Source organism: Neopelma chrysocephalum, unplaced genomic scaffold (genome assembly GCF_003984885.1).
Source record: "Neopelma chrysocephalum unplaced genomic scaffold, ASM398488v2 Primary Assembly neopelma1_61b, whole genome shotgun sequence".
In the NCBI taxonomy this organism is placed as follows: domain Eukaryota; kingdom Metazoa; phylum Chordata; class Aves; order Passeriformes; family Pipridae; genus Neopelma; species Neopelma chrysocephalum.
Genome location: NW_020897717.1, coordinates 10,162,348 through 10,406,140, shown reverse-complemented (window position 1 = coordinate 10,406,140; position 243,793 = coordinate 10,162,348). Strand labels below are relative to the sequence as shown.

Genomic DNA, 243,793 nt, shown 5'->3' with positions numbered 1-243,793 from the left:
AGGAAATTCCACTGTTAATTATTATACATGTATTTATTTATTATAGACATATATTTGTGATATGTACATATATTTATATTTATATGTGTATGTTACTTTTATGTAGGTATTATCTGAGAATCTATACTTGTTTTGTATTGTGTTCACCTACTGGCCAATTTTTTATCAGTCAGTGAAACAATTAAGAATGTCCCCTATACTATTCATAACAAACTAAGCCAATCACTTATTAGCCTCTACCTATCTTAATGCTGTCTCAAAATCTTCCAGTGTTTCTCTGTGAAGTGTTTGACTAGATAAGACAAAAGTACACCTCCTTATCTTACACTCATCATAACCACCTCAACATTACTTCTGTCATTTTTACAGGCAAGCTCTAGAGTGAGTTTTCAGTCATCCAACTAATTGTAGTGGGAAACCTGTCTCAACCAGCCATAGTTTATGAACAACTAACTGAAATGATCCAATAGACTAAATAAGTATAGAAGGAGAAAACAACTGCATTCTACATCTTAATGACTTTGGTTATCACTTGATCTCCTCACTTCTTCCAAGTTTAAATGCCAACAGTTTTATTGGTCTTTCCTATACATTTTTTTGTATTAATCTTTTTCAGGAAAATGTTTGTATGTATTTTAAGTCTTTCCAGAGTATTTAGTGTATCATGTAAATAGTCAGAATAGAAAATAATATTTATATATATGCTCCTCAGCATTCCCGAATTGCTCTAACTCAGAGCAAGTTTCCCATTAATTTTGACCAAAAGTGAGAATGAAAATCAGAGCTCTTTTAGAAACAATATACAGATTCCAAAAAGCTGAGGTACATTTAGCTGAGGTTTTATTCTTTTACAGCAGACTTCACTATCAATTTCAGAAAACCTCGAAATCCAGAGTTTGAGAGTACTCTCATATCCAAGCATGGTCTTAGACCCATTTCACAGAGATAAGAAGATATTATCAATTCAAGTTACACAGGTTTGCAACAATACTCAAAAGACATTTTAGATTATGACATTAGCTCTTTGCTTTCTCAAGAAACCGTTTATCTCTAAGTGGCAACAAAATATTTTCAACGGAGTGCCCGCAGTCAGATACATAAATCTATGCTGAGATGCATAAAGATCATCAGAAGTAGGCAGCCACTAAAGCACCTACAAATCAGTGGTGTATACTGACTTCAAGGCATGCTGAAAAATTAACTTATGCTAAAAGGTAGGGATTTGGTCCATTGGTTTGTTGGTTTCTCTTTTTTTGTTTGTTTGTTTGGGTTTTTTGTTTTGTTTTTTGTTTAGAAGACTGCTGTTTCCAGAAATCTGAAGACCTAATACCTAAATGGTACATTCAAAAGTATCCAAATTTGTAATCCATGAAAACTGTAAAAATGTTATTCATTCTGTCATTGGACTACCCTAGCTTGGACAGCAGTAACACTTGCATAGTGAGCTACATTCCTCATCCAAAACCCATTCTGAGTACTTGGAGCCGTGGAATCAAAAGTTCACTACCTCACTCACATTTTAGAACCCTTACTGGAGAGCTGAAAAGAGATACAGGTATTAAATAAGTCCTCAGGCAGAATACAACTCTAAGCAAACTAGAATATTCAACACAGCGTAGTTTATTTGCACAGATAATCAACCAAGACTTTTTCTGGACTACAAAACTGGGTGCTGGCTTACTTGAGATAAGCCGTAGAGTACTATAACATGTTAGCTCATGCTTGGTGGCAACAGGTTTGTTTTCCAAAATTGTGTAATCCAAATTCCTTTTCTAAGAGATGATTTTGAGAAGCACTATTAAACAGAATAATTAATGAGAGCACAGCATACTAGAGAGGTAAACTTTTTTTTTTTGGTAGTAAGCTTCAAACAATAAATGTATCTATTTGTAAAGAACTAATATGATTTTAGAAATGGGAATTTCTGCTAGTGCACTAAGTTTCTGCTTACATTACAATCAGGTCAGTGTATCCAGCTGTAGCACATGACAGAGATTTTAGGAACACAGTTAGGGTCACATTTACAATACAAATCGGGAATGTGTTGCAACTGCATTCTTTGATTTGACTGTAATGTAGATGACTGTAAGGCTAATTAAACATCATCTACTGTTCACAGGAGAAACCACCAGCTGTTGCTTAAGCACAGTTTAAAGACAATTTTATACGAAACAGGTTATGACATGGTTTCACCAACCAACAAGGACTGAGATTTTTCCATGTTATAACAAGACTCTTAAGCACATTCAAAATATGTTTAATACAGGTTTTGCTAGCAAGGTGCCAGGACACTTTAAAATTCATTGCACAGCTTCATAATAAATGTCTTCTATATTTTGACACAGATAAGGTCAGTTTTCCTCTGCTGATAGTTAACCATTTGGTCAAGATGAATGGTGTTGGGCTTTATCTTCACAAGGGTTTGAGACAACATTCAGGCCTGTCAAACCCCCAATTTGGGGAAAAAAAATTAAATAATGTCTCTCTCCCATACATTGCTTTCATCTGGAAATCAAAAAGCACCTTCTTAAGATCACTATCATTATCTCAATTTTCAGTCAAGAAACTAAGACACAGAGATGTGCTGCTACATGCCCAAGATCAGAACAAGGACTGGTAGCTAAGGTAATTGAGGTACAATTCTATGTCAATAAGTTATTTCCCATTTGTACTTTAGATGTTTCTATTTTGTAAAGCATTAATTATAATAATTCTGGTGATATTGTAGAAGGATCCAGTATAAAAATTAAATTATAACAGAGCAGAGGGAATATTTTTGAGGTAGAGTCCATAAATCATTACAGCAAGTCAATAAAGTCTCTAAATATAATTTAGAGGTGTCATCTTTTCTGAAATAAAAAATTGCTGTAAAGTGATTCACTAGCAGCATAGAAAGACAATACATAATAATGCCTACATACAACTGACACAAGATTAACCATCAAAGTTTTCTGGACAAATTAGAACCAGTGAAAGAGTTTGGAACCAAATCAATAATTTGTATCATTTTTACATCCAATCCTTGAAACAGTTTGAGTAACACCTAATCTAGTTTTAGTATTTTATTAAATCACTCCCCAAGTAGCAGGTATGTACTGTTAGTTTTAATCCTAAATTCATGTACTCCTGACAGCTCTTGAGGAACAAAGATGTATGTAAAGATTGCAAGTTTCAATAGTCCTAGAAAGCTGCAGTAGTATCGACAAAACAGATTTGCTTATGGAAACCTCTTCACAGGAACTGGCTATATCTGGGAAGCTTGTTTTTTTAAAGCACCTACTGCTACAGTCTCTGATAGTTTAATACAGACATTGAGCACTGCGTTAAGTAATCTCAAGAAAAGTAATGATCATCATCATTCCCAGTTTTGGGAGCTTCTCTTGGTTGGGTAAATTTGAAATGCATTTCATTTTGCAGAATTTGTTGAGCCGACCTTGCTCTTGCTGGCAAGCAATGTGATTTTATTTCTTCTAGTTCATTTTATTTCTTCTAGGGGACCCAATCCTGCAGGTAACCAATACACAAAATTTCCCCTCGAAATTTTCCCACCTGTCAGCATGTACACGCTTCTTGCCACATTGCTTCCTTTGCGGTAAAGGTCCCTAAATAAAGTTACTTCAAATGCAGAGAGACCTAAGAAAGTGAAAGTAACCAGCTCCAAAGCAGGAATGTGACTAAAAGACTTTAGGTAGGCAGCACACCACCTTGAGGCACAGATGCAAAAGTCAGTATTTATTGCCTTAAAAAAATCATCCTTACACCTGGACCAGCATGGGGAGAACAGGACAGAAATCAAATAATTTAAACCCTAGTTTTGATGTGTGCTACCCTCTTTTGCAACTTTCTACTCAGTACAGGTAATCTGTTTTCTGTTATCAAGTCGGAGCACAGCGGCTCTATGATGCATCTTATCATCTCATTCTGACACCTGATATTTCTTCCAGATTGTTACTCAAAGCTCTCTATCTACATGTGGTCAAGTACAATTCAAGTTTAAATCTTAAATGGTGTCACTTCTTAACGCCTCAGTGTAGCATATGTAAAATGCAGATAATAACTTACTTCATTAAGGTGTGGTGTTTGTAAAATGTTTGAGAGACTCAGATGAAAAGGATTGCTTCAAAATGTAATTATAATATTATGCCAGAGGTAAGGCATAGGCCTGTGATTCCATGTACAGTATTTAGATACAATTACTTATCTATCAAAATCAAGAATCTGTGCTATTTCTCCTTCTCTCAGCTCCCGATCCTCTTCCCATTAATAATCTGAATAATCCTAACTCCAATGGATCTGCTCACTTACTCCTTCAGTAAGGTGTACAAGTAACAAACAGTAACAGCAACTCAAAAATTGTATGAATTCCATTTAGCACTATTTTTCATAATTTTATGTGTTTGTAAGAGTCCTTAAGTTCTGGTGTCACAGATGTTTTAGAGGGATACCTCCCTTTGACATTTCTGTAGATGCCCACTGGTACCAGAGGTATTTGTATACACTTTCTGGAATGTGGATTATTTTTGGAATGTGGATAATTTCAAATAAATGTAAATTAAGGCAAAAATAATTTTGCAAATTGGCCATCAGCTGTGATGCACAAGAGCACAATTTCTAATATTCACATTGTTCTTAAACCTACTTGATTTGGTGTGTTATGTTCAACACCTGTTGGTAGCTGCAACCTTCCTGACAGTACTCCTACAGCATGGTGTGTTTCCTGCTCCTCTCTTTTGCAGCAGGCATCAGATGGGCTTTCTCACATCAGCCAAGCACCAAGTATCCCGGGCATTTCATGCAGTTACCAACCGCCACGTTTCAAGCCAACTTCAGGTTTTCTCCTGCTTTCCAGCAAAGCACAGTCATGACGGCACCACCATGGGTGTTTTTCCATCACGGGTTTTTTGCCCTCTGTGCAGCTAGAAGAGCAGAGATAACCACCCGTCTAGAAGGGTTGCACAGTAAGAAGGACATCGAAAGGGGTGAAATGGGAAGAGGAGAAGCAAAGACAGGGAGGGATGGAGAGAAACGATGCTGTCGCGCAAGGCTGAAGGAGATGAAACAGGGGGTTATGGAGGGGCAGAAGAGAGGCCACAGAGAAGCAGGGCGGCCCCGCGCCTTCATACAGGAGGTCTGGAAGGAGGATCTCAGGAGATTCCCGGCCCACGCGTGCAGAGCCCGCCTCAGGTCCCTGCGTGTCCCTTCCCACCCCGGTCCTTTTGGGGGTGCTCCCGCTCCCGCTCGGGCCGGGACGACACGTGCGCGAAGCTCCACGGCGGGTCCCGGCAGGAGGGCGGGGAAGGGGCCGGGGAAGGGGCCGGGAAAGGGGCCGGCTCCCCCCGGCGGGGAGGAGGGAAGGGCCGGCACCCCGCACCTGGCAGCTCTGCCCTCCTCGGGAGGGCTGCCGCCGGCACCCGCTCGGATTGGCAGGAGCCTGCGCCCTCCTCTTCCTCCCTCCTTTTCCCTCCTCCGCGGGGTGGGTTTCAGCCCTCCTCCTTCCTTGGGGAGGGGGGAAGAGTTAAAAAAAAAAGAAAGAAAAAACAAGAAGGAGAAAGAGAAAAGAAATCCCAAGTTGCGTCCCCGACGTCTCCGGGCCCCGCGGCCGCAGCGGCCGCCCCACATTCCTGGCATTCCTGGGCCGTGACTCCCCGCGCCGCCCCGGCCCCAGCCCGGCCCCGGCCCCGCCGCCTCCGGCTCGCCTGCCCGCCGGCCCCGCTCGCCCCCGCGGGACACCAGTCCCCTCCTCCCGCCCTGCCTCCCTCCTTCCCGCACCCCACGGGCGGCAGCAGGAGCTCAGGGCGCCCCGGCCCTCCGCGCCGCCACCGGCGGCCGCAGCTCCGGCCGCCCCGCACAAGTTCCCCGCGGTGGCTGGGCCGGGGCGGCGGGAGCCGGACTGGTCTCCCTCCCCAGCGCCCGCGTCGGGTCCCGCCGGCAGCCTCTGCCTTCCGGGCCGGGACAGCCGCCTCCCGCGGGAGGCACAAAGCCGGAGCCGCCGCTGCCCGGGCGGCCGCCAGCAGGTAAGGAGCCGCCGAGTTCGCTCCAGCTCGGGCGCGTCCCCGCGCCGACTTTAAAACAGCCCGAGCTGCGCCTTGTACTCGGCGTGTGCGATCGGCACGGCCAGCGTGGGGCTCGTTAAGCGCTGCAGGGAGCTATTGCTGCTCCGCCGAGTATGCACTGCTGTCTGCAAACTACGAAAATAGCTAAGCTTGGGTTGCAAGTACCAGCCGGTGACTTGCGATAAAGCGAGCCTCAGACTGTCTGTCCAGCCCGTGAGTTTAATCTGTTAGACACCCAGATAATACGGCGTTTGTACACTCAAGAGATATTTGTAAATAGCGAGGAACGGGCAGGGCTCCGTGCTGGGCTGCCCGTATTTACATCGCGGCATGCCCGTGTTTGCCTTCCCCCCGCCCGGGGGTTTACCTTGCTCTTTGTTAGTTACAGTCAAGCCTAAACTGGCCGTTCGTCTTCAGCAAGTATGTAACTCTGACGAGTTCTGCAGAAGAGATCGCGGCGAGGCAGGGAAGAGTGACATCTGCTCTCATTTCTGATGTGGCAAAGTGGATGGATTGTTAAGATCTCAAACTAGTTCACTTTATTGGGGTGTATTTGGGACAAGCGTTACGTAATGTATGTGTGGTATGTGGATATAATGCTTGCTGGAGCTTTCCTATCGAGAATGTTTTATCTCTGAGTTACATAAAATAATCATATGTTTCCATTAGAAGCAACTCTTTGGCTGTTTGTAGCTTTAAAAAGGTGGGACCAAACAGCGACCGGTAAAAGGCTCAGATTCAATATGTTTTTGCCCAAAAAGTTTTCTGGGGTCTTTGGCATGTAGCCTGAAACCATAGCTGAAAGAAATGTTTTTACCAGAAGCCAGTTCTTTTTTCTTTAAACTTTATGCAGATAATTGCAACAGGGTTTGGTTATTCTGAAAGCACTGTTACATGCTGCAGTTTTTCAGAGTTTGGAAAAATATACATATAAAATGGCTCGCCCCAAATCACAAGTCACCACCTGCCAGCCTCCATATTATGAGAGGAGGTAGTCAGGTCTTTCAGGGGAGAGATGTAAGGAGAGGCAATCCCAGCAGGGACTGCTCTGTGGTTATCCAGCTGAGAACGTCCTATCAAAGATGAGTGACAAAATACAGATTAAGCAGCTTTTGGTCTTGCCCTCTAGGGAGTTTGTAGCTGACATCTAGTACTTGTTACATGGTGTAAAATAGAGCATGTGTTGATATTATAGTAATGTAAATAAGTTGTAGGCCCTGTTCTGTTTTTGGCAGTACTTGAATTCTTTTTGGTATCTTTAGAAGACTGTGCCAGAGTTGCTTACAGGCAGAGGGCACTTGTGTGTATCTCACGGGTCATGATACAAAAGTTAGGAGCTTTGCAAACTTACCGTGTTGAAGCACAGTCCATCAGTGAAAAGGTAATCCCTAAACTCTGTGGCAGAGCTTGTGGCCATCAATTCTGAGGCTGCATTTGTGTGCGAGAAGCTTGAAAGCATGACTGTCTCAATGCATCCTGGTGGTTCAGATCAAGGCCAGAGCAAGGACTGCTAGACTCATCTCTGCACTGAGCAAACTGAGCTTTTGTATGTATATACATGTTTTACACGTGCCTTTTAAATGTTTCTGGAAGAACAGCAGAAGTAGCTTTGGTGCAGTGTTGTTCATGAGGGTTAATTAGCAACCAGTGTTAGCACTAGATTTTTCTCCTGGTCATTCTTGTCCAGCAGAAGCCTGTGAGTCAGTTATTGTAACTTAGGTATGTAATGGCTTTCTATGAAATACATGTACTGTTGTGCACTTAGCAAATTGTTTTCGCTGCCAGTGGCTCCTCCAATAATGGAGAAAGTATATATATGTATATATATATATATATGCATGTATAATCATGTACATAGTTCTGGTGACTCTATGGCTTCCTTTTTCTGTGTTTATTTGGTACTGCTGCAGCCAAAGTACTGCTCTTCATTCTGTTTCTCTTCATATCCAGCGAGTCTGCGTTTGGTTAAATGTCATTTAAGTAGCTCATTTTAATCTGGATTTAAATTCACTGTAGGTATATGCAGTGTGAAAAGCATACTTGAATTCCAGCTCCTCAGCTGGAAGCAAGTCCTTCTCTGTTGTGAGGGTTTGTCAGCTGAGGGGGGTTTATAAACTTCTGGTAGTATACAATAGGTAAAAAGTTTTCAGCAGGCAGTGCTGTTCAGTACCATATAGGTCCTACTCCTGCAAAGACACCCCCCCCACACGTGTTTAAACTCACGTTCATGAATAGTGCTTTTGAAACCACGGAATTTCTTTTATATACATAATAATAAACATACATACAAGTCTTTGCAGGAACCAGGCTATAATACTTAGTATGCAATATATTTGTGCATGTGTATCCAGCTCAATTACAGAAGATTTCAATAAAGGCTTAATTTTTATGCTGAACAGATGCCATAAAAGTATTTTTTTTGTCTAAATCCACTGCAAAGTACAGCATGCCTTGGCCTATTATACTTTGTGGAGTTCCATTGGAACAGATCCTAATCTTTGAAAACAAACCATTACCCGTGTAGATGTTCCTACTGTGAGGAGAGAGTATGCCTGTGCACAAGATTCTCTGAAGTGTTATGTCAAAATGTCTGCTTCCATTTTTAAAATCTACTGGTTTTCTATTCAGAGACTCTGTGAAACCTGGTACTTCCACCTATAAAATTCTTAAAATATATATATTAAAAAGTAATAATTAAAGATTAGTTCCTAAAGAAAGTGAGGTAGACCTGAGCTGAAACCCATCTTTCTGATAAAAGTATGATTTTGGTTCCACTGGCTAACCCCTATCCTTCTGTGCCTAGTAGAGGGGACCTCAAAACTCAGTGGGCATGCGGAGCTTCCTCTCCATGTCCAGAGCAAGCATAGCCTGTCCTGTGAGGTGCCCATCTTCTACTTAAAGCCTTTTGGTTTGCAGTGCATGGGGAGCTGAGGAGGTGATCTATGAGGAGACATGTCACAAGCTCTGAAGGAATAGGGTTCCTCACAAATGTGGGGCAGTCCATGACTCTTCCCCTTTCCTTTGGGCTGTAGGAGGGGATGAGGAAAACTCTGGAGTGTGGAAGGAATTAAGAACACTAGACTACGGTGCAGCACAAAGTGTGTAAAAAGAACATGCATGTATGATTTAAAATGTATTTCCCAACCTATCATGTCTGCCCTAATAAGCACTTGTACATGTTATAGTCAGCTATATGTAAGCACCTTCTGAGAATACCTAAGGGACTATAAACTTAGCCCTAATTAAGCATAAATTTAGCCAATGTTAAGAAGATTTTCTGACCAAAGGATTTTTCTGGAGGGTGTTGGGTGTATAACATGTTGGATGGGCGATGGCCTGGGAAGAAGAGAACACTGACCCCTCTGATGTCCTGCAGCTATTGTGACATTCTTATTTTCTGCTCACGTGAAGAGTTTAGGTACTGAGCTTTGCTCAACATCAAGCATGTCTTTTGGAAACTGAAACTTTCCTTTCTAATTCTCAATCAGTGTACCTGTCCTTATGACTAAGAATGCTTTTTTTTTTTTTGTCAGTAACAATGTAAACTTTAAATTACCATGTGATGTAGAAACAACTCTGAAAAGAGGGTGGTGAACATGTATGTTGGTGATCTAATAAACTAGATGAATGATGGTGTGCCAAAACTTGCTAATGATGCAAAAGTATTTGGATTAGGCAAGATTGAAGAAGACTGAGAAATTGTAAAGGGAATCCAAGAAAGCTGGGTAAAAGGGAAGCGTAGCAGATGATGTTGATAAATTCAAGAATATGCATGTTAGAGGGAATAATCAAATTACTTGTTCATGTTACTGGATTGTAAATTACCTATATTTATTAAGGTGGGGAGGAAGATTTCAACAGTGTTTTATTTAAACTTGTGCACCTTCTTAATGCTTAGTGTTGAGCAGAAGAAAAATGCCACAGTTGTTTTGCAATGTGTTAATGACACAAAGGATGTTGTTAAACTGGTGCTCAAATTCACCTGGAATAATCAATTTGTGATCTCCTATCAATGAAGAGAGATTGAAAAATATTCATATGAAGTAGAACTGAAAATTTTAGCATAGCTCTGTTTCAAGGCGGTCTGTTAGAGGAGGTAGGATGGACATGTGCAAAATAATGCTTGGCCATTACCCTTTTATACATACTTGTTACAAGGAGTAGTTTGAAAGACAATGTGTATAATACCTGTAAATCACCATTTTTGGTGTATACCATGAAAGGTGATCATATAAATCAAGAGCCTGGTAGGATGAACAAGGTAAATGAACTGTTCTAGAGATGGGAGGAACAGTCACAGCTACAGCTGAAGGGATGCTAACTGTACTGCTCTAGGGCGTAAATCAACCTTATCTGACAAGGATTAAGAAATTTCTCTTAGGACAGATTATGCTATAAGTGCCTGCTATGATATTTCATGTGGTTTTTTACAGGGTAAGCTGGTGTTAGAAACAGGATGTCGGGCTGATTATTTGACCCACTACAGTAATTTAGTTCCTGTATTGAAATGTGAATTATGCTGATTTTAATTACATATTAATGCAGATGGAATTGAAAGATTTATTTCTTTAAATATGTTCAGGTTTCATGGAAAATACATGTTGGACTTTAAGTCTTTAACATGTTAAATTTTGATGTTTTAATTTATTGAGACATGATATGCTATGGCCTGGACTGGCATAGGGAAGAACAGAAACGATGGTTGGGCTTCATTTAAAAGGTAGATAGCACTGGTATCTGTTATTAATCAATTTGGTTATGATGATCAGTGATTTCTATTACATGTTCTAATGGACAGTGTGTAGTTTGGGTAGTTAATATAAATATTTTTTATTTCTGTAACAAAATGATGATAATTGTGTCTGGGAGAAGCACAGGGACCAGTTTCTAGAGGTAACTAGATCTTCTGCAACTTAGTGAATCTTTCAAAGAAAATATTGTCAGAGTAATAGTGTACCAACACCATGAAATTCTTGTACATCTATAGGCTACAAATGAGAGTCTGTTGCAAAAGAGTAAGTGTGGGAAAAAGTTGATTTAGTAGCAGGCATCATGATTGATCTAATAATCAACACCTCATGTTAACAGACTAGTGTATAACGTAGTTAAGAGTTGTCTGTAGAAGTTTCAGGAAACTTTGCTATAGCTTAAAGAATAAAAAGCCAGGACTTGTGCAACTTTTAGGTGGTCTAACCAGCCAGAATGGGCTGTCTTACAGGCTTCCTGGCAGCTATCTGCCAAATAAAATGTGGACTGATTTTCTGGCTTCCCTGTTGAAGAGACTGAAGCTGTTGTGAAAGCAGCCTAGCACTGCTTTTTGAATTTAGAAAATAAGGTTTATGGAAAAGCCCTCCTTTGTAAAGATACATAAAAGTGATGTCTTCTCTTGTGACTCCTTTGAATTTTTGACTTGATTCGAAGCATATCTCTGGGAAGGACAGAAGGTAGAGCCTTAGCCCAGGAGAAGTTGGCAGTGTAGGAGAAGTGAGAGGTTACCAGTAGTTGTTTTAACTTGTGTTTGTGAAATTCTTTCTTGTTTTTACAACTGAGAAAATAGTTTGCATTCCTAAGGTTTTTGAGATTAGCTCTTATCATGGAACTCCCTCTTTTTAGAGGAGGCATTCACTACCTTGTAGATAAAATGCCTTTAGCTTTTTATTGATGATGACAATTAAGCTAGGTTTTTGGACAAGCCTGGGCAAAATCAGGGGACTTTGCCAATCAGAGATTGAACTAGTAGAACCCAGATCCCATTTTTCATGTCTATTGCTAAATGCCATTTTGATTTTGACTCCTTCCTGCAGGACTTTCGTTTGTTCTTTCAGTGGAAAATGTATCATGTTGGTAGTGGAAACTCTGCATTTTCTGGGAATGTGATATGCAGTGCTTATCTCAGGTGAGCGAGACAATGTGTAAAGGAATTTCTACATAAAACTTTGTGCCTGTTGTTTACCAGGACAGAGCGAGAGGAGAGGGAAAAGCAATATAGTCAGTGGCCTAATTCATCTTGTGCTGAGGTGGAGTGAAACTTCTGAATGCCTTCAGAGGGAGCAGGCCTTGAAAGTCCTACTTCAAAAATAGAAAAGAGGGGTTTTGGAGGAAATCTGAGTTTTCCCTTAAGAGCTTTCCAAAATGTTCAATGTGAGCAGAACTGCCTCAGGAGGAAGAACCCTGATGAGCTTTTGGGGTGACAGGAATTTATTTAAAAGGCCCCGGAAAACAGGCATCTGGAATAATAGTAATTTTTTTTGGTGGTGGTGGTATTTTTTTGTTGTTGTTGTTTTGTGTGGGGGTTTCCCCCCCCCCCCCTTGTTTGGCATACTTTAAGAGCTACTTGAGTAGGATTGATGTCTTTTTACATTCTTCATAATGTTGTTAAGATTCAGTCTGTTTAGGAAGATGCTTTGGTCAGCTTACCAGCTAAAGAAGTTGGCCGCTAACTGAAGGGGATGGCTGATGCAGTCTGCTGTGGGTAGACGGAAATATTGACAGAGGTTCAGAATGGAGAGTGGACAGGGCAAGTTTCTGCTTGTGAATAAGACAACTCATGTAGACATATTTGAGTAAAGGTCCTGTGATTCCATCCACCTTTGCCAACACTGTGTTGTGGAAATCTCTGTGACAGCAGAGAAAGCTAAATCGCAGTACTGATACTCGTGTGCTGCTGCTTCCCACTTTGTTGTGGTTCTTTTTGAGAACAGAGAAAGGCAATGATGGGGGTTTTTTTGCAAGTTCTCTTCCATGTGTCCATGTTCCCCTTCATAGCTTAGTGCCTCAAAATGCATTCGTGCATAGTTGGAAATCTTGTTTATAAAACAAAACTAAAATATTGCAGGAGAGCATTATTGAGATGGGTTAGCATTTAGCATCCAAATGGTAAATATGTTCAATTCTAGCTATTTCACTTCCATTTTTTAATTATCTTTATTTCTGACAAGCAAGAAATAAAAGCTGCCATTTAAAGATGAAATTTATTTTTAGTTTTTGCATATTCTAGGGCTTTTGCTATGCATTTGGGTGTTTCATACTACCTAATGTTATGTAGAGAGAAGTAGTTCTATAAATACAATGCTGTATATGAATAGGTTTCAATTCTAAGTAATGTTTTTTAATTCCTTTCTGTGTTGTAGAATGTACTGGGAGCTTTACAAATAGCAAAAGACAAAATGTGTGTTTTGAATTACGATAAGGAAGAGAAGACATGGTTTGGTGTAATAGGCAAATGGTATGTTGGGGAGAGCTGACATGTATTCTAAGGATGTTCATTTATTTGGTCATAGCCTGCCCATCCTCTGTAGCTGGTTAATTTCTTGGAATTTTTTTCTGATTTCTCTATTTGATTGGTGAATTGTCATAAACATATGCATTTAAATATGCAAATCCAGAAATGCACATTTCCTGCACATTTACGATTCAGTAGTTAAGAGACATTTGTTTCAGAAGAGAATTATTGATACCACCTGACTTTATGAAGTGATGAATGTTTCTCTGGAGCATTTCTATATAGAGAAGAACCTTTAAGGAGAGTACAGTGGCTTGGAGTAAGACATCTTCTCTACTTGCTATGTTAGTTTTGCTCTGGCTGCTGTTGTTCTTCGTTGTTGGTGTAGTAAGCTGAAACAGTTGGTCACAGAGCAGCTCTGAGTTTTTGTAGTATACGTTTGCATATAACTCTTCACTGCGGAAAAGGTAAATTATTAAGTGGGCAGGATGAGCTTTCAAAAAGCTTTAAACCTTGTCTAACAATGTTAGGTGTTTTCTTCTGATGTACAAATGGGTTTATTCAGAGAGACTGATGTAGTCTTACAGTTTTCCTAGAACCTGACTTAGGTATGAAGACTGTGACCCATGCAGTAATTAATTTGTCAAAAGATCTCACAAGAGGTGGGTGCACTTTGAGACAATTAGTCATTTTGTTCTATTAGTCAGTAATGTCAGCTTCTGTTGATGTTATATAGGGTTTCTTTCCTACTTCTGTATTGTCATCTTGGGTTACAGGAGAAGTTTGTTAACATGTAGCTTAACTTTCATGTTCGCTCTATGTGTTCAGTGTCCTTGACAAGTACCACTAGCTCTCTACATAGAGCTGTGAAATTTTGCACTTCCTTTCCCCCCACCCAGCAATACAGTAAAATGGTCAGGACCGGCCAGACTGTGAGCTTGTGATAATTCAATAAGTGCCATGCATGTAAATCTGTCAATGAAAGGGGCATTCAGCTAACTTCAGATAACACTGTCCACTGTTACATGCTACTTAATTTTGCCTTCTCTGCTCTCTTTAGTAGTGTGGATTTAAAAAGTAATTTATTTTTTCACTTGGGATGGAATCAAAGCAAATGCATTTGTCAGTCTCTTCATGTTGCATGTTTCAATCAAAGAGAGCGGCAGAGGATAGGACAATGACAGGGAAGGATATCCTCTGTTATTCCAATGTTTTCGTAGATGAAAAAACAGACTTGTGCATGTTTATCTTAAAAAGGCTTTTTGCCACAACCTGAGAGCGCTGTGGCCACAGTTTTGAAAGCAGAACATGTTAGTTTTTTTGAGTGCCTTTTACAGTGGCTGTGTTATGTGAAAGAAAATAAAATAACATTTAAAACTTACATGTTGAAAAAGATCCTTTGGTGATACAGTTAATAAAATAATTCTACAGAATGAAGGAAGACAATAGATTGTTTATTAGGAAAAACTTCCTAATAATAAGCTCTATGATTGATTGTATTAATCTCTCAGGAATAGCATTGTTGTGGGAATCATATTACAATAATACTAGATAGTCCCCTAGAGCATTCACTGAAGGGTCTAAGTCTCTGTCAGAAAAGCAGACAAAGTTCTGGTTTCGTAATCAGATATGTCTCGTTCTTTATTTTCTCTTGTTCTTTAGTTTTTGAAATTAAAAGCATGTGATATTAGCTCCAGTAATTGGTATTTTTCCGCAGCTCTATTAAGGATGAAGATGAGCTGGGGTTACTGAACTTGGGAAAAAGTCAAGGATTTTTTGATTGTTTTGTGGCTGTTTTTTTCTGGCTTAGGCATTTAAACCCATTTTTTTTTTAGCAAAGGATCTGGTAAAACAGTAGTGTAAAACCAGTCCAGAGATCTTTAAGTACATAGTTTTGGCAGTATAGTGTTTTGGGGCCTTCATGAACAGTGATCTCCTTTTTAATATGTATTTTATACCTTCATACCTCTACTTTGGTACACACTTCATTTGCTTTATCCTGAGGCATTTGAGAGGCCATATATTCATCCACCCATGTATGTTCCTGCCCCGCCTATGGCTGCCTTGAGGCGTATGCCCCAGATCATTTCATGTTGGCCACGCTGGGTGCTTTGTACGTCAAGTTCCATCAGGCATCATTAGACCTGCTTTCTACAGCATGCTCTAAGCAAGGTGCTAAATGCATCCTATGGAGAAACACTGTGGATAGGAACCCTCTGGGTGATGACTTGAATGTAGATTTCCTCCACTGCTATCTCGGTGAAGTTATTTTACTGGCATGTGGTGATCTTTGTGTACAGGGGTCAAACATAAAAGAATTTGATAATTGTAACAAACTGGTAGTGCTAGGTATCAAGTGCTAACTGCAGTGGAAGGGACTGTGCACCAAACAGTAAAGAATCTGTCCTGGTGATGATGACAGGGACGGGTGTTTTATCAAGTCGTTGTGCAGTAATTCCTCTAACTGTTAGGAAAAGAGATTGAGGAGAGCTTGAAATGTTGTGGGGGTTTTGTAGCTTTTTGTTGTAAAACACAATGTATATCTCATCCCCATAATGGCAAAGAAATATAGGAAAGGTAAATGAAGTTTATAAAATATCAAAGGTATATGGCTTTTAAGAGTAGTTCTGTCAACAGATGAAAACCATTAATCCATAGTCTCTCAAATGTGATGTTCTTTACTACAGGCTATGTACAATTGCATCATGTGCTGCCTATCACCACAACTACTGTGGCATTGTGCATAGGATAAGTGATGTCTAGACATGGCTGTAACCTTTACCTCTGCAGTTTATATCTCTCAGGAATTAGAAACATCAGACAATGAAAGGTTCTGTTTGATTTTATGAGACTTTGAAATACTGCAGTCAATTATTTTATTGTAGTATTTGTCTGTATATGCCTTTAAAGACTAGGTATCAAATCTTTCATATTTTCAGTAATTTGTATAGTTTAATATCTTCTTGACTTAAGAAATATGGCAATGAATGGTGGTTCTGATGATCTGGTGGAATTGTAAGCAGAAGATGTTTTTGAGTATGTGGAAGCAGTTTATGTGCTAAGTTTGTTCAAACAGAGATGCATTAGCTCGTGAACAGTGAGAACTTTACAAGGACAAACTGGAAGGTCAGAGGAAATTAAAAACAAAAGAACGCCTGATTGTCATGTCTGCTGAGACCGAGCACTGATTACACTATCCTTGTCCTGCCGGGATCATGATGATGACAACTGTCTCATGTGCTTTGACCAGATAGAATCATAGAATATCCTGAGTTGGAAGAGACCCACAAGGATCATAGAGTCAAACTCCTGGCCCTGCACAGGATGACCCCCAAAATTGCACCATGTCCCTGAGAATGTTGTTCAAACACTCCTTGAACTCTGTCAGTCACGGTGGATTACAAGGCAATGGTAATTGAGACTGCTAGGTTAAATTCAGCCCTCTTTCTGGAGATGGTTACAGAGAGGCATAATTAGACAAAAGGGGCTTAGAGTCCTTGTGCAAGAGAAGCCAGTGTAATACACATGGATTCTAAGATATGAAAGGTTAAGTGCTGCAGTTGGGTACATACTGGCATTGTAACACACTTCGCATCATTATGTGACATGCTAGGAGAGGGGAAAATTACAACTCAGTTATTCAAAGCAGTAGTAAATCTAGTTAATACCTCATAGTTCTGACACATCTGTCAATGTGGTATCCTAATTATTTGCCTTGGCACCGTAAGCTCCAAGCAGGAAGTCCAGCTTGTGAGCACTGCATCCCAAAGCCTCCAGCGAATGTTTAGCAGCCCCGCTGGCACCAGCATAACTGGCAGCCCTGCTTACCAAACCAGAGTGTTCATGTGAACAGAGGTTTGCGGGATCAGAACATTAGTTTGTAACAGGAAATTGCATTTCCAAAGGTGAGTGTGTGAAAGAGGTCAGTAACTCTTGACAGTTTGTTGCAAAGTTCTGTTGGAAGATTACTACTTGCAAAGTCAGGCGCTGTGATTTTATTTTAAAACAAAGCTGTAGTGGTAAGACCGATGTGTAACCCAGGTTCCTTTAGCACACTTTTTAGCTAGGTCTGGGAATAAGTAAACATCTGAAGTAATCTCTGGTTTTGTCATCTATTTGGTAGTGTGCTTGCTTCCTGTATTACAAAAGTTATCATTAGATTAGCTGTGTTTAAGCTTCCTGTCTCACCAGGGTTTTTTCCATTATTTTTGCAATCTCTTTCAGGAGGTACCAATATCATGTTTCTGTAATAAAGGTTTCACTTAAATTATGTGTCGGAGTTTTTTCTTGTTGTGTTTTTTAATTTTTTCTCTTCATTTCCCTTACTTTGTCTGAAATACCTTTTCAACTCTGATATTTTCCCAGATTTTTTTTTTAATGGCATATGCTATTGCAATAACATGTAGGCCAAGAAAGCATAATACTACTTCTGTCTGCAATTGGTGTGCTTTAATAAATTGTATAAAAAGGTCAACAACCTGCTTAGCTGTATCACTCCTTTTTCTTGCTCTGTGAAGTACTCCAGGCTTTTAAATTAACTTATAAGTGTGGTGTGTGTGCTGTAGGACCTCACTGTGCCAGAGACTGATGACTCCAGTTTGTATGAATCAAAAGAGGTCCTTAGTGTATGGCATCATGTTGTGAGTAGTTTAATTGCTTGCTTTCAGTTTGTGAGATGTCTCTGTGTTAGGAAGAGGGGTAAACTTGCCTGTGTGATAGCTCAGGTTGGACAATAAAAATGGTGTGAACTTTGTTGTTTGCCTGCTCAAACTAAGCATTACACTACTTGTCTTGGCCTCTTATGGGGAAAGTGCTGTTGTTTAGTAGGTGGCCCTGCAACTGTGAACTCAGGCTGAGAAAATAAATAACTAAGATGCACAGCATCATGTTTGGTTCATATAGGGTTGAAATTCAATACATAAGTCTGGAAATACCTAACTTTTAGTATATTCTCTTACCATTAAGCACAGAAACTGTGGGCACTGAAAATAATTGACTTTCTAGATTTCACATGTGCTCAGTTACTTATCAAAACAAGAGGTAAATCTAGACTTGAGGTTTTAAAATAAAAAGTGGAGCTGAATTTTCAGAACAGTGAGGTAGAACTTCTCCAGGACAATCCCACCTTAGTTAGACCATGGAAAAATGTTTTGCCCTTACTACATACTCTGCTCTGTGTCCCTTGAGGTTAAATCTCATTTCCCACTGATAGATGTCATTTGCTTGCTAGGGTATGTGTTTGCCTATAATGTTGGTGACATGGCACCTTTTAATGGAAGTGAAGACTAAATGTGAAGGGCTTTAGGCCTTTAGGTTTTACTCTTCTCATTAAACTTTTCTTGGCTTTGCAAATGCAGCTGCTGTCTTGCCAATTGATGTTTTTTTGTGGATTTCACATTAATTCTTGTGTTATTGCCATAGAATATACCTTAGCTCATTTTGTGTTCTTTTACCTTCAAATGTAATACTGAATTTGGGAGTTATCAGGATAATATTCAGATTTGGGGTTTTTTTATATTTTATTTTTGGGGATGCTAACTAGTTTCTTGATTCATTGTATGCTAATTGTTACCAAAAATGTTCCATGACAGTTTTTTCCTGTGTTCATTGATTTATTTATTTATCATCTAGGCTTTTTCTAAATATGCACCTGTGGTAGAGTTGAATGGGAGGGTTTTCCCCAATTTGACACCAGCATTCACGTTAATCCACTAACTCAAGTCTGTTTTTCTAAGCTTGGCAATGGTGCTGCGGTATAAAAATCTTGATCTTGCTTCATAATGACACTTCTCCTTTGTAGTTACTATCTGCATTTAATTTATTTGCTTCTAAAAGCCATGTATTATTTTAGTAAGTGACATGTTTATATTTTGAATTTTTAACCTATGACCACAGTAATGAGTAGTCCCTTCCTTTCCCTTAAAAGATGGTTTCAGGCTCATTCTAATTGATGGCTTTCACTCACTTGCTGATGTTGTGCTCTTCATTTGAGCGTCATTGTCTTGATGGTAATTAAACAAAAGTCCAATTAAGTCTCACTAAGCAGCTTGCCAGAATTTGACAGTAGAACAAAGGACATTTCACTGACCAATTTCTTCAGAGGAAAATGTCTCAGTGGAGGTCTGTAAAGCAACACATGTGATTTTTAGGCACTTACCAGCTATCATTTTAAAATTATTTTAAATCTGTGGCTGAGCCTTCTGCTCTGCTTCAAAGATGTGACTTAGAATGCAACTTGTGCTGGAGAGCTAATTTCCATCCACCACCAACATGAAAGTCCTCTTGAAACATCATATTTACAAAGCAGGCAAAGTGAGAGCAAGTAATCTCAGCCCCTTGGAATATTTCAACACGGGGTTTATGATAAAAAGATTAAAAATTTTCTATTTTATCCAAAATATAAGCCTGTAAGTCCCACTTAACTGAAAGCGTTGTAGTTATTGCTCTTCATATTTTTGTTTCAAAAGCTGTAAATTGGAAGAGTAACTGTAAAACTGGAAAAAAGAAGACTGAATTAGAACAATGTTTTTTCCAAAGTGAGCCTTGCGTGGCTGTTGGCATTCATGCTGCTGAATAAAGTGGTTTGAGAAAGGAGAAGGAACACACAAGTCGAAGAGAAAAATGACTCGGAAGACCCTGCTTTGGCAGAACCCTTTAGGATAGTTACAGGACCACTGCCTTATGTCAGGAAAATTTGTAAAATATATGAAAAGAGAATTTCAGTTGGGTCTCCAGCTTTCTTTCTCTTTTATCGTTAACTTTTTTATTTGAATGCCACTACTCTGTATATCAAGATCAAGACAATAATTGTCAACAGATCCAAGTATGTGTGTACATTATTATATTTAATTTCCACCGAGCCATAAACACTCTTTGTCCTTTGCCTTTTACTAGCTATTGGCTTGGCTATTCCTTGTGGACAGGAAAGCTGTGTTTAATGCTTTGTAAAGTGGCCATCAGTTCCTTGCTTTTATCTCTATTCAGCATAAATTATTTTCGGCAAGGCCACAGAACTGTTCTGGCCAAGATTTGCAGGTGCCCCTTGTGGAGAGCTATTTCAGGATAAAGGCTTAATCTTACTGTTTCTTTCCTTTCCTTCCCTCTGTTTCTTCTCTCCTTGAAGAATACTAATCCTGAATGATAGAAGCTGATGGCTGGTGTGCTCCCTCCTCCATGGCTCTCTTCTGTTGTTGTTTTGTTGTCATTTTCAGAATTAACCCCTCAACTGGATAGACTGAAGCATATTCTTTTACCCGTAAGCTTGGAAACTTTGTGTGCACTGCCATTGCAATATTTCTAAGGGGAAATTCAGCCCCTAATTATCAAATTAGATGCACATTCTGGTTCTTTGGCATGACTTTACTTCTGCCCATCTGTTAGGTTGGCACTCTGCCCTCTCAGAAAGTAGCCGACCAGTTTCAGCTGAGCAGAGGAGCCAACCAAAGATGGGTTAAGAGAGGCAGCCCACAAAACACTTTATGTTCGATTCCTCTTGCCAAAAGCTCTTCCTGTTTGCAAACAATGTCAGCTTAAGCCCATATGCTTCATTACATGGGATGACATCTGTGGAGACAGATGCAGAGATGGCAATACAAATGACATTTGATAAGGAAGGGCATATGTTATGAAACCAGACACTGCTATGAGTTTAAGATCCTGTCTGTGCTGCACGTGCTTACACAGAAATATAGATTGCTTTTATATTTTGGTGTGTGAGTGCATTCATCAGCCAGGGCTGAGCTTTTGAAGTGCATTATTGTTCAGGATTTGTGTAGGTGTAACTGCAGTCTTGTGATTTGGTTGCTGCACGTTATTAGCCGAGGTCAATATTTCGCTTCAGTACTCTTTGAATGGTAATGTGCGTTAAAGGTCCACTAGTTTGCACCATGTAAGGAACCACATTTGGATAATGCTAGTGAAAGAGAAGCCTTTTGTAGCAGAGGATTCTGCTGTGAAGTGTCTTTCTGAAGGATTTCAGTATTACCTTCCAAAACGTCTTCTATGAAATCCATTTCAGCATTTAGAAATACATTATTTAGATGTGAATTTTACATGTCTGGGTAGAAGACGTGTAAAACCCTCTTCTTTTGGAGCAGTCTCTTTGCCCCTTTGCTAGGTTTTACCGCTCTTACACCAGAGGTCAGCTTTGTATCTAAAGCTGCTCTTCCTCAAGAACCTCTGCTTTTAACACCCTTCTTGTGTTCTCAGAATTGCTAAGGCTGATGGAAAAAGTAGCAAGGTTTTGTTAAATAGACTTCGCATATAATCCATTGTAACAATTTGAAGAAAAGATTGACAGTGTGTAAACTATTCTATTGGTTTAGAACACAGGCAAAAAAAAAAGTGCAGTATTTGGAATATAGGCCTTATCAACCACATTTAAAGACTATATTTTTAGTGTTTGGTTGAATGGAAAACACACCTTTCAAAGAAGAGGAATGGATATTGAAAAAGGGTTTTTTCCATTAAAAATAAAAATATCTTAACACAAGGGAATGTTTTTCATATCCCTCTAATGGAGTTAATAGTTGTTGCTTACAAACCTGAGAATGTTTCTTGATAATTTGTCTGGCTTTTTATTGAAAAACATTTATCCAAGTGATATAATGTATTTATACATTTACATATATAGGACTGTAATGAATAGTTGTAGGTGACTTTTAATTTTTCATTCATTGGGATTTATTTTTGGAGCATTTCCTGGAATTATGACACTCTTTCCTTGGTAGCTTAAGGGCAATGTAATATTTGCTAGCTAAAAGACCTCCTAAAGTGTATATAGCTGTTAAAGACTTGGACTAAATGTGGTTTGTTGAATTTGCAGTGTTGTGGTGGGGAAACCAATTTGGAGGAAGAGGATTTCCTTAATCACAGTGATACAGTCACTTTCTCTGCACAGCTTTTTTCTGCACTTCTAGAAGGATAATTTCACTTCCAGTTTGGATTAGGAAATGGAATTCTCCGAAGAGTCGAGAAGTGTTGGTTTCTCTGATTGGTTGGGGTTATTAAGAAACTTTGAGCACCTCATTTTGACCTCTTCTACTTCTTGGCTGTTTTATCTGTAATAAAGGGATAATAGTAATGACGATGATGATAGCTGGTTTTTATTCTCCCCCTCCACTGAATCCTACGAAGTATCTTTTTCTGTATACTTTAAGGTATTACTTAAGTTACACTAATTAACTCTTTTCTTTAAGTGCCACCACCCAAAAGGTGCGAATAAACACTTCCCTGTTTCATTTCAAAACTAGCTTAGTAGCTGCAAAACGTGATTTCTCATAGTTGTATGTACTAGATGAAGATTCAGTGCAAGTAAAAAGAATTAAATTGTAGAGACTGAGATGTGCACTGGCATTTCTTTTCTCAGTGTATTAAAGTGCTAAAAATACACCTTTTTGTAGAAAGTGCATTTTTATATTAAATTGCCTGGATTTTGCAGAAATACAGTGTTTCTGGTGCATTTAATGTCAGTGTTTTTTATACAGGTTGCAGAAAATTTGGTCTTATTTTCAAGAGGTTGAGGATACCCTTATAATTCTCTTGTAAATTTTTTTGATACAAAAAGCCTGGCTTAAGTCTGCAGTGCTTTTTTATCAATGAATCTCTCTGCGTGTACATCTACATGTACTTTTTCCTACTGAAGGATCAAAAACCTGTTTTATTTTTTTTGGTTACATGATGAATTGCATTAAGTTATTGCCTATGCAAAGTAGCCTGAGGAAATGGCCTCAAGCTGGACCAGGGGAGGTTCAGATTGGACATCAGGAAGAATTTCTGCACTGAAAGGGTGGTTAAGCATTGGAACGGGCAGCCCAGGGAAGTGATGGAGTTACCATCCCTGGAAGTGTTCAAGAAACAAGTGGACATGGCACTTAGTGCTGTGGTTTAATTGACATGGTGGTGGTCAGTCACAGGTTGGACTTGATGATCGTGGAGGTCTTTTCCAACCTTAATGATTATAAGAGGCCTGCTAGGCACATGAGGCACTGCACAAGGTGCCTTTTTAACAAGAATCTTCTCTTCTTGCCTCTTTGTATTGCTCTCAAGTGTTTTCAGTGTGTCGATTTTTTTTCATGCAAGCATTCTGCATGGCATTCTGCCAGCCATGGGATCAGGCTCTCCAATCCAAGCCAGCCCTCTAGTCTATTTGTTGCAATTTTAGGATCAGCACTCTGAGAGTTCTGAGGAAATCCATTGCCTGGTGCTACTAGCCCAGCAGCTGCATCAAACTTCAGAGCTCTAGTCTAACATACTGGAGAAATAGTTTTGATTTACAAAAACTCTCCTGTCAGTGCTTATCAGAGAATTTAGATGTTATGAACTTCCTTAGATAGGCCATCTCCAGTAGTGATGACTTGCTTTGAAAAGCCTGTTTGCTTGCCCCTCTGGAACAATAGTGGCAACTATCTCTAAAGGAGGAGTTGGACAATTCTGAGATACCATCTGGACCAACTTGGGGATCAAAACAATTCTCTTTTAGAAAAATGCTGAAAGGAATTCCAAAACTTAAAGGCTGCCACATTTTGCTAACCAGATCCTCTGTGAGTGCTGAATATATTGACGCCAGCCAGCCAGGAAAAAAACAATGAGCTGTATGACTTGGTACTGTTTTGAAATGTGCTAAATTAAAATGCCGGGTCTACTTCAAATAGGTAGCACCATTGAATTTATATTAAAAAAAAAAGAATAATGATAGTGCCTTCATTGTAGTGGCTGAAGAACTGAGTAGTAGAACCCTATCAGAAGAAAGGGATTCTCAAATAATCTTGAAAATTCCATTCCCTTGATTACTTTCTTTACAGAGACAACTCTCAGCTTAGGTCATGGTTGTTACAAGATTGAGTGGTTATGCCATTGCATATCTCTCCTAGTGATATTAATCCTAACCGTGATAACTAATGATATTAATCCTCTGATGCAAATTTTCCACTACTGTGATCATTTGTGCACAGTGCTTTGGAGACGGGAGAAAAAAATGTCAGCAGCTAGATGGCTACTTGAGGAACATGCAAGTTAAACACCTGACATCGGGTGAGTCACTCTCCAAGTATGTGTGATTGAATGATGGTTAACTGATTGCTGCAGTTGATTAAGACCAAATGTGTCTGAAATAAGAAACACTTTATTTCTGAAATTAGTAAAAAGTGCACTGTAAACACCCATAGTTTACAGACCTTACTGCAGTATAACTGTCTCCAAAATCCACCAGGTGTCTTTAGGAATAAGTTTGTGCATTAGTTGTTTGCTGTTGCCAAGCAAGTATTTCTAACATTTCTAATACACTTTGTAAATGTTGTTGTTGTTTTCTGATGAGAATGATGCTCAAGGGGAATTGCTACACCTGGTTGTTTTCTGGTTGATTCTATTCTAATGAAGCAACCTGCCTGTTTAGAAGTTTCCACGCTATCTTGACTTAAAATTGTATCCAGGTTCTGATGGTAAGAGCAAAATGCAGATGTTGAACCAACATTTTTTCACAGACCATGTGTTCAGCAAGACAAAGAATGGTTCAGTCTTCTGGTGCAGACACTAGGCAGGTAAGATGTTAGCCTAAATCGTGGTGAGATACATTCTGTAATGTACAGGTGTTGGGACCACATTTCTTCAGGTAAGGCCTGAAGAACCTTTGACCCATCTGATGCAACAGCTAAAGGCAGAGGTTGTTGTTCATCACAAAGATTCATTTAGCTCTGTTGGCTTTTCAGGGAAAACAGAATATCACCTAGTAAGCCTCAAACAGCACTGTAAATAATGAATCATTTCAAAATGTGATTATGATTGTAATACTGCAGGATGTTGGTTGGGTCTGAGCATTGACAAACAGGCTTGTTGGAGAGGCAGAATGGCACCTTGCCTTCTACAGCGGTGTTGTCACTGGCCATTAGTTGTACAAGCAGCTGGTAATTCAAGTGCTTAAATATAGATTGAGGAGCTTAATAGTAAATAACTATTTGAACTATTGGTGTTTCTAATACAATACTTAAGCCAAGATTTACTGTTGCAAAAGTTGTCTGAGCAAGCCATAATGATACTATGGATTAAAAAAAAAATCAATGAAAATACAAATAATGAAATTTTGTGCTGGCTTGACTAGCAGTAACTCATTGCTGGAATGCGAAACAGTAGTCCAAAATTAGTTAAATGTTTATAGATGGATTATTGAAATGATGAAGCTATTTGGAATGTGGGGTTTTGAAACAACTAATCCAGAGCAGTGCTTATGTTTTGATAGTTTTGTAGATGCTTTTTTATCTTTGGAAGGAGTTATGACCATTGTTTCTGGTATTGTACATACTTAGTGCACAAGCTTTTAGTAAATTACCATTGTTAGACTTGCATCTTGTTAAACAAACATAGATTGAAACAGATTCCGTGCTGTAAAAACAACCGCATGCAAGCCAACTTCTTTGTGCATGTGGGTTATGTATCATTTCCCCTCAGGAATTAACAACATACCCTGAACTCCACTTTTTAATTTGATTGAAAGAGAGAGCCTTGCACACAGAAGAATTAAAAACTCTAGGACTCTAATCTCTTAATCTCCATAAAATGCTCAAATGTTTAGCTTTGATAATATATGAAACAGGTCTGGTGGTCTGTAACATTTCTGATGTGCATTCCCTTTTTTGCAGCAAAAAAGAAATCAAAGCAGACATAAAACAATGTATGACAGATGGGTTGGTGTTGGTGAGAGTTAGCCCTCAAGCATGAAGAAATTCCAAACCTCTAACTCTCCCTTCTAACATGTTAGTGGAAAGTAATTTTGGTGGCCTAATGGTTCCTTTGCCGATGTGACATAGTTTTCTTGCCAGTGGGATCACCATGCACTTTGTGGACTTCTGTATTAGGCTTTTTGGTACTAAAGAGACTATCTAGGAGTAATGTCAAAAAATGGAAGTTTTTGCCTTACAACTTTTTGCGGTCGGAGGCAGGTCTTTTGAAAAACATGTGGAGTCTTCCTCGTGCTTGGGATCGGGAGCTGGTTGAAATTCAAAATTGGGATGACTGAAATGAGAAAGTGCACATAGCGGTCAGCTCTAACATAGTTAAACAGCTTTACAGAAAGGGAGATGAAGTTTTCTCAACCCATTTGCTTATATATAATTTTTTTTTCAAAGGGTGATAGTTCTTGGAGTCCTTCAGGATCCGAAATGGAACTTACTTCCCTCCCACCTTCTTCCAGGGTAGCAGGAGAGAACTGAGCCCTGGTTTTGGCACATACTCATAGGTGAGGTTATCTACAAACATGTTGTAACTACTCTGCTATAATTAGTTCTAGTGCAAGGCAGTTCATCATCTGGTTTTTAAGCCTCTAGAGCTGGAAGAAAGTTTTGGTGTGTTTTGTTTTGTTTTGGTTTAGCTTTTTTTGATGGATGGGGTTTTTTCAGTAGGTGCAGTGGTTTCATCTTTCCATTGTGAATATCTCATGAACTAGCATGTTGTAAATGCAGGCAAAATATACATGTTTTAGAGGGTTTTAGCTTTCAAAGTAGGTATCTGCTTTTTGTATTGAACAACTTGCCCCTAATATTTGTCCCACCTTTGGGATCTCACTCTGGGATTTAAAAAAATAAAAAAAAATAAAACCAGTGGCTTCAGAGGAGGATTGCCTGCCTGAAAAGATTGCTCCAGAAATGCTTGCAGGACCTAATCAGAATAAGAAACAAAGAAAATACTGGCATTACATGATGTGTGGATTAGATTGGCAGGAAACTGGACCATAGTTAACTTCACTCATATGTACTGAAAACAAACCGAACCCCACACCCACACTGTTGGTCTTACTCTTTAAAGTTTTGTTGGCAAAGCTCTCCCTTTTATGAGTGGGAAAACAAGTCATACCCACAATAGACACAGTTATGCTGGCAAAAAAATGCCGTGTAGTCTCTGCCAGTTGAATAAAATCTTTTGGCCTGTGTATTTTATTCCATCCGAGGAAGAGCCTTGGAAGAGCCTTCCCTGCCTCCCCCATCCCTTTTTCTCCAGCCCAGAAGAAACTGCATGTCCACTGGTGGGAATTGCAGAGATAACACTGCTTGGTGCAGTCCCCTTCAAGTGTTGCTAAGCCGTTAGAAGAAGCTGCTGTCATCTTGGATCGTAATTTGTTTCAGTAGGTAAAGAGAAAAATGCTATCAGAGGAGATAGAGAGATCACTTGGGTGCAGAAATTGCATGAGAAGAGTAATGCAAGTCCTGTCAGGAGTGCCAAAACCTCTGATGCGATTCCTTGGGACTTGTCGGTCTTCGTGACCCGTCTTAACTTTCTCAGTGACATGGTTTTGCCTGGAGGCAGCAGCAAACCATCAAAATATAACAATATCCTGGTATGACAAGGGGAAGATCTTGGGGATATAGGTCTCCCAAGGCTGTCACTGACTGATGCAAGCTATCACCAAGTGGAAGCCACAGTTTTGAAGTAATTTTCTGTTTGTTTTCTTTTTCTGAGAAGAAAAAGTTGCATGGTTTTTGCACACCAACAACTGCTCATGGAAGATAAGAAATTGTAGCAGCCAAAGCTTTAGATTTATTGCTGTGGTCAATTTCCTGTTATTTTTAATAGGATACGGCCCCTCCACTTCCAAACTAGTGAGCTGTATCAAAGAGACTGTATCATGTTTCAAACCATGCTGGCTGTTGGGTCCTGAACACATGCTCACAAACAGGGTCCTGGCTTCCTATGCAACATTTGATCTGGTTTAGCGCTTTTTTTTGTCTGTGTGCTTCCATGGACATGTTTCAGCTCCCTGTTTCTGGGATTTTTAGGAGCCTTTGTTTGGTGTGTTTTGAAGTCATGTGGTTTGAAAAGAAGAATTTGTGTCGAGGTTTGCTCAGTGCATACAGTGGAAAGCAAGGACTACCTGGTTGTCAGGGTGCTTCTTGCCCAGCACTTCAGCATGGGTCACTGCAAGGGGCAGAAATTAGGGAATTCTTGGCTGGCTGCTGGGAGAGAGATTCAGCCTCTGTCCAGTGCCTGAGTGGCTGGAGTAGGGGGAGGAAATCTGGCTGGTAAACTTTTAGCAGATAAAATTTGGGTTAAAAAGCAAGGTTTTAACTGAGGGAAATGAGTGTTGTGTAGCACTCTTTTCTCTTGGTTAATTTTATTTGGATTATTTTGGCTAATTTTAATTAAAAACCATTTTGAACATTGTAAGTAGCCAAAATACCCCAGTGTTCTCATATGTGATAAAAATAAGGAAGCAGAAAATTGAGCCAGGCACTAACAAAGAACTGTAGAGAAAGTTAAAGTAGGAAGGTCAGCTGGTCTGACAAAAGGTTGTGGTAGGACTTTGAGATGGGGGTGTTACTGCCCTGCATGGGATCCAGCATAACTTGCTGGATTTATGCAATGCAATTGTAATTTGGCAAGCTAAATTTGTAAATGTAATTGTTCAGTGGCTATTTCTGGACTTTATAGTAAATTCCAAAACTGCCTTTTAAAAAATGCTTTGTTAGTTTGTTTTTCAGACCTTTTGTTTTTTTGCTGGCCTTGGGTGGTTACTTTGTCCTCAGCCCATCTATGCAAATTTTAGTAGTATTAATGAACAATGAAGTTAATTTTAGTTATGTGTATTTTAATGTTTTTTTAAACCAAGATGATTAACTGCAAATCTGATTAAACAGGAGGTGCACTTCTGGACAATATTTTATTGAACTTAAGGCCAGGGAGATATATCTCTTAGGATTTAACATTATCAGTGTCTCGGTTTGAATTTTTGGTGTCCGTCCTTAGAAAGTCACAAGCCCTGTCATACTTTTGACATAATCATATTTCAATTATTTTTTCTTTCTTTGTCCTTCTGGATAATATTCTTTTGCCTTCTGTTAATGATATTGTTAACAAAAAACCCCAAGCATTTAGGATCATCCCAACATCACTAATTCGATTTCTGATTATATTTGTGGTTGGTACAATACTGTAGGGAGTTTCAACAAGTAAGAGCTGGGGAAGGAAAATAAACATAATTTTCAAGCTCAGGTGACCTGGAAAATTTAAATAGGATTCAGCATGTCTTGAGGACTGGTAAACTTTTGTCTGCTGACTCTGGACAAGAAATCAGAAATGCAAGGCAGGTTTCAATTCCGAAGGTAAGATAGCAATTGTTTTAATGGATCCTAGTTAATAGGATATTTGAAGAATGAAAGTGTTTTATAAATTGCATAATAGAACCAGAAAGTGTATCTGAATTACAAAGCTTGTTCATAATTGAAACTAGCTGGCTAACTCAGTGCTAATTAGACCATTTGTAATTCTGAGGAATCATATTCTAAGAAATAAATTTTTCTGGTAGTGGAGACTAGTGAGTTTTACTGAGCAGACTGCTGCTGCCTTTAACAGCTGCTAAAGATAAATATAAGGACCTTTTCATATCTTGGTTTTAGTGTCAATATTCCAGCACTGACACTCCATTTGTAAGGAAAGTCTGGCCTTTTGGTCCAGAAGCCATGACGTACAGGGTTTTTAGGCATTTTCTCTTTTTAGATCCTTGCCTTTGTTTATTGGGACCTCTTCACACAGACCCAATGTGTGCTCTAATGAACATAAATATTTTCCCTTAAAGGTTTCCATATGTTTATGATATTCCCTAAAATTAAAATTAAAGAAAATAAACCAAAATTCAAGCATGAATTATTTGTTTTTACGGTTAGAATGGGAAAAAAATTATGCTTAGCATCCAAAATATTTTATACAGTGCGTCTCCAAACATATTCTATAGCTTTGTGTCAATGGAAACTGCATTCTCCACAGAAGCTTTTGTGTTACCCATTCATTTTTTCTAATTTTTAAACTACTATTTTATTTCAGAAAACTCTTCAATTGTGTCCTAAGCTTCCCTGTTAAATCACTTGCTCCAGTAGGTCTGTTGGGTGCTTACAGTGTTCCAGAAAATATACATTTATATCCAGGTATTTTTCTTTTCTCTTAGGGGAAAAAAACAAAACAAATTTCAACTCTCTCTTGGATTTTTTTTTTTAATGTATTTCCTTTGGGATGTTCATAGTGCATTTCACATGCTGGATTTTACTGTTTTTTGGTTGCAAGAAGTATAATATGATGAATGTCTGCTTGCATGCAATAGAACTATCTAGCTCTTTACTTCACAATATAGACAGGAAAATCTCCCTTTTCAGTTTTTGAAGACTTCTGGACAAATTCTGTAAGCCAAAACAACAATGACTTGGGAAAAGAAGTGTACAAATTACATGCAGATGTTACAGTTCCTCTTTATGGAGTCATCATAATGCCAATCTCAGTGCTTACCAACGTGACATAGGGCTTGACAATGGTTGTAAAGGCTCTAAAGGTGTCATCCTTCCCAAAGCTTTTCCATTTTAGAAAATATAGCTTATCAAGTTGGCAGTAAGATGTGATGGCTTTAACTGTAGCCTGTCGATTTCAGATGCAGAGCCCACAAAAGCCTTGTTTTCCTCATGGGCACTTGCTCAACTCAGTCCTTACTACACTCTGTGCACGTCACGTATTGTCATAGTTCCTTTCCGTATGACTTGAAATAACTATTTGTTTTTTACCATCTTTTTTTCCTGCTGCTGGAGCAGGAGAACTGTTTGTCTTTCTAAAATTAGATATCCATGGATACATATAATATTTTTCTCTGTTTAAAGCTGGTAGTTTAAACTGCACATGGAAAAGAAAAGTGTGTTTCACTACAAGTCTGCATGCTGTATTCTTCATTTACAGGAGAATAAAATGTTACATGGAATATTTCACTCTTTGTTCTGTAGAAGGAAAACAATACTTATAGAAGCACATTTATACTAACATCTATAGCCAAAGTCTTCCTCTGTTTTCATTCTGCAGTATTCAGGGTACCACCCTATGAAGGGAAGCTAACTATATATGGGATACTCTAAGGCACATAATTTTAATACCGCTTGAAAGCTTTTATATCATTCCTATATTGTTTCTCCAGCTGAAAGAAGGTGTTGAAACCTCTTCAACTGTGTGGACCATTATTTAATGTAGGTCTTCTTGCCTGAACATCTCCCTTCATTTCTCAAGATCCCAGACAGTCTTGTCATGTTTGTAATTCCTTAAGACTCTACAGGTAGTGGAAATTATGTGGTACATTATTACTTTTCTTGCCTATAAAAGTAGAGATTTTTTTTTCCAGAACCCCTTAAGATGCATAAAGACTGTTCCAAGGAAAAGCAAGATGAGAAACTGGGAGGCAATTTGATGTCTGTGGTTGCAGGAAGGTCTGATTCTAGAATGCGATGTTTCACCTTGCTCACTCTTTGGAACTACTGTAATTTTTGTGTACAGATGACAAAAATATATCATTCTCACTTCTGTGAGGTACTAGATGATAGCAATATGCAAATGTGAACTTATTTTTATCAAACGGTAAAACTGCTCTCATCTGTTGTCTGAATAATAACTCACATAAAAGGATGAGCCTGACTCTTGAAAATTGGTAGTGAGTAGTTATGTTGGACTTCTCTACTGAAGGAGCTAAAACATAAATTAGGGCTGAGGTGGTTTCTAGATTTCTTTTTGATCAGTAGTATGAGACACAGATTTTTGTACTTTTTGCTTTGAACACAAGTTTAATGAGTTAGAGTTGCTTATTACTAGCTTTTTACAAAAAAAACCCAACAAAAACCAAAAAAAGATGATGAATTTTGATTGCAGTGGAAAAAAATGCAGCCTGAATAGGCAGAGGATTTTAGAAGAAGAGAATGCTCTTCTAAATTGTGTATGCTACAAGGGATTCATGCCATCCGCTGTTTTACTTCTTCAGAACACTTTTGAAACTTGTACAAATCAGCCAACAGCTGGAAAGTTTTTTTCTTCCCCCCCCATCTGCATTAAAAAAATGTTTTCTCTGCTCTTTGTTTATCTTTGCCAATCTTTTGTCTTTTTCTCCCTACCTTCTCTCCATTTTATGCCAAAGTGATGTTTTCTCCCTCCTCTGCAAATTAAATTCTTGCTCTAATTTAAAAAAAAAAAAAAGTTTTACCTTTTTTCCTAGTGTCAGGCTGAATACTTTCATAGGTCATGATAATGAGGTGTTGCAGTTTGAGACTTACTAACAGGCAGAACATTGTTTAGCCCAGTGACCTCAAGGAGGATCCTGCAATATCAACTTGGTCTTGTAGCTCTACTAATTTATTTTTTAAATTTCCATTGTGAAAACATGATAGTAGATTTTGTGCTGTCCTTGTCAGAAGACATATATCTGCCAGTGCATACATCCTACTGCCAGTAAAGTGATTGGTTTTCTTGAATGTTTAGAGATAGTAATGAAGGGGTTTGAAATTTGTCCATCATGAGAAGGGGGTGTCAGGATGCTACATCCCCAAGCTGGCTCACATTTCCTCCAGTAAAAACTGAAGATATCTGTCATTTTTAAGGGTTTAATTCACTGCAGGTTATTTATGGCACACCTGGATTGCTGATTTCAATAGCCATGAACAGCTAATGCTGTGTCCTGCGGGAGTAGGAGCTGTTGGGTCAGATAGGATAACATGGTTAGAAGGAGGAACAAATCCTTTTGTAGCATGGTGCTTTATGGTCCCCAGGTCCCCAGTGACACTTTATTAGGACATTAATGATGATTGATTTCCTCTACCAGAACACCTGGTGCAACAGGAGGATCACAACAACAAACAGTCTTGAACTGTCTTTTAGATTTTTTTTTTTTTTTGTGACTGTTTGGAATCTCATCAGCCTTCTTTCTGTGAGGGTTTCTTTTGGATTGTGCTTTTTCCTTTTTCTTTCTTGATGCTAGGATATTTTTCAGTATTAGTTTTCTAATTGAATTCTAGGCCTTGTGGTTCTAATAGTTTCATATTATTATTGACATAAAACATAGTATTAAGGGCCAGCTATTTTTTACTTTGACTTTATATATCAAAGCTTTGGAAAAAAGACTGAAAAAATGTAGCAACTTGATGTTGGGGTATGTAATCGATGATTGCCAATGAAGACTGGTGTTATGAAATCTCATAAGGATATGACTGTGTTCCATCACATCTTCTTGGTCTGTGACCAAAAAGAAACGTGAAGGTATTCGAGTAGTCATTAAGCACATTTCGTGTTTCTTGCTTCCAGAAACTTTATAAAAATAGCCAGGTATAATAACAATAAATTCATTATTCTTACAACGATATCCTGAATTTGACATGCCAGTATATGACTTTGAACTCTAATCTTACTGAAAAATGGAGGATGTTTTGAAGACAGCCCTTCAGAAGGATTCTCCTATTTATGCTATGTGAATGCCTGCGTTATATTTAGACACTGAAAATACTTTTGGACTGAGTGTCCTGTATTCTGCAATGGGGGAGTGGCTGAGGAAGATATGAGCTGTTCTTTTTTTTTTTCATGAGGATACTTAAAACTCTTTTCCAGTGATCCTGTTCCCTCTTAGAGAGTCATGGCCTGAACTCTGCTGCCTCCAGTCTCCCTCCCACAAGAGCAAGTTATAAACCCTCCTTATGCCGAAGTGCATGACAGTGGTTTATCCTGCAACCATAGCTTTTATTTAGCTGAAAGAGAACACTTTAGTTCTGTCCCAATTGAGCTGGTTACCTTCCAAACCAAAGCAAGGCAACACCACCTCTTCATGATGTCTACTGTGTAGAGGACTTGATTTCTTCTTTTTTTTTTTCCTTCTTAAGTAAATCCTGTATGAACTTGGAACTGGAGAACTGAAGGTCTTGAGTCAAATTTTGTATTTTTTTTATAGTCTATCAGTACCAAGAGGAAAGCAGAGCTGATGCTATCTCTTAGCTGAATTGCACTTCACAGCCATAGAGAATAAATTGTAGGAGTTTCTCATTCCGTACTCTGCGTGTTGTTTATAATAGCTTTATCTGTCACTTCATCCCTGGCATCAGTTCTGTAAATAATTACCCTGTGACCCTTTGGTCCTTAGTAACTCTTTCAAAAGCACAGCTAATCATTTTATAAAAGAGGCAGACCAGTTAATTCTTGGCAAGTTTGTCCTGGAGCTTAGTATCTGGAAATGGAAATGATGAACTTTAACAGTAATAAACAGCTTGGATGGAACTGCAGTGAGGTGGCCACTTGGGGGGCAGTGCTTCCCTTTTCCCTTCCAGTGACACTGTTGCCTCATATGTGGTAGATGTTGCTGTAAGACAGCATCATGCATGGTTTGATCTGCTCCTTTTTTTTTTTTATCACATAAAAAAATTTAGTATTCTGTGATTACAGGAATTTGTATTATCACAGACTTGTCTCAGACTTGTCCTTGTGGTCAGTTGTTGAACAAGATGCACACTGGCATCACATTTTCGTCTGCAGTTTGATTTCTGTTCAACCTGTTGCCATTCTGCACTGGTTCTAGAAAGGCTGTAGTTGGGGACGTGCCTCACTCCTGCACTGCATCGGTACAGGTTAATTGATTTCACAGGAGTGGTGACCACACTTAACAGCGCTTCAGAAGGCACGAGTGTCTTCATAACTGCCAAGGACAGATTTTAGTTTAAGGCAATCCCTACCTCCACATGGCGTTGCCTACTTCCGCAGTAGTACTGGGGACTATGAAATTTAATTTCTCCCTTCAAAGTGGATTTAAATATAACGTTTCTGGCTATCTGTCTCACAGGCTTGCTGTGAAAATCATTTAGCTCCTTTAAGACATGAGTGCGATCTGTAGTCCATGTCCACATTAAACCACAGAGGAATGTGAATGTCAGGCTTCAAGTTAAAGAAATGAAATGCTTCCAACTTGCTAACCAGAGACAGGATTACAGGGAGAGCTGTGCCACATGGGTTTTCTCCACTTATTTTTGTTTCTTGTTTCTTCTCTTACTTCCCTCTGTGTTGCAGTTAAGCTGAGTGTGAATGTTAGGGATACCTCATCACCTTAGAATTCAGTGAGCCCATTTATGTGATACCAAACAAAATAACATTATACATACGGAGAGATGGTTTAACTATTTTTTATCTTGCTCCAGCTTCTTCTGTTCTGGTGTTTAGGTTTTGTACTTAGAAGAAATAAAATTATATAATCTATATATTTTTTTGTTTGCCTGCATTCAATAGAACTTCAATGGCCACTGGAGTGTATCCAGTGGATCAAAGGCCTATTTGTGCCACTTTGATACAAACATACAGTAAATACACCTACCTGTGGTTGTACAGAAGATGTTTTGATTTTGTGCAATTTGTGTCTAGACCTAGGGTTTTTTAATAAATTGTGCAATTTAAGTTTGGAGTAACCTTACTGCTTTGCATTTGAGAACTAAAAGTCAACCTAAGTCTTCTGTTTTAAAGCTAAATTGCTTGTAAAGAAAAGCAGAACAAGAAAATTTTAATGTTTGATGTAATGTTTTTCTCTGTCTCCATTTTAATGTACCAATTCCCCATTTTAATATACAAAGTCTATTATGTGAGCTACAGAGGGTCACAAGCTTACAAGTCAGTTTTGGTCTTTGTTGCTCCAGTCATATGCTAAAATGTTAACATAAAAATGGATTAATCTGAGCAAGAAATAAAGATTATTTATTTTAAAGAACTTCTCAGCTCATGATGAAGTAAAATTTTCTACAAAGCAATATTTCACTCTAAAGTGTTACAAGGCAACTACCTTCTCTAACAGGGTTGGTTAACAAGAATTAGGCTATAATCTCATTAAAAGTTAATAACCTCAAGTACGATTCTGAATAAAGCTATCATCATATGTAAAGGGTGAGTATTTTGTCCAGACTCATGGGGAAAGGTAGTAAAGTGATTATTGAAGCACTGTTAGGAAAGGTGAACAAAGAATGGCATGCCACAGTTTTTAGAATTTATTACAGTGTGTTTGTATATAAAGCTGCAACATATATTTTATACTCCAAAACTAATACAGTTTTACTCATCTTCAGTGCACAGATGTTCTCTTAAGTAGAATTAATGACAAATAATATGTTACAGAAAATAAGCAGTCAATCTAAACAGATCTATTATAGCACTGCTACAACTAAAAAAGGAAAATTACACTTTTGTACAATGAAAGACTGTGGAGTTATAGTTTGTACAATTTCTTCCTCTGTCAGTGTAATTAGCAACACTTATTGGAATCCTGTGGAAGTAATTTCGTGATTTTTTTTTTCCCCCCCCAAGCTCCTTTGAAAGCTTTTGAAAAACACACTAGTGCTGAAGGATTCATATTGATGGCTTGAGTGGTATTTGAGGTGTGTGAGAGTTTTCCTGTTAAAAATTATTAGAAAATAAAAAGACATTGGTTGTTCATAATATTTCAATTACTATGTGCTGCCCAACTGTGGGATACCCAGGTAATTGTTTTCAAATCTTGTTTATCAATATGATCTGCTACAGAGATGAAGGAAAAATGCAGAGGGCTGCTCACAGAGAGGGGTCCTTTTGTAGCCTAGTAATTCTGAGACACTGGTCAAAGAAGTCAGTCACTTCAAAGAAGGTTCCCCCCTATCCCCCTCCTTTTTAGCAATAAATCTTACTTCTAAGTATTTTGACTGTTTCAGTCTAGTGTTTAAGCCCACACAGTGGGCACTGGAAAATAATCCTTTAATACAGAAAGAAAAGTACTATTAGCTCATTTCCGGCAGCTTTTCTGTATTTCAGATGAGGTGTTTTGCTGTCGAAACAAATGCAGTTATTCACAGACTGTGGCTGTGTGATTTACATCAAGGCCTATATTCAGTAAAGATAACAGATTTGCTTTCTTCATGCATGTGCCCACAATATAATCCTCCTTTGATACGACTTGAAGGAATTTTCTCAGCATTTTGTAGCGTCGATGTTTTAATGCATTAAAGAATGGAGAGGCTTCTATCCATGCAAGTTCAAAAGTTCACGTTATGATCTTGTATGAAGTATCTACTTGTGTAACTAAATGTGCCCTGCTGTGTTTTGGGATTTACAGCGTGCATGTGTTTTTAATTTTATTTTTCTTCTCTCTCTCCCTCTTATCCCTTTTTCCTCCACCCCATCATGCTTGGCTCTCATTGCTTATCTGCAGCCACTTTTCCTCCATTGCATTATCCCGGTTCATTATCTAATACGTGAATGGGCCTAATTGAGCCTTTCCAAGAGAGTGGACCATTGCTCCAAACTTCAGAGAAACTGAACAAAGTTTTACTCTTACTGTAAGCCTGCAGGTATAGGTCTTGCTTCAATTGGTGCTGGTCTTGTTACTGACATCAGTGGGAGCAGCACTTGATTTCGTTCCTGTAAGGAAAAGGACAGGTTTGCAGTTTAGAGTGGCCACCACATTGTTTACACTTGATGTGTTGCCAGTTGAGTGCTTCTTGTTGATCTTTCCCCTCTCCCCTCAATTGTACCCTCAAAATGCTTTAGATTTTACAAGACAGACTTTTTAAGAAAACATTTTCTTTTCTGGTGATCCAAGGAATCCACATATGTTGAGACCTCCTAAAGTTAAACAGATACCTTTTTGACTTTTTCAAGAGTTAGAGGTAGTATGCTACATTTTGGAAATCTCTAGTTATAACCCAAGTTTTTCCAGTTTCTGTTTATTTGAAAGACTTTATTTTATATATATATACATATGCATAGATATATATATTAAAGGAAGTGAAGAAGAATGGAGTGTACATAAGCATGACCACTGTTTGAGTAGAAATTGTAAAAACTCAGTTGTATAAGGTGTATTAAAATCAGAAGAAAGGCAGAAGCAGAAATGTCACACCTTTATTAAGTGCACAGGACCATATTTTGCTTCTGTAACACACCTTCCTGGCAGGGTCTCAGCTGAGAGCAGAATTATGTGAATCTGGGTACAAATCTTCCAGTCTTCATCTGACACCAAAGCCATGTAATGAGCTCCAGGCAGATCTTTCAATCTTACAGGCATTGTGGCTATTTGCTTCCTAATCTCCAAGTGCTCTCTTGTCATTGTTCCGTTGCAGAATCCCAGTACAGAAGTGAAACTGCACCCAGCTCTTGAGAATAGATATTTTTTTCGTTAAAGCAGGATAGGTGATGTTTGAACTTCTGTGTCTTTCTTTTTAACCAACTTTTTATTGCATTATTTAAAATTACACGTCAACAGGCACCAGTTTGTACTAGTGTATGTTTAACTAGCATGAATGCTCTGGGGTATATAATTTTACTTTCTATCTGATACTTGCTTCTGTTGGAGCAATTGATCCCACTGTTCATGTTGTCTTGTGTTTAGAATTTTTTAGTTTGACTCACATCTTTGTAACATGAGAGAATAATGAAATATGCTGTAAGTTTTTCTGTGGTTTTTATTAAGCATATAATTCACTGTTTTTACAATCTTTTTGCATGCCTATCAATCACATTTAGCAAGAAATGTAACCCCTTAAAATCACTGTAGCTCAGTGAAGTTTGGAGTTGAAAACCTTTTAGAAAGGTCACTAACTGAAAGGAAAAGTAAATGGCACTGATACTATGGTGCTACAGGTTGTAGCCAGTAGGCATAAAATAGGGACAAAAAGTGAAGAATCCTGTCAAATCTTCTCACAGATTTTTAAGTCACTTGAATATAATGGATTTTAAATAGTTGACCCTTACAACAATGGTTAGGTTTTCCTGATCTTTGATTGCTAGGAAGTGTTTAGTGAAAATGTAGGCTGCAGGACCTCATGCCTTTTCTGAAGGGTGGCACTTGGAGATGAAGTGTAGTACCAGGTTTAAGAGAAAGATGCACCAAAATACCAGAATGCTGGTCTCACTTCTCTTCTGAGTGGTTTGTCCCATGTAGGAAACATAATGCATCCAGATGTTGTGATATTAACTACTCTTACAGACATTCAATTACAGAATGCTTTTTATTTTTTGGGGGGAGGAGGGGAGAAGAAGAGGGGAGGGAAAACACACCCCCCCCCCCCAAAATTTGTGCAATTTGAATCAACTGGCTATTTCAGGGAAAGCAACTTTTATTCCGAAGTAGCTTTGCCATAGAGGAATAATGGGAGTGTGTTCTGGGGAGTTCATTTGCCTGCTGAGACCAGGACCCTTCCCGGGGCTATGATTTCACAAGGTGCTCAACTGACCTGACCAACTGCTGTCAAGGCAGAATTGCTCTTATTCTTCCTTCTCTGAGCTGGGTGGTTCCTCTTTTCCCTGTGCCGAGTGAGCTACTCGTTCTGGGCTCCACTGTGAGCTATTTAAACTCACTAACCAAGCTGAAAAGGATCATATTCTTTTATCAAGTCAGGAAGGTGAAGTGGCTAAGCCAGGAGGAGGTCCCAGCAGATTTCCAGAGCTGACATAAGCTGTAGCAATGTGCTCTGGAATTAAGGGAGGGGGAAGAGAGCAGGACCTCCCTTCCATTCCTGGCAGTAGGTAGCTCTTAAATGAGATTGGCTCAGGTACAAAACTCCATCCTGAGACAGGTGCCATCTAGGCACTCATGGCTGTGTCTTGTTTGAGGTCTTGGAATACCATAGCCAAGGTGTGAGAGGGTTGTAAATGGTTAACTGCTGTACCCTGCAGACCTAAACTCTGCCATGACAGAGAGGTGGAGCTACTGCAGACACCTGGCATAAACAGGCAGCATTTCCTGTTTGGGAAGGAAAAGTACTGGAGTCTGGCATTTTGATTTTTTTTTTTTTTTTAACTTTGGAACACAAAGTTCTATGAAGTGAGTCGTAACTCCACCTTCATTACTGATATTATGTGCATTAAAACTGATCACAATGGCAATGCAAGCATCATGTAGATACGTTACTTTATGCAAATGCTACTCCTAACTATAATGCTTAGACTATCTCAAAAAGAGTCCTTCATCAGTTGTTGCCTTAGAAAGACCTGTTGAATTGCTGAGGATATTCTAGAGCGATGAGTAAGGAAGTAATAAATAAGGTGCTAATTTGCAGTTTGGGAAGTCCACATCTTTTCTGTGATAAAACTGTGTTGGACACACTAGGTAAGACCTATAAAAGTAGGTCTTGGTACTTGTGGACTTTGACACAGAAGAGTACTTAGGTGCTGCCTGATAGATTTGTATCCACAAAACTGCAAAGTTCTGTGGATGCCCAAGAAAGATGTTTTTACATAAAAAGTGTGGTGCTTTAGCAGGAGACATGAGGAGGGATAACAACAGGTGCATGTACAAAGCTCTATGTGCTTCAGAGTCAGTGACTATGTACTTTCATGGGTATTGCAACAAAGGAGAGGAAAGGGTAGAATTCTAACTGGTCCCAATTGAAATTGTTGTTTTGATTTTATTTAAACCTCTCTAGACATTTTATTTGGACTACTGAAAGCAGAATCTGACCCAAGTTGGATACAGTGAAAACAGATGATACACTTTAGATAAAAAAAGATCTTTTACAGCAAAGATGGATCGACTGGAGAACGGAAGTTTTCCTAGAAATGGAAGGCTGTGATTGAACTGGGAAAGTAGAAATGCTAAGTGAGATGGTTTTTTGATCCTTGGCCACTGCATATTGTTGTCTGATGACTCACAGTAGTAGTAACAGTAGCAGTTGTCTTCTGAGTTCAGTGTCCTAGAGAAGCCATGGCATCTATTCATGCACACAGGTATGGGATCTCTAGATGCTTAGAGACTTTAAAAGTTCTGTGCAGGGTATTGTGATGGTTATAAAAATGAAATAAAATCATAATTTGACTCCTTTTCCAGAATGTAGAGGTAGGAATGTTAAGTTGTGTTGCTATTTGTATTAGGGGAATATTCAAAGTCTCTCCCACCCCTACAAGAATTTTTAAGGATTTAAATGCTTGAAGATGAGGTCCATGTCTTGCCAGGGACTGTATAAGCAAGTAGTTGAAGTCAGTGGCCTTGCAGCAGAAGAATTATATTATGTAACGGTTAAAACCCCCTTTCATCTGTTTAGAGATAAATTTGACTCCTCAGAGTTAATCAGGCTTTATGGGAATTCCACCCATAACTGAGTGGGATACAAAACTGCGTGGGATACAGACACCTTGTTGGGCCCAGAAATGCTCCTTGCCATGCTCTACCTGCATGAAACTCTCCCATGACAGCAATCAAAGGAGAGAAAGCTGGGTTCACAGGGAGAGATTTCCTCCTCTAGACAGAACTGAACTAGATGGAGATGGGTTATGTCAGATGTCTTGTCTCCCATACACTGTTATTTTTATTCTTCCCTAAAACTGTAGGCCAGTGCACCACTTGCAGCCTACATCAAATGCTGTGGTCTCACACCCAGCCCAGGGTTACATACTTCTGTTAGGTGTGCTGCTGCTCCTGCAGTGCTAGGAATGCTGGAGGGGTGCCATGTGCTGTTGGTAAATACAGGCTGCAGTTTGACAGTAATTGCTTTCTTCCTGGAGTTTCAGAAATTATGTATAAAAGCAAATGAAGTGAGAGGAAAGCATTCTGCTTTAAGTGCATTTCATATCAGACGCTATTTTTATTTATTTTTTTATGCTGCTTTGAATGTAGTACAGTCTGTACCTGTTGTCTGTAATAGAGGAGCAAGTCACGTACTTGGAAATGTCCTGGGAGTTATTTTGGCCTCAATTATTTATAAGCCTTTCTTCTCTCCTGGCCTTCAAATAAATTTAAAGAAGCAGGAGAACGCCCAGTGACTGGAGCAGTGCCCTTTACCTCACGAAGCAGTTTCTGCTGTATGGCTCTTCCTCATAAAACACCTAGTGGCTTTCCTTGCTCCCTTCAGTCTGTCTTGTTTTAAAACTACTAACAAACAAAAATCTGGCCAGCCCCAGCTGACTTTGGAAGAGCTAAGGAAGAATTTTGTGTATTTCTGGCTTCTTTTGGTTTTAGGTTTGGAAAATGTCTAAAATATTCATTCATTTGCTTTTTGCGTACTGGTGGTTTGACCTGATTTCACTGTAAGGTCTCATTAAAAAAAAAAAGAGTTTTGGAAAAGCACAAATTTTTATCTGCATCAGGTAATTTAGATCCATAAGGAAAGTTAATAATAATAATAATAATAATGGCCCATCTTCGCGAACAAAGATTTGGGGAAAGGTCTTTTACCTTTCCAGCCTGCGCAATGGATTTTTTAGGTGAGACACAGCCTGCGCTGAACTGAGCCCACCCTTTAATCCTAAGGTTCATCTGCCGGGGCCAAGCAAGCTTGGACAATGGCAGTGAGGTCCTCAGGACGTAGGTTTGTTTAGAGTGTCCTTCTCATAGATGGATGGCCACACAGGGCTAACGACCTCCATCAGGCCAGGAGACCGGGGAATCGAACCCGTGGTCGCAGCAGTGAAAGTCCTGCACGCTAACCACTAGGCCACCAGGGGTCTCAAGGAAAGTTTATATTCTGTGCAGAAACTAACAAAGTTTTCTTAAAAATCAGAAGCAATTCTGTGTTGCATATCACAGTGTGAATCTGACCTAGTTCTTCATGCAGGACTGGCCAGTGAAGAAGGCGGGTTGCTCATAGTAGATAGCACTCATAGATTAGCCTTTTCCTCCCGAAACAATTACAGCTGTGTCATCTGCAGCCTGAAGGTGTTTGGTACCCAGCATTGTGCTTGGAAGATATTCTTGGTTGTACGAGATACGCGTGTTTTTTCCTGCCTCTGGATATGGGAAGAACAGTATTCTGATGTTGAACAGTGAAGGAGTGGTACTTTCTGAAACCCCTTCTGTACAGGGAAGGATTTTTTGCAAGACTGATTCCTCCTCTCCCACCTTGCAAGATGCAACAGTGTTATGAAAAAATCAAACACCATTGGAGGGATCCATACCTCTGTGTCTGCTGCCTTTACACAGACAATATGCTGGTAAGGCTTTCAAGCAGAGTAGAGAATGAGGTAGCTAAGAATATCCTGAGCTGAGACATACATGGTTTACATCAGGCCCATCTTTAAGCTGGTTTTTAGTGAAAGCTGTTAGGAGAACTTATATTGTGCTTGGCATGACATCATGGATTAAAGGTTTAGTTTTATTCTGTGTCAAATTTTTTTTCATTCTTTATTCTATTTTGCCACCTTTGGTCTTCCCTATTCTACAGCCTTTGGCTTTATCCGTATGGCTTTTTAAAGTAAATAACATTTTTTGGTATAAATCCAATGTCTATGCTAGCAAAGGGGCTGGCTTATTGTTCATTGTTTCCTTGATCTCCTGAAACAGAGGAATATTAAACTTCACCAAGGATCCACTAAGATATTGTATCCCTTTGTCTTTGTACTGATGAAACTGCATTTAGGATAGATGCTTTCTCAAAAAGCTGTTTTGATTTTTACATTTTGTACACGATGTTTGTCATCAAACAGTTCCAGGAGAGATATTTTGCAAAATGGAGCCTCCATCTCAGTTGAGCGTGCACTGGAAGGAGTTAAAGATTTAAAATATAGTCAGAGTGTAGAGCTGGCCTGGTCCTGCACCTGTGACTGATGTTGCCTTTTCTGGCTCTCAGTGCACCTGTGTGCTTCAATGGCCCTGACCAGCCTCATCTGGGGCTTCCACCCCACCCTCTGCCCACAGGTCTGGGACGACCATTTCAGATCAGCCTCTGCCTAAGTTGTGTGGCAGGTCATCCTCCAGCCCTGTCTCCTCATGCTGGAGCCCCCTAGACCTGGTTCAATGCAGGCTGTGCATGGGGCTACCGATGGACCCGTTTGCAGCACCCAGCTCTGCTTGTCAGCTCATCCCCTACGAGGTTGTGCTGTGATGGGTGAGGACACTGTCCTGCCAGGGTCACCCTTGGCTCCAGCTCACCCCTCCTTGCATGGCTGCCCTGTTCCTGCTGTTCCTCGACTGTGCCTCTACTTTTGTACAGCACTGGCATCAACGAACACCTGTCTAAGCATTGTAAAAATCTGTCTGTCGGACTACTACTTTCCAAGATACTGAGAGTGTTAGTGCCATGTTTTTGTTTTTCAGAGGGACCCTATTTCAACTTTTGATTTGAGGTTTCACTTTTGAATTGATATTCATATCAGATAATAGTGATGGCTTGCTTATATATGGTTAGATGGGCAGATAACTTGTATGTGCTTCTCCAAAGCCTTTTTTTTCCCTCTTTTTCTTTTTTTGTAGCTGTTTTCTGAGAAATGGTTGAGGGACTTAAGGTTTCTTGTGTATTTTATATGCCTGCAAAGTATGTACTTAAAAAAAAAAGGAATTCCACTTAGCACAATGTTTAAATTCCAAAGCTTACGCTCTAGCTAAGAACTTTGTTTAATTCGGCACACTTCTTAGAATGAACTTAATTCGCAAAGGGCAATTGATACACAAAGTTGAAGGATGGCAGTGGGAAGGTAAAGAAAGAATCCAAAATAATGAAAACACTGAACAAAAAGAATAAAACCCTAAAAAATAAACAAAATTTTTAAAGAGCCCAGTCTAATTTCTCTTCAGAAAAATGAATCCTTAATAGAAAATGACAGTTTAAAACTTGTCACGTCTGCCTCTTTCACAGCTGAACACTCTTAATAGAAATCCTTTGTTAAAATTAGGACAGGTTCATGGTTATCTGATAAGCTTGTTATAGGCTTGCCTTAGTTTCACTGGTTTTGTTTTGTTTGAAGTGGAAGTGTGAGTTTGAGAAAAGGAGTGTTGTGAACGGCTGCACAGTTGGGTTGAATTGGTTAGGGACATTGCTCTTCCTTGGCAACCTTTAAATTGGGAAAGGAGATCCTCTAATGGAATCTTTTATTTGGAAGACCAAAACACTTCTGTCTTTCAACAACATCTTTTTTTTGATCATCTACAAAATAACTGTGAGTAAAAATGAATGCTTCTGATGCCTTTAAGATGACACAAATGTTAAAGAACCTTGTTTACTTTAGGAGCCTGTGACCAGGGCCTTTGATATCTTATCTAGTAATGTTACCAGAAAACCCAATGAAAAGTTGGTCAGACATCCAAAATGTGTGTAAACTGAAAACTTAGACACCTACGTTGAATTGAGAATTAATAGTTGTCACAGGCTGGGCCAATCTGAACTGGTTTAAGTGTTCTTAGCCTTGCCATTCCAATTCATACTTCAACTGGAAACTAATTTAAGTGTGACATTTTTTGTGAGAGAGATGTCATTGGGCGTTCACGTACGTTTAAGTGAAATGAAACAATAGCCTGATCTATATTACACAAAGTGCATCCGTTAACCCATTTGTACATCTGCAGTTTTAGGAAATGGTGGTGGCTGATCGCCCTCAGCAGAATTAAGGGAAAACTCATGTTACTTCTCTGCCTTTGAAAAGCGGGGAAAATACTGGCCTTGTTTACCTAAGAGTATGATACAATTTAGAGCAATGTATTCGCAATCCATGTCAACATTTCTGTTATATGGGAATTGGTGGGTTTGCACACGTGCCTCCTGGGATAGCTTGTCTGGCAATAGCTGTAGTGTTTGATGTGCCTGGACAGCAAGGCCAGTCACTTGGGTTTTTTTAACTATCATTGGTTTCATCTTTAGGCTACTACTAACTGTACAATTACTGTAAAGAAAATGGCTTATGCTCTGCAAGGATATGTGTGCAACTTACAGTAATGAAAGATAAGGGTTTTTTTAACTGAATTGGCCAGCTAAAACTCTCCATATGTCCAACTTAAAATAGTCTGCAGAGACAGAGCCTGAAAAAAAATTCTGTTCCTGATAAGATGTAGTCCTCCACACCCTTCCCTCTCTGTAATTTCCTTCCATTCTTCCCCCTTTACAAATCCATGCTGTAGTTTCAGATAGGTTGGTCAGCATGGTGATTGGCAAGTAGTTGGCAGGGATTAAAACCATAACCTGGCCTGCATGTTTTAGTAGATAGGTCTGAAGCCATTCTCCTGAGCCATGTTGAACAAGCTGGTGAATGTTTGTTTCAATTCCTTTTCTGTGAGTCATGAGTTACACATCCCTGCCTCATCAGATTGTTGTGAGGATGTATTTATGTGTCTTTGATGGCTTCTGATGTTACAGCAATGCAAGGTATAACAGCTATCTCATGCAATTGTGTGAAAATAATACATGATGTCTGTACCCATGAAAGTTAAAAATGGGAGATTAAACCACAGCTGCTAATTTGATAGGTTTGTTTGCACTTCAGTCAAGTAGCAGGTGCTCCTTCTCAAAGTATCTAGGCTTTTGTCTGGTGAATCTAGTAGACTACCAGGGTAGTCACACACCTTACCAGTGAAAAGTTTTGTGGTTTTCTCTTTTTTTTTTTTTTTTTTCATTTTGCTTGTGTTGCTTTAACCCCTTAATAAATGCCAAGTTATACTGACTTTGGAAAATATGTTTTATGAAATATGTGATAATTATTTTTCTAGTGTAATGATAACCACTCTAGTCAAATGGGCAGCTTTTAAAAATCTCCATAACAACGACATTCAGTAAAAAGTGAAAACAACTGATCTGTGCAGTTCCATGCCAAAGGATACATATGGGCAATGTACTATCTCTTTGAAATGTCATCTTCAGCTAAATGATGCATACTCTGCTGGCAATGCCTTCCCTTGCTTCTCTTAAGTAGCAAGGAAATGGGATCTAATTTTTGATTTGCAGTACTATTTGTTAAGAGAAATGGACTTTTAAATGCCAGTGTTTAGTGTTCCTCCATTTCTTTCTTCAGAATGTTCATATAAAACCAGGAAGGCTTGGTAGCAAGTAATTTCCTTTTTATTTCATTCCTCTCAGCACATGAAAAGCTGGTTGTGTCAGTGCAAATGCTTTCTTTTAGTTTAGCTTGAACCTGCTCTCAACTAAACTTTTTGCTTTGTTTTGTTTTAAAAGAAGTGGATCTCACTTTGTCATTATTTCTGTATCTCTAGTTCTTCTGTCTAGTTTGTGTTTTGGCTCAACAGTTGGGTATGTCCCTGACAAATTCTAGGGGTATTAGAAACAATATCTAGAATATGTGTTCTCTTGCTCCCACTCGGTGTTATCCTGGTCTCTGACAGCTGTGTTCCTGCAGTTACTCATTCCACCTGAAAGTGTGAAATGCAGAATTGCTTTGGAGCTGGAAGTGAGCAAAATGCCAGGGACTGCCTCAGAGGAGGCTTCTCTGAAATGACTGGGATGCTTCTTGCTTTTCACATGCATATTTTAGGTTTGATTTTTTCAGAGGTGCTGAATGCCTGCATTTCCTGCTGACTGATGACATCCTTTCTTCTTTCAAAATCGCACCTCTTTTCAATGCCTCTGTTCCTTAGCTTTTTTAACTGATTTTCAAAGCTGGCCCGAGGGCACCAAAACTTGAAGATTATGTTATAGACCCCTGTGGTGGGGGTAATAGTGGGAGAGTTAGCACCTCTGGATGTGTGCCCTATAGAGTTACTGTTTGTACTGAGTTTCTCAAAGAACAGCTTTGTAATTAAATCTGTGCTTTAAATTCAGCGCCAAAATAGTATTTTGAAAGGTTTGTTGTATAAGGTGTTTATTTGGGAGATGTAGTAAGTGCCTGGCAATCCTGTGTGTGGAGGTGTTTATTTTATGGTTTTAAATGTGACTCTTAAGCTTTTTCTCTTTCCCACTGAACTTTAGGAACACCTTATTTCACACTTAAGTCTACTTATTTGTGCATATTTTGCAGGAATCCCTTGAAGCTCACCCCGGGAATGGACAGCTATCTCCATTTCTGGAGGAGAGTGGTACCAATTGAAGAAGCCTTTGAGGCAAGTCGACAAGTGTGCTGATAACTCTCAGAAGAGTACAAGGAAGGGGTGACCTTCCAAGCCAACAGCCATGCCTTTCGGGCTGAAACTGCGACGGACCAGACGCTACAATGTCTTGAGCAAGAACTGCTTTGTGACAAGGATCCGTCTGCTGGACAGCAATGTGATCGAGTGCACCCTCTCCGTGGAGAGCACTGGGCAGGAGTGCTTGGAAGCTGTTGCTCAGAGGCTGGAATTACGTGAGGTAAGAGTAACCCAGGAAAGACCATCTGTCACTGTATAATTTGACACGTTTTTAGCTCAGGCAGTCTGTTCATTTGAATAGTGTTATTCTCAGAGCTGGCCAGATATGATCAGCAGCTGGAGCTTGGACAAACATAGTCTGATTGCATGAAAACTGAAGGCAGAATGGCACTCGAGGTTTTGGGCTGTTGCTCATCCATCATAGCTTTGAGAGCTCTTTGTAATACGAACATGAGGTTTCTTTTCTTAGAAAGCCATGGGTGTTACTTTCTGAACTGGGATGCCAAGGGACAAGTTACACTAACCTTTTCTGAATGTAAGCCTGATTTCACCAGCACTTATGGCTGAATTATGCCATTGGGAAGGAGACTCCCTGGCTTTAAATATCCACCTTCATATAAATATACTCTTGTTACTATAAAACTGAAATAGGCAACAGTTATGTGCAACTGGTAACAGTTTGAGGATGGTTGTTTTTCTTCCCTTTTGTTTAACTGAAATATTTTACATCTGAAACTCTGAAAGGCTTCTTTTACATTCCCAGTGCTTCTGGAAAGGCTGAAGAAACCAGTCTTACCTTAATAAAGACTGAAATCCTTATTTATCTACTTCTTGCTGTAGAGTTTAGTATTCATTTTAAGTGTTGAATCCTTTTTAGAAGTAGCTTTCCAGCGTGCATGGGACAAATGAACTGACTGACTTTTCTTATCTTCTGTGGATTCCTTGCATGTATCCTACATGCCTCTTGACTTTTTCAAATCACAGGTTGAAAACCACTGCCTGGAATTTGCTGTGTTGTCATCTGACTGTCCTGGCTGATACTTTCTGTGAGCACAACCGGTGGTGGTGTTTTACAGCCCCTTGCAGTGTCTTATGCAGTTGGTCCACAAACCTTTGTAGTAGTGGCAACTGGAAAGTAGCATGCAAATAATTATCACAGATGAAAACTAAACAAAAATTCCTTTCATACATTCATAATGATAAAGAATGAGAGAAGAATCTCACTCTGTTATGTGCAGAATAGACTGGAGAATGTGCAGGCAGAGGGAATATTGTGTAGTGATTTTTCATACTTAGGTGGCTTGGTTTTTTTAATTTGGATTTTAGTAGAATCATCTCCCCCCTTTACTTCTAAAGATGAAGATTTCTGAGTAATTTGGTTTTTTCCCTTCTTTTTTCTTTCTGTTGATGATGCTTTAGGGTGTCCTTAGAGAGAAGTTGTGTCCTTCCCTTTCCTTCCAATGCAGAAAGCAGTGAAATGAATGAAGTGATTCTCTTCATATTCCTTGTGGGCTTATCTAGTTGGTGTAGCAGGGGTGTGAGGCCTAATGATTCTCTCTGGAGGTCCACCTGCATTTGCAAACAATGACTATGTCAGCAGGTTAGGGTTCTTTTCCACAAAGCATTTTGTGATTTCAGAGTGTTTTGTTCCACTTTGTTCCGAAGCCTGAAGTTTCAAAATTTTCCAGAGAAAAGAGACTGGACAGTAGAGTAGCAAAGGAAGCTGTTTTGGTCAGTGTTCAGTTTCAAGGGAGTTTTCTATTGCTTTGGGTTTTTTTCATTTTCAAAATTATTTCTGTCATGCAAAAAGAAATATGTCAGCACAAAAAGGTTGTGTTTCAAGATAAAAAAGTATTTTAACAACACAGAAGAGAATGCTTTGATGTTGTTGGAACGGTTTCCCCTTCTTTCATCACCTTCCCTGCTTTTTTTTTCTAAACAAAGTTTTGGCAACATTGAACTAGTTTTGTAAAGTTCAGATTTCAGCAATACAGCACTTTTTGACAGAAGTGGGTTTTTTCTTTTTTTTTTTTTTTTTTTTTGTTTTTTGGTTGGTTGGTTGGTTTATTTGGGTTTTTTTTAGGAGAGAATTATTGACTTCTTTCAACTCTGAGAGGGTCTCCCTGTATCTTCTTCTGCTCCTTGCATGAGGAATAGTTGGAGCTAGCAACCTTGGAGGCGCTGGGTACTGTCCTTTCTCTCAGACCCAAAATTCAATTCTCCTTCTACACCTCTGGTCTTCCTGCCACAGTTTGTAAGGAAAGAAGGCTGATGAAGTAGTTTGGTGACTGTCTCCTTCCCTCCCTAGGCTTACCATAGCTTTTGTACTTGCTGTCCAGTCATATTCGACAGAAGGTTCAAAAATGCTGTGACAAACTTCAAATTTCTACAAGATTTGTGCAACTGCATAGCTAAGTAGAGAAATCCATTAGGTGTACTGAGGCAAAAATTCTTGCAAGCATCCACATTGGAGAAAAACTTTTTAAATTCCCTGAGTGCAGCAAAAATTTCAACTGGAATATGTCTTTTTGTAGAAATCAGCAAACTGCGATGTACAGTTAAGGATAAGCCAAGCTTCGTTACATCCCATGCTAACGAAATAATACTAAAATCCCGTTTGTCTCTTCCATGCAGTCTCAGGTAATACTTCAGTTTGGTCTTATGTTTAAATAAATCGCAGGTATACCACAACTTCTACCTTCGTGTTACGAATACATCCTTGTCTCACTCAAGCCAATTTCTTAGAAATAAATAAAAAATTGTCTAAACCCTTCCTGCTAAAAGGCAAAACTGTTTGAGATATACATTGTTGTGAAGAACTGTCGATCATACCACACATGACTGAAAAACAGTATCTAATGGATTATGCATATTTCTATTTGATCTCTGGGGAATGCAACTCCCTGCCTGACTGAGTCAGGGTTCAGGAATAGGTCAGTAGAAAGTGGAGCCATGTAACTACTGTAAAATCTGTTTTTATCCTTTTCAGCAAGGCTCTTGACAAAGCATCAGGTCTTCTAGTTGAACAGTTACCACTTCCAATAAAACGAGCTCTTGTGCCAGCATTATGTAAAAAGTAAAGATGAGGGGAGGAAGGGAAAGGATGGAAAGACAAGGTCAGAAATGTCATTTTATAATCTTGTATGTATGTGCACAGATTATAAAAGGGATTTTTTTCCAATATAATCGCATTTTTCCTTTCAAGTGAGACTAGGTGAACCTGCTTGAAATAGCAGGGTAATCTGTACAAATCTGTTGTGAGTCTTCATGTCTCCTTCTTCATTTTGTTATCCTTAACATGTTAAAATGTTTAAAGATGGTATGTTCTTTCGTATTGTAAATGAGGGAGAGGGCAAGAAGGTCCTTTCTAACCAACATTATTTTTTCGAACTAAATTTCACAGTGTTGTCTCCAGCACTATGATCCAAAGCAGGAGGATGATGAGCTCAGCATTGCAGGCAGATGCTGACCACTGTGCAGGGGTGGCCTTTTGCTGGGATTCTGACCTTTATTTTCTTGTGCCCTAGAAGGTGCCCTTTTCTTGTAGGGCATGACTGAAAACCTGGGTTTGGCAGCCAGGTTGCCTCAAAGTTTGACTTGATTTGACTTGTTTTGCCAACAAAGCTGGGATGGGGCTCAGGTCAGGCAGTGCTTGGACAAAAGACCTTCTATGAATAATTGACTGCTGTAAATGGTGCCTTCTCTGTGCAAGTGCCCTGGGATAGCAGGGCTTAATGCTTTTTGCCTGGAGGAGATGGAACTCTGTCTCTTTCTCAAGGATAAATATTTAGCTGGCCACTTAACCAGATGCTTTAATAAACACCAGGCAGTCTTAATGAATTTTTTTGAATGACATTTGGTGGTTTAGTAATTGTCTATCATCTCTGGTTGTTGACAATTCTACTAGTTTTGCCCAGTATAAAGGCAGGGGTAGTTCTGGACTTGGGAATATAGTTAAGTCCAAGTTCAAAATGAATATGATGTCTCTTGACTGGCAGCTACAATATAATTTATTTTAAGACTTCTCAGCACAGTTTTTTGTGTATCCAGTTTTCTGACTCGCTGTATTTCCAGGATCACCTTTTCATATAGTCTCATTGGGGTATAGAGGTGCTCTGGTTCTTGTCTGCTACTTTAAAAGAGAACCACAGCTCCTAGAGGAGTGTAAACCAGCTTTCCTGTACTACGTATGAGATAATATGTGGTAGGTAAGACAAATTTTAAAACCTTGAGAGCAGCCTGTGTTACTTCAGAACCTGCCAGCTGTAGGTGTAGATATTTATTCCATGAAAAGTGAAGTCAGTGTTTCCCTTTTTTTACAGATGGACAAACAGACTAGCTTTTGGAATCAACCTAGTTTTAAATCAGCCACCTATAGATTAAAGATCCCATTTTTATATCCCCTCCACTAATTTGTGAGGTGTCTGTACAACAGAAATGCTTTGTGGACTGAAGAGCGTGGCAACAGATGACTCACACTCTGTGAGGCCTTCTGGACAGCCATGTGCCTGGTCATAGCATATTGAACTTGATGGTCCAGCTGTTTCCAGTCCCACAATCCTCCATTCCTGTTTGGAGATTATTAATGTTCCTACCAGAGGGAGTATCTTCAGGCATTCAAAGTAGTGGCTGCAAAAGTCCTTCTCCACCGTGTGTTCTGAAAAAAATACTAACGTTTTCAAGAAGTAAAGTTCCTGTGACAGGAAGCTGTTGTTCAGATAACTGTGTGGGTTGTCTCTCCAAAGTGGATGCATTTGTGACTTTAGCTGTGCTCTGCAGTCAGTTCCTGTGCTTAATCTGCAATTGCTTGATCTTCTCCAGGCTGCTTTCCAGGAAAACAGTTGTCTTTTAATTGTGCAAAATACATGCTGCCATGTTTGGTCCATGATATCTGCTGTAGTCCAGAAGCTTCAACACTGCATTTCATTTACTTCTTGTTCCTTGGAATTGATTCAAGATTCTGGATTTGGTACTTGAAGAGCCTTTTTACTGTAGCAAATCTAAACTTCTGTTGTCCCCCAGCCCCCACTCAAAGGGGAGGGACTGTGCTCATTCAATCTGTTTAATTGCAATACCCTTGAATAACTCTGAGACTTCAGAGTCCAAACCTTCTTAGTTGCTAGATCTTTTACAAGTACTTGGCACTGCAAATTTGGGTCCTAGGTGATGTGGATGTTTACTTTTTAAAGTAATATGGAAGCTCTGTTTTCCCAGCTCTGCACTGTTTCTTGCTGAGGGTGAGCTGCCCTACAGTGATTTTTGAGTATTTCTGTGTTAAAGGGTTTCCCTTATGAGATGGTAAAATCACTGCTTTTTTCTGTCTTCACATTAATCCCTTTTGTTTGATGCTTCCCCTGTTCCTCCCACTTTCATTTTAATCTAATTACTATCATGGTGAGCTTGTCAGAAAAAACTTTTTATCCTCTAATGATTACAAAGGAAGAGTAGATATGTATGAGTGAACTGGTTAGTTTTAAGTTAATCCTATGAAAGATGCTGACTTCTTGATTTATTTGTGCCCTGGTAGATAGATTGATTTATTGAAGATACCTTTAATTTCTAGAAGGAAATACTACAAAGAAACAAGCTTGCTTCACTGTACCAGACTGAGCAGTGCTCAAGCTGTTTGTCAGGCTTAATTGAGGAATCAAGTTGAATTAGTTATCACCTTAGTTAAATGCTAGTCTGGACATTCTCCAAAGTGAAAAATATGTACATAATGAGACCCTAAAGTAAATACACCTGTGCTGCCATTCAGAGTTTTGCATGATTGTCTCTTGTGTGCCTTCAGCTATAAAGTAGTTGAAGCAGTGTTTCCCCTGCTGTTTTGTTGTCGTTTGTAAGCATTTAAAATTTTTGGTGTTGCATTAGTTGTCCTTATTTTGTGTGCTAAGTCACGGTGCGTGCGATGGTTTTTGTAGAAGCTTCCTTAGTAAGGTGAAACAGGCTGTCGATGGTGGATTTTGCAAAGTCTAACATTTGCAATTTGCCTGCTACTTTTGAAGACTTTTTATTTACAACTGTGAACATTTGGGAAGCCCAGTCAGTGAAATATTTATAGTTGATTTATATAGGCCAAATGTTTTGAATGTATTAAAAATAATTTCAAATGAAAACTTTATAAAACAGCAAATTAGGAATCTTTGTCTCCAGTATCTTTATTTAAAATGTGGTGCTGTGTATAAAGGATTGTGACTGCCTCTGGTAGGATTGTTGTCCAGGTAAATTAAGCTATAACAATAAAATGTTCTATTTGTTTTAAGATTAATCTGATCTAATGGAAACTACTTGAAAGTTTCATTGAACAGGGAGTCAGTTGGATTAAACACCAAGAAGAAAGTTTATTGAAATAAAATGAGAAATACACAGAAATAGTAGTGCTCCCACTTTCAGACCCTGAATCTGCTTGGTGTCCCCAAAAGTCCCTCTCATAGTTTGCTTCATTGATTCCGGTGTTAGCATGAAGTGGCGTTTTATACTGAAGATGCTGCTGGAAATCTCCAGGTGATCTCAGATGAAAAACTAAAGAAAAAGGTGTTGATGCAAACTTTACGGTTAGGTTTACAGCCATATTTCCAAGCAACTGATGGATTAATTCCTTTGCTAAATATGAACAAATTTTTTCACCTTTTCTTCAGATCTGTAGTCATAGTACTTGATGTTTTTAAGGGCTTTTCAATAAAATCCCTTGTGATGGATTGGCTATTCCTTCTGCTGCTTATTGCTAATTTATAGTATTTGAAGATCTAGTTTTGAATGCTGTTCCAGTGAACCTTCAACTGTGCAATAGGTAATTACCCTTCACCAGCAGCAGTCCCATGGAGCTTATAGAGTAGGTACTATAGCCATTGAGATTTACACTGGATAGGAAACGGGAGGTTTTTCTGGTATTTCTGTAGAGCCTAGAGCAAACAACTTGTGTGATATGCACATTTTAAGTGTATATTTGTCCATCATAAAATTTCGTGAGTGTATTTAAAAAAAAAAAGGAGCAAACATGTTCTGCATTGGGTAAATGGTTCTGGTATTGGTAGATATATTTTGACTTATGCATGTGGGTTTGCATTCTTTTTGTTTTATAGCTGGAAGAGTCCTTGTCCTTTGTGTGCAGTGGGCCTCATCCAAAGTCACATGAAGCCTTTGTGCTTTAATTCAGACTTAGTGTTTGCTGTCTGTTTGCAAGGCACTGGTGTCTTTTAAGAAAACAAAGACTCAGACACCTTCTGTGAATCATTTATATCACCTGTGCCTTAATGTCAGGTAGAGCTCTTCAATGTGCATTGGAAGAGATGGTAGGGGGCAGATAGTACTCCATGAAGTATATTATATTGCAATATTAATTTGTCATTGTCTTCTAAATTGTCCTACAAAAAAGGACAGTAAGAAAGAAATTACTCTGGTTTTGCATATGGAAAAAGGTACACACTGCCATCTGTTCTTATTTGCATTTGTGTCATTGTGTGTGTGCATGTGATCTAGCTGGAAAAAGTAAACTGACACTATTTTGTTTGTTTATCTAGACTCACTACTTCGGCCTTTGGTTTCTCAGCAAGAACCAGCAAGATCGCTGGGTTGAACTGGAAAAGCCTCTGAAGAAGCAGCTGGACAAATTTGCCAATGAGCCCTTGCTTTTCTTTGGGGTAATGTTCTATGTGCCCAGTGTTTCCCGGCTGCAGCAGGAGGTAACAAGGTACGTGGTTTCCCTCAGTTCACACTATCATGATAGAGCTGGGAGGGAATGGACAGTTGCTCTGTTTCTGGCATTCAGTATTTGCTCAGGTATCATCCAGTTATTTCCTCTCCTGCTGATTGCCCAACTGGGGAAAATAATGAGAGAAATCACCACTTAATTATGCCTGCTTGAGGGGAAAAAAAAGCACTGTATCGGTGAATGATTATGCACGACCAAGTGCAGGGAAAAAAAAGGGAGTAATAGTTATGTTTAGAACGTTTAAAAACCTGACATAAATTTTAAAAGGGACCATGGTGACCATACTTTTTTTTCCATAATCCTCTATTGATGAAAAGGAAGCCATAGGCAAAGGACCTCTATATAGAGTTTTAGTTTAGTATTCTTAAGTCTACCTGTGTTTGCTGAAAGTGAACTTTGGCATCTTTTTGTGGGTTTTGCCCATTCCACTCCTCATTTTTCCCCTTATGCTTCACAAAAAGATTAAAACTGGTGGAGGGCATTAATCTTTAATTATGATCAGGGCATACTTTTGCAAACAACTTCAGTGGGAATTACTGTTTTATTGAGAGCCCTGTGCTGCAGTTGTAACAATACAACTGTTTTGAGGGGCTATTTTTGTAAACCACATCACTGTGTGGTTTTTGCACATCTGTGCTATATTTAAATTAATTCAAAGAAAAAAAAAAGAGAGAGTAAGGAAACAAAAGCCCACCTCACCCAAAAAGGAGTGGGCTTGTTTTCTTTTAACCAAAATTATTTCATTTATCTGGTCTAGAGGAAAGTTGCATCTGCAAAACTAGAGGTAAAACCTAGAATAAGTGGATGAAGGCTACAGGGTGGCAGAAACCTCCCCACTGAAAAAAATGTTCTGTTGGTGCAAACCTGAAATTCACCACATGGTCATAATGTCTAAAAAAAGGTGTATAAATATTGGAAGAAAAGTGGCTTTAATTCTAGAAGGTGTGCAAGAAGTTTTATATCACAGACTGTGTATTTTAAAGGATTTTTACTTGACACTGAACTGGAAAATTGACTTTGGTAAGATTTGTTTCTTAAAATGGCAGCTGTCAAGCCATCCCTTGACTAATGTATGTGCTGATTTCTTGCCAAACAGTGGGATAAAAGCATCATAAAGCTTCAATTTCTCTGAGAATAGACCAAACATTAATGCTTGTCTGTATCTGTATCTTTTTGTTGTGTATGCACTGGGAGAGGGAAGCCTCATGTTCTTTTCCTTCAGAATTATTTAATGTGCAGACAGAATGCCTGAAATGTTCTGTTGCTCATATTGTCAGCCCAGTCCTGGCCTAGTTGTGTGTAAGGAAGCATTGTAGCTACTTAGATGCTATTATCTCTTCAAGCTGCAGCCTGCAGTGCTGATTGCTCATTCATAGCTCACCTGCAGGGGTATATTTGCTCATTCTGCCCGGGTTGGTAATAACAAAACATTTCAGTGACAATTGAACTTCACAGCGCTCTCAACTGGAGTGGCTGCTGAATTGTTTTTCTTTCTGAAGTGATTGATAACATAAGCTGCAGAGTCTTATAAGTGGCTCTTATGTCTCTTTAAATGTCTGTAGCAAAGCCCGCAGTTTACTAGTGGATTTCAAATACAGAACAGCCTGTTAAGGTCTGTTTGTTTATTCCGTGAAGTGGAATTGCTGCACTGTAGATGGTGTGATGGCAGTGAACCTTCAACTGTGCAATAGGTAGATTCATATTTGAAGCAACGAAAGGTGAGGACACGGAGGACTCTTCTGAAACAAATGGCAGAGAAAGGCTTAGTCTAAGCATGATGAGGTGGACAGATGGATGGGGGCTCATAGGGCTTTTTTTGGCTTTGTTTGCTCTTGGTAAACTGATTAAACAGTTGTTTTTAATTTGATAGTGGCTGCTTTTAGGATTAGGCTTGATCATGATATGATTACATGTAATGTTGAGGTAGGCACTATGTGCCTATGTATTTGACTTATGTTTAGGAACAAACGACAAATCTGTCTTAAATGCAAAACTTGTGATGAGACGCTTCATCTCCTTCTGGGAAGCTACAGAACCATTGCAAAACAACCCCAAAACAAAACCGTCACCGAAGGCTGAAGCTGCAAAGCTGGTGACAGTACTGCTACTGGTGAACCTTTGTAACCTTCTCTAGTGGAAACATCTCCAGCCCTGAGCTTGCCTGGCCATGTTTGGAGCTTGAAGTGAAACCAAATCTCTCAGCCAAAGCTTTTAGTTAATTGTAGACTCCAGAATTTCTGAGGTTGATTAATATTCCTTGAACATGATGAAAAGTCTTCTGAGAATGCTTATGCATTATGTCAGTGTTCATGGAAACATTCAAAAACCTGGGACTTGGTTTCCTGAGCTGGTTTACTCTGCCTCTGATCTAGATTGAGACTGACAGCTGGTTTTGATGGATTTGTTGCTGAATTGAATATTCCTTCCTGTTTCCAGTGACTGCAACCTCCTGATGCACTGTCATCGCAAAAAGGGAAAATAATCCGAGGCTTTTGGGTTTTGATGATTGAGAGAAGTGTTACTTAGGGTGTCAGTCAGTGGCTCTGAGGTAGTGTTCCTTAATCATTTCTATCTGAAAGACCATCTCACTCTTCAAGACAATCTGTGGACCATTTTATGTTCTGCTATTGTTTGGTGATTGGGACCAACAGGAAGAATCCCAGTACAAATAAGACAATATTTATAAAAGCGTAACTCCTCTACATTTGATCATTACCACTGGAAGTATAAAATGCTAATTATACCTGCAGGCCACTGGACTTTAGCTGCCTGCAGGTGATGGTAGTGGTCAGGAGCTCCTCGTGGTTTTGCTGGTAACTTCCTGTATTGCACAAGCGAAGTCTGGATGCAGAAATAAGAGTGAGTAATAACACTGCTCCAAGCATTATGTCCCCCAGTGTGCGGAACAGACTCTGTGGAAACCTGTGTGCATGTGACATGCTGGGAGAGGAGTGGAATAGTAATGTAGAAAGAAGTCAGTGCTGTCCCTCGCAGGAGTGGGAGTGTCTGTTGACTTGCTGAAGCAGAACATGAGTAGCAGTTACAGAATGGCTGAGGTTAGTAGGTGCCTCTGGAGATTGTCTGCTCAGAGGAAGATCAGCTAGAGGAGATTGCACTAGGACTCTGTCCCATTGGATATTGAATATATTCATGGAGGGAGAGACTCCACACCCTCTCCAGAAAATCTGTTCCATTGTTCAGTCACCCTTGCAATAAAGGAGGGGGTTTGTGCTTAGAAAGAAAGTATTTCTTATATTTCGGTTTGTACCCAAATAACCTCATAATTTCAAGTTGTGGATGGGTGCTGAGTGACTGAGTAAGTGAATGGGTTGCCTGGGCTGGCCATGTAACTGGTTACTGAGGACCTGTAGAGCTGTAGGCACCTGTCATATGAACACAAGTACTGCCATATCTTAATGTGAGGTGCCTGTAGTTAATTTGTAATAGATATTTTTGATAATATAAGAAAGAAGGGCCTGTAGGATCCTTGGGAAAGACAATGAAAAGACTATCAGAGCAGTTTATTCAGCTCTTAAGCTCTTTGAAGCCAATCTCTGAGGCCTGGAAGAAAAAAGGAGGCAAAGAGTACTCTGGGGGACATGTTAATGATTTTAGTAGATCAGATCTGACTCTAGCTTACAGTTCTTCCCTTCTTTTTTTATAAAACTGACACTTGCTTAAAGATGCAAACATTAGCTGTGTGGCTGTTTTTTCCTGTTTGGGCAAAGTGAATCATTGGGACACGGTAAGAAGCACCATCAGGACATTGTCAGTCTTGTTCTGTTCATGGTTCGTGGGAATGGCAAGGCTTCTCAGGGCAGCCATGTTTCTTGAGCTGTCCTAGGGAAACTTAGAGAAAGCTGACACCGGTTATAGAGTACCTGTCTTTTCTTTCTGGTAATGACCATGACATAAATAATATTTCTATACCTTACTTTCAGTGTAATAGCACTGTACTCTCGGCATTAGGCCTTCTCCTAGGAAAGCTAATTCCTACCCTCTAGACCTCTTTCTACCCTGTTTCTTTTCTCTTGAGTTGAGACTCCCATCTGTGTATATTCCCTGATCTTAATCCTGTCTCCTCCAAGATCTAAGTGATTCCAGCATCTTCTTGACTGCTGGTCATGGCATTTTACTGGCGCCCAGTCCCACAGATGTTTTCCATTTCCACAGATTATTTAAAACCCCATGATAATTTCTTAAGGTGTCAGTAGGAGTTTCACCATATTTTTATTGCTATAATTTGAACATTTTTAGAAGAATTTGTGATAAACCAAATTAAAAACCAAAACAAACAAAAACCAAAAAACTCCCCTCTTCAGACTCAATGGCAGCTACATCAGGAGTAATTTGGGTGGGAGTATGGGGATTGGCACATTAGCAAAAGGCATTTTTCATGGAAGGCTACTTAGACAACCTCTTTTTAGTCATCCAGCTGTTCTCAGTGAGCAGCCATCGCAGGTGGAGATGCTGTGCAGGTTTTTGGCATATTTAAAGCACCTGGGATCTGCATACTGTCTGATATAAAGCGGTCTTTGTGATGCCCTGTAGAGTAGATATTTGCATAGATTAGACATATAAATCTGCCTTTTATTTTCTGCTAACTCCTCTGAGAGGAGGCATCCTTTCAACCATTTATTTAAAAAAAAAAGTCTTTGTACAGTGTCTAAAGTAAACAAGCTTGCTTTCACTGTGCTCTAGTTCCAAAAACAGAGAACCCACACACTCTTGTGGCTTTCTGAAAATGTGGGTGCGATGCTGCTTTCTGCACAACTATCAGACAATCCCTGGCCTTTTTCTTTCCCTCCACTCCTTTACCACAGTTCTAAGGGAAAACTGAAGTCACATTTTGCTCTCCACAGTACCTGTGTCTTAGCACATTATACTGCTGTGCCTCCTGTGAAGGAATGAAGGTGTGCTTTCATTCATTTTTCTTTTTTCTTTCCTGTAAGAAGTTTTCAGTATCTTACTATGTGCTTTGCACTTAATAATGTCCAATGGTGTTTGTGCTGTTGCAGACTGGGACATAATCCTGTGGAATGAGAGCAGCTCCTAGTGTGGGTGGCCACCCTGGGGCTGGGTCCCCGTGGTGCTGTGCAGGGTAGGTCTGGTATGCACAGTTCTGTAGGGAGGGACATATTCCAGCATCTGCACTGTGCTCCATTGGGCTTTTGCCCCAAGTTCAGCTGTCAGCTCTGCATTTTCCCAGAAGAACGTGCTGTACAGCTTTCCTGTGAAAGGAAACAGTGTTTGGAATGGGATGGCTGCACCTGCAAAGTGTGTGAATGAATGCGTTCGCAGGTGGAAAATTAGAGCATGTGGCTCCCAAGCCTCTTTTCTGGAGGATCTATGAAAAATCAGCCTCAAGCTTATCCTTCTGTAACTAAGCGAACGTTTATTTTCTCTGATATTTTATTTCCATACCCTTTTCTTCACCATTTCTTGTAGCTGTTTTTTTTTCTTCTTCACAATTCCCTGCCTTTCACTTTCTTTATTTTTCTACAAGTGTTAAGTGAAGACATTCTTCTAAAGTGTACAGAGCAACAGACTCTTAGGACTGTATGAATTTTTAAATCATATGAGGATAATGTAGAGGGGAAAAAATTAGTGTTTGACTGCTTCATATGTATAGGGAAAAATGTTTTGGCAAATCTATTTTAACAAATCCTGGATTTTTACTTCCCCTCAAAAATGTCTTTGTTAAATGTCTCACCTACTTGAGCTTATCTTTGCTTTTAGTCTGCTGTGCTTTCCTTTTTTTTTTTTTTTTTTGGAACAAGCTAAAGTTTCACATCCTTGCCGTGTTGCTAGCTTTTAACAAAAGTACAATCAGCTGCAGTTTTCTACCAGTCACTGCTGTCTTTTCTACTAGTCACTGCACCTTACACTGTGCTTTAATTTCTGTGTTAAGGCTGGATATGATATATCTATCCTCCTGTGACAGCCTGTTTTTGTGGCAAGCTTAGTGATGTGGAACTCTTTTGGCTGTTAGGGCTGTAAAGGTACATAAGGCTGCTTTGGTTTTTATGGTTGGTCACACCTGCAGCTTGTGGCTGTCTGAGAAGTCTCTATTTGTACCTTTGAGTTCATGGTGGTTGATTTGGCTTCATTGTCCAAAATAATTATTTTGTATATCACAGTGCATTGGAAAAAACAGCACGGTGCGTACCATCAAATTTGTTCCAGACATCCTTGACTGTGCTTGCCTGAAGCGAAGGACTCTGACTGGTTGTGTGGCTGTCTTGTTACTACACAACTGATAGACCCATAGGATTTTTTTTTTTGTGCCAGTGGTTCTCAAAAAGAACTCTACTACTGAAATTTTATAAATCAATGTGAGGCAAAGAAATTTCTGCTAGAACAGAATTCTATTTTAGTTATAGATGGCAGTTGCCAGCTGGCCTGACCCTACAGGTCCCAGTCTTATTTGTGGTCTCAGTGCTGATCATCTCATGACTGTAACTGCACCATATCTCCCAAGGCTGGGAGAAAGGCAAGCTCTGGGATTCACTGCTGAGTGGAGGCAGTTGTGAACCCCCAGGGAGTCTTGAGTCCCCAGGGATCCCAGCGCCCTTCTGTTGGACAAGATTGTGAATGGGTCCTGGAGTAACTTGGTAATGTCAACCTTTTTAATATTTTTTCTTTTTTTCTTCCCCCCTGCCTTCTAGTTGCAGGAATTTGGGCTCATGTAGCCCAGGCCAGGGAGCAGCTCTGGAACTGCGTGCAAGCTGGATGAGTCCTAAGAGCCTTGGGTGGCCTCCCAGGCTTAGACAGTCTGGGATGTTTGCATTTTGGTGCTCCTTTGATGGTTTTATTGTTTTGATTTAATTATTAGACTTTTTTAATATTAGTGGCTACTACAGCATAAAACACACACATAAGGCTTGCACCTGCCTTGTAAACAAGATGATACTTAATTAGCTTTCATGTGTTTTTTTTTAGAGGACAGCAACAACAAATAATGTGCAGTATTTGCTTGGGTTTTCTTGTATTCATATTATTGCAGTGTATGTGTTGTTTTGCTTTTCAGTAATATTCTTGAGTTGGTTCTTTTTGGATGTGTATTTTAGTGGATGTTTAAACTTTGACTTAAAAGTAAGAACTCCTTCAAGGCAGACCTAAGATTCAACATTAATTCCCTGTTTATAAAATATTTGCTGAGGAGGGCAAACCCTTTTCCCAGCTGACTTTCTTCAGTGAATGGGGAGCTTGTTCTCTGTGTGTTGGTTATTGAAAGCTGAGCTCTTTGTGCCAGATATTTTAAGAAACTGTTGATGCTTAGATCTAATCTATTACATTATACTGTGCTTTTAGACCAGAAAGTGAATGTGTTTTCATGTGTGTGGTTGGGCAGTACATATGTAGCAACTCTAAAAAATAGTGTTGCATAACTATAAATACAGTGTAGGATACTTCAGCCTGCATTCTTGCTTTAGTGTGTTTTGAAGGCAGTGGCTGTGATGGTTAGAAATGTTGTAACAGGAATATCTTGGCATTAAGCAGATTCACATTTATATCTGATGGTAAGGAAATAATACTAATTTTGTGTTCAGAGGCTAAGTCACGTGTTCTAACATATTGCTTTCCTGATGAGACCTATTTCTGTATTCAATTTTAGTAGAACAGATACTTTTGGAGTGCTCTAAATTTTTTTGTTGGGCCCTTTTAGATGGCAGCAAAGGCTACATTTTGAGTTTCTGTTCTTCTCATATAGTAATGTTACGCCATTTACACACAGTGGGGGAGCTTCCTCTCTGATCTTAGGTAGTCCAGGTTGAATCCTTCCATGTCAATCATGCTACTGGAGGCATTTGCACTTGGGAAGAGGCACTTAGTATCTTTCTTTCTTTCTTGTCCACCTGAGCGTGTGTGCTGTTGGAGACACTTGCTGAACCTATAGGTTGGTTGGGTGGCCCGAGCTTGCATTGAATGCTGAGCAATTCTTGCTGACTGCTGCTGGAGGATAAGGAATGTGGATGGCTTTTATGATGGTTGAAACCATAAATGATTCAGATTTTTTTGAAAAATTCTGCAACTCGGTAGAATGACATAGCAATTTTATTGTGCATGCTTGTGATTTTTACTATGTTAGGCTTTTCGCTAAGATAATTATATGAATTTCAGTCTGGGATTTTTTTAGATGTTCAAAACAAAACTCAATCTGGATTGGTAAAGAGCAAGGAAACAAAGACATGAGAGGTATGAGTCCAAATACTCTATAGCTTTCAAAAACCAAAAGGAAAAAGAATACCTAGTTTTACCAAACAAAGAAATATCATTCTTCAATAATAATATGGCTTTGAGGGGGATTGATTCATGACCTGTAAAACTTAATATATGATGATACATTAGTTGTGTATCCATTTCAAAAGTGCAGGAGCCAGATGGATAGAAAGTGTAGATGTGGACAGGAGGACAGAGGAGGATTCATTGAATCATATAATCTTTCGAGTTGGACGGGGCCCATAGCAATCACTGAGTCCAACTCCCTGCTCTGGGGAGGACTACCTAAAATTAAATCGTATGGTTTAAAGCATCATTCAGATGCTCCTTGAACTCTGCCAGGCTTAGTGCTGTAGTCACTTCCCTGGGGGATCCTGTTCCAGTGACTGACCACCCTCTGGGTGAAGAACCCTTTCCTAATGTCCAATCTGAACTTGGAATCACAGAAGAACCATAGGATAGTTTGGGCTAGAAGTGACCTTTAAAAGTCATCTAGTCCAGCCCCCCCAAACAATGAGTAAGGACCTCTTCAGCTAGATCTGGGTGCCCCATCTGATCTTAAATGTTTCCAGGGATGGAACATCCACCACCTCTCTGGGCACTGTTCCAGGGCTTCACCACCCTCACTGTAAATAATTTCTTCATTATATTTGGAGAAATCTACCCTCTTTTAGTTTAAAATGATTACCCCTTGTCTTATCACAACAGGCCCTGCTTTGTCCCTGTTTTATAATCCCTGTGTAAGTACTTCCCCTACAGCAACTTCATCCCGTTTCCTCATGTCCTGTTCCTGGTCACCAGAGGAAGTGACTGTTTATGACTAGGACACGGCTACAAACCACTGTGTTAAAAATGTGTCTTGTTTACAAAGGTGGTCACGATTTAACCTTAATTCCAGAAAGAAGAGCTGAAGGTCCACGAGACTGAAGCTAATACTTGAGACATTTAATGATCCTTAAAGAGAAGGAAATACATTAAGCATTTTGAAACTTGTTTTGAAGGTCTTACCAACTTCTGTTGCAGGAGAAGGAGTCTTCTGCCTTCCTGCAAGGAAACAAAAGCTATTTAAGTGGCCTATATATTTATTTTGTGATATCTGACAGTTGAAATGGTGATGAGGCTAGAAATATGGACTTCTACTTGAAGAGCTTGGTTTGTGTATGAAGATGCGTGTTAGGATGAGTCACACCCACTGTTTCTTTTTCTCAGAGTGTGAGGAAGCTGTCCTTGCCACTGCTTGGTGGCAAGCGCTTCTGTCAGGTGAGCACTGTGGTAAACTAGAGCATCAGTTCTCTTCTGTTTAAATCCTGTTTCTTCTTGGTTCTTGGCTTTCTCCTGTCAGATTTCCCAGTGCCACACACACATACGATTGCAGAGTCCTAGCTGTGTTGTTAGCAGTACCCATTTTGTGTGCATGTGCATTTATGGAAAATCTGTTGAAAGTTTGCTTGTATGATCTAAATGTGTCCCCTTTTCTTGTTTTGTGCTAGTAGCCAGTTATCTTAAGTAGTGCTGAAAAGTGATTTTAAATCTTGCTGTAATTGGCAGTAGAACAACCTAATGAAAACTGCAATTTACCTACTTTTTGGAATGAAGTGGAAAATTGTGTCTTGCTTTCTTTGAACTGCAGAGTGTCTTAAGGCAAGAGCACAAGTGTAGGGATAGTAAGCTTCTGCTTACACAGCTGGAGTTCTATTTAACAACACAGTCTTGCTAGATCTACTTATACTTTTAAACTCTACAAGAAACCTAATCTAGGTATTTACTCTCAACAACTGTGTCAGGCAGAATTGCTCCTTTCGTTTATACTTCATGGCACTCTGCACCACATGAAGAGAAAAGATAATTTGGACTAAATTAACTGTGAATAATTTTAGGGGTGAAGTACGTTTTTATTTCCTGGTGTGCATATACCAAGAATAAACTTGAAAGCTTTTTAAAAATCTAATCTCCTTTTCACTACTGACATCAGAGAGAGCACTGAGAAGAGATTACATTAGCTGAGGTTGTCTTGTACCTTAAAAATCTGAAACAGCAGCGGAGGCAGGAGAAATGTGGTTCCTTGGCTTTGCTATGCAGCAGTTACAACGTTTTAAAAATTTGTAAGGACAATATTGGTTTCAAATGGGAATGCTACTATGTGCTGAAAAAATGGCAGCGTTTCAGGGCATCGGTGACATTGCCTTTTCAGTGTTTCCAGTGATCTCAAACTACATCAAAGGCCTTGATTTTGAGCAGATAGGTGGTGTTAGTAGCATCTCCCATTGGGATTGGCCAAAGGTAAGAATATTTAGGGTCTGGAAGCACTTGGTAAGTGGATGCAGTTCAGTTTTATGGTTGCATTGTTACATTGCGTCAGTATAAATGTTATATATGCAGGCATCCCTCTGAACTGATTGGTTGCACAGAGCAGAGAACTTGGTTTTTAGCAGCATGGAAGAGATACAAGAAGTAATTTGCTAGCCTAAAAATAGCCCCTATTTTAGTATACTTTTATGAAAATAAACAAGCTCATAGAATTCTAGTATCATGCTGGTACTAGAACTGCTTCCTTTTGCTTCTTAACTGAGGAGAAAAAAGAGAATCAGAAAGTAAACTCTTGTTGCCCATTAAATAGAAGGAGCATTTGCGTAAATAAAACAGTTTCAAAATAAAGGCCAAATGGTGCTTGTTTTCTTATGAGAGAGGAGCAGCCTATCATCCACTTCACTTGCAATTGCCCTGCCCAACTTTTGAAAGCTTGTTTCTGACCTGTTTATATTAGGGTCTTATTAATCAAATCTTTATTTGGGAGAAGGCATTGTGCATGTTTATGAATCTACCAACAGATATCTGTTTCTGATTTCTCACTTGTGGCTAACTGTAAGAAGCTTGGAAGTTATTCTGAAATGTACTGACTACACAACGTCTGTTCTCCTCCTCTTCTGTGAAATTTTAGTATAAAAGCTATAGAGATAGTTACTGTGATGGACTGATTTTGCTTTCCCTAAGAAAAAAATATGCATTCTCTTCAATTTTTTGGTTTATGGGAGACAGGAGGAGAACAGTGGAAGAAAGGAAGACACTTGTCATCCCTAGCTGCTTGAATCACACATAAAGGCTAATGGGCACTTCTATCGCCTCAAATGAAGATGAAAAGGCTAATTCCTCCTGTAGTCTATGAACTGTGCCGCTCACTGCCTTTGTCATTTAGACTATTGCAAACCACCTGACTGCCTTTTTTCCCCTTAAGGTGTAGTAGCCATGTATGTCACTGCAGAATGAGGTTGCCCATTCATTAGGGAGCACTGTGCACACGGTCAGCATTATGGTGTACCTCACAGATTGGTATGCTGCTGCTGACTTGTCTCCCAGTGTAGTTTAAGGCACTGTTTTTGACAGATGAATATATTACCTAGATTGGGGCTAGTATTCTCCTGTTTGTCTTCCCATGTGATGCAGTAGCAGTGACTGGCAGTTTCTCCTTAGGAAAACACAGACTGCTAGGGCATATACTACTTAAAGTCTTCATGACACAGATCGGTCCTGTCTCAGTCATGTAGTTTCTCTTGGTGAAGCCTTAAAGAGTGAAGGTTGCTCTAGACTTCCTGTGTAATCAGTGAGAAGAAATGGGCATTTCCCCAGCATGATTCAGGATTCTTGTGTTGCGCATCACTTTTGCAGGTGATTAATTCTCTCTTTTCTACTGTGTGTTTTGAAAAGGGGAACTGTGGCTCATTGGTCTACTATTTAGAAGTCCCAGATAGATGTCTGAAATTTGCCTACAGCATCAGAAGAAGGGTCAAGCCAGTAGCAGCAGCACGTGAGCAAATAGATCTGTGGTTTTTGATTGGGATTTCTAACTGCTTCTTAAAGTTTGAGAATTCAGCAGACAGTGGAAATCTTGGTTATAGTAGCACTGCCAGTCTTCAATAAAATTTTTTGAGTTTTCAAGTTTATACTGCAGGCTGGAGCAAACCTTTTCCCCTCCCTTATAGCTGAGACAAACCTTGAAAACTAGTTCTAAAATTACCCTTTTTCAGGCAGCTGAATACTTTTAATATTTCTTCTGCCTTACTGGCAAGGTATAATACTAAAGGAGCTGCCATTGGATGTCAGTACAATCCTGAAGTCTCCAAATGTGTTTAAAAGAAGCATTTGTGTGGAGGCCCTTATGCAGCTGAAAATCTCAACAAGAATTTGGCAGAAATCTCAATGTCGGAAGATGTCAGATTCCTGTGCAGTGAGATGTTTACTGGTTCACTGTTTTATCTTTGGCAGCTGCTTTTGCACTTGATATCTTCAGCTGTTTTTGAAGCTTTTACAAAGAATAATTATTCATTTCATGAAATAGATCTCTTTTACCCAACCAACAGGGCACTGATTGACATATTTCTCTGGCAACCTCCTGTTGTTATCAGAGCTGTGTTCACTTTTGCAGGGTTGCATTCACTGGGTCGCTACAACTTCCTGGGCTGTGGTTTTATTGCATGATTTACTGATGTGTGGGGTGACTCTTTTCAGTTATTCCTGTGGAAACACTGGGGTCACCAAGCTCTCTGGGAGATGGAAGCAACCTGAGTTTTCCTGTTTTCTGCTGGCACTGAGCACTAATGTAGGTGTTTTAACAATCTTTTCACAGGAATACAAGCTGTTGTACTGATGACCTATAGATAGGCAGCAACTTCATTGTGTCACATTTCAAGCAGTGTTTTCCTTATTGCCAGGGCAGATTACTGTAAAAGGCAGTAGCCAATGGACTGAGTTTTCACCTCCCTACAAGGCAAAATTCCACTTAATCAATGGAGCTTTCTCAGATATTGATTATGTGAGGTTGGGATACTGCCTAAAGTTTTCACTGATAGGATTTTGTAAATGAGCTCTATAAATTCATGAACAAGGTTTCACTGCAGGCTACCAGAGCATTTATTATTTTTTAAAAGTTCAGGTCAAGCACACATTCTTTTGTAAGTTTGAACGTGTTCACTTGCTCTTTGAATAAAGTAACACCTGAATACACTTGCATGCTGCTCTGCACCCACAAACCAATTATTTTGTGATGTGCTTCTGGATGCTTACATATGCATACAGGTTGTTCACTGGTATATGAGTTCACTTGGTTCAGCTTTTGCATCAGTGCACAGCAGTACATTTAGCTAGAAAAACCTGGTGGACTTGGGTCATTCCAGAGTTTAGAGCTGAATGAGAGGAAAATATTTAAAATATATATGTTAAAAAGTGAAATGGGGCATATGTGGTGTATACATTTTATTTTATTGTTCCAATTGGCACAATAAGGGGGAGAGAATGGGGAAATGAGAAGTCTTCGTGTTTGTTTTGGGTCCAAAGAATAGTTATACATGTACTTAATCCCAATATAAAATATAAGTTATCTATTTATTTTCAGTGTTGCAGAGTATACATATATTCTAGTTAACTCACTACATTTTTTTAGCATGATAGTCTAACCTGCTTGACCATTAACCTGGCTGGCTACCAGGAGAATTTTCAAACTGTTGACTCATATTGCTTCCATATGCAACTTAAACCACCTTTTCCCACACTAGATGAAGCTTGAAGGTTAGCTGCCTTGTTTTTTGGGAACAACATATTTTGAACTGAGTCAGCACATATGAATAAAGGAAGTAAATCTTGGCTATTATTAACTTTTTGGGATCTAATGTAATTTTTGCAGAAATCTAGTTCCAAATCAGGAAAGTACAACAGGTTTTGCTGTGCTCCTCTTCCCCATGAGGTTTAGAAGTCTTCAGCATACATAGCCGTGGCTCATCTTTTCATTTTTGTATCTTTGTGAGGACGGATCTTGACAGCTGCCATTTATGGACTTTTTTTGTTTTGTGCCATCTGAAGATTTGGGAGCATGAGTTGCTCTGTGTGTGAGGGACCTGCTGTTCTGAGGATGTGAGTAATCAAGTGGGAAGTGACACATAGGCTGCATGCCGTGTCGTATGAGTGAGCACCTATATATAGGTGAAGCCTGTATGTGGTTGGAGCTCCTATTCGTAGTTTGAGCCCATGTTTTGTGTCATGCAGCAAAGGACAGGTGATGGCTTGTAGAATTGTTTTACTATCCAGAGTCCCACACCAGAGCGATAGCTGCCTCTGCCACGCACAGCTCATGGGCAAGGAGGAAGAGCCTTCTCCTATATGGGAATGGGGGAGAACATGTTAGTAGAAAGGTGAAGGTGGAGGCAGCAGTTGTGTGAGATCTTATGGGTTTGCACCAAAAAAACCCCCAACCTTGTTGAAGTCTGTGTGTGAAAAGCAGTATGTGGCATTGCTGCAATTCACCTCAGTTCTACCTTTTCTTTTTTTTTTTTTTGGTAATCAAAAGAGAAAGTGAAGCTAAAAAGAAAAAATAGTCTCCTGTACTGTAACTTTTGGATCTCTGTAGCCCAATGCGAGTGTTTTGCTCAGTTCAGGGGATATGAGCACATAGTTGAGCGTGTTTTTAAGCCTAATGATGTGAGTAGTGTGAAGTCAGTAGGACAGCCATGTTAGACAATAACACTTTAGTACATGCTTCAACCCAAACCAGATGGATACACTGCTTTTTTCAAAGATGTACAGATAACAAACTTTTCACTCCAAATTTTTTATTGTAGTTTTTGTGTGTAATGTTTATGCTTGCATTGAATGGAGGTTTTTTCAACTGAAAATGCTAAAATACAGATTTCTTCACATTGTATAATTTTGGTTGTTTTGCTTTGCTTTACTTTTGCAATTCCACTCCAGAGGAATTCTGTCATGGTGTTATCAGGCTTTGCTGGACTCCAGTTTGCAGAGACCGAACGTAGCCCTTGCTGAGAGAGGGCTCAGAAGAAAATAGAATATGGCTTCCCCTGTTTTTTTTACTCTAAAAGGCATGTTAGAGTTTTGTGATGTATAATTCTTTAGGTATTTGGATTAACTCTGATAAAATTATAGGTGGTTGTAAGGGAGTTTATTGTGCTTATAAATTGTAGTGGGGCTCCCTGTAATTTGTTATAATTAATTCAAGAGTTCAAGGGCAGAAAATCAAGATCAGGTTGTGGCATGCCTTCCTTTCTTGCTAAAGCATGCCATTACTGGCCTTTTTATTTAAAGTTTCACTCTGTGTTTGTGGGTTTATTTGAACTTGGAGTATGCAAAAAGTATAATGCACTCTTAACAAAAGGCACCAGTACAGAGGATGGACCTGTTGTGGTTGGGGGGTTTCTTTTAAATATAGAGAAATTGGTGGATACTGTAAAGCTGTATCTGCTGGCTAAGCCTCTTATGGAAGGGTGCGTGTTTTGGAAGGCTTGTGTCATGTCTGCAGGCTGCAACAAGGCCTGGGTTACATGTCTGTGCTTGTGTCCCATCAGAAATAGCAGGAAAAGAAAAACATTGGAAGAGCACTTCTTTACAGTCCAAGTTCCGTCTTTTGTTGCCAATAAGGATGCTGAGTGTGATGATGTTACCTCCTGTCTAACTGCTGAGGGTTTCACTAGCCACCTGTTTAACACTGGACACCAAAGACCTACAAGACTTGGTTATACTGGAAGCATATACTGCTCATATATGGGAGGTTATAAAGCCCTCCTGAACAGTCAGATTTCCATTTGTAATACACGTATTCTTTTCTTTAAGTGCTCAGTTTTGCTGCAGAAATTTGCCTTTTATTTTCTGGCGTGAATCAGTCAATAACCTTATTGCTCTGAATGCTCTTTGCATTTACTTTTGAAATCTTCCAGCTGTGTAATGAATTGGAGGAGGTGGAGATCTGAAATTTTAGTAGACTGTCTTTTGCGGAATGCATGCAAATGAACAACCTTTCAGTAATAAATTGCTGAAATAGAGATGGTAAACAACAACTAAGCAGTGCAAAAGTTTCATCAGACCATTTTTAGGTGTGCAAAGGATTTCCTACTCTAGCCAGAAGTTGACTGTGTAGCTGGCCATTAACCTTTGGAAGGCATTGGCCTTTGGTAGGGACTTCACTGGTCAAATGAGGTAGCTGTCCCTTCACTGTGTTCCTCATTGCAGCTCACTGAGCAAACCAGGCATCCAGGCTGTGCATTATTTGTCCTTATCTCACAGGTTACACATGAAAACAAATGGCAAGTGACCATCATTGGGAAGTTAGCCTGTTTTAGCCAAGTCACCTCTTCTCCTCTTCAGCTATAAACTGGTGCTTTTAAAGAGATTGAGTTATATATGTTTTGATCTGTGCTCCTCTTGCAGTCCTGCATGTGAATATGATGCTATGCCAGCATTGTTCTGTCTCATTAGGAAAGAGGAAAGGAATGACACAAATTTTCCCATGTATTTAATTTATTTTGATTTTAGTTTCAGTCATGTTTTCCATTCAACCAGTAAAGAAAACCAGGATGGAGGCAGTTGGATGCTGCTTTTGAACAACTTCATTTCTCAGTTACCTGAAGCTAACCTTGACCTACCCTGTAAGGTTGTTATGATCAAAAAGTCCTTACCCTAGAAAATGTTATGACTATGTTTTTACTGTTGGCATTGACAGTTTCAGCTTCGGAAGGAATTTCCTCCTGCATGTGTGACAAAGACTCTTTCTTCTTCTCTCTTTTTTTTTCTGGCAAGTCTGCTGATCTTCCTGAAGATCTGTGATAGGGTGTGGTAGACTTGTTCTCAATAATACCCTTCCAAAAATATTGCCTTTATGTTAGTGGAAGCACTGCCGTTGTTTTTTATGTTCTAACACAAACCCCAGATAAATGGCTATTGTCTAGTACTGTGAAAAATCAGACTTGTGCTGGGAGAGAAGTTGATGAAATTCCAGAGAAGTGAACTAGAGATGTTCCATTTATCAACACCATCTAAATTTTTAAAGTGGCAAAGACGAGGCATTAGCACTGTGTTACTGACAATGACATCATCAATCTGTGTACCTCTTTTTTTTAAAAGTGACTTTAGATTAATATGTGCTGATTGAATCCTTGCATCTAAAATGCTCAAGCCCAGAAATCATAACACCATCTCTGCCAATATGCTGAATGTTGCATCTGAAAAGACCAGTCTTGTCTGCCTGCCTGCCTTTCTTGCCATATAAAATCCAGTCCAAGTTTGCAGTCAGATTTGTTGCAGGATATTGAGTGACCCACTGAAATAAGCAGCATCCAGTAAGTAGTGCTCTGGATTGAGACTTGGAAACAAAACCTGCATGTCTCAAATCTGCCATGGATTCCTGCCCAAGTTTACACAAATAGCTTTACTAACTGTATGCCTCAGATACTCTATAAAATTGGGCTAAAGATCGCTAATACATCTAAAGCACATTTTTCTTAGGAAACCAGTAAGAATTAAGTAGTAATATGATTGTCTCAAATATGTAATAGATAAATGGAAATCACTTTTTCGTCATTATCATTTAGTTTCTTTGGTTACTCATTGAAGAGCTGAGTTCATCTAACTCAAAGGCTGAGAAAATACAAAAGATCCTGTCCTTAAAATAAAAAACGAGCTTCTGTTTCAAATGTAGCAAATGGGTATCTGTGGAATCCTGTTGCTAAATAGTATCACAGCCAAAATCATGGCAGGTTTTAAGGTGTGAAGTGTAAAATAGATGCATCAATATCAAAGCTAATGCTTAAAATAATTTTAGTAAATTATAAAAGACCTCTATTCTGGAGAAACTACTTCCCCTATGGGCACGCTATTGCCTAAGTGTACGTTGCAGCGTCTCTCCTCAGAAGTATATTACCATACTAAGATAAACCCAAATGAGCTGACTTGGACTGTTGTTGTAACTCAATGAGACTTTTATTGTGTTCCTAATTTTAGAAGATCATATTGTACTCTAATTGCAATTGTTTTTTGAAAAAAGAGCTAAAATTCTTGAGCTGAACCACTTGTGGACCAATCTGTTTCTCCTTTGAGTCTTAAAGGCTTCTTATTTTGGATATAGGAAATGGTAAAGCAGTTCTCTTTTCCTTCAGAGAAGAAGTTAAGCTACATAGCTGTGCAGTTATCCAATAGATAGGCTTGATGCCAAAATGGTACCTAATGAGTTATAAAAAAGTTAGTCATGCCAGTAATTGCATCATTAGAGATGATTTTAAAGGAGTTGTACCTCTTGAGTAACTAATACATGTTTTGTAGTGCTTTGTTTATTTTCAGATACACTAAAGGTAAATATTTATTGGTACCGAAACTGTAAAGTATTTATACCAGCTTGAAACTTCCAGATAAAACACACTGATCAAAGAAAAAGCTTTTTAAGTTGTTTCCTGCTGCACTAGAGATAATGTGTATATTCCAAACCCCCTCCTGTCCCTGATGTACAGAGAAGGAAAGTAAAACCAGGGAAAAATAACAAAAATGCAGACAGATCACATTACAGTATTCAAACAGTATTAATCCTTATTAACTTGATCCTTTCACCATTTTATAAAATATACAGTTAGATTGTAAATCTCTTGGGCAAAAAGCATTTTTTTTCTTCTGTTTTTGTACACTTCCTAGCAGATTTGGATGCTGCTTAATTACCAAGGCTGGTATATCTGACAATAGTGAGTAATTATTAAGGTAAGGAATTATTTGCCATGTGGTTCTTTGTGGAAATCACTAGTAAGAAAATCCTGAAGACTCGGTGTAATTACTCTGCAAACCTAACCCATATTTTTACTTTTGTAAACAAGCCTTTAATTTCTCTACAAAGATCTCGCTTCCCGTATTGATCAGGCCAGATTCTGTGTGGTTTTTGATATCTGAAACGTTGATTGTTGAAAAGAATGGAAATTGGTTAAATTAATGGAGCTATTCTCTGCACGTATAAAATAGCAACAGCGGTTTTACATCAGATAAATAGTGGTGATGGAAGGGTACAATGAATTCAGTGACACTATACAAACACTCGCGTTCCTTTTTGAAGTGACAGGAGAACAAACGTGAACCCTGATCTTGGGAGACCTATGCAGAATTGTATGGGCAAATGGAGTTTCCCTACATTTACACAGCTGTAGCAGAATCTGAATCTGGGTATTACAAATTAATTTTAAACCAGTACCCTTATCTCCTACTTACTAATGCTATTGGGGTTTTGTGGGTTTTTTTGTTGTTTTTCTTCCTCATGTGTAGTGTGGATTGCTAAAATACAGATATTTATTTTGGATTTGAGATGTTGTCTTATAGTTGTCCAGTTGCAGCTTCTTTATTCTATAAAAAGTGTGCTTTTTGATGCAATACATGCAAATATACTTTTAATGTTTTGTATGTTGGCTAAATAAAGTTGTGGGAAATGATATCGTTATAATGATGGCTTTGCTTAGACTTGTTGTCCACTCCCATTCCCCTTGGAATTAGCTACAGGCCGGCAAACTGCAGTAGCCTTTATTATATTGAATACACAATGGCTCTGCTAAAAATGTTTAACCCAAAGTGGGCAATGAAGGTGAGAGATTTCAGCTCTCAGCCCACTTGCCTATGGAGGTGTCTTTTGTGCCCTGCACTCCTCTAATATGCCAGAATGGCTCTGTGGCTGAAGCTTTGTAAGTCTTAATTTTGAATTTTTTGTCTTTTATTATTTGGAGGTGCAGATTGTAAACTTACCTTTTGTTCACTTTCCATTTGCTTTCCCAACTAAACCACCTCATAGAAGGCTTATGAAATGCATGTTTTATCTGCTGTCCTGGAACAGCTTTCCTCAGTGAATCTATAGTTGAAGCATTTTTAAAATGTTTGATTTCCCTCAAATTATAAATCTACTTTTGCAATCTAAGCAAACAAAAAGCAGTCTCAGCTAGCATATTGACATAATAACAGCATTTAACATAATTTCAGATGGAGGAGCCTCAAATCCCTGACAGAATATGGGTCAGTTACTTCTCTCCATTGGCTGGGCAGGGAGTCTGACCACAGTTTTGCAGCATGGCTGAGCCATGAATCTGTGGCTGGTGGAGTTATTAGAGCCTTGTAGTGGAGCTTCCTCCAGGGTATGCTCCTTCTCTGCCTTGACAGTGGAAGTAGCCACCCCAGTTCATGCCTTGGGAAAGGACATGTCCCATTTCATGCTTTATTTAGCTACCTTAAGAAGAGATACTGGGAACTCCTTAGGTGGTTGTCACTTGTCACTGTTGTTCAGGGGCAAAGATGAAGCAGGTACAGTCCGCAGGTTTCTGCCTCAATCTTCTTCAGTTTATTTTGGCACTTCCATTGAAACAGGTGTCAGCCATAGTGGGTGATTGCATTTCAGAGTGTTCGCCTGTGAAAGCTGACAACTTTCTCCATGAGGTTTTTCATCATGGATACACGTGTTAGTTAATGTCAGAGCACTAATTATATATGTCCTTTAAACTCTTACTGTATGTCAATCTACAATATATAATAAATTCTAAACTTATTAGATGATCTTTAAGATTCCTTCCAACCCAACCCATTCTGTGATTCTGTAATATTGTAGAATATTTGTATTAAGATTTTTAAATAGGACCTGTTTCTGATGATTGGGTGAGATTGCCTGTAAATGGGTGTCTTTCTCAGGTTGTGGGGGTTGTTCGCTGTCCTAATTTTCTTAAAGTATTGGCAACTAAAATGGCAACTAAACCCCCACATCATGTTTCTTTTGAAAGTCTAGGTTGCAATATTTGATACTGCAGTAACTACATTGACATTGTATTTTTTGTGATGCTTACTTAAGTAATTCTTTCTGTGGTTTATAGTTATGTGGACACTGGTTGAAATCATGTTGTCATGGAAGCTGGTGACATTCTTGACTTCTGTAGATCTAGGATGTCACTGTAAGAGTTTACTCTGATTTGATTTTCATGTAGTCTCTTCACTTTGTGTTTAACAATAGCTCTAACTTTATGGCAGATGTGGATTTTACTCTTCTTGTTAGACTAGAATATGTAACTCACATGTATGTTTAGCATGGGCACCAATAGCTGCTTTTGGGATTACAAGTTTGGAAGACCAAATTCAGCAAGCACTTGCTCACCTGCATACTTAATAAAGTGGTTTATGTCAAGCTTTTATGAAAGCATGTGTATTTTCAGAATTGGGATTGAGTCATTGCAAAGAAGGGGAAACAAGCTCATTTGTCTCTTAGACCAAGCAAGTGTGAAACTTGTGGCTGAAGCACAGGGCTCAAGCTGAGAAGCCGTATGCTTCTTACATTGCCTCTCTCAATCAAATTTCAAAATCCCCTGAAGTTTTAATCTTTATTAGGCTCTGTGAAAGCTGAATCTGAGCATTTTAAATGAGATTATATTTTTCTAATGCCTCAACACAGAATTAAATGGTAACATTTGCAAGTATAGTTAAGGCAATGAAGTCTCTGTAACAGGGGTGATGTTGTAGTGGTTCTCCTTTACGGTTGGGGCTGGGAAGGTAACTTACACTCTAAAACAAGAGCAGAACAGTTTCTTTGCTAAAAGGTTCAAAGGTAAGCTCAGATGTGCTGTGCTGGTTGCGGTTGGGCCCAGTTAGGAGTTTACTGCACACAGACTTTTAACTGCTCTTTGCTGTCTTCCTCACAGAGGTTGCAGTCTCTGGCTGGTATGCTTGTGTATCATTTCTTTCTGCCCCAGTTTATCTCAAGCAATTATTTTTTAAAACCATGCCATCTTAAGTGAATGCCCTCCATTTTAGGGAGCAAGCATGCATGCAGGTGAAGAATGCAGTAACCTCTTAACCTGATTCAGCTGCAGCCAGACTGGCATGCCTGGTCACAGCCTGAAAAAGCCCCCTTTGTTGGTTTTTGGGGTTCATAACTTGGGCCACCCAGATGCATCTAGGGGTTGGGAGCATGAGGCTGAGTGCACATGTGGACTGTGGCTACACTGGTACAGTACCTTGACCTTTGGGCTCAGACCTGATGAGGAGTTGCGTGTCAGCGGGGAAGGAGTTGTGTTTCATCTCAGATGTGACCGGTTACATATGTCTGCACCAAAAGTTTAAGCTAATTAGCATGAGATCAGTATATTGCTGTAACTCAACTGTATAACGAAGCTGTCTCCATGGGGCTTTAACCTGATATACCAAAGGGGCTGTTACCATACCCATGCAGCTTTGACCGACTTATGGATCTGGTCCCGTTCAGTGGAGAAGGGGATGCATGGATGGGGACAGTGACTCGCAAAGGGTTTTGTGGAAAGCTTCCTGTTTGCCTTAATCTACTCTATTACAAATGTGAGGCCAAATGTGTGAGTTCTGTTAGTGTGGTTACCTATCACAGTTTCTCTTGTGATTAGCTACTGCAGATCAGAAAGTGCGTTATATTAGAAGGTGAGTTTGCTTGATTTGTGTGTCTAAGTCATTCTTACACATAAAAGATACCAATTAAAAAGACCTTTATATGGGTCACAGTTAAAATTACATCTGCAGACCAATGTATATTGCTAAAACTTTTTTTCTTCAATCAAAATGGTGACACTGGAGCAAAAGAGCAGAAGAAATATGAAACAGTCCCTTTTTTTGCATTGGTGATTGCATTGTGTTCAGTAACCTCTATAAATGAAAGCACTAATCCCAGCAGATATGTTTCTTCTATGTGGTCTAGGGAACACAAATTAGAACTTCTTATTTTCCTTTTCATCCACCTGGAAGCATTGTACGTGTAGAAATTGTATTAATTTGTTTTGGTAATGTGGAGCTTCTGATGCCAGGTGCAGACTGCTGCTTAACAGCCTGACCTGTTTGGGGTGAATTTTTCTTCCTTTCAGCAGTCTTTTTTTCTGTAGGAAATGTGCAAACATATGGGTGTTACAATTCATGTTCTTTTTTTGTTTGTAGATACCAGTATTACCTGCAAGTGAAAAAGGATGTTCTTGATGGCCGATTAATTTCTTCATTTGAGCAGGGAATTCGACTGGCTGGCTTGGCAGTGCAAGGTAAGATGACGTGACCTGACAGCCTTTTTCCAACAATGGCTCTTTTGGTTTGTTCTGTATGTTGACTGGGCACTAACTAAGGCCTTCTATGACTCCTACTCACAACAGCTGGGTTTTCTATTGATTTAAAAGTACATGGGTGGACTGCTGTTGATGAAACACACCCTAAGGGAGGGAATGATGGACCACATCACAGTGTTCAACTTTCCTATTTGTAAAATTCATGTAAGTGAATCTGAACAAAACTCCAATTCTTCCAACCCTGACCACGGAGTACTTTGAAATAATGAATTTGCTTCACGTTCTCTGATTTTAAATGCAAATTACATCAAAGAGCACAGCAGCAGCTTTAATTTTGCCTTTAATTAAAAACTCATTTTGCTGTATAGTGCTATGTGAAGTATGAAAGAACACATAGCTGTAATTGTTATGTGAGTTATAAATTAATAATAAACTACTTCTTACAACATGATTTTTACTCTGAGCCTACTAAGGACATCAATAAAAGTGGGATCATATAATGTATATGGGCAGAGGAAGAAGTCTTGTATTTGAATAAAGTATGTTTGTCTTTCCACAACTGACTATGAGAACCTAAGGTAGAGTTTCAATAATTGTGGTCTGTGCATGCTCTCTGAGTGTGAAGGGGGAAGTGTATACATCAATAGCAAACATGAAGATCTGATTCTGTAAATTAAAGATTCAGTCAAGAATAAGACTAATATGGTCTTTTTTAGGGCAGTAGAAATACGATTTTAGTATCTTATCTTGGTTAAAAATTTAAGGAAAAAATGTTTATTGTCAAATATTGAAATGTTTGATTAATAAAGGAAAATTTATGTAAAAGATTCCATAATGAATCTTTCAGTTTAGGTAAATGAAGATTTTCCTCTGTGTAAGTTAAGTCTGAATACATACTTAATATGTTTCATTGGTCCTGTGTTTTTGGAGCTTTTTTCTAATTTTGAGAGCAAGTCAATCTTATTATTCCTGACGTTGTATTACTTCATTTGTCCTTTGCATGTAATGCAACCAAAGGTATTTGAAATACTTATTTCTTTTAAACCTACATGCCCATTTTGATTTCTTTCTGTTTATGTTAAAACATAACTCTGAGGTAGAAACAAAATGAAACTGCATTTTTGGCATCCTGTGATACGTGAAATTGTCTAGAAGCTTTGAAAGAAGGTTTAGATAATATGATTTATGTTGGGGATTTCCATCTTCTATAATATGAGAATCTTGTAGATGGCCTTTGATGCAGTTCAATTAATATAAAATAAAAACCTCCTGGCAAGATATTCTTTTGATATAAGCTGTTGTGTATTTAACAGATAGATAAATACAGGCATTGTTTTGAGTTTTTAATGTAGCTTAGCCTTTAGGAAGCATTTTCAAAACTCCATCATTTCAAGGACATTTAGACAAGAATCCTCAGTCTGACATACGAGTGAATGTGAGCATGGAGATGAATACCAGTTCAAGAGATGTAGGAGAAGTAGAAGAGCGAGTAGAAAGGTGTGTGCCAGTCAGTTAAACTGACACAGTGCCTGTACTGATACGTTGGCTGCAGAAGGATAAACCTGTCCCCATGTTGGTTGTTGACAATTTTTAATAAAATTGACTACTGAATTTTAACCTTATAGGCTGTAAAATTAAGCCTCTTTTGTACAACTGTATAGAATTGTGGTAGAGATAAGTTAAATTCTGTTCACTTATTTTTGCCTGTTCAAGGCTGGAAACTTTGGAGAAGAAAAAAGGGTGCACCATTTTTAAAGAGGCTGAGCAATCCCAGCCTTTTTTAATGGGGTTGAGTTCAAGAAGGCTACAGAAAAAGAAACTCTTGCACTCCTGATGGTTAAGCATTGCAAATGGTCATTATATTAGGGATCAAAAGAAAGAAATTACTTGTTGGCTGTTATTTGATCTATGGTAACAACACTATTATTTTCAGACCTCCATGTTAAAAGCTGAAGCACAAGCAGAAATCTTTGTACTGGGTTGTGGCTTCAGAGAGAATTTACCCACTTGAAATTGAGCATCTGTGCAAGGTTGAGTGTGGTCTTAACATGTGTGGAAAGTGCACAAATGAGTAACTGTGTTTGTTTTTTTTTCCAGCGGATTTTGGAGACTATAATCAGTTTGAATCTCATGACTTCCTCCGAGAATATGTGTTGTTTCCTATGGTGAGTTCCTTATCCCTCTATTTTATGGTCTTTTATGAATAATTTCTCCATGCCTCAGAGATGGCTTTGTTGATAACAGAGTAAAAGCACCAGTGCTGAACTAATAGTAGTGGAAATAATTTTTGCTCCCCAAAACCTACAGTATACTTGATTGCAGCTGAATGATCCTGTGCTATGGAAGGTCAGCCCAATTTCAGTTCCTATTGAGCTTCCACTAGGAACAGGTGTCAACAAAAGAAACATACGTTTTCAAATCAAAAAAGAATTTGCAACTATTTAAAAAGGTGTGTATTAGCAGTACCGTGGTATTAGTAATGTGGCATATCGAGGGGAGAGAAGGGCTGCTGGTGTAGTAAATGTTGTGTCACAGGGCGAGTCATGCAGCCTTTCTTCGAGAGAATGTGGATTTACATCAGCTGACTATCAGACTGAAGTGAAGTGTGAATCAGGTCTTCTCAAAATGTTCTCCAGGGACTGTGCTGTAAATTTTGTTTAAACTTACATTGGAAACTAGCGAATAACTTCAGTGCTTAGGGAAGGAGTTTAGATCACTAGTGATGCTGGAAATTCAGTGGCAAACATCAAGCACTTGCAGTCCATGGCATAGAGCCTCTGTGGGAGGATGGATTAGAGAAGAAAAAAAAAAATCCTGCTGAAGTTAAGACTGACTTTATCTTAGATGAACAAGCCCATCAGCATCAGTTTTGAGTGTAAGCTTCATAAAATATAAAAGATCACGGAATTCTTTCTAACTGGAGAAAATATTTGGAAGCAGGGTGGGGTGCCCTGAGTTTAGCTGCCTGGAAGTTAAGGCATCTGGTTTCCCTCTGCAATTAGTGGAGCGTTAGAGGGAGGATGATTCATCTCACTGTAATTTGAAGGCCTGAGAAAGGCACTTCCAGAAGCATTTCATTCCATTTACCAATGCTCTTTGTACAGAAACTGCAGTGGACAGTCCATTCTTAAGTCCAAAAAAGTGACATCTGCACAGTGTCCTGAAGTGAAAGTGCAATTTTGAGCTAGTAGACAGTTTGATACCACCTGAAAAAGTCAGCAGGTAGAAGGGCAATTAATGAATATACAGAGATATGAATATGCCTTGTATAGAATACACATATAGAATGTGGCTTCAGTATTGACCTTTCACTAATAAACTTCTGTTACCCTGACTAGTGGAGCAGGATTTCTCTGGTAAGCCACCTTATCTGATAAGTAGTTGATGATCTTGGGCATAGTTGATGACTTAACCAAGTTGTGTATGAGAGCCTTAATGGGAAAGAAGATGGCTGCAAATATATACACAGAAATGTGTTGTCAGGGTGTCACTTTGTAAATTATTGAACTTCTGCAAAGTTCTTTCAATATAGAATGAATCATAGAATGGTTTGGGTTGGAAGGGACCTTAAAGACCATCTGGTTCCAACTCCCCTTCCATGGGCAGAGACACTTCACACTAGACCAGGTTTCTCAATGCGCTATCCAGCCTGGCCTTGCACACCACCAGGGATATACTGATACTATTTTTCTATTCTGAAAAAAAACAGGGGAGGCTTTAGGTCTCTAGATGAGCTTTCAGGTGGTTAATTTCTCTGTGATTCAGCGTTTTATTCTTTGGGCCCATCTCTTAGAACCTCTGATTTTGAGTCAGGTGCCTCCCTGCTGGTGTGATCAACTCTCTTCTGTTTTGCATGTGCTCACTTTGTGATATCTTGCATTTCATCCATGCTACTGTTACTGAATTTAAGAACATGGGCAAAGTGTCTGCTTCCTACAGCCTTCAGAAGCCTACTCTTAGATCAACTGTTTCTCTAGATATTTCTTTAGCTACTTGTCTTTGCTCTTCTGGGGAGGAGTAGATAATATAATAGTTAATATTTCACTACAAGTTCAGTAGCAGTTGCTAAATGCTGCAGATACAAACTAGTCCCTAAGCAAGTGGGAGGATTTGAGTGAATCCTGGGCATAGAAAAAGAACATAGAACAAGAATGTTGCTATAAATTCATTAGTGAAGTGAGGTTGTGGATGAGGGAGGGGCAGCTACGTTTGTGCTGTTTGATCTTGTGAGGCTACAATGTGTGTCAAATGGCATTTCTTCAGCAGTGAAAAGAACAAAGTTATGTACACAGTACACCCCACAGGTGTGTAGCTGTGCATAGGCATGCACCATGCCATTTTTCATTAGCACGCTACCACTTTCACATTTTTTTGTGGCAGAAGCAAATATCAGAGGGGAGGGCCCCATTGAGCAAGAAGCAGTGTATTTAAGTACATTACAGGCAGCCTTAAGGCTTTTTAAATAAATGTAAAAACTTTGAGGTTTTGCAAGAAAGTTTTCCAGCTTCCTTTTTTTGGCCTTGAATTTATGAGCTGACTTCCTTTATTAACTTACTCCCAATTATTTCAGAATTGTTTCTACCGCACTTTATTAAATTTGCAGAATATAAAAATTTCTGCTCAGAAGTGTCTTGCAAGCATAAAGTATGTTTTATTGCATATTTGAAGAGATAGCAAAACTTTCAATCCCTTTAACATGAGGAAGGGGCAAAAAATACTCAGGAATTCATTATCCGTGGTCTGTGTATCATTTTGGACTGTTTTAAAAGCTGTATATTAATTTGTAGATTTCCAAGTGTTTTTAAAGACTTCTTTGGCCCTTATCCAGGAAAAGATTCTTTATCTGTGCTCTATACTCTGTTCTCTATTTTGGAATAATTAACACCTTATCCCAATTTTTAACAGTATCATTTTACCCTCCCAAAAAAAGTTATAAAAAAAATCAGAGCTCTTGTCTTCTCCTTGCACATTTTCAGCATCCCATGCTCTGAATTTTAAATTTGATTGGTGATAGGTTCTCTTTCTGTAACTACCTAGAAGAGCATGAACTGTAAACAATCTCAAAATAGCTACTGTCATAATTTCTGTGTACCATTTTGTCCCCTTTCTCTTTGGTTGAGTAGTTTTTGATGCAAATTCATATTTTTACAGGATTGGAACCAGGATGAAGCTGTCCTGGAAGAGCTGACTCAAAAGGTTGCTCAGGAGCACCGGACTCACAGGTGAGCTTGATGTTCAGATTTATTTTTTTTTATCATCCCTGTAGTACTTCCCTGCCTCCCCCATGCATTCCTGACAGTGTTTAACTAGCCTATATTCATGTTACTATTATGCTTTGTCTCACTGCATTTTTAATTAACCTACCACAAAAGGGTATCTGCCTCTTGTAAATGCAAAATGGCTGAGAAACTTAATTCCAAATAAACTCACATTTGCACCCTCGGGTTTAATGAGCGTGTGTAACACTGCTTGTGCTATGTTGTAGACTCCTTTCTCTTTTTGATTTCATTTAAATCCTGATAGTGAAAGACCCTGTGACTTGATCAGGGGTGATCCGAAGGTCTCTTTCAAGAGAGATGGGGATGCACATGCTCCCAGTGTAATGGAAATGAAAATAACAGGAATTGGGTTTTAAGTCTCATGGAGAAGACATAGTATAGTGTTACTAGTTAATGCGCTAGGAGTGCATGCATTAGTCCTTCAGTAAAAAAACCTTCTTTGTGAGCAGGCTTCTTTCATGTTGTCCAGGTGTTTCGGTGGTGGATGTATCCAAACCTCTAGAGTGCTGTTCCGGGAAAAATGGCAGTGCCCAAATGCCATATGCAACAGGAATGTTATCTGAAGGATGCAACATTGCCCATTACATGACAAAGTGGGTGTAAAAAGATGAATACCAATCCATGAGTCTTAGGCCACTCTCAGTCGGAGCTTCAATGCAAGCCTTGGCCTTTGATGCAACCAAAGGGCCATGAGCAGGCCTGGTTCTATTCTCTTTCTGCCATGGGCTGCTTGTGTGATCTTGGTTAACTCACAGACTTGAAAGGAAGGTTTTCCCACCCGCTGTGCTCTTTAGTGCTATTTCTGTAACACAAAGAAATACTTCCCCTCACTTCAGCAGGTAGATCATATTCCACCTCCTTTCTCTCAGGTTTTTGTCTGGGCCCTATATTTCTGTTTGTAAGCTGTGGTAAGGAGTAGCAAAGAGGAGAAAAATTAATGGTGGCCTTTTGGAGCAAGGTCTTTAAACCTCCAATCTATTCTGACCTGCTTTTGAGAATTGAAATCTCTCTGAATTCCTGAGCTGTGACAGGAGCATGTGTAGACATGTGTGTAAAACTTTTCAGCTGGTTTGTTCTCTCCTACAAAAGAGAATCTGTTTAACTTTTGGATTTAGTGCCTGTGTTTTTGAACAGCCAACTTGAAAATGTATGTCTTTCCTTTAAGTCATTTTAAGAAACTTCAGTGGCCTTATATACTATTCAGGCAAATTAGGACACCTGTGGCTCAAATCAGCCATCCAAAACTATCCACAACCTGATGCAATGACCTGATAAAGCCTGGAAAAGATTTGATGTGTACAGAAGAAGTTGAGTAATGTGATTAGTTCAGTTTGTTCCTCCTGTAATTTGGACTGTGCTTTGTACCTTATCTTAGTGACATTTAGTAAAATTTCCCCCCTTGCTGATTATGATCCTAGTGCTGAAAGTTAGTCTCGTGTTGTGCATTTCTACACAGCATCTCCAAAGTGTCTTCTCAAGTGGTTTGTGAAACTCCCATTTTTTCACTAGTATTTTTTTGTGTGCGTGATATTGAACTATTTGCTCCCTTTTGTTAATCTAATTGCAGTGGCATTACAGCAGCAGAGGCTGAGTTAATGTACATCAATGAAGTGGAACGTCTGGATGGGTTTGGACAGGAAATTTTCCCTGTGAAGGTATGTTAGTGTACATTATAAAGGAACCTCTGAATCAAATGATGCAGAACTCTGCAGCAACCTTTGTAATGTGTGCAAGTCGTGTTTGTCCAAAAGAGATAGGACTTGTTTCACTGTTCTAGAGGGTGAAATGACTGCTGGTAGTTTGAATGGACATTGCAGCGGTCTGTAGTGTTACTTCTCTTTCATGAAAATCCTTGTCACGGAAGAGGTTGCTATGTGTTTGGGCCTTCTCACTTGGAAAATAGAGATGGTCCTTGCTTTTATTTTGAGTGCTGTCTATGGGAGAGTGGCTGGGGCAAATGAACCTCAGCTCTGGTCTTTAACAGGATAGGAAAATGAGACCTTCTCATATCTTTCTAAGTCACTATTTACCAAGCATTAACTTCACCTTTCCTCAGTGTCTTACATGTGCACGCAGGTCCTCCACACATTTATAATTAAGGGGGAATTTCAAGGATTATTTTGCATTTGCAGTCACTTTCGCTTCACTGGAAGCCCCTTTCTGCCAAGGACAGTCTGACTGCCTGGCCTTATGGAGCACATAGTGCCATGATAAAGTTGTGCTGAGAAACTGAAAACTGCTGTTCCAACATGACCCATTTCTCAACCTAGCCACTGTGTGGTGAACTGTGAGTGGTTTTTCTGCTAGTTAAAGATAACTAGGAATTTAAAAATAAGCACAGCCACACACCAAACAAAACAAGTTTTCTACTGAAGTCAAAATTGATCCTTTGGCACCAATCTAAGAATTGGCCTGAAAGGAAGGAGCTGAAAGGCAAAAAACCTTCAACCCAACAACAAAAAATTTGGAATGTTCATTACCTATGAATGAAATCAATGTTTTCCTCAAATTAATTTGGAATAATGCCACACACTACTGCAAAAGACATTTCTGTGTTGGAAATGTCGTTAGATATTACTGCATGTCAGTAAGGTAAGTATGAACAGTATACTGGGAGCTCTGCAAAATCGTGGGAAGATGTTAGCCTTGTATCAAAGAGCAGCGTGCTGGCCTTGGAGAAAAATAAAACTGCATTCAAAGGGAAAAATGAAAGATTTCTCTCTTTTCCCTGGTAGAAAATGCTATTAGAAATATGTTTCTCTTTTTTTCTATATAGATATTTGTGTACACACACACACATATATATGTACACACATATGTATGTATTTATATATGTATAAATACATACATTTTCCCCAACATCTTCTGAATCTTTTTGCCTTCTAAAGCTGCTTCTGGCAAGAAGGCAGAAGAATGTATTGCCCTCTAATCAGACTAAACTGAAGACTCTCTGCTGTCCTCTGGAAGAAGCTGGCATATTCAGCATGGAGAGTCAGTGCATAGGCTGGGGCTTGAAAATTGGCATCCATTCTTTGTTTGTAGAAGGCCTAACACTTAGTAGTTACAAACAAGTGCAGATACTTTATCATTGCCTTCTGAGGATCAAGTACAGCAAGGCCAGGAGAACAGCTGTAGTCTGATCTATTAAAATGCAGGTTTCTACAGCATGTGCATGCATAGTGCATGAACTTCTCTCATATTCTTTCTTCTAGCAGTTCTTTAACCACACTCTTTGTGTTAGCATGATTTCTATTTACCACTTTAAAGTGTGAATCAATTGCTATAAGTGCAGCTGAGGGGGAGTTTTTGTTGATAAATGTAGAAAACGTAGAAAAACTTCTTTGTCGACAGTAATAAGCTGCTTTAAGAAAACTGATTGCAAAATGGAACAGGAGCACATGGTTCTCAAACAGGAGCCCACAAAGAGACAGGTGGGAAAAGGAGAGAAATAGGACTTCTCAAAGTCCACTGTTCTTGTGTTGTTTTTATGTGGTGTATGCAGTTGAATATTTAACCCAACAATTGAAAGTCGATTGAGGATGTATCTGTATAGATATACAAGTACTTTTTATGTAGTGAACATCTACACAGAGTACTTAAGGGAGGAAGCAGAAAAGGAAGAGCTTTTGAGAGGATTCCATCTCCAGGTGTGGTGTTCTGAAATCTCTACATGTTTTAACAGATGACTGGAGAAATACTATGAATGTGAAAGGACTGTTGCTTTTGGTATTCACAGAGACTCTAGACAGCTATAATCACAATGGTAGGGGATGTTGGGTATTATACAATGAATGCCAGTTTGTGGTCTGCCTAATGTTTGATAGAGGAGAACCTTGAGCTCATTTAGCCTTCTTCTGTTTTCATTAATCAACAGAATGAATCCACTGAAGTGTTAACTGCTTTGAAATAATAAAAATCAGAGTCCAATCAAGCAGCAAAATATATGTTAGTCAAGGGTTAGTCCTGCATTATACTGAAGACGGACTTCTCTTTGGTAGTTCAGCATGCATTCCTATACATATATTGAACAGTCTCTTTATTAAACTAAATATATTGTCCTTTCTCTGCAGGATAATCATGGAAATGACATACACCTTGGTATTTTCTTCATGGGAATCTTCATAAAAAACAGAACTGGCAGGACAACTGTGATTTATAGGTAAAAACTAGGGTCTTCTGTCTTAAAACAGTTTCTTTCCAGAGGGCCATGTGTGGGACTTTTTCCTGACTTACATATGTGACTTCAGTAGTGCCAATCCTCTAACTAAGGAGTAGTCACCTCGCTGTTTTCAGCATTGGTGTCTTAGAGGTCCATTAGAGATGAGATAAAGAACAATTTCTGATGTCTGTGAATGGGTTTGATGGCAAGAAAGTTGTAGTTGCCTGTCATGTATCTTGTTCTGTTTTACAAGGCTTTGATTCCTTTTCTTTTCTTGTCTTTATGTCTACTTCTTTGATGCTTCTGAATGCAAATCTGTTAAACCTCACAGTTGGCAGCCCAGGAGCTGAACGTTTTTGGAAATCTGGTTGCCGTATTTAGGTGCTCCACTGAAAAGAAGTTGAACTTTCTCATTCTGTAATTTTGAAAGTCCTGACTGTGTCACACTTCTTCTGCGGTTTATTTTGGTTACTAAGAATCGCTTAAGTCTTTCCATTAACTTTCTTGTGTGGGTTTGTTCTGTATGAAAATGTTACTAGAAATCTCCATGATGCCAGGGAGGATAGTTTTGTTCTTCTTTACTACTGTTCCAGTGGATATTTTCATTACTGTTGCTATTTGCTTGAAGTGGATTTTTACTAGTCCCTGTTATTAGAGTATGAATTTTGTGCAGCCAAAAAATTTGTGTTTTTTGAGGTGCACTGATTTTCAGTCAGTAGCTAAGGCTTGTATCAGACTTAAGCTGGAATGTTAGGTTTGGGTTTTTTGCCTTAAAAGGGCTTTCAGTAGTCAGCTTAAAAAATGTTAGGGCTCCATTTTCCACATAGCTGATGCTTTGCATATTTAATTTTTAGAAGAAATTAGATAATCCTTTAACTGGGCCAGGTGACAAAAGCAAAAAGTTTCTTTACATGTAAAAATTATAGTTGGTGCTGGGATTCTTACTGTTTGGAAATATGCACTTCAAGCATCCTGCCATGACATGAAGAGGAATGCATGCTGCAAACAGAACAAACAAGTCCTTTCCATCCCCATGGATTGCATGCAATGTACGCAAATGTCTGTCAGCTATTTGTAAGAAGATTATAACTCTGATCTTGGGCAACCTGACAATTACTTGGGAAAAAAAAGAAAAGATTGCAAACATAAAACCAGAGTATTAACATGGTATGCATAGTCTATATAACCATGTTGTCAACTTAACCTTCTTTAGCAAGAATTGGCACTTAATGAAACTTGGAAACAGCATTTGGAGAGGAATGGCACTTAAAAAAATAATTCTATTACACGTGGCTAAAATCAATCAGTTAAAAAATGCCACAGTTCAGTAAAATGTTTATTATTAATGTATTTTCGGTCTGAATATCCTTTCATTTTTAATCAGAACATGACTTCTATGGCTAGCCTCTCTGGGGTACCAGTTCTGGTTGCATTCCTCCCATTGTGGGGTTCCATTTCCGAAGGCTTGAGGTGGATTGGGAAGGGGTTACTGCAGCTCCAGGTGTTTCTTCAGGGTCCTGGATGCATGGAGGGGTTAGGTGCTCCCCCTCCCCCCACCACATGGTCCCATGGCAGCCAGAGAGACAGCACACAGGACTTGGAGAGAAGGCCAGAGAGGGAGTTTATTGATGGAGTGGTTACATATATAGGGTTTTGGAGGATTCACAGAGTGACCAATTACAGGGTCAGGGAGCTTACAGGACACCCAATCGCAGGAAGGGGTTAAAAGAGTCCAATGGGAAGACTTCTTGATATCTCCCATGCAGGAATGTCCTGAGAAGATAACAGTTGCCGTGGGGGGTATTGGGAAGAAGAAAACACGAGCCAGCAAAGGGCCTACAAAAAGCCATTTTGGAAACATGTTTAAACAGCAGTTTTCTCATATAATGCAGATTTGCTGCTACAAACTTCCTTATTTTCCTGACCATGTTTCTTCACCAAAGAGCTACTGAAAAGCTTTCCCATAAAATGAGACTGATGTTGACTAAGGGATTCTTAATGTGTTTGTGAAATGTTTGAATGTATGTGTTGGCAAACTCTACTGCATTTTTTTTACTCTACAGGTGGAATGACATTGGGAATATATCACATAACAAGTCTTCGATTGTTCTAGAGTTGATCAACAAAGAAGAGAATGTGCTCTTTCACACAGTAAGAAAAAGATCTGATCAGTGTCATCAAGAAAGCTATTTATGTAAAAATAAACTTTTAAAATTCCACTTTCCCAGAGAGGCTCACTTGCATAACACCACCCCCCTTATAGTTCACATTTTACTTTATGCAGAGTGTGAAATTAACTTCATTTAGGTAACAATATGAGTATTCTATTCCAAGCATCCTGAAATATAGTGTGCTGGGAAGTCTACAAAAAACTAAAGTGCTTTTTGGATGGCATAAGTACAGTAGCATAAGCAGTTGTAGAAACTGGGCATAAGCCACCATGTGTGCACATACTGGAACTCAGAGGGCTGCGCTGCTGTTCTGTGCTATTTAAAATAACTCCACATCTCCCTGAACCAAGGCCTGTATAGAAACTGGACCAGCAAGCTTGAGCCATTTTTTTGTTGTTGTCCCTCCTACTGTGACTTAGCAGCTAAGTGGCAGCATGTAAAGGCACGCCACTGTATTTCAGTAATCCAATGCCTTGAATGCTCTTGAGGGCACTAGACATGTTCTTGGCAGACACATTCTGTACATGGTGGATCTTACCAAGCATTCCTGCAATTGGATTTTTTAAACTCTTCTTTGTCACTTCTTGGTAAGAGTAACAAAATAAATTTTTTTCCCCCCCTATTTTTTTCTTGTCTTTAAAGGACGATCTTGAAAATGCCAAATATATTTCACGCCTGTTTGCATCAAGACACAAGTTTTACAAACAAAACAAAATCTGCACAGAGTGAGTATTCTTTCTTCAGAGTTGTTTCCGGACACCCTGCTTTGGAATTGATCTGAGTTTTGGCATGTCTGGTTTTGTTTGGTTTTGTTATTTTTTGGGTTTTTTTCCTAGTCACTTATATCAAGTATTCTTTTCCCCTTTCCCTTTTTTCTTGTTTTGTTTTAACCAACAGCAAGAACAGACAATTGGAAATGAAATTTCATTCTGAGCCTTGTGAGGTTTTGATGTTCCCCAAGCAGCCAAATCCTACAGAGAATCTTGAGTTGAAGGCCTTGGTCTCTGCTGTTTATAACTCAGAGTATTAGTATAAACTGGAGTGAAAGGTGACATATGTTATCATGTCAAAATGTGAGTTGCAGTAGTAGATGCTTATCTAGCAGCTAAGGGCAAGTGGAAGAGTTGTCATCTTCTAATTTGGGCAGTATAATTTATCTGCCTCTTATGTGTCCCAAGAAAGGGAGGACACCTGAGCACGTTAATCTGTGTAGCTGTACTAGCACAGCGCAGCAGAGATTGTAAATCTAAACCTGAAGTCTCCCCTAGGCTCTACTTTGAGCACTTTCTTAGGAACTGGCTTTGAGCTAGTCCTCTCACATGGGTGGACTCTGAAGGAGGATTCATTAGCCTTTAGCTTTAAGTCGAATGTCTGTTTGTTAGCTGTTTCATTTACACCAGCACACATTTTTTTATGTTGAGATAAATTTAGCTTTCAGAATATTAGAGTTTTGAGAAGTTTTCATGATGTGCTGGGTGTGTATAGCACAGAACATTAAATTCTTGCAAAACTTATCATCTTAGTTAGCTGGAAAGATATGAAGAACTCTCATCTCTATCAACAACTCTAGTTAGACCTGGACTTCCTATCTGTTCAGCTGGATAATGCCATCTGTTGGAAAATAAAGCCAAAATGATGAAGAGAAGATTGGAAGGTCTAGCTTTCTAATATTACGTGTGCACACATTATATTAACATATGGGGAGTTAAAGCATAGGAGAGTCCAATGAGGCGAATTGTTTTGAGTGATCTTTTCAGTTACAGAAAAGAGATGTTTATTAGATTTCACATGGTGCTTACAGTTCTTGGGAGGTGAGTGGAAGACCAGAAAAGATATTTCTTAGCAACATATAATGGATTTCAGTAGTCCAATACTAATTTCAATTTTAATGGTCCCAAAGAGATTGAATTCAAAGGAAGATCCTGATTGTCTCCCCTGTGACAGTCAAGAAAGAAAATAAAATACCATAATCTGTCATCTTGGGATATTTCCCCTTTGACACTGTATATTGGGGTAAACAGGGAGAACTCTTCTTTTACCAATCATAATACAGACTGCAGAAGCAATAGCTTTTGAACATGTTTCTTTTTAATCACTAAGCCCTAAGCATATGGGTACCATGAACTGGATGTATGTAGCAGCTTCATGTGCAACTTGCAAACTAATGAAGATAAGGAATGTCACAAGGTCACTGAGTGAAATAACTAAAATTTAAATGTATTTTTGTCATTAGAACTGCTCCCCTTACCACAGTCTCATGTGATATAAGCTTTGGTGTTAGAGCCACAGATATTGATGACAGCATATGCCAATGTGTGTTTTCTAGCCAAATAATTTTCCTGCTCTCTGTGTTAAAATGAGTTGTTTGTTTTCCTGTGTGCCTTTCCTCTAATCGCACATAACATCATTCACCAGATCAGAAACTGTAAGAGGACAAATTCCACCTTTCCTCTCTTCACGTAAGCACTATATTTCTACCTCCTTCAATTTGTTTCTTTCCCTTTCTCATATTTTTTTTATCTCCTACACTCCTTGTTCCTTCCACTGCACCTGGCTACTCTAACATTGTATGTGGCTCTGGTAGTATTGTCTAAAAGTTGCTTTTTCTGTTTCTTGCTGATCTATGTGCATTGCTCTTGAGTGATTGCTATCAATTTCATAAAATTGTCATTGTTTTAAATGTTTACCTTAAGTCATCTGAGACTGCCTGTGTGCCATGTTCAGTTTTTATTGCTTAAGAGACTTGTTTGTTAAATTCTGGTTTAAAACATGAATCATTCTTTCTTTTGTTTCCAAGTAAGCCAAATAGGATAGTGAACAGAAGGCATGTATAGTTTGGAACGGGAATACTACCCATATTTAGAGAAGAACCTGAATTATTTTCATTTATTCGTGTATCTAAAAATCTCATTAATAAGCAATACTTACAGATTGTTCATGTCTTGTTTTACCCGTTTATTCTTGACTCAGAATTGAAGTCTTGTAGTTTCTATTATTTCTCTTTTTCTTCCACAGACAATCAAGTTCTCCTCCTCCTATCCGACGGCGGCCCACCTGGAGTAGGTCATCTTTGGTATGTGCCACAGTGAGACCTTTCAGAATGTCTATATAATTTCTGATGGGATGAGGTATTGTGTAAGATGAAGTACTTTCTAAATTTCAAATAAGCACATTAGCTCACTTCTTTTAGGCAATATGATTGGAATGAGTTTCAAGGGTGTGGCTGCCCAGGTTGATTAGTTTAACTGGATAATATCACCACTGAGTATTTAAAATTACAGTCTTCAAGGCGTTATATTTTCATTTGCCCTGCAGAAACTGAACATCTTTTCTACTGGATTGAGGTTATTTCAATATGTAGATATCCTCTAGAAAGAATTTGAAGTGTCCTATGCTGTATGCATCAAAACCTAGTCCTTACATAATGTTACAATTCACGTTTTTTCAATTCCTTATGTTTTTGTGTAAAGACTACTTACAGTTTACCAGCTTCTTGGGTTAGGAGCCTGTTTTCTGTGTGAAGTTACTGTTAATTTAAGTTAAACTAATATACTCAATAAGGATTGGAATTCAGAGCTTTTCTTAAATTGTACTTATTTCCATTTAACTAATCTCCAGAAAAACTAGAAATCTGACAAAACTGGGTAACTTTTTCCTGAAATCTTTGCCAAAAAAATCATGTGGGAGTCTCTCTTTCCCCCCACCCCCCTATCAGTTCTAAAAATGCTCCTTTTTTTTATTAAATTCTAACATCCAGTGCGTCAGTATTTCTTACTCTTATTTAACAGATTGTGAGTTTCTGTACCAGCGGCACTACTGGTTCCTTAGACAGAGGGCAATATTATCTCTATGCAGGTTGCCAGTTTTCATGTCTCATATAGGTTATACCTGCTTTGTAGACCTTTCCAGAATGAAAACTCTGTTAGCCTATTGCTGCATGGCAGAAAGCTCATGTGGGCAGAAGCGTTTTCTTGACGTAACCTCACAGCGTAGTTACAGCTTGTGAAAATGTTCCAAAATAAAGCTTAAGCAGGTACTGATATTAGGGTAGTTTTATCATTGTGGGCTGCAACAGAGGTTATCTGCTTGTGTGAATATATATACAGGCCAATAGATCTAAAAGGTGCATTCTGTGTTTCCCAGCCACTGGCAGGAAAGCTGTGGTAGCTGTTTCCAGATTTGTTTGTCCTTCCATTCTTAGCGTGCTTCTAAGGTGTCATGATGTGATACACAGGCTATATATTGTGTTCTCTGAGGCATAGTTACAGTATTCTTGGTACCTACCAGCTTGGTCCCTGAAAATAACTAGGAAAAGCTGAAGGAAATGTGCTTTGCATTCTTACACTGTGGCCTCAGTTATATCACAAGGGGAAAAAGTGAGCTGCTTTCTATATTATATATGAAAAATGGAAATCTGCTTCAAATTCTGCTGCCACTTTGTTTTGAACATAAGCATGCAACAAGTTTAAAAACCCTGAAGTCTCAGGCAGATCAAAAGGAGGAATGTGGGCTCATCAATTGAAAAATGAACTGGGCTGCTGCCTGCTCACGATGAACTTTCAACCGCCTTTTTCATAATTGTTCTGTGAACTTGTTGGAACAGTTCTCTTTAGAAGGGGAAAAAAAAAAGCCCTCCTGACTGTTGTCTGCACTGTACATACCTTCATACACCTACCTATTCATTTGTCTTGTATGGCAATAAATCAATAGGCAGAAATGGGAAGTGAAGTGGAATCTTTGAGGTGAGGCACTGCCACTTCACGAGGGATCATGTTCATTACTTTCAGATTAAGGCCCTTTATATGGTTTTGGCATCATGCTGAACCTGTATTTTTTTAACTACTACTTGAGAATCATTTTATGGTGTCTCTTTTTTCCTGTCAGGCTACCCAGTGGTGCTGGTTTTCCAGCAAAACCCCCCTCCATGTAGGAGATCTTAATATGAGGGTATGTTTAATTACCTGATTTTAAAAAAAATCCAAGTGATCCTTAATTTGGATATTGACATTCTGCAGACCTTAGGGTTCTTCTCTTTTGTCAGAAGAGGCAGATGTACCTTCAAAAACAAAATTTTCCCAATTTCTTGCAGATACCTTTCATAACATCTATCAGAAAGAAAACTGTCTGCTTCAGATGTATACATCTGAAGTCACTTCTCTTTCCTTGCACTTTTCCTTTGTCCTCCATTTGTTAGGTTTTCCATCATCTTGGTTAGTTCCAGACTCAGCTCCTCTACTAAGGTTGTCAACAGCAGGCTCCTTGGCCCATATTGTTCAGCAAGAGTACAATCAGAAGTGATTGTTGTAGCAGAAATATTGTCATTTTCCAGTTCTGGCTTAACACGGTGCTTTTTTTTATGCAAGGATTCATATGTGAGCTCAGTATCTTTGGTTCTCGTTCCTTCTCACCAGTTACACAGAAAATGTAAATTTAACCCCTTCCCCTCCTCTTCACTAGCAAACTTACATGATGCTCATTTGGTGTGTGTGCACACAAAGGTAGATTATTTGGTGAGGTTTTTTGCCTTGGGCGTTCACGGTATTCCTTAATAGCTTGAACTACTTGAATCAGCCTGGATAAAAAGCCCTTATTCTGCTGTTAAGGAAGATACATTCATGAGACAGCAGTGCCTTTCTTCTTCTTCTGCTTACTCCATAAATTGAAATATGTTTTCGTAAACTTTGCTCAGTGACATCAGGCAGGACATTGCAGTGCAGGTGGCAAAATGCGATTGCCAAACACATTGGTTTACCAATGGACAAAGCTGGTCAATATGGCATCAGCTGTGATTTCTTTTTCTGCAAATAATCCTGTTGATGTAATGCTGAATCACACCCTCTGAGACTTAAAAAACTTGTTACAGTGCAGATTATTGGCAGAACGCTCTAATTCATTAGCTAGGGGATCCGATGTTCATGTAATTTGCAGAGTTATTTTAAGTCCATCTGTGGTGTATTGCTTGTATAACAGTGTTCTAGGTCCTTGAATTTGTTCCATCTCCTGCTTTTGTCCCGATTAGGTGTCTGTCTTGTTTGGGTTTAATTCTTCAAGGGCAAGGGCTTTTAATAAAAGTTTGAAAAGCTTTAAAAGAGCTGAAAGTGTCGCTGCTGTTTTTTGAAGTGATTGAGCTTAAAGGAGTCTTAACTGGTCAGCTTTGGGCTCTATAACAAAATTTAGCAAGCAATTTACAAAAAGTTATTTTCTGTTCTATAAAGAACTGCCAAACCGTGTGCCTTTGGCTGGGAAAGAAAGAACAGTATTCAGTGGAAAAGGCATAGGACCATTTTTCCTGTTTCCGTTGAAGAAATGGTAGCAAATGAAGTTCTAATACTTCTTTTTCTTTGTGCTTTTATTTCAGCCAAGACAACATCCTTTTATACTGCCTCCTATGCATGTCCAGTGTGGAGAACACTACACTGAAACACATAATTCACAAGGTACTTAGAGCGTAAATTTTTCCTTTAATGGACTTCCATTTTATGTGTATGCAAAGAAGCTCCTAACCCTTATGTCTAGATTTACAATACCATTGTGGTCAAATGGGAGCTGCTGCTGCAAGAGAACAAGCAATTTTATAGTTAATGATGCAGTAAGTCTTCTGTTTAAAGTCCAATTTCAGTTTTCAAATTTCTCTAAAATATCTGTGCATGATTATATGGACCTTAAACTTGGTATTCCAGCTCAGTGAGCTGAAAAAATAATTTCTAAAGGGAGTATGATGGCTGTACTCAAAGGCAGTGCCAGCTGGGGCCAGGGAGAGAAACCAAGTGAGGGAAAAGGATAAAGCAAATATCTTACTGTAGGACAAATCATAGCATCCTGTCCACGAAACGATATCTTTAGATAATCTTTTCTCCAACAATCTGCCTGCATTGTTAGCCTTACAAACATAAGGAGGGTTAACTATTTTTATGCCCATGTGTGACAAATAAATTCTTTAAGAGATTGTACCAGGTTACTTTGATCAAGTCTGGAAATGGAGCCTAGCCCTTAAACAACTTCAGTCTCACACCCTTAACTACCCCAGCTTCTGGAATATACGTAGCCAGGTCTGTTAGGTTAATGTTCTTTGCAGTTCATGAGAGGTACAGTTGAAGTGCTCTCACTAGCAGAGAAAGTCTCTGTCATACCTGATAGTGTTTTGGAGTTGTGGTGATCTGACTAATTTTAAGGTAGAATTTGATAAGTTTTAAGAGGAGACATTCACTATAGTTCCTTGCATACAGTAGACTTAATTTAGCAGCTACTACTGTTTACTTTGAAGGTGAGGCTCTGAAGGATATTCTCAATTTTAGAAGAATTGTCAAGTTCCCTTAGTTTTACCACAGACTTTGCTATATTGTCAAAGAACTATCCAATTTCAGAGTCTGGGGAGCTGTTACAAGATTTTCGGCATGGACAGTCTTGCAGTAAAGTTGTGATCCAGGATATGGTCTTTACTATTAGATTTCCTCACAAATATGCTATGCTTTTGCTAATAGTAAAGCACCTCTGTAGGGTGGTTTGCTGTTTGGTTTGGGTTTGGGGTTTTTTTGTGTTTTCTTTTGTTTTTTTCTCCTGAGCTTTGATTATCCAACTGATATCATACTTCAGATCCTCAAAACTGTTGATTGGTCAGAAGTAAGATTTCCAATTCCACAGTCCTCTGCTACTTTGAATCACAGACAGCAGTGTATCAACAGAAAAGATAAGAGAACTTTTTAGGTTAACCATATTCTAGCAGCACTGGATTTTTAAGGTGTCAGCAGCAGTGAACCCTTCCAGAATGCTGAGGTAGGAGATGCCCCTTTATTATTCCCTGCCACCTCAGGCAAAAACGCTTCCTCTCTTTCCCCTTTCATGTCTCCCACAAGGATCTGAACTACCGTATTTTGCTGTTGTGAGGTTTACCTTAGTAGCTTTGTTTTAGTTATATTTCAATGACTCAAGACCACATGCTTCCTGCACTTGTACACTAAGCTGTCTCTGTATTCACTAGTGCAGACTGCATTTGAAGTTTTGTTAAGATTGAATGAGTCCTTGTATTTTAAAATTGTCAACGTTTATATCTCTGCTCTATACAGATAGCATTTTTCATGGAAATGAAGAAACCTTCTACTGTAGGTCTCAGACCAGTTTGGATAGGTGTCCAATGGACTTCAGCTACTTGAATGGTAATGGACCCAATGGGAGCGTATGCAGTGCCCACAGCATGAACTCCCTCAATCGCTCACAGAACTTCATCCAGGCATCTCCAATGTCCTCAAATCTGAGCATCCCTGGAAGTGACATCATGAGAGCAGACTATATCCCCAGCCACAGACATAGTGCAATCATAGTACCATCTTACCGACCAACTCCAGACTATGAAACCGTCATGAGGCAAATGAAGAGGGGGGTAATCCAGATGGATAGCCAAAGTCAGTCTTTGCGGAATCTCAATATTGGAAACACACATGCTTATAACCAGCCAGAAGACCTAGTTTACAGTCAGCCTGAGATTCGAGAGAGACATCCTTACACAATTACATATGGGCCCCAGGGTGGTGGCTATAACAAGCCTGTTGCCCCGTCTGAACAAATGAACCCTAATAATGCTGCTCAAAATAAAGCAGCAGCCAGCGCCATATCCCACACTGTCAGCACCCCAGAACTGGCCAACATGCAGCTGCAGAGCAGCCAGAGTTACAACACTGCTCACATGTTAAAGAACTATCTCTTCAGACCCCCACCTCCATACCCACGCCCACGTCCTGCCACGAGCACACCGGACCTGGCAAGCCACCGGCACAAGTATGTCAGCGGGAGCAGCCCTGACCTGGTCACTCGTAAAGTCCAGCTCTCAGTAAAAACCTTCCAAGAGGACAGCTCGCCGGTTGTCCGCCAGTCGCTGCAGGAGGTCAGCGAGCCCCTCATGGCGGTGAAGCACCATGCAGCGGTGAACAAGCGCCACAGTTTGGAGGTCATCAGCAACATGGTGCGTGGTATAGAAGCCATGGCACTAAAAACTTTAAACGCCCCTCTGCCACGCAGGAACACTTTGCGGGAGCAGGTGCAGCCGGAAGAATCAGTTCAGATGGGGCACGAAGTTCAGCAAGTTCCTCATTATCATCACAAAAAGACATTTTCTGATGCCACAATGCTGATACACAGCAGTGAAAGTGAAGACGAAGAAGAAACCCAAGAATCTGTGTCACAGATAACAGCCCTCCATGAGAACATGGAGTACAGTGCCCAGCTGCAAGCTGCCTTGGCTAGAATACCAAATAAACCTCCTCCGGAGTATCCTGGGCCTCGTAAAAGTGTCAGCAATGGAGCCCTGAGGCAGGACCACGTTAGCATTTCTGTGGCTGTAGCCAAGGCCAAGGCCATGAGGCCGGGGCCTTCCAAAGCCATCAGTGTGTCTCGAACTGATCAAGTGGCAATAAATGGGTCGTCACTTGGGCCCTCTATCTCAGAGCCGGACCTCACCAGTGTGAAGGAGCGGGTCAAGAAAGAACCAGTCAAGGAAAGGCCTGTGTCTGAAATGTTTTCTATTGAGGACAGCATTATAGAAAGAGAAATCATGATGAGGGTAAGTGCCTTCCTCTGTTGCGATGGCTTCTTGGAAATTAGTAGTCATACAGGTCAATTTCCATACCAGAAAACTGTTGGGTAGGTAAACTGTGGGGAATGTGTGGGTGTAAAGTTGTGGATTTGCTTATAGTTGGGAAATGTGATATTAAGCGCAAGGTACAATTTGTTTTTGTGGGTCTGTATGGCCACTAAAGGGGCTGATCCCATGCACTGCTGTTGGGCTTGTCTGTTTCTTCAGCTGTGGCTCTTTGGCTGCTGGCCAGGTCTGTGTCTGACCCAGCTGAGGATGCCACCACCCTGGCAGCAGTGCCGGCTTGAAGTGGGTGGCAGGGCATGGAGCTGGTGGTGAGGGGGCTGACAGCAAAGCCCCCCTTGATGCCTGCTGCCCCTCTGTCTGCACGCCTCTCCAGCCCCCATGGATTTGAGGGCAGGGAGAGTCTGAAATGTGTTTGCCGAGATGGGTGGAAAGTTTGGTTTCAGCACTAGCATTTTATTCCTTCTTTGCAAGGATGTCAAGTTAAGTATCACATAACATAGTGGGAACTCTTGATTTTCTTCGAATGATCTTTAATTTCTTTCCTGCCACTTTATGTAACATAGTTATCTAAATAAAACCCAAGTAGCTCTAGGATATGGATTGTTGGTTTTGCCAGTAACCGAGGAACCAGATATCTAAATACGGAAGCAGCAGATGTAGAGGCTGTGTAGCTGAGCATCTGGACTGTTTATTTTTTAAAAAATGCATTCAAGTATGAGAAATAGGGTTCTGTTAAAACTGCAATGAATTTAAAATAAAAAGTATTTAAAGTTTTCAGTGCCCCTGTGAGCAATGACAGAAATATGAGGGGTGCTTATCACTTAGTGACTTACACATGTACTTGACGTAGTGCTGTGGAGGAGTACAACTGCAGTCACAGAAAGAAAAGTGTATGCTGTAGTTCTTGTTTTCAGAATTGAGGTCTGAAACAAATTAATGAAGTATCTAAATGGTCTAGAGCAGAAAAGAGTTTGTAATGTACTAGATCAATAACTAGTTAGATTTAAAATACTACTGCATATTCAAAGAAATTTTCTAAACATATTCATTGTTGTTCTTGTTTATTGGGGATCCTTACACTGATGTAATTGTTAGGAATCAAACCTGAGCTACTAAGTTGCAACGTGGAGTCTGAATTTACTCCTTGTCAACTCCTAAACTCTAAATCTGAAATAGATACTTGACTATAAAACATGACTTTTTGTGAATTAATAGACATTGGTATAACAATGAATATATATATATATATGCATTTTTTTGATCTTCTGAGGAAAGAAAAAATATTGAAATGCAGGAACCTACAGGAGTTTAGGATGGAAATGAAGGTGAGAAGAGAGCTTGGATGTTGTTTGAATATTCTTCTTCTGCAATAACCATTCAGATGCTTTGGTCAAAAAGTGCTTTTTTGTTTTTGTTTTGAAAGTAAAGGGGTAGTCTTAGCATTAGGCTTTTAAGGTGGTTTCAGCCTAGATGAGGAATCTTAACATGTGCAGACCTTCCTTTTGTCATGGGAATCAAGTGTTATATTAATGGTAATTTGATGACCTTGATCTGTTAAACGCAGACTTTTTTACCTTGATCTGTTAAACGCAGACTTTTTTTCTCTTTCACCTTTGAAGTAGTAAAAATAATAAAATCCCCAAACAAAGAAAAAATTCCTGCATTTTCCTGCTTTCTGAAAGTACGAAAAGAAAGCAGAGAGTGAGTTTGGATTTTTATTCTGCTTATTTGTTTGTATTTTGCTTAGTGCTCTGGAGGAACCCAGTGGTGAGGAAAAAGCTCACAAGCTTTTGAAAAATCAAGTCATTTACATATGTCTGAGGGCATTCAGGTTCAATAGTATGTTTCTAGGAGCTGAGCTTCGCTTGTCTGGTGACCACAGCTTCCATATGTGTGCCCCGAACCAGGCATCTCTTGTACTTATCTCTCCTTCCAAATCCAGCAGAAAGAACTGTTAAGGAAATAGAATAAAATGTTCTTAATTTGGGTACTTCTGCAGATGCTCTGTCTCTTTTGATGCTTCAGCTCCCAGTGGCATAAGGAGGGGGCAGCAGGATGAATTTAAAATTCATGCTCTGGTTCTCCATGTCATAGCATAATATGATGCATGAATATGATAAACAATATCCCTCCCTGGCTGCTGTTATATTCGGTTTCTGGGACATGTGAGCTCAGTTTTTAGTGCAAAATATATCATGGGTGCTGTGTGAATCACCATAACAGCTGACTGCATCAGAAGACTTCTCATTTTAAGTATTACCATCACAGAAGAGAAACAATGGCCTGTGTTTTACTGTTTGATATAATAGATTGAAATTATTGCTTTTAAGAGATGCTCCAAGCATCTTGGCTTTGGTAGTGCTACTTTAACATAACAGAGTGATGCTTTGTGTGTCCTGCATTCAGAATAATGTCTGTAGGAAAATGCTCGAGATTGTATTTGTATGTCTTTTGATGGCATGTAAACTGCATTACATGCTGGGATTGCTTCTTTGAAATTAAAATTCTGCGCTCATGTAGGAGCAGGCCTTTGAGGAATAAGAGGAAGAATAGAGGTTGTATTTGAATTTACGATGCTAATGGTGATCATCTGCATTCCTTGGCCAGAGAGTTGCAGATTTTGGAGATTAAAAAAACATTCCAGCATTTTACTGGCATTATAAATAATCACACAGAGATGAAAACGTGCCTTTTCTTGCCAAAAGAATCTAGAAAAGCAGAAGATGGCAGGCCTGGAGGCCCAGAAGAGGCCCTTGATGTTGGCAGCACTGAACGGACTCTCAGTTGCTAGGGTTCCAGTGCCGGAGGACAGCCAGGATGAAGTCGCCAAGGTGCCAATGGATGAGAGGGTAAGATGGAGGCTCATGAAATGTTGCTCATTCTTTTTGTTCCCAAGAGCATGAAGTTTCTAAAATACAAAAATTTGATTTAAAATGTGAAAAAAAGTTTCTCTTTAAAGTATTCAGAGACACTAATGCAAAAGGTCTGTGGTAAAAACCGGCATGTTTTTGGATGCAGGCAAAGCATTCAATGTTTTGAACACTTACTGAAGGCAGTGAGAATGGAGGCTGTTCTCTGTTTCATCTGACTGTACAATGTGTACACGATCAAACTGTAAATCTAACACTTTGCACATTTTTCACATGATCAGGTGAAGTTCTACAGTCCCCTAGATACGGTCTTCCATCTTCTGATATAACTAAGGAGTTCAATCAATTTCTCTAATGGGATTAAATTTCAAGGGAAAAACAAAAAGGTTGTTTGCCTCCTGATGTTTGCACACACAGATGTTCCATGAATATGGAATTTTGGAAGTTAAAAACAGTTGCTGCCATTAAGATTTGAGAAACATATTTGCAAAGAATCTTCCTGGTTTTCTGCATAGAAATTTGCAGCCTTGTGTTGTCTGGTACGCAAACCGCAGCACTTAACCTCTGTGTGTACATATTTGGGGTTGTGTTCAACCACAGACATTGCATGCTTGCAAGTTAGGGAGTATTTTGAAAATGTGAGCCACATCACACTTCTCACAGTATGATCTTCTTCCTGAAAAAATAATTTTAAAATATTTTTACAAGTATCTATTATGTTGAAATCACACATTCATACTGAAATCTGAAATTCTTACTGAACCAAGATTGTATTTGGCGCAGACTTGCTTTTTATGCTATCTGTGTTCAAAATTGTGGAGGTGGAATGTAAAACTGTAAAATTGGCTTGTGGTTTCATTCAGTAGAAATAAGTGTGTCATATTTCCTCAGATAACTGCAAAAAGAAGCAAGTGAGATAATGCTATGGCTGTATATTGGAATTCAAAGAATGGATGGATGGGTCTAGCGGTTAATCTGCTTCCCAGAAGAATTAATGTATCGATGTTCCTTTCTGTTAAATCTTAGTGCAAAATCTTGAGAAGGAAGTTGGAAGAGGGCATGGTGTTTACAGAATACGAGCAGATTCCAAAGAAAAAGGCAGATGGGATCTTCACCACTGCTGCCTTGCCTGAAAACACTGAGCGCAATCGCATCAGGGAGGTCATTCCTTACGAGGAAAACCGAGTAGAGCTGGTGCCGACCAAAGAAAATAATACAGGCTACATCAATGCTTCACACATAAAGGTAAAAGCTTTCTCGAATTTTGCTTTGCAAATGGAGGTATGCTAAAGCTTTGTTTGAATTTCTGGATGCACAGCAGCATTTTCTGTAACTCTGGAGCTTCTGAAAAGGTAACCTGGTCAGAATGCATCATTGTACCCGTGTGTCAGCATGGGCGTCTCTAAGGTCCCCTCTCAACGAACATTGTTGGTTTAACTGCTGAAGACTCGGGTGTCATTTTAGAGAGGCGTCCTTGCTTTTTTTATGCCCATCTCTGCCAGCTGGTTGGGGAATATCTCTTGGTTAATGTAGAAAGAGATGCCATGTTGTTTAAGCCTCAGGAAAATGCATTAGATCAGCCCCAATACCTGCAGTGTAATATGATTGTCATGGCCCTGCACCTGATAAAATGAGAAGTCAGTATGTGTTCTGAATTATCAGTCCCAAAAGTCTTGCAGGCCACTGGGGGATTACAACAGCTCATGCAGAATGAGTCCCTACAGCTGACTGGTGCACCCTGGAAAGAATACTGCACAAGCTTTGATTGAATCTTTTTAAATTTACTAGCATACAGGACGTGATTTTTAAAAATCAGAACTGTAGCTCCATGTATGCAGTACCATGCCCAAAGGAAAGGGATATCGTTATGAGTAATGCATATTCATATAGATACTGAAATTATATATACAAAAAACTTATTCATTCCTTTTATGCTGAGAGTTGACTAATTTTAAAAGAAATTTTTTCAAGTATGCATTGACCTTACTAATAAGTTCCCTGTATCTCTGACTGGAAACTGCATTGAACTTCCATGTTTCAAATTATGTTTTTAACAAGAAATTTCAGATTTCATGTTAATTCAAAGTAGAAATACTTTAAGGTATGATCTGACTGTTACTTGCAAACATGGCCAGTTTTAACAGTGAGCTGTGCTGCAGTGACTGCAGATGCTTGTTTTCTCTTAAGCTTCCAGCACTATTCTCAAAGTCCTCTGCTGGCTTTTTCTGTACCATGAGAGAAGTAACAGCAGTCCTCTGCCTCACATGACAGATTCTCGTGTTGTTAAAGAGGGTTGTCTGCTTTTTCTCATTGTCAAAATTCAAATTAAAAAGAAATAATTCAAAAATAATGAATAAAACATCCTGTTAAATTAATATTTTCCTTGAGTAAAAGCCTTTTAAAAGTTCCAAGACACTTGCTGGCCTTGGTTGTGATTTACAGTATTAAATCCTGGTGATACAAAACAATTTCTGAACCAGGATCCTAGGAGTTTATCACTTTTCTGCATAGCCTGGTAGGTAGCAGATACTGAGTTTTTGCATAATCAGATGTTGCTATGATGGTGGATTTCTGAGCCCAAAATTTTTCACCTACTTTATAGGAGGCCAAAAAAAAAAAAAAGTATTCCTTAATTATGCCCACAAAGCAGTACTAGTCAGAAAAGAGTTTTCCCTGGCTAGTTTTGAGTCCACACTTTACCTGATGTGTTGGACACACACACCTCTCGCATCCATAGAGCACCCAGAAACAGGCAGTGATGTTCTGATGCCTGACAGAGGGCCTTGGCAGTATTTCCCTCTTGCACTCGTAGTGGTGCAAGCAGAAGCCAAGCAGATGTGCTTTTGCTCAGAAGGTGAAATCACATCTGTGAAATTTACCTCAGTAGCACAGTGTGTGTCTGTGTTTTCAGCCCAATATTTAATTTTTAATTTCCTGCAGTTAGGGCATTAGAATGCAGTAAACATTCCAGGCATCCCTTTCCCTTCGGACTATTTATGGTCCTTTCATACCATGTGCCAGGAGGCTGGATATTTGGACCAGAAGTAGACAAAGCAATAAGATCCATGCCTGGAGGATTCCAGCTCCCACTACCTCAGTCTGTGAGCCCCACAGTTTTACAATAATTCTGTGCTTATTTACCATTGATCATTGCTGTTAAAATATGAAGATCATCGTCTATACCAAAGAGAAAAAATGCAATTAAATTTATAGATTAAGCAAAAAAATTCTTAAGAGCACTTCATCTGACTGTTTGGTCGTGCCAGTATTAACTTAAAAAGCTCAGTAATGCTATGCCAGCACTCATGACTGCAGATGAGCAAGCACAAGGCCATGAGTCCAGGTGCAAGATGCTGCTTAGTGCTGGGCAGTTTATATTCACTCCCATCTAGTACAAGAACTTGAGGAGCCTACCTGCGTTGGTCTTGCAGCTTTTAACCATCATTCAAAAAAAAAAACCAAACCTGCACAGTATGAAATAAGAAAAGGAGCTGATGTACAGAGTCAAACAGTTTTCAATGAAGTGAAAAACTTATCATACAAAAACTGTTAGTTAGTTACCGGTGTAAAACCCCAAGCATCTCAACTTAATGAACAGTTGTTTGACTAACAAATAAACTAATTCTATTTCTGAAAATGTATTCAAAGACTTGTACCTCAAACACGTTATATGGTTCAACCTGTCAGAGTTATTGATTGTTCCTTGTAGCACTGTCTGCCAGGACCTTGATATTTATGGACATGTCAGCATTTCAGTTGTAAATCTTCTCTGGGATTTATAACTTACAAGAAGTGGCTCTGGGCTAATACACAGAATTAGGAGGCCTTATCCTGCGAAGGAAAAATTTTTCAACTCTCCAAAACAATTAGTTCATCTGGTTTTGCTGCTAAGCATATTTTTGAAATGATATGTAGTAGCTCTGAAAGCACTTTGGCTTTTTACCTAAAATGTTAAAAAAAATTTTATAAACCTTTCCTGGTGTATAGCAAACTATGTCATAAAATTATAATTTTTTATACACAAATGATTTTTTTTAACTGCACAAGTATAACTTTCTACCTCCATCAGTTAAATGAAGTAGTGTTTTACACTGGCTAACTCCAAGGTAATGCTGTGTCTGTTTAGGGCACTATATGATTTATAGTGTGTAAATCTGTGTGTTAGTGCTTTAAAAAGAATTTCATTACTCACCATCATGCAATACACAAATATTTCTGTAAGATGTGGTTGGTAAACCAGTTATATGTTGGGAAATAGATTTGCATGACTACAGCTTTAGATAATTTTAAATTTCTCATGGTATTTGAAAGCCATTTAATGCACTGGATTTACTGTATGGTCATTTGCAGCTTCTGAACAGAAAAACCCAAGATAAATGAGGAAGAGTAACTTGAAATGGAGCCTGTCTTGTTCTCCTCTATGGCTGGCAACAGGCCTGTTGAGCTCTGTTATGTACAGAGTGTGGGCATAGCTGTGTCCTCTAGGAACAGCTTGGCCGCATCTTCAACAGTGATCAGTGTAGTAAGAGTCTGTTTAATAAATTACTTTTTGTCTGAGTGGAAAATAATCGAGGGAGGTCCTAAACAACAGAGGCCTTTAGCTCGTCATGCACAATGTCATTTGCATTCTGCACTACCATGTGTTAATTTGCAAGCAGTGCGATGCCTTTTTAATGCACATATGCGCTTCCTCTGGTCCTCAGCTTTTCTTTCATCTTGGGTCTGTCACCAAGGCTGGGGATGTCAGTCAGTTGCTTGTTTGTACTTAAGCCATATCAGAAACAGGGTCTCAAAAAAAATTTTTTTTTGCTGTTTTGTTTGTTTGGTTTGGGGTTTTTTTTGTGTATGATCCAGACAGAGTGGCAAGAAAGATAGATGGCATTTAGGTCAAAGCTTTATATTTATGGGCATCGAGACTGGATGTGGAAGCACCAAAGATTAAGTTTTGTCAGATTTGATCTAATCAAAAGGATGATTTTTGTTGAAAATTTTGAACAAAAGCAGAAAAACAAAGAAGTAAAGATTTCATTATAGTCTCTCTTGTTTAAAAGGTGGTTCTGGCACAGGTGCTGCTGAGAATTTGGGCACTGACTGGTTGGGGTTTTTTCCTTTCTCCCAGGTTACTGTAGGTGGAGAGGAATGGCACTACATTGCTACCCAAGGACCTCTGCCACACACATGCCATGACTTCTGGCAGATGGTGTGGGAACAGGGAGTGAATGTTATAGCCATGGTCACAGCTGAAGAGGTACGTGAAATCACAGCATACAGTTCTTCCTGATGTGAGCAAATCTCCTGTTATCATTGCTTCCCACTCCAGTAACCTGTTTTTTCTATCAACATCCCTTTTTCCTATAACTCTGTTTGAACATATGCCTGTACTTCTCTCATACTATACTTTGTAGCATTCTGATACTCAGTTTGGCAAGTGCTAAAGCAAACAAGCAAAAGCCCCCCTTGCCCCTGCTTTAGCCAAGCCAAACAAAGATGTTTCCACTGGAATGTGAGAGCACTGAACTGCTCTTGGTTAAAATGACACAGAGTTCCACACCATCCAAGGCCAGTTCTGCATACTGTCACTCTTATCAGCCGAAAAGAGACCAGAAGCTGTTGTTTCCATAGAAGTGTCCATGTAAAAAAACCCAACAAAACAAACAACAAAAACAAACAAAAAAACCCCCACAACTTTTTTATTCTAATGCCAAGCAAAACAGTTATTTCTACTGTAATCCAAGAACTATGTGATATGTTATAAAAACTGACACACGTTGTTAACTAACACAGCTTTCAGCCTTATGCCTGGTTATTTTCAGCAAACACAGGGAGTAGCAGAGCACATCAAGTCACCGTCCAGTTCCCAAGGCTGATCAAGAGCAGATACTTAGAAGCTGCTGAAGAGAATCTCCCTTCATTTAAAGGAGAGGCTTCCCCAGGGGGAAAATATTTACCAAGGTGTTGCAGGCAGTAGCTGTATTTTGCCACAAGGCAGGAGGTTGTTCTTCAAAGCAGTTTTACACTTTCAAATATTACATGGCTGAGAGGTTTAAGTGTTAATGGATATTTTTCTTTACTTTGTGGGATGCTCCTTGCTCTTCCAGTAATTTGAAATAAGAATACTTGGCTTATCTTCAGTTTTATGTCCTCTGTTTACAGAGAATTATAATTGCAGGAACTAATGGCTTTTTGTTTTGTTTTGTTTTTAAGGAGGGAGGAAGAAGTAAGAGCCATCGTTATTGGCCTAAACTGGGCTCTAAGCACAGCTCAGCCACTTATGGGAAGTTCAAGGTGACAACAAAGTTCCGCACAGACTCTGGCTGCTTTGCAACTACTGGTCTGAAGGTCAAGCATCTTCTCTCTGGACAAGAGAGGACAGTGTGGCATTTGCAGTATACTGACTGGCCAGACCATGGGTGTCCAGAAGAAGTCCAAGGCTTTTTATGTAAGATTTCTTTATCTTGCATGATAAACTACATCTAGGAGAAGGTTGCTCACACTGAATTCAATTCACTGAACCCAGTTACACCTGGGATTGATATTAAATGGTTATTGCTGTGGCATATAAAGGCCTCAACTAGGTTGTACTTTGCTGCAATTTGGAGGAAAAAAGTGGGATTCAAGAGGTAGGAGCTAAGGTGATTAACAGGGGGAATAATTCAAGGCAGCAGCAGTGCCAAAGACTCAGGAAATTTTAAATAATAGGATACCTCTGCCGGCTGATCTGTCAGTGTAAGTTATCACCACTTCCCAGACACCTAATGAGTGTAGGAGGTACTAGGCTGCACACAAACGTGATTAGAGAGGTCCAGGTGAGAGAGGATCAGGTTTTAGTGAAATATGGTGCAGTTCCTCCAGTTTTTCTTGTTACAAAATAGCAGAGGCCTCTGACACACATGCATTAAGTTTGAACTTGATACCACTTTTCTAACCACATGTGATGCTCAAGGGCCTTCCCAATAACTTATGGTCCTAGTTCATGCATTTCTGAAAATACAGCCATTATATTAATCTGTAATGTGTGAATAACACTCCCCGCTTCTTAATAAGTAATGTATATTTCTATATTAAGTAATAGGAATTCAACCATTATTTAACTAAAGTGACGTATCTGGCACTATGGCAGAGAATCTTTAAATTAAATTAATACAGATTTCTTTAAATTAACATTGAAGGAGCCTGTACATGGTGTACTGACATGTTGATGATGCCTGCCCTCTTAGTTCCTGAAAGTTTTGCAGCTGCAGTGTAACTCTGTGGCAGCTAAGTCCCCTCTCAGGAAGGTCCTTTAGTTCTACTTCAATCTTGACACAGCTACAGTCCCTTAGTGGTCCATTCTCCTTTGCATGGTACAAGCTTGATGTAAATAGCATGTCCTTCTTTTCCCAGTTCTGTCACCAGGGCAAAAAAATAAAAAATGACATTTTGGCTTCAGGAGAGGAGTGCCAAGGGATATGTCTTTAAGGAAAAGCTATTGCCCAATTCCTAGTTTGTTCTGTACTTTGTTTCTCTTACCAACTCTTGTAGCTGTGGTTGGGCATGGCAGTAATTGGAACCTGATTGTCCCCATTTCCTCTCTCCCATTACTTGCCACCACTTACAGTCCCATTTCACTGTGCATTAAAATTCAGCTTTTCTGATGTTGGTAGGCCTCCAGCTGCATCCTTCCAGTGGTGAAAGGACAGCTTAGGCTGCAGTGCCATGACATCAAGAGTCAGTGCAAGAGAGTTCACCTCAGGTCTCACTTCCCACTCTGACTGCTGGGAAGCTAAGTAAGCTTCCAGTACTTAAGGTTCTCGGTGCAGTTTGACAGTAGAATGTGTTGTGTTGAACAAGGCTAGGACAGCCACACAGTGTAACTGTTCTAGAAATGGCTTCAGGGAAAACTAAGGCAGTGATCTCCCAGAAAGGCTCATAACTATTGAGAAACAAACCCTGAGCAGGTGGGTGAGATTCCATCTCAGTCTAGAAAGGAGAAGGAAGGGAGGAAACAGGGCAGATGGATGCTTGTTTCCCATCTGATGCTGGCTTTGACAGGCAGCAGTTTCAATAGGACTTAGCTGTTGTTTCAATCCCAGCCTGTTAATAGCAGGAATTGCTGTAAGTAATGTCTAGAATCATCTGCTTAGGGGACCTGGAGATTTGCAAGGGGGAAAACAGAATTTAATTTTTTAAAAGAACTATTTAATTTAAAGGAGCAGACTCCCAAGTAATAATTGACACCCAGCTGGTACTTGCTGGATGCAGTGCTGTTCCATGCACCCTGGCCAAAATAATTAGTATGTTGTAAAAAATGTAAATTATTGCCACTTAGGTAAAGAATGACTTTTCCACATTCTTTCACCCTTTCCCCCCTGTCGAATTTTATGTTTAGACATATAGATGTTGCAACCTTGCCTGCATTTTACCTTGCAGCTTACTTGGAGGAGATACAGTCGGTGCGTCGCCACACCAACAGCGTGCTGGACAGCAGCAACACCTGCAACCCTCCCATTGTGGTTCACTGCAGCGCAGGGGTAGGAAGGACTGGAGTAGTTATCCTGACAGAACTGATGATTGGGTGCTTGGAGCATAATGAAGTAAGTCAGCTTCTTTTGCAGGACAAACCCCTGACCCGAGCTCGTTCCTTGACTAACTAGCTACATTTCTGAGGTTAAAATTAAAAGGCATTGAAGTGCTTTCTTTCTCTGCTACCTTTGTGAGCAAGGTGAGAGCCTTAAATGTAACAGGCAGAGATTTCCCATGGAAGGTTACTTGTTGTAGTTTTCTGTTTAGTTGACATAATGCATTTTTTATTAGCATTATTTTAATGCATTCAAAATTAGGGTTTTCTTCTCTCTTTTAAAGATTTAGTCTAATTTATACCTGTATTTAATTAAAAGTCTAGAGACAGCATGTTTACAAGGAGTACCCGAAAGAGGCTAGAGAATAATGTCCTTGCTCTTTTAACTAAAGTTTTCTGCTCTCTAAATTTGCTCCTTAGAATTCTTCCCCTTTCTCATATGGACCTTAATCTCACATGGACTGAAACTTAACTATGGTTTAAGAATAACGTGTGTGTATGTATTCCAATGGGGAATAAGGCTTTAAGATTTGCAGACAATATGACGAGTAATACAGTCTGGAGTTAAGAATAAGATCACCAGTAGAGTAACCGTGTGTAGCAATTTGCTTTTCATCTATGTCACTGAGAAACTGTCTAGGAAGAACATCACATCTTAACTAACAACATGACACACAGTTTTCATGACAGCTATGGAAACCAGGGATTTCTCTTGCCAAAGAAAATGCTCTGTGAGAGAGCATTTGTAGAGATAGGAATGCAGCAAGAGTAACAAATAGACATATATCATCTGCCTCTCCCAGTAATCAGCCACTGGATGAGTTCAGGGAAGACTGAAGACTCCAGCAGCTCATCACTCTGTAGTTACAAGATGGCTAGAGATCTTGGGCTCAGGTCAGCGGACAGACAAGCCTCCTCCAACTCTGCTTGGGCCTCACTAGAGGTGACGCCGTCCTGTAGATCGATGTCACAACTGACACTTTTTTTCCTTTGCTTTTTGTTTGCGAGGGAGGTAGGAGGGTGAGGAAGGAAAAGAAGGAGGTGGCCTGGACAAGAAAGGGCCCACAGGTATGCGCTTTGGGAACTCAGCAGCCTTCCTGTGCTGACTGCTGCTCAGAAACTGCTCTCGTGTGGGGCGACGGCTCTGACTCTTGAGCCTGCTCACGCACTGGCACCTGGAAGTGACTGCTTCTGTTGTGCACACAGTAGCCATGAAATTTCTGCATGCCAAAGGAAAGCTGGAGAGTTTGAAGAGCTGTCCCTGAATTGCTTGTGACCATCAGTGTAGCTGTGTCTACTTTGTAGCAACCTCTGTATGTGCATGGAAACAAACATTAAGGGTTGTGTAACACTGTCTGCCACCTCGGTTTGTCTGTGGTTTACAGAAGTCACCCATTTGGGAAAGAGTAGCTGAGTAGCAACTGAAGATAAAGGCAGTACCTCAACATCTAAGCATGGGGGTGAGCCTTGACATCATTCATAAGAATTTTCATCAACTTCTCTAGGACCTGATGGTAGCGCTCAACAAGGATTTCTCTGATGTCCCTTAATTAAAGGATTCTTTTGTCTTGATTAATAATGAAAATCATCATTAATATTAAATAAAATTTTCCTTAAGGGCTTCGTTGCTCTAGATTGTACTAAGTTAATGTTTTTGATTTGTTAAAACATAATTGAAAAAAAAAGATTAAAAATCCTAAAAGTATGCTTTTGGTTTGTGACAGATACTCTATTCTGCACAGAGGTGGTTCCTTTTCACTTGTTTATTTTGTAGTAGTATTAATTGGGTTTTTTTTCCTGAAATAAAATTACTTATCACTTAAAACATTTTAGTCTTAGGAATTGGTTGATTTCCTCAGAAGTGTCCTAGTAAGTAGAAGTATCAACATTTTTGCAATGAAGGAAAATGAGGAAGGAGTCTGAAAATCTTGATACAGACCATCTTGGAAAGTCTGCAGTAGTGCTGGAACAAAAACCAGAACCCTTGAGTCTGAGGTTTCAGGTTTGGGCAAAAAGCCGTGTCTAATCAAAATCTATACAGTCATTGTGGCTTCTGGGCAATGGCTGGTTGAGTCTAAAGCTGTGTATCTCATTGCAGGGATAGCATTTCAGTCACTGCTGCATAGCAAGTAAATGTCACATCATTACATCCTTGCTGCTGTAGACACGTAGTAGAGGAAAGTAATTGAGATGCTGCTCTATCAACTTTTAGTTCAGACTTGGCACTGGGACATTAACTCATGATTGCAACTGCAGCTTGTTTTCAAAGGGGAGGTCTTTTAGTTTGGGAGCCAGAAATGAGTGGCATTTTTGTTTGTTCTGTTTACAAGTGCCAGCTTAGCAAAGCATTATGTGCTTTTTTTTTTTTTTTTGACATGTACATCGTAATGAAGGTGAGTTTAAGGGACTCCTTACCTGGAGTCAAATGCTAAGTTGGCTATAAATAGTGAGGTTTAATAGACAGTATGGGGTTTTCTTTCATTTCTGAGAAGGTGAAGTCATCTCCATTTTGAGGAGGTGCACGGATCACTGTGGGTCCACTAAAAATCAATGAGCTGTCATGAACCAGACTGTCAAGAGAGAAATATGGTGTGCAGGTCGAAGCTGGCCTGCATTTTTGTTGCAGTTTTTCAGGTGAGATCAAGTTCCACATGACTCTGCTCAGCAAGGACCGTATGGCTTTTGTAAGCATCTGAGTCCACAGGGAGGCTTTCTCCAAGTTAGCCAAGTTAACTGAAAAGAGCTTACATTTTTCTTTGGACCCGTTTGATAATAATATGGCATTACTTATCACAAATTTTTACACTTGTTGACTCTCTAGAGATGTCCGTTTATAACAGCTTGTTGAGGTATGTGGCAGAATATTTGGCCTTGTTTTCAGAAAGTGATAGCCTATGAGTTAAGACTTGTTTACATGGAATGGACATTCTGGGTTTTATATATATGGACAGAAATGGATATGCAGCGTGACTTTTATTTTAAACTTTCCAGGAAACTTCCCATGTGTCTGGAAACAGATTCCATGCTCAGTTGGGCTTCCAAGGGTTAGCAGCAATCTAACTCAAACTTTCTAAGTTCCCTTTTGTGTTTCTGTAATGGCAAACTGGCACTACAAAGTGCAGCTTATGTTGTCTGATACGGTAGCTGTTCTTCAGTTTTGTATCTTGAACTGCTTAAGAGCTTCCTCAAAAACAGCATGAATTTTAGTGCTTACATTTACTGCTGCCATAGAAAATTTGTATCCCTCATCTTGGGTCATATTACACGCTGTTTGAATTTGAGCCTGGCAGGCTGAGCTTCATGGCTCAATGAATTCTGAAAAGCTGCTCATGTACCTGTTGTAACAGATAAAACACAATAGCATCACAGGTTTTTTGTTCCTTAAATGCCAGAGATCAATGATAGCACCTAATGAAATTTGCAGTGATTTTTAATGCTTTCATGGGCCTCTGTTTCACACAACTCATTTGGTTTTGAGTTCAGACCATTATAGGGTGCCTGTGCCCCAGTGTGCTCGATGGGGTTAGGGATGTACTTTCATAGTGAATCTCCTTATCTGTGCCTAATTACTGTACTTTAGTTCCTGCTGCAGAGCATTTTTCAGGGCACACAAGTGAATTTTGTTTGGATGAAACCAAGCTGGAAGATGCCTTCTTGGAGAACACCTAACATGTCCCAGCTGCTAGTGGATGTTCAGTAGATGGCAACAAACTGCTGCTGGGCTAAAGTCTGCAAAACACGTATTGTGGATACTGGGTCCTTGTTTCACTTTACAGAGTTATTTCTCCTGGAGTATTATTTGCTAACATAGACTTGGCTGTGGAAGGTCAGATGTTGGAGTTTCTGGATCTTTCGGTGACAATGAGTTCCCTTCTCTCTTAGTGAAAGGATCAGTATATTTGCCTACACTTTTAGTTTTGTCCAAGGAACCTTTGTTCTTATGACCCTGATGCCTCTTTGCCATTTGAAAAATCTCAATAATTCTTTGATTTAATGAACGTACATCCTTATTCTTTTTTTTTCCCTTTGCTTTACAGAAAATGGACGTTCCTGTGATGCTGAGACACCTGCGGGAGCAGAGAGTGTTTATGATCCAGACCATAGCCCAATACAAATTTGTTTATCAAGTGCTCATACAATTCCTGCAAAACTCTAGACTTATTTAATCTTTTCAAACATCCCAGACCCAGCTTTGTGGATCTGACTGAACCTTACTGATGTGCAAGGAGAACTGCCTTGACAACACTGTGTGCATATATTGCACTTTTTAAAGTTGTCTCGAAAGTAAGGAATGATTGTTCTTTACTAGTCTCCCATGGATTATTTTATACAAGATATAATTTATTTTTCTTGGAATAACTTTTGAATTACTTTAATAACTCATAAATCTTATAATGACCTTCAAAGTGAACCACATTTGACATGACTGGTCTGCATTGTAACGTGCCCATAAAGGAGAGCAATCCTTTGTAAAGGTAGTTTACTAGCTTTTATTTTGCTACACAGCTTCTGAAATGAACAGTTATTTGGCAGTGGGCTTTTTCTCGCGTGAGGACGTTCTGGACGGAGGTACGTGGCTTCCGTGGTAAAAACAAGACCTGCTGGATGTCAGCTACAGCTCTGTGTGAGTGGAAGCTGAGGGTACACAGCACTGAGACCTGAACTTCTGCACGTGCAGCCGGACACATTACAGAGGGCTCAAACACAGGACATTGTGAGGACAGAGAATTTTGGGTGCTAAACTGTTCAAATTCCACAAGAATTACAGTTTTAGATTAGTCCTTGAAAAAATCAATATTGGATCTTTTAAACGAGGCCTTTGCTGCTGTGTGCAGCCCTTGAAGGGATTCATAAGAAGCAGTGTAGGATGAAGTGCAGTGACCCACAACAGGCTGAAGTCAGTGAGTGAGTTTATTCAGTAATTGTGGTGGACGGAGAGTTGAACAGCATAGAATTTTCAACCAAATGCATCTGAAAAATATCAAATCAAGCACCTTCTCATGGATTACACTGAAAGTATTACTGCCTTGAGGCTCACCTCCTGTAGAAAAGGAATCTCATTTAAATTAGGCATCTCTGGTTGCCTTAGTTTTCATGTGTGAACTATCATCTGATGGCTAGAGAAAGGATCAGGCTGGAGAGGAGCCTGGGATGTCTCTGGTCCCAGCCCTGTTCACCTTACAGCTAACTTTAAACTTGGATAGGCTTGCCCAGGGTCACATCCAGTTTCAAAATTCTCAAGGGTGAAGATTTCATAGCCTCTCAGGGCACGTGATGCAATGCAGTTACTCTGTCATGGTGAAATTACCTTTCCTGGTATCCCTTTCCCAGATACTTTTAAATATTTTAGTCCTATTGTTGCTTTTCTGTTGCATCCCCACCTCCAAACCCTGGTCAATGTACAAGATCTAAGCCTGCAAGCACTCCTAATTTCAGCACTAAAGGGACTAAAATCAGTGGGAGCTTAAGCTCAGGTTCTGTACTAGAATGTTTCTTAAATTGCTTAAAACTGCACTGTGTTGGTTTGGATCTCTACAATACAAGCCTAACAAGGTGACAAAGATTCCAGTGAAGATTTCTAGCTTCCAATAAATGGAGATGAGTTATTTTTCTGTAATACCTTGACCATGTTCTTTTTAGGGATCAGCTGAGTTTTTAGTCAACTTCAGTTTTCCTCTAATTTCTTCTGCCACTGCCAACATATCTCGTTAAATTAGCAGCAACCATTTAAAGTCTTTTCAGCAGCATCTGCATGATAATTGCACAGAGATGCTTTATATCTGGGAAAAAAGCCAAGGAATAAACCTTGAAGCAAAGTGTATTAAATTAGTTATCTCGTTATAACTTTTTGAATAATTTCCTAATGATGAATTAAGTTTGAGCTCAGAGCTGTCAAGTCCCATTGCTCCACTTGGATATGAGAAGTAGAAAATCAGGAGGGAAAAGAATCTGTTCCTATGTCCTATTATTCAGCTGCTCTTGGCTGAAATGTGTACTTCTGCTTCTACAGGGAGCACAGGAAAGTTACTGCATAAGAGAGTATGAAGAGCTGTGTTTGAAGGGAAGAAAATTAAGTAAATGTTTTTAATGCAAAGATGCATCATAGTTGTCTTAGAAAAACATTAATTAGAAAAAGGCATCAAAAATCCTTTCCAAATTAATTCAGTGCCTATTAATGAGCCAAATAAATGGCCATGTAGCAAACAGTCATTTCTAATTAATTAGTAATGTGGCTGGTACGGTAGATAGAAGTCAATGTGACTCACTTTTTCCCTTTCATTGTCAAAGAATGGTAATTTTAAACTTTTCCTTTCATCTGACTTCAATGTATTTTTCCCTGCTAGATTTTATCTTGACTAGATCTGCTAATATCATAAGTGAATTGGGCTGGTGCATGTCTTCAGAGGTTCCTTTCCACCCCAGCTTGCAACTGACCCTCAGCATGCCGATGTTTTATGGTTGAAATGTGACACAGTTCTGTAAGGGAAAAAGTGAACCTTCTGACTTTGAACCTGCTGTAGTTTTATCAGGCCAAAATTGCTTGGGCAGTATTTCCTAACCTTTAGGGAGTGACAGGAAAATGCATTTTGCATCCAATTTTGTTAGTCACAGCAGGAACGAACACATGAGACTTAAAGCAACAGTGCTGTTTAGTTTCTGTCCCGCAGACTTTTAACAGCACAGTCCTTAAGGAGAAAAGGACAGTTTGGAGTTGCTGTATGTTGTGTTGCATGTTTTTTTAACATCAAAGCATGACACTGGTTTGAAACCAGTTTCATCCATGGAGTAAAGTCTGGACTGAAAAATCTCACAAAGATGCTTCAATGAATGGAACTGCACCTAACAAGTTTACCATAAGCTGTCTTCTCCCAGGGCACCCACATTGCAGTGTGGCATGTTTAGCCTATGTTCCCTCATTCTTTCTGAGACAGAACTTGCAGTGAATGAGTAAGTCTGGCTTGGGAATCCATTGTGTCTGTTTTCCTTTTTTATGCACTCTTCACGTGTATTTAACACGCTTTGCTTTTTTTCTTTAAATTGTTACCAATGATAGTATTGAGGTGCTGGCATCAATTTTTTGGTTAAGGTCCAACATTTCATGGCTACCATTGTTCAATCAGGGATGGGAGAGATGACAGCTGAGTTTGGACACTGCTCGGTGCTGTGGGTATCCTGTTTCTGTCCTCCATCGGACACGCTGGTGGATGGTGGACATTAACTGCTGAGGTCCTACTTGTTCCAGATCCTACGAAGGCCTGTTTTGGCATCTCTTGTCTTTGACTACCTGAGAAAAGATGAAGCTTGTTCCCACAAATATTTTCCTTTATAGTTATACAGGAACCCTAAATGCTCAGCCTCATCAGAAATACCTTTTCCCTAAATGAATTTCATCTGGCAGGAGACACATCTGTGAGAACTTATTCAACCTGTTGCTAACAGTCCTTGAAATATATTGAAGGACATTTCTGTTCCACTTATGTAAATCAGCTGCCTCAGCTACAAATATTATTAAATATTTGCATGATTTCAAAAGTTGTTTTTTTCTTTTTAAATTACTTCCATGTAAACAAACAAATGCAAATGGCAAAACACAGACTTACTCATTCTCTTCCAACTTAAGTGCTTCAATAGTTATGCTCACTGTAAGCCAGGACATTATTTTTTTGATCCAACATCTGCTTTGTCTGTGTAGTCCACAAGCAACTCTGAAATAAATGCTGATGGAGATCTTGTACTTGGATATAGCAAAAATCTATAGGAAAAATTCAGCAGCTACTGATGATGCTGCATTCTCAACAGCTGACTTCCCACCTGTCTCCTGGGAGGAGATGATGACTGAATTAGCTGTTGTCAGCCTTGCTAGCAGTTTGTGATCTGCAGCTCTCATGCATCACTGAGGGAGGTCTGAGTCAAATCTTGCTGCTTGTCTTTGTGGGAAAAAAAACGCTAGGGCAGCACCTACTGCAGGAAATAAAGGCTGCATCGTATTGCAGGAGCAAATACCTGAACTGACTGTGAAAGGAGGGACTGCATGAAAACAGCATTTGACCACTCTTTTACAAAAATGAATATAAATCTGCTGATGCATACTTAAAGTCATAAGGAGTTTGGGGATGGGTTTTTATGCCAGTAAGAGAGAGGCTGCAAGTCCAGAACCCCAAAGGCAATTGTCCCCAGCTCCCTCTTAGCCTTCTAGAGAGGTTTGCTTGTAGAATCTGGTGCTATGGGAACTACAGATGCCATATGAGTCTTTAGAGAGGAGGACACTATACATGCAGCTGTTTGCACGGATTGTGATTTGAGGAAGGGAACAACTGGCTGCTTGGGCTGCGGGGCAAATAACAGAAGATGGAGGTATTAAACATAAATAAACTATTGTTAGATTGTGAAACAAAACATTGCATAGGTCAAAAACTGCAGTGTTAATATAAATATTTAAAGTAAATAGATTTTGTCAGTGTTTTTAGAGTATCTTAGATTACAGTTCCATTGGTTCCTCTGAGCTGTTTTTTGGTTGGCATTTCTCTGAAGTTTTGTTGCCTCTGCTTTATGTGTACCCTCACCGAGAGTTTCCTACATGTACACCAGGACTTTGCCTTTGAAGAGTGAACCGGAAATCGTGATAAATAGTAGCTTCCACTGGAGAATCCCAGCATTATTCAACAGCAAGGGAAGGACTAATACTGCAACTGATCCCTGAAATGAGTAGAGTGCTTAACAGTTTTACTCTTCCAAATCACCTGAGTAAGGACTCAGTGGTTGGACACTCAGCTCCAGGCATTTCAGGGGTAGTGTTCCCTGATTATGCAGGCAGCATAAAAGAGGAAGGCTTCCCACAAACTATATCCATGTCAGGTTCGAGGGCACACCCTGACTTAGACAGGGGCTAAGACACTTAAGAAGAAATATGAACATGTCTAGAAAAGGGTGCTCAGCCCCTCTAGTGCACCTGGCAGCCAGTCCTTGAGGGGCTTCCTGAGGCCAAAGTTGTGTTCCATTCACTGTATTTAGTAAATCTACTGATACATCCATCTTCCATAAATCACATTACCTTTTCTTTAGAAGCCATTTATTCCTCTGGCTTTCACAATGTCCTGTGTTAGTGAGTTCCACAGCTTAATTATAGATGTAATATATAAGAACTACTTTTTTGTGTATGTTAAATAAAATTATTTTCTTGCTTCTACTTGGTCTTTAAAAGAAAGCAGATCTTTAGTGCCAGAAACACTGTCAATAGGATGTTTATCCTGTTGCAATTGTCCCATATGGAAAACACATTTTCCTCACTAGTAAAGTACCCTTCTTTGATTATTTTACAAATGAAAAAAGTTTACACATGCAGATGACTGTAATATTCCCATATGTAATTGTGTGGAACATGTTACATGAAACAACGTTTAAGTTTTATGTCACTGGATTTTCCTGTCCTGTTTTACTTCAGTATTTTGATGCTTCCTGTTTCATTTGTTCTGTAATTCTGTTCATGACAGTTTAGCACAAAACAGTGATGTGGATCTCACCACCTCATTGTATGTACACATTTTGTAGAGAAATGAGACATCAGTTATATGCCCTCCCTGCCCCCTGCTCCCTCCTGTTAGGGCTGAATGGCAGAGCTATTCTATGCTATTGAAAGCCTTTTAAAAAAATCTATGCATGCTATTTTTTAATATTCTAATGTATTATTCATATCAGTACATAAGCTTAATGCTTGTCAGTTTTATCTTCTGTATAAAACTGATTACTTTTGACAGTATTTTTGCACTGTTTCTTTTCTTTCTCTTTTTATAATAAAAAGTTCTATTCAGCATTAATTGACTGCAATAATTTTTTACCCCTTTCACTGCCTTTGTGTAAATAGTTTCTTATATGCTTTTCCAAATATGAGAATGTCTTCAGTCACTGAGGTTTTTTGGTAAGGCTGTCCTTCATATTCACAGTAAACAATAAACCATTTTTTTCAAGGAAAACTATGCTTGTGTTCTTCTTCTGTCCCAGCTTAAGGTTTTGTATTTGCACCTACTATACTTGAGTTGGTCTCCCATGTTAAACTGATAGGCACAGCCAGAGCCACAGTGAGCTTTGAATAACCTTCTGTAAACAGTAATCCAAGTTTCACAGAGGCAAGGCTCCCACTGGTGCTCGTGCTCAGCTAATCAGATTCTGTGGTGTTGAAGCATAGTCTGGGCTCTGGATAGACTTTCTGAAGTAAAGGTGCTATTTCCCTGGACAAGGGTTTACTTGGCAAGATAAAGTTAGGATAGTCAGCTAGTGCCCTCTTCCTAGGTTTGGCTGTAGTTAAATGGTCTTGGCTTTCTGGAATTTTAAGATCTGGTGCAGTTTTATGTACTCCAGCAACAACTGCTGGCTGGAGAGCAATGAAAACCTTCAGCAAAATGAGCTGACAAACCCTTGTTCTAGCAGTTTTATTTTCAGAGCAGTGCTTACAAGAAAGAAAATACAGTAAAGTTCTCAAGGGTGATGTGTTCTCTTTCTCATCATACTTTATAAGCCGTGAAAGCAGCAAGGAATGGGCAGGTACTTTTACTGGGCACCATATTTAAATGTTGGTGCTGCAAGTGCACAGCCACGCTCTTTTTTTTTCCCCTCCATCCTTAAAAGCAATCTCCTACAACTGATCTAAATAGAGGGAAAAAAACCCAACACCCTCTTGTTTTATATATGGGTAGAGAAATCTAAGTCTCCTGGACTTTTTCCTCAGAAAATGTTCTTGCTCCTCTTTTAAAAGTAATTGCTAACATATTAATAGAATAGTTGTAATACACTGGAGGTGAAGGTATGGCTGTAAGGAAATATGAGCAACAAATTCACTTCAACTTGTAAAGGCGACTAAAAAGCCAGAAATTGCATAGTTCATGTCTTGTGCAAGCCTTTGAGCTCCGAGATAGGTGCCAGCATTCTCTGTACAAGACATGCTGAGCTCTAGGTCCTTACTGTGATGAATCCCCATCTGCAGAATAACTGGCTGAGGGAACAGTGGTGGCTTTCCTGTAAAATGCACAGAATTCATCACCCACTTCCCCTTTCTCTCAGCTAAGCCACTGCAAACAAAAATGATTCATGAAAAAAGGAAATGGATGCCAAACCACAACAGAAAAAGTACAGCTTTTGCTAATTTGTCAGATTAAACAAAACTATTTAGGCAAAAGTAGATGTCACAAAACTATTGCACCCATTTAAGTGTATAAGTGGAATCAAAAAGGGTCAAGACCACTTTATTGACTTTACACAAATAAGATCCACATTGAAATCCCTAAAGAAAAAAATGGCCACTTTTGCACATGAACTGTCAGAAGGCATAACCTTCAAGAAACCATGGATGCTTCCTTAAAAGAAAAAAAAAGGCAATCGTAGATGGGTGGAAGCTAGGAAGCTAGGCCTAAGTGTGTTTGTCATTCCAATTATAGGACAGAACTGTGTTCACTCTACCGCTTTTCAAAGCACTCCTGAAGGTTTCCATAACAAGGCTTTTTAAATAAAGGTTTGAAGGATTGCATAGATTCAAAGGCTCAGTGGTCCTCTAATTCCTTTTTGATCTCTGAAATGTATGGATGATCTTTCCCATGTGCTACTTCCATGATAGCAATTGCCTATGAAAAGAAAAAAAAAATATTCACACAATTGATTCATATATAACACCAGGCTATAAATACTCTCTTTAGAGGTTTGAAGCAGTCTGACACCTCTAGCTACTTTTTGTCCCCTTGTACTCATAAACCCAGTAGGAAATAAAATGAAATTCAAAACTAAGTAATAAAGGTTTTACATTCAGAGAATACATCTTTGATCTTAAAGGAGCCCAAAGCAACTTTCAAAATGATATTCCTGACAAAACTACTTTGAATGCAACCAGCTCCAGGACAGAAAACTGCAAGTGCAGTGGGTAATATTCTGGCAGGTGACTTAGCCAGTCCTCAGAGTGAGCTGTGTTCCTACCAATTTATCCTTCAGCTGTCACACATGCAGGCCTGCTGCAGAAGTTACATTAAGGCGTTTCAGACTTGATTCTGTAAACCCTCCACTGGTTCCAGGGGCTACTAACGCTTTAGGAAGGAAACAATTTCTTAGGCAAAAAGTGAAATCCTGTCAGGTTCAGACAGACACTGCTCGACTCCCTGCCGTTTCACCTACAGCCTGCTCCAGTCCTAAGAGTGAACACTGCAGGCAGCCAAACCCCCTGGCTTGAATTTTCCTGCCATTACCCACATTCATGGCAGAGTGTGTGCAGGGGCAAGGTTTCCACTTGAGAAAAGGACAGCAGCACCCCCAAGCAGATGTGATAAAAGGCAGCAATAGATAGAACTGGAAGCAAGTTCAGTGTAAGTCTGAAAATACTTAAAACAAGGAATAGCCCTCTGAGCATTTAGTCATTTTCTCCTTGGGAAACTTTTATGCAATTATGCTCTTGTATTTGTTAAGTCAATACAGCAAAGGCTTTTGGTTCCACCTCAGCAGCAGCAAGAAATAACTCCACTCCTCCTCCTGCCTGAAAGAAGAAAGGAGGGCCTTCTGGATGAGCTGCTCACAAACTGACAGAGAACAATGGGTTTGTTTTTCCACTAAATCCCAAACATAAGGGGCTGGGATAACTTTGGGCAGTTCCTGTAGACAGCTTTTGGAAGTGAGTCATTAGAAAATGTTTGTGTTAGGAAGCTAACTCTGCCAACAAATCTACCTAACAGTTCCCTACCCCCCATCCCATGCTCTTACTGGCACAGTTCCCATTTCCATTCAAAGGTTTAACACCACAGGGAAGGGAAACCTATGTTAATTTCAAACCAGGTAACAGTTAAATTTTAGAGCATACATTCTTGTAGCATCTTGCCACCACGGCTGGATAGCTCTGATATTGCTGGCTAAAAACTTGCCAGCATTTAAAAAGAAGAAAAAATAAATAAATTGTGACATTCCACGAGCCATTATATGCTACAGTAGTCACTGATGCTTAAGAAATTAAAATAAACTTCTGTCCAACAACAAGAGGGGGAAAAAAGTCAAGAAACATAGTACAGACTAATTAAAAAAAAAGAATAAAAAACTAAGGAATAAGGAACAGACTAATAAAAAGGGGTGAAGAAAAATGTAAAACCAAATGTTGTATTTGCCAATTTCAGCATTACCAGATGCATTGAATTCCCTTCAGCTATGCAAAAATCAATTGGTTCCAGAACAAATAACCACCAAAAGCATGCCTAGTTTAAGTTGGATATAGAAATCACAGACTTCAATGAAACACTATGTGCCTTTTATAAGAGCCAAGCATTTTTTCTGTCCTTACCCAGCAGATGAGGAGAAGTTATAGTTCTGCTTCATTTACACTAGTGCAGCTCTAGCTCAGTGAACAAGTTGGAGCAAATATTTAAGCATAATTCTCACTCCAGCTGCTGCAGTATCAGCCCACTGTGAAAAGGTAAAACTCCCTGTTTGCTAGAGCAGACCTATACTACATCTCTAGAAAAATCAAATCTGAGCCAAAAATCCAGTAACCAAACATATTAACAAATGGTGCCTTTCCCACCAAGCCAGGCTTACTGACAGAGAAGCACAGAGTGTTTCAATGACCCCACGTCTGAACTGGTATTAATGAAAAAAACAGGAAATAAATACCCTCTTCAGGGCTTTAACTCCAGCCGTTCTGTTATTCAACGCCATATACAGCCTCCCTAATTTCAGCCACATGGAGGCAACGTTCAGCGAGTAGGAGGGATAATGTTTACTGCAGGAGAGAAAGAAAACCAGCTTTATCAAACTTGGCAGTTGTATTGCATTTTCCCAGCCCGTCTCCCTCTCAGGGGGCAAGAAGCTGCCTCTCGTTGCCCCTGCCCATTCACTGCTCATCCCCTCTGCCATGACTGCCAAGAGTCAGTGCCAATTGTGTCTAGGATGGGGACGCCTGTCAACTGGGAATTGAACTGAAACTACCATATGCCTCTGAACAGCTGTCAGATGGCAATGCCTTTCTGCCACTAGTTTTAATCTAGCCAGCTACAGAAAGAGACTGCATTGTTATGAGTTTTTGGAGCCACCCTGCACTCGCAGAAGTAGCTCTGTGAATTGTACAATAGTTGGTGGAATGGAAAGCGAGGGGCCCTCCGCAGTGTGTACGGCACACATGCCACTCTGTACTCGCACACACTGAGCTAGCAGAGTCCAGTTCAGCAGAGCTGACCTGGAATGCCAGGCTCAGAGCCAGAGGAGCTGGGCAAGTCCCAGGGAAGATAAATAGTACTGAGCCCCCAGACGGAGAATGTTGGCTCCTTCTTTGTATCACTGCTCTCTGCCAAGTGATCTGTGACTTTACGTTGGCATCTGCTCCAAAGGGAGAGCTTTTCTTGTGCTCCCCCCAGCTGGCAAGAAAGTCATGTCTCAAGACGAGAATCTGTTTGGGAGATTCATGGCAGGATCAGACACAGCGCATAACTGGCTGGCTCTAATGAAAGAGATCACTACAGTAAAAACACAGACAATTTTATCAGAAAGAGTATTAAATTTTTTCTGCAGAGGCTGTGTGTGCTGCCTTGCCCCACACAGGGCTTCAGCCTGTGCATTCTCCCACGCCCCCAGCTCTAGGGCAGCGGAGATCAGGGACATTGGGGCACCCCCCCGCCCCCGAGCGCAGTAGCTGAGCTCGGCTTCAGCTCCCTCTGCCGCTCGGCCCCAGCCCTGGGACAGGGCTCTGCTCTCCTGCAGCCGTGCTCACTGTGCTACTGCGGAGAGAAAGGACTGGGACACTGCGGGAGGCTGATGGCAACACAGGCTTTGCCTCCATGACCTTATACAAAATATTGACTGCAGATGCAATTTGAAGCTCTGCTTTAGTAAAAGATTAGGATATTTAGGAAAACCAGGATTTTTCTAGCTAAGTGGAACTACCACAGCACCCAAGGTGGTACAAAATTACTTTAAGAACTCAAAGCAAGGATTTCAAAGTCAGTCCTTCTACATTGAAGACCACATTTTGATAGTAACTAAAGACTGTCCTAGCATTTAAATGTTCTTTTTTGAGTAGTGATATCATAAGTAGCATGTTTATACAACACATACTGAGAGAAGTGATCTCTGCCCAAACTTGTCTTAATTCTTCAGACTACTGAATTAAAGCACTAAAAAAAAAATAAAACTCTCTCATATTTACCTGTATGGTCTGATAATTTTTTGCCCATAACGCAGTGCACCTTCCCAGTCCTGCACGTAGAGACAGACACCCATGGCCTGGTACATCATATGTAACATATAAACATTACTGTCTTCAAACACTGCACCCATCTTGTCCAGGCTGAGCTCACAGATCTCCAGTAATTCACCAGGCGGTATGAAGAAGTCAAGGAATCCAATAAATAGATGGCCTCTCATTATATAACTACCTGGTAATGCCTTCAGACACAAAGAGGACAGAGGTAAGCTTAATTTCTACTGGTCACTGTATTTCTCCTGCAAGTACTTCTGAAGTCCAGCAGGTGAGATTTTTTTGTCACACACCAAGCCAGAGAAGTTAGGGTGAGACAAAGGATATATTTGTAGTGTTTGGCTCGCCTGAATTCCTCAATCACGTTCCTGGCATATTTGATCATGTCCTGTACCGTCTCTGCTGATGGAGGATCATTCAGCTTGCAGATTTCCAGTTTCTCTTTATCCTGAAGAAAACACAATGGACCTTACAAAGGCAAGTTCCAAGCCTGATAAATAAAGGTGCACCTGCTATACAAAATTACTCTAATAAAAAGACACAGATGGGAACTTAAGCCCTTCAAAGAATATAAAAACAAAAGTAGAATGTGCACCTGCAATTTTCCTCTAAAGCCTTGGCTAGGAATCCTAGAATCCTCTGGCCTTCCAGTTCATCTGCCATTCTCTACTTCCCCAAAGTCCCTTTCTTTTGAAAGATCGAAGAGCTTTTTGATTTTGCGATGAAAGCAGGTTTACACAAGAAATTTCACTGCTTCTGAGAGATTAGGGATTAAAACAAATTTAATTTTAAGGCTATAAAAGCTCAAATACCTTAGGTCGACCACCTAGCTCTGTGGAAAATAACATGATCTTAAATACAGAAAAGGATCCTTCATATCTATAGAAAAAAAACACATTTCCACATATTTTGTTATTTCTGCTGGACAGCTCCACTTATTCTTATCTTTCTATCTACCTTACTGCTTCATGAAGAGTCAGCTGCAATCTAGAGACAATCTTTTGCTGTTTAAGCTTCAAATTGTTGCTCGATTTCCTTTTCTTTTATTATTTCATCTGCCAGCCAAGAGGGCTACAGGGGACTCTTTCCAGAGCCGAAGGAGACCGAGTGACAGGTGACTCCAAGAGTAGCACATTGTTGAAAATCACAGATGAAATCTTGGCTTTGTTAAACTCAGTGGCAAAATTATCAAGGTAACTGTGGGGAAAAACACAACTAACATGGTATCACCAGAATGGTCTGAAGCAACAATATTAGGTACTATTTTGGAAAAAAAATTACAAAGGATGACACCATTTAGGGGAAGGAGATGGTTGTCTGGTCAGCTTGGGAACCAGCTCTTATAAGGACACCTTGTGAAAATGGGAGGTAAAATGATGTCGAACTCAAGGATCAGATTCTGCCAGCCACACTAATCTTGTCTGGAATGACAGATGAGCCACACAAAGCTCAGATCTTGTAGGGCCTCCAGGGAAGGAGGTCCAAATGGTTGCAGAGGCCTTCTCTTCCCAAGTGCTTTTCTTCAAAATACCTAACACCTTGTTTTAAGGAACGCTGTCTGTACGTCTGTCTTTGTCCTTTGAGGGGCACCAGCTTATGTTTAATGAACATAACTCTGCCCTGTGCATTCACAAGGGACTGTGACCCAAGACCACCCTGTCCGTGAGCAGACTGATAGGACGGCATTCCAGGAAAGGCCATTTCTCAGATTCTGCTGGGTCTCCAAACCATCCAGCGATGTCATACAGTGTTCACCTGGAATTGACTGAAATGCCCCAGCCAAGAACTGCAGCAGTACTCTACCCCAGAACAGGACCCCAGAAGCTCCCCAAGCAAGATTTACTTGCTGAGAGTTGGTAGAAGGCATGCACTTAAAAAAAAAAAAAAAAAAAAAAAAAAAAAAAGAGTTCTGAGCTAAATTCTTTTGGTCGGGTGACCTAGACACAGTGTAATTATCTACTTTTAACAGTGCTTTCATCTTTGCTTTGTAGTTCAACTTCAGATAGGCCTCTACCAGGAAATTTCCTGATGTGTCATGATTACAGTGGAAAGAGTGAGTATCAGAAAGCCTTCTAGACAGAAAAACAAAACCATCACCCCCATCCCCCTATTATTCCACTTTCCAAAATGTAATTAAACCAGATAGGAAATTACATCTAAGGACAGGGGTAGGTGCCTTGACAGAAGCATATTTCACACCAATTGTATTACCTTTTCTTTCGTAATGCACTCCCTGCAATCACAGTTAAAGAAATATGAGTCTCTTAACCGGTCATTTCTGTCTTCTGTGGGATATAGCAGGTCAATATAGCTGCTAAAAATCTACACAGTAAAAAACAAAGCAGTTAGTGAGAAGCAGTGTCACTAAACATATTTATCACTACTAGTTCTGGTATATGTAGTATGACTGCTACATATTCATGCAACTTGTGGACCCCTGCAGCCACATCACCTGCTTACTCCCTCACATTCCAAGCCTCTTGGCAGCATTGGGAGTTGTCATTTGTGAATGCAGTCTGACAGAGAAGTGTTCCTTTCCTATTCGTTATGGAATTTCCCTCAAATATTACCCTGGCTTATACCCAGGACAGCAAGATTCAGGTGTGGATAAGGAAACTATCACAGCATAAATCTCAGGCTCCTGTCAGACTACAAAGATACATCTACTTTTCAGAAGTAAAATAATGATTTCAGGTATCCAGCCTAGGATAAATTACAGTGGCCTGGTTTTTTGGAGGCTGGAATCTCAAATCTTTCTTTCTGAAAACCTACAAAAACTGGGGCAACAGCAGTCACTAGTAGCTTTAGAAACTTAGGACAAGACCTTTAGATCTCTGAAAAGAAGAGAGGCCCAGTGCTCCAGTTCAAGGAGAATGAATATCAGATTTACTTCAGCAGCAATATTTTAAAGCAAAGAAAATCTGCTTTTGAACACTTTAAAGGCCCTTCATATACACTATTCTTAAGTTTTCCTCTATTTCAATGGTCTTCAGAAAAGAACCCCTGCAACTAGCTTTAATGCTCTGCCTTTAAAACGAGATCTCCCCCAAGAAACACGTCCTATGCACAGTGCAGTTGATCATTCTGCAGACAAGGAACAGCTTTAGCTCCATTTCCTCATTTATAGCTGTTTGAAATGCTTTGTTCAGTGTTTATGCTTAAGGTTTATCTCTTAAAAAATAAAATTACACATTATTTCATATAGTACACCTTCTTCTTCACATTCCTATCCTCCCTTCCATATTTTCAAAGCATGTCAAATGCAGGAACCGCATTTACAGAAAAAAAACTTTAAAATGTTGCACTGCAATGGCTACACGGTGCCTGAAGATGGAGACACAGGCTGTGAGACTGCACAGCACCCATGCACAACCACGAGCTCACGTTTGGAAAATTCTGAAGTGTCAGAAAAGCGAATGTGCAAAAGCCATGAGGTCCTGGAGAGCTGATGCAGCTTCTAAGACAGAACTCAACCCGAAGAAGACGCCAAGAAAAGAGAATACTCCACATCTCTACCTCTCACCATACGCCCTCCCCGGATACGCTCTGTGCATCCATGGTAAAATTCTTAAACCAGAATCAGTTCTTGTCCATTACCACAATGCATTTGCAGTGGCTGCCAACATCACAGACAAATAATTGTTAGTAAATGGCATCAAAAGAAGTTATTCACCTAACTAATTCACCCTTGGCCACAGCAACTAAACTCACTTTGTTCACAATGGTGAACAGCTATAATCTAAAAAAATAACCTCCCTCCCCTTCTTCTAGGCTGCTACCACACAGTTCAGAAATCAGAAGTTTTCAAAAATTAAATCTGAGGTTATTTTGACCAGCATTAACTTTGTCCACTAAATTAACATTTACAAATGAGCCATTGAAACTCTATGCAAACTCCACCCCCAGAGAGAATGTTCTGTATCTTCATTCCCTCAAGGTATTTGAACATCCTCCTTGACTCTGTTTAACACCTTTTTTTTCTTTTTCTTAAAGCAAAATGCAGCTCTGCTGCTTTAGACTCCCTGCCAAGTTCATTATTTGACTGAAAAAGTTTCAAGGTACACCCAGAGCCTTACTCCATTTCACAGAATTTTAATCATCACTGTTGAGTTTCACTCTGCCTAAAAACACACTTTTGCACTTCCCAGCAAATGCCACTGAGGTGATATGACCAAATCCCATGTTTTGTGGATGCTCTGTCCAAAGAGAAGTCACAGGACTTATCTGTAGCCATTTACCTTGTTTATTCTGGCTTCAATTTCAATACATTACTATTATACTGGGAACTATTATAGCAGTAATAATTTGCTTTGATCTTGGAATTTCAAAGCAGCAGCCAAACATCAGTAAACTCAACCTCATTTTACAGATGGGTAAACTGAGAGAGAGGCTGGCAGATACAGAGTGACTGCTGCAGGTGCCCTTTCCTTGTTTTAGCACGAAATTGGATACTGCCTCCAAAAATCACTACAGTCCTCCAGAGCCACCCTAACTTTTCCAAAGTACCATCTTACACTTCTCTGAGAAACAAGGAGATCCTTACTCCCTATTATTAAATTGTCATCTAATTGAAATGAACCTTGAAAAACAGAATGGATTCTACTTTTAGAATGCAGGAGTACAGAGTACATTCAAACACTGTGCATTTACCTCCTCTCCAGGCTCAATCTCTTTAACAGCTCTGACTTCAGCCAAGGTTCCCTTGTAAGTCACAATCACATTTGGGCAACAGCTATGGTTCATCAGTGCAACACTGCAAAAGTAGAAAAGTAAATGTTTTCCCCAACCACCACCACAAGTAAAAGGTAAGAAGTCAAGCACCACTTCACAAAACAAGTTAAGTCTGAAAGAGTCAGTCTCTGTAAGCTGTTTTTATTCTGAGGCTTCATATGAAGATAACCTTGTGAAAATATGTTGTACTGTTATTTATTCTAATGATATGGAGAATGGCTGTGCTAATGAAACATTACAATTTTTAAATCCTATTCTTGCAGTACTAGGCAAGTTATTCTTTTCCTATTCTTACATGGCTATCGGACAGATGACAGGGATGTTCACATAGCTTTACTACCAGCATGGTAGACAGACTGCTTTCCTTAGAGGAGAAAGAAAAAGAAACACGTTTAACCTAAAAGGAAACATGCAAATATAGGAAAAAAAAAGTTTTTGCTGCATCATGATTTAAGATGGGTCCTAAAATTTTAGCTAGCTTCTATGCAAATGTAAACATCTTTCATGTTTGAAGTGGGAGGGAAGAGATCTCGACCTGTTATACAAGCATATGACTTAGACAAAAACCTGGACAGCAGAGAAAAGTAATCCACTTTATTACCAAGCTTGGAGAAAGTGCAGGCTGCTGCTTATTTGAGATGAAATGTGTAATTTTATTTCTTTCTCTTCCAATCTAGCAAAATAACAATTGCCTCTACAGTCTTTTTAGCTCACAGGCATAACTGTTACATATGAAATATCTGACTCTTGTATATTGAGCATTTACAAAGGATGGTGTTGGACATGTTTCAAGAACACCCTGGTTTAATACTCTGCTCTCCCCACAATGACTCTGATCCTGGGAATTGCAAGGCATTAATTTCCAATCTGTAGATCAGGATATGAACTTCAGGCAGGCTTGCTTGGAGAAGGAGAATCTGTGAAGCAAGGACTAGCTACTACTCTCTGTGTGCAGCACTTGGCAAAATCACATCCTGCTTTAACTGGGCATCTGTAGGTTTCGGGTTACTTTGACATAGATAAGCTACGAGTAATCTAAGTCCCACCAGGAAGCCAAAGTAAGCACACAGTGCTAATACCTTCATACAGGCTGTGCAAAGATCAGGAGCAGAAAATACCCTCCTTTGCTACAACATTAAGTAGGAAGGACAGACTTAAAAATGGTAGAAATGTTCCTTGGCCTTAAAGAGAGCTGTGCTCCCCTGTCCACAAACTGCAGCTAATACTTAACACCTGCAGTATATTTGTAAAGCTAAGAAGCTTGTACATTTTTTTGCACTGTCATAGCAAGGAGGCTCAAAGAAGTTATGAAAGGGATTTACTGTTTGCGAGGGAACAAAGGTAGAAGGGATATTATTCAGAGAGCATCAGGTGAAGGATTTATACCCAGCCAAAACAGAAAGCTGGGAATAGAGCAAGTCACCTGCAATTCTTTTCATTTGGCTTTGATGTCCCTGTCCAGAACCTGCTAGCCAAGTAAATCAGTTTCCTATCAGCCTGAATACAGTTCACAATCCAAGTTACAAAACAAATGACAAGTCAATTTTACCAAAATTAACAGATTTTTAAGAAAAACTGCTGCAAATAATTCGCCACATTTTATTGCCCAATTAAAGATATTTAAAACAAGACAAATTGAGTGGTTAATTAATTTCTTTTGGTAGGCATCTACTTCCTTTCTTTGTTTTTAAATTAGTTAATTTTATTTTTTAAAATATTAAAAATCAACCTACTCAGGAAATATGGCTGATCCCAAATGAGAGAGTTCTTCATCTTCAATTGTGAAGCCATTACAGTTAACCTAAGCAAAAAGAGAAAGATGCTGGATCAGCTTCTGGTCAGCTGAGTGCTCCACACTCACGTCACACTCTCACGCGTCAAACACGATTGCAGCAATTTGTTTACAATTTTCTATCCACCTTCCCAGTACTCACAGGGAGCTACCTGAAGTAAAAACAAAGTCTCTGTCCAAAAGAATGCACAGGATATTAAAAAACTGACAGTCCAACACTCACACCTGCTCAGGACACAGCATCTAGTGGATTGCTCCTTGGAAGGCCAACCAAGAGAAGTGGGGCTTGAAAAGAGCACTAAAAAGCATCGGACAAATCAAGACCATAGCAAACACTAAACAAAGCCTCACCCTGACAAAGAGGCTTCATCTGGCCTTGACAAGTAAAGGGCCAAAGCAGAACTAGACATGCCAGGAGCAGTGTGGGAATAAACAGTGGTAAACTCAGCTGGGCTGGGGCAGTACAGAGCTTTGGTGGAACATGTTGCAGGGACCTGCCACAATGACATCTGTCATCAAAGACTACACATATCAGCTACAGCTAATAATAATAATGGCCCGTCTTCGCGAACGAAGATTTGGGGAAAGGTCTTTTACCTTTCCAGCCTGCGCAATGGATTTTTTAGGTGAGACACAGCCTGCGCTGATCTGAGCCCACCCTTTAATCCTAAGGTTCATCTGCTGGGGCCAAGCAAGCTTGGACAATGGCAGGGACAATGGCAGTGAGGTCCTCAGGATGTAGGTTTGTTTAGAGTGACCTCCTCATAGATGGATGGCCTCACAGGGCTAACGAGCTCCATCTGCCCGGGGGGACTGGGATTCGAACCTGGGTCGCAGCGGTGAGAGTCCCGCATGCTAACCACTAGGCCACCAGGGGTCCCCTAGCTACAGCTAAAGCACGCACGAAAACAGCAAAAGCAGTGAGAAACACTTGAACCTAACAAAGACATAGAATAGGAGGGGACAGAAAAAAGGACAGAGTATGAGAGGAAGTACATTCCTAATTTAAACAGACACAGGATCAAAAGAGCTTGTTCACAAAACTCTCTTATAGAAGACATTCAAGCAGGTTTTAAAACCTTCTTACTTTTATTCTCACACAACTCAAAGGAATCTTACAGGACTTTCAGTTTTGTTTCATGTGGTTTGTATCACTTTAAGTGGTCAAAATGCACCTCAGTCAAGTACTTTTTTCCACTTCCACTTCAAGTCACATACATACCAACATGAAGAAAACCTTCTCCACATTCACCATCATCTGCCTACAAACATCAAAATTTTTATGAAAGCACCAGGAAAACACTAAAACAACTGCTATCACATGGCCAAGTTCAGCTGAAGCTACAATGGACACAGGAACAGTCAATCAAGTACAGTGCAAGTATTTGTTCTGGAAGGGTTAAGAGTTAACAACAAACACTACCAACAATAATCACAGAACCATAGAACGGTTTAGCTTGGAAGGGACCGTAAAGAGCATCAAGTTCCAATCCCATTTTTTTCCCCTAATTCCCAGAGGCAGAGACACCTTCCACTAGACCAGGTTGCTCACCATGCAAAGTGATATGTCCCACAAGCTGAAATGTATCTTGGATTGGATTTTAGAAATACACAAATACTTCCCAAAGCCACTCCTCAGGTATGAACTGTTCAGGATGAGTTCACGATTAAGGAAACTGCCCTGTTTCTCTGATTCACTCACCAGTATCTTTGCTATCTTTGCTTGATCTTTATCCAGCTATTTTTAGCGACATAGCATCCAAAGGTTCCCTGTCTCTCAAGACTAGCATGCTACTGCACTAGCCAAAACCAAAATGCAATTGCTCAATGCAAAAACAATACAAAGGAAAGATAATATCAACAGCAAGTAAGAACATAAGGCTACAAAGGCTGACATGCTGAACAACTTGATGGTTCTGAATCACAGGGAAATATTTAAAAATATGCAGTGAGTTATCAACTTCACTAATCCAGACAACACACTTCATGAAGGCATCATAACAGAAATGACACAAGAAGAGGGATTAGAAGGGATATCACTGGTTTCACCAGATGAAAGCATGACTGAAAAAGGCAAAGCAAAGGGAATAAAGAGATATCAGCAAAATATTGGAGCTCAATGCTGTTCCCAATAGTGGAAAAGTGAACATGCAAAGGGAGGCACAAAATGCAAGATCTTCAGAGAAAGGATGAGATGCTGGAACTTGAGACAAGAGAGAAACTGTTTGAAGAGTATGGCAAGGGAGACTGAGGAGGAAGAGCTATGTTCCACAGGGGCAAAAGAGAGCAGAATGATGCCAACAGCTGTGGAAGAGAGCAGTGAAATGCAAGGATTTTGGACAAATAAAACTTTACTGCACTCAAAAGGACCAATTACACTTTAGCTGTGTAAGGAAGAACATCAGACAAAGCCCACTAAAAGCAATGAGCAAGGAGTTAGAGATATTTAAGTCCCAAATGACTGCCTTGAGCCACAGGGACAAACATTGCCAAACGTAGGAGGCAAAGAAGACCACATGAGGCCAGAGTAAGTGTTGAAGCTAAATAAAGGAGCAGCAACATAGCCATACTACTGGTTTTAGGTCAAGTTAACTAATTATTAGAAAACTTATTTGTACCTACCAGGTACAAACATGCCTCCCTTTCTTCTAGAAATATTTATGTCTCAAAAGGTTTTATCCTTTTAAAACACTTCTGAGAAACATCCAGATGACTTCTGGAGATTTTAGTTCAAAAAATTTTAATGTCCACAGTGGTAGATAGTTACTTGATGATCAGGATGAGCTTAGGGTTACACCTAAGGTTGACATACATCTATAGAGAAGACTGGATGGAATATCAGATCTAGGAGTCAGCAGTTCAGAGAAGTCAGTTTAAGTACCATGACCTGGTAAAGCTAGTCCAGGACATGAAGCAAAAAATAATGTTATCTTTGGGGATTCTGGCTACATTCTAACAGAAATATTCAGAAACACCACAAGGAACTGGTTGTACTGATGTCTTTAAAGTATCCCTCTGACAAATAAATTGTAAAGTCTTCAGAAGAGAAAAAATCCTTGCCATTTGAAGGAAATTAAAAACAACATAATAGATGATAAGCGGACACTAAACATATTAAAGAATCACTACCCTAGAGAATAAGAGTACCTCTGTTTTAAGGAAATAGTAACTGTGCCTCCTTGTTGGTAGATGCCCAGCCCAGCTCTACCAACCAGGGTATTGCCATCTCAGCTTTCATCACAATAGTCAGTATTTGCCCCCACCTCAAAATATTAAGCTTTTTACTCAGACACTTAAGTTTAAAACTAGCAGTAAAGAAGGAAAAAGAAGAAAATGGATCTTTCAGTATTCCACCGGTGTATTATTCCATGCACTACAACACATTCAGTTTAGATGCATATGAAAAGTAGGTGAGAAAAAAAGAAGTGACATATCAGAAGTTACCTGACAAGATATCCTGTCTTTCCTTCATGTCTCCAGATGGCCAAACCACCTGACTACATTTAAAAGCCACACGCCAGATAAAAGTTGTAGGTTGCTCTTTCTACTTCTCTGAAGTTTACTCCCTGTGAAGGTCAAACACAATGATGACCTGACCAGCAAGGATTTCCACAAATCTGAAGCCTGAATGAAGGATTTGCCTCTGCAGGGTCTCAGGCCAGCAGCCTTCCATGTTAGTTCAACAACAGCTTGGCCCACAAAAGCCTAACTTTGATAGGGTTTAATAAAGGCTGTTTCTCCTTTTCTTCAGTGTTTGAAAAGCATCTCATAGAAAGCCTGCAGACAAGAGTCTCTCCCCTCACTATGGAAACGGGGCACATCCAGACACTTCTGCTCAACGAAGCTGATCTTCTCCACCAAGCACATTCGGTTGTCCCTGAGATAAGCAAAGAGCTACCATTTCTGTTGCCGTTAACATTCCCCCTTTCACAAAAGCTCAACTCCCACAGCACCATCCACCTAAGCAGGCTGTGCTCTAGCCAACTTACTTGTGCAAAGAGAACTACAAGGGCAGCATTGTCAGGGTACTCCAAGTGCTTTGAGTAAAAGTGGTGAAGAGCAGCAATGTCGTTCTGAATCAGCTCTCTCTTTTCATTGTCTAGTTTGTCAATGTCTGTGGATAAAGAACACATTCCATTTCAGTAACAGGAAAACTCCCCCATGCACTGCAGTTAGACTTAGGTTAGAACAGGCCCAGACTTCAACAAAACCCCTCCCAAGGACAGGCTACTTGGAATTACTGCAAGAAGTGCCTGTTCTTCCATAAATGCTACGCTGCTTCTGCCAAAGCCACATGTGCACTACAAGAACATGAAGGATTAAAAAGCATTTTCTAACATCTTTAAATTAGCAGGCGATTGGACATAAATTTCCCTTCCTTGGGAGAAGGGTTATAGTCTTCAACGTGCATTTGTTAACTCTAGCAAACAGCCCAGCCAGCCCTGGCCCTCTAGAAGCCTATCAACTGTGGGTAGCTATCCCCAGCTGCCTAAAACAACCTTATGAGCTATGTGGTCCCGTCTATTGTGGTATCAAGTCATACTTAATGTCACTTGTCTTAAAGCACACATAAAGCAAAACTTTCTCATACAGACCTATTCCTTATCAGCACCAACGAGCCCAAACTCCTGCTAAGACTATGTGTTTTTAAAAGACATGGTCTTTCCTGGCACAGAGGCCCTAACTATTTGTGGCCACATGTGACAGGGATCTAGCAACAACACTGGGGCTAGTCACTGGGGTTCTCTTTGCAGCAAGAGGAGGATAACACAAGGGTGCCTAGGAATGCAACCCACCTGACCTGTTGCAGGCACCTGCTTTAGGAGGTAACAAACAGTGACTGAGAATACCCCTATCTCCATGGGCTGGGGGTTGACCATCAACGAAGGTGTGTTTAACCCGCAGATATCTAAGGCTATTAGGAGACAGGAGGAATATCAGTGGAAATGTCCTTGCACACCTTCCAACTGTATTCCATTATAGGTTTCTTTAGAGATTTACCCTCATGCTAAAGTTGTGGCCACTGAACCTTTTCCTGCCTAGTCCATATAGAGCAAGCTAAATGATCAGGTATACTCCTGGTCCCCTCTCTCTCTCTCCTCAAGAGCAGAGTGTTGGGAAGTTTTTTCCTGATCCTCTCTCTCTCAGTGACAGTGTTACGAGCTCTCTCCTGCTCTATAAGAGCCAGCAACTCAACCATTTCCTCTCTCCAACACAAAATAATAGTGGAGAGCAAAATGTGCAGGAAGAGTGAAGGCTTCACAACAGTGGAAGAAGGAGGAAATTATATGTAAAGCAGATGTGAATGATAGGTGAGTCATAAAAAACACTGAGGAAAATGAAATGGGACGATTTGATGAGAATAAGAACAAATCAGAAATAAGAAATTTTGAGCTTCCAGCTGACAGCCAGATGCGTTTTCCTCTCCTTTGTAGGGTGTTGCAAAGTGTAAGGCAGTTGCTGACCATGGTAAAGGTGTGCTAAGAGATGAGATGAGTCAAAAAAGCAGAAGGAACAGGGATGCTTATTAACAAAACAAAGGCTTCTAGAGGACAAGTGGGACACTGCAACAGAAAAAAAACATTTCAGCCTTTTAGCACCCAAATAATAAGTTACTGAAGACAAGCTGCAATGCAGAAGCATATACCAACCCATATTCTCCTCAGCCTCAATCCTATCAACTTACCTGCAAAAATTATCCTTGCCTTAGACAAAGTTAAATGTTGGCATTTTCCCCCCTTGTTCCCCAGTTGTCCCAACGGCAGTGACAGAAGCTTTCGTTTAGGAAACAAGACTATAATCTTGCTGTGCTTGGTTACTCTGCTACCTCGAGTCCTAGCAATGACTGCATTTATTCAGCATTTTGTAAAAGGCTTTGGAAGCCATCAGAGTGAGAAATGTGAATATACAACCTATTGTCTCTGTGTACCAAGCACCAAGAAAGAGAAACAACACACCAGTGAAAACTACCCAGGATGGTTACTGGGCCCCTAGTTGGTCAACTCGTAACTCTGCCTTACCAGACATAAACAGCAGTTTTCCAGTTAAAAGCAAGCCGTTGCCTCATCTCCTTCCTTGGATTATTTTAGAGCATTTAGGACACGGAATTTCAACACAATCATATATAACATATCAGATTTGACTGGCAGTGACAGATACTGAAGCACAGTCCAGAGGGTTCTGCAATTAGCCCCTTAGTCACTGTCACCATCAAGCAACTGTGCTGCCTCTGATTTTATGCCTCCTGGTAACAAATACCAGCTATTTTAATTTTACAACATTACAATTCTCAAAAGACACTAGAGTACCAGAGAAGCAAGATGTATGCGTGCTACATAATTAATTCTGTCTAGGTTTTCACCTTTGTTTCACAGCCCCCACAAGCAACCAAGAAAAAAAAAAGAAATAAGAGTACTGCACTTTCAAAAAAATGAGGAACCACAATTCTCTTTGTTTGCTCCTTTCCTACAACAGGGGTGGGATGCTCTGAAAGGTTTCCATGGAGTAGGGCCGGGGGAAACAAATCATTAATACAGTTAAGTCTAAGCTTACCTGCAAGCTTTTTTTACTTACGTGATTCAAACTCTTTTACAGCAAGCAGCTTCTCTGAGTGTGTTCTTTCAGGGTGAGTTTTCTAATAATAAGGGGCGAAAAAAACAGTAAGAAAATGTTTTAATTTGGCAGTTTTGTGTACTCACTCATTCATAAGTTGGGAACTCCTAACTGTAAGACAAACCCAAATCCACACTGCACGGAATTTATAAAAGTTGACGAACAGCAATGAGTTAAATTGACTGCTCTCAGTAAAGGTATAGAAATATTCTCTCCACACCAAATTAGGCAGCCAAAGATTTACTCCTATCAAATTTATATACATAAACTGAACAGTATTTTAAATATGTCATTTGCTTTGTTCTAGACACCCAGAAAGCTGCTAACAATAGCAAGCAGGCAGAAGACAGGCTTTGCTTTGAGGAAAGTGAATAAACTGACTGTTGACAGAGTTCAAAAGCAATGCTCCACTGTTGGCCTAAGGCCACTGCTTTGTAATCTTGTCCATTAAATATGGCTTTGCAGGTGGCCCAGCAGCTGAGGTTCAGGGACTGTGGTTTGCATATTTAGCTTTTATATGACATGTAGGGTTCTCCCCCCCCGTAAGCGATAAAAGCACAAATTTACTCCAATGACTTTTTGTCATCAAACGTTTGATTTTGTTTGTGGATCACCACTAAACTATGCTTTAATTAAGTCACACACACGTACATTCACACACACATATACACACACAGCAAGTATGCAGCTACCTTCCCAGCAGGCCACCAAAATCCTATGTACAGCATCCAGATTGCCCTTGTCACATAAGCAGACCTCAATCACACAAATATGCTCCAAAGAGGATTTGTTTTTGCAGAGAGAGTTTAGACCTCTACAAAGATACACAGCATAACCTTGAAACTTATGAATCCCATCCCCTCCCTGTAAGCACTTGTGTTATCCTCATAGTTAGGGAACACTGAAATGGAGTGTTCCCATTGCAATCTTCTTTCGTTACTCATAATATTCTTTTTCTTCAAAGACCAAGGGTCTGAGATTTCTCTCCTAAACTCTGGCTTTCACCAGTCAATTCAATCATAAATGCTTATACCTGAATACCTCAGAGATGTTATTGACTCACAAATGTACTGGGAGTTGTATGCTACATAAAGCTATGCAACTATAGCTGAAAAATACTACAACAGGCAACTGCTTCATAAACATGTCAGTGCCTGCAGCCAGATAACACTAGAAGCATTACTCAGAATTTAAGCATATATACCAAGTCTCACTATTCCTTCTCGTCATCCATGTGGCCTTGGTGCCAGCCCACAAATGTAACCTAGAGCTCAAAACTATTGGAACAGAGGCTGAAATGCTATCAGTAAACATGTCCAGACTCTGTTCAACAGTACCTTAGACATAAGTTATAGCTACACACCTTAAGACCTCACTAGCCTTTTGTTAGCTTCCCTCAAAAGTCTCCAGCTGGGCTACAGTAGTCCTGACACTGCTGCAGTGGTCTGATGGTCAGTTTGTTCAGCTGCTCATGCTCTGTACACAGGAAACTCGAACGTATGTGCTTTGCAGGGACAGTTACTGTCGGTCAATTTTCATTTTCCTGCCTTCTCTGGCACCCAGAGTAGGAGCATACCTCCCAAGTCAAGCCTACTGCTCACCTGTTTGGCAAGGATCCTCGCCGTTAGTCTCACGGTCTCTGAGGGATTCCAGTTCTGCCCAAAAGCGCACATGGAAGCACACTCGAGTTTGTGCATTGGCCAGTCTTCCTTCTGAAAACATAGAAAAATACAACTAAAAAGAAAAAAAGCCATGGAGATAAAGTGATGAAAAAGGGAACGAAGCAAGTCCTGCCAGATCCTAGAGGTCAAGTGAAATGTGTTTCCTTTAAAAAAAATAAGATGACGCTCACTAAATCTGAACAAAAGCTTAAGTCATATTTAAGGGGTACAGCTATCCTGCTTTTTTCAAACAAATTCACATGGGATGAGCCAAGGTCAGAACATCTTCATTTACTCAATGGAAAAAAAAAGAATTAAATGACAAAGAAGCAAACAGACAACAGGATTTATAAATCACCAGTTCTTATTGTTCAGATCAAGCATGTGAGGACAGAGTAGGTCTGAGCTTGATGGCTTTATTGGGTTCATTTCCATTTAATACCTTGGCCTCTCATTCTGAGACAACCCTGGTGTAATCAGGAGTAATGCCTCTGAAGTCAATGGATTCACAGTCACTGCAAGAATCGGTGTATGTAGGGTCAAACCCAAATCTTCTGAATAAAATTATCAGATTTTTTCCTTAATGTTGAAGAATAAGAGTACAGCTTGACAACGAAGACACACTAATATGGGCAAACACACTTTAGTGAAGAATGTATAGCATAGTCCTAGCTGAACATAGAGTAACACTTGGACTGATGGCACAAGGCACCAGCTTTTGGCACTCTACAAGTTTCATCCAAAGCCACAGAATCTTTCAAAGGATAGCACAGAATCACATACTAACAATCTGCACTGGCACAGGCTGTCCTCAGACTGCATCAAATTTCATTTTATTTATTCATTCGAATAGTCAAGCAAAGCAGTTATTAATTGCTATATCTCATCCCAAACACACATTTATAGCACTGTGTTAGAACAGACCTATAGTGTTCTGTCTGCATAGAGAGCATCATGTTTTGTTTTCGTACCAGATTCAAGTGAAAACTTGAAAACCTTTTTGCAGCCTCCAAAATGTTCTTAAGTCCCCTTACTGTGATTCACCCAGTATCACACACCCTGTGTTGGCCCACTTCCCCAAAATTTTTAAAAATAATTTAAAAAAAACGAATAATATGCCCCATCACAGTGACTGAGTGGCAGGAACAGGAGGAACACAGTTTCCCCCAGCTGCCTAACCACTAAAGGCAAGAGGCATCTGAGACACTGGAGAGACACATTTGAGGCTATCTAAAACATCTACACAGGACCAGTAAATATGATACATGTCTACTGGGAAATGGATTTCCTGTGAAAACTACAGTTGTAGGCTACATAGAACAACTCAAGGCTCTTAAACAGTTAGCAGAATCAGAACCCTCAGTGTCTCCTGCCTTGGCTGGTCAACTTATTTGCAGGTTTTGCAGATCAAAACAAGCTCTGAGTTTACTAATTTCAGAGTTACTACATCAAAAATTCTTCCACTGAAATCAGCTATTTTAACTGCCCTGGGCATGGACAGCTTTAGGAATTTATTTTATTAGGAAAAGAAAGGTAAGCACCTGCCCCAGCTTTGTGTAGGATTCGAAGCAGTGCAACACTGCAAAGGTATTCAACCCCTCACAATGTCAGCTCTGTTGTCCTTGACATCTCAGCAAGGTGCTTCCAAAAAAACCTACATACAGGCTGCTTGAAATAAGAAGCATAAGGATGTGGCAATACAGACCAGAACCAAAATAGTATATTACACTCTAATCATGTCATGTGAAATTACACTCTCAACTCTCCCTCAGCTGTCACATTATAAAATGTATCCCCAGAGAGACCCATTTTCTATGTATGCCCCAAGACCTTTCTCTGGAAAATTCCTGATAGCCTTTGCTTAGGAATCCACAGGCTAAAGGTTAAGAAGAGACAGAGGGAAATCTCATCTCTTACCTCTTCTTTGCACACACATGATACCAACTAACTTTAGCATGATGGTTGGGTGTTCAAAAAGTGAAGGCACAGAACCTGAAGTTTTGCAGGATTCAAATCCACGCACGTTGGTTAAATAAACAGGAGAAATTACAAACCAAACATCAAAATGCAAAATCATGTGCCTGTCTTGAAGCAGTGTTTTTAAAAATCCTTTTGTCCCTTTATTCTTTACACATCGTTAATTAAAATCTTTCCCCAGGCAGAATCATACTGAGTTATATGAACTAGTAGGGAAGTTAAAGGGACAAGATGCGGCCGAATTGTGTGAAATGAGATAAAAGCCTGAAACACCATAAAAAGAGAAAGTACTGATGACTGAGTAATACCTGGGATGGAAACACTATGACAGCAGCTTTCCTTGCAATCACAGCAGGACTGTATTTTGCATTCTTTTCCACATTTTCCTCCACGTAGTTTGAATTATAACAAGTAGCATTGTTCTAGCTGAATCCCTAATGCTATATTAATGGTATTTTCTTCCTATTTTCATTACCTCCACAGTATTTCTCCTTTCATTTAGGAGTGACAACATTTTTGGAAGGGAAGTTCTTTAAAGCTTATGCTTTTCACATCAAAGCATGGAAACACTCTTCTTCACCAAGTTCTTCAAAAAGATTCCACAGTCCAGCACTACTGGATTAATTGCCAGAACACTGTGTTTTATAGTTCAACATAGGAAAAAAACAACAAAAACCAAAATGTAATACTCAAAAAAAACCAAACTCAAGTCCAAACAAATGTCCTTGCACCTCCTTTCTCACATAGACTTTTCAATACAATATAAAAACTCTGTTGTATTTCACTCAATAGAAAAGAAACAGACACAAATACCAGACAGAAATTATGGGCAAGTCAGTGCAGGGGTTAAGCCCACTTCTTCAAAATATTAAGGGCATCCAACTCTTTAATTGAATTTCAGTGAGGCAACTTCGGTAAAGTTCTCTGATACAGCCCTTCAACGAGCAGTAAAGGTAGAAGTTTCACCCATCTTCACAGCCATCCTTTCCTACCATCATTTATCAAATGCTGGGCCATAGAGAGTATTTGACTTCCATGGGTTAATGTTCAGCAGGTTCACAGGAGACATTTATCAAACAAAAATACATGGAGAAAGTTTTTGGATTAGGGGGACAGACACTTCCCTAAGGCAATCTTAAGCAGGGTCTTGCAGCGTCAGAACACTTTTTTGCAGAATCATTACACCAAAAATTTCTTATTTTTTCTACAGCTCACCAAAGAGGAGCATGCAATTTCTACAAGGTCCCATTTAAAACACACCTGCTTCATGCTATTTCCAGGTCTCCACCTACATTTTGAGGCTTTCTAGCTGGTTAAAAATACCTATTTCCCTTACTCCAGAAATACCAACTACAGCAGCCTTTAACATGACACATTAAGAAAAAGTCACAAACAGTTTGTTCAAAATACATTTCAAATATTGAAAGTCATGACAAAAACATCTCTTTCTGCACTCTGGCTAGCTGATCTCCATTCTGTCTGGAATAAATAATAGCTATGTGTAATAAAAGCAAGAGGAGTTCCAGTAGCTGTTCAAGTTCACCAGTTCCACAATTGCAACCACATAACCCTCTTAAAACATTTCTCTTCAGAGTGTTTGAGCAGCTAATTTATGAGGAGAAAAAATGAACACAGGTCTCCTGCTGTTTGCCTAAAATTATTATAATTTAAGAAGTCAAGACCTGAACAGCTGCAGATGGGGGCTGAAAACCACTATTATAATAACAGGCCTGTGCTCCAAGGAGGCTATAGTGGAGAGTGGAATGGTATGAATCAGCTGGAAATCACAATCCCTTTTAAAAGGAGAACTGGATTAGGGGTTGGGAAAAAAAAGATGGAGAAAACCCTGGATAGATCCAGCCCACAAAACATTGAAGGCAGCAAGGACAGGTAGTGAAGGCAAATTCCATTTTCACGTGTCCTGTATCAGAGACTGAATCCACACCTATGCAAACATCCAGCTCAATACAGGTCAAATCTGCAGTTATCTATCTTAAAAGCAAAATAGACCAAAACAGGCAAAAGATACACATTAGGGAGCTATGCCAAGCCAGGGTGCATGCAAATGTGTGTATATAGAGGGAGCCCTACACAAATCAGTCACTACATCACTGCAAGACTTAGTGTCCTGGGTTCAGTCTCTCACAAAGCATGACACCACCTTTCCTGGCGACCAGGGCAAATGGATTATATTGCAAAGAGAACCAGGTCAATCCATCAAACATCTGGCCATACAACAGGATATGCACTTTTACCACTTGGGGGATCTTCAGCAAGGCAATTTCTCTTTGCATACCTATACCCACCTCATTTTCAAAATCAGAAATGCCACAGAGGCTGCTGTGAGGCTTCATTCATTAAATACTAGGAAAGTATTTTAAGAACATGAAAACAAGGGTACAATATTGCTCAAAAGAGTGGGAAATACATGTAATGTCAGTAACTTTATCTTCAATAACCTTGTTATTCCGAAAGAAAAAAAAACTCACTGAACAGAAATGTACTAGATGCCTGCAATTATAAAATCTGTAATTCTGAAAAAGTCATAAAAAAAAATTTGCTTCCTGTTGCACACTTTGGCACCTTTCTCCTTCTGATCCACCTTTCCCCACAATGAACAAAAATTCCTATGAATTGTGGTATAGCAAGTATTTAAGTAAGAAAAAAGCAAGCCCAAAAGCTTTGTGGTTTTATCTGAGACAGTGTACTTCACGCAGTAAACAGTTGTCAAACTGAATTATATTGAGTAACAAGGTATTAACCAACACAGGAAATCATACATGTCTTTGTTGGGTATGTCTAATTTTTACCTGAACCAAGCAAAGAAAACATGAATTTACAGAGGAAACTTAACTTCAAACAAATAAAATTTAAATGAACAATGCCATCACAATTCTCAAGTAAAGCCCTGCCCTTTTATCATTGTTGCAGGAAGTCTCACATCCATGGAGGCAAAAGGGACACATTTGCTGTACATTCCAGTGTTACAAGTTCAGTATCAAGGCACAGACAAGCCTTTTTGGCTTTGACAAAGAATTGCTGAACTGCTGAAAAACGCCTTTGAACAAGACAGGGATGAAGATGCAGTGTAGATTGTCTGTGTAGCACGTACAGTCAGTGGAGACCAGTTTTTAGAGAATATTACGCTTGAAGGTAACTTTGAAAGAATGTCAAGGAATTCAATCTCAGCAACATTCATAAATTTCATCAGACTGACTCAGAAGGGCCCAAAAGACAGAAGATAGTGTTATATCAACTAGGGAGTCAAAAGCCACATGTATATCACCAGTAAGAATGAAGTGCTAGTACCTGGATTTGTCATACTATTGTCTAGGCACCAACAAAATCTAAAAAAGGCCTTTATATTTTAAGCATCATACCACACATCAACAGGTAGAGAAGATTTTAATTCAACAACTTATCAGACAGATAGGCTTTTACTGAGCATCTTCTTCAACAGATTAAGGCCACTCAGTTTGAGCAGTTCAGGTTTTTATTCTAGGAACATGTACCTTTAGAGAGAGAATTCTGAACACCAAAAAAAAAAAATAGTAAAAAATTCAATCTAAAAAAAACAATACATGTACAAGACTTTACCCAGGGGAAAAAAGAGAAAACAATCCCTTCTTGTTTGTAAATATAAAAGTATAAACTTTGTCAAGGCTAGAAGTCAGGACATTGAGGGGCAAACACTTGGAGGTAAAAGCGAAGGACTATGTATGAGAAGGAATAAGTTCTCCTACTTCCACCATATCTACTTGCTATTTTTCCCAGCACAAATTACTGGGCTTTCCTACTTCAAAAAATCTTGCTTACCTGCTTCCTAAACCATGGTGAATTTTACGTGGCAAGAGAAGAAACTCACAGTCAGATAAAAACTGCTAAGTAGCCAATAGTATTTCCTTCCCTTGTCTAGTTAAAAGCTTCCTAAAAAATAAATGTCCTGTGGAAACATTTCTTAGGAATAAGCATTTTTCATGAATGAATCATGGGTTTTTGGGCTTTCTCTATACTGTCTTAAAAACTCATCCAAATTCCTCTAAAGACCCTTAAGGATGCTCATACAGTAATCTTCCACTTTGAATATTGTATAAACTACTGCAAATTTTGTAAAAAACTTATTTCCATTAAGCATTTTGAGTCCTACTGGTGCCTCAAACCCAACAGGCTATTTGACTTGCCCACATTCACTAAGATTCTATGGGAAAGCAGAAATCTGCAGAGGTAATAGAAGGAAAACTAAGGAGAGGTCAGGCTCACTTTAAAACTTGTGCAACAGGAGAACCCTTGAAATAACAGTGGCCATGTCCAAAGTGCCTGCAAACAGAACAGCACAAACCACAACATCTCAGTCCAGATAATGACAATGAAGAATTCTTTGCATGTACCCACACATGCAACAGCACGCTACCATGTAGGAGAAGGTTTGAATTATTTATAGCTAACACGTAATTGCATGCCAAACCTTTGGTGACTCAAATCCTTCATGAGCAGTGTTCCATACTCTGTGCCCAGCACCACAGACCTTACATAGCTTACTTTATTCAACTAGCAATCCATTTGAGTTATGCACACGTAAACTGGATAATTCTTCCATATCAAGCTGACAGCCCACAAAGGCTATAAACTAGTTCTGGCACAAGTTTTTTGGTTTTTTTTGAAAGGTGCTTATTCTAATTTGAAGTAAAAATGGAGTTAAAACTGCATGCAAATGTTCCGGACATCTTCATTTCGCCTTACTGTAGTGTACACTTATATTTAAAAAGCAAAGTATACAAAAAGAACAAAAGTTGCCAGAATGAGTAAATCGGGGAGAAAGCATGGTAGGTTTCAAACGGTTATGACTATGATCAGCTGTGGCAGTCCCAGTACTCAAAATATTTGCAAGGATTCTAAAAGAAAAAACCTTAACAAAACTCCCTTAAGAGGGCTATTTAGTGATTTGATTTTTCCATTAGACACAGGCTCTCTTACCAGTTTAGTGAGCTAATGTTAAATTATCTGGTTTGTCCTTAAAGGAAGAAGTAATAAAGACATAATTAGTGGGCTGACAGGCAGGTCTAATCAAAGTCTCAGTGGTACCAAGCCCTGAAGCTACTGATCTTGAAAGACTCATGCAGACCATATCCAAATCCTGTAACTGTGCAATGCACAACTCCATGGTCAGCATCTGTGGGGTGCTGAAAACGACTGGACTGCTATTAACCATAACTACAGTTAGAGACTGTAAATGCCACACAAACAAAAATTGGGAGTTAGCAACCCCTGCCCTCCTTCCCCCTGCACCATCACAAATTGCATTACCGTACCTGGCATTCCACATTGCAGTAAAAGGCCTGTTTACATCTTCCACACTTGGACAATCCTTCTTTCCTTAAAAAGAAAACAGAAGTATTCTGTTCTGAAATAAAATTGTATGCTGGATCACTTTTTGCACATTAGTTTGCATTTCACAATGAATACTGTATCTTCTTCAGAGCACTACAACTACAAATTGAACTACATCTTTGAACAGCAGACACTATTTTTATTTGTTTAGAGTTCCAAAAGCAAGTTTTTCCTAACAACTATTATTATGCAAAAGCAGCACTCTGCTGCCCTGATAAATTGCTGGGTTTGTAAACATGTTATTCTATGCTATTTGACAGACAGTGTCATTTTTTTGCCACTATAAGATGCATAATGAGCTAATTTTTTCTTGTTTTCCAAACTTTCCAACCGCTCTGTATACTTGTTCACCAATATTAACCCTTTGCTTTTGCTTTGCCCACTTTATTGCTTCTCTGCCTGGTTACAGAAACCTTTGTTTCATAAGTGTCTCCCAACACCAAGAAAACATATTGCATTATTAAATACACTGTTTGATCTCCTGTCACCTCATAGCCCCTTACTGTCCCACTAAAGTCTTCTCTGGTATCTGTGTATTCTGAGCCAACCTAAGGCTCACACCTTCTTTTTTTTATATCTGTATGTATCCCAATAGAGGGAACTGCTGAAAAGAGGGTCCTTTTCTGCTTCAAGGTTCATGTGCTGTAGCAGATCCCACCAAAAATAGAACGTGTTACCCAACAAGTGACATTTTAGTGTGACAGCAATAAGGATCTCTCAGCAGTATTGAATACTTTAAAATGTCTGTATGCCCTCCCTGGTGTAAGTGGCAAAAAGAAATTGTCTTAAACTGAGTTCATTGGACTAAAACAAGGGTGAGTGTTCTCGTATGACATGATAATGTACAACATTTCAGCGGTCACTGGCATCCAGAGCCCATAAAGCACAGCAAGTCTGGCATCCCCTGATTGTTCCTGCAAAGCAGAAGGTGCAACATGAGTGAGCCAGGCTAACATCATGACTCCTCTTGCTGACAGTATGTATCTCAAGCACAACCGTGTATTTAAAGTAACAAACACTATCTCATGCAAATACAATGTTACAGCCTCATTTTGCCATGTTACTACAACCATTTTATTACCAAATATCAGAGTTTCTCTGCCCAAGGCTAGTGCTGAGCCCATAACCTTCCTCCTAACATCCTTTGCAAGTTCAACAAGCAGAGTTCAGAATCTAGTATGTGCTAGTTCAGTGCTAATGCAACAGTCACAGACACAAAACACGTCTGAGCACTGGCAGATCACATTACATCACTGAGGCATCATTCCTCTTTATGGCACCTCATCACCCTGGTGTGAAATAAGTTTCAGATTACCCCACTGCTATGCTACTGCCTTCAATATATTCCTTGATTACTGTGCTCCTCCAGAGCTCCGAAGGAGAAGCTAGCAAGGATAACAAGCAGTTTATGTAGGATAATCCTGAAGGTGATCTTTAAAATCTATTCCATGAGATAACTCTTATCTTTACAGCATTACTGCACATCAAGGGAACATGGAAAGTATTCCTTGGTCCTTTGGTAGGCAAATCTTTCTGAATGTGATAAACAAAACCAGCAGTTAGCCACAAGAGTAAGAAAAAAAAAAAAGAAACTCAACACCTCAACCCAAAACTTAGTGGCTAGGAAAAGCCACAGGTGTGAAGGAGGAGAAGAAAACCACTTCAGTGGTTTTGTCAAATTAAGGAACTTCACTAGGAACTACGTTAGGTGCTCATATGCAAATAGAGGAGTGAATAAAGTGAGTAAGTCATATATGTAGACAATGTAATGAGGAAAGAAAAAGGACATATTGATAAAAATAGCAAAATTACAAAAGTTGCTTTTCTTTACTGATGCAAACACTAACATATGCTCTGAGTTATAACCAGGCAAGCACTGCGATTCTTCAGTGAGCTGCAAGAAGCCATGAAAGCACTACAACTTCTAAAAATGTGGCACAGTGTGACATGTGACGTGTCACAGTGTCATGTGCATCCCTGATTTTCTAACGGTAACCCTAATCTGCTTTTGTTGTTGTTGTTGTTGTTGTTGTATTCCTGCAGCAGCTGGCATTGAGAGGCTTGCAGCAAACGCTGGAATACCTGCCGCAGGTCAAACAGCCTCTCCACACAGGCGAGGAGAGCAGCTGCAGAGGCCCCAGAAAGCTCGAAAACTCGAGCACCCCGCAGCCCGCCAGCGCCGGGAATCACGCAGTAGCCGGCAGCGCTCCAGCCCGAATGCTCCCAGTCATGAGACAACGAACCTCTCGTGCTGTCTGTGCCTTGCCCCAGCAAAAGCAGTTTGCGCCAGAAGACTAAGAGTTTGGACAGTGAAGAGAAAATATACAGATATTGCTGTATATTTCATTGCAGTTATACATTCCCTTCGCACCGTGGAAATGCAAAGCTTGAATAAGGCGATTGCAGAGCCTTCCTCTCTTATCAAAAAAACTCCATTAAGACCAGTGAACATCAAGTTATTACCAAACCAGACGGATCGATGAAACTTCCTGTGAGAGGATGGTTACGCACGTGCCTACGTAACCGCCAGCGCACGGGAAGAGCAGAGCAGAACTTTTTTTTTCCTTTCTTCCTTTTTCCCTGAGCTGCTGAGCAGGGGAAAACAGCTCTGAGGCTAAAAGTTTCACCCTGCCGCAAGGACCACGAGCCGAGGAGGAGGGAATCTCTGCAACCGAACCGCCAGCAGCTGTGCCGGCCCCACCACCGCCCGCCGAGCGCTGCCCGGCGCCCCGGCCCTACCTGGCGAAGCAGCCGTCGCAGTGGCCGCCGCGCTCGCTGACGGCCAGCACGGCGGCGTAGGCCGGGCAGCTGAACAGCAGCTCCCCCACGGCGAAGCGCCGCCGCGCCCGCAGCCCCCGGCCCTTGCCGGGGCTGGCGAACCGCTCCAGGCCGCCCGGCTGCGGCGCCGCCTCCGGGCGCATCCCGGGGGCGAGGAGGGGAAGGGAAGGGGCAGGGGGCGCCGGGGCTCCGAGCGCTGCCCTCCCGCAGCGCGTCCGCCGGCACACGGGGGCCCGGGGAGGCCGGCGCGGCGCCGCGCCCGCCGCGGGAGCGCCTCCTGCGGGCGGCGGGGGACTCGCCGGCGGCTGCGCAGGCGGGGAGCCGCGGGGCCGCGCTGGAGTGGGCCGGGGCCGCTTCGGCCCGCTGGGTACCGAAATCCTGCCGGCCCCGCGGCCCCTCGGCCCGCCCGCCGCCCATCGGCATCGGGGAGCGGGCTGCCTGCGCACACCCGCCCTCACCGGCGCGGCAGGAGCATCCCTGAGACCCGGATCTCGAGCAGCGGGTGCCCCGAGGAAGGCGCTCTCTCGCTGACCTCGCAGCCCTCTCTTTGCATACGAGCACCGAATATAGTTCCTAGTAAAGCGGGTCCCATTAATTTGGAGAAGGGTACAACTGAGATGATTCTCCTGTCCTCCTTCACACCAGTGGCTTTTCTTAGCCACTAAGTTTTGGGTTGAGTTGTTGGGGTTTCTTTTAGCTCTTGCGCCTAACCACAAATTTTCTTGTGCCAAAGAAAATGGGTGGTTTTGTTTAACACATTCAGAAGATTTGTCTGCCTAAGGACCAAGGAATACTTTCCATGCTCCCTTGTTGTGCAGTAATGCTGTAAAGATAAGACTTATCTCATGGAATAGATTTTCAAGATCATCTTCAGGATCATCCTACTTAAACACTGCATGTTGTCTGTGCAAACTCCTCCTTTGGAGCTCTGGAGGAGCACAGTGATCAAGGAATATACTGAAAGCAGTAGCATAGCAGTTGATGGGGAAATATGAAACTTATCTCACACTAGGGTGACGGAGTGCCACTAAGAGGAACAGCAAGGCCCCCCAGGGCAAAGCAGCTCAGTTGTGAGCAGGTTTGCTGCTCAGGTCACAGGGTGTTCACGTGTCACAGCCTGCTGGATAACCAGGGCAGGACTTGGCTCATGCAGGTGTGGTGCCATTCAGGCTTTCCCACCACCCGCCCTGGTTTACAGCACCTGCTGTAGTAGGGTGACAATGGAAGGACCCTGTGTGACCTGGTTCTGCAGTGGAGCAAGGAAGCAAGGCCACTGAAGATGGTGGGCTGGACAGGAGATCACAAAGCAGGAAGAGAAGGGGCCTCTGGAGGTGGCAAGCCCAGCCTGCCCCTGCTGCAGCTTGGTCAGCTTGAGAGTCAGTGGGCCAGTGTTCTTGGCCAGCCAAACACTGCCCTGCATGGCTTGTAGATGCCAGATTTAGGTTACAGCTCAGAGGCTGGAAAACCAACTATCCTGTCCTAGTATTTTAGGATAATATGCTGTAGTCTGAGCCAAAAAAAACCCCAAATACGTGGAATTAATAAAAATTGTCATAAGGAATGGGCTTCTCTTTTATAACAAGTCAGTCAATCAGCAAAAAACCCCAAAGATCAAGAAGTTTGAATATGCAACAACTATGTTGTAAATACAACAAAACCTCCAACAGCAAGAAAATATTGAATTTACACAAAGTAAGAGTTTCTATCTTAGAATTTTTAAGAATAAATCTATTACTGAAATCCAAATACGACAAGGGGAATCAGTAAAGCTGTCTATATTAGGAAAAGTGCTACAGCTTTGTGCCTAAGTATTTTATATATAATTATCCGTTTTACAATACCCTGATACAGCACTAAAAGAATATTCCTTTTGGAAATGCAAGTGAAGCACTGAAGCAAATGAAAACATTTTTTATGTCACTTGTTGTAGTTCATAAGCGGTGTAGATTGATGTAAACATCCAAAGGTTGTAATCTGTGCTGTTAGTATTTGTGTATTGAGTTTTGTGTTAAATTATTTGTACACTAAATCATTGGTAAGCTCCTTTTTGATTAAACATGTCATTTGAAACTTGAGGCTCAGTATTTCCACAAGGAAGTAAATCAGTAAAGCGGAAAGAAAATAACTATGTTGAAGAAGCAACCTTGAAATAAGAAATTAGCTTGCAAAAGTTCTTTGAGAATGTTGCTAAAACAAAATGAAATAAAAATTGGTCCAGTAGAACCAAGATAAAAAGAACTAGATTTTAATCTTATTAACAGTTCAGTATGTGGCAGATATTCATTATGCTAAAGCTATTCTTGTGTTGCTCAGCTGAGAATCTAGCCCTAAATTAAAACAGAATCAGTAGTGTGTAGCTGTTCAATATCAATATTCCATCCCAGTCTTTCTCTCTGGATAATGCCAACAAAGTAGACGTAGAAACACTAAAACAACAGTAGAGAAAATAAGCATGCAAAATTCAATTTGCAAAATCGTGTAACTCATCCTATACTGCCTCGTTGCAGACACGATAAAAGCAGCATCTAATTTACTAACCAAATACTGCATCTTGTTCATTAGGACTGCCATTTACATCCCAGTTCAGTGTAGATTGTGGATATCAAGCTCAAAGGTCTGGATTCCTAATTATAGGCATCTCTATAACTAAGTATATTTAAAAATAGTTATCGATAATGTATTTACTTTATGAATGAATTAACATTAATTGGGAAACGGTCCATATGGTCAATCCAGTTTGATTAATTGATAGGTCCATTATAGATAGACAAATAGAGACACAGCTCCTAAGCCAATCTACTCTGACTTCTTACACTGCACAAGCTATTGCGTTCCTCAAACTAATTCCTGCTCAAAATAGAGCAAAACTTCTAGGAAATAACTAGTCTTGGTTTTAAAATGTTCTTAATAAGTGGTTTAACGGAAAAAAAAATCTAGTAAACATATATGCTTTGTTTCTACCCTTAAAATGCCCAGTTGGCTTTTCAGCTGCTGGATCTTATTATAACATTATATACTATTTTGAAACATTCTCGGATTTTTTTCTCTCTACTTTAGTACATTGGTAAAATGAACTGCTTCAGCATTTACTTCTGAAATCTGAAAACAACATGATATACTCCAGTAGTGAAATCCTGGTGACACTGAAGTCAATGACCAATTCCTACATTCTTCAATGAAATCGGCATTTAATTTGTGTTTCAAATAATGTGTCCAAATAAAAGAAGTCTAACAACTCAATGATTGTAGAGATCTTTTCTAACTTAATGATTCTATGATACGCATTATCAGATCAATTCTAAACAATCATACAGAATCACAGAATAATCTGAGTTGGAAGGCACCCACAAGGATCATGAGGTCCAGCTCTTAAGTGAATGGCCCATATGAGGATCAGACCCACAACCTTGGCATTATTAGCATCATGCTCCAACCAGCTGAGCTAAGGAGTGTTTTAGTACAATACTTTATGCTGCATCATAGGCTTGACTAAGATCATGTGGGCTCAGCAACAAGAAGCTTGTGGGGACTTGTCTTTTGGGGGGAACCAGCTGGGATGATGGCAAATGTTATCACACTCCTGTTCCATATTATCACCCTTGTTAAACAGCTGACAATTTGATTATGCCTCAGGTAATGAGGAAAAATTTGAATTTCAGTAGGTCTCTTTTTTAATAAACAGTCATTTAGTTTTAAAAACAATAATAATAATTTACTAAATAGGCTTTATTCCATCCTCAAAAACACTGCTTTCCAAGAGATAATGCATGGATTTATTCACAAGAGTGAAATTCAGCACCGGCCGGCAGTCCCATTCAAACCCTGCAGGAGAAATTCAACAGCTGCCTGCATAGCTTTTAGCTTACTCTGGATGTTTTCAAGAAATAAAACTGGTTTCTCAAGTTATTAATGAAAACACTTTGGTAACTACTTTGTTACAGAGTATTTATCCTGTCCCCATTTCATGTATTTATACAAAACCTGTAAATAAAACATACTCTTTTGGATCTCCCTATTTCATCAGATAGTCTGAATTTGGGTTTTTATGAATCAGTTTGAATACCTAAATAAATAATGGTTTATTGCAAAACATAGACTTGTTAATCAATTTATGAAGATTCTCAAGGCTTTAGCCGTATGAATATGCATGCAATGACTGAATGAATAGCCAACACCAGAGAGTTTCAAACAACCAGATAAAGACTGGAGTGCTCTCACTGTTCACAAGATCAGTAGAGAGTCTGTACCCTATAGAATGTGTTGGGGACCTGGCAGGATTGGGTGATAAAACGATACTTCTCTAAATTATACCTTACATCTGCAGAGACTTGTACTTCTCATCTCTTCTGCCTTTTTTTAACTTCCGTTATGTCTGTTTTAAATATGAAAGATGATGGCTCATGAAAGGATGTGAAGTAGGGTATAGGTTTAAGAAAGTCACAGAACAAAGTGTCATGCCTGCTCTTTGAATTTCTTAAAATTAAGGAGTCTTTAGAAGCAGAGCTGTTCACCTTCACTCACAACCTTGGAGCTGCTCTATAGAAAACCATGTGTGTTTGACAGGAAAAGATCCATCTCTGTTAGTCACTTTTAGTTAGGCTTAATCACTTAATCTTCCATAAACGGTACCGCCGAACCGCAGCCTGTACTCTCCAGGAGCGGCTGCATGCCCTGTGCCCAAAGCTGTCTTTTTGTGTTATGTGTCACCACAGACTTTAGCCAGAAAGGTTCTGAACTTGGAAAGGGAGAGGGGAGTCACTCACTAAGACACAGGGCCCCGAGCAAACTGGAGGGTGAGCTAGGAATAAACAATAAAATCAGCTACAGGGTAGGTACAAGGAACAATCATAGGCCAGCAGCCTATGGGGAAAGAAAGGACAAAGGAAACAGTATATAACCTTTTCTATATTTAATGCAATTATTTCCAGAGAGATCTGGTTTACTAACCTTGTCTTTTTGATCCTTTGTTTTCTGTTTTTTCTTTCTGAAACTATTGGTACCACCAGCTGCTTTCAGCTAACCATTGCAGGTACTGACAACAAGATACTGACACTGTGGTGTAAGTAACAAAAACCTCAGCATAAGCTGTTTTAATAGGCTTTGTGGGCAGATTTGTGGGCAGATTTCAAGGCTTGTCCTAAACTCTGTCCTGCTGTAGCTAAGCAGCTGCTTCTGGTATCTTTGCAGTTTATGGGTAGTTTGGGTTCAGATTTGCATCTTTTCAGCAGATGAGTGCAAGTCTATATCATTCTTTGTGAACCAGAGATTAAGTGTGAAGGTAAAAACTCAGCAGGAGCTGGGAAATGCTGCCTTTCAAAGAGCAAAAGTGCAGTTAATCACTTTTAGGAGATAACCTGTGAGGTGGGAGTTCAGGGATGGCAGTTCAGAATTCAGTAGGGGCTGCAGGCATGGTGTGTCACCGGTGCAACTCTCAGGCGGGTGCACTCCCAGCTCCCAACCCTGGAGGGGCCTGGGGTTGACATTCAAAATCTGTCCTCATGTTATCTTCTACATCTGTGCCACTGATTGTTGACATGTTGACAGTATTGACATTGCCCAGTACTGAAACAGACAAAAATACTCTAGAGATGCCATGGCTCTGTTGATAGGCTGCTCCCAACCAAAAAGGACTGGTGGAAATGGAGAAGCTGGGTGACCCTATAGAGGTGTCTGACTCTTCTCTTTAGAGACATTGTGATAGTGAAAGACCCAGAGATCTAGAAAGAGGTTCCTAATTCTTTTTTTTTTTTTTCATGAAAGAAACAAACTCTTCACTGCCCTCCCTCATCAGGTACCTCCTACAACTTTTTCAATACTAACATCCCTACTGCAAGTTTTACAGGGGAGAGTGCAGACCTAGAAGAAGTAGACTCAAGTTTCCACCTAATAAATAGAAATGATTTGCCTGGTTAAACATATTTTAATCCACTCATTTGAAGTTTACAAGCATTTTTAGCATGTCATTACAGAAAGCCTATACACAAATTTCCAAAGACAAAAAGTGACAGCAGCACAAATGTGGTTTCAGAAACATATCATGATGACAGAACTGGATGACTGTGGGGAACAGGCAAGGGCAGCTGTTAGGTGTGAATGTGACACTCAACACTCAGATGCTTGCAGTTCACAATTTGCTTTTATCAGAATCAGCAACCTCAAAACTGCCATTCTGTGTTAACTCCAGCTTGCCCCTGGCAGACCTGCATTAACCTTTGCTTATGGAGCCACGGCAGGACTCAAGCAAATAAAAAAATATTATATGTCAGATTCTCCACTGGTGTAAATCAGCATCTCTTCTTTGAAGGAATGGCACCTGCTCGCTCAAGCTGAGGATCTTACCCAGTGCTACTGTAGCATCATTAAGTTGTCACATTCTTCCCCTGCCTCTCCTTTTGTCCTGCAGCTGCAACTTTTCTGCATTTAAGACTAGAGAAGGGTCTTTGATCCTCTGATAACTCCTTGAGGCTCCCTAAGATAATTGGCCAGGACATTTCCTGAGTTATCCAGGGTCATTTTATCTGCCCTTTTACTTGGAGAGGGATTACAGGCAAGAGAAAAGTCTTGGAGCCTTCACAGATGCAGATGACCTACATGAGTGTTGCTGTGTGTAGTAGGTCAGGCACCCCTCCTGACATGAGGGACACCCCATTGCCACCAGGTTGTGTTTAACCTATTCTGCTACTGATGTGGAAACAGAAACCCTTCAGGGTGACCTGGACCCTAAGACTGCCTACTTCTTTTGTCCGAGCACACTGGGGGTGCTGGAAAAGAAAGTGGGTGAGCTGCTTTTCTGCTGATGGAAGTATTTACACACTCTAATCTAGCAATCTCTTCATATTCTCTAAAGTTCTCATGGTAAGGCATTTTTTTGAGTTCTAACAATTATTTTTGCAGCTGTTTTTCAAACATCTGATTTTTTTTCAGCTTCATGAAACATGTGATTGCTGAAACTGTGGCATTTCAGTAGCCACACCAGTGCTGTATAAAGATGTAACATCACATCTATATACATATTGGTTACATTTCTATTTGCATTTGCAAAGATTGCATTAACAGTACAATCAACAGTAATTTATATATAACTCAGCAACAAAAATGCTCAAGTGCCATGCTTAACACTGACCCTCTTCCAGCCTTGCTAAAAATATCTGTATTCAGTGATGACTTCCCAGTGATAACTCATTTTTGAGATTTGTTGCTTAATAAGAGCACTGTTCTGCTAGGGGGTATTTCAATGAGGCTGTACAATATTTTTTTTTTAAATCAGAATGCTTTTCAAAACTAAATCAAATGCCATATGAATGTCTCAGTATATCACACTGAAGCAGTTACCTTTTCAGCCAAATTTGTAATCTAATCAGGTTTGTCTGACAAGACCTGTTTTCCATAAAACCATGCTGACTGGCATTAATTACTTCCTGTCCTTTCATTCTTTATCAGTTGAATCCCATATTCTATTATTTTGCTCCCCCCTCACCTCCTCTCCAGTATGATGTTAGGTTAGCTGGCTTGTATTTACCAAGGTCATCATGTTTGTCCTTGGTTAATACTGGCAAAACATCAGTCTTCTTCCAGTCTTCTGGAATTTCTATGTTATTTCAAAACCCATTAAAAATTAACATGTGGAAGGAAGAATCTCCTCCACCAACTGTTTGAGACTCCTCAGGTGCAAGTTATCTGGGCCTGATGAATTACAGGTTTTTATCACAAGTAGATGTTTAACATCCTATTTGGTTACTAATGGACTGAAAAAGGCTTTGGCTGCCTGATATGATACTGCTGTCATCCTACTTTTTCCAAATTGAGGAGAGATGTATTTATTGAGTATGGCTTTCTTCATTATTAATGATTTTACTGCTTTCATCTGATTCCTGGCAAATTCCTTTGCTGGGATTTCTTCGGTGTATAATGCACTTCACATAGTCCTGTATTTATTTTTCCCCCCTTGCTGGATATACAGATATCTTAAGTTTCAATTTCCTCTTTGTTATAATTTCCTCTTTTCTTCCTTTTACCACAGACAACTACTCCTCCTTCTAATTTCTGTCTCCTACAAAATGCAGTAATAGCAGGAAGGAGAGAGAATTGTAAATAATATTGTTCTTACCTTCTTCCCTTACTGTCCCAGTTTAACTTCATGAATGATTTGGCTGCACTCAGTGCTCTAAAAAGCATTGAGTGGGTGGATTCTGGAAACCAAAGAGCCTTCTTTAAATATACCAGCTTCCACTTACAGGGTGTGATTCCCTATTGACCGAGGAGCCCACCTTTCAGCAGGCTAATTCCTGTCCACATAGTTGGTGGTTTCTCTGCCAACCACCTTTTCCTTCTGTGGCTGCTTTTATACACGGACAGAAGCAGAGAATACACAGACTTTTGCTGAGAGAAGAGCCACCATCCATTATGAGATGACAGGACCTTCTACTTCTTGAAAGATGAATTCTGGTTCATCAGAGTACAAAATATTTGTAAGAGACCCCACACTGAGAAGCATCACACCAGCAGCAGCTGGAAGGCCTCCAGATGTGTTTATACAGAAATGTAGTGCTGTCCCATCTTTGTGTTAAGTGCCAAATATAGAGTATTTTTATTGCAATCAATAACTTTGGGAATTCTCATTACTTGCAAGAATTTTTTTGGTGGTCATTTTGCTTGTTTGGGATCTTTCTTGCTTAGCAGATGGAAGCAAAAAAAAAAGTAATCAAAGCCTGGGAGTTTTGTTTTGAATGAAGGTAAGTTTGTGCCTCTTTTAGGTTGATAGAAAGATAGCTTTCAGGCCAGGTACTACTGTGTTACATTTACAGTTCACAAAGTAGTTGTTTAAAAAGAAGTTGCACCTCAGCCACGTGCTTGGGAGCTAAACTGTGTTTTGGAGCTGTGCCATTAGCTGCTGGCTGAGTCTACACTGCTACTAGGAGAGGAGCTGTGGTGCAGCCCTGGCCCCAGGGCTAAGGGACTCGATCCACCTCCCATCCATGCTGCCAGTAGCTAAGGTTCTGTGCAGCAGCCTGCCTGTGTCCCCTGGGCCATCATTTCATGTGGGCCCACCTTTGGGCCTGGGCTCTTGTAAGCCTTTGGCCCACGGAGAGTACTCTATTTGTGGTGCTTGTTCAATGTATCTGAAATACCATGGCCCCTAGGCTGCAGCCCTTGTGGTGCTAGTTCCACTGAAGAGAGTTCTCTGAGATCAGGGATATGAACAGGGGAATACTTGAAGGGCTGAATGTTGTCACAGAGATAGGGAAGGGAGATAACACAATTCAGTCTTGTCCATATTGCCTTTGGGAATGCTTTTTGGGGGAAACCATCTGTCATACTGTCAGGGCACTGTTTTGGGGGTGCACTTGGCATGGTCCAGAAAAGAGCCAGAGAATAAGCAATCAGCATGAACTGATCAGGGATTTCAGGTATTCAGCACTGGAGATTTGCACTGTGAAAGTATTTTAAATGCAGACAAGTACAGTTTAGATAAATACTCACTTCTTCCTGTCCCTTATCAGTGCTTCCTAGCTTTCAGAGGTAAGAGAGTGGTAATGGCAATAATAGTAGTGATAAAACTAAGGGAACTTTCATCTCCAAGTGTGATTGTCTTTCAGGTTTATATCACTGAGAAGTCTCTCAATGGAGTGAGGAAGGAAGCTGCATGAGACCAGTAGTTGTCAGACTCCATACATGCAGTTGAGGCACCTGGACTACAGAGGGTAGATGAACTTCAGAGCTCAGGCATATAGAAGGACTAGTATAGCAGATATGATTGACCAGATAGAAAAACAAATGATCTTTAAGACAACAATTTGGAAAGACCCAATATAGAAGAGAAAAAACGAGGCCATTCAGCAACAGTTCTGGGTAATACAGCTGGGTTTCGACCTGCCCCATGATTTCTGTAAGTATTAAATAAAAGCAAAAAAAAATATTGTTTTTATTTCATAGAATCATAGAATTGTTTAAGTTGGAAGAGACCTTAAAGATCATCTAGTTCCAAACCTCTGCCATTGGTAGGGACATCTTTCACTAGAATGGGTTGGTCAGACCCCCATCCAACCTGGCCTTGAACACTTATGGGGATGGTACATCAATAACTTCTCTGGACAATGTGTTTCAGTGCCTCACCACCCTCACAGTAAAGAATTTCTTTCTAATATCTAATCTAAACCTGCCCTCTTTCATTGTAAAGCCATTCCCTCTTGTCCTATCTCCACCCGCCCTTGTACTAAGTCCCTCTCCGTCTGTCTTGTAGGTCCTTTTAGGTACCGTAAGGGTTCTGTGAGATCTCCTTGGAGCCTTCTGTTCTCCAGGATGAACAACACTAACTCTCAGCCTGTCTTCATAACAGAGGTGCTCCAGCCCTCTGATCATTGGATTCTCCCTCCACTGGACTCATTACAACTGGTCTGTGTCCTTCCTCTGTTGGGGGCCCCATAGCTGGATGCATTGCTCCAGGTGGGAGCAGAGAGCAGAGTAGAAGGGGATAATCACCTTCCTTGAACCGCTGGCCACACTGCTTTTGATGCAGCCCAATATACAGTTGGCTTTCTTGGCTGAAAGTGTGCATTTTCAGTGTTGAGCTTCTCACCCACCAAAATCCCTAAGTCCTTCTCCACAGAGCTGCTCTCAATCCTTTCATCCCTGAGCCTGTATTTGTGCTTGGGATTGCCCTGACCCATGTGCAAGACCTTGCTTTTGACCTCATTGAACTTCAATGTATTGACATGTTATTAAAATAATAAAAATAAACCCAGGAATTCATGGACAATATCAATCATAAGTTGTCCACATTAATATTCTTCAGACACTGGAAAACTAGAAACAGAAATCAGCTTTCCCAAAGATTATTATGGTATTTTTCCTACAGTTTTAGAAGAGGGGTAGGGCTTGTCTATACTTCAAGAAATATTTCAAAGTATCAATGGACAGACAGAGAGCAGGAGGTGCATTAGGATTACAGTATTAACAGTTGAAAACTGTGTTCAGCTGGACCAATAGTGCCAACTTCAGCAAACACAGTCACAACGTGAATGAGACTCTACTGCTCCATCAATCTGGCAAGCAGTGTATAAATCACAGCTCATCAATTCCAAACATCTTCAGAGAAAATCCACAGAGACAAAACTTTCTTAAGGAGAGAAAAGAAGGAAAATGAGTCAATGCAAAGCTGCTTCTCAAGGGAGTTATGTAAAAAATGAAATGTATGCAGAAAGTAGATGAATTGAAACAATCATGAAAGCAGTAAGACTTAATATTGTAGTCTCAGGAATGAAATAAAGATTTGATAATAAAAATAAGTGGATACACAATCCATATAAACACTTTGGGAGTTTGAACTTATTCCTTTTTATGACATCTGATGATGCTTTGAATGATATTGAATTGCGATTCATATATTCAGAGATCTTTTTACACCATCAAAGACATCCTTATGAACAAAATAGCTCTTGATGAGTCAAAACCAACACAAAATAGTTGCTTAATAAATCAAGTTAGTTATCTCAAGGAGGATTGCTGTAACTTGTGTTTTTTCTGTGAGTCATTTTTAAAGACATTTTCACTTTACCGAACCTTTCTGGGCCCCCTTCTCTTCAAGCTATAAAAGCTGGTAATCCATTTGTCAAGAATCAGAGATTAAAAATATTTGTCTCAAATTGATAAGCTAAAGCCTGCCACTTTGCTTTATGCTTCCACCTCCTGCCTCTTTAAGATTAAAACATGGTTGGTCTATGAAATTTATAGATGAGAAAAAAATAATAGACCATGTGACCTTCACTGGTTCAATTACTTTATCTTTTAGTCTTCTATACATTTCTCATTATACCCAGCATTTGCCTTCATAGGTGTGGAATTACTAATTTTGATCACTAATTCTGTAAACTCAAAAAGTCAGTAAGGAAAGCTATTTCTTAACATCTCTTTAGTCTCTGTAATTTGTATAGCTCATCATAAGGTCATATGGAAATTCCTGTATTCTTCTTCCCTCTGAACAATGTATATGAAGACAATTTCATGTTTGGAGCCATGGCCATGACAAACAGGCACTAGTGAATCCTGTGTTGTTATAACACGGTTAACTAGGTGATCTTTAAAGTGAAAAATTCTAATTACATTACTGTCATTTCTCCAGTCCTTTTTGAAATAATTTGGCCTCTTATTACTAGCTCAAACAATAGTCAACTGTTTCCCCATAGCGGATTACCATCTTCAGGTTATAAAGGTATCAGATCATATTAATTTTCTGTTTCAGCTCTCCCCATCAAGCCCTAGGACGAGGAAGTGACAGATGAAGGGTTGTGCAGAATTCTGCTCTGTGAGCTTCTGTTGAGTTAAATTAAATGTTCTTTTTTAACCTAACTTGCTTGAGTTTGGGTCACTTGCGATCAGGCTGTCACTGCTACCTGCCTGACAGCACCACGAACCTACTGACACTGCCACTGGGTCTTGGCAGAGTATAGGCAGCTTGTTCATGTCTCCAGTGCTAAATTCCCACCGCAATCTGCCCCTCTGTAGGTGGATCCAGAATCTGTTGGGGAGATAATAGGGTGGGAACACAGAATCAGTATCTCTAATGAAGCTCACTGGGTGCAGTCATAACAGGGTAAGAGGGTGGGTAAGAGCAAATCATGAAAATTTTGGATGATAGGAGAAAAGAAAATACAATCAAAATATCTTAAAAGCCTTTACTAGTCATCCTTGAAGTACCTGCTGTCTTTGTGCCCATTGACAAATATTAAACAGCCCATTTTCATGAAACTGCTCAAATCAACACCTAAGACAACAGCCACTGTATTCCAGAAGCACAGATATGTAAGAATTACATCATGATTGTAGGACTATGATGTTCCAAACACTTCCTGAGGACTTTTTCATTCATCTGAGGGGTTAAATTAACCCTTGCACAACTTACTTCAACCTTCACAACTTACTACAACCCTTGCCACATAAAGTGCCAAGAGGACATTCACAAATAAAGGTTTCTGTAAGTGTTTATAATTTGGGCTTTGCTTCAAAATTGTAGAAAAAAGTATGGAAAGCTCATTTTTTCCCCCTCTTCCACACTAGTGTTGCTAATCAAGATGAGAATGTAGTTGTAAATTAAATTTGTCCATTTTGACAATTTGCTTGCTGCTTCCCTTATCTTCCTAGCCAAAAGACAGATAATGCTTTTGCCAGATGTGGGAGTGTAGTACACCTAAAATCATGGAGTTGTAAGAAGTATACTTTGGAATACATATCTCTATACGCATTTTGTTAAAACTGAAAGAGAGGGAAAGGGCCTGTTATAAGATAGGTCTTTTATGAAAAATTCTAGATAACATAATTGGAATAGAAACAAGGGGGTCCTATAGAAATGAAACAGAACACTATAAAATTACTCTTAAACCTATGGAGCATTACATCTTTTATATGAACTTTTTTGAGCCATTGTAAAGAACTTAATAGAAGAGATATCTGAGCTATAGGATGGTACAAAAAAAAAAGCTGTAGAAAGCATATGGTTTTGTGTTAAATTCCACGGGAGTTTTCCATAAGGGCTGGGCTGTTTCTGAGGTGTATCCTGTGTGTGTTTCTTCCTTCTCTATTCCTGCGGCGAGCTGAACTTTGGTTTTAGTCGGCAGCACATTCTGAATGTGCGAGTAGCCTTTTGTGGGGAAAAAAAAAGACAGTTCTCTGTCTCATTAATCTGCAGATTCATGTGGAAGTCTATGCTGTCTTAAACTTCATTGGCAGGTCACCATCCAGCTGCATGAGCCATTGTGTTTGAGTTCTAAATGGGGATGTACAATAGGCACTGTACCTTCTGGTGTAAAACGTACACAGGAAATCACATACCACTACCATCCGCAACTGAGGTTTTGTATTATTTCAATGGACTGGGCCCTTTTTTAGTGCACCAGGGAGCTAAGAAAGTGTACATAAAGGACTGCATAACAGCATCCTTTCCTGACTTGGTAGAAATGACAGAAACTACTCTTTTTTTTTTTTTCTGTTGATCATATCCGAGACAGATAGATTATATATGAACCACAAACACAAGACTATCTGCATGTAAAAATACTACTTTTAGAAAGCCAGATGGTTCAGATATTGAGAATTCTCAGTTATTCCTACCACAAAATCAAAAATGGAGTTTGGGAAGATTGCTGCTGAAGCCAATAGAACAGGAAATATAAATTACAAAAGGGTCTAAGTTCCTCCAAATTTAGGAAGGAGAAAAAAGTGTCAAAATAGTAATAAACCACAACCAGGTCAACAGGTACATCCATATGAGAAAACCAGCATTTGACATAAAGGCCTTTGAAAATTCTGAAGAACAGAAGATTGGTAGGAAAGCATTTTTATGAGAAATAAAATGTGCCTTCCTGTCAGGGAGGAAGGGTGTTGCAGGGTGCTTGAGAAATGGAAAAAAAAATGCCATTAAACCCCAATATGAATAAAGATCAGGTGAGAGAGGATGTCACCCTGTGGCCTTTGGAACTGTATTTCTGCTGCCTCCTGAAATTATGTTTTCCTGAAACAAAGGAACAGTGTTATGGAAAAGTGGGTGCCAGATACTTTAGGAAAATGAGACACAGTGAAGCGGATAAAAGAGACAAAGACAATAGCAATCATATGCAATAAAGTGAAGGCAGCTGAGGTCTGAGACAAAGGTGAATATTCTGAGCCAGCAAGATGACTGAAGCAGGGGAAGGAAGGAGGGAAAGGTGATTCACAATAACATTTGAAAGACATTGGCTTGAATATTTATCAATGTCACAGCAAACTTAGCTTGGCAGACTTGGTGGCTGACTTTGTTCTTTCAGTGCTTTCCCACCCTTAAGATGACAAACAGGAATGTAACTCAAAAGTACAGCTCTTAATGTGAGTCAAACACAACAGTGCTTAGGCCCACATGCCAATTACATAGGCAATGTAATGCAATTTTATAGCTTATTTACAGACATAGCTGAGGTATTTGCTTGTATCGATAGCCAACAGTGTGGATTCAGTCTAGGCAACATGGACTGTTGCACGTTATGGAGGTGTGAAGGCAACAGGACATCCAGTCAACTCATCAAGTACACTTGCTACAAATCTATTCAAACTACAGTGTAAGTCCTATGCTCTTATCAATGACTCTGCTGCGTCTTTATTGTAGAAATAACTAAAATAACTCTGAAGTGATTAATCCAGCTGATTGATGATGGATACAGAAGTACTCAAATAATTAATTTTTTTGGCTGATAGCGAAGATCTAATTTACAGTGCTTTTGCAAGAGTTACTTCTGCACATACAAGAGGAATTCTGAAGTGACAGGTTACTGAAGGGTAAGGTGCAAGTACTATTAAGTATCTTAGAAAAGTGCCCAGTCAATACATTTTGGACCTATACTCAATGCCGTATCCTAACTTTTTTAAAGTTAAAACTGCAGCCTAACTCTTATCTATAGGTAAGGACAGAAAAAATGTCACGCTACAAAAAGACCGAAGAAGGACCATGTCTGCTCTTGGTGGCATTGTTAAAAGTGGGGTTAAGTCCAGGTGTCATATGGCTGTAACCAAGAGCAGAATTTGGCTATTTGTTTTGAATCAGTGCTATCAATAAAAGACTGCCAAAAATAACCAACTGGTAAATATTAATTTAAACAGAAAAACTGGAAATCAGTTGCACACTGAGTTGTAACATGGGGCCATTCCATGCTGGCAGTAAGAGGATAATGACATGAACTGCCAAAAATTACCTGGAAAGCATTACTTCTCTGTGACATCCAATAAAGATGATGCACACACCCCTACATTTTTCAGCAATTAAATATTTGAAAATGAAAGTGCTCTCTTTCCCCAATTCCCCAACTGCAGTGGCCAAACTACAGCCCAGCGATGCTGTAATAGAAGTTTTTCAGGGTGGCCCCTCTGCAGAACAGCTGTTTCGCAGCCTGATAGTAGCATCTCCAACCAGCTGCTTCAGTTTGCTCCTGGCTGTCACTGCTATAGGTTAATGGGAACAGAGGCAAGAGAAGGGCCTAGGCCAGCATAAAGCAGAAATAACAAAATTTTCTGCCAAAAGGGAGTGTGGGATAAGAACTTTAATGGGCAAACAAACAAAGAATCAGACTGAAGCCTGAGGCGCTTCAGTGTGTTGGCAATAGACAAGCAGTCCTGGAACAAGTGCAGCTCAGAGTCTCAATTTGAAATGACTGTGTGGCCTCTGTGCCAAAAAAGTTTGGCTCTGGGTATACATGTGTGCATGTATATCTATATCCCCACACCAAATATGTAGTTGTGATAATCATGTAGTAAATTACACAGCCATATGATGAACTGCATGTGCCTTTGACCACCTCACCTGCCAGCTAATCCATCTCTATTTGGATTTACTCTGTCATTCCAAACGGAGCCTTTAATCCTGCAAACACTTACGTGTATGCTTAACTTTAAGCACTTGAACAGTCCAGTTGAAAACAAGTTTGGCTGAGTGTATTTCCAGCCTCAGCTCTAGGTGGAATATAGTCCTACCTTCTACATTCAGTGGAAGCAGTTTGGGCTTGTAATTTCTTTTAGCTGGTAGGACACCACCTCTAGCACTTACTGCTGTTTTGGTGTATGCTGTGGATAAATCCATATCATTCCACTGTCTTCAGTAGTGTTACACCAATTTACACCAACTGAGAATCTGCCCTGTTGAGAAAGAAAAGTCATAAGGATTACTAGACCTAACCTACAAACCTACACTAGGTAAGTGTCAGTCCAAGTGTAAAACAAGTGCAGGGTGCAAGTACCAAATTTCTTATTCACCCAAGATGGGGGTGCAGGCTGATAGGGTTGCTCTACTGCGAGATCTACGCACCCACCCTTCATTTCATGAATGTAAGGGAGGTCTTGCAGAGCTTCCATCACCTGTTCTCTCATGGCTTCAGCTCCACATTTTTCTCTCTGTCCCCTTCCATAAACTGTGCAGAAGATAAAGAGAAAGGCAGCAGAAGAGGAGTGTAATTTTATACTGCAAAATAGCATTCATAAGTCACAGAAACACTAAACCCTATGGAAAATAAATCTGTCCTTTAGGGACAGTCCTTTCCGTGTCATTGTCTGGTACTTATGTTGTTGTTCATCTAGCTAATTACTGCTTTGAAAGGTATAGTCCTGCTGTCATGGTTAGATTAGCAGCAAGTGTTTGGCCAGCTACTTTCTTGTCACAGTTGATAATTATTTAATGAGTTCTGTTCTTCCCTAGGAAAGCAAGATTGGGATAGAATTGGACTTATTTTATCACAGTAGCATTGCTGCTCCTGTTGGCAGGTTTGACAGCAACAGCACTGGATTTCAGTAAGACAGTAGAAGAAGAATTTCCATAAGTAGTTCCTGAATCAGTTGGAAGCAATGGGGAAATTAATAGTAATGAGCAAATCTCAATAGATACTGACTCATTACTATGTTAGCTGCCAGTCTTTTCCTGCAGCTGTAACCATACTGGAAATTGGGTGATGCTCTTAGCTAAAAGAAAAAACATCATAAGTTAGTACAATATGTTGCTAAAATGGAAAACCTAACTTTAGATCTCCAAATTTCTCCATCTGCGGGGGGCCATTGAAGTCATATAATTTTTTTTCAGTAGACATCTACTGATAAGCAAGAGCATCATCAACAGGACCACATGGACCCTTCCTTCAGATTACCTGTCTAAAAGAACATTTGGAACAACAAAGGCAGGTAAAGAAACTTTGTGCTGAGATCAGGTTAGAAGAGCACTGGCAAAGCCTTACCAGTAGCTAGTAGCTACCTGCTGAAGTGGGGTCTATTTTAAAAACTCTCTGATACCTTTATTTTCCCTGCCTGTCCAGAAATTTTGAGAAATAAACAGAAAACTTTATATGGAAAATGTTAACTCCTTGAAATCTGATTACAAAAAAAAAAAAAAAGCTACATTTTTATTTTAATTTCAAAATGCATTTTAATTCAAATGTTCTAAAATTTTCAAAGTCAAAGCAAAGCATTTGAGCAAATCTTAAATACTTTTTCTCTGTTAGCACTTTACGTCATGGAAAAATTGGGAAAAAAATTAATTCTGTTTCAGAATAGGGAAAATGTTTTCAAAAATGCAGAATTGCCCACAAAATGGAAACTGTAGTTTCTGCTTACCTATACTCTTTCCTCTCACACTGAGTTGTATTTTTCTTCCCAAAACTGTACAAACTTTCTAATTCCTCAAGGCCACAAAGCATGGGGATCTTTTTCTTTAAGGTTACAGATTCATTTGGAGCTTGAGTGCAGTCCATTCCCTTATCCCTAACTCTGTCTCCAAAACATGATTCATCTGGATATGTATATGATACAAAGGTGAGTTTTTCTGTCACTTGATTTTCCTAGAAATGGCACTGAGTCATCAACTAACCACCAACAGACAATGCCATGATGTCCTACATTGAAGTGCCTTCTATATGGCCACATCACTCTGGACAGCAGCAGCAGCCAGAGGGGGAAAGGTTGGTCTGTCTGAAATAAATGACCTGAGGACTGCTGGTCTCAGCAAACTGCTCCTATAAACAGCAGGAGCAAGTGAACTCTGAAAACATAAGAATTTCTTGTTAAGCAAGCATCTCCAGTAATGATAATAAATAATAATAACTTATTCAAAGCATTCAAAATGGATGCCTGCCTTTAAAAAAATCTAATATTTTTAATATTATTAAATCCAATATTTTTCCAAGCAAGATGGTTTCTTAGCTATCAAATTTTCAGAATTTTCCCAGTTTTTCTGTTTTCCACTGTCTTTTTTAAACACAGATCTTGTGTTTAAAAAACACAAGATCGGGTCAGAAGTATGGAAGGCACTTGCTTTCTCCTTATAGTTTTCATATTAAGTTTTGTAAAATGTATCGTGAGGTGGTAAAAAAAAAATTTCTCCAAGAAAGCAATGCAAATTTATTAAGTGATAAATGTATATAGGCTGAAAGGAGCATTAAAATATTTGCTTAAGTTTCCTGTGGGAGAAATCAGTCTTGGTTTAAATCATATTCCTGTTTGGATATCTGGATTTCTTACCAAGAACTGGATGATGTTCTGACTGTGGCACACCGGATCATTCTCTGAAGAACCAGAGAGCACAACATATTCGTGGCTACAAACAACACCACTGCTGCAGTTCAGTAATCAGTGCTTTGACTTCTTTTCACAACAATATGTCAACTAGTAACGTAAAAGTAATGATTTATCAACAGTTCTATTACTACATTTATCTCAAGTCTAAGATGTATGTGTATTTTTTTTGGTCATGTTACTGGAGGTGACACTGAAATAGGCATTATTATCTGTTAGCAAGCACATATACCAATGTCTTTGGAAGTGTTTTCACTATGCTAGTAGAATAAGTAAGTTACATTCTGTGCTTATTTATTTGTAAGAGAACGTACAAACTTGCCGAGAAAAGATTCCATGTCAATGAGGTTGTTGCTTTTGCAGTTGAAAACTGAAATTTATCTTTTTGTATACACATATTAGTATACAAGCTGTGGTTTCATTCTGGATGCCATTTTAATTGCAGATAACCAATTACTCAGTCACTCCTGAAATGTGAAGAAGTTTCAAGGTGTGTAATTCCTGTTTTACCTCCATAACTTGATATATCCTGTATTAAAATCACTATAATCCCAAATGAGAACCATATGATGACAGAAAGAGGTTTAGCTGGTTAGCTTGATGTGTCCTAATGTTATAACAAGGATTTGGATAACCTGTACTTGCTGAAGTAAGGAAGAAATGGTATCCCTATCTCTGATATATCCTTTACCCTTCCTTCCTGCCTTACTGGCTGAGCTATGGCATGACAGTTGCAGAAGGGATATAGCCCCAGAAGGGAGCCATTCATGCAAGATAAGGCACTGAAAAAAGTCTAAATCCAAATATCCCCTAGTCTGGAGAGAGTTTAGAGGCCAGGTTTGCATCTGATCTCTATTGCCATTTTCAAATGTATGCATATTTTCACTATAAGCTATTTTTGCCTACTTCTCCTACCAGAAATGTATATGTCTGTCTGCCTGCTAAAAGGAATACCAGAACTAGTGTTATAAGTGGCTACTAATAATCTATATGCTGAACATACTATCTCTTATCTATCTCTACCCAACTCCCCATATACATGTATCCAGAATGTTCTGGTGATGTTCAAAGTGGCATAAGAGCTTTGGGGTTTTTTTAACCCAGAGGCTGGTCTGGACCTGCACTCTTGAAAAGATGTCTTCTATGCTCTGCTGGTTCTCCACAGACTTTGTGCGATCAGGTTGAAACAGGATTTACTTCTCACTAGCAAGATGTACAACTCCAACCTCAATGGGGGAGGACATCCCACAGCTGCTTAGTCACAAGCATATCCCATTATGTGAGAGTGCCCTTGTGTCCAGATGGTGTTAATGCAAGTCCCTGTTGCCTCCTCCAGTAAACCTATCCCCTCGTTACCTTCTCACACTTTTGGCATCATGACAGAAGACATTAAGCCTGTTAGGCAGGTCTTGTCAGGCAAAGCCTGAAGGAACTTCATCCACTGTACATATCATAAAGTTAAGGTGTAACTGCAGTTTTACAGGGAAATGGAAAACAAGAATTGTAAGTGGTTAGAATGGAATCCTTGTCTGCCCCACATCAGTGCTGTATGTTTTCCCTGTGTAAAAATCAGAAGTTTGAGTTCTGTCTGCAGAAGAAATACAGGGGAAAAGGAAGAAACAACTAATTGCTCTGTGAATAAACTAATTAGCAGTGCAAAATGCAAGTGGCAATAATGCCCTTCCATTCAACCAAGCATGCATCTGGCGAGGTTTTAAAGCACTGCACATTTTCTCATTTGACAGGGGTGAATGACACAGAAGTCAGCATCTTGTGATCAACAGGAAAGGAAAAGAAAAGAAGAACACGCGCTATTCTGATGTCATCTCCCATTGTTATTGTTGTTGTTCCTCCAAATAATGGAATTCTGGAAGCAAGACCATAAATCTCAAAGCTCAGCATTGTCTCACTTGGAGATCAAGGTCCTTGTTGCTGATTGATTCATGCATTTTTCATTTGGCTAGCTAATATCCTTTAAATGGAACAGACACTTAGGCAGTGAAACCAGAGCTATTCTCCCCTCCCCTCAGAGAATTTAATCTATAAGTTAAGCAATTTCTCAGATGATTTTGGTAGAAATTTGTGGAAAACAATGAAGATTATTCACCTCAAAAGTCTAACATTAATTTTCTTGGCAATGAGCCTGGTGCTATTGTGCGTTAAGAACATTCAGCTTTTAAGGTTACATTGTGATACTTTTTCAGGTTGAATAATACCTAATTCTTTGAGTTATCCCATTGGAAGGAAGTATTAAGACATCACCTGATATAGGTAAGAGTATCACAACCTAACCCTTAATGAAATTTGTAGAAGCTGAGAGTATCTTCTACAAGAATAAGTCCGTCATCTATGTTTTTATGGATATGTTCTACCTTCATTTGTAATCTTTAGACAGATGTATGGTCATGGCCTCACGTAGCTGCTTATATTTCACTACACCTTTGATAATTTTAAAGCTGTCTGAGATTGCACAAAAAATATAATCATAGAAAAGTTGTATTTTCTTCTAAATTTTAAATGTTTATATTTTATAAAACCATGAAGAAGAATTTTTTTTTTTTTAAATGCAGGTAAAATAGCTGTTCAGGGATCACAGAACTCACTATGTTAGACATGGGGTGAAGAGAGAGTACAGACAGCTTTGCTCTAAGGGTTACTTGTTTTTTCTTCAGACCTTTAGGTAAATTCCAGTTTATCTCAGACTCAATGTCTCAATGACTGTTGATGTCTTTCCTCTTTGATCCTGCTTCAGTCTGGCCACATTGCCAGTTCTTTTGAAATCTCACCTCCCTGTTAAACATCAGGATTCCTCAAGCATTCCATTGCAATGGGATCCCAGATGTCACAAGTTTTTCTTACCACTTTAGATTCAAAAGTATATGTTGAACCTGTACTTCCTCCTCAAACATAACCCAAAAGATATTTGGATTGCTGCTTAGTACCAGCAAAACCTAAGAGGAGTGTGAAGTATCAGGATTGAAATAGCAACTGCGATATCTCCATCCATTCGGTAGCAACATATAGTGCCTGATGGAAGATATGACTGCATCCAAGGTAGCCCCTTGCCATTCATGATTCTGTTGAATTCCCTCTAAAAGTTGCTTTCAGTCATAAAATTTCATGCCTTTTGGCACATTGAGTTACTTGCCCTCAGCACACAAAGAGTGCATTGGGATTACTGAAGGACCTGTGCTCACCCTTCCTGAACTGGGTTTGTGCTCAGGATGACTCCAGAGTGGTCAGAGGCAGGTGAGGACAGAAGTGATAATGGGCTTCTGACAATCCTTGGAAAAATTTGAAGAAACCCATGGTTGACTCCCTTTCCATGAATTAAGGGGCACTAAATGCCTGCTTTCCTGGACATAACGGGCTGCTGGGAACCGTGCATCAGCAGCTAAGATGTACCCTTGTTTTATCTGGAAAAAAAATTAGAGCAGCAGTGAGGAAAACAGCTGAAAGAACTTTCCATTAGAGTAAATTGAGTCATCAAGAGAGAAATCTGACAACACAAAGAAAGGAACAGTGAGAGGCCTGAATAGTGTGGATAGGGAATAGTAAGTCAGAACTGTGTGAAGTGCTAAAACGGTGCCTTTGAAGAACCACGCAGGTCTTCCTCCTGGTGTCAAACATTCCACTAAAAACATTAAAATATCTGGACTAGAGAAATAACTCATAGTTTAGGGTTATATCTGTCATTAAAGGAGGAAGAACATGACATGTAAGCCAAGAATGAAATATACAGAAAGAATATATTGAAGATTCTGCATTACCATTCTGTTGGGCTCTGAGCTTTTTTGGTTGAGGCAGGTCTATATCCACAAGCTGAGAGAAGAACAGCCATGGGACAAGGAAAATTTTCACACCTGAGCAGTGTTTTCTGAGTGTTCTCTGAGCAGAAAGAGGGACAAGAGAATCTGACCTTTTTCCTGCTGGACTGCAAAGGTTGTTTCCTGCATTGTCAGAACATCGCATCTGACATTGCATCTGTGCTGGTGTTTTGAGAAAGATTGTTATTCTGCTGGATACTGGAAAATATATTAAATTCCTCTGGAAACCGTGGACATTTTCTGTAGAAATGAAGTGCTAGAGAAGACGAGAGTTTGTTTTTCTTTTTTTTTTTTTTTTTTTTAACTTTCCTCCTCTCTAAATTTCCTTTCAGGGAGGGGAAGGTAATTCTCTGAACTCCATGACTAACTTCTCATGTCATTTGTTGATTCTTTCTTCACTCTGAGGAGAAATTGGGGCAGGTTCCAGTTCCACAAATCATTTAAGCATACATTTAAATGCTTCTCTGTTCAGCCACACAATTGAAACACCTGCTTTAATCCTGAAAGTACATATTTAAGTTTACACCAAATAAGCCGGATGGGTGAATAAGGACCTAAGGACTGGGTCTGAACCCTGTGGAAACCATATGGAAAAACACACTGGCACCAGTAAGCCCCTCAGATTACAGCTCCCCTTGCTAAGTTTTGCAATAAATAGTCCAACATCACAGAGGTACTTTCTTAGGAAGGTAAGGGGCGGGGGGTAAGGGGATGGAATGACAGGGGACCGTGTTGCGGGTGTCAAGCCCTGCCCTCTTCCAGCACCTGTATTCACTCCTCCGTGCTGCAGCCCTCGGGAGAAACCCTGCAGTAATGAATACAGCTGCACCTGTGCAAACATCCTTGGTTTCATGTTTTCTTGGGGTTACTGTAGCAATAACAATGTAGCATAAATAGAAAATACCAAGTCAAGTAACAGTCTCCATGGGAACCTGCTCTGCCTTGTTTCAGTGAGGTAAATATTAATGTTAGTGATACTCTTTGGCTTTGGATGACTCTTTATTAGCGCACCATGGGCATCTGGGAATGTGAAGAATTAGCTACTGCAATTAATAATAAGATGTAAAATACCAAAAGTTGGTCTTTTAACCTAATTTTCTTGATTTCCAACTTTAATTTTAGAAATCTTATACAGCAATGTTCTTATGTCTTTTACTCCTGAAATTATAGATCCTTCTGGTGCTTCTCTAACCTGTGTCTTAGACTTTCTTGTCTATCCAAATGGACTTAAAATCAGTGCAACAGATACTGCTAGATGATCTCCAGCCCATTCAGCCACATTGCACATTTTTCCTGTATTCCTTCCATACATGGGTTTCCATTAGGGAATTTCCTATGACTTCCTGACGTCATCTAGAATTTACAGTGATGAATTTCAATACTTTTTTTCTTATCCACCTTCACCTTCTTCATTGGTTAAAGTATAGATGAAGTGCTCCCTACCTGGACAATTCTCTGAGAGGATAAGGGCAGAAGGGTTTGGTCTTACTTCACTTTAGCAGCCCATAAATATCAAGGTGCAATTCCTTTGGGGATAGTATTTTCTGTGCTTGGTGACAATTCAGACAGCTGGGGCAGAACTGGCAAAACCTTTGGCATACTTGTATTTTTCTGCATAAGTTCCAAACCATTTTCAGGCTCCGATAATTCCAAACCGCCTGAAATGAGTTTCAAACCAGGGCCAAAAGATGTAAATTATCCAGCTCAGACAAACAGGTTCAGTGAAATCTGAGGATTGAACTATGTGGGAAAGATTTCTTTGTGGGTAGTTGAGACTTGAAAAGAAAGCACAACATAAAGAAAAAATTTAGGCAAAAGGTGCAAGGCCAGACCCTTAGATGATGCTACTTGGATGCCTTTAATTTCTATTAAAAAATTTCCTTAATTGCTTTTTTATCAAATGCTTCTGTAATCTGTTTGCTTTAATCAGATGCCTTCCAGTCCTTCTGTAAAGGCTGGAAATCTGAGAAACAACTTAATGGGTGGCCACAAGTGAGAAAAGTGTGTATTTTTTCAAAGAGTCACAAAGAAGGCTTGGACCCACCACTGTCTCTTGGTGTGTGCTGACCTGCCTACCTCCGGGTTTCAGTGGTACACTTGGAACTTCAGCTGCAGGATGTTGGATTTTATTCCACTTTCCTGAAGGCCTGCCTGTGGAGCTCAGTGCAGAGATTACTCCACGCTTAGTTACGAGGTTTTACTTCAAAATCCTAGCAAATGGACAGCAATTTTCCACATGCCTTTTCAATGCTCACATAGCTTCAGTTTCCTTGATGAGGGGATGAGTTGTTCATCCAGAAGCGCAAAAAAAAATAAGAATTTGCGGCTTCACCTTTATTTCTGAGGGAGAGTGAGGCCAGGACTGAATTAGTAGTCAGCAAATAACTTGCAGGGTGTTGGTCTGGGATCCTGCTCACATTTACTCCCTGGAGCACTAAAACCACAGTAAGAACTAAACTACTCTTATACCCAACAGCTGATAATAAAGTCCTGATATGAAACTCGAGGCTTACATTTAGTAGTGTTTCTGAAAAGTGTCAGCAGATATATTTGATGTTATTAAGAAGTTCAATATATCATTCAGTTGAATGTGTTCTCATTTCCACTTATGCCTATGACTATACTGAAATCTAAACCTATACCTATATAAAAGCATGATACAGTGATATAAGCACCGCTATATGGGAATTACTGTGATGCTATTTTGCCACTTGAGCTGATTCCTAAATCTATGCAGTAAGAGTTTTGGGATAAAACCTTACAGTTTGGGCAGTTTGGGGCCTTATTTTTTTTGTCTATTCTTCTTAATGGTGGTTTGTCAGCAGGTCCAGAGAAGTACTGGCTATTTGTATACTGCAAAACAAGTGGTGCCAGTGAACACTCCCCAGCACTGGTGCTTTGGGCTCATTTCATTTATTGGTGGAGGAGTACCAGCCATGCTGTCTTCACCTGATGCTTCTGTGTCCTGTTGGGCAGTACCCCCTTCCCCAGGTGGCCCCGTTACTCGGCATCACAGCAGCTCCTCTCGTTCCAGTCCGATTTTAGGAGGGGATCAAGACAACAGAAAGCAGCTGGAAGGTGGCTCCAGGCAAACACGGCTCCTGCTCTTCCTGGCGATGCCACGGGTCATGGGATGCCTAGGATGCCTCGAGGCAGCAGCGCAGGCTGGGTGTGGGCAACCCCAAAATCACGCTCTGCTGCAAGGCTCGGAACTGCGTTTTATTATCGCTTGCTGACATCTGCTGGCAGCGGCACGAACTATTTCGGAGGGACAGGAGCGTGTCGTTTGGAGCAAGCTCCTTGTTCCGAAGGGTCGTAAGTAGTTTCTCATACTGCCTTGGGAGAGCCGGGAAAACGGGGCATTGAAGGCAGATTGTGGGACTCGCCTAGCCATGCTAGGTCCACTTAACGCTATCGCTTTCCTATGTTTGCAAAGGGAAATTGTAATGGGCTGCCCATTGGAAGGAGTCTGTGCTCTCACAATGTGCCTGTGGCCAGTGCATCCATCGGCAGCCTCTTGCCTCCGACCATCTCACTGAAGATACAAGGAATATAAATGGTATGCTCAAAGCCAAAGGATAAGTTAATGGCAGAATAAAATTCCAGTTCTTCTTCTGCCATATGCTTTTAAGGGCATCCATAAGCACCAGTAAACGAAGGCTAGGGTGATCCCTGGCTGTTGCAGCAGTTGCTATAGCTGTCCCCATTGTCTTGATGGGTCAACAGACTGAAGAATTGCAAGTCACAGAATCATAGAAGGGCTCAAGTTGGAAGGGACTTTAAAGATCCTCTAGTTCCAATTCCCTGCCATGGACAGGGACCCCTTGCACGAGACCGGGTTGCTCAGAGCCCCATCCACCCTGGCCTTGAACGCTCCTAGGGATGGGGTATCTACAGCTGACTCTAAGCCACATTAGGAGAAAGTGCCAGGTGTAGGATTTCTACAGAGATGTTCAGGTTATTTTTGAGCAGATCCCTGTCATTTCAAATAGTGCTGCCTCAAAGTATTTACCTGGAAATGTTTCAAGCAGTTATTTGTCCTTAACATGCCACTTAGAAATAAAGCTGATTGTGGTCTAAGGGAATAGAAATAAGCAGGCGTTACTTTTAATGTGCACCTTGTATCCGAGTCCTCAGAGCACTACATAGCACTGTATGCTTTTACTATGCACTAGAAATCACATGGACACTGCTGGCAGAGTTTTGTGACCCTCCACTTCCTTGGCATAAATGCCGTTTTGGTGGCTCATGCTGTAAGGTGGTCTGGAATTAAGAGATGCATTTAAAAAAATTAATCAAACCCAAAATTGTCTCAAGCAAAAAAAAAAATATTGATGCAGAAGAAAATACTCATTGGGAATCCAGTGCCCTGTTTACCTTACCATTCTCTTTTTCACTGAGCTGGAAGAAAATAATATTAATCACCTTGATGTACACTAATACACAGATAGTAATTGTGTCTTTTACTGTATCTGAAATGCTGGAACTGATTAGCTTTTATCAATCCTCTCAGCACTTTAAGAGGACAAGACATCTAGTAAACAAAGACTAAGTGTTCTTCTCTAATAGAAGTGATGAAAGGAAAAACTATTTAAAAGAGTTAGGAGGGTATTTTTTGCTTTACAGTGCAAAATGAACAGTGAGCTTGCTGGCCATGAAAGCCTGTAAAAGCAACTTGAGTTTACTAGCTATCTCAAATATCGTCTCCTCCCATACATTAGGTTGTGTATGGGTACTGGAAATTATTTATTTGTTTTTAATGTCTTGATGTACAGCTAAAAATACCTCTGTCTTATTCAGAGTTTCTTCATTGCCAAGAAAATAGAAGTCAGCATTGCAAATCACCAAAGCAAAAATCCAAAGGTCTGCACCAAAAAGAGGTGTGGCCAAAATACTCCCTGAATAGCAGACGATGTGGATTTTTATATAAGCACTTCTAGCCATTCCTATCAGAAATGATGCACTGTGTGGGATTCACTGATCCAAGCCAAATGACAAACACAAAGAAGTCATATGAGTTGTGCAAAGGAAGCTTTCAGTGTTCTCGGAGCTCAGGGAGTCATCTTTTCGGCAGGCATATCTGAATTGTGTTCCCAGAAAGAATACACTAAAGCAGTAGCTCTCAACAGCTTCTGATTTGTAACCCGTGAAAACGTTTCTATTGAATGTTTAGATGCTTGCAAAAGAAAATATAACTCTTTTCAGTATACTTGCTTTTCTTAGACATTCTACAGAAATAGCTCACAGATCTCCGAGGGTTTATAGTTCATGTGTTAGAAACCCTTGTACTGAAGGCCAAGTATCAGTAAAAAGAATTAAAATTTTTCTTATGTGCAGAGCATACAGATGATACAGACTTGAAATTCCTGTTTTCAAAAAAGAATGTTGTAGGAATGTGTTCAAAACACTATCTTAAATACTTAAATAGGTATGAAATCAAGGAGAACAGGTGATTCATAATAAGGGAAGTAATATGCTTCCTTTTGGCACTTCACTCAGAGATGCCACGCATGTTTTGGACGAGGTAGATCTGTCGACAGCACATGTACATGGCAAGGAGAAGTCATAACACTGTATGCCACAGCTGGGGTCTCCCTGAAAGATAGTAATCCTAGAAATCCTTTGGGCCTGGGGTCATTGTGCCAAGTGGGCAGACTTAGAGCTGCCCTTGCATGCCAAATTTTAAGGATTGTTTCCCAACTGATAGAGAACTGAGAAGAGCAAGTCATTGTGGCTAGCACCAGCTAGCAGACCTTTTGGCAGTGATGGTGAAGAGATGCAGGTTTCTTGGTTTCTGCTAAAATTCTAGTTATTCAGACTTCTGCTAGCGCACGCTATGAAAGGGTGAAATGCCAAGTACTAATCCAGAATTTTAAGACATAATTCAGGGGTTTCTGTATCAAATGGTCACTGCATAATGAGGATTGCAGTTTTATTGTGTTCTAAAACAATTGCACAATTGTGTGTTTTATTTTCCACATCAGATAACTACATCAGGGTTTGCAAAACCCTGACTATAATGCAAAATGGGGACTTTACTTTCACTAAAATAATCCAGAAATACATGATTGAAACTCCCAAAATAACTTTACCCTGCCATGTTACAGCTATATACCTGCTGCTAGACTTGCAAATGACCCATTTCCAGCAGGATAGAACACAGAGTGGAGATGATGCAGATTCTAACATCTGCAATGTTTTGTATTAGAATCAGCAGTGCTGATGTTGGGTTATGTTTCCCCATTCACCTCTGTTTCTCAGTAGAATCTGCTTTGAAATTCAAAGTTCAGTGAAAAGTAAAAATAAATGGTGGAGAGACTGCTGAGGGAAGTTGACTCATTGTCTCTGTTAGAGAAATGATTTGTCATGGGTTTTTTGGCCTTGGTTAGTCTTTCTTTTCAGGCAACTAACTGTCTGGATAACACAGGAAAAATCTTCTGTTGAAAGAACTGACATTGTTGCACATTACTTTAAATGCAGAGAACACATGCAGAAAGCCCACTTCTAGACCCGCTATCCCTTATCAATTCTTCTAGTACCGTTACATACTCTCAATATCTTTCTTAGTCACTTCCTGTACTTTAGACTCGAATGCTTTCCAGGAGTGTTTCTCACAGCCTGGTGTCACAGTAACCCTCTCTCAGGCAGTGTTTGGACTGTGACAAGGAAGAGGAACCCTACAGGCAAGTCGAGAGTTAATGCCCCCCCTCAGACCAGCCAGGGGCCCTACAGCTGCTCTAAGCTGCCAAGCAATTAGGCTTGTCAACATCCCTCAAATAAACTCCGGCAGTATTATCAAACCCCATTGTTACCTGATCCCCCAGAGGCTGGGGAGGCTGTTATATCAGGACTGCAAACTGCAAAGAGCCATGTGTGTTTTCTCTTTTTTAATTCTGAATGACCCATCCTTTACTTTACTGGTTGGAACTGAGTCTCAAGAAAGATGTATCTTTTGGGAAACGATTAAATCTTTACTGTGATACCAGTCTGGTGGGGAATCATGGTGTATTTTACCCAGGAACCACATACAGAGATGGCTTCCTTGTGGGTTTGCCTCAAAGCAATAGCCTGCTTCAGTGGACTACCTTAAAAATAATGGGATGCAAGCTGCCATCTTAAGGAGAAAAATGTTGCCAGAAAAGAGTATTTATTGTTCCATCTAGGGTTGCTACCTTGGAAATACAAAACCCAAGTCACTTCAGACAAAGGGCTGCTGTGCAGGCACAGATCAGCCTATGTGTGGGCCAAACTGGGCAGTGCGATTAGAAAGCAGGCAGATAACAACCCTACCTGAAGCCAAGGATGCGTTTGGAAGACCGAGTTCCAGTTTCAGTAGTGGCACGATAAGCCCATGTATTTACAGAGACATGTAAAGATGGCAAACCCACAGTTTTGCATTGAATACATTATTTTTAGCTTTCATTTTTGTACAGAGACACTGAAAATTTGGTCTGAATTAAGCAACACAATTTTGTCCATCTGAGTCTGCAACCCACCTAAAATAATTGCCCTAAATTAACTTTATGATTATCCCAGTTATTTTGCATTTTGCAGCCTGTTGCTCTGGGGACAACAGCAACTGGAACCAGGGGGACAAGGAGGTGAGACTACCATGCCACCACAGTTTTGTTGGAATGGATAAAGAGCGGTGATGTAACAAGGACTTAGGAAAAGGCACGGCAGTACCAGACATCCCTGAGAGACAGACAGTACCCAGGGACAAAGACTAGCAAACTCTGTAGCTGGATGAGTGCCAGATATCTCTTCCAGGAAGAGACTTCGATTAGGAGCATTTATGGGGAAATATTTTTGGCTTTTGGTAAAGCATAGTATGTTTTGCTGAAAATGTTTTGTGTTTGGTGTCATTTTTAAGAGCAAATAACTATAAATTCTTTCTAGAGGGTGGAACAATTGCATGCAAATACGCACAAGCTGCCACCCACATGAAAAAGGCTTTCAGCTTCTGGAGTTTCTTTTCGTTCAAAATCCAGAATTGCTATGTAAATCTTCATTTGACTTCAAAAGCATTAGATTTTTACTGGCTGCAGGCAAAATATAAAGTGAGATGAAAAACGCCTGATACAAAGCAGAGACGATCTTGCAAGATGGAAAATACTCAGGACACAAAACTATTCTCTTTCAATACACATATAATGCTCTATGCATTCAGGTGGATAAGACTTACATTAACATGAACACTGCTAGCCCTTTTACACGGGTATGGAGAGGCTGACCCTTTAATACAGAAGCCATGATTTATTCACTTTTATTGTACCAGGATGACTCTCAGTGTTCAAATATGCTTTTTTCCACATATGAGAAATTATATTGTATCAAGGCCAATGCTGAACTGCAAACTGATTTCCCTTCCCTACCCAAACCAGTTTGTGTTATTTGAAAATCTAACAATAACAAAGATTCAAAGGTCTATTACTCAGCGTCTCTTGATTTCCCTGTTTTATTTTCTGCCCCTTATCGATACTCTTCAGAGCTCAGAGCTGAAGCAACATAATGGGAGCCTGGAGACATTGTCTGCATCTCAACTAGGGTCTTGGCATTTGGTAACAACACCAGGTTGTCTTTTTTTTTCTTTTCAGAGCAAAACAGCTGGTGAGTATTTGAGTGCGCACTGGTGGCAGAGAACTTGTAGTAGAACTGGCCGTGATTCCTGCGGCAGAAGCAGTTACAACACACCAGCACTGAGCAGAGAGGCATGACAGACAAATAAGAAAAATGCAAAATATGCTTCTTTTCTGTTGGTCAGAAATTACAGATTTTTCAAAAGGCTCGGGGTCTTTTCAGGTGCTTTCTTCCACATTATGTACATGTCTCGTACGACTGAACAAAGTCTTCCCCTTAACCTGCAGGCTTCTTTCATTTAAGTTTTCTGAAACTAATATAGTGATAGAAGTGAGAAATTATTTAATGATGAATTCACTGACATGGCAATAATGTTTATCTGATTACTTGGATGGTGAAGAGGGACTATAAGAGCTTGAGGGAAAAGCCCTGTTTGTTTCTAATGCCTCAAGAGGCATCATTTCTGAAAGAAGGAGTCTCTGTAGAAGAGATTTTTTTTACTGGGCCTGGCAGATACTTATTCGTAAACATGAACATCAAATGCGCATTAATACATTATTCACTCAGTCATTCAGATGAACTGACACATTTATTTATTCCTAAAAGACATTATAGTCCAGATCAACAGTACCAATATTAATGGGAGACTGACAAAATTGAATATTTGCTTTTCTTACTGTACTTTATACTCTCCTCTAAAGTATTGACTCTTGGCTTTGTTATTCACAAATCTTATTCATGCATTACATAACAAACTGTCCATTCTGCAGCAAGTAGATATATCAGATAAATGCATATTCTGACTTTAAAAAGGTAAAATATAGGCAGAATTCTCAAGCCTGTAACTTTGATTATGAAGTCCATGCACATGCGCACCCACATGCAAACCCTAAATATTTAAGTTTCTAAATATGCCACCATTAAGTTTTATAAATAGTATGGGAAGTCCAGCTTGAAAGATTTCAATTCCCATCTTTATGATGAAAAGAATAATAATTTCAAAGGATTCTAGAGTTTGAAAAAAAATAATTTGAATTATACCGAATGACAGTTTTCACTGTTTGCTATTAATAGTTTTTTTGTTGTTTTTTTTTTTTTTAATTATACATTTCAGCCATAGCTACACTGGGATAATCTGTAAAAGCTCAGCAAAAGAGTGCAGCAGCTCCATATGAATCCTAATGTTACCGACTGTCCAGTCAAGCCTCAACAGCTCCCCAGCACTGATCATTCCAAGGCAATTTTGGGACGCATAAATTTCTCTGTAACAGACAACATATTCCAAAGCATGTGCAAAACTACCTGCCCAGACATTCATCAAAGTGCATGGTGAACTTTCATAAATCTCTTGTTACTTTTCCTCAGCTCTTTTTTTCTTGGCTGGTAAGAGTCACAGAGGATTTTTTTTCCTTTTAACATTTCAGTATTTGATATTACACCAAGGCAGGGTGCTGCCCACATATTGGGTTAGTTTATGCAATACACTATAAAGTACAAAAATACCATGACAGAAAAGAAAAAAAAAGAGTTTTCTAATGTCTGACCTGAAAAAGAAAATGTGAGTAGCAAATACCCGACCACAATTTTTATTAGGCAATTAGCTGATTGCTTTTGTGAAGTAGCGACAAACTTGAGATACCTGCAGTCAGTTGGTGAGCATAGGGATTTGGATGCCCACCCTTCTCAAGTGCAATAGGTTCATATGCCTCAGCTTTGATATTTCCCATGGTTCAGCTTAAAAAAAACCCACACAGGATAAACAACTGTTCTGTCTCAATCATTTATTCCTCAAACACCATTGTCAAGGGGTAGCAAAGCATCGCTGAGGAAAGGTCTATGTAAGAATATTGCCAGATGGATTTGTGCAGAAATGGATAATTAGGTAATGACCAATTAAAATACAATCTGTAAATCTAGTAACAGGAAAAATAAATTGTAAAGATAGGTGTTAATTAGTTTTGCATTTGAAATTGTTCACTCCTAATGAAAAACTAGTATATTTTAATCTCAAATCTCAGTTTACTCTTTATCTTTTCATCTCTGTGAAAAGCCATATGTCAATTGACATGCGTTCACATATACATTCACATAACTACTTACTGAATAACACTGCAAAAAAAATGGGACTTTATTTCTGCACAAAAACCTATAGGAATCTGTGCTTTTCAAAAAGGTAAATCTGCAACGGAGAGATACTACTAATATAGAATAAAATGAGACACAAACTATCCTCAGCAAACATCACTGGCAAAGGTTCATTAGTATGTATTTTCACATAATTCAATTAGCCAAAATACATACAAATGCTGGCAGTGCTGTTCCCTGCTCAGGGAGCATCAGTGAAGCTTTAAACAGATCTGAAACAAAATTGCATAAATGGCATGTAAAGCCCTGTGCATACAAAGATACCTTCAGGGTTCTAATAAATTCATGAAACTTTTTAAAGTATGATTTCCTAGCAGGCAATCACTTTTAATTAACAGGATCACCTACAGCAACACATGTCCTTCAAAAACTTACATTATTTTTTCTTTTTGAATTTCAAAGTTTCTGTAGTAAAAGTTGAATAGCTGAGTAGCTTAACCTCAAAAGGATTGCAGGCTTTTATGACAGTTATAAACCACTGTGGTGCCTTCTTTATAAGAAGAAAAGATTCTTAACACAACAGAGAAAGAAGGAAATCTCTTTTTAGTCATAGCTAGAAGCAAGCATTTCCTCCAAAGGTCAGAAAACTTTTCCTCAGTTAAAGAATATTTTTAAGGACATTGCAGGCTACTTGTACAAGTAATCTCTGGTAATTTGCTGTATGAATTGAAGGTGTAATTTCCAATATTCATTATTTTATATATTTTGGCATTTTCTTTTATTTCTCTGAGCTCTCAGTATACAGTTTTGGTAAACACAGGGTTGAACTGGTGAAACTGGCCTCTATAATGAGCTTTACACAACAGAGAGCAATGGGGAGCTCATCTCTTTATCAAAAAAAATCGTACTAGTTTACTGAGCACATCTTTTAGGGCTGCATGTTTGAGGTAGTGCTTTCCACTTGCTTAGAAACACATTTCCGTGTTCCAAATCTGGCTGATCTTCTTCCCTGCAGATTTGAAGTGACAAAATATCTCATATTTTGAGTTCGAAAGAAAATAACAGGAAAACCATGGTAAAAATGTTGACAGATTTTAAAGGGCCAGTACCCTCTCCAGTCCTCGTTTACGTGAATCAAGCCATTGATATTGGTACCTGAGAAACTTGAGCAGGATTTGCATAAACTAGTTTAGGAAGAAGAACAATAAGGGTATGTTGTGCCTGGTTTGGTCCAAGAGGTTTTACAGTCTGTAATGGCTTGGATACTACGTATCCTTTAACAGTGACCAATGACAAACTTATTTTCTTTCCTTGATTTTGCAGCTTTCTTCCAGGTGACCATCTATTTAGAACACAGGGAAAGCGGTAGAGGTTGAATTTCTGTGTCTTGGCATAACAGTCAGCCTCATGTCAGTGATATGGATGATATCTTGTATGAAAACATTGGCACATTTTTCTCAGATGCATTTTCTGACTTGAAGAAGAACAGATATGGTAAAACTCTGGGAGTGGAGAGGGGAACAAGCACCCTTGGAGCATTTGAAAGACTTACTCAAGAATTAGTTCTAAGGCACAGATGGACTTCTAAGAGGACTAAAAGAGTAAAAAGCCTGTTTATGGATCAAACAGCCTTTCTGGCTAAAAGGAGCAAGGCACTTTCACTGCACTTGTATTTGAAATGAATATATAAGGACAAATTTATATGCCACATAGTACTGGCCGTGCTGTAAATGATTGTGCCGTGCACATACCAAGGTGCTCATCATGCTAAGCCTCATTCAGGTGAATGTGCACCCTATGCTTACACACAGGGGTATCTCTGCCACGGTGTGAGCTCCCTTTCATGGTACACCAGCCAAGGGCAGGTTCAGCACATCCTCCTGACTTGGCATGCTGCCTTCTACAATCTGCAATGGAGTGTTTCAGCTCTTTATTGCTCCCCTTCAAATTCTCTCTCTTCAAGCAGCTCCTCTTATCACTGATTATTCCTAAGGCTGCCTTCCCACCAGTGGCTGTCCCATTTCTTGTCTGGGGTTAGGCTCATCCTGCTTTCAAGCAGAAGCTTACAGGAGATGCCATGCCCCTGGGACTTAGGGCAAGTCCCCTCTCTGTCTGTTTTCTACTTGTTGTCATCTCTTCTGTACATTAGACTGCCTTTGGAGCAGTGGTTCATTCTTCTTCTGTCTGTACAGCACCCAATAAAATGTGCTTTTGTCTTGGTGAAGGCCTCTAGTTTTTACAGAAGACCAAATACAAGAGATTTACTGTGAAGAATAAAGTAATATTTTTCTGTATGGGAAATGTTAACGCTTTGTTGTTTGGAAATGCACATAAAACTTAACTCTGCAGTAATTACACACAAACAGTTAACTCTACTGACAATATTTCTGATCAGTTCCATTTTGCTTTCTTTCCGTTGAAATTAATGAGGCCTTGTGTGCATGTATGCTGTCTGTCTTTCTGTACCACACAAATTGTAACCCATGTCTGGTATACAGTGTGAATGCAGTTTGTATGTAGTGTTGACATGGATTACCGTATATTTTACTGTAGCCAGCAGCTGGATGATAAAGGACAACCACTGGACAATTAAAAAGCATTCAGAAGGACACAGCCACAGCAAAATCATCAAGATATGCCAAAATAAATTAGCATCATGCAAAGTTAGGCAATGTTTAATTCATAGATTGTGCCTATATTTAGCCATCTTATTATTTGCAATATAATCCACTCATTTATTGAAGGTTAATGCCAAGTTTTTCTGTAGTAGATGTGTCTCAGGGCAGTGTAGCCCTTTTGATTTCCATCCACTAGTTGGACTGAATGTTCTATAAAATACATATGCTTGTTGGTGAGTGTGCACATTCAAACCTGCCTGTTGTAAGAAAAGTCAACAAAAACAGGGAGAATTCCCTAACCATTGTTGAGACACCTTCTGTCATCCCATTTTTCCTGGGAGAGACCATAGACGCAGAAGAAATACTAATATTGGTTTATGAAAGAGCACTTTCACTGCCTTCATAAAGAGAATGTTGTTGATTTTGCAAAGGTACACATAAAGGATAATGACTGAAGAGAAGGCAAATTGCCATTCACTTTGGGGGCACTCCATGAGATGGTGGAGCAAAGCCTCACAGGGCATCATAGAAAGAAATCCTTTGAAAATTATATGAAATGTGGGAAGATGATTGGGGAACAGAAAGAAAAGAATCAAAACAGCAGTTTCAGTGGAGACATTAAAAGGTGAATGTCCTGAGACTATATCTGGGAAATGATGCTTTTTCTGGTGCTGACATGATCAAAAATAGAGCTGACCTAATTGAATGGAGAATATGAATAGCTTAACCAGGTTGAACAGGGTAAATAACTGTTCTTCTGCAGAGAAGCTGCACTGGATTATGTAGAAATTTAATATATTTTTGACAGTGTTTTGAAGGACTGTGATTTGGAATTAGCGACAATATTTTGAAGCAGAAGTACTTTCATAGAGATCACTGTCTGGGGACATGGCTGGTGCCAATCATTTTGATAGCTAAGCACAAGAGAGCCTGATTTTGAAAGGTGCCGAATACACACACACAGATCTTGTTCACTTCACGGGGAATTATTTTTTTCATGGTCCTTGACACTTGAGAATCAGGCCCTTGGTTTCTGACCATTAAGGAACTACAATGTTACTGCAAATGGGGAAGGACAAATCATAAAATCTTACATATGAAGAAAAACACAAAGTATTTTTGGAAAAAAAGATGAGATATTTTATTCTGAAGATAAAGCTCAACATTGTAGAGTTATCTTGGTAACTGCACAGCTTACAAATGCAGAAGAGGAAAGGTACATCCATAAAGCTGGCAAGTCAGTGTTGGTCTGACCAATAACCTGTGTTTCTACGTAGTCTGCCAGCATTAGGGAAGGTCTCAGAAGGAAAGGCTTCACTGGCATATCAGACTTTTGACTCAGGGAAAGTCTGCACCCACTTCCTTTGTATGTTTGATTTCTACCTCTCCCTCCTCTCTGTTGGCCATGTCTTCTAGCCTGTCTAATCTTACTGGGGCAAGTCAGATTCCCGGCTCCTAGGTTGTTTTTGTGACTTTTCCTTGAGATATCAGAGAGCACTGCGTGGTAGGTGACATTACCGACAGAGTCAATGAATCTTGCAGATGATGGTCACAGCAGCAAAGGGGGTCTCCTGCACACAGTGACTCTTCTCCATGGTCACTCCATTTCCCTGATGATAACCTTCTGCAAGGCAAAGTTTCTTCAACGGACAGAAGTGTGTAGAGCCAAGTGGGAGAGAGGACAGCTTTGGAAGAAGAGTACCTGTTTCCAGATCAGGCTAGGAAATCAAGTGTGGGTTCTGGTACTTAAAAGTACCTTCTGGTCTGGAGCAAAAGTGTCAGAAAGGTAAGGAAAGGCTGGGAACAATCTTTCTGAGTTGGACTTAACTACGCTGGTCAGCTGGGCAATTTTAGAGAAAAAAATGACTGGTACATCCAGAACAGGCAAAGAAGTTATTTGGTTTCCTTGGACAGAAAGAAAAGTGGGATTGCTGGGAGACAAGCAGTTACTGGAATTGGGCCAGTGAGGACTGGGTATCACCTTAACATCAGTCAACACCTACCCAGTGAATGTGTGATTTTCAGTATACCCTGGAGCTATGAGTGCTTCCCCTCTGCTTTTCAAAAGTACTTGTTAATACATACATGTCAATAGCATTTGTTTGTTCACTCTTAGTCTTGCAATCAGCATGACTTTAACTCTTCCATGAGGTTTCAATAACTGGAGACATCCGTGCCTGTAAGCTGTTGCAAGGTGAGTGAAGTTCTTCTTTCCTGTCAGTCTGAGAAGGCTTGAGGTGTTACAGCTCTGGTTGGCTTCTCCACTGTTAGGAGGGAAAAGGATGAGAAGACTTTCATGGAATCTATCACTCTCAGATCATATTTCGTTCTTATTTTCTTTTTGAGTAAAGAAAACAACAGCAAAAAGGTCCTTCCTCCACAAACTGCCTGTGGTTGTCCCAGAGATTATCAACTATAGGTGCTATATTGTCATGTGGAAAAAGGTTGTTGCACAGATTTTAGGAGAAAGGTCAAACTCCACGTGTACTTATATTCCTATACAAACAACTACATAAATGTGCAAAATGGGTAAAATACAAAAAAATAAATGAGCTGAAACTTGCTTGCAGCTGTTTAAACTTGAAAACTATTGTGACAACGCTGTGAAAGTACAGACCAGGAACTTTTTTTTTTCCCGAAAGATCAAGTGAAGGCATCCAGTCTAGGGTAACAAATACTGGGGATCTGCCTGGAAACACTGAGGGATGTCTATGTTCTCTTCTAGTGGATACTTGGAGAAGATATAAGTAGAGCTATATTCCACTCAGTTCTACTATGTAACCTTGTTAATTCACTTTACCTCTATGCTTCTCTTTCCAATGCCACTTTCTGCATATCTTTTTTATTTTTATTACTAGTCCTTTGAATGAGAGACCATCTATCACCTTGAGTTGCTACAGTAGCTAGAAGAACTGGGACATAACCCCACTTGCAGCTTCCTGTGTTGCTAGAAACTTTCATGTCAACAAATTTCTGAAGGCTGGAAAAAAAACCAGCTTTTCTGACTGCAAGTGGAACTACCCTTAAAACTCAGAATGGCAAAACAATTTTTGGGTACTTTTCTGCCCATATTTTTAGATAAACTTAAATTTAGATAAAAATAGGCTTCTTTTACTCCTGCTGATTTTTGTGAAGCTGGAACACAGTGGGTCATGTTTTTGCCAATTATATGGGTGCAATCCACATTCATTTAATCTCCACTGATTTTACTGGTTATGACTTTATGTCTGTAGGTTGCAAATCATTTATCCTTGAGCTTGGTACTTAGACATAGGCAAAGCTGCAATTCCCTTTCCCTTGGGAATTAGTTGGTAAGAAGTAAGTCAGTGTCCATCCACCATGAGACAGAGCCTGACCCAGCAAGTTTAAAGTGAATAGATGAAGCAAGTAATTCTGGGCCACATCATGGAACATGTTTATTGCTTTCTGTTGACTAATGACTTGACCTGCTGTCACAGGTTATGTTGTTTTGAAGTAGATGCTGAGTTTTGGTTGGGCCCAGGTAGAGAACCTGAAAAAAAGTGTCTCTTAAGGGAAAAACAATATTCTTAGGTTTTACTTTATCCTGCTTTAAGATGGATTGCATGTTACCTACCTCAGAGTAGGGATACTGTAATTAGGAAAATAGATTTCAGTCTGACAGTTGATGCAGGTGGAGGAAAGGAATAGTGGAACGAAGGTGGGAACAAAGTTCCCTTTTACAAATTCCAACACAAAGAAAAAAAGATACCAATAGCTTTAGGGCAGGATATATTTCTAATCAGGATTTAAATCCTGAATGAGTGAATGCTAATGAATTATTACTCCTTTTCTATACTAATTAATAGAGTGTTTCACAACACCCTCTAGAGAGTCCAGCTAGAACACTGTTGTGCCGAACATGGTTTGTATGGTTTTCTGCTATCTTGGTTATCTCACGTTTTGTAAGTGAGATGTTTTGTAAGGACAACAGCTTTTTGTTACTTGGACATCAAAGTGCTTGGAAACAGCTGAAATTTGTTGTTACCTCAGCAGACCAGCTGGTTCTGAGGAGAATGGTGCTCAGTCTTAACTTACAGTCATCTTATTTTTCTGGTTCATCTGAAAGTTACTTTAATGTTTAACTTACTTGATTTAATGCTCACAAGAAACAGAAATGGAAAAAATATGGTAGAAGAGAACTAAGAAATTGAGGACAGGAATGATTCAGGAATGTTTTGAAGTAACAGGAGGCCGCCTCTTCTCTAAAGATGCCTCACTGCAGCAAGGAAAAATACTATGAATTGTATTTTAATTTCTACTTGTTTTTTTGCATGGCTGAGAGCCTGGATATTTAAATTGATGTAGGGAAAAAAGGCTGTGGCATGCGTGTAAGTATCAGCCACAATGTAGCTGAGCAGCAGTAAAGCTAGTGCATGAATTAAAGAACATATAAAAGGAAATAAAAGGATCTGCCTAGAGATCAAATGTGGCATTTCTACAGAACCTTATTCAAAATGGATACAAATGCATCAGTTCCTCAGAATTATAGGTGAATCAAAGGAAAATTACATCCAGAAAGATAAAGCAATCAACCAGCAGCCTTACCATGTGAGAGGCAGAGATGCAACTTTGAAGCTTCCCGTATGGCTTGCCAAAGAGCCAGATGTTGCAGGTGGAACAATGTCCTTTCTGGCTTAGCATCTGGTTCCTGTCGTTCTGATCCATAGAAAAAGGACATGCGGAAGGATGTGGTAAAAATCGTTTTATAACTTCATTTAAGAAAAGAGTGTTTGCTATTGCTTTTGAAATAAAATCATGTTTGAAATGAGCATTTTCCTTCAGAAGTGGAGGCTATTACAGACAAATTAATACGAGATCTTCACCTTTCAATGCAGTGTGCTTAATTTGCTTGGATCTTGAACAACTATTTTTTTGGCCAATAAGAGGTTATGTAGCCCCAAAGGGTAACATAACCCAGAGAAATCATCCTGTTTCACATTTGAGGAGAAGTGTTAACTATTTGTCAGAGCAAGGATTTGGGATTTATAGAGCCTTGGTTCCATCCTTGACCCTGTCACTCTCATTTTGCAGCCTGCATGTGCTCTAGGTTATCCTCACCTATTTAAACATATAATGGTGATCAGCTCTCCTAGACATGTGGATAAAATAATACCAATCTATAAAAGATCTTGAGATTATTTTTTTTTTAGGTGTGAAACAAATTCAGATTTTGGCCTTCCACAATCTTGGTAATTCCTGCTTAGTCTTTACTGGTATTTCAGTTTTCCTTGAACGAGATGTGTCACCCAGATATATCAAAATAGAAAGCCAACCACATCAGTTGTTCTTCCTTCCTTCCTCTCTCATCCTCTCTCTTCCTCTCTGTGCATAGTCTATCTGCAACAGGAAGAAAGATGCAGTTGCTATTGTACTAGGGTACTATAAAACATCCCTTGAAGAATTGATTACAATGATTCTCCTTCAATTTACTTCCTTTATGATGAAGTCTCATTGGTATTAATTAGGGTACTTTGGTTGTGTGCTAATTTATATTGATTGGTTAATCTGTTTTTTTCTCTTACTTGAATACATTCCACCACCAATGCTGAGTTTGCAGCATGTGAGAATGGTAATGCTGCTGCTGCTGTTTCAAAAAAAAAGCCTGTAGATTTAGGATGTAATGTCAGGTTAAACAAGAGGACATTGCTAAGCAGATCACAAGGCAAATGACAGGAAATATGAGTACAAATGAGTTGATCACTCTGTCAGAATCCAATTTTATGTGGTTGCTGGATCCTTGTGATAGTTTACCATGAAGGACAGAAGGCACATTTCTTAGTGGTTTTTTTTTTTCATGATGCACCATACATCAGGCCAACAGCAAAGTCTCAGTTTGAGGTCAGTTTTACTATTTTAAATCCAAAACTGTTTTGTATCACTCCAGAAGTTGTAAAAAATAATATTGCTCCAAACATCCCCTATGACCACTGGAAAGGGGCTCATGAAACTCCATATATGCAGCCCTGTAGGCAGTGTCACATAAGATATGATATGACATGGTAACATAACAGACACTGACAGGTTATCCAACTGCTTCCAGCAAGAAGGCAAGTATCTTAGTACCGCTGGCACATCATTATAGAAATTACCAGTGAGCTATTGTCTACTGCAGGTTTCAGAAGGTGCCTTTGGGGAGAGGAATGGGGTTTCTGAGAGGAGTCAGTTTGTGAGAGCAGATCCCACTGTAACTGGGCCACCAAACAGAGATTAGCAATCAATTAATGCGTAACAATGAGAAAGCTGGTGGCTGGGAGAATCCACAGTGATGCTTGTGCAAAACCTTGAAAGGATTTTCTCTTATTATTTTCACATCATGATCACCAAAATCAGACTGATGTTCTACAAGAGGGCTGCTTAATGTTTCTTATAAATTCTAAAAGCAATTATTGCAGTTTACATCTGACCTTTTGGCCTTCACAGTTAAAAACAGGTGATGTCCAAGGCTTCTGGCAGAGTCTGGGTGCTTTGATTATGTTAATGCAATCAACTTCCTTGCTTTCTCCTGTGTCTCCAAGGACAGAGCTTTCTGCTTCCCTTTTTCCACCAAATAAAAATGTGACTCTATCCCTCTGTGTTTGTACCCTATGGTTATAAAAAATTTTCCTGGACTTGGCCTCAGGTCATGAGATGAGCCTGCCTAAAAATTTCACATCCAAATTTTTCCTCCCAATTGGAGTAAGTATTTGTGTCTAATGCGTAATCTGTTTTTCAGGGAGTGAAAACTTAAGTCAGAGGCAATGTACACATTCCTCCATTTCAAAATCATACAGCACTGTATTTGACATCAGTACTACTCATTTCAACACTCTGAGAATTATTTGTACATGCAATTTATAAAAACATTTGCTCCAATTAACAATCTCATTACAGATGAGTTCTTGTGTGTTTGTGTGTGCGGTTTGTTTTTTTTTTCCTGAAAGGAGTTTGTTGATATCATCTTGCCTGATTTTTCAATGTGGCATGTAAAGATTAAATTAAAACTTGGTGCAGAATTCTTTGTGGGTCATATGCCAGTCTGGCTTAGTAAAGCTTATTAATTATCAAGAAACTTCCACACGTGCTAAGATAGAGAAGTGGTGGGAAACTGCTGCTATGTAGTAGTATTTTATAGAAAAAAGAAAAGGGCAGTTATGCTTTTCTGTTGAGGAATTCATTCTATTTTAGTGTTAAGAGAGCTGCATATTTTGCTGCCTTCTGGTTCTGCATACTTTCCTTTTTCCACGTGCCAGACACTCACTCACTTTGTTTCTCTAACCCCTTTCTATCCTGCAACCTGCCTCACATCTCCCATCGTACCAGAGCTTCTGCATGTACCTCATTCCTCAGCTTCCTGAGTCTGCAGCACTCCCTTCTTATTATACCAGGAGCTTACAGTAGTAAATAAAACAGGGCTGGGCACGGGTGCGACCACTCATACATGACTATCTGAATTGTTCAACTGTCAACAGGCTTCTTGGTGCCTTTTTAGCTGACATCCACTAGCACTCTCCCAGAGAGTGCCATAGTTCCCTGGCATTAGCCAGGGACTATTCCCAGAAGGCAATCTGAATGCAGCCACGCTGTTTGGGGGAAAGCAAGTTGATGTATGTAGGCACCAGCCATTTCGTTCCACTTGACCTCTGAACAGAGAAACATCCAGGGCTTGTTTTATTTGGTCACACTGATACAGCATGTGTGACCATTCATCCTCCCTCCATTCCCAGACCTGCTACGCTATTTTGAAGGCCTCATGTGCCTCTCCACTATGCTATTTAGTGCTGTATTTTCACAAATAGGCTGCATTATTACTACTTCTGAGTGCTCAAAAATCATAAGATGCTGCAGCACAGAGAATCATGTCATTGGCTTAAATATTGGAAGATTAAAAATAATACCTTTTAGACTCCTTTTATTACCTCTGAGGGATTTTTTGGCAGGAGAGGAAAGGTTTTAGGACATATTCTGGTCATGCTTCCAAGCTTTCCTCTGCATCATTGATGGAAATTACCTTTTTATTATTAAATGAGAGTAGAGATTCTCAGCAAATCATATGATCCCAGGAGTAGGGGCTTTAACACTGATACAGTTGGCAGCAATAATTCAGAATTGGGGGATATCATTAGTGTTATCTCTGATCTTCCAGTTGTCAGAGCTAGGTGGAGGGGTTCTTGGCCCTGAAGTTAACTTTACCCAGAACTCCCAGGAATGTACCACCATAAACACAAGTTTAGGCTGTGTTTTCAAGGCACAGTCCAACACCATGTAGAGAAACTGCATTTTGTCAATTAGAGCGAGTTTGAGTATCTTCATATGGCACTATATTTGTTCACTGTAGATATACTCATTACTTTCTTTCAGCCTCTGCCAGAGTTTTTGTTGTGTGTGATAATGAAGGGGTCCCTTTGTTCCATGTTTGCTGCTGCTGCAGAGGGTAATGGACCGTGTTCAGGCAAGTCTGCTGCACTGACCTCCAGTGCAACTCCCAACATACTTAAAAAATTAATGGCCAAATCCATTTAAACATCAAAGTGTTGATTTGGGACCTTAAACTTTATGCTCCTGTTTGAAAATTTAAACTTTTGTGCAGGAGTTAAGAAACAATATTGGTTGCATTTGTGCTCTTATTAGTGGACACTGAAATATTTTTCCCATTTGTTTATCATCAGAGAGAATCCACATAATTGATTTCAAAGCTCAGAAGCACAGTTTCTCACCCATGTGAACGGTCCAACCATAAAACTTGATATTGAAAACAGAAAAGAATTACTGGATGTTGATCTTATCAAATACACTCTAGAAAACAAAGAAAACTGTTCAGTTAGATCTATGAAGTTTTACACCTGTTATCTGGAAAACACCGCACATAAACACATATATAGACACAAATAAAAGGAAATCAGCAGTAAGCAGAGAGTAACACCTTTCTCCCTTCAGATAAATGGTTCCATCTGAGCTATAGCAGCTTACTGAACCATGAAGTTAGTGAAGCAGCGCACATAATTCACGTTTCAGGCCATTAGGATGAATTGAGTCTCCACAACTTTATAGAAACATCATCTCTTTAGCTCCATTTAAGCTATGTGCTCAGCCTCAGTGAATGTAAACAAGAACTCCAGCAAACAGCATTTTCTTAAAAGCAATAAATACTCTCACGGTCTTAATTTTAGTGACGGTTTCTTAAATGATACTTTTGGGTCTTGGGAGAATGTAAATGTCATGAAATGCAGAAAGGACAACTGCGAAAATCAACACAGCAAGTAATGAGAAACAATGGCATCCTCTTACAGGGAGTGGGCTAAATGATCAGACTTGCAGAAAAAGTGGACCTTGCACTCCCACCAGGAATTTCCACCTCTTCTTCAGAAACAGAAGCATAACTTTATCACAGGAGAGCTCAGCCTCTTATCTGGACTCTTAAAAGAATGCATAAACCTCCTAGCTCATTTTGGTGGATGAGAGGTCATCCCCATCAGTGAGCTTGCTTAGATGCTGGGCTTCTTCATCCTGATTCCAGGATTATTCCTTACTTAGACTACAGTGCTGGTCACTTTTGTATATTTACAGACTGTAGCCACACCCCTTCCTGTTGCACTATAAATGATAATTAGGCTTTCATTTTGCCACATTTTTCACAAGGGCTTCTAAGTCTTGTGCCAAGATTTTCCTTAAGTCTATCCTTGGTGAGGCATTCGGTGAAGAACAGTAATATCAAGATTGGTTTGGGTTTTTTTTTAAATATTCTCACGGCTGTGCAGTACATAGGCACTGAGAGGTGTGCAGAGCCCTCATGGTGTTTGTAGGGTCATATTAGAAGGGATAGCCAACACTGTCATAGCGCAGGCTAGCGGCAAGAGCAGCAGAGTAAGACTTTTTAAGGGGTTTATTCTGTTTTCTCAAGGATTTGCTGATGTAGGCAAGAATACTTGTCCCGAGTGTCAGTTTGCCTGTGCGCAAAAGACTTGTCTTGTGAGGTGTCTCAAAAATTAAACCTGTTTACAGACACTTGCAGGATCCTGAGAAGGAAATGCTGGAGAAGTGCGAGTATTCATTACACTGTGCTAGCTGGCTGTGTTCTATAGAAGTGGCATCACCCCCTAAGAATAGATTGTCCAAAGTTACCTTGGAATTACCAAACAGCAGGAGATATTTACCGCACAATTTCATTAAGAACTGCGAGTGTGACTCTGGCATGTGGGATGATGTAGTGAAAGCCTGCATGGTCCCCCACGGCATGAGAAATAAATGCCTTAGCCTAAAATTGTGACTTCAGATTAAAGTGTCACATGCAGTTATTTGGTTTCAGAAGTTACTCAGAATGGAAACACATTTATTAGAGTAAGTGCAATCTATATCTGATAAATGGGAACACATCTGGTCCATATCCCTGATACAAACTCCTCAGTATTAATTATATTGATGGTTAAAGCTGAGGAGTGAGTCGAACATTATTTATAGTGATCTTTGCTAAGTAAATAATTTTAAAAATGGCTTTCTAAATGTAACGTTTCCCTTTTAAGAAGCCCTACAGAATTAAAGAGGCTTTACAATGGAACATGAAACATATTGCAGAGGGAGAGACAGAAGCTTGCTTGATTAATGCGCACGATTATCAGCAATGCAAATCACTTTCACTTATTAAGTCTTGTTTAATATCCTAATGAAGGCTTCCTGAGCAGATTTGATAATTCCAGAGAAAGTGACTGTGAACTAATGCCCTTTCAACATGTTGAGAATGAGCAGTGCTATAAAGAAAACCTCATTTAATATAATTCCCACCAAATGTGGTATCCTTTTCTAGACTCCTACCTCACAGCAGGAGACAATTAACCTTTTCAATGCCAGAAGTGATTCCAACATGTTCCAGCTGTGAAGGCCAGCAGGTCAGGCATGAATGAAGTTTACCTTCCACTTTTGGTCTGAAAAACCACAATTATGCAAACATGTCAAGAAAGCCCTGAGCAGCTCTGGGCTTTCACGTGGGTTCAGTCAGCACGTGGAAATGTGTTTCTTACCTTAGAGAGGGGACTGCATCAATTCCACAAATCAGTGTGCCTCTTGCAGGGAATGCTGTGGATTGCTCAAAATAATTTGAAACAGGTCTTTCTGAATACACTGCAACAACTCAGAAGATTCCCTTGCTAAATATCCAGGTAATTAAACGCTTGTTGTTCTTAAGCCTGTAACAGTCAAATTGTTGGAACCGTGATGGTCTAATGACAGAAGAGAGTCAAGGTGTGTTGTGGGAGGTAATGCCTTTTTTCCATACATGCAACATCACCTCTAAATTTGGAAGTTGTGGGAAGTGATGGAAAATGGAACATTTTCCCTTTTCCTCCTTTGACCCTGTCCATACAACGTATGACTTAACATTACAGGATTGTTCCAGAGTTGGGATGGCCATACCTGTGCACAGAGAAACAAGCCGTTAATGCAGTGAGTTGGAAAACCCTTTCTTTACCGATGATGGGAGATGGGAGCCCCCACATTCAATTCCAGAGCTATAAGCTTTGCCTTAAACCATGGCCTTTCTCAGACAGTGCTGCAATTCAGTCCTTTGCAGTTTCAGAGATTTACAGATTGACCCTTTAATTTAAAAGAACAAAACCAATGTCAAAGATATAAAGAAAGAGCTTTGATGAAAAAAAAAGCGATTTCAACTTGTGCTTATCTGGAGATTTTCTAGGAAAAACAAGACTCATAGTTAGATTTGTTTTTAAAACAACCAGTCCCTTGGGAAGGAAGCACCTGAGGGGGAGAAATTGAAAGGCAGCAAACCCTTAAGAATTTTGTGAACATTTTTATTAGATCGGTATTAGGGCAAGGAATATGGATTGGACTGTGCATTTGTAGACATTGTTGGGAAACAAATTTTCTAATCCTCATGCTCATATAGGACAGGCTTTTAATATAGGTTTATAATAAATGCAATTTGGTGGTACACATCTCCCACATGACTGAGAGCTGTCATACAAAATCAAACTGTAGGACTGGATTTGTATCTTTATTTCTGTGTATAATGAATTGAGAACAGCATTTCAGATAACTATAGGTGACATGATGGATCTCAAAGGTATAATCGCATTTCAGCTGGTAATATAGTAACAGAAGTAAAAATAAGGATACTTTAAGAGCTTGCTTTGTTAAAAATAAAAGGCATCCAGGTTGTATCAGTGTCTAAATGAGCAGGCTTTTACATACCTTCTAAAACTACATAAAAGCAAATTAATCATTATTAATATCCATCAATGAACCTTTCACAAAGAAAGCATTTCAGTATGCATGTGTATCATACGTTTAATTTAAACATAGAAAGTAGTTAAGACTGAAAAACCCATGTGTGCTACAAGAGTGAAGAAAATGCATGTATGTTGTTGACTTTCAGATATCAGCTGGGGTAGATTGCTCAGTCAAAAAAATATTATACATATGTTTGTTGCTGTATGTGCCGGTGACATTGGAGTCCTGTGTTCACATGAGAGAACTTTGTGGTTTGGAATTCCTCAAGACTTCAGCTAGAACAAATGGCACTTAAAAAAATTATCTAATGTTAGGTCAAAGGAGAGGTGTTGCTCCAAGTCCTCTTGTCATATAAATGAAAATAAGACATTTAATTAGATCAAAAAATATTAGATACTTCAGTCAGAACTGCTTCAAAGAGTGAGAAACAGATGTTTTTTCCTTTTTTCTTTGATAAGTCAGTATTTCAAAATAAAGAGATGTCAACATTTTTTTTTTCATGAGAAATGAGAAAAGATGATATCCAGGTCAGTTCTGAGCCCTTGAAAAATGTTACTAGAAAAAGTAAGTCTTACTAGAAAAGTAAAAATGTTATTTTCACAGCCTACCTCTGGAAAACTTTCCAACAAAGCTGTTGCACATGCAACATACTCTCATTCACTCATTCTCCAGAGAAAGAATGAGAATATCCATAGAGATATGCACAACATAGGGATTAAAAAGGTGTAATTGGAACAGTAGAGGGGAAATGAAGCTGAGGAATGGAAGACTACATTTGGGGTCATATCATACCTACTAGTGTTATTCAGTTCCTAGATAATAGGTGTAAGGACATGTATTGCTAATTCTCATTAGCAGGTGGCCCTGAGGCTGTAACTGTCCCTTCTCTGTTATTGACAATTTCTTGTCTTTGTAACCTCTATGTTACTGTAGTATAATTGGCTTGAGTTCAAGGTGGGCTGCAGGTTTTATGATAGATACAAATATATCCAAAAGCATCTTTCCCCCTGCCTTGGGACCACCTGGCTGCTGAATCCAGCCTCTTTGGAGCTCCTGGGAGTTAAGGTCCCTAAAACTAGTAGCATGTTATTTTAGTATCATGCCTCTTTCACAAGTGGTGTGGCCACATCTGAGTCGGTTGTAGTGTGGGCTGACAAGTCTTTCGGTTTCGGTGAAGTTGTTGACAGACTGTGCAGCAATTATCTGGAGGGTATGGCCAGGTCTGCTTTAGGGAACTGCTGTGTAGATGGTGTGCTTCATCTGACTCAAGTGTTCAACGGTTTTGTTCCAAGTGGGGACAGTCACGTATGAAATGTGCTAGCTTTTAGTGGTTGTTCTATAAATTAACCATACATCTTAAAAGGAACAGAGGCATGAGGGAACACTTCCTACCCGCTTGAATAGTTTCTCCAGTGTCACCATTTAATAATGTTCATACACCAACATCTCATTTTTGGAGGCAGTCCTGTCTAGACGGGTTTTCTCCCTCTTTTCCTTGTTCTTTGCCTTCTTACTAGAGGCACAAGAGGGCATTTCCCTCTTAGCTTATATCCTTTGCATGGTGTGCATAATAAAAAAGACTGTCTGAAAGAGGTATCTGTTTGCTAGCCCAAGGCATTTAACATATGTAAACATCACAGAAAACTATACCTTCAGTGTGTAAAGGTATTTAGTACCCCCTGCCAACAGTCATAAGTGAACAAGTGAAACACAATGTTGAAAAATATCCTAATTTTATGTTCCACAAAGCTACAAAATAATAAACTCCCCTCCCCATTTCCAATAAATTCCACTTAATCATTAAAGAATAGTTTCCTTTAGAAGTAGCAAATTGTAGCTATAAACAGGTTGTTGAGTGACTTAAAAGTATTGATGGCCACCGGTCTACTTCTAAAGCAGCCCTGCTGCAGAAATTACTGTTGTAACTGACATCCATCCCAATTACGCAGGAGGAGAGGCCTTGAGCTAAGGAACAATTACCCTTTTAGCTAGAGAGGTGTTTGCTCTCTGTCCAGATTAAGGCAGTTCTGGGATGTTGCAGAAAAATCACCAGTAGTCCTGTACATATTGGGTTAATAAAAAAAAGAAAGGAGTCTCCATGGATACTAATCCACCATCTCCTATCATACTAACCATGCCGTTCTTTTCTTTCTTTCTTACCTTAATGAATATGATATATTTGTGCACATTTTCAGTTCAGCAACTTTGTGTTTTAAAGTTCCCAACAGGTGAACCCGCTTTGTTGTCCAGCAGAGATTGACTGTTCTTGGTGGTCTTGTCCTCTTATAGTATGAAATCATACAGGCATCTCCCTCCTGGACAGCTTTTATTAACTATGGATATTTAGAAAGACTTTGCACCAGTCACTAGTATTTGCAAATTAAGATCTCATCTAATTCCCTGAAAAACAGTAAAACGCTGGTTGGTTTGAAGTAAATGTACCCTTGACCTTGGAGTACCCAAGATTGTATAATGGCTGTTTATAAATATGTGTATTTATTGTTAGTAATTCCAGCCTATTTGCTACAGAGGCTGAAATAAATCAGTGATGAAGCACTAGATGATAATGATATGTATACACACAGACAAACTAATTTTCAGAGATTAAAGGGGAGTAAATTTCCTAGATGAACTGTAAATTTCACCCACCTGTGGAGTGTGTAAATATAGATATTGGGTGGGAAGCAGGTTTTATTTTGCTACTGACATGATGTAATGATGAACTCTGACATGTTGCTGACTGTGGTTACTTGATAAGTGTAAGATGTGAAAAGCCAGCAATAACACTAGATGGTATCAGATCTCTAAAATAATATGCGTTTGAAGGTGCTGGGTATAAATATGGCATTACAAAAATAAAAACAGACAAAAGTATAGTTCATTCATGGAGGGAAAGAAACATCAGAGGAAACAGATCTTTCTTTTTCTGCAGATTTTTAACAAGGAAATTGAGCACTAAAAAACAACAACTTTAAAATAATGTTTAATATTCTGATAACACCAAGTGATGTTCTGCCAGAATTTTAATAGGAAAAGCTTCTAAAAAGTGCTCATCCTTAACTGCTGAACCTTGTGATGCCACCTGAGTAAGATCATCGTCTCCCCATCTTTGCCTCACAGATTAGCAATTACTTGTCCTCCTTCCTTACCTCCCACTGCTTTTGCTGCTACTGCCTGTGGTACAGCCACCCTCTGCAATCAAGCTAGGGCTGCTCTTAAACAGAGAGTGGTGTTGGCCAGGACTCACTCACATCTCTTGGTTCTGAAGGGATGTGAAAAAAAAATGGTAAAATTTTATTAACAAAAAAAATTAAATAAATTTTTTTTAACTTGTTTTACTGTATTTTACCTTGAAGCATCAGACTACATGCATATTGCCCTTATTACTACAAGTCAGTAACATCTTATTGGGCCAAATCTCTCCTGATTACTTGTTTAACCAGTTGTCTAGAGAGTGTTTGATCATGTCAGATCATTCCGGCCAAGATTCCTGCAGATGTGCTGATTGTTCCCTGTCTTCTGCTGTCATCTGGATGTCAAGTGAGAGAATTTTCCAGTTCTTTCTGGCTTTGGGTGGAGCAGCATGATACGCTATTACTTTTTAGCATTACGTTCCAGAGCTTTCAACTTCTTCCACTGGAGTAAGTCATTGTATTCAGGATCTATTTGCTCAAAAAATTCCGATTTCTTTACTCTCAAAAATGTGTGAAGTGACTTAACACTTCAGACCCAGAGCAGAAGGAATATAGAAGGTTCCTCCATCAAGAGACCACATTATGCAGAGAAGTGAAACTGGGTCAAATTTATGGGCACAGTAAGTTTGAGCAGTTTCTTTGAAGTAAAAGGACTTAGGTCAATTAACACCAGCTAAGGATCTGCTTTGCTGAATTCCTGGTGAGTGCAAGGGGGCTGCCTAATGAGACTCAGTGGAGAAGGAACTGTGAAGGAAGGGATCTAAATAAACAGCGGACAACCCATCTACTCTGCTTAAAATTGTTCTACATGAGGGTGCAGTTGTTAAGGTCAAGGGCAGGACAAACAGGATATATCACAAATGCTTCTGGCTTGGGGAATCCTAGGGAGGAACTGTGGGCTTCCCATCTACATTGTCCCCTCCAGCTGCCTTTGCCCCAGTTATAGTTCTGGAAGTGCCTCTTATTTCTTACAAGCAACACCTGTGCTTGGTCCTGCCCTTACTTGCATTGCTTCAGCTAGAAAGGGGCATCTCTCCTCATCTCCACTAGTTTTGCTCTCCCAATGGCAAAGCCACAGGAGTACAAGGGAGCACAGATGCTGTGTGGGCTCTAGTGGGTCAGGCCACAACGTTTGGTGGTAAACATTACAGAGATCTGTCTGATATCTTAAAAATATCCTGCCTATCACAAAGTGCTTGGTATTTTCTGGAAAAGGAGTTCTTTTAAAAAGCTTCTGCTTAAGCACCCAAGCGCAGAAGGAATTTCTAAAGGGCTGACCCCCTTGTCTTGTGCTGGTGTGAACAAATGCTTCTGGAGCTCAGCTGGGCAGTGTTGGGAAGCCCTCCACACAGGAAGCTCAGCACAAAAGCAAAGGCTGAACAGGTGAGTAATAAAAAACAAGGCAAGCCCACGTGCCTTGAAAATAGTTGTACAAAAAGGCTACGGCCATTACCAGAGCTTTTGCATTAAAGTTACCTTCCCTGAATCAGAGACTTGGTTCAGGATTCTCTGAACAATTACCTGGAGTATGGACACAGAAGGGAATAGAAAAGGGATAGTTCCCATATCGAATGCCATCTTGTTGCTTTGACCAGTCACCTTTTAAATATTTATGTTTTATTTTTATCTGCGTATTAGTGAGACATTATTTGTGCACAGGCTGTTAAAAACAGTTCTAAGGGAAACACACTTCCAGCTGGTTTCCTCCTGTTTTCCATCTGCTGTGTGTATGTGTCTTTGGAGGCATTTAACTGTTTCTTGTCATGGTAATTGGTATTTTTTCAGTAGTGAAGGTGGGAGGGGTGGAGGAGACAAACCCTAAGGCATCTGTGTTTGTGCTCAGTTGATCTAAAAGAGATTATACTGATTTTTTCCTTATAAACATTATATGCTTTAAAAAACATGGGGTGGGACAGTAGAAGGGTATCAAACATCAGGTAACATTTTTTTAAGAGTTAACTTCTCTAAATTGTATCTTTGTATTCTTCTATTTATGCATCGCTACTCTTTCCCCATTTAATCTTAAATATGTAAATCCTCAATTTATCTGGAATTACTTAGTGAAAGGCTGATGTGTGAGTGTGGCAGATTATAATATTCCATCGCCACCCCTGATCCTCTTTACCTCTTATTCTTTTCATAGCAGATCAAAAAAAGCTGTATGCGTGCCACAAGAATATATTATTTTAAGAGACTTGGACTTAGAAATTGATTTCCTTGATGAGAAAAGGAAAAGTCTCCTTCTGACCTGAAGGGTCACTTCATAATCCTGTCACTCTACATCAAAAAGCTTTTTTTTTTTTTCTTTTAGTGGAAGATGAGAATATTTCTGAAAAGGAATTAATTTTTCAGATACAGTGAAAACGATGACTTAAAGAGACTTAGCAGATGATAGAGGGCTGTCCTATTCAGAATACATCTCCTGTGATTAGAACAAGCTCTGAATATATTTTAGGGTCAGGCAGTTTTAGATGGAGATTGGGATTTGTACTTTGGGATGAAACTGATCTTATATTTTTATCGAAGTACTTAAGGTTTAAGCTGTAGTCTTCCTTTTTTTTGAAAAGGGATTTCACCGGTTTTTATAATGGGGATTGGTGGAGGCAGCCAATAATTTCTATGTATGGATTTTAGTTAATAGGATGTTTGAAATGAAATGACTTTCAGCACCAATAATTAGGTTCAGCTAATAATACTTTTTTTCATAGTACTCTTCTTAGCAAAAAGCACCTGATATCAATGTAGACTTTCATAATCTATTGTATTTATGTATTTATATAACATTTTTTTTATGCTTTGCTTATGTATTTATGTAATTGCTGAATATCTCTTAAGGAAATTCCCTTAAACCATATGCTTAAAAAACAGCACTCCCAAATTTAGTTATGAATTAATAACATGCTGCTGATGTATGTGTGAACAATACACACAGGTATATGTATATACTTTTCTGATCACGTGTGGAGATGTGAAATGCTGGCTTTATAGACATATTTAAAAAAAAAACCATGAGAGATACATATATGACACATTTAAAATAGAAAACATAATATGCAATAATATACAATTTAATATTTAGTAACTATATTTTAATGTCTATATTATTAGTGTAACTATTAACTACACAAATTAATTATACTTTGTATATATATTTAACCACTTGGTAATTATATAATAGGAGTAGTCAAAAGCTATGAACAAGAGGCTCAAAACATTTTAAACAGCTTAAAAGCTTTTGTGCAGGTGCACTATTAAAACAAAAGGTCACTGTTCTGAAGACTGTGGAATTACAATTTGTCTATAGCGATATAATTATTGTATGATACTGTGTATGTTTAACATAACTTATATAAATAGAAATGCAAATTTCCTTTCTGCAGATAAACTGGTTATTATCTGGACTGCCTGTTATTTATTCTAAGTGCTGATCTGAAGGCAGCAGCAAAATATTACCCACTGGTAAAACTGCTCTTGTGATAACAACATTAGGTCCTAAAGCAAAAATCATTATTGAATAAGAAAAGATGGTTTTTAATTTAAGAGCTATTCTACCCGAAGAATTTTCCTAGTTTTGCTCTTGTTTTTAAAAAACTAATAGTTTATGAATATTTAGTGAAGGTTGCTAGCTTATGTTACTGGCTGCATTTGAAGATCGACAGAGAGCTATGTCGCATTTAGGAGATGCAAAACCAAAGTAAATCTGTGGCATGAGCTCACACCGGTGATTCTGTGCAAGTCTGGCCTCCGAATGCTGACGATAGCTTCAAATTGTAACCAGAGGATCCTGACTGCTAACTTGGGTTGAATTGAAAAGCAGGGTTTTAGTCTAATAATCTAGTTTAGGTCTGATACTCCCGTGGGAATCTGGCAGGAGGAGATGATACTTTTAATCACATTCAGTGTGTTCAAGGTAATGGAGGTCTGTCAGGATTTTGGAAGTGTGGTAAAAGCCCTAATTTGAATCTAAGGACTGCATATATATCTAAACCAGGCAATATAGCCTTTACTAACAAGGAGTATTTGCATGACTTAAATTTTCTGAACCTTAAAAATATAACTGGAAGTCTCAGAGTAATAAGTACAACTAAAATGGAGGGAAGTTGTGAGCTCCTCCAGGGCAAAACAGGAAACAGGAAAAATGATACTTTCACCCAGAGAAACACCAAAGTTGGACATGCCTAAGTACCTGCTGGGAGAAAGAAGCAGGAGTCCAGGAGCAGTTTTCTACTCTCAGCCATGTCCTATGGACCTTTTCAAAAGGCAGAGATGTGTCTGCTTAGCGGAGGAGGGAAAATAAAATTCCAAGGGTGAAAACTGTTTGCTCTTCTACCCTGGGATAAATTCAGGGAGTTCCGAGTTGCTTGTTTCTATGCATTCACTTGCAGTTATTTTTCATTTCACAAGTGTTTGGTGTAGTCTGATTTGAAGTACTCACATGGCTGGGATATGGCCCCTTTCCCCCTTGCTGGAGCCCCCCACCTCAGGGCTTCTTTATTCAGAATGTCAGAGCGCACCCATCACCATGGCACTCACATGCCCTCCGACAACGCGCCAAACAACGCGACCAGCATCTGTCGGGGCCGTGCGTCCTTTCTTCCACAGCCGCCCCTGAACTCGATCCACCCTGCCCTCTGCCTGACCTCTTCCCAAAGCCTCTCGCTCCCCGCTGCCCGGGTGCCCTCGCTCAGCTCTGCTTTTCAAACTATCGCCCTTGGAAGTGCCTCCCCACCCTCTGCATTGGCTGCAAGACGGAGCCAGCAAGGAGCAACCTTGCCACGTGAACTTCCTTTTGTTTTTCTTTGCGCCCAAGACAGACTGTCTCCCTAGTAACTTTTGTGGCACTATATGTGAAGGAGCTCATTATGTAAAACATACATTTGCCTCCATGCTAAAACTCCACGGAGTGTTGCTCAGAGCGTTTCAGCGGCTACACATTATATGGGTATATTAACTACAACACAACCCTCTATTTATCAGCTCATACATCACTCCACCATCGAGCGGCTCTAAAGATTGCTGAAATACAAACTTACTGCATTTGATCCCAGCAGAAGCTGGTTGCGGCTGCTCTCCGAGGCAGCTCTCAGAGCCGAGCCTTCAGCGCTCTTATACCTATATTTGATCAAAGACGTCAAACCCCCAAGTGCAATGCATAAATATTGAAATGTATTGTGAAAATAAAACCCCTCCACCTCTCAGGACTGAGAAGCCTAATGACTGGAAGTGGTACGGTGGTGCAGGATTTTCCTATTGTCTCAGCAGAAGGGAAAAAGTTGACTTCAAGAATGGTTTGCACATACCAATTCCCTGAAAAGAAAAATGTGGGGCGAGTTCCATAGTTTCCAAGTGAAAGCTAACCTTCAGCCAAAAATTGAGCTGTCCGGGTTGACAACATTTGGGAAACTGTGCTTTTCTGGAGAGATGACTGTAGTGGCGAAGATAAACCGGCAGGAAGGTTTCTTTGGAATGATATGAATTTAATGAATCATATCCACATAAAAAAAATTCCCAGCTGGTCTTAAATTTCAGGGAGATTTAAGTGATAAAAGATATTTTCCCTGTCCCTTTAGATGTGTATTAGAGATGAGAGGCCTTAGATAAGCCCTCCTGGGAATCGAGCATTCCTTTTTCTTTAATTTGTTTTAAAGAAAGAAAAGAGCCAGGCATGCTTCTGAGTCTCAAATGGGTATAATTAGTTATTTGCTATTGCAGGACTTTTGAAATTGTCAATTCCCACTCTTTTTATATTAAATAATTTTCTTTTTTTTCTTTAACCCTAATGACAAACTACATGCCCCTCCTCTCGCCCTTCCAAAAAAAAAAAAGAAAAAGAATAGCTGTACTCATTTGCCTTCCCCCTTCCACCATCCTTTTGCAGGGTGCATCCTTTCCCCTATTAACATATTGATTTATTTAAATTAAAAATAATGATCTCCTCTCCCCTCTCCTCCTCCTCCCAGCAGCAGAGTCTGTCTCTGATCCTTATTAACAAATTGATTGCAGTATTGGTGTCAGTATGGCTCATTTAGTGGCTCTTTTGCCTAAGGTCCAGAAGGTTGGAGGAGGGAACAGCTTCTACACGTAGATGCTGGCCTGGCTCCAAGGCTAACACTGCTCGGGTAGAAGGGACAGCTGCTAGAGACAACACCGAGACACTTAGTGGGGCCCCCTTTTGGGTGATGAGGATCTGGCTGGAAGTTGGAAACCCCGCAACAACTCTTTAAAGTGGGTATGAGGAGAGCATCGCCACCCTGCCCCCCACGTCTCCTCCTGACCTCCTGTGCACATGAGGTCCCAGCCCCTCCACACAAGATGGCACATGTGTGATGCTGGCCTTGCCAGTACCAAGCACAAAGAGCTTGAGGAAGTTGCCAGTCCTAAAAATACCATGAAAACCACAGCTGGCTTGTTTCTGTTGAAAACAAAGCTTAAAAATGTGTTTTGGTCTTCTTTGGCCCCATCCTCATTCCAGTTTTAGGGACTGCTCCAGTTCAAGTCCAGGGAAATGTGTGAAGGACTCCCAGTTGGTTCCTCCTTGTCAGCACAGGGCACACATTCCCATTAACGAACAGAAACTGCGGGGCTGGAAAGGTCAGTAGCCGTGGATGAAAAGCTACAGCAGGATCTGCTTGCCTACCAGCCTTTTTGTCTCTGGCATTTGGCTGGTCACACCAGGCTTGCAGCAGACACTGCTGAAGGGTGAGATGTGCCTGTTCTGTAGCCCCATAGACCCACCAGGTAGTGTCTGAGAAAACTCTCACTAATGTGAACTCTGTCTTAATAACTCTAGGGGAGTTTTGTTTGTCTCCTCCAGACTTTGTCAACTGCTGGTCTGGTGCCTGGCCTTCCTAATTCTACTTAATGCTTGAGTGCTAATATTGCAGGGACAGGGACCCAGTGCTGACCCTGTGAGCCTTGCCATTTGTAAGGGAAAGGAGATTGAGAAATGAGGTTGTGCTGCCCCATTCTGCAGCTGAGAACTGATGGTGCAGAAGAATGGAAAGACTTACTCCAGGTCACAAAACAAGACACTGGTTTCTCCTGTTAAATGCCCCTACTTTGGGCACAGAGAATCCATTTCCCATGTTGTGCCGCCAGCTTTTGAGCATCTGCCTGATTCCACCCTGTTTTCAGTTAAGCCCTCAGGCTCCTGAAGTAATAGTGAAAACTGTGTTGTGGCCAGGACTTTTTTAATGGTTTCCCCTTCCTCTGCACCTCTGAAGAGCAGCTGCTCCACGGCAAAAACCCAAGGGAGTGCGGAAGCTTGAGCTCAGAAGGAGGGAGATGGCTATTCTTGACATGTGCTTAGTCACCTAAAGCAGATGGTGTTGTTTCTGGTTCCTGAAGGGATGACTTTCAGCTCCCAAAAACCTTTCAAGTTTGACCATGCAGACATGCTTGGAAGAATGTTAGATGAGTACACATCTGTCCAAGACCTTTTACCAAACAGCAACATGAGTACAATTAGATTAACAAAAGGAGAGTTCACAATTAAAGCTGGAGCAAGTGCATGGCTCACTTTCAAAGAATGGCTGGAAAAATGTTCTTGTACAGGGCATCCAGGCCAGAGTAGTTTCCTCACGTTTCATTCTATGAAGTTTTATATTCTTCCTGTTGCATTTTGAAATACACTGAAATAAGCAGAAATGTAAACTTTACAAAACCTAGAGTTATTGATCTTCTACATCCTTTGCCATCTGCTTAGTTCTAGTGTCTAAAAATATTCAGTCCTTGCTCTTGCTCACATGATTGTTGAGAAAATGCTAGAGCTGGTAAATCAGAAAAGCACATTGTGTATTGGGGGGAGGGGAGTTCCATCAGGAAAATATGCTGTCTGAAGGGAAAAATACAGAAAAAAACAACTCCAGTCCTGTACTTTAACAGGCAAAAATGAAAGAAAAAAAAATCCATTTTTCAAACTGTAGGGAGAAAAAATAGAATATACCTGGAGTGTTCTTTTGTTTTGAAGACAAGCTACACAAACTTCTCACCTGTATCATACTATAAAATTGTATATTTGTTACATGTTTCAAAGAGTTGGGAAATATAAAGTCCCTATTATACCTTTTTGAAAATTGAATCCAATTGAACAATTTAGAGGTTAAAAATATTGCAACTGCAGAAGATGTATCCACCTCGAGGATATAACAGCGAATGTACTATCTAAAAAAGTACACCTTGGGAAATCGTTGTAGACTCAAAAAGCTGAAAGAGATTATCCTTATTTTGGTTGAGAAATAAACATGCAGGATAGAGGACTTTGTCTGACTTCTAGGATGACTGAAATTTTGAGGGCAAACAGCATCCATTTATTTCAGTAGGAATTGTATTAGTAAATTCCCAGCTCAGCTTTAAAAATCTCAGTTTCTCTCAGGGTTTGTGTATGGTGCCCACAACTACAAAACCTAAACATGGCTCAGAATAAATTTCATCACCATATGGAGGTCCCTAGTGAAATCAGCTAGATCATTCTGTGTTAGTTTGTGAATTGCTGATTGGAGTTTGAATGCGAACCCTCTGTCATGGGCTTTATGCGAGTCTCAGGGATGAGGAATTTGGTATTGTTAGAACGGATAAAAAGAAAAGCGGGATATGCTACCACGTACTATTTAATGAATATTATTTACCGATTTATCCAAGCGGCTCTTTTGAGGCCTAGTGACATCTGTCACCCAAGGTGACTTTAAGAGGAGAAAAAGGAAAAAAAAAAAAGAAGAGACTGGGAGTACAAAATGAAGATTTAAATCAGAACTTTGTGAAGATGATCTGTGTGGGGGAAGAAATGTGACTCTGTCCTTCCTTCACTGATATGTGAAGCACGGTGTTGCCTGATAAATTCTGTATATTTGCTTTATTTTTTAATCTAGTAAGAATGAATAAGTATAAATATGAATTGCCAATACCAAAGCAGATGAACAGTTGGTTTATATAATTCTATGTTCTGCATTTGATGGTGACCATCACTGAAGAGGAGGGCACAAAGCCTCCATAATTTGCCTACACAAAAATTCTTCTCTCCATCTGCAGACTTGGTCATCGTGTGTTCTGCCATGAAGAAGCTAATTATACATCCAAACCCCCAAATCTCCCCTCAGTTCATCAGAGCTCACCCCTAGAGCTCTGAGGTTACACCAGAGCCAGTCAGCAATTCTCAGATGGAAAAGCTCTTTGTCAGAAAAAGCCAAATTATTGGAACCAGAGTGTTTCTTGGAACTAGGCAGGTTTGGGTAACTGCCAGCAAAACACAGGCAAAGGTTGCCCTGAAAGCCTGCCTGCTTGCCAGCATGCTTTCACTCACTTCACCTAGTGGGCTTCCGGGGTCCACAGACTCAGACCCTCTCCATCACTTGGACAACTTCGGAGTTGGATCCCTCACAACCCTCAACTCCAAGGATGCTTGCTTCAGGTTCATCAGTCTTAAGGCTTACAGGCTCCCCCTCACAAGGCTGGGAGTTGCTAAAGCCCAGTATTCTCAAAAACACAGCTCCCAGCTGTGCAGTTGGGAACCCTGTGCACCCTGGCACCCCAGGCTTTGGTGGGGGGGTGAGGACGCTGAGTATCCTGGGAAAGGGGAAAGCTGGAAGCTTTCCTGTCAGGCTCATTAAACCAAATGCCATGATTTCTCTGTCCAAACTTCCCTTCCAAGGCAAATTTTGAAATGTTTATTCTGAAATAGAAAAAGGGCACCCCCAAGTTCCCTAAAGTAGTGCTATTCCAATTGTTTTGAACCTATATGTGATCTTGGGTGTGATAGTGCACAGAAGCTTACAACAAATCTCAGATTTAGTCCTACTGGGATGCAACATTTGGCTTTTGGCACAAGTAAGGAATTTCATAAAAAGTAAATAAAATACTAAATATCTAGGTCAGGACTGGGCTTAATTAGAGATTGCAGAGTGTATCTAGGAGCTAAAGCACTTGTACTTCTGGGTGTCCCTTCCCCAACGGGAAGTGATGGGGTAACTAACCACCCAAGTTTTCTGACTGGGCAGGTGAAAAAAAATGACTCTTAGAAGTTCAGTAGCTGAACTAATTACCCGCAAATGATTGCCTGGGGTTGGACCATTTATTATCTCATCAGCATTCAGTGCCACTTCCATAGGATGAAGGAGAAGGAAGAAGAAAAAAAAAAAAAGAAAAAGCCCAGAAACATGAGAAGGAGAGCAGATAAAAGGACAGCAGTTAGAAGGAAAAAAATGCTTCTTAACTCTACTCTGTACTTTTCTCTCTAATAGATCCCCCTCCCAATCCACCCTAAGTAAAGCAACTGACATGTAATGAGTTCTGCAGGATGGAGTATCAGCAGCATGCTCTGAGCTTTCTCCATTTGTGTTTGACTAGCTCCCCAGATCCCCCAAACTTCTGGAAGCAGAGGAAGAGACAGGTGGAGACAATATCTTGTTATGTATATATATTTTACATACATATATATACACACACAGAGTGACAACATTCAGCTCATCAGTATTTCTCAGGACTTTGTCGTATCCATTGGCTGGAAGAACAGTTCAGGTTGACATGAAGTTTCCATCTAGACTCTAAGTAAGATGTGCTTTGGACACTGGTTTTGCTAACACAGAGGTCTGCTTCCTGGAACTGAAGATGTCTCCTGGAAGCACACCTGGGACATCTGGAAACTTGGAATGTCTGGGGGTAGTCACGGCTGAAATCTCAACTCTGCTAACATATGAGGTATTAAATATCTTCCCTTCTTGTACTGAGTCTTTTACCTTGGAGAAGTTCTTCCACAGATGAAGATAGGATGCTGACTAACTGGAGACCAATGGGAAAGGGCCTCAAGCCATCAGTGTGTGTGATTTCACTGTGAGACAGTGTGCTAACTCTCCTTGCAGATGCTGTAGATGTGTTTGCCTGCCCAGTAGCACTTTCCTCAGTTCTCTTTGCATGCTGTGGCATTCCAGGAACTTCTGCCCTTTCCTTTTGGTGAGGTTTTCTTTCTCTATATACAGCAAGCCAAGGAAGCGATGGCTTGCATAGAAGGTGCTAGCAAACCTGGCTCTTGCTCCCAGTACATTTTTAAAAAATGAGAACATCCTTCCAGTAATCCATGTTTGCATTAGATGGAAATGTTTTGGCTTTCCTCCTGTCCTTGAAAGCCCAGTGGTGTGATAGGAATTTGGGAAATGCAGGCTCTCAAAAGTAATGTAAAGAACAGATCCACCTATTCAAATGCAAATTTTTAAAGAAGAGAATAAGAGAATTATTTTCACCACAAAAACAGAACAAGCAAAAAACCCCCAACAAAGTAATTAATTATTTAATTTAACTTAGGGCTTCAGCCCACATTTTTTAGATGATTTGTCTGTCAAAATTTCTGGATTATGTTATCTCCAGATTCTCTTGTCCTGCTGGGACACTCACTGAAGAGACACTGGAGGGATTTTCTGTCAAAAGGTTACTGTCACACATGGGGCTGTCACTCCAGATCTTGTGGGAGGAAAAAACCTCCTCTAAATGACTGAGAAAGTTATACTGCTTCAGTGAAAGAATACAGATTTCAAAATTTGGAGGACAGAACTAAGAGTCTGCGTGGGGAGACTAATTCTTCACTACTCCTATAAAGTTTGCAAAGCATTCAGAAACCACGGTGCTGAGCACAGCAAGATTCCTGATATCAAAAGAAGCAAAGCATTTGCTTGTTGCTGATATGAACTATATGCACTGTGTGAAGACAGGATGTTAATCTTGGACATAAGCACAGTTACACTGGCCTTCGCATTGGAGATGCCTTTTGTCTTTGCTGGAGATGTACCAACATGTACTTGGTTGGGCATCCAGTCCTGCAGCTCCAGGAGTCTGTTGCCTTTTTTATTTTTTTGCCACCGTTGAGACAGACACAGTCCTTCAACCAGGACATCCTCAGAGTTAAAGGATGTTCACTGGAGCAGCTCAGGTATTTGACACTAAGGCTAAGGCCAATTTATATGGACTTCTTTTAAGGCATGAGATACTCAGCTTCCGTGGCTGGTTCATCTATCTTCTACATGAAATTATTTTGCCTTATTTTTATGGTATTCGGAGGGACGGAGGTTGAATATTTTGTCTATTTTTAAGTTTTTCTTTTTCTGTTGGCCTCTGCCTCCTGTGTTTTTCTTACTCCTACTTCCAATTCCTGCTCTTACATTTTTTTCTCAGATGATCAGTAGCAGTTTCCCTGAAATACCTTAGCCCTCATAATCACAGGCACGCACACCCAGGTGATTAGAAGCACAACAGCTCTACAGCTACAGAGCATATTCCTCTGGTGTGTGGGTAACTGGTATTGGTGTGAATTAAAAAGGCTGCTGCTCTGGGTCATCAAACCCTTTTAAAATAAAGGCTTTAGGAAGGAAAATACTGTAATGTGCTTTGGGCGGCATGTGAATATTTTCCCTTGTCGAGCATGAAAGGCTGGTTAGTTTTTCCTGTTGGACTCCGGTCTCAAAAAGCACCTGCTACAATGCCCAGAGAGGGAGAGATGGGTGCTCGCTGTCTTTCAAGAACTAGTCATTTTGCAGTAGCATAGACATAGCACCTGAGAATAGTCCCTGAGATTAAGTAAAAAACGTTTTCTTAAACTGCAGGGCACCCCCCCTTGTGTCCCAGGGCATCCCTCTTCCCTCCCCGCATCGATCCGCCTCCTCCCGGGCGGTTGCGGAGCTGGCGCGGGCGGCGGGCGCTGCGCTCTCCGCGGCAGCCGCTGGGTGTCAGTGAGCCTCTGGTTTCGGCTCCTGGCCGGGAAATGCAAAGCGCGGCGGCAAGAGCCAGCCCGAGGGACCGCTTTCAAAGCTTCCAGTGCGATTTAGAAAGTTTTTTGGTGGTGTCCCCCCCCCCCTTTTCTTCTTCTTCTTCTTCTCCTTCCTCTTCTTCTTCTTCTTCTTCTTCTTCTTCTTCCCTCTATTGGAAAATATTTAGATTAGATTTACACTTAAGACGGCAACTTTGCAGTGACGGAAAGGTTTTGAGCTTAAAAGTCAGCCAAACAGACCGCAATCCATGCAAACAGACTCAGAAATGGTGATTGTAGTATTTAAAATGTTGTTTTGAAATGTAATTTAACTCTGGCCTGGTCAGATCCACCGACTGATACCCTAATCCCAAGTGAAGCCTCTCGTTGATTTAAGAAGCTTCTGTTGGACTGTTTCCTGGACATAGAAGAAAAAAACAGAAAGTGGATAGTTTTTTCTTTCAAGAGTTGAAAGCAGCACTCGTTTGAGGTTTTAAGAAGATTTAGAGAACGGGGATTGATCTGCTAACATCAGAGAAGAAATCTGGTGGAAAATATCAAAACCTCATAGAATATTTTACCACTCAGAGATATTATTGACTACCACCTTTCTGGGCTCACAAACCCTCTCATTGCTTAGTCACAATTTCTAGTTGCAAAAAAAGTAAGCCCCGAGTTTGACCATGAGAGGTATAGGATTAGGAATAAAATTCCACCTGCCGCTTTAAAAATCTTACTGAGAAAAAGCTTAGACAAGAAAAGTAGCTGCTTCATCATAACCCCTCAAAATGTGCTGAGCCTCAGCTACTTGTAATACTACCTCATAATTACATGCAAAGATCTGGGTATCAAACACCTGACCCGACCTTGTTGTCACCTGCTAAATGTCAGCACATAACAGAATTTCCTTAGAGCAGCCACAGTGAGTTTTCACCACAAGCCCAGGTAAGGGAAGAGAAGCAGGGCAAAAAATCACTGTCAATGAAGAAAAAGGTTTGACTGTTGCTTCTCCCAATGAAATCTCTTTGAGGGAACAGACGTGAGGCTCAAAAGCTTTTGAAGGGGCTATTTGGAGGGAAAAACACTTCCAGCTGTCAGATTATATGAAGGTGAAGCCCTGTGTCTAAGTCTGCAGATGTGTTCAAATTGGGATTTTGATGGGAAGGGGTGAGTGAGACAGAGAAAACAATGGCAAAAAAGCAGAGACTTTTCTTTTTGTCATCGTTGCTTCACATAGTTGTTATCTGAGTTCTAATACTATATTAAAAACAGTGTTTTACGCATATGTCATCTTAAAGGATCCCAAGCAATTTACCGTAGACTTTACATATATAGAAAGTGATTTACCCACTGTGGAATACCTTTGGAGTGAAAAGCAGCAAGTAGTTTGAGATCACAAGCCACAGTACCTGATAATTTAGCATTGGACATTTCAATGTCATGTGGAAGTCATAGAGGGGAATTCAGAGAAGTGGGAAGTCATTTCATAACTGAGGAGGAATGTTGCAGGTAACACTCTTTCCCCAAGAAGAGAAAGAGCCTACAAAAACCATTAGTTGTAATACTATGCAAACACTAGAAACTCCTATTGAATTGCAAAAATCTGTAGCATTTCTATTTTCCTTAGAGCATTTTTGTCCACATTCTGGCCAGAGTCAAGTTTTTTCTAACTTGTGAGAGCTGTCAAGATCAGAGCCGCAGGTGGTACAGCTGCAGGCCATGTTTAATAGTTAATGCTGTACAACGTTTTATTTGTATCCTTTAATTCACATGCTATTGGAAATTTTTGAATTTTTTGAAAAAACACCATTAAAGATGGGATGCAGTCACAAGAAAGAGCTTCTGATGCTTAGCCTACATTTTGCAGCTCTGGAGAACATTTGAGTCTAATCTTGAATGCCCTAAGTAAATGTTCTTCAGTCAGTCAACTCTACTTGATGAGTTTGTTTGAAAGTCTGTTGTAACTTTTGTCTTGCTCAGAAATATATATCTTTAATGCAATGCAGAGTGCACACTAGTTAGTAAGACTAACTTTTCATTTGGGTTTGCATGCATGATTCCTCTTGATTCAGCTGAAGCTGACTGTGCATCTGAGACCGCCACAGCTGAGAACCTCAGCTGTGGTGTCACTGACCACAAAATGCTTCCTTCTCCCTCGGCCTTCAGTTCAGCCTTCCAAGGTGTAAAGGGATCAGTTTAGACTTCTCTTTTCAGAGCAACTCGTTCTTGTTAGACTGAAAATGCCATGAAGGGTGTTTGAAAAGCTTCCTTTTCTGTTCTTCCTATTGTGGCAATAAAGAAGATTAGGAATGGGTAGTTGACCAATGGATATGCTGTGCAAGCCTTGCTAAAGTAAGCAGAAGCAGAACAAATGTGTAGTCCTGTGACTGAAGCAAAGGACTGCTGGAAAAATAAAACTGCTCTGTTATGTTGATGTCTAATGTCTGAAGCCTATGCTGGTGAATCTGGGAAAGTGCCAGTATGCAGGTAATGAAGAAAGTCAAACTTTGATAGTGCTGGAAGTCTGCAGAGAGCATGGGCACAGACAGAAGGAATGTGCTTTGAAAGAAACTTACAGCAGGACAGATCGAAACCTGCTTTGGACTAAGAAGGAATCCTTTTTCTGCTGACAGAATCGGAGGGCCTGAGAAGAAATGTGACGAGAAGAGACTCTCCTCTCATGTGCATCAGTTGAATTGGCCACTTGGCAATTTATAGCCTCTATTGCAATATCCATTTTTCCCCTCCCCTTTCTAGAAGCCAGGCCCTGCTTTCCAAGAAGTGGAAAGCACTGGAAAATGTAGATGGTCCAGGTGCTATGCTAATCAGATAGATGTTATTTTGGGGTGGGTGGGTAGGTACAATCTGCCATTCAAAGGAACATGTGTATATGGATGGCAGGAACTGGCTGGCCATGAGTAGTTGCACCTGCATTTCTGGGAGATCAATATGATTGTAAATGCTCCTCTAGTCCCATGTAACAAGAGTCTCTGACTCTCTCTCTTAGTAACCACAGGAGTGTACATCCACAGTAAGAGATATACCATACTCAGAGAAACAGAACCAGTAACTTGGAGGAAAAAGAAGGTGCCATTACATTTATTTTACAAATAATAAGCAAAAGATTGGAAAAATGGCTGCCTGTGGACAGTCAAGAGTACATTGCAGGTCCCGAGATTACTTTCTTCTCTGAACTGTATTTATATTTTTTTACAGACTCTGGTATCTCTGATTTGCCAGGAACACTAACCTTAACTCTTATTCTTTTACCATATCTTTTCTTCTTTTTTTTTTTTCTTTTCACCTTTTCTTTCTTTTTCTCCCCATGGCTATTTTTTTTGAAGTAGCCCCAGGGAGGTCCATGTTGGTAAGAGACTTGGAAATCGATTTTAAACATGACTTCTCATTCATACTCCACATCAGTTTATTTATTTATTCATTTTTTTAGATCTAATTTTTTCCAGTTAAGAACTATGTAAATAGCCCTAATGAGCCTTGAGAGCTCTCATTTGCTTAGAGAGATTAAAACAAGCTGGGAAGTCTCCAACACATGGGGCAGAAGGTACAAAATATACCTCAACTAGGGCTGGACAAATAATTCATCCCAAATCACTTACGAGACCTGTTGTGCCTTTTTGTTGTTGTTTGGCTTTTATGATTGTATTTAAGTATTATGTTTTGTAAGCAAACTTGGGTCTACAACTTGTTCAAAAGCTAGTAATTTTTGAGTATGTGCATGCCTAAGCTCTTTTATGTGATTGATCATGTAAGTTATACTGTTATGCTTTTTTCACAGAATCTTTTTTTTGCCTATTTGCATATTACCCACAAATATTCTTAATTCTATGACAAATAAATTTTGTTTCAATATGAATGACAAATAATACCTCTCTATTACTGGGATTTCCATACAAATTCACCTATACTGGCATTCATGATCTTTTTTACAGCTTGCACGAAAAGTCTAAGTCCTGACCACCTGAATGTTTCCTGCTAAGGAAAGAGAAGGACCGTGAATTTGGTCAGGAAACCAAATTCATGAATGTGGCAGCACACACAGCACATGTTTTGGAAGCTCTTTTGTTTTGCACAAAACTTATTTCTTTCTCTGTTGCTGTCCTGTTTGCTGCACAGTGGACATTGCACATGGATTGTTTCTAATGACCCTGTGATCTGCTAGTCCATACAGTTACTCCATGGATCAAATGCTTTCTGAGTGTACGAGATGGGATTATTTAATATAAAAGCATATAGGGAAAACATCCTTGAGCCACATTTTCTGAACAAGATCTCTGTCTCTCTCTCACAGAGAATGACTCTCTGTTCCACTTCCCCTGTATTATCTTACCTACACAGCTCCTTGGGAACTGCATGGCTGAGCAAGGATGCTTTGCTGCTCAAACAAAGCCTGGCATTGTCCAAGGGGCAGACGCCCAAGTCTGGACCTCGCCCCTGGAAGAGAGCAGCGTGACCCTGAACCCGAGCTCCCCCAAAAGTGAAATGCAGCAACAGCTTCTCTGACGTAGGGTTTTTCAACAGCCTCTTCTGAGGGACGTTAACCTTCAGCTAGTACTGTCACACGTGAAAACAGAGGCCAAACAAAAATGTCAGAGCAGAGCTCCTGTCGGGTACATGGAAAAAATGGGAATGAAATTGGTTTGTACATTTTAACTTTTGGAAGAACTTAGCCCGTGGGTCGTGAAGCAATTATTTCTGTGTAGCCCTGGCTGACTATGCTCAGCATAACCCTGAAATCTAACAAATGCTGACCTTGCCCGTAAAAGCAATACATTGTTTTTAAACATTAGTTTCCTATTCCTGACAGATAAGTTGAAAAGTTAACAATGCGCTAAGGCTGTAAAATGTTGGCCAGAGTTTAGATTTCACCTCTGTTTAACTTTTTGTCAACAGATTGGCATTTTCCTCCCCATTCAGAACAGTTGGGTTTTGCTTTCAGCACTGAGTAATAGCTCTTAGATGCTCTCTCACGCAGAGATTTGAGTTCAATATTAAAGCATTGATAACACTCTTATTATCAGAAAGACATGGCCTATGGGCTCAGAGGGAATCTAAAACAGCTCTTTCAGTGCAATAAAAGAATAGTTCTACATTATGTGACATGAAGTTCCCAGATATATTACTTAACCAGATCACGGCATGCTAGTAGATTCAGGTCCATGCAGGCCTGCTAAGTCTTTCTGAAATTACTTCTTTTCAAGAAAACAGTGCCCCAGTGCAAGATATCTTTGCTAACACACTGGGTATAAATTACTGCTCCTGCAAGTTAAACTGCATAGCCAGTACTCCCTGGGAGAGGCCTCGTTGGTTCAGCAGGGTGATGGAATCATGCCGCTGGGACTTAAAGAGTTAACGATGTTAGCTGGGGGCTATGTTCAACCGCTGTACTTTGTGATGTGCTGGGTTTAAATGCTGTCGAAACTAAGTTAAGGGCAGTGCTGAATATCAGTATATCCACTGAGCCAAGGAGATCCATTTATTTTTAATTGAATTAAATTGCTCACAAAATGAAAGTAGCATACTTTCATTAATATTTAATTACTTAGAGTGTTAAACAATGATCACAAAGAAAACTTTGCTAGTGTCTTTTCCATCTCTGCATTTTTCTATTACTCTATTGCATGAGATGGTCCCATTGGCCTTCCTGTGATTTGAATGTTAAATGCTACTAAGGGTGAGTGCTACTGCTGACTTTTGTATGCTGGGGAACAAACTCAAGCTTTAGTGCTGAAGATGCAGTGGAGCTACAGCCAAGGAAGGAAGAGTGGGAGATTTGCAGCCAGACCAGAGAGAATGGCTCTTTCTTCGTAAAAGAAGGGGCTCACCTTAGCACTAGGCTGAAAGTCATCCATGGAAACATCAGTGTCTCAGCTGGAACAGGCAAATGTTGCCATGACTAGAGCCATTACTCTTTATTATTTCAGTGAGCTCTCTGGTTGGTGGGGGTAAAAGAAAAAGACGTGGGATTTTCCTTTCAATTCAAAACCAAAATTTAAGCATGATTTTGAAATTCATGAAATTAAAACCAGGCTCTGCTTGCACACTGCCAACAAACTGAGTTGCTGAGGGAGTCAGTTATGCCTAAAATTGGCTTTGCAACTCTAATTTCATACCATGAATGTGGCCCGTAATTTTACTCAGCAAGGTGCTCTAGATGTGTATATATATTCTTCTACCTACTTGTATTAAGGCCAGCTGAGTACTTATGCAAAAAGCTGAGGTATTGTAATCACAGCAGACATCGCCACGGATGGTGCAGACCTGGCCAAATTAGGAAACTCTTCCGTATGTTTCCTCTCTTTCACAGCAAGCAAATAGGAAAAAAAGTACTATAGACATTGAAGGTTCACAACATTTATTTTTGTGTATAATGTTTTATTTAACAGCACTTCTGCAGCCCAAGAGACTTGAGCTCCAGAGATATAAATGGTCTAGTTGCTTGCAATGAAGTTAGGCTGGTTCATCTCAGTTTGGCTTTTGGCAGTATTGGATGGATTAAACTGAAACTATAACTTTGAAGATTAGGTATGTATTTATATGCTTTCAGTCAAGACCAACCTCTATTTTTCACAGCATAGACTTACATGATTCATAGGAAAGGTAATGCTATTAAACCAGAGCAAGCAACTATAGAAAGCATCCTTTAAGTGAAGATAATATGGTATTTTCTCCTCAAATGTGGTCTGTAGCCTGAATGTTGCTAAAGTCTCTCATCTCCTCACTGCCATGCTGACTCTTCTTGATTCAGAAAGCACTTATTACAGCAGGAGATGCCAGACCTGCTGTTTCCATGCCACACTTGGACTGTGAATGTCAGCAGTGGATGTCTTTTGTTAAGGTTTAGGTCCATCTTCATTCAGGTTCCCTTTCCGTGTAGCTTTGGTTGCTCAGATCTTCCTAAGGTGTAAGCTTTCCCTGTCTCAGAGGAAAGAAATGGTATTTCCTTAAGGATCCCATTGGAAAATGAAGAAATCATCAAGAGAAGGGAAAAATGTCAATAAGGCACTTCAAGCATTTCCAGGCAATCTTGCTACTTTTAGTGTGTTAAAGTCAGTTGGCCTTTGGACAAATGCCTCATCATAACACCACCCGAGGTGTGTGATAATCGCCAAGAAATGCTCTACCTGTCACGTCTTATTGCTTAAATATTTATGCTTATGACATTTGATTCCTACACTCTATATGTCATCAGAATGTTTCACTCACAGTAGATATGTCATCACCCACCAGGAACAGCTGACACTAAGGATTAGAACACTTTCAAATTAAAAATCCCTAAACAAAGAAATGACATGCTAGTAATTGTCTATGGTAGTATAAATCAAATATATGATGATATGAACTAATAGATTTATTACATTAAGCTGACCCAGCCATTTAATTTGATGATTCCTATGCCTCACTTAACTCTGTGAGGAAAGTAGAGAAAGAATAGGACTTATGTTAATGGTACTTCTTATTTTGATGAAGGTCATGGTGTATTTCCCCTCAGTACCACCCTGCAGAGTCAATAAGGAAGAGTACAAATTCTGCGGCAGAAATTGCTAGAGAGAACTAAGTGTGCAAAATTAAATCCTCCTGCCAGCTAGTTTCTATCTTGAAAGATCATATAAAAATGTTCCCAGTGCTTCCAGTACAATGTTGGGTGACCCTCAACAGGAGATCGGCTTCTAATAGACAACAGATTTCCAGCTACTCCATACCAGGCAAAACCAAACTTCTGGGTAGAGGAGCTGATGGTCCTACCCTTAGCCCACCTTTCCCTGCTGTGGGTCAGATGAAGGAGATGTCCACCCTCTCCGCCTCCAGTTGTGCCCTGGGCAACGGTCCTGCCTCCAGGTGATGCCTAGAAACCCTCAGCTGGGCAGAGATGTAGCAGAGGTGCTCAGTTTTCGGCCCTACTCTAACAGCTGCTCTTGATCTCTGCTGAGGCAATCATGGTGGGATGGGCTCAGCCATTCCACAACTTAGGTACGGATCCATGGGCTGCCAGCTGGATCACCCTAGTGCCAGATGTTTTTAATTGGATAAAAAAGCTACAATGCTGATATTTTCTAATAAGCCAGCATATATGAATGCTGTTGCCCTTCACTGAACAGAGTCAAAGATGGTCAATTATGTATTTGAAGGCAGGGCTTCTGTTGGCATCAGGAGCCTCTCTTTAGGCCAAGCATCCATGAAAAGTAAGGTCTTACCTCTCCCATTACTGTCACCAGGGTGTGCACTGTAATCACAACAACTAATCCCCTGGTTATACCCAGATGTATTTGTTTAGGGTCTTTTTCTCTCTAGCATCCACCAGAACTGAATTAAATAAGGATGTGGACATAAGCAGGACAAAAGTGTAAGGTCATGCTACATATGAAACACACAAATTGAAACAGATACATGAATGAGGTGAAGATGCATAATTTCCATCTTAACTGATTCTTTCCCATTTCTAGACCAGTTAAAATAAAAATTATTAATCAAAACATTAATTGCTAGTAAAAGATAAAAACAAATACACCTGATATTTTGCTGCTTGAACAATAATATCAGTTAATGGCTATAGACTCAATTCTAGCATGCTTCAAGCAAAATACCCCCTCAGAGCTGTGTGGTGGAACATGGCCTGAGACAATGTACTCTGACTACATATGTATAATGCCCTTTGATATTAACGGGGAAATCCAGAACACTGGATTTGCTCTATGTCCCTAAGTGAAGGATTCTTCCTTTTGTGTCAGAGTAGCATGTATCAGCGCTTTCACTCATGGATTCTGTACATCTCCCTCAAACCAGCCCAAATAAAGCAAGCACCATGTGATCTGTCCTGGCACTGGCTCAGCAGGGTGGCATTGAACAGCTATATATATCTGGCACAATGTGGCTTACACACTGCGTGTGGATTTGAACATACTAGACAGCTCACCCAGAGTGCCCCAGCACACCCACAAAAGACGGTCAGTCGTCCACAGCCACTAGCGACAGCAGGAGCAATTGCCTTCCATATCTGCTGCTGCGCACATGTCACTCCTGCTTATAAAGTTATCAAATGTGATGCCCTTCTCCTTAATAAAGGGGTTATCTGAGGGAAGGGAGGGGACGTTGTTTTGGCTGGAATTTCACAAGGCACAGGTGGTACAACCAGCTGCAAGATCTTTAGTTCTTGTTGGCTGTACACCAGCTCTTGGTCTTTTCATAGTTCTTTCACTGGTAGTGAAGGAGGAGGAGTGGCAGGAAGGGACAGTGGGCCCTTGATGATGTTGTTCAGCATCAGCAGCTGTCTCAGGTTGGCATTAGGCTCTGGAACAGTTCCTCAGGAGGTGTTTATGCTGAACCATTCCCTGGTGACACTGGACGCAATAGCAGAAATGGCAATGCAGCAAAACGTTTATGGAAAAGAATCCATACAAAAGTCTGCCCCATCTCTGCATTTCTAGGTGCAAAACCGTCTTTTACTTTGTAAACTGCTTGGGGTCGTACAACAAACAAAAGGTATTTCTATATAGAAAAGGATATATTTTTCCACCATTGCTTCCCCTGAGTGCTACAGCATAAACTGTTGAAACGGACACAGATCCCCAGCATATACCTCTAATTAACCAGTTATTTCTGAGGCTGCTCAGAGTGGAAATTACTGGAGATAAGTACCTAGATCTCAGTTTTACACAAGATGGCATGTTCCTAGAGAATAGAGGCAAAACTCAAATAATGTCATGTTGTGGAATTAGAAAGAAAGCTCACAATAACAGAAAACAGTTTGGAGAGAAAAAGAGATCTAGGAGGAAACCGGCAGTTGCTTCTGCAGAAAGCTGGGGGTTTCCTGAGTGGTACAAGAATTTCATAGGGAGATAAGACTAAAAACTTCAGTGTAAATAACACAGGGACTATTTTTCTCAGACTGCTATTTGCTACCCTACTTCATCTCTCAAATGCCTGTGGAGATCACAGGAGGTTAACTTTGATGGCAGAATATCTTGAGAAGTTGTTTGTATTGGAAGCCCTGTTTGATTTCTCCCTCTGTTAGTGTGTACGTGTGTATGCTCTCCGAGGGCTCCTTGGAAAAGTACCTTTGAACTTCCCTAACATTTTTTGACGATAGAAGTATGAATTGTAACAGGGTCCTGGAGGTTGTCTTGTTCAGCCTCTGGCTCAGTGCACAGCTATTACTAATTGGCTAGATAATGTCAGCTCTGGGTTTGTTTTGTTTTGTTGTTTGTTTTTGTTTTTTCTTTTCCCCCAGTGAGTCTTGAAAACCTCCATGGACAGAGACACCAGCTTTTGGGTAACTTGTTCCTACACTATGAACTTAGTCCTCTAGTGAGTAAGTTTTCCCTAATGTCTACTCTGAATCTTCTGAGCCACAGCTCATGGTTATTGCTCCTTATTTTATTGTCTGTCACTATCTGGAAGAACAGCTTGGTTGTCTTTGTGACTACCCTTCAAATATTGACTAGAGACCTTCCTTCCCAGCCTCCTCTTCACCATCTTAAATAAGACCAGTTGCTTCAATCTTTCCTCAGCATTCATCTGCTTTAGCCCTAATGATCTTGGTAGCCTTCTGCTGGGACCTTACCAGGTTCTCAACATCCTTTTTGACTTCCAAGATCGTGAGAGGTGGTATTCCAGATGGAGCTGAATAGAGGGGGATGAAAACTTCCTGTGGTCTGCTGGTTGTGCTCTTAACATAGCATGGTATAGGCTTTGCTTTATTCTTCCTTGGAGGAGGATAATTTATAACAGTACAATGCTTAATATTGGTGATATTTGGCCTTCTTGTCATGACCATGCTGCAGAAGACTACCATCTGTGAGAGAACTCACAAAGAACAGATTTGGGGAAGGCAGTTTAGAATATTTTAAACTTATTTTCTGAAGTGGGGATGTACTTGTGTACTGAGAGAAAGAAAAAGGTGAGTGACTGCTAACAAAATGAAACCTGCTCAAATCATCTAGACACTTCAGAAAATGTTACCCCAGGTTCGCCTCAGTGAGCTTTCTTTTTTCTCTGTGCACAGTGAATACACTGTAAAAAGCTGTATAAGAGCATTTATTCAAATCCAGCAAAAATAAAGCTCCTCTTTCTCTGCTAAAACAGGTTTAGATTTTTATCCTGCAAACTGATACAAAAAGCCTTGCTTCTGCACACAAGAAAAGCCCATCTCTGAGAACCTTCAATATACAGAACGTGTGAATAAAAAGAGGGGATGTAACATTTGTGAGATCTAGAAGCTTGTGACAGCCACTGAGAAAATGAAACACATGTATTATGACAAAATCACAAACTGCTGGCTTGGCAGATTCCCTGAGAACGGGCAGGGAAGGTGATAGCTGCTTGAAAGTCAGAGAAAGGATCAATATTGAATAAATCAAAACAAATATGTGATAGGTTCTGAGAATGATATAAAAACTAAATACCAGTAAATTTGAGGCATGAAAATATCCAATTACTGGGCTAGCACTACAGTCACTGTCATACTGAGAAAAGAAGGAGGGCAGAATGGAATTATTGAAGGTGTAATAACTGGTAGTAGTCTTAACGTTTACACAGACAGTCCGTCTCAATACACTTAGCGCAGGAAGATACTTACTACTGCTTGTATTTTATGAGTGGAGAAGTTGAGGCATGGACCACAGGGTTCTTATTTGTCTAAGTCTTCCACTGGAGCTCACTGCCTGTCCCCCTTTCCCTCTGCTATTCATGACTCTCCCAGCATTCCAGTGTGCTTGATTCAAGACTGGATTTGCTCAGCAAAGGAAATGATGACTTAGTTGTATAGGGACCAGCTTCTTTGTGGAGGCAATCTTCAAACCTAACACAAAGCAAGAGGAAAAAGTCCTCTGATACTGGTGGAAGATTGGGATTTTCCTGCTTAGAAGCACTTTCCATTTAGACAATTCCTCTTAATTGTGCATTTTTTCTCCCAAATCTGCCTGCTTGCATAATTTTGTGCATTCTCATGTGTTCTCCTCATCTTTTGAATTTTGCTTACCTTGCACTTGAAATTAAAGAACAGAAATAGAAGAAGAATTACCACAAGATAAGTGGTATATGGGCTTTGTGCTGGTTGTCCACATTGAGGGAATTTCATTCAAGGAAGTTTTCCACTGGAGACAGGCTAAGCTTCCAGGGATTAATTTTTTGAAGCAAACAGTATCTTCTTCTCTTGTTCTGAAGTCAGTTCAAGCCACTGAATGCAATACCTATGTCAATATTTGTTAGTATTTCTTATTTGTCTCATATCTATGTTTACTGAGCTAGTTCCCATGTAAATCTAGACGAAGAGAGCCCTGCTGTTTTGGGGAGTCTCAAATTGCAAGCCCACACCTACATGTCCTGTTACCTTTCAATGCCGTGACTTACATACATGTGAAAGGTATGATCATAAGACTGAGATTTTATTATCTGTCGTAAAGAAGCAAAAACTGTGAATTTCTAAACTTTCTTCACTGATATTTTTCTTCTTCATTTTTTGTCTCAGAAATAAGACATTGTGAATGGTACACGTTGATTTATGTTCCTTTAATGCAAGAATATCAGTGAACCTAGAATGTATGGATTTTCTTTTATCCTTAACTGAGCACATAATATGTTAACAAAATGAACATATGCCACCTCCAGCCTACTGAATTTTTCTCATATTTTTCAAATAACTTTACCTTGTTCATCCTATATTTCATTGAAATAACAGCTTGTCTTAGTTTATTTGTAAGGCTATCCATGCTATCATATTACTGCAGATTCTACAGATACAGATGAAGAGAAACTGGAGGAATTGAAGGAATTGATGCAAGAGTAATGTTTATGAAGCACACTGAGATAGCTTTCGATGGAAGATGCTGTAAAAGTACAAAGCTCTATTATTATTGCTATTATTACTTTATTATAGGTGGTTACCACACAGATCTATGACTGGATGAATTAAACTCAAATAAAAGCAAGGACTGATTTCAGCTGTTCCTTACTTAATCCTATAAAGAGTCAATTGATATCTTAATATATATTGCTGCTGCTCCTGGCCAGGAAGTTATGGGAGGAGATAAGGTATTATTGGTTTTATCTGCTGTATGTCTTACATAGAGGACAAATCCAGTTTCTCTTTTGTGTGGAAATATCTTGATATTTCGCTGGGATCCTCTGCTCTTGAAGCTTGAATTTTGTGTTGGAATGCATCAATATGTAGAAATTTGGGGCTTGGATATAGAATAAACATTCTAGCTTAACACTAAATAGGCAGGGAATTGCCCTTTGTCTTCAAGGGGAATCTACCTAAGTATTTTTCCAGGAGGGGAAAATAGTGTGTGACTAATTTAGACCTTGTTTTCTATGCTAAAGTGGTGTATGGGGTAATTCTGATTGCTGCAGATCTTGGAGGCAGATACCTGAGCAATGGCTTATAAAATTAACCTGCTGCTACCATACGCAGACTGAACCTACACTAATGTCACAGTCTCTTTTGTTGACCTTAGTCTCTCAGTCCAGAGCACCAAAAATATCACAAGCCATGCCCCAACACCTCCAACAGTAGTAAGATAAACCCCCCCAAACTGACAGCTCTGCAAGTCACATCAGCAGAGTCTGATTTAAAAGTACTACAAGGCTTGTGGATATCTGCAAAGTGATATGAACATATTCTCCAATTTGTCTTTCTCAGGGCAACTGGAGTGTGGTATCGCCACTTTTTAGCCTCTCTTGAGCTGGTAAAAACTATTCACCCAGGGAGTCCCCATTCCTTTACTTGCAGAAAACCTTCTGTATTTGTAAACATCTAGAAGTACACTCCCCAACACAGTCATTTGACTCCAGGCCTATTTATCCACTTACTCTTACAATATATAGCTGCACTGGTGTAAATCTGCTTTTAGCCTGGATTCAGAGAGGAAAGCAGCCGAGAGATTCTCAGTACAGCCTTCTCCAGTTAACAAAACCAAGTGGGTGTTAAATAGGAAAAGATTCAACAATAGGAGGACAGCAGTGTTTCAGAATTGTTTTTTTAAATTTTGGAAGTTAATTTTAATTAATTAAAAGTGGAGAACATGCCCCTGTGGTCTGTTGTCAAGCAGAGAACATTTAGGACTGCAGCCCCAAAGTCCTGTGCTCTCCTGTGCCCATTGTGGAATGGTATAGGTTTTGGGGATGTTGAGAAGGAAGTTTGGCCCCTTTTTCATGGTTCAGTCAGTGTGTTTATAAGGTTCTGCTGGAATTCAAAACGTTGGTCCCAAAGGCTGGGAGGAGAATACGAGGGTTTGCTTCTGTGCTTCACAGGAGTTGCTCCAGCTGAGGCAAATAATTTCATGTTTTCTTGCACAATTTGGCTGCTGGATGGACCTTTATTAGCATGTTAAGGCCTTTACAATGCAGAACTAAAGCTCAGGATGGAGGTCAGCAGGTGTACTCCTGAATACCAAATGCCTGACAGAGTAAGTTGCGCCATATCAGAATGCTGCCCTCTTGTCTCCCTTAGCCCTCCAAGTGTCACTTATATTTTGGGGTGTATAAAAATACCCATAACTTCCCCACACATCCCTTTCAAAACAAACCCATTTGAATCAGACCATTGCAGCAACAAAAACCCAAGTAGGAGCAACAGCGAAAAAAAAGCACACACACCACTGCCATCCCCCACTTCCAAACCATCATCTTTTGCCATCAACTAAAAACCAGCAGCTTCACTTGATTTCATTTTTGGTAATAACAACAACAGAAATTTGCATCTGGGCTGACAATGTGTATAGTGAGTGTTAGCCCAGTGCGATCTGAAATTGGCAAGTTATAGCAACCCTCTGGAAAACCAGGATTTACAAGGGAAATGCTGACAAACACTTAACTACAGTAGCACTTGCTCTATACTATATAACACATAAAACAGTGAAATGGAACATAAGTCTTTCCTAATTATTGAAAATATTTTGAGGCTGCCTTGTGCTAAAACACTCATTTTCATCTTGCCTTTCAGATAATTTATTTTGTCTCTCAAAGCAAATTTTGTTCTAAGCCACCTATCTTTAAAAAAATTCTGCTAATCACCATTAAAAGAGCAGCATTCTGCATGTGGTTTTTGGAAGGCTGTGTATAATAAGAAGAATTTCAAGGCTGTATGGACTTGCATGACACCATATTATTGCATGAGCAAAAAAACAATACTGAATGGTAATAACCATTTGTCAGAGGCAGCACGGAGGATTATATTATAACCCTTTGCGTGTGTGTGTTTGTGTGTATCCTATATAAAGCAATCAGACAACTTCCAATTTCCAAACACCTGATAATGTTAAAGTTTATTTTATCACAGCCAAGGTTATATTTTCTTTCACTTCATAGTGACCCTAGGAAGAAGAGGAATAATGGATCGGGAACCTATTATAGCTATTCTGTGTTAAACAGCCAAGTAAAGGGCAAATATAGTTCTGTAGTGGAATCAATCACTGAACCCATCAGTGAGAATGACCCTCCTGGCCCCCACCTTCTTCCATGTGCCTAAGAATTTGCCATATTCAATCTTTAGGCTCTGAACCCAAATGCCCTTTGAAAGTGAATTTATGATCACTTCATCACACTGTCTATTAGCTCACTTTCTAACAAATAGGATTGAGAAATATATGGCAGGAACTGCACCGGCACATTTCCAACTAATGGTTAAAATGTCAGGGCGATAATGTACAAGTGTGTCTGCCCTCAAACACAAAATCAAATGCAGCTTTACAAGAGCTGTCGCCATTCCACTTTAGTTAAAGACTTGCAAGCTTCCTTCTTCCCTTTTCCAGGGCTGCAGTTTGGAAGCTGCTGCATCTCATCAGGGCTCGGTTTGCCAGTGCTGTACTGTACTTCATTAGGCAGCTCTATTTAATGGTTTCAACAAAAGCCATCATTTTAGCCCAACTGCCTTGACTAAATTAAAATTTCCAATCTCTGTTTTAGTGTTCTGCAACTGATGTATACATAAGCAAAACTGGTCAACATCTGCCAGGGGGTTGGCCAAAAGTTCTGTAAAGATGTACTTCACATTTCTGAAGCATGTGCAAAGTAACAACGTACTTATCCTCCTGAGGGCTCTCATGATTTTACTTCACCATTTGTTCAGACACACTTTAGCAGCATATAAGCCATACAGTTGATTCTCCCCTTGGTTGCAGTTTTATCTGTAGTGTCATTTTGAGTAATTGGGGTATGGTAGCTGATCAACTTTCAGGTTTCTCATTGGCAGAAAGGGACTGTATTGGCACCAAGAAAGAATATGATGGGTCCTCTCGGTGCCTGAGCAAGTGTCCCTCTTTTGCACTTGGCTACCCAAGGCCATTAGAAAATAAGCTTAATAAAGCAACTCAGTGTATACATCTTAACTATTCCCAGCCAAGGGGATGCAGCTATAGAAGAAATATTTTAAACCAATATGAAAGATGGTAAATGTACATATTTAGTCAGTGATCTGTGAAAGTTTTTGAATTAGTTTTTAAAGCTTTGTTAAGACCAGAACGCACAGATGTTGAAAACAAGTTCAGATGTAGCGACAGATGGTATTTGATTATGAAGCAGACTGTTCATATAATACAAAGATGCTGCTTCTGCCATACACAAGTAACTGCAGAGAGTGCAGTAGAAATTTTGGAAGGCAGAGCAGTTCAAGAGGTTCTTTGTGCGGCAATAACTTTCACGTTTTTCCAGCAGTGCTAGAATCGGGATAATTTTCTTTCTTTGCAGTCAACACCCTCACTGCTCCCCCTCACCCACACCCCCCCCCTTCCCCCCCCCCCCCCCATTTTCTCCCCTGTTGTATAGCTGTCTTGCACTTTTTTGATCCTCTTTTCAGGTCATTTGAAATCAGATTAAGGATTATTACACTTTATTTATATTTATGGAATAACAAAGTTCCTTAAGGTTAATAATAACAATAATAATTATTACAAATTACTGATATTATCTACATAAAAAAATAGTACCGTGTTTTGGACAAATCCTGAATTTTGCAATTTGCACTGTATCCAGAATCCCTGGACAGTTGTACAGGTCTTTTGCTGAGGACAACATACATGCTTATTTGCTGGGGCTGTTACTATTTTCATGTTTCTCAAAACCACAGTCATCCACCCCTTCCACTTCCCTTCTCCAAAGAGATGTGAGAATGGTACTGAAATTTGGAAAGACAGGTAGGTAGCTGCATGAAGGGCCGGGGTGCCTGCCACTCGGCACCAGCTTCACCCCACTGATTAGAAAGTTCCCCCTGCTGGTGGGGGGTCCAGACCCTTTCTGTCCCTCCTGTCCTTTGGCACCCCCATGGCCCTCTTGGCCCACCAGCTTTGAACCCCAGTACCTTTGCCCAGAGTAAGGAGCAGCTTTTGTGACCTCAGGCAGCACCACCTACCCGGCCCTTTGCACAGGGTCATTCACTGGCAGAGCCAGGTTTCCCCCCTTGTCCCACCACAGCACACCCTGACCTGCTCTTTTCCCTGCCAGCCACTGGGTCAGCTGTGCTGTGCCTCCCTGTGACGCAGCCAGCAGCTGGCCATGGCCCAGTGAAGGTCTACTGAATACTCTGGAAATTTCTGGAAGGGCAGAAACACCATTTAAGCAGCAGGCCCTTCCTGATGGTGTGCACCAGCACCAAGAAGGGAGAGACCTGGCTCATGGGCAGGGGGAAATCCTTGCCATGGATTGTCTTTTCTAATTCCTCTGCGGTTCCCCCAGGTTCTGTGAAAGCAAATGGCTGTGTAAACAGTATTCTAAAATACTGGCTTTGGTCACTCGCAAAGATGCAAAAGGATGCCTGAAAGCAAGGTTTCTGCTAGGAGATAAAACTGAAACAGCAGCAGTGCGTCGATTGCACAATACAAACCGGGGTCTTTGGGAGGGCTGCACAGGAACCTCTTGTGTGGGCTGTTAACGAGTAACGGGAGCGTTAATGAGTAACGCACAGGGCTGGAAGACCGGGCGCTGTTCCTGGCTCTGCAGAGGGCAGATGGGGGGTCCTGGGGAGATGGTGTCGCCGTCCCGTGCCTCCATTTCACTGTCTATAAAATGGGGACACGCGGCTGGCAGCGTGAATAGATTTTCAGCTCAGCCTTTTGAAAGTGCTCAAGATTTTTCCCTGTGGCGCTCAATGCATGGTGGAGCTCCCCATCAGATCTAGGTTTTACCTAAAGTCATAATGCATAGGCTCATGTAACAAAGCAGTGAATTTCACTGCTTCTAAACACACAAAATTTATTAGGAAAGATTTGAAATACACCCCTTGACCTGGACATTCTTGTGCTTCCAGGCTGTTTGCAGTGTAAGACGAGCTCAGGGTGCGCTGTTTTCAGATAAGCCTTTGAAGTAGCTCAAACCTCCGCCTCATGGGTTGTTCAAGATCCACCCCTAACTGTCCTACGGCTTTCTTTAATATGCCAGTCACTATTGCTGTGCGTCAGGGGCAGGTAAGTCTCCAGTCTGAACGGTCAATCTTCAGCCCAAGTCAGGCCATGCAGTCCCTGGGGTGGGTGTGTTGCCAGAGCCTTGTGTGGATTACTGAGAAATTGTAAAAATAATAATAATAAAAAAATAAAAATCTAAAGTGCCTCCACTTCAGAGAAATCTGGGCTTACGATTTTGACTGGAGCATCATCTCTTCCTTTAAAAGCTCTGACCAAATTATTGAGCTGATAAGCGATTTCCCTTGGTTTTACATGTGCTGGCAGGAATTATCCTTGAGTGCTGCATATTAGGGTTGTTTTGTACTAAAAGGTGTTAAACACTTGTAATAAATATTTTTCCTTATTTCCCCTAGGACACAGTTCCATCTCTGGTTGGTGAAGCATAAAAAAGAGCTGTCATGCCCAGTTTTAATAGGCAATAGGATTTCAAGCCCCCAGAGTTGTTTCACAGTCTGGCAGTAGCCATAATGAAACTGGCCACTGTTGCCACAAGACTTTTTCCTCTCCTGCGTTCTCCCCTGTTACCTCCCACAGCTGCTTGACTGGCAGGTCTCTTGCAAAACTGCAAACATATTTACATTGGAGCCAGTAGTATTTCTTTAACTATCTGTGCCATCTTTCTCCTTTTTTTTTTCCTTTCCTTTGCCTAGATAGAGACTCAACCTTAAGTATAATTTTAAAGAATAAAATTAAACCCTGCATGCAATTAACTGCCTTTGAGTGCGAACAGCAGTTCATTTTCATGTGTTTTGTTGTGAAGCAAATAGCTTGTTTGTTTGTTTGTTTGTTTTTTCACACTGATTCCCAAATAAATGGGAAAGTACCACTATTCACTCGCCTAGGATTTATTCATGAAAATGCAATCACAGCCTCGCAGACTCTGGGCAGAGAGAGGTGGGGGGGTCCTTTCTCTGAAGCAGAGTCAGTGTCTCACTCTGCTCTGCAGCTCTGGAAAGAGCCAGGCTAACCTAAGCCAACAAGCATTCATTTGAGTGTCTAAAAAAAATGTAATATTTAAATTAAAGATATCTCTCTCATCTCTTTGAGGCACAGGTATGTTAGTAGTGCTAATAAACTGTACACAAAAATGGGCATCGTTGCAATTGATGGATTTTCTGCACTCACCAATCTATCAGGCTTTAATAGGCAGTTTTTCCAAATGCCCCTGCCCACTGAAAAGCTGGGAGAACAGACAGGTCTTGCAATGAGCCCAGAGGATCAAATGCTTGGACCACACAGGGAAACAACCCTCCTACCCCACAGCCCTTTTAATCTATCAGTTCCGCCTTCATCATGGGAGCCCTCCAGCCCCATTCAACCATAAGCTTTAGCAAACATTTAGTTTTGCGTATTGTGTTCTTAAAATAAATGCCATGCCATATTTTAAAAGTCAGTAAGACTAGTTTGTTTGGGGAAACACTGTAACCCACTGCACAGAGTGACTGACTTATTTGCCATTATTTCCTAACTGCAGTTAGTCATATGCTGCAACTCCCCCTTTCCCTCCTAACAAAGAGGGAAGACTGGATCAGAAGGGATCATCTCCATAGAAATTGTGTTGGCACAACTTAGACTGGGCATAAATAAGGGTACAGACCAAGAAAATGAGAGCAATTAACTCTTTCAGGCTCTCAAATGACAAAATGCAGTCTTCCACATTTGGTTTCTCAGTAACATGGTGTGAAAAGACCCCAGTTCCTAGTGATGGTCTCATTGACATAAAATTGCTCTATTTGCCTTGCTCAGGAATGATTCATGTCTTCCTTATGATTTTAAAGCTAGAACATAGTATCTTCCTTATTGTAAAAATTCCAGGTATTAGAGGAACTGAGGATTTCCAAGCACAGATGGCCAGATCTGCAAAATTTGGATCATTTGAGGGTGCTTGAAGCCTGGGAAAGTTGATTTGGCCCTCTGCAATGACAGGGACTACTTGCCAAGTTCCAGTCTAGCTCTGAACTCCTGCAGCATTCTGAGATGCCAATAGCTAGAATTTCTTATTTAGAGATTTGTGTGCTTTCCACCGCAGGGTAAAATGGGAAATAGTGTCTTGTATTTCACAGAACTAGTATATTTGAGAGAAAAACTGATAAGGGGACAGAGAGAGCTAGCAATTACCCATGCAGCTCGTATCCTTTGGTCCATTAACTGGGTACCTGAGGATGAGCGCCCTCTCTCTCATCTAGTTAATTCTTGATAACTGACACAAGAATGAGCCCTCCCATGTAGTTCGCAGCTGCCTTTGTAAGCCTTTGCTAGGGCTTGCTTAACCAGCTGCTGGGTTGTAGTCTCCTCACCCTCTCTTTGCCTTCCCCTGACAAGGAAAACATTTTCATGGTTTCCCAGCAGCTTCCTCCTGGGATGCCTGTGCTTGCTTCGAACCGTGATTGGAAGAGGACCTCCTCAAAGCTGGGAGGCTTTCCGGAGTGGATGAGCCAGAGACCTTGACACACTCATCATTTCAGGCACTGCAGTCTGCCCTGCCCATCATGCCATGGTTTTAGCACATATCCACAGACAGTTAGTAAGTGCTGTGAGGCAGACAGCTCCTTAGAAAATTACCTGAATGTCAGGTACTTTGACCTGGAAATGCTTCCAGTATGTTAGTTTGATAATGCAGACAGATGTCAACTAGGAGAGGCAACTTTTTTGCAGTAAAACCAGAGAAGATCTCACACCTAAATGACTATTAGTTACGTAGATGTAACTTCATAACCTTCCACTGACCTCCTTTACACCTGTTGTTGCTGTGGCCCAGCAAATGCAACTCCAGTTGTATGAAAAGATGTGGAGTTTAAATTCCTCTTGCAGACATGAAGTATTTATTTAGTTGTTACAATGTAGCTAATGCTGGATTCCGGCTCCAGCTCAGCTCTACAGTGTCCTAAGGCTGAATCACAGAAGATTCTGAAAATAAATGACCTCAGATCGAAACATATTTTTAACATGCTTCTCCTTCACAATCAGAGAAGTCTTGCATGATTTTGTGATCCAAATAAGCTACCATCTTACTGCCATCTGCACTAATTCTAAGCCAAAAAGAGACCTTTCATATCTGAAACACAAACAGTGATGTAAATCAAAAGTTCACCCAACTTCAAAATTTTAAGATACATATGAAACAGCAGACACAGTGAAGGAATAGAGAAACACCATGAACAAATACATCTTGAGGAACTGTGTAAGAACAGACTAGTTATATACAATGCTGCTGATGATACAGCTTGAAATGGAAGTGATCCATGAGTGACGGATTATAATAGAAACAACAGAGAATGGTATCTGGTCACTACCCTTAACAATGCCAAACTGGTAACAGTAACAAATGTGAACCACATCTCAACAAGCACTATCCTTACAATCACCCAACTTGAGGGACTTCCTGTTGCAGGACACCAGCACGGCAGGCATATCCAGGAAATGATTAAACAGTATAAATAAAAGTACTTTCTAGCTCACATCGGTTACATTTCATTTAAAGGGCTGTCTATACCTCAGACATAACAGGTCTCTTACAGGGAGTTATTCCTTGTCAGATAGACTATTGCAAAATAACATTCATTATCTTAACTGGCACTGTGCTGGAGGTAGGACACCGATGCAATAAATCATTATATCCATTTTGCAAGAGGGCTGGTAGTTTCATTAATAAATAATTTGAACTAAGGGGAAAAGAAAACCTTCAGAGGACTACAGTGTTAGGCATAACCTGGCCACATCAGAGTGGTCCGGGGGTTTTCCTCTTGATGTGGGGCAATATAAACTTTTGGAAATAAACATAAACAATGGCAATGAGCTTGTAATTTATATTTTATTTTGCACAAGCTTGCATATATACTGCACATACATTCAGTTTAGAGAAGATGGAAGGCACACAAGGCAATTGAACTACTGTATCCTTTAAGTGGTACAAAGCAAAAAGGTAAAAGTCTGGAGAGTATACAAAAGCTTTAAACACACAAAATAAAATCCACCCCCCCCAAACATTTTTCCTGTGTTTATCTTAAATTTAGTAGCTGCCAAGCTAGAATTGTAACTTTTTTCAATCAATTGTCTACTGCACCTTTTTTTTTCCAAACGGACAGGGGAGTCTTACTGTTTTATCTTGTCATCAATTAATATTACAGTACATCCTTGGTAATACAAAATTGTACACCTTCATCAAATAAATTAGGATAAATTAAACCAATAAATTATGCAAAGTCTTCAGAACAATAGACGACAACAAAAAAATCCACAGTTGAAATTGCCTCTAGCTAAAAAATAAAATAAAAAAAATCAAAAATTGACTTTATCAGTTCAGTTATTGTACTATCTTCAAATTAAAGGGTATTTATTACAAAAAAAAAGAGCTTAATAATGCTATTTACAACATATTGCTAAATAATATAAAGGCAGTGTTTTGTCACTTTTGTAACTATATACATATGAGTAATGGCTGGGACAATATCAGTTTAAACCTTAACCTTTGACTCTTCTGGGCAGCATTAAAACCAACCTTAAGAGGCTTTTTCTTCCTCCTTTTTTTAGTTTCTGACTCTTCCACGATATATGGTAATGAGATGGTTATTGTGTTTGTCTACTATCTCACTAGAGTGGTACAATTAATGCAGAAAGTATGGATTTTGGAGAAAAAGGTAAGCTCACTGTTTCTTCTAGATTTGTTTCTACATATCCCAGTATTTGTGCATTTGGAAGGTGGCTGCTTTGGGATAGAGGTGACTGTGGCTCAGATGAAAAGACTAAATAAAGTCATAGTGCCACCACCTTTCATACACTTAAAAGGATATTCCTAAGAAGATACAAAGGTTAAATACCAGTTTTCATCCCAGCTCTAAATATGAGCATTTTTAGCTTCAGTTTATAGATGGTTTACAACCAACAGTTCTACAGAAAACAAAATTGCATTTCCTTCAACAGAACATTTAAGTGCAATACAGTAACTGCTTACTCATATAAACCAGTTACATTCCTTAAGGGGAGCTTTTTGAAAACAATGCGTATTGGAATTTTCAAACACATAGTTGGTACCAGAAGGAAACATTTGCACTATTAACACCAATGATTGCTATATAATACACATGGCAAATATAGTTTTTGCTTTCACTTCTCATGTACAGTGCTCATTTTGGGGGTTTTGTAAACCACTTTCCATTTTTAATATATATATATATCTTTCTGTATATATATATATATGTATAATCTTTCAATGCTGCTGGTGAAAATCCTATCTTTAAAGCCACAAAATCTTCACCTTTATTTCTTAATTAATATTAACCTGTGGAAAAAAAACATTTTTCTATTAACTGACTTCATATACATAGAAAAAAATTCTGCAATTTTACAGAAACTGTATTACCCATTCCCTTGACATCTGATGAAAGAGACTTAACTTTTAAAAGTAGAGAGCTGGATTTTCAAGAATGCTTTCAACTATCTACACAGTTACTGTAGTGTTTCTTATAAATTCAACAGATGTTTTCAGAATGTAGTTATTAAAATCTTATGTCCTTATGCAAGAACAGCCATAAGGTTGAATATTTACATTGCTTTATAAAAGTTCCCCTCGATTTTCAATGTTCACCCACATACCTGGTACAGTAACAAAGATTCTTCAAACTTAAAACACTTTAATTAAATAATACTCAGAGGCACAAAGCAAACCTCAGGAATACATGGGTGAACACCTTCTTAAATAATTACTACATTCTAACATCTTCCACGTGTTTACCATTAAATGTGAAACGTTCCCATTAAACAACCAGAGATACAGTAAGAATTAAATGTTTTGTAGTTTCAAATAGAACATTCTTTTCACAAAACATAACAAATGTCTAAAATAGGTTCTTAATCTAGATAGGAAAAAGGTAAGCTTTTCACTTCATACGCATATTTTGTGTGTGTGTGTGTGTGTTTCTGTGTAAATATACATACATATGACCACACGTGTTGTCCTGTGTGTGTGACTACATATGTATATGTATATGCACATATGTCACGTATGAAATATTGCTTCTATACTACTTTTCATCAGGCTAAGAAAACACAAGATTTGCACCACAGTTACAAAAAATTGGCTTCTACAAGAATTTTCAAAACTTGAATGCTGCTCAAACAATTGAGAAAAAATAATTTGCATTATCAAACTGTTCTAAAAATTCTCTTCTTCAAAAACGTATTCTCCTGCTTTGTTTTTTTTTTTTAATTTTTAAAAAGACACAAAATATGCATAGCTATCAACATTATGTCAAACAGCTGGAAAAAAAAAGTCAGTGTTTATTGCAACTGTAGTAATTGAAAAATAAAGTTTAAAGATGAAAATTGTAAGCCACAGAAGGCACAAGAACAATTGTACTTGTGGGGGAAAAACTGGTATTTTTGAAGGATTTTTTTATCCTTCCGCTGGTGCATTTAAGGTCCAGGCACAGACTATAACCTCAAGTTTATATGCAGAAATAAATCTGAATTAGCAGTAAATGAATGGCAAGATGGGGTTTCTACATGGATTTTGAAATTCTTTTCCTATGTAAACTTTTCATTACAATAAAAGTAGCCTCCTGCCTTTTAGCCATTTTTAGTGAAATAATATTGAGATCATTCAAAAGAAACTGCATTCTATTTAGAATTTAGTACAAATACATGTATTTTTAATTTTAGGTGCATTGGGAGGCACAAAGGCAATATGGCTATAAAATGCAGAAAAATCATGTAACTGGAATGATCAAATTATCATTTATTCAGACCAAGGAGGTTTTTATTTTGTTTTTAAGATGAAATTTCTATTCCTAATTCCTATGCCTCATTTACTATTGAGATCATGCTACTCATAAATAAATAAATAAATGCAACAACATCAAGTGTTGAGTACACAATTTCACTTATTTGAATTATGTGAATCCCATTGCAGCCAAATAATAATAATAATAATATTAATAATAATATTAATAATAATATGATAATATAATAGTAATAATAAAAGCAACTGTGAAATCACAGATTGAGATGGTAGCTAGTAGTATGTCCACATAGTATGACTAAAGTATGGCTTTGCTTTCTTATGTCCAAGGTGACAATGCAGTTATATTTTGTATCTGATGTATGCCAATGATGAACTTACTGTATTAAAACTTGAGCATTTTATGCCACTTCTTCCCATAAATCAAAAAGTGCATGAACACAATTTTCACCCTCAGATTTCATTGGAGTTACATTTTTATGAAGTGTAATGTTTACCAAATCATGCACACACGCATTAAAAAAGAAAGGAAAAATGAAATAAAGAAAAGAAAATGAAAGAAAATGTAAGAAAATAAAATAAAGAAAAATAAATCCTGTCTACTGTAAGGATACATACACTATTAGGTACTCTCAGAGAGTCTAAGATCAAGATTTGTTTTGCTTTTAATGCATAGTGAAAATGTTGGCACTTCATCCCATGCTATTGTCTGCATTGCCTATACTCCACAGATACTGCCAGTGCTTGAAAAGAATGACAGGGAATCGTAGGATTGTGCTGTTTAATTTGAAGTCAGCAGGTTTTTAAGGCTTTCTGCTAACAATAATTGCTTTCATACATTTCTGTCTATCAGCAGTATTTGTAAATGAAGTGAAATTGCAATGATCAGGTCAGCTCTTTAGTCACATGGGTAAACTTTCACTCTCCAAAGTCAAAATGTAATTTTAAAATAGATACCAATATCCTAGATGGTCTAAATATAATTCACAGCTAATTAGGAATTTCCTCGAGATTTAGATTGAATTATGTAGGGGAAAATACTATTGATGATAACAATAAATTCTTACTGCATCCGTACAAAAGACGACAAAGAAAATGACAAATACAGTGTGCCATAGCATATTCAACCTTCCCCCAAACTTCTGGAGAACATATCTTTCTGAAAACATGAGAAAAGGAGAGCCACTAAAGAAAGCACGAGAACTAGCAGCCAGCTTTCTTTCTGTCACATCGGGGTATAGTATTCAGGCAGACCCAGATCCATCACGGACTTTACACTGTAGCTCAGGTTTTGGTCAACACTAGCTCCAGCTTCAGAAGACAAGTGCAGCATATTGCTCAAATAGATTTTTTCTCTTTTTTTTTTTAAAGCTGCACTTACTGAAGTTTTAAAAATCTAATTTGGCTATCTGAACCCTGCATAGCCAGGAGGACACTGATTTTTGTATATGCTTGATTAGATTTTTATGAAAATGTAATTTTTATTCTTCTGATTAGGAAAAGACTAATTATATTTTACAGCTACAAACAAGCCTTTTTTTTTTCCTTTGCCTCAGCACTGTGAGGTGAAGACTCTTCTACTATATCCAAGATCATTCAAAAAGCGGACAGAAAACTTTGTATACTGGAAAGCAGATCTTGGGAGGCAGAACGGACTAAGAAAAGAATAAATTTAGGGACAAATGCCACTTGAAGTAAGACCGAGACATGGCCATATAGGACGCTGAAGGTTTCATTTTTACTCTATGGAGAGTGAAATGCTTCCGCTTTAGTAAGCTGACCATATTCCAAAATTAGTGTGGTTGATACGATATTGTGCATGAATTACTGGCCTAACCCTGCAAGAACGGTATTTGATTTGTGCAAACATCCCTTGCTGCAATTTAGAGAAACAACAACCTGGCATGTTGATTACTGGTGCAGGGTATCTGTCATTTCTGTAAGGAAAGCATGAAGAATAGGGTTTACATTTTTGGGTGTCACTTCTTGGAGTGAGTACCTAAAATAGATGTTGTATTTGTTTTGAAGTATGAAACAAAATCTAGTTATTGATTAAAAAGTATATAAATACAAATAAAAAAGCTCAAAGCTTATGAAGTGACTCCACAGAGTTCAGACCTTTAGCAGTATAAACATAATATAAACTTCATTGTCTGTAGTATTGTGCCATGACATTAGTCTCACTAAGACAAAATGCCACTTTGCAGCAAGCAATAAATCTGACAAAGCATTTTTAAACATAATGCCCTAACTTGCTAAGACAGGCTTTTACACACTTCCAAACTCTTCTCCCTGAAAATTAACCCCGTTGATTCTTCAAATGTTAAGGGTCTTGGGCAAAAGTAAACCAAAGGCTGAAGTAAAATAACCATCCCCTTGGAACTAAACGAAAACTTATATCCAGGAGGGATCAGTCTAATTTCATATACATATATATATGTATGCAATACACATATATATGAAATTAAAATAGAGACACACATGACTTGGGCATCAGAAGGGGACTGCTACTTTCATACATTCATAAATAGCTGCTGAACTCTCTACTCATGAAGAAGCTCTTGTAGGCAGTTTGGGGATTTGAAAATCTCAGGGACCTCACTGTCCAGCTTACAGATGACCTTGTATATGGCCTTCTTCCAGGAAGGATCAACATCTTTGCCTGCGATAATGGCATTGAAAAACTCCCGTAACGTGATCTGAGCCACTTCCAGGAATCTCTCTGGAACCTGCTGATACAAGGAGACAATGGCATTAATACAGTTTTCAATTTCAAGTCTCTGGTTCTTCAAAGGAAACTGAGCTAAGTTCTTTCTTTCAGAAAGGGGCTTACATAGCACCTGCATTTTCTAAATGTGGCAGCCCTCTATTCTCTTATGCAAAGCTGTTATATATAGTACTATAGCAATAACTTTTATAACATGTGTTAGAGATCTTCATAAAGTCTACT

At 39.7% G+C, this 243,793-nt stretch overlaps 3 protein-coding genes across 9 annotated transcripts in view; 1 reads left to right on the top strand and 2 right to left on the bottom strand.

The window, feature by feature from the left end:
- The first annotated feature begins 5,932 nt into the window (after positions 1-5,932).
- Positions 5,933-118,384, top strand: PTPN14 (protein tyrosine phosphatase, non-receptor type 14). Its single transcript, XM_027681751.1, has 19 exons — positions 5,933-6,014; positions 47,704-48,029; positions 55,330-55,499; positions 78,468-78,565; positions 80,684-80,751; positions 83,738-83,808; positions 85,433-85,520; positions 87,936-88,024; positions 90,088-90,175; positions 90,838-90,920; positions 93,211-93,268; positions 96,554-96,632; positions 98,259-99,748; positions 102,493-102,636; positions 103,684-103,902; positions 107,777-107,905; positions 108,862-109,096; positions 111,067-111,230; positions 115,252-118,384. Exons 2-19 carry the CDS (start codon positions 47,856-47,858, stop codon positions 115,378-115,380), a joined length of 3,576 nt encoding a protein of 1,191 aa, XP_027537552.1. The 5' UTR covers positions 5,933-6,014; positions 47,704-47,855; the 3' UTR covers positions 115,381-118,384.
- A 3,243-nt stretch (positions 118,385-121,627) lies between these two features.
- Positions 121,628-151,564, bottom strand: SMYD2 (SET and MYND domain containing 2). 2 transcript variants are annotated; one of them, XM_027681752.1, is made up of 12 exons: positions 151,323-151,562; positions 148,505-148,568; positions 141,159-141,269; positions 139,519-139,579; positions 136,935-137,059; positions 132,887-132,954; positions 131,073-131,175; positions 128,634-128,744; positions 126,750-126,870; positions 126,372-126,546; positions 124,844-124,952; positions 121,628-122,826 (listed from the first exon to the last, which is right to left on the bottom strand). In XM_027681752.1, exons 1-12 carry the CDS (start codon positions 151,502-151,504, stop codon positions 122,746-122,748), a joined length of 1,311 nt encoding a protein of 436 aa, XP_027537553.1. In that variant the 5' UTR covers positions 151,505-151,562; the 3' UTR covers positions 121,628-122,745. The 2 variants fall into 2 exon arrangements, with proteins under 2 accessions (XP_027537553.1, XP_027537554.1); XM_027681753.1 differs by lacking the exons at positions 131,073-131,175; positions 132,887-132,954 and having other exon boundaries at positions 151,323-151,564.
- Positions 151,565-237,899: 86,335 nt separating this feature from the next.
- PROX1 (prospero homeobox 1) overlaps positions 237,900-243,793 on the bottom strand; it is a 45,975-nt gene continuing 40,081 nt past the window's right edge. For 4 of the 6 annotated variants that reach the window (XM_027681822.1, XM_027681820.1, XM_027681824.1 and 1 more), the window contains one exon: positions 237,900-243,575. In XM_027681822.1, the coding sequence (XP_027537623.1) occupies positions 243,387-243,575 (189 nt within the window). In that variant the 3' untranslated portion in view covers positions 237,900-243,386. The remainder of the gene's footprint in view (positions 243,576-243,793) is intronic. The other 2 variants (XM_027681823.1, XM_027681825.1) reach the window with 1 other exon arrangement.

Bases quoted from the DNA above. Each gene is read 5' to 3' on its own strand.
- SMYD2 (XM_027681752.1), bottom strand. From the start codon at position 151,504: ATGCGCCCGGAGGCGGCGCCGCAGCCGGGCGGCCTGGAGCGGTTCGCC. The intron at 128,745-131,072 runs GTAAATGCACAG...TTTACTGTGTAG, and splicing joins AGATTGAGCCTGGAGAGGAG to ATTTTTAGCAGCTATATTGA. The intron at 126,871-128,633 runs GTAATACAATTG...TGTTTTCTTCAG, and splicing joins AGTGCATTACGAAAGAAAAG to GATAAAGAGAAACTGGAAAT.
- PTPN14 (XM_027681751.1), top strand. From the start codon at position 47,856: ATGCCTTTCGGGCTGAAACTGCGACGGACCAGACGCTACAATGTCTTG. The intron at 90,921-93,210 runs GTGAGTATTCTT...TTTCTTCCACAG, and splicing joins CAAAACAAAATCTGCACAGA to ACAATCAAGTTCTCCTCCTC. The intron at 107,906-108,861 runs GTACGTGAAATC...TTTGTTTTTAAG, and splicing joins CCATGGTCACAGCTGAAGAG to GAGGGAGGAAGAAGTAAGAG.